The sequence below is a fragment of the Cygnus olor genome, chromosome 2, assembly GCF_009769625.2.
Source record: "Cygnus olor isolate bCygOlo1 chromosome 2, bCygOlo1.pri.v2, whole genome shotgun sequence".
NCBI classification, from domain to species: domain Eukaryota; kingdom Metazoa; phylum Chordata; class Aves; order Anseriformes; family Anatidae; genus Cygnus; species Cygnus olor.
Window position 1 is genome coordinate 67526272 of NC_049170.1, and position 271298 is coordinate 67797569.

At 40.1% G+C, this 271298-nt stretch overlaps 1 protein-coding gene across 17 annotated transcripts; it reads right to left on the reverse strand.

Moving 5' to 3' along the window:
- Window positions 1-58084: 58084 nt before the first annotated feature.
- On the reverse strand, window positions 58085-200272 carry ARPP21 (cAMP regulated phosphoprotein 21). 17 transcript variants are annotated; one of them, XM_040548321.1, is made up of 21 exons: window positions 199668-200272; window positions 164360-164528; window positions 162376-162544; window positions 161534-161566; window positions 160585-160674; window positions 156315-156459; window positions 154972-155050; window positions 153595-153654; window positions 152564-152704; window positions 134600-134708; window positions 132676-132777; window positions 126080-126117; window positions 124010-124069; window positions 121258-121490; window positions 113800-114030; window positions 109308-109477; window positions 107021-107125; window positions 104345-104605; window positions 96738-96864; window positions 59948-60099; window positions 58085-58751 (listed from the first exon to the last, which is right to left on the reverse strand). In XM_040548321.1, exons 3-21 carry the CDS (start codon window positions 162541-162543, stop codon window positions 58494-58496), a joined length of 2562 nt encoding a protein of 853 aa, XP_040404255.1. In that variant the 5' UTR covers window position 162544; window positions 164360-164528; window positions 199668-200272; the 3' UTR covers window positions 58085-58493. The 17 variants fall into 17 exon arrangements, with proteins under 17 accessions (XP_040404255.1, XP_040404258.1, XP_040404257.1 ...); XM_040548324.1 differs by having other exon boundaries at window positions 121261-121490; window positions 124010-124066; window positions 162376-162581; XM_040548323.1 differs by having other exon boundaries at window positions 124010-124066; window positions 162376-162581.
- Window positions 200273-271298: the final 71026 nt, after the last annotated feature.

The following is a 271298-nucleotide window of genomic DNA, read 5'->3' on the forward strand; positions in this document are numbered from 1 at the left end:
CTTGGGGAACCACAAGGAATAGAAGGCAGTAACACCTATGCTTAAGACAATTCTGAGAAATTAACATAGAAGTTATTTAAGTGAAATTTAACAGTGAATAAGTCACTGTTAAGACTCCTGGTGTAGTGGGATCCTTCGTGACTGTAACCAGATAGAACAGCTGCCTCACAGCACCAAAAATAACTCATCATATAAAAACACATCAGATATGAAAATGAGAAGAGGGCTGCCTCACAATGAATAACTTTGTATGAGAAACACAACTCTCCTGAGCCCTGCTCTCACCTTCTCAGTGGGCAGCGGGTTCCAAACAGAAGTCAGTCAGGTGAGAAAGGCACGAAGTAGGTGAGAAGATGGAGCTGCCAATCAACTTCCACCAACAGCTCCATGGAGCAAAAATGGTCCAGACCTGCTCCTATCAGTTACCTTCTCACTACAGTCATGAAGGGTGAAAGAAGGGACAGAAGTAAAAGAATAGAAATCAGCAGCAAGGTAAAAGGGGAGAGGACTAAGAAACAAAGATGAGAAGGTGAGACTATTCAAACTAGCAATTAACATTTCTAAATAGAACTCCCAATTGCTCTCTTCACCTTCTACAGAAATTGAGGCCATCTTGGCTTTTAAAGGCTCTCATCGGACCTGTATTATCTACATTCAAGGACAAAAGTAACATGTGACCCAGGCCATCTGATGCAAGAAGCCAGTAATCTAACACAGGTGAGGCATCAGTGCTCTCAAACACCTGAGGACCAAGGAAATAACCTTCCACTACCCAGGGGAGAGTCCCCTCTGCACAGAAAGCTGCTCTCAGGGAAACTGCCTCCTACTAAGGCCTTGATTTAACCCATCTCTACAGTGGATGCCTTTAGGTCACCTCCTCAGAGGGCAGGGCCAGTCTCCTCCCCAGAGCTCCTAACCGGGTTGGTGCTCTTAGCTACAGGAACTTCCTAGAAAATTCCATTGCCTTCTGTGATACTGGAAATCAGCTTTTCCTTAGATTAGTTCATTTCTGCAAGCTTATTCCCAAGAAAGGAGAAAAAAAATGAATTGCAATAGAGATGATTTTCTGATCACACTAATGTACATTAGTTTCTCTCATATTCACCATTTCTTGTATTGCTATCCCTCTGAGATCTTATCTTCTCTTCAGCTCTGTTTGTACTGTGTGGTCTTGAGTCTCTTCTGTTTGAAGATGTGTGGTAGTTTTACAGTGCCAGGCAGCTGAACTCCACCACAACTGCGCTCTACTCCCCCTCCTTAGAAGAGAAGGGGAAGAAGTAAAGGAAAGAACAACTCATGGGTTGAGATAAGGATAATTTAATTAAAGGGAAAGAAAAAAAATAATTATTAAGGAAATATTATTATTAATTAAACAATTTAATTAAAGGGAAAAAGGGAAAGGGGAAAAGGGAGGGGGAAAGGGAAAGAAAAAAAAAACACAAAACAAGTGAAGGCTTTGTGGAAGTACAGAGGAAAAAAATTACTCTCTACTTCCCATAAATGAGCGATGCTTGACCACGTCCTTGAAGCAGGGCCTCAACCCACGTAGCCATTGTTAGGGAGGACAGATGTTTTCACAACAAGAGCCCACCCCCCCAATCTTCTTCCTTTTTCCACCGTTTATTGATGAGTGTGACATCATATGGTATGGAATATCCCTTTGGTTGATTTAGGTCAGCTGCCCCAGTGATGTTCCTTTCTCACTTTTTGCCCACCCCCCCTAGGAGGGTTAGAGAGAGTCCTAATGCTGCGCCAGCACTGCTCAGCAGCAGACACAACACTGATGTGATACCACTGCTGTTCTAGCTACAAGTGCAGAGCACAGCACTGTATGGGCTGCTGCAGGGAAAGTTAACATCCCAGCCAGACCCAGCACAAGATGTGAAGTTTTGTGGGGAAAACAAACAACCAAGAAAAAATAAAAAACACACACAGAAGACTGCCTGTCGTCATGAATTCTTAGCAGCTCAACTCAAACTTTTCTGATGAGCTTCAGGTTGAAGGACACTAAGCACAAAAAAATGTCACTGGAAACTTGTTTTACTCAGTAATTCATTATTCAAAGAACAGAGGTTAGGTGCCAGTTTGGTCCCAGTGTTATCTTTGTATCAATGACACAAGTCAGGCATTTGAAACACTGAGAAACCTGGCATGCATTGGTTCCAACAACAGCTCAGAAAACAAATGGTCTCAGAGGGACCAAAGAGAAGTTTAGCTTGTAGCCTGCTGTTCTGTTTCCAGCCATGGCAAGTTAACAGAGGCTGGGAGAAAGGTTAGAAGACTGGCATGCTTCTTTGTCAAATCAGCTCTGTTTATGCATTCTGTGGTAGGATTTCTTGAGGCTATAAAGCTCAAAACGTGTGGAAGATTTAGTATGGAAAGCAAATTTAATTCAGATTTGAATCACTGTCATGGTTTTCTTTGTTTTGTTTGTTTGGTTGGTTTGGTTTTTGTTAATTGTCAATTTGTACTTTATAAAAACAGAAAATGAATGAAAGAGATTTTTCAAAATGTGGGTTTCATATATGTATGGAATCTTTGGCATCATGCACAAAATCATGCTGACTCAAAGCTAAAAGTGACTCAAACATCAGCTACTGCGCAGAAACTTTTCTTAAATGAACATCAGCACCCTTCTGCTTGACTAACCTGATCTCCTTCTGGGACAAAGTGATGCGCTTAGTGGATAAGGGAAAGGCTGTGGATGTGGTCTACCTTGCCTTCAGTAAGGCTTTTGACACCGTTTCCCACAGCATTCTCCTCAAGAAACCGGCTGCTCTTAGCTTGGACTGGCATACACTTCGTTGGGTTAAAAACTGGCTGGATAGCTGGGCCCAAAGAGTTGTGGTGAATGAAGTTAAACCCAGTTGGAGGCCAGACACTAGTGGAGTCCCCCAGGGCTCAGTACTAGGGCCAGTTCTCTTTAATATCTTTATCAATGATCTGGATGAGGGGATTGAGTGCACCCTCAATAAGTTTGCAGAGGACACCAAGTTAGGCGCGTGTGTTGATCTGCTCGAGGGAAGGAAGGCTCTGCAGGAGGATCTGGATAGGCTGGGCTATCCAGATACCTGGGCTGAGGCCAGCTGTATGAAGTTCAACAAGGCCAAGTGCCGGGTCCTGCATCTGGGGCGCAACAACCCCAAGCAGAGCTACAGGCTGGGAGATGAGTGGTTGGAAAGCTGCCTGGCTGAGAAGGACCTGGGAGTATTGGTTGATAGTTGGCTGCATATGAGCCAGCAGTGTGCTCAGGTGGCCAAGAAGGCCAACAGCATCCTGGCTTGTATAAGAAACAGTGTGGCCAGCAGGGCTAGGGAAGAGATTGTCCCCCTGTACTCGACTGTGGTGAGGCCGCACCTTGAGTACTGTGTTCAGTTTTGGGCCCCTCGCTACAAGGACATCGAGGTGCTCAAGCGAGTCCAGAGAGGGCAACGAAGCTGGTGAGGGGTCTGGAGAACAAGTCTTATGAGGAGCGGCTGGGGGAGCTGGGATTGTTCAGCCTGGAGAAGAGGAGGCTCAGGGGCGACCTTATCACACTCTACAGGTACCGTAAAGGAGGCTGTAGCGAGGTGGGGGTTGGTCTATTCTCCTATGTGCCTGGTGACAGGACAAGGGGGAATGGGCTAAAGTTATGCCAGGGGAGGTTTAGTTTGGATATTAGGAAGAACTTTACTGAAAGGGTTGTTAGGCATTGGAATAGGCTGCCCAGGGAAGTGGTTGAGTCACCATCCCTGGAGGTCTTTAAAAGACGTTTGGATGTAGAACTTAGTGATATGGTTTAGTGGAGGACTTGTTAGTGTTAGGTCAGAGGTTGGACTCGGTGATCTTGGAGGTCTCTTCCAACTTAGATGATTCTGTGATTCTGTGAAACCAGCTTATTGTCAGAGCACTCACAAAGAAAGCTGAAAACTCTAGTTTAAATCCATCCCCAGATTGCAGAGGATTGATAAAGTTAACATGTGCATCATGATTTTTTTCTCCAAAAACTTGGCCAATGCTGGTTGGGAAACCTATATTCTGTTTTCTTTTCTCACTGACTGGCCTCTCAACTCTTGAACCATTTCCTGCACCATGGCACAACTTCAGGAACTGGGTAAAGTGTGCTACCCACCACCAGCAACCTCTCAAAGGAGCACTGCAGTTATGGCATTGCCATAGGAAACAATGATCACACTGAATCTCAGTCCTGCACTTCCCTGGCAGATGCACAACCTAGTTGCACACGACACCAACACAAGCCTCCCTGTGATTAACACAGAACACAAAGCTAGGGACTTCCACCAAACACTCTTAGAGCTTTCACCAGTGACATCCTCGGGACACAGATACGGAGAAGACCACATGCTGTGGATGTTAGTCACACCAAGATATGGGCCAGGCACTCTCCTCCTGCCAAGAGTGAGGCAATTCTAGTCTGCAGTCCTGTGGGGAGCTCTGAAGCCCAGCAGGAAAATAATCTATAGCAGGCACTACACCAGCTAAAGGAGGGTGTTGTGTTGGTTTTTTTGTTTGCTTTTTTTTGTTGTTGTTGCTGTTTTTACTTGCTTTTTGGTTTTAATATGTGATTGCGGTTTCAGATTGAGCGATCTGAATTCTACATGCACCTCATATCAGACATTTTAGTAACTGGAGACTTCGTAAGCTGCATGATAAAGTCATTCCTTAACTTTCCTCCTGGATAACTTATATAGACCAATCAAGTTTAATCTGCTTTCCTGTGCTTCATTCTTGCAGCTGTCTGAAAATATTTAAATATACAGATTTATTTATTTTTGAAAACAGGCACTATGTGCCCTGTAAAATACATAGCAACAACATCCTTAGTGGACAGATCAGTGCCCTGCAACTTTTCTTTATATTGAGATACCATATATACATATTTTTTAATGATAGTTTTCAGAAGGCTGGAAGGGGAGATTTTATGCATTTTTGGCTGCTTTTTTCTTCCTTCATAGGTGCCTTTTTGTCATATACAAAGAAACTATGATGGAATAGACATCACTTCCTCTGAAAGTGTGTGAAAGGAAGAATCTGGTATTTCCCAGCTAAAAAACAAAGGGAAGTCCTTAAATAAATCTAGTGGTGAGATTCATTAAGTGCAGAAAGTCCTCTGAAGTATTCTAGCATTAACTTTGTGAAGCTTTGCTGCTTCTATCCTTCTTGTGGCATATGCAAATAAAATGTGATGATCCACAAGAGAAGTTGTGAGAAACTAAGTTGTGTAGAGAACTAATTTTCTGTATGCCAAGGTAGTTGTGTAGTTATAATAAGCAGAAATGCTATGTAGATAAGTGGACAGTAGAAGGCCTCACTGTTCCAAAATAAGGTGGAAGCTTGAGAAAAACAGGATGAGCAGTGTGGGAACAGTAAAACAAAGATCACAGGTTCTCAAAACATAAGAAAGGGAAAAAAAAAAAAAAGTAAAAGGAAAAGGGAGAAATTAAAGGGTTGAAAAAAAAGAAAAATTGTACATATACGGTATAGAGGAGCATCGAGTAGCTTGTGAACCCATAGTACTCAGCCAATGAGGAAACAGGGGAGGTGATCAGGTGTCGGGTAATAAGGAATAAAAGGTTATGATTTGTTTACTGTAATGCGCTCCTAACTGGCAGAACGCCCGCCATTGCAATCGCGAATAAAATAACTTCACAGAGGTCCTGTCTGAAGAAAATTATTTGAGATTCTTCTCACAATTTGGGGGCTCATCCAGGATCTTGTTGCCTACCGAAGAGTTCTTGCCACCACAGACAGGAAGGTGCACCCTGCTTTCAGCAGTCCCGTCAGGGGTGGTGGGTTTTCTCGGTACAGCCAGCAAAGGACTGAGACTGTTAATCTGAAGACAGGCTCTGCGAAGCTCTGGGGAGAAGGGAGGCCAGCACTGACACACCACAGACATAGCCCAGACACAGAGACACAGCCCAGACCGGGAACAGGCACAGGGATTACTGCTGATAAGCTGGACCGGGAAGCCGTGCACAGACCGAGGTAAGGGAAACTTTACTGTATACTGCCTTGGGTTGGATTCGGGTAGACTTTTGTATGGTGTGAATGAGACGCATTTTTAGTGTGAAGCGAGTGTGGAGTCCCAATCCGTGAGGTTCTGTAGTCCTGCGAGGGGACGAACGAAGTCCCCACAGCTGGAGAGGGCCAAAGTGAAAGTTAGATGAGTGAAAGAGAATCTCGGGGGTTTGGGCCCTTAGGTGTACAGTACCCCGAGCATGGTGAAGTGAGGTGCTCGGCAGTACACCCCACCTCTGTCCTAATCCTAGGTGAAGGTGTGTGGTACCCTGTGGGTGGTAAACTCCACAGCAGCACGTCAGGAAGAGATGGGGATTAAGGGTTCCACGAGTCAGCAGGGTGGGGGTGGAGACCCCGGGATGGTGCCTAAAGATAGTCCTTTGGAGAGAATGATAAGAATTTGGAAAAACAACCCAAAAACTAGGGAAAAAGATTTAAAAAATAAAATTTTAAATGGTTAGATATTGTGTAATTGTCTGGCCTGAAAAGCCAATAAAAGGAACTTCAGTACTTTGGCCAAAATACAGGTCTGATGAAAATTCAGGCTTTAAATTTATATTAAGAAATAAGACTCCTTTTTCAGAGGAGGAATCAAGTTATGCTCCCTATAATCCTAGTATTGCACCTAATGTTGAGGCAGCGGCAGCTGCTCCAGGAGGGGAGACAGGGACTGCAATTGATGCTGTCCCTGGAGAAGTCACACTGGGGAGCGTAGAGCGGTGGGAGCTGGCGGGGGGGGGAGGCCAGTGGAGCCTCAGGGTCGTGTGGGGGCACTGCAGACCAGTGCCACTCCCCCCCTTACCAGCAGAGAGGTTAGGAGTTTTAAGAAGGAAATGAAGTCTTTAATTGAGGGCCTAGCAGAACAGTCAAATCCGTTTCTAAGGCCTAATTTGTATTCTTGGGGGGGGGGAATGTCAATCTTGAGTATGTTGTTCACTGGAGAGGAATGTTTAGGGGGGGAATGATTCGGCAGGCAGCTATGCAAGAATGGGAAAGAACTAACACCCCCCCCCCAGACCAAGAGTAATTCCGATAGAGCAGAAATATCTGCTCATCTAACTGCAATAACAACTACCAACAACATAGAAATCATGAGAGACTCGGGGTCAGAATGAGAAAGTACTTGGGGATGAATCCTGAGGACCTGGTAGACCAAAGGCTCTTTAAAGTTCATATTGTAATTAAAGCCTGGCCAGATATGTAGATAAAGCTCCAGAAGATGGGAGGATGGAGTGAACAGTGTAGGTAGTATGAAGGTGTATGCCGGGAGGGGAGATGAGAAGGAAAAGCAGAGAGCGAAACTAATGGTATTCACAGAATACTGGGTAGTGAGGCAGAGGGTTAGAGATAAAGGGACTTTTGGGAGGAGTCAGGCCCAGGATGGAAAGGAGGGGAAGAGAGACGAAGGAATGGCAAGCAAGGAAAGCTACCTGTGTTGCAGCCTAAATCCTATCAGGGACAGGCTTTGAGAAGATGTTTTAAGTGTGGCCAGGCCGGCCACTTCAAATAGGAATATCTGGAGCAGAAGAAAGAGGAGAGATTGCTGTTACAAATTTAGAACAGGGGAGTTGGGGCTTCTCAGAAAGCCAGTTCCCTGATAAATGAAAAAGTGTACCTCAATGGAGATTACTCTACAATTATTGTTGTGGGCAAAACAGACTTAGCATAGGAAGATTAATAAAATTTATTACCTATTGCTGACAGGCTGGAGCAGTGAGAAACAGAGGAACAAGTAGGGAGCACCTTCCCCCATTCACTCTCTTCCACCTCTACTCTGCCCTGAGTGGCACGGGGGACTGGGAGTGGGGGCTACCATCAGTCCCTGGTGCTTCATTTCCCCCGCTCCTTCACAGTTGCTCTCCCCCCTGCTCTGGTGTTGGGTCCCTCTCGTGGGGTGCTGACCTTCCTGGGCTGGTCCTGTGGGGGTTTCTCCACCAGCAGTGAAAAACAGGTTCTTTGGTGCTCCAGGTGTGGGTCTGTGCTACGGGGTCTATTTGTCAGGAGCAGGTTGGTCTGGCTTTGGGACCCCCTGGGGTCCACCCCCCTACCACCTGCTCCTGAATGGGCTCCTCTCCACAGGCTGCAGCACAGAGATCTGCTCTGCTGTGGTACACCATGGGCTGTGGGAGTCTGCCTTCCCCACCTGTGGGAAAGGAATTTGCAGGTGGCTTTATGCTGTTTCACACGTCCCTGAATTAGAGATGATAAGGAAATAAGTGGTAGAAACAAAAACTTGAGCAAGGTCAAGATAAATTAACTTGGCTACAGTGTTAAAGATGAGTTTTGGGCAGTGGTGAATTGCTGGATGGCTCGAGGTGCATCTGAGGGTCTCTAACCAATTGTATGACCGATTTGGGCACGTGGACAGCGCATGGGGTTACGGGGAAAGTATATGTAGTGGAGAAAAATGGCAATAAAGGTCTCCTGTTCAAGAGCCATCAGGAGTCCGTGTCTTTCATCCCTTCACCCACCAGGGGCCTCGCTGTGGGCCGTAGAGGGGCTTCAGCTCTGGCACCTGGAGCACCTCTGCACTGCACTCCCCCTCCTTTGCACTGACCTTGGTGTCTGCAGGGAGATTTCTCACTCCTTGCTCTCCCAGCTACTGTTGTGCAGAAGTTTTCTTTTCCTTTTCTTGGATGTGCTCTCACAGAGGCACAAACTGCATTGCTCATGGCTTGGCTCTGGGCAGCAGTGGGCCCCTTTGGGGCCGGATGAAACTGGCTCTTAACTGCCATGGGGTAGCTGCTGGATTCTTCTCACAGGGGCTACCACTGCAGCCCCCCCCACTACCAGAAACTTGCCATGTGAACGCAATACGCTGGAGGCAGCTAGGTCATTACTGGCCTGTAAAGTATCAGGGCTTAAATTAACTAATGAAACCCTAAATGTGATGGGGGTAGAAGGGGCTGGGATAACAGTGCCACTTTTTGGGGACACCAAGCTGAGACTAGGGATAGAATGATCACTAGGCAATTATTGTATGTACCCGAGGCAGGGACTAACTTGTTGGGAAAGGATTTGATAATGAAATTAGGCATTCAAATAGTAAATTGTTAGGCTGGAATAACAGTGTTATTAATGGGATGCTCTCAAACCCTGGGAACAAAGATCAAGATTGCCTTTGAGTGGAAATACCCTGAAATGGAGCAGAAGCAGCAATACAGATGGACAGTTTTACCTCAGGGGTTCACAGAGCCACCGATTCATTCGGGCAAGTTCTAGAACAGAAATTTTGGATCAGTTCCAGCCTCCTGAGGAGGTGTTACTGTTACAATGTGTGAATGATCTTTTATTGTCAGGACAGGAGAAAACAGTTGTGAAAGAAGCCACTAACAAGCTATTCAACTTTCTGGGAAAACAGGGCTTGAAAGTATTGGAAAATAAAGTAAAATTCATAGAAAGAGAAGTTAAGTATTTAGGGCATCTAGTGTCTGAGGGGAAATGAAGCATAAATCCAGAGAGAATTCAGGGCTACCTGGGTTGAGCTACCCCTAACCAAAACTAAAAAGAAGTAAAAAGTTTTAATAGAAAGAGGTTTTTAAGGAATTATGAGTCACAAAGTCCAAAGGAAAATAGATACTCCCTGATGGGAGAGAAATGCTGAATAAAGCACCAATGAGGCAAATATTAACTGTTTTGTATCAAGAGGGTCATTGGGGAATTCAAGCAATGTGTGATGCTGTGCTATCGAAATATATATGTGAAGGAATATATATACTCTGGCTAAACAAGTATGCAGGAGCTGTGTAGTATGTCAAAAGGTAAATAGGAAAATTATCCACAGTCAGCCCAAAGGGGGGTGAGAACCAAGAATTCAACGCTTCCAAAATGTACAGGTAGATTTTATAGAGCTCCTTAGAGTAGGTAGATTTAAATACTTTTTAGTCTTCGTAGATCATGTGTCAGGGTGGGTGTAGGCTTTCCCTTCAGTATCTGCTACTGCGAACATAGTAACTAAAGTAATTCTAGAACAAATAACTCCCAGGTATGGAATTGTTGAAAATATTGACTCTGATCAAGGAAATAACTTTATGTCGGAAATATTGCAAGGACTAACGTGGACTCTACAAATCGAGTGGAAATTTCACACTCCTTGGCATCCTTCCTCTTCTGGAAGGGTGGAGCGGATCAGGCAGTAAAAGAAGCAATTGACTAAGTTCTGGAAACTCAGCTTCCCCAAATGAAGTGCTTACCTTTGGCACCTCTCCGAATTCAAACTGCACCAAGAAAAGATGCGGGAGTTTCACCATGTGAAATACTATTTGGATTGCTGTACGTGGACAAAGGGAATGAATTACCTCAATTTGAGAAAAAAAGATGTTTTTCTTAAGAACTATATACTCGGGCTGCCGTCCTCTTTGTCATCTCTCAGGACCTGTGGATCGTTAGCTCAAACCCCACCCTTGGAAGTTCTGATCCATCCATTCCAAGCAGGAGACTGTGTTTTGACGTGAACATGGAGAGAATTGAAATTGCAACATGAGTGGGACAGACTGTTCCAAGTACTCCTGACTACTGAGACGGCAGTAAGAAAGCTGAGAAAGGGTGGACTCATTATACCTGGGTAAAAGCATCAGTTAACCCTGATACATGAGAGACTGTTTTAACAAAGACTTTTAAGATCTAGACTGTGGGAAAAAAAAAAAAAAAAAAAAAACAGGAAAAAAAACCACTATTGTAAACCTTTAATTTCTCCTTAGAATTAATAGAATTAATAGGTGAAAGGTATTAGGTTACATAGAATTAAAAGTTGTCTAGGGAACATGAAAGAAAAAAAAGAAAATGGGGGGAGGTATTTTAATCCTCTTTAGAAACTTTAGTGTGTGATCTTTTATTATCTTTCTTAATTATTTTTCCTTTTAATAAGGACATATGTAGAAATGACATATTTTAAGTTTATTCTAGTAATACCTGTTCCTAATAGATTAGTGATAGGATGGGGGGCAAATCAACATTTTCAATTAATTCAGAATATCTCTCAAGTTCTCTATCGGAATAATTGTTGGATTTGCTCCCAAATGCCTAAAAACACTGAGAAGGCCTTGTCCCTAATTGCTATTCCATTACCAGCAACAACTGTATCTGGATTCTCCAGTTTTCCAAACACAGTGAATTATACTCAGTCCCGAGAAGGAATAGATTTTGAGGCTGAGCTCCCTACACATAGTCCTGGCTACAATATTATGTGTTAAAAACAATTATTACAATAATTACAATATTACGTGTTATCAAAGATGTTTCTTAGACAACATTGGTATAAACTCAGGGGGCAATAGTACTGACCCTGGATGCAGAGGTATTATCCACGAAGTAAGGAATTATCCATACTGTACTGAATATGGTAGCTACAGGAATGCGAACCTTTATAATGCACACCAGTTATATCGTGAGAATCCTGTAACTAGATGGCCAGCCCCGAATGGCAAGGGTTGGTACTGGCTATGTGGTAATAAAGCTAGGAAAGTGTTGCTCCTGGGATGGAAGGGAGCTTGCACCCTGGGGGCAATAATTCCAAATGTAACTATTGTTGAAGATCCATAGAGCCAAAGCCCTCCTGACATCCCACGCAAAGTTAAAAGAACTCCAGAAAATCCTCTAGTAAAAAGAAACAAGGGATTTCACCGTTTTGTGAGGTGGTTTCTACCATGGTTAGGGGTGAGTGAAATAGAAAAAGCTATTGTAAATATTTCAGCTATAATTGAAGAACTAGAAAACCACACTCTGGATGCTGTCCAAGCATTACAAGAAGAGATAACAAGCTTTTCAAAGGTAGTACTCCAAAATCGAATGGCATTAGATTTATTACCAACTTCACAAGGAGGAGTGTGCACCATAATTAATACTAGTTGCTGCATGTATGTAGACCAAAGGGGACGAATTGACTGATCTCAAAAATATTGGGAAAAAAACTAAAATCCTACATAAGATTTCTGAAGAAGACACTTCCTGGGGAGTTAAGAGACATTTGGGAGAAACTAACTTTGTGGTTACCTAACTGGAACTGGCTTAAGCAACTGCTTGTTGGTATAATAATAATAATAGTGGTATTGTGTGTTTTATTTTTTTTTGCTTATCCTTGTATTAATTCCTGCATAGCATCTTTTGCAAATTGGAGCTTTGAATGGAAACAATTATCCCCCAATGCATTTGAAGAGAAGTATTGCACCCTAGTGCTAAAGAGACTCAAAAGCTAAGAATATGAGGAAGTGCAAAAACAACAACAGAAGAAAAGAAGAGGGTGGAATTGTGAGAAACTAAGTTGTGTTTTTGCAGTAGAGAACTAATTTTCTGTATGCCAAGGTAGTTGTGTAGTCATAATAAGGAGAAATGCTAAGTAGATAAGTGGACAGTAGAAGGCCTCACTGTTCCAAAATAAGGTGGAAGCTTGAGAAAAACAGGATGAGCAGTGTGGGAACAGTAAAACAAAGATCACAGGTTCTCAAAACATAAGAAAGGGGAAAAAAAAGGGCAGAGGGAGAATTGGCTGTAGTACTCAGCCAGTGAAGGAAACAGGGGAGGTGATCAGGTGTCAGGTAATAGGGAATAAAAGGTTATGATTTGTTTACTATAATGTGCTCCTAATTGGCAAGATGCCTGCCATTGCAATCGTGAATAAAATAACCTCACAGAAGGTCCTGTCTGAAGAAAATTTAGATTTTTCTCACAAAGTCAAGCCTACTTTCTGCTAAGAAAATGAACTTAATGAATAATTAGTATAAGAGTATTAGTAACATTAATGCTTAATGAGTTGAATATTCTTTGCATGTCTTCTAGTTTCCACAGCTTGCTAAATAAAAGTTTATTTATTGTCTTAAATTAAAGGACGTTTCTGAAATGAGATATAATAAAATTGCAAAGAATGAAAAGCTAATCAAGATAATTAAAATGAAAAATTGTTAGAATAATTCACATTCACCTGCAGTTGCAATATAGTTGAACCAAGAATTTCTAATTAAACAAGAAAGTATGCGAAGTGCAGTTCAGCTGATGTGCATTTATGGAACTGGAAGAAAATATTACCTTATTAAAGTAAGTTTCAGAGGAAATGTCATAGCACAGACGTTGGCCTGACTTGACTTTCTAGTAGATTATGCAGTCATTTATAAATTTGACTGCTTCAGAGAGCCAGCTCCTCTGCAGCTCTAAATCAGCATGGTCTCACTAAAGTTAATGAAGCCACATAAATTTATACCAGGTAAGCATCTGCCTACTAACTATTTCAATGTATATATTGCTGCACAGAGCAAAATTCAATCACACCTGCCATTATGTACGCCTTAGAAAGATGCCTATGAAAGACAGCATAATGCTGCTGTGCCCAGATAATTTATCCCTATTCCACTGTCAGAACAAGAGCTGTAGTAGTGTCTGCCTCTGTTGATTTATTCCTGCAGCTATGTACAAGAAAGTGGCCTGGGTGATATTTGCCGGCCTTATTTTTGTGAAGTCCAGCATACAAATATCCCTGTTGTCAGCCCTGTACACAGTGCTTGTTAAAACTGCTACATTTACCCCAGTCCACAGAAGATCTGACTCTGAGTTGACCTTGTACATTCAGAGCTTGGAAAAGGAGAGGGCACTGCCTGGTGTGATACATAATCTCCCTTCTTGGTTGAGCCTTTTCTTTCTCACCTGCACTCCCATCAATGAGAGTAACACAATGTGGTTATAGTAAAAGCAGGCAAACCAAGCCCTCTGTCACTGATGGGAAACAGCCTATAACTGTATAAACACAGAGTAGCTGATGGCTGGTCCTGCACTATTCATTCTAGATACAATATAATTATGAGGGTATTCAAGGTACTTTATTCAGATTAATCTAAGATGATTCCTGAATCTTAAACTCCTGAGGCAGGAAGAAAAGGGTCTTCTGAGATGCAAACAATGTATTTCATCTCACAAATGTAGTAAAAGAGATCTTTAACTATGGGTATGTTCTGCAACATCACAATTATGTCTAGATTATACACTTGTAATATTTGGCATTGGCTGAATATTTACTGTTTCTTGAATAGAAAACTGGAATTCAGTCTACTGAAGAAGCAAGTGCTGTTACAGCTCTTTTATGCTTATATTTTGTGCAAAAGAAGTTATCCATTTCTACCATGTTCTTAAAGCCTTTTCTAGGCAAACCACGGAAGAATTCTGTGGTCAAGGACTCAGCTGACAAATCTGTGTTACATCAGAGATGAGGACCTGCTGGTGGACATAATAACACTGCAGCAGAAGAGAAGCTTCAGCAAGAGAAGGCTCATTTCCAGCACTGCTTCATTTATCCAAGCTACAGGCCTAAATTAACCTTGCAAAACCATCATGAAAACATATCAGGCCAAGCATAAAATTTACTCTACAACTCTCTACCATAACAGTGATGACAAAAAAAATTAATGACATTCAGTTCACCTGTCAAGTTGATTGCTCAGCCCAGATAAAGAGCAACAGTTTTGTGGAGTAGTTTCAGCTGACAAGCTCCAAATCACAGCCATATCATGGTACAATATCCAGGTGGTGCAGTCACACTAATTAGGGGCTGCTCAGCCTGCTCTTCTCAGCTGCCATGGGTAAGCAGATAGCTAAAAGGCCCAGATCGGCCTTTCTGTTAAATACAGATTGTGTCCTTAGGTCAAATAGCCTTTTGGCCCTGTTTCATTTAAAGTGCATTAGGCTGTTCTGTTTAATTTGTATTTTAAATCATTTCAGTTTAACATTAACTATGGAATTATATATGCATTCGAGAAACCCATTTTATAGTGATAAGGCAACTTAGTTTCTGAGCATGCAAGAGCCTATATTTATGTTGATTTTCTGTGCTACATACCAGAGGAATTATTCTAAATACTTTGGGCAACTTTTGTCAAGATTAAAAATATTCAACAGCAGCAAACGACTGAGTTGCAAGTAACCTATAGCCATTATCACAGCAATGATATATTAAAGAGAGGAAGGGAGGAAGGCCATGAAACTCTTGAGACAGGACAGAAAAAACAACCCCAAAAATATGAGTATGAGTCACATGTATGTCTTCTATCTGGCCAGCTATGTCATTATCATTTGACAGCACTGTCAGAGCATGAAGAAGAGAAAAGATGGACAAGCAAGGAGAAGTGAGGAAAGGGAAAAGAAGGCTTCGTAACTGGGCTGGGAACTCTTGTATAGCTTTTGACTTTTTTTCAGGCTCTCATGGCATTACACAGGTTGCAGCTGATGCAGGCCAGCACATCAGAACATGGAAATCATTACAGGATCAGTACAGGACAGTTGTTGAGTCTTTTTTGGTGTGATAATGCCCAGGTGCTGGCAGGGGGCTGCAGAGGAAACCTCTGTGAAATGAGACCAGGGTTGCCCCATGCCAGCCACTGCCTGTCCCCAGCCAGTTCCAATGGCCCCACCACAGGGCACAGCTGGGCCTAGTAGCTAAGATGAGGACACCTGAGGGAAACTTAGCTGAGAAAGGACAAAATGCTGTACGGTAGAGTGAGGAAAAGTGTGTGGGAAACATCCCTGTGAGCACCAGGGTCAGGAAGAGGAGGTGCTTCAGGCACCCCAGCAGAGAGTCCCCTGCAGCTTGTGGCCAGACCAGGCCATGGCAGGCCCCTGACAGGAACAGAGGCCCATGGAGGGCCCAGGGTGGAGCAGTTTTATCCTGAAGGACTGCAAGCCTGTGGAAAGGCCCATGCTGGGGCTGGGGAAAAGTGTGAGGAGGAAGGAATAGCAGAGACTAGCTGTTAGGGACTGTCCACAGCCCCACCCATTTAGCATGGGCCATATGAAAAAAAAAAAAAAAAAAAAGGCCCAAAACATCTACCAGAGCAGAAAGGAAGGAGTTGGGCTGTTCTTTGGTTTTCAAGTTTGTTTCATCTGACACTGGCTTGCTATGGTTCTCTAAAGAGCCTTCTGATGACTTGTCACCTATTACAGCCAATACAGGCTTGAACACACAGAAGTCACAACAAGAAGTCTCCAGGGGCTGCAATGTGTGCCTGAAGATAAAGGGCATGCAAAATACTTGTGGCCTAGTCCATGACAAAATTCTTAATCAAGCGTGCATAATCATCATCATTAATATTATTATTTTAAAAGTTCATCGATTTTCAGAGGTAGCCACTAATTTGTGGTGCTAAGTATTTGGACAGCATCTTTACATTCATCATCATTATCTACCAAAGTCAGATGGATTCATTGATATTGCCATCTCAAATAAATAAATAATATAGTAAATAAAAGGAAAATCAGCACACCCGAGGTACATGAACTTCTTGGTACTCTCAAAAAAATCAGATACTATCCCAAAATAAGAACCTTTGAAACCTAGAAAACTCACTAGAAGTTGCTATTACTATAAATTGGGATGTATACAGTGAAATAAAACCATAAGAACAAGAAGATACTGAAGAAGACGCCTGCAAGAAAAAGAGAGGGAAAATAAGGAAGTCTTATATACAGAAAAGCAGGTACAGCTTGAAAGAGGAAAGCTTCTAAAAAACAATGCATCATCCTTCTTCACTCTCAAATAAGATATAGGAAGGACCTTGAGGTCCTTTCTAGCATCATTCACTATGAAGCAAAGTATGATTCCATGAAAATCTACATTACTTGGTGGGATGCTTATTCAGGCTTTCTTATGTTGATTATGTGTGGCCTTGGGGAGCAGGAAGGCATACAGAGAAGTCAAGATTTCCTGATTCAGCCCATACCTTTTCATCACACAACCTTCCAGAGTTATCCTTTTTTTTTTTTTTTTTTGTAATTAGCACGCTGCAACAAGATTTTCAAGTTTGTCCTATGCATCTTTTATTTTTGAACAGAGGAGGAACCAGACATTACTTGATGTTTTGACACCTTTCTAGATCCTAGAATGTTCTGTAAGCCTGTAAACTCTGCAGCTTAAGGAAGCCTCCAGGATCTAACCCCTAAAGCATACAAGAGCCCCTAATGACAGCAGCAATGTTAGTGCTGAAGCCACAGCTGACACATTTATTACTTAAGTGATAAATTCATAGAACCTTTGCTTCAGTAACCTTTTATGTCTGGATGATGCACATACTTCCAATTTGAAGATATTAGTATTCAAGGTTATTTAATGAATTATGTGAGCATATTTCAGCCTGTTAGGTGTTTCTGCCACTGCATTTGCGATGAGATTTTAATTGCTGAAGAGGTCAAAATGTTGCATTGTACTGATTCAATTTCCTGATTAAAGCACTCAAGCCAACAGGGCCAGCATAATACTGCTGCTTCAATATCATGTCCCATTTGCCTAGACGGTTGTGATACTTTATCCACAGACATTACTGATGACAAAATTCACTATGGAGAAACAGAAATCAAATACATGAAGAGGAAAGTTATAGAGAGTACTTTTTCCACCAGTATATGATCACAGACAGACTTTTCAGAGTTTCCCAGAAGTGTTGATAGATTTGATATATAGGAAGAATAAAATTTTTAAAATAGCTGGAAATTAAAAGAAAAATTTAAAAATCACAAGTCTACACCAATTAAAATGTCAGATGAAGACGATTTTGACTTTTTCTACCTCTCTTGTTGCAATATTTTGCCCTGGCATCATGTCTGTATCACTGCTCTAAGAGCCGGACAACCAGAGTGTTGTGGAAAAGATGTAGATTTTCATTCTTCCTTCCCCGTTCCCCAGATAGTCCAGTTTTGTAGCTGTATTTACAATAAGACCCCAGTGCAGATGAGAGAGCAGAAAAGAGTCATGTAAGGGCTTAGATTTTGCAATAGCCCACATTATGCCACACCCTGAGTTTTGCAACACCTACCCCCACCCTCCCCCACCAAATCTTTCTGTCTGGCACCCTTATTCACATGGAATACACCTTACTGCAGGCTGTAATATTATTTTTAGTATAAACAGAGTACAAAACCTTTTAAATAAATGCTAGGAATGTGTAACCTATCTACCTCAATGTTCCAGACAGCCAGACCAATACAGCATTATCCCTGATAAGGAAATTACAAACACGTTATCAAGGTCAAGTTTTATCTAGACATTGTCATGATGTTTTTTAAACCACGTCTCTATTTTATAACCACATCTCTTTCTGACAGGAAGCTATTTCTAATGTACAGTCTGGAAGTTCTCTTAATAGCATTCCCCTGTGTTTGTAATTAATGCACATTACTTGCTTTCTCATTCCTTCGTAGATTTAAAATCACATCTGTTCTTTTCTTTTTTTCCTGCTGAAACTAAATGTGAGTAGCCAATGCACAAAAGAGCAGAGATACCACACTGTCAACAAAACTTGTCCCTAGCTGAAAGCTGCATGTAAGAGTAGAACCTCCAAAGGCATTATATTGAAACTTTAGATATTGAAAGAAGAGTAAGATATTTTTCCTATTTAAATTCAAATATTGCCTTCATTGCTATTGTGCTTAGAAGACAGGACAAAAAAAATCAAGGGGTGCATAATGCTGAACAACAAGACAGGACAAAAAAAATCAAGGGGTGCATAATGCTGAACAGCTAAAATGAGAATCTGATTCCTCTGGAAATGAAAGGAAATTCAGTGTACTCCATTCATATTTGTATACACTGCATGGAAAAAAAATAAAAAAAACAAAACAGAACGTGGTTAGGAGAACAACATAAGAAAACAGCCAAGTGCAGGTATTTAATCGCTGCAGTATTCTATTGATTTATGTAGTCCTGACACTAAGTAATTCACTGCAGATTGCCTTAAACTTGCATTTAGGATTAAACTATGTAATAACCATTTCCAACACAAAATTAGAAGTTAACTAAATCTGAAAAAGTAACTTACAGTTCTAGAATACAGCTCGCTTCATGCTTTAGGAGAATTAAAAAAAAACAAAAAAAACACAAAAATACCACGAGCTTCACAGCTGTAAATTCAGCCCCCATTTTACCATGATGGGCTTTCAGCAGAGTGATTAAGAGATTGCTATAATATGTTGCGATCATCATTTATTATAGAAGCACCCAAAAGGCCAAGGGGATATACGTTGATGTGCATACCTCGTCCCTCTTCCATCTCCTCCATTTCACAGCAGGCCACACAGAAGTGCAATATAGGTTTTAAAAGAGCCCTGCTGCTCTGTGAAGCCAGTGCAACTTCCTGGAAACCAGTAGAAGCACAGATAGATGAATAAGTAGATATGATCAAATGGTTGAAGCAGTACACCTTGTCAAGTGATGACAAACCTTTTAATCATTGCACTGTCCAGCTTTAACCATTGGAAGTCCAGCTTCAGTTTAAAGCACCAGGCTTCAAATAACTTCTTAAAACATTTTGTTTCACTTTGCACCTCCTTCAGGCTTTCAAGGGTCTTTGTCCTTGGAAAGGAGAGCAGTTCTCACTGAAGACTAGGTTAGGCATATCTAAGTGTTGGGGAGATGTATCACAATTGGAGTTACATGTTCAAGGACAAATAGCTATATGAGTTATTTTTCTCCCTGCGATGTGTATTCCAGCTGCATCAGCTCATTTCCTAAGCTCATAATCCTATTGAAAAATTTCACCAATTATTTAAAGCATGCAATCATTTAAAAGTGTATATTGTAACAACATATCCAGCAACAGACTGGCACAAAAGCAAGGAAATAAAGTTCTACTCCCAAGAGGAAGAGAAGAGGAAAGTCATCATAATCACTCTATGAAGTCAATACAACAATACTGCCACTGGATGAAAGTACAAGAACGCAGATAAATTAGCAAACAAAGAAAACGAAGTGAGTTGTCTTGGAAAAAAAAAAGTGTGGAACTCAGAAGGTTTCTGCTCTGATTAGCCAGGGGTGCTAGATATTCCCTTGTTTTTGGGTTGACTTCTGGGAAGTATCAGCCAGATGGCGGCTAAGAGTAGACTAGCTTAACAGGTTAATTATTTCTTCAGGATCCCAAGTGAAAAAATTAAGATGCTGGCAACACCAAGAGAAAATCTATTAGCTATTGTTATAGAATATTAAAAAAAATATATTAGTTCTTTCATAACTTGGTCACCAGCTCTGTACTCAGGAGTACATTAGCTTTAAAAAAAAAAAAAAGTACTGTTCTCAAGAACCACAGGAGTTTAGTTAAAACAGCCTGATACTTCTTCAGAGATAAGAAACCTGTAGAAACAATATGGAGGTACAATGCAAGTTAAAGGTGAGTTGGAAAAGGTCAGGAATTAAGACATATCTTGCTAAGCTGCAGATTTGTAGGGACGTTTTATGCTGCAAATACCAAGTTCTGAGGAAAAGTCCTTTGCAGACCCAAGCTGGGAGGGAGCAGGCAGCTTAGAGGCAGTTCATAACTACCCCAGTACCTAATGCTATCATATTGCTCTGGGTGTGGAAAGAAACCCACCAGTTCAAGTTATGCTGCAAACATTTAGAATAAAAGATCATCTGTCCTCAGACCAAACCTTATTACTCATATGATGTCTAAGATCACAGGTAGTGATGCATTATGGAGGCCTGACAGTAGAGCTAGTGATTCACCTTCTTAAATAAAAAGTTTGTCCAGTTGAACAAGATCATTTACATTCACCTAAGGGAACCGCTTCTATATTGGATTATACTCCATGTGACAGCAGATCTACCAGACAAATAATGTGAGCCCTACATGACCTCATAACCTAGTAAATTCCATTGACTTCATCTCCCTTGCCAAAATTACGTTACTGAAGTCTAATATCTATTGAGGTGGTATTATCAGCTGAAAGTGCAGGGAAACATAATTAGCCAGGCTTTTCATAGCAGTGTTTTATTGCCTTTAGAGATAATGTTTCATTTTAATTCTGACTACCAACACAACAAATCTTATGGGACAGGCCTGTTTTGGTTACTGTCTGAGCACATTGATTTCATACCACCAATATTGCTTAAATGTTATAGTTCTGAAGGACACTAAGCAACGACAAAACAAATCAAGACAGTTATTACAGTGGCAGTGGAATTTATTTATTTCCGCCTGCTCCAGTAAAGATAACAGATCCTTATTGTTTCAGACCAGTTTAACTGCAGATGTTAAGTCATTATATATGCACATGTATTAATTCCCTTTCTTCACACCAATGTAAATGCAGAATAAAGGCCTTTTGTTATAAACTCAGACTGCAAACAAAACGTGTTCACGGCGTAAGAAGGGTCATATGTGACAAGAAATGTTAGATAACTGATGTTTGACTTAAATTCCAGTTTTCTGAACAAGCAAAAAGCTGTTACCATACGCCATGATATGCAGCAAGCAAAAGTACAGGACAACTGAATAGAACAAGGGTCAATCTTGAGGAGAAAGAACTTGGTTAATTCTCAGGTTTTTAAATATCCAGATGGATCCTATAAAATCATCCTATTTAATAATTCAGTTGGCTTCAAGGTGCCTACAAGACATACATGTGCACACCAGCTCTAGTATACATCTCTAAATATATATATAGTAAATTACTCCAAAAAACATTTCTGGGAATGAGTGCATTTCTTCATCACTGGAGTTGATGAAAATACATTGGGGAAATCTGGACGGCCTCTTAAATGTTTCATAATCTGTAAATTTTCCAAATGAAAGTTCTTCACCAGTCTCTCAGGGATGTAGAAATGTACCTTCAGATGAACCATATAAATCAAGGAAAGTTTAAGGTCTAAATCCATGGAAATAAAATACAGTTGAAGTTGTAAGAAGTGGCAGGACATTTTTCAAATACCAATACATTGTGTCTCAATTGTACTGAAGAACGATAATAAATAATGGGGCAGAAGTGACATAATTCATTAGCACCAATGCACAGTAGTAGGTAATAAAATTATTCAGAACTGCAGAATCATTAAGCTATGCCAAGTGACACAAATGAAACGGAACGTCTGAAGACAATATTGCAGGAAAAAACTAAATGGAGAACACATCAAGGAATCTGAGCTGCTTGTGAAGAACATTGTTTGTCTCAAATAGGTAGCATCATGGTTTTAATCATGACATATTGTAGGTTTCTGGAGCCCATTTTAGCAAGTTAGGTGATTTCCCATTGTAGCTTCTTTCCACTTGAATTCCCTGCAAGGCCAGAAGGTACAACAATAGTCAGATGACTGGGGAAGAAAAGGCCACGTCTCTCAGATATACTGATGCAATATTTGAAGCTACAGTGGGTTGCGAGCAAAATGTACTGCTGGTGTCAGCTGGTGGCAAGCATTGAACAAGAGCTTAGAGGGGGGCAGGGTGGGAGAGCAGGGGTCTAGATTTTGCCATAGAAAAATAGGACCATATAGAAATTGGGCAGATGTAAGGAGACACCAAAACAAGCTGGAAACTGAGAGGAGGTAAGCTGAGGTGGATCCACAGCAATTTACCACAAGAAAAATATATCAGGGGACCAAAAGTGGCAGAAAAACAGCACTGAAAGCAAAAGACCCAGTAAGGTTCAGCTTAAGGTATCCACAGAGGGAAAAGAGCAAGCAGAACCTATAATCCAATTGTACAGTGTTGGGACCCGAAAGGGTGAACAAAACTTTTATTTCAACATATTGAAAAGTAATCTGCTGGTAGAAGGGATTAGCAGCACAATAGATAAACATTAGACTGTCATTAGACTTTTGGAATTCATTGCATACATTCAGGCTGTCATACTTCAGCATCCCATTAGAAATCACTGGTATTAAAGGCCATTTCAAAGTGGGACCTTCCTGAAAGTGTTTTAGAGCAGCACTGATCTTCCATGATGATGGGAAAAAAACTAAATTTGCTTATGAGACTGTTCCTGCTTCAGTTTCTAAATTAATCTGGGACCAAATGCCCAAAGACAGATACATGGTGCTAATGACAGAAGCCTCTTGCTTGTAAGAAACAGCATGTTTTTCTAATTAAAAAGAAACCCAGCACATGATATAAGCAAGTGGCTGATTACCTAAGAGAGTGGCTCAGTAGCTGGAGTTGTTTTTGTAGTAGCAGCCATGGGATTCCCAGAAGTGGTGCTGCAAAGAACACCAGTTCAGCATTGATTACTGTACAAGAAACGCTGTATTCCATCATCCCTCCCACAAATGGGTGCCTGATTTTATAGCCAAGGAGATCTCAGAACAATGATCAGCATTCCTATTTTTACTAAAAGGTGAGAAGCTGAATCCTGTCTTCAAAGAGAGGAGTTTGCTTTAATAGAAGAAAAAAGGATATTTAAAGACTTCTTCCATCTTGATTCAAAAATGATTGCCCAAAAACATGAACTCAGTGAAGGTACAAAACTTGCGTGTTTTAGGCTTTTCTTCAGTGTTTTAAATACAACAGTACAACGCTATTGCGCTGGAAGTTGGAAGACAGCTTTGCTTTGGCACAGAGTATGATCCAGTGGCTTGAGGAGTCCAAGTGCTTAGATCTTCTGGACCTGGCTGTCCAAAGCTCCTGCCCCCTAAGTGACAGTAGGTCAGTCTTTTGGTAGTTTATTCCATAGCAAACAAAGTGAGGTAGAGTAAAGGAGCCCTGAATTATGACAAATGTATCAACCTCAGTGCGATTCCACAGAGATACAGAAATCTGGCAAGCATGGAGCTTGCCATAAAGAACAAGATAAGAGTCCGTACTTGTGTCCGGACACATTAAAAGTGTTGTTTCTTTTACTGTGCTCCAAGTGGCAATATCCTTCAGATATCCTTTTAATTGCTCTGTGGTAATCCCAGTTTCACGTTCCTATAACTCTTTCCATTGTGAGGAGGGGGGGGGGGGGGGGGGCGGAAATCAGACATGGAGACAGAGAGACTCCTCAAAATGTTGATTCAGAGCTGGAGCCTAGTTTAGCTAAACTATGGTGCCTAATTTTGTTAGTTTTGTTGGATGGGATCCCATTAAACTTTATTTTATTTTCAAGAATGTTGTCATTGCTCACTCCCACATGCTTTATGTGCCTCCTTGGGCACTGCTATTGGTAGGAATTTCACACAGTTCATGAAACTCCAGCCTGTGTACAGAGCCAGAACCCAGCCTATGTGTGGCATGAGTTTTGCTTTATGGGCACAAGGAGACTTGCTTGCAGGAAGCCCTCTCTACCTCCCAAGTTGAATTGTTCTCTTCCTCGTCAGTAGCATGAAGCAGTTCCCATTTTTTCCACATTCACTTAAACCTTTAAGTCTATTCATTGAGGCAGTGGAGAAGTTGCTGTGAAAGCACACTGGCCTCAGTCCTACATGAAAGGCTTTATTCTCATATTTAACAACACAATCAGTCTTTTTAAATAAAAACTGACATATTAAATACTGTTTCTGCTGAAGTACACTAGGTTAGTTCTCCTGGTAATTATTTGATTGTAATGTCAATAAATAAGTCACCAGGTTAAAATAACAGTTAATATGCTCAAGTATAGGAATTCTGCAGTGGGGACAGAAGAAACACCATCAAAACACCTGTAAGTGTTGGGTCTTGTTTAGTAATGATTGAATTCTTACTCTTGCTTGCTGACCAGTCTCTCCCACTACCAATCAAGGTATAAACACATGGGAGCAAGGATTCCCTCCCTGGGAATAACTGCATGACAGAACACCAAAGAGTTTCAGCTGGTGTAAAATTGGAAGTGACATCTACCACTTTGCAGATAGTCATGGCCAAGAAAGAGACAGCCCTTCCCCCTCCCCCTCCCCCCCATGTCAGGAACTTGCTGACCTGCAGTTACTAACTTGATGTATCCTGGTGAAGACAGAGGAGATACAGCCTTTGAAAAGCAAACAATGTTTTAAGGATGTTACCCCTTTAAACAGGAAACAGTTAACCATCTTACATTTCACAGCAGAACAATGAACTAAGCAGAGTGAGTTACAAGATCTCATGCTCCAGTCAGTACTGAAAGAACTCAGCTATTCCAAGCTTGCAGCAGAACTCCTTTCTTTTTTTCCCTCCCACATCTGGAGTGCAGTAGGAAATCCTTACCTTGTAATTATAGTCAACACAAAACAAAAGTGCTGATAATGAGATAAAGATGACAGCTACCATCTTTCTAATAACGGGGAAAAAAAAGTAAACACGGACATGGGGTAATCTACCCTGTCCTTTTTTTTTTTTTGTAGCTACATCCGGTTTGAAGAAAACCTCAGAAAAAAACAATAAACAAACACCAACAAGGAGTGGAGGAAAGTCCCTTCACAGAATCCAAGTATCGTTCAGTTCATCTTCAAATGGAGACTTGTAGCTTTTCTTTTCAGAATTATTCACTATACTTTAAATAAGCTGCAAAGAAAGACTTTTCACACGTACCCACTTTTATAAAGTGAGCTAGTAGTTCATATTACGAGACTACAGTAGATGCCTCTACATACTGCAGTAGCATCCCTCTAGTCCCTTTCTGTGCAGAGCTACACGTACAGAGCTTCATTTGACATATGAATATCACACAGTGAAAGTTCTCCTGCCCAAAACTCCTTGTGGAGATAGGGTCTAAGAGCACCCATCCAACCCCACAAGCCTCTTCTTTTGCCTCAGAAAGTTTGTATAGTTATTTAACTACATCCATAAGTGTGTGCTTTTTACAGGTTCACTGATGTCAATCAGATACAAGATGCTCTAAGACCTATGAGGGGTACAGGACAATCTCAAGATTCATTTTCCATTCTGTGCGCTAAGAACTTCCTGGGTAATTCTTATGAAGAGAAAAAAAATCTGTTTCTTACTAGCAACTCTGAGGTTACCTTAACTCTATGAGCCTTGGAAATTGAACAGGCAAAGTGATACAACTCATCTATATACTTTTTTGTCTAGGAATTAGATTTTGTTGTAAACTACCTCTAATTTTATTTATGTAAGTGTGGAATAAGTGAGGATTTCTATCTTATGAACACTTAAGGTAAACATATATCAATTCATCATGTTGTAACATGTGTTCCATAAACTCCAGGAAATACCATCATCTTAAGTGCATGTTTCATTCAGGCTCCCTGTTCATTCCCAACATAACAAAAGAGATGAAATCATAAAAACTAATAATCAAAGATACTTTTATAAGTCCCAGTGCTCCAGACTCTCCAAGTTCTGTAACAACAAACGCACAGAGAATAATGATGTTCTTCATGTTTTTTTCGTGTTTCTGCCATTTACATAGTCCTAAGGGTGCTGTCTGGGAAAATAACAAGAGCTACTACAGAACAGCTTGTTGTCAGCAATGAACATCAGTGTAAGTGAAACAGATCAACATGAAGTACGCTTTACAAAGCCTATCTTCAGACCTCAGTTACATGCTTGATGGCATATCCAACTTCAGACAACTGGAGATACTGCCACCTTCCTGTTCCTGGGTGCTCATCCCAGCTCCCACACCACTCCTCTGCAAACTGGATTGAGGCAGCAACTATTTAAGCAGGTGCTGTTTCTGAGCAGTTAACACTTTCTCTACCTCTTCCTTTCTGCAATATTGAAGATCCAGAAGTATTTTTAGGGATACCAGGGCTAGAGGAACAAGTGGGTAGTGTGTCTTCTCTGCCAAAGTGCTTCCCAGGTGAATGGCAGATGATCATTATCTTTACACCAAATGAGTCAGACAACTTTAAGGTGCATGAAATATATACAACATAGAAAGAGTTATTTTGTTAGGTAAGTCATTAAATATCCACCATGTGGCACATGCCATTAGTGGCATGGCATGCTACACTTATTCAGGGGAACCATTCAAGTATCCGCAAGTAGTGGAATTGCACTACTGTAAAAAATGATACAGCTGAGAGGAGAAAGATTCATCGTAGGTTGCAGTGTTTGTTAACTACATGTAGTTGACAGTCACTATTTTACATGTGGTATGCTTTTCTCTTCCATGTCCACTGAATGATGTATTTCCTTGTAATGAGCATCACTCCTCAGGTTTCAGGTTTGCAGCTCTTTGAGAATAGGTGAGAGAAACTGCTTACTATCACCAGGGGTATACTGTGGTGCACAAGCTATTTTGGAATTCAGGAAGTGTTGGAAAAACAGAAGTCATTCCACTGAATCCCACCCCACAGCTGTCTCTGCACAGAGGCAGTAAGCTGATGCACATGCCATAGCCTCTCTGATATTGCCTTCCCTTTTTCATTGCTCTGACACTTCCAGAAACTCTACATTAACCTTCAGAGGTCAGTTCAATTAATTAATGATTTGGGTAAAACATTTCAGTTTGCTTCCAACTGATGAAATTACAAAAATAATCTCTTCATGAATTCATGAGTCCTTCTGTGCTCCTTGTGTGAAATAGGTCATTTATGCTGCACTTACAAGTTACAGACTTGTTTAGGTATCTGATTGCTAAAACCCTAAAATAAGCATGGAGGAATAGAGGTGAGTTTATGGACATGAAACAGCATTTTTCAGGTCTTTCACTGTCTGTTAAAATACAGCAGTAAGTCAGGAGCCAATATATTTTTTTTTCCATTTGCAGCTTCATACAGAAAAGCAATTAATCCAAGCAAGGTTATATATGCCAACAATTGGATACTAACTTCAAAGCTCTTCCATCTGAAGAGGAAATCATTTCTAGTCATCATTAGCTTCCAGGGTTCCCCCTACACCATACCCCTCATTGACATGCCTCCAGCAGTGGACTGGGCTGCCCTTTCTGCCTCTGCTCCATGAGGTGAACTCCTTCCCTGCATGGCTGTATATTAAATTCCCATGCAGCTGTCTTATACCACATAGCTTTTCTGGAGTTAGAATAAATGAAATTAAAACAAGAAGCCAGACCTGAATGGTCCAACAGGGTTTAAACAGCACATTTCTAGAGAATTGTCTTGTTAAAAGGGTCACAGTTGGACATCTGACTTTCAGACAGTGCATTTTCCACAAGATGGAATAAAAAGACATCCTCTCTGAAGGGCAAGACAGATAACTCCTACTGATTTGTCTCCAGGGGAACTGATACCTCTATTGACTGCAATATTTCCTTCTAAAATTGGTGATTTCACTTTTCATTATTCAAGTGTTAGTTGTTTCCTCAGAGCTGTAAACAATTTTTGTTTGCATCTCATCTCTTCAATTCTTTGTCTTTAACTGCTCTTTCTAGTTTAACAGCACATCACTGAAATGCTCTGCTTGTGCGCCAAGCATACCCACAGACTTCAGATCAGCTAAAACCCTAAACAGGTATATATCAGATGAACTTCTTCAGCATTTCTACTTGACCAGAACCAGTCAGCATTTTTTTTCCCCTCTGGCAATCAGTATTGTGTAAATTCAGATAAATCTATTTATATTTCCTCCAAGCCTGCTGTGCTTAACTATATCAGGTAGGCTGAAAAAATTGTAGCCAACTGCTCCCAGTACACATGGTTCATGATTTTGTCAGAAAGTTGGAATGAAAATGCATGTATAGAAATGCAACCCTGGATCTCGCTTAAGTTATATAAGAGGAGGATCTTAAGAAAAGATTAACGCTTAAAATGTATATATATATATACACACACACCAAACTGAACAGAATACAACCTCAGTAAACATTGGTTTAAAACTACTTGTTCTAACAGCCTATCAAGTATCTGAGACTCATGCAGCATGAAAATAAGTTTTTGCTAGTGCTGAGGTTGTTTTATAAAGCTCGGTATGATTTCCAGACAGATCTGCCTCCAATATGCCAGAACTCCTGCATGCCTAAATACCAGACCCCCATAAAGAATTCTGTTATGCAGAACCTGCTACCTCAAAGTTGTTGGACCACCATCATACCTACCTTCTATCAAGGGAGTAACAAGGAGCATGCCCTCCTCTCATTTTATCTGTACCATACATTCTGTTTACTGCCATGTTACTGCCCAGCCAGTCATAAGGCTGCATTAACAATCAGTAAAGAGGTTTTATTCATTTTTTGTTGCCTGACCAGAAGATGGCTCTATCCAGCCATGCCGGGAGGACATCAGCATTCTTCTTTTCCCAAAATTAAAAAGGGACAATAAGCATACCTGGGGACAAAGAGTGCAAGACAAAGCAAGTTCCCACACTTACCTTTCCCAGTGCTTTAATTAAATGCAGTCTTCATGAATTACTGACTCTGAAGGCCTCTCCAAGGAGAAGGCAGACACTTCTCCACAAACCTGGTTGATGAAAACATCTAAAACAATAATTGAAGTTTTACAAGAGGTATGTGTCTTTGCAGGAGACAAGTTTTTAGATGGGTGAAGCTAAAGATAACTTGAAGAATGTGTGGCTATAAAGCTTACTTTTGTCTCACTTTTTTTTTCCCCCTTGTAAACCCAGCAGTTTTGCTGATTTTGCCTTATAATAAATTAAATCTAGTCTTCATTAGAATCACAATCTATTAAGGTCTTTCAAATAGGCTGTACCAACCACAGGACCTAGACATCCCTGTTTTTAGGAAGGGCAGCCCATACAGAGACTGAAATCACCATTCTCATGTGGTAGAATCCCCAGAGAAATCCAGGGCACCCCATGACTCATTCACTGATCAGTTTCTGACCATGTAGCATATATCTGTGCACTAAGCTGTCTGGAAATTTATGTGGGAGAACGGTGTTAGCCACGTCACTGTTAGTAGCTGCAGGTTATGGCAAGAGTCCTTTAAGCAGCTACACTGAGTTCAGGACCCTTTGAAAATCTTGGCTTCAGACATCGGCTGTGCAGAGTCAGGAAGCTCTAAGGGGAGGCACACCTGCAATGTGATCTGGCTAGCACTATTAAGGGGAGGCACACCTGCAATGTGATCTGGCTAGCACTATTTTATTTCTTGAAAGTCTGTCAGTTACCATTATGTATACACAGTATTTGAGTGGAGCAAAGCTCAAATCTATGGCACAGGTGCTACACAACACCTAGACGGACTCATTCGCTCCAGCCCTGACACGGTTTCTTCCTTTGGGCTTTCTTATGCATCTGTGGCCCCAAATCAGAATCTCTTATCCCTCCCATTGGGATTTCAGGGTGATAATGTCATGCGTATGGCTTCATTTCTGAGATGCTTTCAAGGAGAAGTGAATGATGACAAGTATTGCACATTCATAGGTCTCAAATACAGCCCACATAACACACCCTTTGCTCTGTACAGGGTGAAATAAATAATTAGCCCATTCGTATTTTGGCAAAAGACAAAATAGGAAGGACATTGCTAGCAGTCTTTAGGATGAGTGTCTTTAGCATCCTTGCCCAAATTCCTCTATGGAACTCAGCAAGCACCAGAATGCCCTCAGCCAAAGCACACAGGCACATCTGAACCCTTAACCAATTCCCCTCAAAATTCTGAGTTGAAATTTTCTTGGCAGAAAGCTTGGAAGATTTTGGGAAAGATGAGTTTAAATGTGAGCTGAACCAAAAAATTGAATGGCAAGATCAGAAGTGTTGTTTTTTTAAAATATATATATATAATATTGTCCAATAATGCTGTATTCCCTTGTGTCAAACTAGCTTAACAGGATACTCACTAGCAGTTTCTGAAAAGAAGTTTATATTGAGTAACGTCATGCCTCTGCTTTTTATACATAAGAAGTAATACTGATGAAGCTACAGTTTCCAATGACTTCCTAATATTTAGATTTAGGAAATCTACAGAAACACATTGTCTAGAAGCATTCTGGTTCCAGTTTCCATCATTTTCCTATTCTTTACAAGTTGCTAAAAATTGTATTTTCCAAACTTTTAAAGGCAACATTGATTAAAACAACCAGAAATAGATACAAGGCAGGAATATTCACATATTCTTAAAAGACTGTAAAAAGGGGGGAATTAAAAAAAACAACCCTCCACCTACATTAAATATGCAGCATATAAAAATTACCAAAGTTGGAAGCGTCTGCCAATTACATGGCCAAATTAAATACACGGATAATTGGTACTAAGCTAAACTGCCAGCTAAAGAACTATGAAATTGCAGATGGCAAAAGTGAAATAAGGAGGAGGTGTAAAGTTAGCCCCGATTGTCTTGTTTGACTTGACCATTTAAACAGCTTATCCTTTTCTAACATAACTGTTTTCAGGGATCTCATTTTATATAAGGCTGAATCAGTTTTTGCCTAATGTTATACACAGGATGGTTTTGATCTGATCTCCAGCTTGCAGAGTGGCAGCAGGTTGTTTTACTCTTTGCTTCAGATTAATGAATCTTTAGTCACATTGAGGGGGAAGTTAATAGAAAAATTAATGAAAACACAACATCACTGGCTCTGATGAGTAATGAATAACAATAAGAACAACAGATGCAGTCTGTTTGATGGCCCAGTTTAAAATACTTCATGTCCAATTACAGGCACACTCATTTTCTATAAGGCAGACAGTTGGATAAGGAATAGATTATCATTTTCTGCTTTATGAGTATTGTAGAGAATACCTAAGGTCATAGTATGGAAGATTTAAAAATAGTTGTCATAGGACAAACATATGATGAGGAGCCTCATTTTTCACCTGGGAATACTGGTTTTGTAACCCTGTGTGCAAGTAGTCTTTCTTAGGAAAAACACCAAGGGTGAGTCTTGTTTTAAGAACTACCAAAGCCAGAAGAGTTTGTTCTTGAACTGCATCACCCAGATGCAGTTTTCCAGGCTATGAAGGGAGGTTGGGGTACAATCATGTCCTGCACAGCTACACATTGCCTCTTCTCCACTCTCTATTCCTTCCTGCTATGTCTGTCACTGCTTCACCTTCACTGCTTCTCTTGCACAAGGGAAGTGTCCCCTTAGAGATGGGCCAGGTGAAGGCCCACTGTCCTTCATTTTGGTGACATCCTCTTTTGTATGTTCTAGATGGCTATTCCTCTTTTAACAGGGCAGAAATATAACCCTACTTGACACAAGTTATCTCCAGGATCTCCATATTGCTTCTACTCCGCATATCTCCTCTGATTTAAATTATAAAAGAGAAAAAAGCCCAACATAAGGGGAAGAGGTGAACAGGAACAACACCCCTCCCTCATAAATGGTCCAGACCAAACTATGCCAAACTATTCAGTTTAAAATAACAAAGTATTTATTTGTGATTTTAACTTCCTCCACTATAACCCAGAATTTGAAAATCCTGGGATGAATATACCTGAAGACAAAATTCAAACTGAGTTCTTTACTCTCCTGTTTTCACAGGGTTCTGTTCAGGTTTTGGGAGCTTTTCAGAGTTTATTCACTTTTGGGTTTTGTTTTGGGATTTTTTAGTTTTGTTTCTTTTCAATCTAAAACTTTGTTCAAATTGAACTGACAAATTGATATTTTTAAATGAGAAAACAGTCTGTTGGGAAATCTCCAACTAGCTGTACTGCAGGCGCTCACATGGCAGAAGCTCAATATTACTTCAGATAACCTGACAAACACACTGAGAGCTTTAAAGTAAGTCTGCAAAATGACAAAGTTCCCACATATTAGTTTCATCCAGTACAAATTTGCGTAAAGGTAACTCCTCAGATTGCTACTGGTAACCATGAGAAAAAAGTCTTTGAACCCATTGTTAACTGCATCTGCCTGTTCTCTGCACAGGGGCAGAACACCTCAGAGAAACAATTGTTTGAATTATTAAACCCACCTGAATAACACTGAAGTGTAAGGTCACTGTTTTAACAGGATCTTGTTTAGACACTCTCCCTTTTATTGATTTGGTTAGAACACAAGGACTAGAAGTGAGGTAGGAAAAAAAGAAAAAGCAATATGATTTAAACTAAACTATTTTTGCTTGCTACCCAGGGCAAAAATACAATGAGGTCTGAAATAGGTCAAGTTCTGTTTTACCAGCTGTCACATTAATCAGTCTGGATGCATGAAGCTATTAACCATTCATATGGCTATTTCATCTAAACAAGATATTCTATAATACTGGGAGAATCTTTTTCAGTCATGAGCTCATAAATAATCATTTTTGAAAGTGCCTAGTCAGAAGTAGGGTTTCATATATTTATCACTACATGCCTTACACACAGAAGCAAACATGAATGAAGTCCTGAAATTATATATTAGCAAGAAGGGGTACACATCAAGATTCACATTGCATTATCTCACCTACAACAAAGACCTTACTGCCAGTGAAGCAACAATCTGTTACCTGCAGACACCTAATGAGAAAAAAAAGACTGCATTGAATCAGAGCAAAGTCAATCCAGCACCTAATTCTGTCTCTGACTGTGCCCAACAAGAAAAGCTTTAAGAAGAGTATAGGACTGGGAAAACATATCCTCTTCCTTCCCCAGGGTACTCTTCCAGCCCCTCAGCTAAGGCTCAGGGCACTTCTCACACCAGACACAATGTCTTTGTCTAAATATTCCTAAATGGATTTTTCTTCCAGAAGTTTGTTTATAAATTCTTGTCATTAACAGCAGCATGTGGAAAAGAATATTACAGTTCTGTTTCACTCTGTATGATTTTTAAAAGCTTTCTGAACCACAACAGGAATAAACGAAGAAGGAGCTTTCAAGAATTTTTCCAAGGCATACTATACACTATTAGCTTCTCCCTGGAGCTACAAAAGTTCCTGCTATATAAAGAAGTTATTAGCTGCAATATTAGAAAGAAAAGATAATACTAACTGAAACATTGCCAGAATACCTCCTGTATATGGTTCTTGATAGTTCAAGTTGCCTGCAAGATATAGCTTGGAGCATGCAGAACTTGCATGATCCATAAATGCATGGCAGCAGAATGGTACAGGCCCATGCCACAACAGTACGTGTGCAAGAAATAAGTGAATATAGATTTGCAGTCTCAACACTAATCATTTTTGCCATCCAACATACACTGGATAGCAACCAGTTGCCTCAAGCAACATTATTTCTACTGTTTCTGGATGAGTTGTCATCTCTGACATTAACTTTGCACAGCTGTAGTAAAGAGGATTTTACCTATTAGAAAAATCTGAAATTCTCCAACAAGCAAGGGCACATGAGCTAGCAGAGCTTAGGTGGCAGGATCATACTCAATACACCAAAGAGCACAATTCTTGCAGGGTACTTATCAGTGACAGAAGAAAATGGGACTGGTGACAGAGGTCCTACCTTCCAGTGAAAGGAAAGTGTTTGGTCGTAGGCAATTAAAAACTCAAGACCGAAGACAAACCAAAAGGATGAGACTAATTTGACCCTGATATACTTTCCAACATTCTCCTGTCAGACTTTCCATCACGCGTAGGTCAGACCACTCTGACAGAGCCACTGTGGCACCCATGAAGCACATTAAGCACAACACACATCCCATAATTATCACAACACTCTTCAAGGCAAACGTTCACCATTCTAGCAAGCCCAGTTGTGCATCTCTAGCAAAAGAGCAAAAGCCACACACAAAAAAGCACCACAGCAGCACTTTCCCACATTTGAATGCTTCATTCCCACACTGTTCTCAAGGGAAGCTATGCAACTTCTTAGAAGCCTCACATTCACCTTTTCATTTCTAAAAAACATGCAATCTACAATATTCCCACCATCGGCTCCAACACATCAATTAGCTCTAGTCATCCTGAACCATGGAACTTGTTCTTTTTTGATAGGATAGCTGGGATCCTACCAATACTCGTATGATATGGACATGGGATACTGCACCTTCTTCAATCTATGAAAGGAGCAAGTTCAGAAAATACCACCTTAATCTTAGAACCTGGAGGACAGTTCTGCTACTAGATAGCAGCACTTTTGAGCCTCTTTTCTTTTCAGTAGCATGACCCATCCTAATGGAGAACAAAAATCATGCAGCTTTAGCAAAGCATAGTCATATCTACTATTACTGGTTTAAAAAAGAAAAGCCAGATTTACAGTTATTTTTATGTCCTTTGCTTATCATCTCATCTCTGCTAGCAGCAAGTAAAAGTCACAGGAGGAGTCAAAGTTATATACACGTGAAAGTAAAAACTGTGCTTCTACTTTAGCCATTCCTTACAGTCAGTAGCTTAAGATACCCAGCATTCAGAAGGTTTACAAAATAATAATAATTAAAGTCTTCCATAGCTGTAATAAGAGGACTAAGGAACAAGGAGGCAAAGGCAGGGCATCTACAACTTTGCATAAATACAGGAAACAGCTCTGGGTTATACAAGAACTTTACTACTGCTTACAGTTTGATCTGTCCAGCATGCACATTACCCCCTTTCACAGAATTAACCACATCAATGCTGTACCCCTGTTTACTATGGTAGGAAAAGCCTAGCTCTGTCACACCAACACAGAAACTGGTCCAAAACAATCACAATTTCTCAGACACCAGATTTATAGAAGACAACAGCAACTAGAATTAGCACTCACCAGAAGGTGGCCCCAGCCCTCTGCTCTACTCTACTCCCCCTTTTTCTTCCTTCCTTAGAAAGGGCCCCAAGCCCTTAGGAAGATTAATTACACAACTGCCCCATCCCCACCACCTGTGGCTGTAATTCGTCCACAGCTGCTGCCAAACTGATGCGAGTTAACCCCAACTGACAGCTGAGCCCCACTGAGCCACTTGCTCACCCCTCCCCCACAGTGCAATGGGGGAGAATTTTGGAGAGGTTAAAGATCTTGGGTTGAGATAAAGGCAGTTTAATATGTATTGCAAAAGCTGCATGCACAAGCAAAGCAAAGAATCCATTCACTGCCTCCCATCAGTGGGCAGACTGTCAGCCATTTCCAGGAAAGCAGGGCTTCATCACATGTAACTGTTACTTCGGAAGACAAATGCCAGAACTCTGAACAACCTCCCCTTTTCTCTTTACCTTGGCTTTTATTGCTGAGCTTGACATTATATGGGATGGGATGTCCCTTTGGTCAGTTGGGGTCCTGTTGTGTCCCCTCACAGCTTCTCACTGGTGGGGCAATGTGAGAAATGGAAAAGGCCTTGGCACTGTGTTAGCACTGCTCAGCAACAACTAAAACATCAGTGAGTTACCAGCACTGCTTTGGTCACAGGCCAAAGCATTGCACCATACAGGCTGCTGTGAAGGAAATTAACTCCATCCCAGCCAAAACTAGTACAATAATGAAAGCAGAACTTAATCAGAGAGGATCAAGTCCAAGCCCCTTGAAATAATGGTAAAATTCTTCAGAATGTTGGTGGAGTAGAGACTTTCTGCCTAGAGTTCATTTAGGAGGTATGTCTGATCCAAGATTTAGTTCATGAGCAAAAGCATGACAGTAGAATAAGACATCTGCCAAGCTCTTTCTTGTTTTAGAGCATTCCTGTAAGACTGCAGCAGCAGTGCGTAGGGATACTGATACATTTGCTGCTAGTTGTTTGCCACTACATAAGTCTTTGTTCCCTTCCTCATCCCCTAGCAGAAACGCTTGTGGAGCAGGAAATGCTCAGGGAACAGCAGGGTGCTGCTCACAGATTGATCCTCAGCTTAGCAAAGTGGTTGTGGACAAACAAAAATCCATAGCATAAGCACAGACCCTTGGCTTAGCTTTTCTAGCCTGAAAATCCTCAGCTCTGTTACTTAAACAGTGTCCTGGAGATGTCTGAACATCAGCTATGAAACGCAGTCAGGAAAAGGGAGATTTGGATTAACCCCTGTTGCTGAAGAGGCCTCATCATCCATGTTTAATACCAGCTCAAATCTCTCTGTGCTACAGCAACTTCAGAAAGTCTTGCCAGATGGTTTGCTATCAGGAGGTCTCCAAGTACTGGATGGGCATGGCTCCAAACCATGCACACAGGGGCAGAGGGACAAAATGTCCATATAGTTTTATAGTCATCCATGGATAAGCACAGCAGGGTGACACAGTGCCTTGGATAGGTTTCAGTGACACAGAAGGTCTCTTTGAAGATGTTTCTCTATTCTCATGCTTAGGCTCATATTTGCATTAAAAACAATAACCTCCATGATGCTTTTGCTTCTGCTTAGCTCCTCCACGTGCTTAAAAGGTGCCCACAAAGGCATTGACTTTGGTCACAAGCCCCACAGCAACCCTTGATGTGCATGTCTATGTGAGATCATCCTGGAAAGGTGAGACGAATGAGCTATCAACGGGTGCCGTTAGCATACAGGAAATCCTGGTAAGGCCACGCTTACGCTGTTGAACTACAACAAACTGAGGACACAATTTTCAAATACAGCCTCCGCAGGAGACTTCATGTGCTTTATGTTCTTCAAACCTTGCTTCATCAGGGAAATTTAATTTCACAGTGGGCCTCCTGATACAGGGGTGGGGAGGGAACCTGATTTTCAGCCCTTCTTCAGGTGTGTACGTTCATATCACAGCTTTGTTGGCCCTTCCTTTCCAGAGGACATTCCAGCTGGGCTCACGACACAGAGCCTTATTTTGCTCTGTCTTGCAAGAACCAGTCCAGAAAATGCCCCATTTTATGGTATACTTATTACAATCTCAGATTATAGGATGGCATAGGTAAAGCAAAAATCCACAACTCAGTTTTCATCTTGTGACTGTCTGCTTTTTTGACACAACTCTAGGAAACCAGGCTGCTGGTGCTGAGATAAGCACTGGGGCACACAGTGAGAAGGTTATTGCGTGATGGCCTTAGTTCCACCAGCCTTTCTGCTCTCATTCCCCCGCAGCAATGCAAGGGGCATCCAGCCCAGCTTTGGAAATCCATCATCCGTCTGCCTTCTGTCCATGCTCACCCTTTTTATTTGCCAGGTGAAGGCTGGATCTGACCTTGCTTCCATCCCACATCTTGGCTTACTCTGCAAGGGAGGTTTTCTCAGAGCCTGAGCAAAGTTTAGCCTTTGAGTAGATAAGGCAGCTGCACTGGCTTGAAATGCAGCCACACATCCATCTAGGCAGGGTTTGCTCCTCTGCCAGCATCAGTATCTACTGCCTCATTGCCCAACATCTGCGGCGCTCTGGCCATACCTGGCCAAAACGCCCAGTCTTGCCACTCCAAAGAAGTTATCACCAACTGATTTGTAACATAGTTACATTTCCCTACAGGAGCATATCTTTCTCTGTCTCTCTTCTGTTTTATGCAAAGGGAGATGAAATGAGACCACAATATGTATCAGACAGCATTTAAGCAGAAGCACAAGTCCTCGGGAGGAGAGTCCCTTTCCAATTAAAGACATTTCTGTTCTGCTTCCTGCATTCTGTGTCTCAATTTACTTATTAAACCATATGCAACCCTAATGTATTTGGAATTAGGCATGATTTCATGGGAGTCAGGAGACCTGAAATCTCTACCAGCAAACTGTAGCCTTGGTTAAGTCACTTCCCTTCTTTCCTATAATCTTTTTTTTTTTTTTTTTTTTTTTAGATTAAAATCCTTTCAGGTTATATACACACCAACTCTGCTGCTGATTTTTTTTTTGTTTTGTTTTTTGTTTTGTTCAGGGTGGGGGGGAGGGCGTACTGTTTTAGGACTGCTAAAGGCTTGCATAGGCAAAAGCCTTTGGGAGGAAGGATTAGGGCAGGGGGCAAAGGCAAAAAGTTTGTCCTGCTCCTTGTCCAGCAGCAGCTTGTGAAACGACTGCTCTATCTCACAAGTGGTTTGCAGTGAGAAGCAACCTCCTTCTCCGAGCTACTCTCAAGATGGAGCACACTGCTAACATGCCTGAACTCTGCTGGGCTTTGAGTTTTCTGCTTTATGCTAACCCTCTGAGAATTAGTCAGAAATATGCCCAAACTGGACACTGTATTGCCTGAAAGAAAAAGCTAAAAATCTGGATATCCAGGAAGTAAGTGCTGTCATGGATGCCTCCATGTACTCTTGAAAGAATAAGAGCAAGGAGACTAAGCTGGGTTCAAAGAGCCATGTTTACTAGCACCCTGCAAACACACCTGGACCTGGTACTTTGGTGGTTTACAAAACACAGTCAGCACCTGGAGAAGGCCCACAAGCTGGTGAGGAGCATAACACCCACCCCACCCTCTCTGTTCACTAAAGCACTATTGAAGAGGGAAGAAAAGGAACAAGTAGAGGGGAAACATGCTTAAAATTGGACAAACCCAGGATGTACCTCAAAGGCTTCACAGTATTGCACTGTTCATATGTATTTAACATCACGTTAATACTCAGACTCACACCCTAATGAGAAGCAGTGTGACATTATTTATTCATTCTAAAATAATTTACTTCTGTGATGGTGAGACTGAATTACGGCTCCAGCAGAATCTTATTTTTCTCACCAGCTATAATGAAGTTGCTTTCACAGGAGCACTCTCCCAGTTGTAATGAGCTGCCTGCCTCCTGCCACTACAATCCAGTGAGAGAAATAAGACCAGCTGAGAAATACTTTATACTTTGATCTGTCTCAACAAATCAGTTCAAGAACTCTAAAATAGAAACCCCAGGGAGATGGAAGGGGAAGAGGAGAAGTTCAAGCAGGGAAGTTTTAAAGCTGTATTTGAGTATTTGATTTGTTTCACCAGAGCTGTAGTAGTTAAAATGTTTAAAAAAAAAAATGTCCATCTTTTTTTGAGCTTTATCAGCTCTCTTAGGCCCTACTGAACTCCAGACTTTGGACAACTTTATTTCAGTGACAACAAAAAGAACAAGTGTATATATATATATATATATATATATAAACCCATGATATCTTGAAAAGTCAGGTTCTATAAGCTGGCTGAGTTGGATTTCTTTTGTTGCCAATATATCAACAGCCCTTTTAACTACCTCTTAAGAAAAAGAAAACTGAATTGAACTAGAAAGTACAGTAAGGAAAGGCAGAGGTGGAACCACACAAATCTTGCTCCTTTCCTTTGAAGTTAAGCTGCTCTGAATAACAAGTCATGAATCCTACCTCTGGGATTCATCCTGCACTTTCCTTTGCAACATTGGGGATGCGGAATTCAGTACAGCCTTGAGCATTACCATGCTGATGTCTCCTGGTTTTAACATCAGCTACATGGAGAAACTTTGTATTTCTCTTTCCCTCCATCTTTTTGTTCTCTTTCTCTGTCTCTCTCCATTTTTTTTATTTTTATTTTTTATTTTATTTTATTTTATTTTTTTATTGGTTGGTTGGTTGATTTCTTTTTGCTGCCTACTAACTTGCTGCATGATCTTGGTCAAACTCTTTCATCCAAGTCATTCCATCTGCCATCCTAAAGGATGATGAAGCTGACCTCCTTACACAGGGAGTATACTATGAAATACCCGGGGAAAATTATTAGCAAGAATTCGATGCTGTTGAAGAGCATTTTCCTACATGATTTGCAGTTCCCCAGAAAGAAGGTAGAAATGTTAATACTCTCAGATGCAGAAAAGAGGAATTCACAGGAAAAAGATTTCAGTCACGAAACTCCACGTTATCAACTCCCTAAACTATCCTCATTTTCTTGTATTATCAATGACACTACTGCTATTTCTAGATACCAGCACACACTAGAAGCTTAATCTGTGCACGTAGAGGGCCACAGGTTTGCAAAGCATTGATACCTCATGTTCACAGCTCTAGTTCACTTGTATTACATTCCATGAAAAAAGGAATTGTGAATCTGATCCCCGAGATGGCAGCACTGCTGCTCACCCATGTTTTATAATGGACTGCTCTACTGCACACACTCAACCAGAACACTCTTTCAAAGGGACATGCCAATTAAAATCACATGTGGTATCTAGTGTATTCTAACCAAAAGAATATTAGCTAACCCAAGTGTCCAAAACATGTAAGATAACTTAAGAGGAAAATATATTTTCCAGTGTATTGGCTATTTTTATACTTTTAATACCACATTCCACTTCCAAGAACATTTTATAGCTGTGAAGATTGTTTTAAAGAACAACAACAACAACAAAGTTTAGGAAATTGTGAATTTAAAGTCTACAAAATTCAGGGGAAAATACAGAGATGGTGACAGTGCTTGAAGAACAACTCTTCCCCTTTCTCCTAATTTGAGTGGTGTTCCATGGGCATTTTAAGAAAAATGCACAGATGAGAAAGCATATCTGAGAAGAAAAAAATAAGTAAAAATGAATGAATAAATGAAAAGCATTCTCAAGCAAAACTCAGTTAGCTAATCATTTGCACTTGTCTCTATCTTACATGCATGGATAGCAGAGACATTAGAAAACTGGAACATAACATGATTTTAACTAGCTAGGTTTTCAGGACTTGATGTCAGTCTAATGCAACTTCCATATGTGACCTACCTATTTCTATAGCAGCATGATGGAAATGAAAAGTACGCTGCTACCCTATACAGCAGCATCCAATGCATGACACACGGGTATGACCCAAGGCTGCTCACCCCCCTAGCTTGCAATCTAACATTTCTGAGGAGAGTTAAAGTCAGTGCTGCAAGCAGGGGAGCAAGCTGATGTTTCACAGCAAGGCGAAGTGTGACTGGAACCCAGCATCGTGCCTGTGAGGAGCCTCTCAAGCTTTCCTGCCACCAACTGATCTGGACCCACTGGGACACAGCTCCAGTTGCCAGCAGAGCACACATCTTTGGGGAGAAGACATCTAGCCTGACAGAGACCGGAAAAATAACACTGGCAAAGTTGTTTTGGTCATTCCCTAGAGGGACCTGCTTGTCTACAAGCCAAGCATGTGCGATGCCTATAGGGGTCATGTCAGCTTACTTCTGCCCTGCACTGTGCCAAGCCGCTGTGGGCACAGGCTGGGAGGAGAGCTGCCGCCTGCGCAGCCCAGCTCCAATTCCAGCACTGCAGGCACAGGGCTCTCAATGCCCTGAAGGGCTGCTGCCAGTAAGCAAGGCACAAATGCAGGATTAAGTGTCACAGCAGATTGCAGCAGGACACCTGCTTTGTCAGTACCGGGATCTTCGCAGATGCCAGAATGGCTTGGTCTGCATGAGAGACCAGAAGGTCACATCGCTGTGTGTCCAGGGCCATCAGCATGAGGTGCTATGAAGCGTAGATGTGAACCAAAGCTGACTGACAGGAATGTGCATCTGTCGAGGCAGTTGGGCCTGCAGATGACATTCATGGCTAGCTGAAAGCCACTGACGATGTGGGGTCTGCTGTCAGGGTCTCAGCTCCTGCATAGGCTGGCATGGGACCCAGATTCTCTTGCAAGCTGCCAGCCACTGTTTCACTCAGAAACAGGCCTGCTGAGATGCCAGGCATGGACAAATGCCTGCTGAGGAGAAATACAGCAGGCTGCAAAGCAGAATGGGCCCAATCCTTGGTTTTCTGCTGTCCATAATAGGCACAGAGGACAGGCAGCTGGGCTATGACTCTGCCTGCAAGACACATTGCTCTCAGGTCCCTCACTGCACGTACATGCACAGGCTCCTAGCTTACCCAGTGGCTGCAGAGACTTTGCCACACTCTTCTCTGAGGGCTCAGCACACCCGCCATGACCACAGAGCAGCATGTTGCCTTCTCCAGACTGCCTCACGGGCTCCCAAAAAGCAGGCACCATCACATCCTTCTCGCTGAGTCTGCAAGCCATTCATTTTGTGTGCACAACCTCCCTGAGCCCTTTTAACTGCAGCTGCCAGGTTACTTTCATGGAACAAAGCTGGGCAACACAAAGAGGAAAGCAGGGAAATTTCTCTTTTAGCCACTCATACCTGTCTCACAGCATACAGACATCATCACAGCAGAGCTGAACTGAAAGACCTTGCCACTGCAGCTTGCTCTCAAATATTTCTACTACTTTTGAATGCTGAAGAAATTCTCAGTTTCTCACAAAAAGATGTATTCCTTTGCATATGGTTTAAAACAGCCACTGAAATATTCTTAGTTAAATCCCACCTGCTGGTTTTTTTTTTTTTTTTTTTTTTTTTTAAAAAAAAAACTCATGCTTTATTGATGACGAGGGTGGTCATAAATTACAGTTATACCAGAGGTGTCCTGTGCTGGGTGAATGGTTTGAAAAAAAAAGCAGCTTCCTTTTATGTACTTGTCCTTGGGCAGCGTTAGTTACTCTCAACAACACACATTTATTCTAAACAGATCTATTCAGAAAATTAGCTTTCCACTCCATAAATAAATAAATAAATAAATATTATAATTTGATCGAAAAACCAATTATTTCTTAAGCAAGGAGAGGCAATGCTTATCTGTAGCACAAAACATTTGCTGTAGCGCAAAGCAGCCTTCTAAAAAATACAGCCCCTGTCCAGAGAAGCACAGAAGCATATGAATAAATGATAGCACAACTCTTAGATCAAGATTTTTCCAGTGCTGTATGAATGCTTCATGTCCAGGGTTCATTCTACTGTTGTGTGATAGCTCTGATGTTTGCAACATCTTTATTTGCACATTGGCAGTAACTCCTTCCACCACATGCCAGCTACATATAATCTTCCAGTCCCGGCGGACTAGGGAGATAAAAATGTTTTCAAGAAATACTTAAAACTGACCATTTTTTTTCCCTTCTCCCCATCCCTAGACCCAGGAAGCCTCCGGATGTATCCAAATGTCCAGATATACCCCGGTGTCTTCCATATAATTTGGACCACTTCGTGGTTTCGGAAGCATGCACTGATAATTTCAGCCTAGCAGAAGAGGGCAGCAAGCCCTGCAGCATGTGGTTTTCCGATATCCATGCCAATAAAGGAGGCATCAAGCTGTGCATAGCCTGTTGCCACAGGGATGTGTTGCCCAACAGGCTTACGCGACTGGTAGGAAGAAGGACAGTGGACGCCTGAGGCAGTGCTGAGTTACAGCACACTGTGTGGCTCCAGTTTTCATCTGTGCAGATGAAACAAAATGAAAGAGTGACCATTAACATGCATAGGAGCTTTGTTCATGTGCCACATGTGAGCTTTGTGCGAACACATTCCTGCTTGCTCTGCAGAAGAGAAACCTCAGCTCGAGCCTAAGTGCAGGCAGGAGCTGAACCTGGATGGAGGTTTGGGGCAAGGAGGTACTGGACTCCAGATTTGGGGTGCTATCTGGGCTCCACTTTTTGTTACTGCAGTTAACTGAGCTGGTATGTGTGAATTGCTCTAAACTCTGTTATTTATAAGTTTACAGATATGCAGTACCTCGCTTTAAGGTCTGATCTCCTGGTCTTTGCAATGTGTGGCATAGTCTGCAGTGCTGAAATTTATTTTTGATTCCTATAGAAATCTTTACTAATGTATTTGAGAATTTTTTATCTCAGAAGCAGAATTTGTCAAAATTTACCAATTAAGATTTGATCTCAATGTCAATTTTTCCCCTCCCTGATTCTTATATGAGATAATTTGATGTCCAAGTAACTGCATGGAATTTTGCACATCACAAGGTTATACTGTGACCACAGATCTCCTGACACCATGTCCCATTACTAAATCATGCCCTCAGTGAATCAGCAATGTTGAGCTTAGACAACAGAAGCACAGTTCACAAGAGATTTTGTAAAAGCCTTGGCTTTTATTTGAAAGGTGTTAGGGAAAGAAAAAAAAATCCTTTTTCTCCTTAGTGAAAATTTTTACTCACAAACACACACACGGAAGCTCTTTTCTCCCACCAGCTTTGATCCCAGTGGGATCGAAATTAATGGGAGCGAAGTACAAAATTTCCAGTCTCCTCTACTATCAATACACTTGGTCTTGCTATCATACTGAGTGGCCCCGTGGCCACTACCTACAGGAAAACTGCCAACAATTTCACATCCATCTGTTTTCCATGCAGATAAAAGTAGATTTTCATGATGGTGGAGGTTATCTAGTGTAGATTTGCAAGCTAAACCTGGCTACTGAAAGTGCTTTGATTCATACCCATATGATTCACCCTTACAGTTCAAAAAAAACCACACCACTATATAGGCTTGGGAACTGTGAAGTCTGCTTTTTATCTCAAAATACACAGTGCTCTTTGAGGGCATTCTTTTAAAGCATTCCTCTAAAGATTTGTTTAGTAGAGTTCAATGGAGATAATTTCTCCACTGGGCAGCATTTATCTTTGCTATAGCATTGTCCTCCACTTACGTTTCCGTTTTATAACTCTCTTTTATAAAACTGCACCCATAACATGAAAGGCAAAGTTTTTTGACTTTCTTTCTTAAATCTGCAGTCCCCAAAACTATTCCTCAGAAACACAAGGATGAGCTGAGATGGAGTGCTTCATTAAACACAGGTAGGTTTGCACCTGTTCTCTTCCAATGAAAACCAGGTGTCCTGGTTTCAGTTAGGACAGAGTTAATTTTCCTCCTAGTAGCTGGTAGGGTGCTATGTTTTGGATTAGGATGAGAAGAGCACTGATAACATGCTGATGTTTTAATTGTTGCAGAGCAGTGCTTACACCAAGCCAAGGACTTTTCAGCTTCTCTCTCTGTCCTGCCAGCGAGCAGGCTAGGGGTGCAGCAGGAGCTGGGAGGGGACAGACCCAGGACAGCTGACCCAGAGTGGCCAAAGGTGTATTCCATACCATCTGACCTCATGCTAAACAATACATAGGGGTGGCTAGCTGGGGTGGGGGGGCTGGCTGCTCGGGAAAGGCTGGGCATCGGTCAGCGGGTGGTGAGCAATTGTACTGTGCAACACTTGTTTCATACACATTATTATTAGGAATACTATTATCATTATTATTATTATTATTGTTATTATTATTTTCCTGACTCAATAAACTTTCTTTATCTCAACACACAGGCTTCACTTTCCCGTTTCTCTCCCCCATCCCAGAGAGGGAGGAAGGAGGGTGAGCGAACGGCTGTGTGGTGTTTAGCTGCCAGCTGGGTTAAACCACAACAAGCTGAAATCGAAGAGAAAAATCTCATAGTGGACTCTGAGCGGGATAAAAGCTTACAATTGTAAACTAGCCTTTTATTTTCACAGGTAACTAATGAGTGTGACTTGTGATTGAGAGAAAGGACAGACCTATAGCGAATTGAAGTGCTCCCAAGGGGTTTTTGTTATAGTAGTAGCGTGCATCTTATTCTTTGTATTGATAATTATTTGGAAACCTAAGGTTTAAAAATAATGACAGGGAAAAATCAATTATTAATTTTGTTTTTAGTGATTGTAGGCCTCAGAGAAAGCCTTGGTCAATTGGCAACTTGGAAAAGGCATGACCAGATAATAGTAAGATGGGATACCCCGTCAAAATATGGGTGAATGTGACAGAGGGTTATGTACCACAATCTGTCATGTTTGATGCTTGTGAGGTGTTAGCTTGTGGAGATTTAAATGCCCAACGACAATTGAGCAGAGAGAACAAATAACTGGGAGAGACCCAACAGCCAGATTGAGAATAGCTGTATGGAAATGATCCTCTATTGCCATCAGAGAAAGGGAGAAACTCAAGGAGAAAACAGGAGAGAAAACAGGAGGCCCACTTTGAAATGCGGCAGTTCAAACATTTGAGATTGAAACAGGGTATGGGGATGTGAATGCCTGGATAGAATGGGTCAAATATACTGTCCAGAGTCTCAACCATAGCACTTGCTATGCTTGTGCCTCGGGATGACCGACTGCCCAGATAGTGCCCTTCCCATTGGGGTGGACCAAGGATTCCCAGGGGATGCGATGTATGATTGCATTGTACCAAGAAAAGACTGCCTGGGGAAATGAGGCCTGTAAGCCTCTCTCTTTGCTGTTCCCTTCCTTGCGTGATAACAATATCAGGGTTCCCCCTGCATTCTCTACAGCTATAGGTAACCATACAGCTTGCCTCTCACGGCAGGGTGTGAGTGCTACCCAGCATCTGGGAGAATTTGCCTTGTGCACGAGGACCTTGAATGCTACCAAGGACTTGATGGGAAACTACTCAAGACTTGAGATCCCCAGGGCAGATCTCTGGTGGTACTGTGGAGGGAAGACCTTACGGTCCACCCTACCATCTAGTTGGGGAGGCACTTGTGCACTTGTGCAATTAGCTATACCCTTCACCCTGGTATTTGAAAGAGAAACATCACAAATACCCAGAAGAAGTAAAAGAAGCTTAGGAGTATCATTTGATGATAGAGTGTACATAGATTCCATTGGGGTGCCTAGAGGAGTTCCCGATGAACACAAAGCCAGGAATCAAATTGCTGCAGGGTTTGAGTCACTGTTCTGGTGGATAACAATCAATAAGAATGTGAATTGGATTAATTATACTTATTATAATCAGCAGAGATTCATAAATTATACAAGGGATGCAATAAGAGGAATCGCTGAACAACTAGATGCCACCAGCAAAATGGCTTGGGAAAAGAGAATAGCATTAGATATGATGCTTGCGGAGAAAGGAGGTGTGTGTGTGTGATACTGAGCAACCATTGTTGCACTTTTATACCCAACAATACTGCTCCAGATGGCACAGTAACTAGAGCATTGCAAGGGTTTACCACCCTTGCCAGTGAATTGGCAGAAGAATTAGGCATATTTACATCCTTGATCGTAGTAGCAGGAGTTTTCACAGCCATTGGTTGTTGCATTATCCCCTATGTAAAAGGACAAGTACAGTGGTTAACTGAAACTGCACTATTGAAACAAATGACCACGAAGCCACCACCTTACTCAGATAAGGTGATGATATTAGAGGAGATGGAAAGCAAAGAAGATGAAGAAGAAGATATCTACCAAATTAAACCTTAGAGAAAAGTTTTGCAAAAATCAACAATTTATAAAAAAAGAAAGGGGGGAATTGTGGGAATAAAAATGTTTTTGCAGAGTTACATTGTTTAGAGGTAAGGAATGGGGTATTGAGATATGCTTGCAGCGATAAGAAAACTTAGCAGGCGACCTTGTAAAATGCAGACAACCAGACTCCTTAGAGCAATTAGGTGAAAATCACGGTGTCAAGTCAGATAAGTGAAGAAACATTACCACTTCAAACAGTAAAAAAAGTCAAAAGAAATTTGAAATTTAACAGGCCAGCAACTGAAGGCCATGCATTGTCTGTGAAGCATCAGATAGGTTGTGAACCTGGATTACCCACTCAGTGGGGAAACAGGGGAGGGTCCTGTCATCAAAAAGTATATAAACTGTGTTTTGGAACCAGTAGGTGCGCTCCTGCTTGTGGGACGCCTGCCATTGCAATCGCGAATAAATTACTACTTCACTGAGATCCTTGCCTCAGCCTAAGTTATTGGCTACGGAGTGTTTCTCACAAACCAACTCAGCAATTGGTCAAGTTGCATTCAGAGTCCAGCTCATAGCAGTGAAATGATTTATACAACATTCTCCTCTCCTGCAGGGTTGCTCTGCCACAGTGAGCTTGTTTTAATATTTTCTTCCCTTTGAATTCAGGGTCAGGCAGATCTCTGTGGCAGCCCTATTGTGGTGCTAAGAGCTGTTTGTTGCATTTTCCCCTTATTTGCTGCGTACTTGCTTTGGTAGCTGTGTTTTACTTTCTCCAACTTGTTTAGACTCTGGAGTTGATGGAAAGTTCTCCTAGGGCCCAGTACATATTTTATTTGCCATTTATTTATTTATTTGTCCCGAAAAACCAAAGGAGCATATTCTGAAATAAGCTGACTACATCAGAGGACACTGATCAGTCTTTTGGATGGGCCTAACCTATTTGGGCTGTAATTTGCTGAATCTGTACATCCTAACAGAAGCCAGATGCTATTTGCTATTATTTTGCCCTTTGTACTGCCCAACAATTTCCTTCTGAAACTGTATTCCCTTATGTTTCCTTTTAACTCCATTTGAGCAGCTTCTTGTACTGACAGCAGAGTGAATAAATTACCCTGGCAGCTAGGAATGGAAATGCACCCGGAGGCTGTGGTGTGCCAAGAGCATCTCGCTCTGCCCCATTAGCCGCTCTGTAGCGTGGCAACCCTACTTGAAAGCACTCTTCCACTGGTGTTCCTGTAAGCGATGCAAAATACTTGCTGATTGGTGTCATTTCAGCCCTCCTGTTCATGAGGCTGTTGAGCATTTGTTGCCCCCTGGGGCTAACCACAAGAAACCAGTATCCTCCCTTGATACTCACTGGAAAGCCGTTGGCGAAGGGTGATGTCCAGCCAGGGCTGGGAGCTTTCAGCTGCTGTCTACCAGGGCTCCCCTATGGGCTGGCAAGGAGGAGGGAGACTCATTTCCTCAGCCGTCAAGAGTACTCTGCTCATGCTTAGCTCAGAGACTACGCTTTATAAACACTCCCAGCTTCAATGCCTGTTTGGCTCATATCAAAACCCATGTCTCTGGTGTGGGCTGTCACCATGTAGTATCAGGCAGTGGCGAGCTCAGGGCAGAAGATCCCCATTTCTCATTGACTTTCTGCCCCTGGCTTGGCTGAAGAATTGACCGTCTTCCCTTCTGTTTCCTTTCATTCCTCTGAAAAGTGGATATAATGAGCTTTTGTAGCAGTGGACTGGTAGTTAAATAATTAATGCCACACAGAGTTCCCAAGGACAGTTAGCCCAGCATTCAGTAAGTGGTGTGAAGAACTGCAAAATTATATGTTTTGTAGAGGTAGGATTTCGATGGAATACTGCTAAAAATACTGCTTTCCAGCACATGGCAGTACAGGGAAATCAAACCCCAACTCTCTGGCTCTTTTTTCCACTGATTGTGGAAGGGGGTGACTCCTCATTACCTCTCCTGATAGAATGACAAGTGAACAAATAGAATGCTTATTAAAACAGCAATTTCCAAAACAAAAACAAACAAAAGCACTTTTTTTTTTCCCCTCCCTCATAGAGTATATAGACAACCTATGGCATTGCTGGCTGCAGGATGTTAGGTGTGTTTTCAAATGCAGGTGGACAAGGTCAGAGAAGAAAGCTGTACTGAAGGCTGCTAAATACAGAGAGCCAGTGTCCAGCTCACAGAGGCAGAGAACAGCCTAAAGAAATATTGACATATACGTGCCCTATTCTCAAACCCTTCTCCAGACACCATTAAAGATGACTGGCAATGAGCCTCTGGCCTAGATACAGCAGTTCTCTAAAGTGATATTCATCACTCAATGTTTAATAAACAAATTAAAGAACATTGGTATCCTCTGACAGACAGCATCCTGTAGCAAAACCTGTAAGAATCAGAAGGAGGAGGTGAGTCTAACCTCGGGTTAATTTTCTTCAGTGTGCTTAGTGTCAGATGCCCCTGACTGCATGAATAACTATTCCCAGCCTTACACAGCTGCTGGTTCTGTTGCTCAGAGACAGATGTAGTGCTATGCTGAGGATGTAATAAACCTTCATGTGGGAAGTGCCTCATGATAGCTTTTCATCATCTTTAACTTCTTCTTTGTAGCATATAATTGCTCATTAGCATTGTAAAGAGTAATTATGCTTGAGCAATGCCTTTGTGCTAAGAATTTTTAATTCTTCAGCTGATAATAATTGAAATACTTTTGAGTGGTGACTTTTTTGTATATGTAATCTGTTATTTTATGTCAAAAGTCTTGGCTTTTCTGAGCATCAGCTGTAGTTGCCATTAAGGGTGTGGATTTTTTACATTATTTTTTAATTGACTTAACAGAGCCTAATTGATGTAGGCATTACATGAATAAACGGCAAGGGAGCACCTGAGATTAGCTTTCAAGCTGAACAATAACAGGTGCTCTGGGTAAACTTATGGAGACTTGCTGAAAAGCAGTACTGAATTCTTCTTCCTTGGTGTTGTGGTTTAACCCGGCTGGCAGCTAAACACCACACAGCTGTTTGCTCACCCTCCCCCCTCCCTCTCTGGGATGGGGGAGAGAAACGGGAAAGTGAAGCCTGTGTGTTGAGATAAAGAAAGTTTATTGAGTCAGGAAAATAATAATAACAATAATAATAATAATAATGATAATAGTATTCCTAATAATAATGTGTATGAAACAAGTGTTGCACAATACAATTGCTCACCACCCGCTGACCGATGCCCAGCCTACCCCCGAGCAGCCGGCCCCCCCACCCCAGCTAGCCACCCCTATGTATTGTTTAGCATGAGGTCAGATGGTATGGAATACACCTTTGGCCACTCTGGGTCAGCTGTCCTGGGTCTGTCCCCTCCCAGCTCCTGCTGCACCCCTAGCCTGCTTGCTGGCAGGACAGAGAGAGAAGCTGAAAAGTCCTTGGCAACAATTAAAACATCAGCATGTTATCAGTGCTCTTCTCATCCTAATCCAACACATAGCACCCTACCAGCTACTAGGAGGAAAATTAACTCTGTCCTAACTGAAACCAGGACACAGCTTCTAACAAGTCTTCTGTAGGAACAGCTTCCCAGGTACTAGGGTCGATGGATGCCTTCACTCGAGTATAGTGAGACCAACCTTTTTCCGCAGTTCCTATGGCTGTTTCAGCGGTTAGTAGTACTTGGAAGTGTCCTTCCCATTCAGGCCAGAGTTGATTCTTTCCAAGTGTGAATCAGGACCCAATTTCCTGGGTGATGGTGGTGAATGGGGAATACCAAAGGTGGGGTTTGAGCCAACAACCCACGGGTCCTGAGAGATGACAAAGAAGAGGACACCCCAGAATACAGTTCTTAAGAAAACTCTCTTGTTTCGAATTGTGGTATCTCATCCGTTCTGCCCAGATAGGGTAATCCGAACAGCATCTCATATGGTGAAATTCCTATATCCTTTCTTGGTGCTCTTTGAACCTGTAGGAGTGCTAAAGGTAAGCATTTTACCCAAGGAAGTTGGGTTTCTAACACTAATTTAGTTAATGGCTTCTTTAATGTCTGGTTCATTCGCTCTACCTTCCCGGAAGAGGAGGGGTGCCAGGGGTGTGAAAATCCCACTCAGTCTCTAAGGCCTGCATTAACCCTTGCAGTACTTGTGAAGTGAAATGACTTCCTTGATCTGAATCAATGTTTTCAACTATCCCATATCTAGGGACTATTTGCTCCAGTGATACCTTAGCCACTGTGTTCGCAGTGGCAGATACGGAGGGGAAAGCTTACACCCATCCAGTCACGTGGTCAATTAGGACAAACACGTACTTAAGTCTCCCTGCTTTAGGTAACTCAGTAAAGTCTACCTGTATACTTCGGAAAGGTCGAATCCCTGGCTCCCGTCCCCCTCTAGGTGGGTTACGGATGACCTTTTTAATTTACCTTTTGACATATGGTACATCCTCTGCATATTTGCTTCAATAAAGTGTATATTCCTACACAGACATACTTTTTTAGCACAACATCACACGTTGCTTGCACCTCCCAATGACTCTCTTGATGTAAAACATCATATTTGCCTCATTGGTGCTCTCTTCAGCATTTCTCTCCCATCAGGGAGTATCCATTTTCCCTCTGACTTTGTGGTTCCTGATTCCTTAAAAAAATCTTTCTCTTAAAACTTTTTAGTTCTTTCTTAGTTTTCAACAATTCCCTGAATCCTCTCTGGATTTATTCTCCGTTTTCCCTCAGACATTAGATACCTTAAATACCTGACTTCTCTTCCTACATATTGTAATTTATTTTTCAATACTCCCAAGCCCTGCTTTCCCAGAAAGTTGAACAGCTTGTTAGTAGCTTTCTTCACAACTGTTTTCTCCTGTCCTGACAATAAACGATCATCCACATATTTGTAACAGTAATACCTCCTTGGGAGGTTGTAATTGCTCCAAAATCTGTTCCTGAACTTGCCCAAATAAATTGGTGGTCCTGTAAACCCCTGAGGTAAAACTGTCCATCTGTATTGTTGCTTCCGCCCCCATTTCAGGGTCTTCCCAGTCAGAGGTGAATATATCTTTGCTGTCAGGGCCTGAGAGCACTCCATTAATAACACTGTTATTCCAGTCTAACAATTTACTATTTGAATGCCCAATTTCATTATCAAATCCCTTCCCAACAAGTTAGTCCCTGCCTTGGGTACATACAATAATTGCCCAGTGATCATTTCATCCCCTAGTCTCAGCTTGGTACCCCCCAAAGGTGGCACTGTTATCCCAGCCCCTTCTACCCCCATCACTTTTTAGGGTTTCATTAGTTAATTTAATCCCTGATACTTTACAGGCCAGTAATGACCTAGCTGCCCCAGTGTATTGGGTTCGATGGCAAGGTTCAGGGGGGAGCTGCAGTGGGAGCCCCCGCGAGGAGAATCCAGAAGCCTCCCCGTGGCAGATAATGGACAATTTCATCCGGCCCCAAAGGGGCCCACCGCTGCCCAGAGCCAAGCCATGAGCAACACAGTCCATGCCTCTGTGAGAGCACATCCACGAAAACAAACAAACAAGCAAACAAAAACCTGCTGTTTAACAGCAGCTGGGAGAGCGAGGAGCGAGAAACCTCCCCGCAGACACCAAAGTCAGTGCAGAAGGATTGGGAGGAGGCGCTCCAGGCACCGGAGCCAAAGCCCCCTGCGGCCTGTGGAGAGGCCCCTGGTGGAGCAGGCTGCCCCCCCTATTGTCCCCCCCCCTCCCCTTCTCGATACTTGGGAAACTGACCAAACACCACAGCAAATATACCAAAACTTCTAGACTGTTACTTAGATTATGCCTACATCCTCTTTCCCTGCTCATTCAACTTTCCCAACTCATTCAAAAAAACAGCTGTCAAACATTACATACCACAACTTTAACACCTTCAATAACCCTTTTTAACACTTCTTTTTATCTTTCTCCAGCCTGTACTTTCCCATTTTCCTTCTCTCCTCCTGTTCCTATTTGAAGTGGCCAGCCTGGCCACACTTCAAAGCCTGTCCCTGAGCTTTCCTTGCCTGCCGTTCCTTCATCTCTCTTCCTCTCCTTTCCATCCTGGCCCTGACTCCTCCTGAAAAGTTTCTTCCTCTTTCCGCAACCCTCTGCCTCACTACCTGCTACACTGTCAATACCATTAGTTTCGCTCTCTGCTTTTCCTTCTCATCTCCCCTCCTGACATACACCTCCAGGGCCTCCTGCAGGAGGGTCCCCCACAGTGACTGTTCACTACATCCCCCCACCTTCTGGAGCTTTTTCTGTGTATCTTGCCAGGCTTTAATCACAAAATGAACTTTCAAGAGCCCCCGGGACACCGGGTCCCCGGGACTCACTGCCGACCACTCCCCCACCCCGACCCCAAGTCTCCCACATGACCCCTGTGCTGCGCACTATCACCACTCCAGCCAGGATCAGCAAGTGGGCACCCCTGCTCTGCCGGTATTACCCCCGGTCCCGGAGGATGAGCTCCTTCCCATTCTTGTGTAGCAGCTCTCCTCCTGATCATTCTCATTTCTTCCCCTGTAAACAACATCATTTCCCCCCAAGAGTATAAGTGAGGTCCTAGGAACTGGTCTAATTGTTCAGCTAGCCTGATGGGGTCCTCAATTAAAGACTTCATCTCCTCCTTAAAACCCCTAACACCCCTCTGCTGGTAAGGGGGCGGGGAGGAGTTCACCTAAGAGGATACCCAGTTAGTGTTAGTACTGTTAGTATCAGGGAAGGCAAAATTCTCAGTACCTCTTCTACCTTGTTCTAATTCTTGCCAGAGCCTAGAGTACGCTTTTCTCTAGGGACAGTGTTAATTGCAGTCCCTGTCTCCCTTCCTGGAGCGACTGCTGCTGCCACCGGTGCAATATTAGGATTATAGGGAGCATAACTTGACTCCTTCTCCGAGAAAGGAATCTTATTGTTTACATATAAATTTAAAGCCTGAATTTTCATCAGACCCATATTTTGGCCAAAATACTGTTGTTTCCTTAATTGGTCCTTTTGTCCAGACTGGTACACAATATTTAACCTTTTTTTTTTTTTTTTTTTTTTTTAATCATTTCCTCTAATTTTGAGATTATTTGTCCAATTTCTTATCCTTCTTCAGGAAGAACTTTCGGTAGGCACTCCCCCGGGGATATCTCCCTGTCCCCTGGAACTCATATTTCCCATTTTTCCTAGCCCATGTCAGTGTGCTGCTACAGAAATTTCCCTCCTGCAGGATACCACACACTAACGTTCCGATTCTGGAAAATTGGGGTGTACTGCCAAGCACTTCCCCATGCAAGGGGTACCACACAACTGTGAGTTTACCAGATTCCCTGGTGTACTGCCAAGCACTTCCCCGTGCAAGGGTTATCGTACACCAAATTTCCCTGGTGTACTGCCAAGCACTTCCCTGTGCAAGGGCTTACCATACACCAAATTTCCCGAGACTCTTCCTTTCTCTCCCTTATCTCACGCTTTGTCCGTCTCTGGCCGTGCCCCTCGCGGAGCTACGGAACCATGGATCAGGACTCCACACTCGCTTCGTACAAAAGTACGTCTCAATCACACGTCACACAGAGTCTCACCCGATCCCCAAGGCAATACTTAATATTTCTTACCTTGGTCTGTGCACAGAGTTACCGGATCAATTCTTAAACCCGGAGTGCCTACCTTCTTCCCTTCCCCACTACTTCATGGATCCTGCCTCTTTAATCAGTCTCGGGCCCTCTGTCAGCTCTCCGCAGAACCGCCACCGTGGATGCACAGGACTGCTGAAATCAGCGGGGCATGCCTTCCTGCTGCTGCGGCGGTGGGGGTCCCCAGTAGGTGACTGGATCCTGGACGAGCCCCCAAATTGTGAAAAACACTCCGTAGCCAATAACTTAGGCTGAGGCAAGGATCTCAGTGAAGTAGTAATTTATTCGCGATTGCAATGGCAGGCGTCCCACAAGCAGGAGCGCACCTACTGGTTCCAAAACACAGTTTATATACTTTTTGATGACAGGACCCTCCCCTGTTTCCCCACTGAGTGGGTAATCCAGGTTCACAATCTATCTGATGCTTCACAGAACAATGCATGGCCTTCAGTTGCCCTGAGAAATTTCAAATTTCTTTTGACTTTTTTTTACTGTTTGAAGTGGTAATGTTTCTTCACTTATCTGACTTGACTTAACACCGTGATTTTCACCTAATTGTTCTAAGGAGTCTGGTTGTCTGCATTTTACAAGGTCGCCTGCTAAGTTTTCTTATCACTGCAAGGGTGAGATACCCCATTCCTTACCTTTAAACAATGTAACTCTGCAAAAACAACATTTTTATTCCCACAGAGAGAAAGACTTAAAAAGGAATATTATGATGTAAAAATAGAGATTAAATTTTGTGGTTCAATTGATATGGAAACAGAATTACTTCATTGTCTTCAGACGTGAATTCTTTCCGAGTAGAGCAACTGTGTGCACCACCAGATGAGATGTCTCTCCCATGTATATGATACCTTCATAATTAGGGCATTCTTTATAGCTGAGGGAGATTATATTTGGTTTTCTTGTATGCCTAACTCTTTAGAATTTGTATTCAAACTCTTCAGAGAGTGAGACAATCAAAGGATGTAGGCCATGTTGGAGCAGGTGGCTGTGACCTCCTCCTGAAACTGCTCGATTTTTCATAGCCAGTTAAAGACTCATTTCAACAGAAACGTTCATAACCCTGCAAGTAGGTGCTCCTACCACAAGGCTGGGAGAATTCAAACAGTAGGATCCTTGCTGTCCACAGCTATTCACAGGTTTTATGTGAGCTGCTCATTGAACGATCAGAGACAGGTAAACAATGGGAATTCACAGCCACATTCAATCACGGGACATGCTGTTTGCCAAGGGGACAAGACCAACAGAGTGGCATAAGAGCATGAGGAAATTGTATTTTAAGGGGAGCAAGATTCACAGACTTTGCTTTTTGACTCCCTTGCCTATTGCTACTGAGAGCATCTACAACCCATTGATCTATGATGCTGACGGGGGGATTTTTTTATTTTTAACCAGGCAAGTCACCCACAGTTCTCTTGATGAGAATGAAGATCGATCAGGGAAGAGTAACGCTTCAGAGAAGAGAAGAAACAAGACTTAAATGCAGTGATTACTACAGGGTCTCTTTGCTCCAGACACCACATACACCTCAGTTTGCCCACCCTCCCTGCTACTTCAGTCTGTCCTGCCCAAAGTCACGAGTGGGTCCCTCTGCAGGACCCTGGAGCCCTGACTGGGAAGGACAGCCATTCATTCCAGGTCACTCACTCAGCAGCAGAAAATCCAATTAAGTATAACTATATTAATGCTAAGCGAGAACCCTCAGTAGTATATAAAACATTAAAAAGCAAGCATGCCATATGATGCAGGGTGTCTGAAATGAGAGCTCACGGTCACAGGCAAAATCCAAATATTGTATCTAGATTTAAAAAAGGAAAAAAAATAATCAGCATGTTCTCCCTAGGCATTTCACCTCTAATTGAAGAGTGAATTATGTTTACTTACCTGCTCATGTTCTTGACTCTCTCTCAGCAAATGAATTGTGATTACATTACATAAAATAATGTGTAATGTGTAAAGTGTTTGGCTTTCTTTCTATCTCATAGGTCTGGATTCAGTAGAAATTCCACACTTTAAGACACATGTAAAAACCATATTGAACATTGAAAAATATGTTTACTGTATAGAAAAGAAAAATATTTGTTTGAAATACAGATTGTAGCATGTGTGATTCCTGCTTCTGCAGCTGAGGCATGTAAAAGAAATACTACCCTTAAAGGGAAAACCAAAGCCATTCCACATGCAAACTAGCAACGGCCAAGGGCATTGTTGACTACTATCATCTCGAGTATACCTAAAACCATATTAAAACACACGCAGATTTCACACACAAAAGGATCTCAGGCTTTCTCATGATTCTGGGGTGCTCAGCGCCTATCTTAAAGGTATTCAAAACTGACCAAAAAGCAGTTTAAGTGAAAGAACAAATTTTTGTCCGGTAAACATATTTGCAACTCAAATGTTGTCAGCACTGAAGCAGAATGAGGAACTTCATACAGCATTTATAAATGAAGAATAATTTATCAAAACAAACTGGGAATTTGAGTGAACATGGATGTAATAATGAGAAACACCACAGGAAAAAAAGGGGTGGGTTCTAAAACTTATAGACAAACCACTGTTCTGCATGTTTTAAGAGCTAATAAACCCTAACATATCATTCATTCCCACTACTTGAACTTGCTGGACTGTCTCGGGCTGTCACCCTTTTGTTTCAAAATGTCTTTATAGCTGCAGTAGCAATAACCGGGGAGAGCATCTCTCTCCACAGAGCAAAAGAATTACTGGGCACTGTGGCTGCCGCACCAGAAGGAACTGAGCTTCCAGCCAACGGACAAGATTCCACCAGACATGAGGGGGTGTATGACCTCTGAACAAATATAAGTTAGTAGCTGTAGCAAATGATGTTTGTGACATTAGTGGACTTGGGGACTGGAAATGCACAAACTTAGTTTAAGATAATCTGGCACCTCATTCACTGAACTCTTTCTGGGTGTCTATGCTAATATTTCTAAATGGCCTTAGCTATTATGGTACTGTGTGTTAGACATCCAGCCTTTTCCCCAAACACCCACAAGCTCATTGAGCATCATCTCTCCCTTAGCTTCTTCTGAAACAAGACAAGAACCAAAGGGAAGTTCACTCAGAAACAGAGAGGAGGCCAAGCAGGTGGTAGAAACATGACCTTTCTCCATGAGGTCAAATAGCTTTATTGTGATTAAACACTACAATACTGTATATATCCATAAAAAACTCTATAGTGTATATAAATAATTCCTTCCATTCAGTATTTTTTTTTCCTTTTGTTTTCTTTTTTTTTTTTTCCATTTCCATTACAGCTTTGGTACAATGTGATTTTATTATATTTTTAAATACTTTTAGCTTCACAAACTCAACACAAAGTACAAAACTAATCCGAATCAAGGATATTACAATCTACACAGTGGTGTTCAGTGGTAGGAAAAAATCTTACCTCAATGAATTCATGTCACTAGCTAAGCTATAAAGGCATACCTAGCAGACATGACAAGAATATGCACCATTAACCAGCAAACATTTTTTTTTCAAAATTTATTTTATTTTTTACAGATTTTTTCCAGCAGCAAATCACTTGGGCATAGTCAGTACTTATGTCCTCAACTGATTATCCTGTTGTGTTCCTCTTCATTTGAAGGCCATGAGTTATTTGTCAAATAACGCACCACTATCCTTGTATATCCACTCTAAGCCAGTGTCAGTACTTTACCTGCCACCCTGCATTGTTAGTGCTCGCACAGTTTGTCCTGCAGCTGGCAGAAATAACTGGAACGTTATTGGAGGGGCAGTGTGGGGCAATCAACCGTAGATTGTTCTGTGGGGCAGGAGGTATGACATTACAGTAAACAGGCATTCCAGTGGCTGTAAGTGTTCCTTGACCTGATTGATTAGGTAGCATGACTGGTTGTTGATATGACTGTTGTGGCAATCCTTGAGAACCCTGGGTCATTGGCACCTAGACAGACATAGAGAAATATGTAGAAAAAATAATTAGTACATAAATTAAAATAAGTCCCGAGTATTCTTATTTTCCTTCTATCTGAATTCAGGTATATGACATGCTCAGAAAAAATTTGTTATTTTCTGCTGCTCAGAACTATTCTAATGGCTGAGGATCTTTTTTTGACTAGAGATGTGTTAAAAATAAGTCACTGTGCTCCAGGGACTAGTAAGTGGTTCTGTCATGATCTAGCTGAATGTGAATTTCTAAGATCATATTCTTACATTAATAATAATGCAAAACAAATATTCTTATTATACAGAAGACTCAACCCTGGTATATCTAAGGCCATCTAAAAGGTCTAGGCCTTTAACCTGATCGTTAACTTTAAAACACATTTTCCATATAGTAAATCTGAAGACATAAGGAGAAAATTATGGCCACAAGCAATTCCCCAATTTCCATCCGGGTTACTGTGGTGTTTTCAAAGAAGGTGATGAAAGGGAAGAATGGCTGCTCAATCAGTGTAATCTGTTGAAAGAAGTTAATATCACTGTTTCTTAACTTTCCAGAGGGACCACACCAGGAAACATAAGCACAGACCACCTCATAGGTGGCCTCAAGCTTTTGTCATATTTCACAGAATCCAGGTATCAAGTTGGGAAAATACAGACTTTTGGGTAATTTACAGATCTGGTAAAACACAAGCCACTTCCTTCCCTCTCCCCTAACTCCAGTAAAACAAGCATCCCTCTAGCTACAGTTTGTTTTAGGAGACATGGTGAGGTCCTCTCAGGGCACTGGCAAGAAACTTCATGCATGAGTAATTTTTAACTGGACCAGGCAAAGCCTTCAACTTAATTACAGAAAACAGTATCGAACTGGGAAAAAAAAAAAGTGTCGTTTTTTATTTCTTTAATTCATTTTCTTCACAAGAAGTATAATTCCTTCATGCTTTCTGAAGTTTCTCCTGTAATGTAGGCTGCAATAAGTAGTTCATTTAATGTATTCCCAATTCAGAATGAAAATCGGTAGTAAGAACACACAAACAGGAAGCAGAGAAACCAATTTGACTTAGAATGGTGTTTATCAGGAGGCCTCCCGTCACATGCTGCCCTAATGAAGTAATAAAGACCACTCTGTGATATGGAAACTTAATTCAATTAAGCACTCTCCGAAGAAGAAAAGCAGTCTTTACAGCTTCTAAGTACCTGATAAGATGACATGGCTGGATACTGCACCATCATGCCTTGCACCTGATTTCCCTGTTGATTATTCATCAGGCTCTGGCTTTGGGGAGGCTGCTGCATTCCCACGAGACCCTGGAATCCTTGCTGCTGGTTTGGCAGGACAGGCTGGTAACCTGCAAGAAGAAAGTCACCTTCAAGTATGCTGTCCCTTTTACAGCCAAAATTAAAACTGTTCTCACTAATGGCGAATGATCCCAGTGTTTCTCCCCACATAAGTCAAAAAGATGTTCTATTTCTATGGAAGCACTGATAGAAATAAAAATCTAAGGGGAACAACCGTGTTGTAGGTTGGCAGCCCTGGCAGGCTGATATGAGCAGGCAGCACACCTTCTTCATGTTCTTCAACCCTGCAGGAAATACCACCTTGAGGGACATTTGACTTCAGTCCATGATTTAAGGCCCTGAACAGACACAAAGGCTTCAAGGTATTTCCAGAGGCAAAACCCCCACCAACTTCAAGGACACCAGTATTTGGCCTTCACAATCTAACCCATCACTTTTCTTATCTTCAGAGTTGTGCCTAAAAAGCACCTCCCTCCCTCTTACCTTTCTTGCAACGTACCCCCCTAGCATGATGTAAACAAAGATGGCTTGATTTAATCAAGAACAGTATCTATATACACACTAGCTCCTCCTTGCCAGTTTTTATTTATATATGTATGATTAGAACATATTAAGGGTCACATTCTACCCTACTGTTTCACATTTGGCACAAGAGGAACTTGCAAGTGGCTGCACAAGGATGAAAAGCTGATGCTTTGGCTTCAACCTGTTGTTGGCTCTGTGTTCAAAGTCACCACAACATTGCTGGTTTTCTGGCTCCTCTAGGACTGAGAAACGGGCGAAGTCTGTATTATCTCGAGGGCTAAGCCACTAATGAAGCAGAAAAGTAGATGGGAAACAAAGTGCTGCTCAGCAGCAACGTGATCTGGCCTGAGAAACATCCTTACAAGATGGAAGTGGGCTGGCTGGGTGAAGCTAATATTTAGAGATGAAAGATTTTGCAGAAAAAAGTGGAAAAGAAAAGGAAGATGTAGAAAGATCCTGTCCTTGAAAAATGCAGCCAGCCACAGTCATTGCAAATACGTGAATAATTCCTCCTTAAGACATTCTCTGTCCTCTAGCACTCGTATATTTCATACGTAGTTATGCAGTGCACTATTAACTTTGTAGTGATGTTCTCAGAATAAGCATATTTCAGGCAAAGGAGAATTATCGGAAGCAACAATGCTGTGTTATTTTTATATGAAAAATGTATGTCACATTTGCTCAATTTATATTCATGAATACAGTACACGGTTCAATATACTTCACGAATTGGAAAACATCACCTGCGTATTTCTTCATTATATAAGAAAAAGTAACCAATGTCTCTGTTTCCGCCAGTCTATCCTGAACTGATAGCTCTCCTGCAAAATCTTTTCTGATGCTAGAGAATAGTTGGGTATATCTGAACACTTTTGACATTAAAGATGCCTTTTCCACAGATATGAGATTAATGTCTCTTGTCAACAGAGCAAAATAAAAAAAAAATCCATGAGTGATTAACTTGGCTGGGATACAGCAACAAACATTTCCCAAATGCACCAGATTATTATACATTCAAATTTGTTCTTTTCCTATGCACAAACACAGAGTCAGCGTATTTTTTAGTCACAAAAATTACCAACATCAGAAGTGCTGTAACTGAGTTTACAGAAGGCTTATACAGCAATAGTAAAATTGCAAGTTCTCTTCTGCTCCTGTATACCAATTATAGGGAGGGGGGGGAAGAAAGGAAGAAGTAAAGAAATGTAACACTACTATTCTGGTATTCACAAGACTGGAAATTTAAGCAGAAAAGAGTCAACTGACAGTGGAAGCTGCAGAAGATAATTCATTTCAAATCACTTATGTTTGTCAACTTAAGTCCAAATATAGCAATGAATGAGGGATTGATGGCGGACTGTGGGATCTTCAGTGATGTGAAGCTGGGGAATGCTACCAAATTTTGGATCTGTGCTCACTGTGCTAGATTGTGATGCACTGACACAGGGCAGCAACTGGTGCTATGCAGAAGCAGACAGTTGACACCATCAGGGTAAACAAGAGAGAAGCCCGGCTGTCATTGTTTAATGTAATTGCATTACCATTATTTTAATCAGGCTACTGCTGATACGCTGCTGTATGTTCAAACATACAGCTGTCTCTTCGCCTCAGCTTTGTGTTCCATATTCACCAATATGATACATTTATTGCTCAGGGCAGACATAACTATCAACAGAAAAGAGTTATGAAAATGACTGGGTGTCTACCCTTATGCTGAACATGTAGGCATCACCTCATGGGGGCATTACATTGACATGCACCTCTGCCCTGTCAAAACGTATGGGTGAAATCTTTCTCTGTATCAGCAGGCAAACACTGCTTAGCAGATAGTACAATCATACTGCATTTCAGGTGCAGGACAGCAAAAAGTGTTAAAAAGGTTTAACTGCTGAGGTTCACTAGGCTATGGATTATTATTTTAACAATCCCATTACTCTTCAAGGACTTTCTTCTGCCCATAAGGCATGTGCACCCCTCACCCCTGTCCTAACATGCAGAGTCCTGCTTACTCCCTGGGCAATCTGAAGACCTCTTTCCCACTCCCTTTGCAAGAACTTTGCAATGCTTTGATCACACAGTGGGACCTCAATACAAGCAGAGAAAGTGCTTCAGATGTATTCTAACACACTTCCAATATGATTAAATCGGAGCAGAGAGATACTAGTGTAAGAATCTGGCTGCATTGTCTCCTGACTCTTCTTTGCCTTTAGGGGAAGTCGTCACTTCTATGATTCAGAAGAAGCTACTGTAGTCTCTTGACCATTAGCTCCCTTGAACTGTGGGTGGAAACAGGTAAGTTTAAGGTTACTGCTCTCTTGCATCCTTGCAAAGATGGTGGCTGTCATCTGTCCCTCATTTAATACTCTCAGACATTTTTTACAATTAGTACCCTATTAGTACCCTAATACAAAGAATTTATGGATGTCAGACCATGCTGGAGAACCCCAGATGCAGTTGCTCAAAATCCACCTTCCCCTTCAAGGCTCTACAACTCAAATGAAGCCACTTCTCTGACAGCAAAGCCTGACCCTTTATGATGTTAAATATATGAAGAAAGATGCAAGTTCAGGTACTGACCATAGCCCAATAATGTACAAAGATACACTCCAATAGTGCAGAGTAGTACAGAATAAGAAAAGGTGAATGAATTCCTTTATCTGCAACAAGCTCTACAAGAAGCAAGAGGAAAATGCTGTAGAAAAAACAACAAAAAAAGTTGCCCAAGTCTTTTACGCTAGATGGCTTCTGTTTCAGCACAAAAGCAAGCAGCAAGAACTGGCGGTCTATGTGGCAATTCATTTGTACAAGAAGTTGTTAATATCAGAAACCATCTGCTTTGAATTTTCCACCTCCACAGCCAAAACTGTGCAACTTTGACTGCATGCCACATAACATTCGAAACAGATCCTTCAGTGTTTACTGTGTGTTGATGTCTTCATGTTTTTGCACACTGTCCAGGGAAAGAATGAAGATGGGCGAACTGAGACTGCTCATAACTGATAGCCTTGATATATCAAGCTTTCAGCAATGCTTATGAAACTGTATCATTCTAGCAATTTTTTTTTTTTTTTCCTCCAAGGGCACAGACTATCAGAGAGTGCTATTTTCCCAACACTATTTTGTACACACAGCAGTTTCAATCCTGAACTCAGCTCTGCCATGCTTTTGACATGCTATTTATTTTTCAATGAAATGAAAATAATAGTGTTCTCAAAAGGCTTGGGAATTGACTGCAGTGCATACAAAGTCATCCATCACTGGGCAGAGATGGATATTTTGGAGCTACACAGGTGTCAGGAAATAAGTGAAAACAGGAAGTGGCACCATTCTGCAGCAATAGTTTTCTTCATAGTTGCTCTTTGGTTATTAGCTTTCATACTACATAAAGTGTAATCCTTAAAAGTTTCTTTGTTGTCCCCTGAGAACATACATATTTTCTAATGGCAGTAACACATCAGATGAACCATCCTATTACTGCAAGCTCCAGGGCCTCTTTACTGCAATTATATCATCCTGCTCTATGTTATCTCTGCTACAAAGGAAGATTTTTTTTTAAATCAGGGCAAACATAAGAGACGTTGTTAAACAACCAGAGGAACAAATTGTGCACAGAATTTCAATGAATGCCTCAGAGGAAAAATGAGCCTTGGATCGCAATCTACATGGAAGAGGCTGTCATAACATCAAGGTAATTCTCTGAACCTTTATAACTTGCATCACCATGCTGACAGTCAGCTACCTTAAACATCCCAGAGAGAGAAACACTACAGGAAACACCCACAAATGTTTTAATTTCTTAATGAGGCTGTGGAGCTTAAAAGATAAAACACAGTGGTCTCGACATTACTGGGTCCAGTAACATCACTCAGAGCTGTAATTATGGCAGGCGCATTGATCTGCTGGCCTCAGCACATGCCCTTCATGAACAGCACATCCGTGCTTGCAGGGACTGTTCCATTGCTCATTTTAGATTTGAAGCATATATTAGCAAGATAGCTTTGTAGTAGGCTTTTTACCTGGAGTGCTGACACACAATCAGCACTTGGGATGATGAGAATTTGGTCTGGCACGACTTCCTGAACCACAAATATTACTCTGCCCTCACCACTTGCATCTAACAGGTTCTTTGCATCTAAGCTCATCCGATGCAATCACATAAATTTACAGAGGTTTTAATGTGAAGTGATTTGAAGGCTAATATTCTCCCTTTAGTGTAGTTCTATGAGAAGCCAAACTCTGGTCACCTGCAAACTTGGGACACAACCAAAATGCACATTTTCACAACACACTGCAGCAGCATGGCAACCTGAGACCAAAAGAAATTCAAAAGACAGACCTCAGCAGGGCTAACGGGGCTGGATGCAATGCTGCACAAATCTGGCCATGCTCCTGCCCGCTCCACAAGTACTGCAGTGCCTTTCTCAACCCAGCACCTCTGCCCTATGTCTCCTACTGTGGCACAGATCCTGCAGAAGGGCAACCCAGTCCCAAGCGCTGCACTTGCCACAGGTGCTCACATTCACACAAGACTCCCCAAAACTGGGAGAAGAGAGTGAGAAAACTGATCTGAGATCAGAAAGTGCACCTCTTCCTGTGAGACCTGAGGAATTCATTCCACTCCATTCATTCAAAAGATGAAAAGGTAGCTGCTGGTAGATGGTTCTTGAACAGAGTGAAGAAAAAGTTACATGGTTGGAAGATAAACTTAGAACCATCCAGATTAGAAATAAAGTGTAAAGTTTCACCAGAGCCTATAATTAGCAAGGGGGCATTCTACCTAGAGGTGAAGCACACTTGCTATCACCTGAAATCTCCAAAACGAGGTTAGACAGCTTGCTAGAAGATATTCATCGGCTTAATAAGAACTTCTGGGAATAAAGGTGTGATTAGAGCGTGCTCTGTGTCCAGTATTATTCAGAACAGTGAATTACATGATCCAGGCTTGAAATACTTATGAAAAATGTTAGACAGTTAGCTCTTAGTAATTTTCTAGTCTTCCACTGAAAAACACTAAGTATCCATGTGTGAGAGTGGTTCCTCTTCCCAGTCTCTCTTTCCTTTGATCACGTACTGGCATTGACACCAGGTTGACTCCACCTGCAGAGAACTCACCTGGTGGCTACCTAAGGGCTATTTCTGGGGTATTTTAGGCTGTTTCACCCCACTGGAGAAACAATCACTAAGTTTTGCAAGCTGCAGAATCTGATTGATATCAATTTCCACAATTTTGCCAGTCTGTTTTCCCTTACTTTTTAAAATAAGGTATGGGTGGGATGTAGTTTTTGACTTATAATCACAGAAACTTAGAATACCTGTGAGAAGTTACCTGTCAAAGAAAAATGTCTTCATAAAACTACAATTCCATCATGCACACATCAGTAAATTTGGTAAAGTTTTTGGCAACTCACTTATTTGCCAAAAGTTCTGAGTTGGTCCATCCCAAAGTACTTGCAAAGCTGAAAGGAAGAAAAAAAATGAAGCAAGCAGTTCGGCAAGATCAAACACTCTGTCTTGGCACAAAGAACCCTTTGATTCTCAAACAGTCCCTAAGAGTTAACTGTAAAATACGAAGGAAGAAGGTCAGGCTGGGGAAGCAGGCTCAGTTCTGCACAGACTTACATTCAGACCAGTTGGCCAAGCCGTGGGAGGTGGATGCTAAAATCCTTTCCCAGCACAAGTGAAAGCTGGAATTTGAGGCAAGGGATTTCTATCAGTCAGAACAAAGCCCCCTGTGCTATGGGGGGTCTGTCAGTACGTCCTGCTGACACTCTTTGCCTCACATCTGGATTGCAACCGGATGTTTCACCTCCCACACGAACATTGTAATGACCAGCTACAAAATCTCCCCATATGCCGCTGGCTCTAGAGAAGCATTGAGCTCAGGCTGGCTTCTCATGTCTGCACGTTATACACTAGATTTGGGTGGCTGCTGAGGAAGTCTTCCCCCCACGCCAAATTATGCAGTTTGTCATCAGTTGACCAGTTTCACACACACAGTAGACTGGAAGTCTCACCGAAAACACTGCTATAAAATTAAGCTGAATTTGTTTTCAGCCTCACCACCCCTAAGTGTCTACAGTTTGGAAGACTCCCACAGAAGACATGTTAATTAATTTCTCCCTGCTGGTGTGTTATTTTCTATACAAGTCTGAAGATTTAAACTGCTTCTTGTGCAGCTGGAATCCAAAACACTTTGTAAACAATTTTGTCGCTCAAGCTTGGATCTGAAACATGCTGTAAACCAAATCTGCTGCAGTTGATCAATCCACCCCTACTGTGTCTGCTTTCTCTCTGCACTACACATAAAAATGTCTTGACTTAGTAAGATATTTGGGCTTTGTGCTCCCCCCTGAAGACATCTCAGATAATTTATGGGCATAAACTGGATACCACATGAGCTGAAAGAACAAATACGTAGTAACTTAATGCTAAAAATCTGTCCTCTTCCCCTGAAAACTTAAGACCATACAATTATTTCATTTTCACACATGCACAAAGGAAAAACAAGAACACCTATGCCTGAAATAAAGGAGTCTTAAGCTAACTTGGAGGTGTAAGTTGGCTTAAAACACACAAAAAAGCACACGTGCCAATAACTACAGCAGCACATGCTCCTCTCCCCACACCACCCACTGCACTCTGTGGGCACAGAGCTTCTGCACCAGCAGAAGCCTTCTCAAGTGAGTGACTTACAGTTTTGGCTGCTCTTGTTTAAGGCAAAAGCACATCCCACTCCAGCAGCATAGCTTGCAGGGGAAAGCACATGGTATTATGCTAGTTTTGTTTTCAAAATTGAAAACTAATCACATTGATTCTTTCAAGTTGTGCAAGATCAAAACAATTTTTAGCTAATGGCACTCCAGTTACATTCATCGAAAACACAGCAGGATAAATATCCCTAATCTGATTAGAATGACAGTGACTTGTATAATTCTCTACAGAGCTAGGGTTATAAAACTGCAGGATTTTGAATTTACTTTCTTAGAACATAATTGCTGCCAGAATTGTAGCTCCCTTGTTCCTAAATTAGCCGTAGCTTTGCTAAGAGTACATTCATGCTTCCTGAAGCTGGTACCAGATTAACACCCACATTGTTGGCAGACCCACACAGAAAGGACAATATCTAGCTGTATTAGGGAGATTAGAAAGATAGAGATATAAGACAGCAAGACTTTATTATCACAAGAGAAGGAAGAAAAACAGTGGTGCTAAGACAGCTTGTTCCCCCTGCTCTTCCTCTCTCTGGCTTACAAAGTTCTCTGTTCTACAAAATCAACAGTGCAAAACATGATATTTAAACTGTTCCATCTTCAGAAAAAGAAATCAAATTTAGAAATTGGCTGCAATTTTGCATTATTTCAGAACAACCCATTTGTTGGACTTGGTTAAAACTGCAGATGAAAATACCCAGCCACAAAAGAAAATATTTTGTGTGTAATGGCTCTGAAAATCCCCCCTATGCCTAGTCACATGCCACTGCTAGAGCAGGGACTGCCTTATCTAGCTGAACTGTCCATCCTTGAAGAGGATACTCTTCATGTATTCTTCTTCAAAGTCTATTTGAAATCCTGGTTTTACTTGCTTTGGAACCTCAGAACCTGTAAGAAACCCAAAGCACAGAGCATCCAAAGCATGGTTTCATGTGCTACTCCGAACACCACAGCCAAACAGGGAACTTCCCAGCTGCTAACAAAACCCCAAAATCAGGGGAATAATGCATCCCATAGTTAAGCAAACACTCCCAGTTCAAGCGATTTGCAAGATCAGGGCCTCACAAGTTTATTTTTAACTCTGCTTGACCCATGTAAACTGGAATGTGGTACATTTATACCAAAACTAGGAGAGATTGCTTTGTGCACAGATTTTTCTTCAAGAATAGTAAGGGCATAAAATCAACAGGCCCATCTTAGTGGTAGAAAGCCTCCTGTTATTGCCGTCTGGGTTATATCAACGTGAGATGATGAAAGTTAGCACTGCATATCACATGATATTTAGAGCTTCTTATATGTCAGCACAAAAGAAACGTCCACAACATTTTCTTTTACCCTTTTTCTATGAAACCGAATTCTAACTGCTGGAGACAAGGGAAAGCATCAACTTTTAAAACCCATTTATATGCATGCTCACTGCCCCATGGAGGAAAAAGTGTTTTCACAAAGATCACTGAACTGTTATTTAGGCTCTTCTCCTCTCATCATCCAAGCAATTAACTTCAGGGCTAACATGCAAATCACGGATATAATGAAACGAGTTTTATGTATCACTTGGAGATACACAGTTGCCCATCAGTTACTTTTCCATGTCTAAAAAATTTAAAACCCCGTGACCTTGCTACCATGTCATAAAGCCCAGACAAATAAGAGAGAGGATTAAATACTGTCATTATATACCTAATGCAATCACAGACTGTAACATCTTCTGAGACTAAAATTTTAATTAAGGCAGGCTGGCATTTCCACACACCCCCACTCCCCAAATCAGTGTTCCAGGGGAACAGCAGGTAAGGTCAAACAAAAAGCTTATGTGATAAAATTGCTTGAGAGCACTCCTAGGAGACCTGGCATTATTAACAAGAACATCAAGAAGGGCACAGTTGAACAGTTCAAAGATAAATGGCTGTATTCAGTTTACTTTTCACGATCAACTGAAGAACCTGAGAGAGCTGTCTTTTGACTAGAAATATATATTAATAGGCATCAAAAGGAGCATGAATAGATACAAATATAGATTTAAGGTTGGGGAAACATGTTAGTTCTGTTTAAAATCTGGATCTATTCTTTTGCTTCTCTACACAAAGGATTTCTAAATTATAGATCTTTAAGCACAACATGCTACTGCTAAGTGGCTTGATGCGGAAAATAAACCTGTTCTTGCTGAGAACCTAACACCATGTTATTACATGACCCTTTAATCACTTATTTTATTCTCTTTTCAATGTACTTTTCTTTCATGTTTGAAACCCTTTAGCACTGTTCCTGTTTTTTTTTCAAAAATTATTACAAAAAATATTTTCTCTTCTCCTTGAAGATAAATGGATGTGCACCTCTATCAGACATGGTATGTAACTCAAAGCTTCTGTAAGACTCAGAAAATTCTATTTTTAAGACAAAATCCTTTTATCTCACTTCAGTAAAAATATAGAGGGAACAGCCAGCTGCAAGCCAAAATAATTGCAACACAATAATGCAGGGCTCCATTACAGCAGCATAATTCCGGTTAATCAGCTGATCCAGGATCCTGGCACTTACCCAGAGCCTGGAGCCTGACCTAAATGCATTAACCCAGACAAAGCATGTGCAGCTGTTTTGGTAATCTGAGGCTTCTGAATTTTATTGGAGACCAAAAAAAAAAAAAGTCACTTATCCAGCAAATGACACAGGTGATATATAGAGAGGAGGAAAACATTTTATGCTGTTTAACTAAGTTAATCCACTGAGTCGCATGAACAGACTCAACAGCCTTTGGGAGATGGGCTTTGGAAAGAGCTTTCCTTTGGCCAGCACAATGAGCAAGGGTTTACCCTGGAGCAGCGTAGATGCCCAAAGCCTGCAGGGAGGGAGGTTACTGCAGGACCAGGAAAACATCATTTTGAGAGGTGTGAAGCCAAGCCATTGAAGGAATGTGCTATGGGCTGCTACGCAGTGCTAGTGACATCAAGGAAGTCCTGGAGGGCCCTATGGAAAAGCCAGGTTCAATTCCTCTGCCCTCAGCCCCTGCCTGCCAATCCTGCTGACATTAACGAGAGCTAACAGGCTCACGGGAAGGCCAATACATCTTTGTAGAGACTTTCTGGGTTTCTCTTAAGAGCTTTGCTGCTTAAAAAACATGCAAGTTTAGTCACAGCCCTTACTGTGGCCATAAGTTGCTATACAGATGCAGTCTGTTGCACTTCCTCCTTACAGGATTTTTCAATAGCTAATTTACAACATAAGCGCAATTAAGAGCTAATATACAACTAACATCAATGTAAAAGCCCATTAACATTTAATAGCCACATTTCTTTAATATATGACATGCTGTAAGTCTTAACTCACACTAGAAAGTGTCACCTAGAGAGATGCCCTTGCCAGCAATGCATTACAGAGGGTCTTCATGTAAAATAACTACAGAACACTGTATTCAGGATTTTGCTGAATTCAGAGACACTGATTATAACATTATTAATATAAGTGTTCATATATTCTTGCAGAAAAGCTAAACTTACTTTGAAGCTAAGATTTAAAGTGAACTAGAAGGAAATTAAGTATATAATTAACTATTTTACCATTATTATTTTCTGAAAAAAAGAACCAGTACAATAGCTGTGACTGAAAACTGCAAGAAAAAAACTTATCTTTTCTCATCTCTCTACCCAGAAAACTGTATCCTGCAGACTTGCAAAATGTAACCTTTGTTATAATTTTTTCAATTACAATTTTCACATGTGGGTATTTTTCATGTGAAATGGTAACTTCCTTTAGTTCAGGGCAGGAATGTAAACACTGTATCTGGTACGACCTTACACTTGGCCCTTATAAAAACATTCAAGCCCTTAAAAAAACAAACAAACAAACAAACAAACAAACAAACAAACCACCACACTGGCACCAACTTAACTCTTGGTATATACATACACATATCTACATACACACATATATTTCCCTATTTCCAGCCAAAACCATCTACAGATGTGATTGACAGCGCTCAAGATATAGGAAGATAACAATAAATGTCCGAGTCACAAACCATCAGCTGGGTGAGGGGAATTGCTGCTCTCTGTGCTGTTGCAAAGCAAAGCAGGAGGTGTTTAAGCCTCTGCATATACAGCGGGGCTGCAGGCACTATATACAGTCAGTGTAGCTCATGAGATTAACAGTACCCTGTGTAACAAACCCTTTATATATGTGTCTGTCTTTGCCTTCTGGTATATAAAGCAGTTCCTGGCCATATTCTAACTACTATTTGCAAACGCCTACCCATTGCTTTTGTTAGTAAATCATTAAGAACTTTGTGCAATGGGACATCTAGCCACCCAAGCAATGTGAGGTGAGTTCCCAAATACAAAAGCAGCAGGATCAGATTTGAAAAAAGGTCTAATGCATCCATGCAATCTGTGAGCCCACAGATTCACTGAATTTCAGCAGGTTTATCCCTGCATTACATCAGTTTGATTTTCTGGACTGCCCCCAAATAAGTATCAGTTGGCCTAAGCAAACTGTTGATTTTCCATGATCTATAACTTAGCTCTCAGTATTGCTGGAATATCTACAAGTATAAGCCCAAGGTGAACCTCCACCATGCCAACCATTGTGCAAACTTCAAGGTATAGCTGTAGTCCCTGCACTGAAGATTGTGTGTTTCTGAATAGACAAGACAGTTGGAGACTGAAAAATGAATGCCCAGGAGAATAAACTTGCACGGAGAAAAACTGCAAGCCTCAGGCAGAACTGCATAAAGCTCTCCAGGAAAATGTGCAAAAATTAAAAATATCTGTGTGCACTGCATTAGAAAGCATAGGTGCTTAAAGCCGCATCCCAAGCCTGGGCAGGATGCCCCTCACCAGTGGTCATGGAGATGAATGTCCATGTCATCGTGTTGCTTCTGCCACTTTGCTTCCACACAGCTTCAGGTACAGACTCCTGCCTACAGCCTGTGTGCTGGAGAAAGTCTGCAGCATACTGGTGATGCACAGCTTACCATACTGTGCTGTGTTTTATTGAGGGCTGACCTGGATGAGGCACTGCTAACACCCTAAATGCTCCCTAAGAGTCTATGCTTTCACCCTCACAAGCTGGGCATTGCAGCTCAACTTCAAGGGAAGCTTTCATAAACCTTTCATATTAGGAGCACTCACCTGTAATATGGTGATTACACTGGCTCCTATACAGCAGAGCCCTTAAACATTTGCTTAACTTGTAAGCATGTGAACGGATTTCTTGATTTCAGAGCCATGATTCACAGGCTTAAGAACACTTCTGGACTGAGGCCAGGCAACTCAGCTCCTTGAAGGAGGAAACCTCCAATGAGAGAGATACCAAAATGTTTATTAACAGTGTATTAGTAGCATCTTTTAAAAGGCTGCTGAGAAACTTGACCAGGTGGGTAACAATCAAAGGAAAAAGAAGCCCCATTCCAAAAAAATCCAGTTCTACAAGATAAGAAATCAAGTAATTTCTCAACTCTCCTTTTGCACAGCCACTGCTTAATCCAGAAGCTGAAAGGCAGGGGAAGATGAGACTGAGCCTGTATCCATGTGGCCCTATGAACATATATGCACATATATGAAAGTGCCATTAGAATAAGCATTAGCTATGTACTAAGAGATATCGGCAAAAAATAAAATAAATTGCAGCTAGGGAGGAGTCTACCAGGCATATAGGAACATGCACAGTGATCCCAGTCATCCATACCTTGCAAGCAAACCCCTCTAGTTTACTAGTAGATCTAAGTCCATTTTTCCTGTTTTTCCTGCTTAATTCAGAAGAGCTCATAAGCAGATTGGATCAGGGATATTCTAATAAAGCAAGTGTTATCATTAAGACCCTCCATTTCCATTGTCCTCTTTACTTCTTGAAGTACAAGATAAAGTACATGTGCATGTCTTCTATCACTTCTCTCATCAAGTCCATTCTGTATCACTGTGTAAATGTAAACACCTATTCCAATTCTGCCATATGTACGAAAGCAATACATCGGACATCTGCACTAAAACCGGGCTGTATCTCCCAGATAAACCCTTGTCTTGGAAGGAAACGAACAGCAAAATCTACAGATGTAGTCACCCCAGTGCCTAGTTAGCTTCAGCCATGGCCATATTATTAATTTGATGAAGGAGGAGGGAGTAAGTGAATTAAAGTCAAACATGTCTGAAAAAGTAAAAACATTTCTTTTTGACATTCCTAATACAACACTAACAATTTCCAAGACTTCAAAAACTGAGTTTAAAAAAAAAAAAAAAAAAGGAAAAGAAATGAAACAGTTTAATTGTCCACAAGCAATTTAAAGCTGGCCAGGCAGCTAAATCTGCAAAGCATGCCTATCGCCATATCACGGGAAAACATATTGTCAATTTTTGTGTTGGGTGGTCAGAACAACATGAACAATGTTAATAGAAAAAAAGGAGAGAATGCATGGTGTATGTAGACTTTCACCTTTTTCTTCTCTAAAATGGGTTTAGTGGCACTTCTGAAAATGTAAGGATTAACACCTGAAGACAACTTCTCTGAATAACTAGGAAAAGAATAGATATGACCCTTGTCTCCACCTTTCACTGCAGAGCTCGTTAGTCAGTTGGATAACTCCTGCTATAGGTGGTCCAGCATTACCATTGCAAAAGAATATTTCGGTTAACCCAACAAATGCAACTGCTTGAGAAGGCCAATCTGCCGAGCAAAAATGTTGTGAAACCCACAGGATCAGCTCTGAGCCCCATATCTCCCCTCAAGATATCTCCAATTGTGCAATTCTAAAGTATGCAAAATTTACTTTCATTACCAAAAGAAAGCAAGCATAACAGAATTTAAATGTAGAAAAGTCTCTGGAATATTTCTCCTTTGTCTGCTGTAGACCTCTCTGGGGAGATGTCTGCTGTCAAAAATCACTGGGGCAGAGCTGCCATGGAGCATTGGTGAGTTATTTGCAAGGTCTGCAATTGTGATCAATGCTAGATGCTCAGAGCTATGGAAAAAGTGCAAAGACCATAAACATACAGAGCGTTCAGCTCAGCATAAATACTGAAGATAACCTAGCTGTGTGGTCAAGGTGGGCTTCTGAGGCAGTAACAGCACTTTTTCTTGCATATATCATAAATATTGATAGCTTTTTGCTTGTTTAGGATATAATACAACTGAGTGCGTTACTTCTTTCTGTGTATTATCTGTAGAATAAGGTTTTAAGGGAAGAATTCTTCATGAGACATTCTGAAGTCCAACAGTGCTGAAAAGTGCTATATACATATTAGATAAAGTCAGTAGAAAAATAACTGATCTCCGATATAACGTAATATTGAAAGACCTTTGGGTACTAAATTTGCTAGGAGTTGCATGCAGAACTTTGCAAAATTTTTAGTTGGCTGAAGAACCCTACTTTGGTCCAAAAAAGGTGTGTGTCCCCCAGGAGCACCTGCAAGGGCAGGGCTGAATTCCCAGAGCCCAAAGACTGCCAATACTGGCAAGAAGGCAAGGAAGAGTCTACAGTAAGATTCATCTGTCTGAGCACTAGTCTTAGAATAAAGGCCTCTGCAAAATGTTGGGGCCAGCAAACCGATACAAATGTGCATTTTGAAATTAACCTGGAAAGGTTTTTGCAAAGGCTTTCCAATGTTTGCCAAGAGGCAACTGCCAGCTTCTGAGATTTAGCTGACATGGGAGAGAGGTCTTCTATGGGAATAGCAGGTATATTAGTACTTTTTAAGCAGAATTATTGTTGTACTCCACCCTCAGCTGCCCTGATCCTATGAAATGATCTATAAATATGGGTAGAGATACATATGCGTTCCTGTACATGCAATGACTAAAGTTAATGCAGCACCATCATCGAAGGCTACTTTAGGCTAAAATATTTGTCTCCTGCTTATGTGATCTGAATGGCGTAACTGGTTTCATATACTTCTCACATGGCTGCTCAGTCAAACCACAAAGCAGCTGACAGAAATGTTTCTCCAGCTTAGATTTACAGTATGTATTTCTGAAGTGATAGTTGATGTGCCTAACCAATCTGCAGAAAATGTCTGTGTAGCAAAAATTTTTGAAAAGAGAAAATCACAGAATCTGTAAACACATGTGCAGAATGTTCTTAAGTAACTAGCTCTCATTCTGAGTGTAAACCTGGAGAATAAACACTAATGTCTGTAATTGGAAAAGGACAAATGTAAGTCATACTCAGACTACTCCTCATGAGGTATTCAATCTACAGCTACAAAGTTTCCTTACAGTAGCACCACTGTTCAATTTTAAACAATTAGCATAACTTCTTCACACTAAAAAGCAGATTAATATTCACATTTTCACTAATATATCTGCAGCCAATAAATAACTTTTTAAATTATAAACACTGACTACTTTATAGACCTTGTTTTCATATTCTGAAATGAGCTACCACATCAATTATGAGAAAGCAGAAAGCAACACCCCCCCACCTCCATAGGAGCCACCATGGCAAATTGTTTCATAAAGTTTCACTGGCATTTTAGGCATGTCCGTAAAAAGATGTTTGGTCCTGGAAACATGATACTTAATGCCAGAACATCCTGAGAAAAAAAGAGCTATGGAGATCTTCTTGCTGCAAGGAGCTTCTGAAGAGCAGCAAGGTCCTGCACCAGACACAGGTGACACTCATATCTACCACTTTGGCAGGAGAAGAAAATGCCAGATGAGCTTGTATCTGTCCAGAGCTTACACTGACGTTACCAGAACCTGTGTGGTAGGGAGGCCAAGCAGCTGGATCGGAGCATCCCATCTATCAGCCTGGGACTGGGAGAGCAGGCAGATGGCACAAACACACCTGGTCTTGCCCAGGAAAGCATGTCTGGATGCTGAGGCACAATGTTCCCTCTCTCCAGCCCGTGCTGAGCCAGGGCACCACATCGCAGCTCCAGCAATCCTTCTGCCGCTCACACTCCCTGATGCTTTCTGATTCAAAAAGATTCCCAGATGAAGGAATTAATGATGCTTTTGGCATAATTAACTACCTGCAACTTCCCCATTTCACTATTCTACAGGGCTCAGGTAGGAAAGCTTATCTGCAACCACTTTCTGGATTCGAGGAAGTTCTTTTTTTATTATTTTTAAATCCCAGACAATTGATTAGTATGGTGGGTATTCTGCACAGATAGCAAATAAGCTCCATGAAGCAGGAAGGTTCCTGCACTTCCCCACTGTTCTACTCACTGCAGAGACCACATCCCTGGATCTCTACGTGGATGTTCTTCCTGCTACATGGCCAAGTAGGAGGAGAAATGTACACAAGCCACAAAATAATGCTCTCCCTGCTGCACTGAACTGCATAAAAGAATGAAAATGAACTGAATTAAAAAGTCTACAAGTGTTCTTAAAGCTAATTAATAATAAAGAGATAATGATCGTAATTAAAAAACTTCCCATAAAAATGCTGTTTTCTTTATAAGACAATGCAAAGTTTCCATTAAAAAAAAAAAAGGAAAGAATTCAGGGCCACTCAAATTCATTTGATAAAATAAGTTATGATGCATTACAATTTACACAAATAAAGGTCCAGCATAGTATCAAGACTATGAAGTATGAAGATACCATATTGTGCTGGCAAGTGATAGAACTGCTCATAGTGACAGCTGTGATTTATTGAAACAATTCAAATACACTTTGAAAGTATATTAGCTTCATCTCTGCCCACAAAGGGTGCATTTTAGCAGGGTAGGCCACACCAGTGATAAATTACATACCAGCAAGAAGTGAAGGCAATTGGCAACATCAGATGCCCAAAGGCCCCTGAATTACTGCGATAATGTGGTTTTCATGATAATACCTCACATGCAATGGCATCTAAGCACCTAGAGAAACATATCAAAGCTGTATTTTTGTTGGCTTTTTGGAAGATAACATTACAACAGTGAGAAAGGCTAGGGCTTCCCAGCTAAAGTTAACATTTACAAATTGGCTCTGGAAAAACATTTGGCACAGTAAGTCACAGTTTAGATGCTACCTTTTACACAGAAGCTGGAAAATAATGTCTTTTGCTTCCAGGCTGTAGACACTGAAACAAGCCACCAGCTCCAGGCCCACGGGCTGCAGTCACCATACCTGCTGCAAGGCTTTAACCAGACTGGTAAAGTGTCCCAACTGCTGCCATTATTTAGTTGTGCTGATATCAAGAACAGAATGGGGAACATACAAGATTGTGGTCACCACATACACGCTGGCACCTGCATCACCATTTCTGTGAAGGAATAAAGTTACTGTGCATACATGTTCCCTGCTCACATAAATTCAAACCTGCAGCAAGAGCCAGGCTCTCCCCGTGGCTCAGAGTAGCACTGAAAAAGGAGCACGGAGACAGCACAATGCCAAAGTGTTCTCCCACAGCAAGGTCTTACTACTGTAAAAATGTCAAAAAATATTTTAGTGTGAGACATTCTGGGCTAAATTCTACTTTAGAATTCATGAGCATAGGCCAGACCAAGACTGACTTCACAGTCAACCTGGACTTCAGAAGTTATCCTTTCAAAAGTATTATGTCCCTAGATCATGCCATACATAGCCACCCGGCAGACTCTTCTTGTAATATCAGGAAAAGTTTAATTACTTATAGCTGCATCCAGTTGGTACAGTACCCCCATTTTGAAACACTAGGAAACAGACCTCTGTGTATTTACAGCTCCTAAATTAACAGCAACAAAAGAAAATAATGACTTTCTCAAAGTAGTTACATCTTGTTGTAGATCAAAAGAAGTTTATCAGCAATTATACAGTGTTGGCTTTTCTCCAAAAGATAAAGCCCATTTAACAAAATTAGTTTCTGCTGGAGGTTTTTTTTTTTTTTTTTTTTTTTTTTTTTTTTTTTTATCTATTCAATCTAAAACATTCCCTTGGTAAATGATAATCAATATTTATTTCTATAATACCCGTTACTGTATAACCTGAGGACCTCAGACATACTGCATATTTATAGAATCAGTTCATGTAACTTCTTAGAAAGTTGGTCATTTCTTGAATTTATACCAGTAAATGCTTGAGAAAATTGTGTTTCTGCACGTAGTCTCCATATGAAAAATGCTCCAGTGACCCTGTTACTGAAATGGTATTAAATGCCTATATACAGATTGATACTTTAAAAGTAAGCTGGGTAAACACTTTCGCTAAAGATGGAGAATGGAAGAAGATGCGAAAGTGACAGAACTTAGTAGTTATTTTCCTATTTTTCCTATATTATATGGGAAAGAAGATCTCAAAACCTTTTTGAACCTGTCCCCTTATCTATTTTTGTAGCTCTGATTTAATGATTAGAGGAAAGAACATTAACATTTTTTCCTTGAATTTAAATTCTTGGTAGTACAGAAATTACAGCACAGTACAGGCTATTGTTTCCATTTATTTATGGCTCTGAAGCACCATCATTCTTTAGAAACATTTGTAGGAATTGAATTGATTGTATGTTAAGTGTTATTCTTAATAGTTTTTCATTGCTAGCTAATAGAAATATGGATTCAACATTATTTTAAGGTCAACACGGTGTAAAAGAGTTTAGTACACTGTAATTATGATTTTTTTTACACCAGTTTATAGAAGTACAAGGCAGAAATAGAATTCTTCATGCAAGGGAAAAGAAGAGGAGCATTTCTGTTTCTTCAGTAACAGCAGTTTGAATATCAGAAGTTGTAACAAGTCCTTCCTCCTCTTTTTCTTTTCTAAAGACTACAGATATACATTTGCTAAATTAATAACGGAACCAGTTTGCAGCATCCCTTACCAACAGACCACAAATGTTGTGCCAAGTTTTTACCTCTCAGCAGTGGAAGGATTCTCCCCTCTGTACTGTAAATTGGGCAGGAAGAAGCAGTAACCACCACAGCCCTGACTTGGTTGTCAATTACAGAAGAATCAAGAATACACTTCCTTACCCCACAACTTACAGGTGCTTGCCATTCTGAAGCAATGAAACAACCCTCAAAGTACTGTAGTAATCTGGGTGGCAAAAGTGACCAGAAAATGTTTATTTTTATGCCTTCCACACCATCTAACAGAGATGGTTTCTGAGGCCTCCAAGACCTCATGGTTACAGAACAAAACCCACCACCTTCCAACACATAGAGCATGTTGGATTTATGATTTCATGACTCTTCGCAAAGAAAAGGCTAAACAGAGAGCATGATCTGCTCCTCACTCTCTCTTTATCTCTATTTTTTCTATACTGCTCAGAAACTTGTTAAAGCACAGATTCCTCCCCTCCTCCCCATTTTTTTTTTAAATGAATTCAGTTGTACCTAGCCGAAGCTTTATGTGGGGGCTTCATAAACTGCGACAATACAAGTTAACAAAAAAAACGGAAATTCTCCATATACATCAGGTTCCTTAGTTTTCCACAAGGAAAATCATAGCAGGATTCCCAGGCCTAGGACAGTACTTCTGGAAAGTTGCCATAAATGGTAAATAGAGTACCTTATAAAAGCCAAGAGTATTTTACCACCTGTTTTTACAGCCTCGTAACCGTAACTTGGCTTTTGGCTGTGTTGTCCTTCAAATGAAAGCAAAATTCCCCCCATATTACGTTCAATTTTTCAGTTTATGTCACGTCAATATAACAATCTTTTGCAACAAGAAGACAAAAGCTTTTCCATCTTTGTGCAATCAATGTTATTGCTCAAGCACGGATAACTGGTATCTCTTTGTCAAGACTCTGTTTTCATGTACTGCCAAAATACAAATATAATTCTAACTCAGCAGATAAAAATCTGCTTTTCAGACCAAAGGCTGAGGTTGCCTAGGTGAAAATACTAAAACCCTACATACCCTTGGACACACAACACTGTTCTTGCCCAAGCCCTGCACACAAATGAGAAGTCTGATGGGGCAGGATGGTCTCTGCAGATACACCTGTCCCAAATGTCAGCTCACGTCAGCAGAAATTTAAGGTCTGAAGTAAACAGAAATCCCATACCCCTCAGTCCTCCTTTTATGCTAGCCTCACTCTCCTACATTGTGATCACAGGACTTTCAATACCAGAGGACCTTCTATGCTTGCAGGGTAGTAGATGGAGTTGTTCCTAAAGGCAGAGACACCTAAATTGTAAGAAAAAGGTAAAGAAATATATCTGGAACAAACCACATACACATCTGTACAGAGAAGTGCAGGTCCCCAAATGAAACTCAAGCATTGAAAAGTGTGAAAAATGTGTCATTGCATAGCTATTGCTAGCTTCACTGTCTTAAAGGGTCGTACTTTCAGCTTTTTAAAACTGAGCACAGACTAATACATGCATGTCCATATGGCCTCAGAGAGCATCAGGGTGGCACAGTTCAATATGCAGAAATCAGAAATGGCAATGCAAAAGTAGCCCCTGCAATCTTAATTCCAGCGATTTAGGCATACATGAATTAGATGTAGTATTTAATTACATAATCACCGTATATACTGCAACAGAATTTGCCCTGCAAATTGCTGAAGTGCTCTCCAGCAGAATTTCTCATCTTCATATTTCCTACATTATGAAAAGCAGGAGGACTTCAAAATGAATTTGAGCATGACAGCTTACTTCACCTCAGCCCTTACATAATGCTAGACATTCACATGCACAGAGAAATCGGTATACATTGCTGGCAATTTTCTCCAGATAGATCCGTTGTGAGCTGGGGGGAAAATCCCATGAGAAGTACACTGAGTAGGCAAAGTGTGAATTTCAAAAGATTAAGACTCAATAAAATCTGCGTCTGCTTTTGCTGGAACACTCAAAACAGTAGTCTTCACTGAGAGCTATCTTCTTGTCAAACATTAGCCTACTTTGAGGAGTGCTGGAGCTTGAAGCTGCAAGTTTTCTTTCCTCCTTTTTTAATTATACAAGGAAGAACACAGCTGCCCACATGTTCTCATACTCAGAAGTATTTCTTTTGTGGGTCTTCTATTAATCTTATAAAGGATGCTCATCTTTAGAAAGAAATAGGTTGACACAAATCACACTGAAAAACAATTGAACAAAAAAGCTCCACACATATTTATCTGGTCATGGGGTCATCCCAAAGAAGAGACGTTGAAGATTTTAAGAAATTAGCCACTGATTAGTTGGGATCAGAATACATTCTGCTGTCTCTTATGAAGCAGCTGTTGCTCTTCTCTGTTCGTGCTCCTGCATCAGATAAAAAAAAAAAAAAAAAAAAAAAAAAAAACTTCTACAGGCAAGCATTTTTAAAAACACGTAAGCAAGTCCTACTGAGCAAGATGGGGCTAATATTCCTGAAATGATTACCTGAACAGGAATGGAGGAATGAATACGAGTATGCACTTCACTGCAGACGAAGAAGGGACAAGTCAATGGAGACAGCTGGCTTTCACGTGAAAGCAGCTGTACTAGGATTACTATTTCAACAAACCTTGCCTAGTTCACCTTTCTTTCTATTATACAGCAACTGTTTTAAACCTCACAAAGTTGTTTTCAGAAAAAAAAAATATCTGAAGAACTTTCGAGCTACTGGAAATTAGAAGTTCCCCACGTTCGTGCAACAAGGGGCAACTCTTGGGGCCAACAGGATTCTTCTCACAGATGGCAGCAGCCCATGGGCTGCATTTCTAGTATGACAGATACAGTGAGTTGTATAAGGAGCCAGTATTTAGCAGAAAAAAGGTTTTAAAAAGGACAGATTCAGTATCTTCTTTCTCATACCATTCTTCTTTAGACACTAGAAAGCAATAGATAATACTGGGACAGCCACCCATTGAGCAAAGGTAAAAATTCAGCTGACGTAAATTCCCCCCAAATGCTTTTGATATCTTCATTAGCAGGAAGACTAAGGCAGTTCCTTAAGGTGCACTCACACCTGATGAGTGAAACCTCACTCCTTAAGGCATCTCACAGGTGTACTTGACTTGTTTCTCTTTTCTTTCAGCATCCAGGAAATCCTACCCTCTCTAACCTGCAAGCTGTATGGACTTTGGACTAAACAATGGATAGCTGGGAGTCCTCCTTTAATTTCCATAAATAACTAAATAAAAATCCCAGATCCAAATTGCTGAACACAAAGATGAATGAGGTACTATTGAATTTACTGAAGTTGAGTCAGAAATTAACCGCTAGCATATCTTCCAGCATCCCCCCTGTTCCACCACCAGCATAGTGTGTACGGTGAAGTCCTACCTCTCAGTGCAAGTGGTCTGTCACCAACATAATACATATGAAAACCAGGCTAGATCACATTTCTAATGACAAAACCTTACTGAGATTTTCAAATTACTACAGTGTTATAAAAACCGGGTTATCACTTCTTTTACCTCCAGACTAAATATCTCCAGACCAAACATCTCCAGATCTAAAGATTTTGAAAACATTAACAAAAAAGTTAATGCTCCTGTAAAATGGATATCCAACATAAGGTTCTGACTTTCACTTTTGTGCTTCGTAAACTAACACCGCATCATTAGTGAAAGGAAGAAAAGAGAGAGAATATGCAAGGTCATTTAAAGTGCTATCAGAACTGTTTTGGTTTTCCAGTCCATTTTTTGTGCCATTTTTTATTCTTCCTTCATCTCAGCCTTCTTTTATGGCACTCAATAGCTACCACTGGTGTATCAAAACTTCAACAATCCTACAAAAAATATGAAATATGGGATTTGTTTTCAAAGCCCATGACACGCTCGCTCAGTAAAGCATCCCAATGGGATTGCTACACAGCAATATAACCACTTGCCCCACTGGAGGCTCAGACCTTTTCCCTCTCATTTTCTATTTGGTGGATGTACTGAGTCTGTTCATTTACAGGAGAAAACTCAGGAAAAGAGTTCTTGCTGATTAATTATGGCCTGCTCAGAAATGGCATTTTGCTAGTCAATTAGAAACAACCCTGTAAGGCAAATCATTTCCATGTGCCACACCTGTTTCTCCAATAAATCATATCACTCTATATTTACACAATAGGCCATATTATTGCACAAATGAGCTGTCTAATGCATTCCAAATGCCACTGCAAACTCATATAACATTAATCAGGACTGAGCAGAAGGAGCAGACAAATCATCACACTAATTGTGCCCTCTTCCAGGCTTCAAATTGGACAGAAAACTGATTTTGTTTTCAGGACTGAAAAGACTCAGCCCTACCACACATTGCTAACCTGACTACAACTCTTAATAGAAACGAATAGCTCTGTACTTCTATTTTCTCCCTTATAACATGGCAAGTAAATACTCCAAGAAGGGGGAAAAAAGGGGTGAGGGGGAAATACCATTTGTACAAGCTACAGTTTGTTTTATTAAGTTCTGTCAAATTGATGCATACTCTGTCAGCTTTTTTAGCAATTTGATTAGCCTCAAATTTGCAGAGAGGAAACAAGGAGTGTATGTGCAATTATGCATTACATTTATATTTCACATTTTATGAAACTAAAAAAATCTCCTCAGTTTAGTTTGTAATCGATCTATAGCTTGCTCTGAGCACCTGGACATAATGCATAAAAGCAGTTGAGCTTTTATCACTGCAAAGTTTCTACCATGGAAGTATAAATGATTTACTGCAGACACATGGTGTCTCCATGAAGTTAGTGAAACCAGTATGCAGACTCAACAGGAGTTTGGGCAATGCCCTACAAACCCACAGCTAGTTATGTTTCCCAGGAACATTTGTTGCTCTTTATATTGCAAGACCATATTTCTAGAGACAGAGAAGGGTGATTCAAAGAAAAGCAGAATATTTGTATTATTGCACTTAGGAATCTTTTCTTCCTTGCTGTAACCCTTACAGACTCAAAAAAAAAAAAAAAAAAAAAGCTGCAAAATTTCACTCTCAGGAAAAATTACTGGGTTATTTGTGGAGTCAGAGAGAAACACACGTATATGCATTTATAAACACAGTGTATTAAGACTGAAAATTTTTAACCTGACTGCTCTCCCAGAACTGTAAGCCAAGAGGTTTGGCTTTTGGTTTAGGCTCTAAGCCTAAAGATGTGAAGAATCCTATTGTGGTAGCACTTTTCTTTAAACAACGATAAGTATATATCCTGAGGCATCTCACATGGAGCCTTATCTGTGTGCTATGGAAACAAAAAGTATTGTTATTACCGCTGACTGAAGGTCAGTAAGATCATGGCAGGCACAAAAATAGCAACTACAGCATGAGGGTTCAGTTGTTCTTTTTCAACACAAGAATTAAGGGACTGCAAATGAAGTCTATCAGAGGGTAGCTCCAAGGAAAATAACCCTAAAGGATGGAATTCTTTAGACAGAATGCAGCTAAGCTATAAAATGTCTTCCCATGAAGTACTGTGGATACCAGAAAACGTACAAAGGCTCAAAAAAGCAACTGGGCAAATTCACAGGAAAATATCTACTGAGGTCTACTAAGTACGGAGACAAGAAGTACTTCAGCAGCAAACTGCTCATAACTGGGAAGGTTTCTAAAGAAATGTGACCATGTGCTTGATAGTTCTGCTATTCTGCAAAACTGCTGCTATTTCTGTCACTGTTGAAGAAAAAAGTATTAGGCCTTTTCCTCTCATCTGTTATGGCTGTTCTTATTTTTCATTCAACAACAGTTGTTTTTCTTTCCTTCATATTATTTAGGAAGTAGTCAAAGCAAGTCAAAAAACTACACCTGGCATCCACTAACAAGCTACACGAGGCACTGTGACGTGGACACACTTGGTATCTGCCAGCAGCAGAGCCTTCCCAATAGCATGCACAAGTGCTGCTCCACTTGGTATTGAGGTTATCCAGTTCCTGGCTTGGAACTCGTGGGCGTGAGTCAACAGACATGAGCATCTACTGAGGAGTGCAACGCTAAAGATGCTGAAGAGTGCAATGCTGGGATGTCTATCAATGCTACCTTAACATCAGTGAAAGACAGAAACGAACACTAAAGACTGCAATTTGGGGGCTTGGGGGTGGAGGATGCTTAGGGATTTTTCGTAAACAAAGCACTTTGCAGGGTTTTTTCTTGAGCAAGGACAACAGACAACCACTATTTTTGATAACGATCAAACAGAAACAGTACAGCCTGTGAAAGAAACTGTTAGGAAGTTTCTTGTGGCTTCACATTTTTATGGAGCTAACCAAGAGCTTGAACAGATCTTGTCTATTGCTCCAGTGTGCCAGTAAGTAGAAACATAGTTGGAGTAGAAAAGAGATCTTTTACTTCCTTTTCCATTTTTTTCCCCCCACATCCTTTGCCTCTACTTATCAAAGCACCCTTGACATAGCTCCATGACAAACTGGTGACCTATGGCATATATGCTTCATCGATACTTTTGTTGCCCAACTTTCATTGAGTTGGTAGAAAAGCCCCAAGGTGAAGCAAGATCAGCAGCGCTGCTTTGAGATGCATAAGGTATGCATGGGACCTGTAAGGAACAGCAGTGTGGTAACTGCATGGCCAGGAGAGAGGCTGCAAAGAAAAGGATCTCTGACTTGTAATGGCAAACCTTCAGTCTCCTTAGCAGCTCACCAGAACAGAGTAAAAACTTCATATAACATGGTATCACTGAAAATTTCATGGAATGCAACACAGATGATATGGGGCCCTGCGTCAAGAGCAGAAGATTATTTGAAAGGCGTTAGACATGCATACACCTTAGACATCACTTTCTCTCTCCATAACACAAACCCTATCATCACAGGCTCTACATGAGCTACAGTTGAGAGAGCACAATAGCATTTCCCTATGCCAGCACTGCAATACAAATAACATAGTTCATCATTTGGTGATAGGTTGGGTAGAGAAGGTGCTTTTAAAACCCAGTTCCACTCTTTTACACACAAATCAGAGACAAATTCACATTTTGTAGAACAAAGGACAGCAGGAAACCTAATTCAGATTTCTAATTCCTCTATTACATGATGTAATTCTATTTCACCAAATTACTTTTGCTTTGCAATGTAGCTGCTTTTATAATTATTTATTGCCCAGCTCAAGGTTAAGTGAAGGAACAGTCTCAACTGAGATCCTGTTTAAGCCCTTATTTTTCACAATGTGCTACAGAAGAGTAATTGCTTTGTATTTCTCCAATAAAGACAGAATTAAAATTGCCGTTTGATCCAAACTATTAACACAGCAGTCATTTTGAAGTAGCACATTGCTTTTTATAATTTAATATATTTCCCCTGTTTCATGTATTCTTTGTACTTGGCAACCTTAAAAATTGAATTTGGGGAGGTTCCTTTGTAGGATCTGTAAAAATCCAGTCTTTTGCATTTCTACAGACTCAGTACCTTATGAAAGGTAGCGCTCAACAATAAGCAAACTGGAAATTCAACAATGTTGTGCATATGTTCTTGAAGATGTTCTGCTTTTACCAGCAAGCCACTTGGAAGCCCCAAGGACAGTGCTGAAGCATATAAATTGTTTTGATAACACAGGCTGACAAAAAGAGCAAGGATACATAAATATAGCCTAAATATCTGCTTGCTCAGAAAAGGTTGCCTTTTTTTTTTTTTTTTTTGAAGTAATGCCACAGGACCAAGATCTTTCAGAGATGCTTTATGTTAACATATTTTGTGTTGTCTGAGTAATTTATAACTGGACAGGGCTGAAGATAAATATATATATAGCCTAAATAATTGCTTGCTCAGAAATGGCTGCATTTTTAAAGTAACTTCTTCAGGCTAAGATGTTTCAGTGAGGGACTTAATTTTAACATAATGTGTGTTGCCTAAGTCATGTAAAATTGGGTGGGACCAACAGTAAATAATATATTCTTGTGCTTTCTTTACTTAGATTTCTATCACGTTTGTGTTATCCAGACATATGGACCATTAAGACTCAGTCCTGCCACACTGATGTAAAAGCTCAGCCTTTTTTTTTTTTTCTTTTCACTAAATAGTCACAGCAAACTGATACAGAAATGACCAGCAACACACAGAAGACTGCTGTTATATGCAGGGCAAGTTCACTCACTTACTATGGTTGTGGGTTTCCTACATACATGGAAGGCCATGACTAAAGATGATGAAAAAAATTCAAAGACTTGAGAAAAAAAATCTCTTCACATTGATATACATGGTTCTGTGCACAAAAGGCTCTCAACACTAGCTGTAGCCTTGAATATGATAATTGTTATTGCACAGATTGGCCTCTTTTCCTTTCCTTAAGCACTAGTGTGATGATAGACAAAAGATTATATTTTATGGAGACAGTACGATCCTTGGCACTGCACTGAAAATAAAATTTAAATTAAACACAAAAATGGGGAAGGAGAACCAGGGATAAAATATTTATAATCTTAGCCCCTTCAGATAGACCAGGATAAAAGCTCATTTAACTTCTCATTATTCAGGTAAGGTTGGCTTAGAGATTCAAACTTCTACACTATAGAAATTTCTAGGTTAAAAAGAGCATTTTGTAAAAATGAATTTCATTTCAGCGTATTAAGTAATGTACTATTTGTCTCTCCATCCTGAAAATAACATTTCTGAAGAGGATATAGTCACGTCTCACTACCAGCACATAAGCAGAAACAGAGACAGAAGGTCTGAGCAGTATCAACCAACTTCTACTTCACAAAGGCTGTGTTAGTTCTGGAGTGAATTAATATAAAATGACTTGTATTCACAGCTAGGTCTCAAGACTGGCAGCAAAGGCTGAGTAAAGAATCACCACTTTCCTTTCTCAATCTACATCCTATTAGCCAAGAGGGAATCCTCAACAGTCTGCAGCAAGAAAATATGAGTTTATCCTTATCGTTCATAATGATAAATGCCAGAGATACCCACTGGAAGTGAAACCTCAGCAGGGACCATGTATCACTAGTAATAACAGAAATAATTAAGCTGTTGTTAGAACCAGACACTCAGACAGCAAATTCAATTTTTTTATTTTGTGTCCAATAACAATGACAGCTACCAGCCATCATGCATTACAATTAGCTCATGCTGCAAGAATGCTCTCTGCTCTGGTGTGTAATGAGCAGACTGCAAAGGAGAACAGGACCTGGGGAAGAGGTGAAGAACTGCTGGGAGAGGCAGCACATATCCTCGCCTGTTGCTAAGGAAACTGGCTCCAGTCTTTGGGAATACTCTGAAGGGCTGCCTCATTCACACAGCCACGGTATGAACTTTATTTCCCATCACTTACAATTACCACAATCATTTAACAATGCATGCAGTCTATGTATCTATTGGTGGCAAATCAAAATGAACAAGTCCTTACGATCGCAGAGGGCCAATGTTCTTGCAGCCAGCTTATGCAAAAAGTAACTGACTGTAACAAAGGTAGAACAAAATTCAGGTAAAGGCACTTTTTATATATCAAGGCTGGTCAGCAAAACACTGCTTCAGTTTCTGGGATATCATTCTTGAGTTCCTCTGGTCCATGACCTTTCTTCCAGGCAGCTCACACTCACACACATCTCCTTCCTCAGTTCTCCCATCTAAAAAAGTATCCTGTTCTGTCAAATTTTACAGCTATAAAATGTGTTTCAATTTTTTTACATCCTCAATCAATAGCAACCATAAGTCTCCCCTCTCCTCTGCAGTGCAGACCTCTGCTGTACACCTGGAGTACTCCTTCAGTCATTACCTTAGACCCCAAAGCCCTGCTACATTTCTCCATCCTGTTGCATGCTTTCTTCTGTGGGAAAGTTGCAGAAAATTTGAGCCCCACAGCCTAGAGACCTACCATGGGTAGCATGCCTGAAGCAGAGCTAGAGCTGTCCTCTGCTACCCCAGACAGCCCTTCTAGCATTTCTGTCAGTGGTGGGGCTCCACTTGTTCTAGCAATGACAAGAGGGTTTCAGAAAAGAAAAAAATATATGAAAAGATTAAATTTTCTTTGCACTACAGGGCTACAATATAAACCTCTCAATTACTTGCTGCTGGAAAATTCCATTGCAAGAAGTGGGAGCACTGCACACTGATCAAACACAGAATTAGAAATAGAGATTATACATGACTTTCCGGCAAAGGAAAGACAGAAATACAGATTCTTTGTACGCATTGTTGAATACCTCAGAGCATTCCCTACATCTTAACATGGCGTCTACAATTTTTACAAGGGATATTTCAATGTCCTATCCACTGCACAATGCTGCCAGAAATCTTTTCTCTCTGATTGCTCCTGTACATTAACAAGTATGACATTAATACATATTAACTCACTAAAAACTATGTATATCTTAGTCTGAAACCCTAGCAATGTTGTTAGAAATTACTTGGATTTTAATTAGAGCTAGAGAAGTTGAACAAAATTTGAGAAGCTTTGAAAGAAAACCCCCAAAATGCCTGTCTTAAGATTCTTATGGCTCAAGTCTAACAGAGTTCTCTTCCCTCAATATTTGCCCTCTTTTGGTGTGAATGCTGAATAAATGAGTCCTTTGAAAAGAAACAAAGCTTTTCAACAAAAATGATTCTGCCTTTTAATTTCAAAAATCTCATACACTAGAGGGAGTATAGGTAGTAGTATTAATTCTGCTACTAATTTCAATTACAGTTATTCTGCAAGGCTAAATGTTTCTTGATTATTGGACCAGCATTATTGCTTAATGTCAGAAGGGCAACATGACTGTGTTTCTAAGACTAGAAATTTAAAATTTTGTAAGCTTCAGTCCTGGTTAAGCCAGCCACCTTATGAAAAAAAAATGAAATATTTCTTCACAGTCTCCTTCACCTACCTAAAGAAAGTACTGTAAGAAAGACAGAGAATGCCCCTGAACAGCAGAGATCCTGGTGATAATTTCCCCATCAGTGAACAATGTGGGTTAAGACCCTCTTGGGCCAACCAAAGCATGTAGGTTTCTCCTGCCAAGGGAATGCCTAAATTTTAAGGTTTGGTTCCAGTTTAAGTTAAAGGAGGAGGTCTCCTTCTTCTCCAGATGTGATTTAAGTGCTCCCTTTCCCTCTTCCCCCTACCCCCCCCCAAAAAACAAACAAACAAACAAACAAAAACCCACAACAACAGCCAACAACAACAACAAAAACCATAACACAAGCCTGAGCCCCAAGGTTTGCTACAGACACTTTCCACAACACACCTGCCTGAAATAAGTCCTTGTGGCAGCTGGCAGGAGGAGTGCTTAGCTCTGCATCGCAGATGGTCATAGTCTGAGGTGCTCACTGGTGTCAACATGTCAACATGGAAGCACTTGTAGGTACAGGCAGAAAGGCAACTCTAACTTAACCATAAAATACTTAGACAAAAACTATCTGTATGGATCACTTCAAGATCACAAGCTTGAGCCTTGTCCTCCTAGAGCAATTGCTACAAACTCTTCCTTGATCTGGCCCTACCATTTAATAAAATGCTGTGCAATTTCAAAGCCTTACACTAATGTTACTGGCACAACACTTAAGTGTCTAAAACTGTAGGGCTACGTCCATCCTGTTCCTGTCATGACCCTTAATATGAGAGAGACAACTCCTGGAATGCTTTTCAGGACAAGCAGTATCTGCTGAAAAACAGAGCATTTGCATTTCTGGTTATTAAACACAGATGGACACCTTCAGTACAAATTTGTTTCAATAGTGCAATAAACAATTACTGTCGGAAAAACAATTTCTTTAGATAATTAGATACTTAAATTTGAAGTTGTTTATGTTTATATAAGCACAGAAATTATAGATGGAATTATGCAAACAAATCTATTGTGGACCATGAGCTCCTATCAGGCTGCTAATGAAGGTAGAAAGCTGCAATCCTTCTTTAAAAGGTTCTGTAATGACCATGATAACAAACCAATCTTTCTTTTAGTGCTGCATATTACCCTTCCCCATTTTTTTTTCCTTCTCATTATCGGTTTAGAGTGACATATGCTTTCAGAAGACAAAGAGGATGAAAGAGACTTGAAGATAACACTCTTCAATTACACTGACATGTAAATTATTAAATTAAGCAAAAATTCAGTATTTCGTTGTCAATTTGACTGTGATTTGTAGTTAAGCAAATTTATGCATTCTGTTAAGGTACATTTTGTCTTTGCTTAAAATTTGTTTTGGAGATGCATTAGAGAGACAATTACCTCTTTTTCCTTTCTGGAAGCTGTAAAAGCTAGTAATAGAGTCTTCCATCAGAAATATTACTTTTCCTCCATGACAAACATTTGCTGTTTACACAATATTCATGGCACTTACTAAGAAGGGACCCAGTATCTGGGCAGTATTCAGACACATACTTTCCTCACACAATATCTTCCTTTTGTCAAAGGTGAAATTGAATGAACACAATGAACTACTCTGCTTTTAGGAAAGAGCAGAGATTTCCTATGCAATCTGAACATGCCAGTGCTATTTGGACAATGAAACAAGTTATAATGTAAACATTCATTGATTATCAAACATATAAGATATCCTAAAACCACTATATTGATTGCAGGAATTATAGACTAGCCAATTATGGTGAAAACAAACTAATTTTCTCTGGATATATGAGTGTAAACTTTTGGCTGGACGATATTTCAACCAAATACTATAGATCTTAGCTTTAATTTCCTCAGAAGATGATCTTCACTACTCATGGAAAACACATGCCACACATTTTTACCTTACAACTATGCAATAAATCAAGGAAACTGCCTTTTAGAACTATAGTCCAAACAAGAATCTAAACATGATTTTTCCACAAAATTTCTATTGCACTCAGAAATTATCTGGAACGCATGAGACAGGCACACAATAATGAAGTAGAGTGGGAAAAAATCATGTAATTTGTTGCAGCTTGCTCATTTCTGAACAGCAATAACAGTTATATATCCCAAAGTAATACTCATGTACTTATCCAGCTCATCTTTATGAAGCACTTAAAAGATGAAAAATCCTGTAAGTGCAGAGCACTATAATGAAAGTAAATACAGATACACAGACATAAAATAGCCCATTACTGATTTCTTCTACCATAGTAAAATGCAAATCATTACTGTCTTATCAATATCTCTTAAAAAAAAAGAAAAAAAAAAAAACAGCCACAAAAACTAGGATTGAAAGCTTTCAAAACTACCAACATAGAAATAACTGCTGAAAATGGAAATACTTACTCATGATGTTAGAAGTGTGATTTATAGAGTACAGCGAGATGAGAATACAGAGATAGTATATAATTCTGAGCGGTTATAGTACTGTGCATTGCTCAGTATGTTAAGTATCACCTGTTATAACATGCAGAAATGAGTAACGGCAACATACCCAAATATTCTGAGAGAGGAGCACAATGCTTTTGAGAACAGTCATCTGAGAAAAGCCTAAGAATCCACCTAATGTGTCCTATGCATGCCACAGTGTGACAGATACTGACTAGAACCCAACCCCAGCTCAGTAACAACACCTGGAAAAACTGTGCAGTGCACAAGACTGGACACAAGAATGGTACAGAAGCAGCACAATGAAGAAGAGCTACGATGGTATGTCTCCAAGTGAAATAAAAGCATTTCTGTTTACAGGCTATGCTACCACATCAAACACCCCATTTTTGTCTGGGTCCTGAAAAGAAACAAATGTAATTCAAATGGAAAAGGTTTCTATAAAATCTTCATGGACAACAGATTTTGTTCCAAGCTTCTGCCAGAAATGTGTCAACTATGTTCTTATACAAACCCCTGCTTAAAAAAGAAAAAAAAAAAAAAAAAAAGTAAATACACAGAAAAGTTCTCATCCTTCTCTCCAAATGATTTATTGCTGTCAGAGCTCTAATCTAATTTTAGGTGAGCTCATCTTTTTTTCTGCCCTGGAGCCATTTTAACTTAATATTGCTCTCCTTCCAGAACCATGAGAGAATACAGACTCCCTTAGCCACTACAGATGCTGTACTGACATTTTACTTCATCTGCTTGCTGTAAAAGTCATCAATATCGCTCTGCTCCTGCAGAGACCTTTTCTAAGAAAAATGAAAACAAATTGCTTGGCATTAGATCAAACTTTGACCTCTGCAGCCCAAAGTGGGAAAACCAAAATCTGAACTCCTTGCTGATGCAAGGAGTTGAAAGCTTGCAAGAGCTCCTCTGAGCAGGCAAACTTTATTTTAATAAAATCATTGTCTAAGCTTTTCCAGGCTGATGCTGCCTCCCTGTTCACACCTCCATAGGAGCCGCTGGGCAGGTATGGGCAGGCAGCATGGGCTCCTGTGGGCTTGCCTGTGCTGCAGCTGTCTTCTCTCCACAGCAGCAGCGAGCAGCACCAGGTCTTCAGGGAAACCATTTCTGCACTCATCTTTTCCATCTGCCTCATTCCCAGCTGTTGCCCCTTTCCATCCTCAACATTTTTGACCTGCACTCTCTTTTACAGGCTCTATTCTCCTTAACGTCTCCATTCTCCTGCCCCTAGTTATCTCTGGCACAAGCACAGCCTGCTTTGTGCCATCCTGGAGCATGGTTGGGAAAAAACAGTCTCAAACACTCTGTGATTGCTGTTTTCCAGTCAAGTACAAGTTTCTAGGAAGGTTTAGAAGTGTTTCTCTTTACTTTTTTTTTTTTTTTTTCTGTCCTGGTTTCTGAAGGAAAAAAATGTTGTGTTTACCCTGCCAGACTTCCTTGAATAACCCTCATAGTAAATTTCTGAGCTCAAAGTTGGTAGCACAATGAAAATCTATACTGGTTCAGCTAAAATATTATTTATGCAGATACTCAATAACTCTATCAGGCTTAACAGAGAGATGGAAACTGCAAAGATATGGTGTTTCTGAAGCTTAATAAAAATCAGTGACTTGAAGGAGGAGAGGCATGTCCAAGCTCCTTTCCGCTACTGTCACAAGGCTGCAGCATGAGCTAGCAGTTATTGCTCTATGCAGGTGCCACCGCTCCCTCTGCTGCAGTGCCAAAACACCATCTCCTGCCCAGCAAGAAGTTAGTGGGTGTGAGTGGGAGCTGAGAGTGTGGCATCAAAGGGGTACTGAAAGAGATGAGGATTTTTGCAGGTTGGACTGAGGCCACAAGGCACATGGAGCAAAATGTGTGGGGAGGCTGACAGGATGTGTGATGGGAAGAAAAGTAGATTCTGTGACACTGGGCAGAAAACTACCTGAAATCATCACCAAATCACTCCTTTGGTGTCTCAGTGCTCACAGTGAACATCCTACAGCAAGTCTGTAGCATAAGTAATATGCTTTCATATAATTTCTTTTTTATTTTGATATAAGTTATACAATGCTTTGGAAAGCTAATTATTTTCCAAATGCCAAGGTATGTAGTGGTACATAAATTCAAAATGATCATTCCACATTCTTCCAAGTGACTGACTATGACCATGAACATAACAACCTAAACAGTCCACAGACTCAAGGTGCTCCTGACATTCTCCAATTCCTGTCCCAGGAACAGTTTTTGACATTGCAAAGTTGTATTGGTTCAGCTAAAACATTATTTATACTCAATAACTTCATTGACTCTGGTCAAAATTGCAAGTTAAGGGCTTGCAAACAGAAGGGGGGGGCAGGGGGAGAGGGAATGGGACTGAACAAAACACCAGAAATGAAGGATGAAATTCACTTTGCTGTAGAAGGTGTAGTTTCTCTTCTTGGAGGTATGGGGCTGTGTTGGGCCCCATCAGCAGCCACAACCTGATGGGACATGGAGAATAACATCTCCATTCTGGTACACCTACTACAAGGTGATCCAACTCAGGAGTCTATCCTCATGACTTCACCCTTGCACCATACCTCAAGAAAGACAACCTGCAGGAACCTCTGAACTGCTTCCTGGCATGCCTATCACATGTTCAGACAAGGGTTATTTGAAAGGATTTATCCGAGGCCAAAGGAATAAAGCAGCTTGAGGAATTTGTTCCCAGTCAAGTCTCAAGATCTGAGAATAGCTAAATGCTTACAATGGCCACAGCAGGGAGTCTAAATCATAGTCACAATGTTTTCATTTTGAAACTAGATAAGAATAATGTTTCCAACTGAGCAGGCAGCTGAAAGAACAAATTGCAGGAAAACACCGATGCTCTAGAGATTTTACAGTCTCCTTGACTAATATTTTCCAAACATATGTGGAAAACGATGCAGTAAACACAGAAACAAAATTAGTATTTGCATCTTTGCACTGTCTGCACTCAAACATAATGGCTACCGTGCTACTATGTATCTTTAAAATTATGACTTCCTCAAGATTAAATAGCTGAATTGTCTCCAGAACATCACTTAAGTATTTCAGACTTTTTTGCACTTCATTTACCCTAATCCCCACTATGCTATCGATGTAGCATTAAACTGATAAATATGCTTTTATAATAACACAGCAGAGCCAGATGTCTTATAAATTGATTTGCACTTAGGTTCAAAGATCCAGTATATTGAGGTAATAAATACGGTGCCAGACTGCAAGGCAGAAGAAGCTAGAAGAGACAGATGACCTTTGTGCAATATCTCACCTCCTTCTCTCTCAGGAATGTAGAAATACAAAGTTATGAAAGCAGACGCTGTTAGCCACCACTGACACTGACCAGACCAACACCAATTTTATTAAAGCATAGATCAGCATTTTTATTTTTTTAAAGTAATCAATTGCTTAGTTATAGCTGTTTGTTGTGTCTTTGCTTTCCCGCCCGCCTGAGAGAACATGAACAAAATTGCCAGCAGTTACATTACAAAGACAGGGTGACAGGCTGCATGACCCCATAAGTCTTGTTCCCTTCTTCTGTCTGGACTCTTGATTTGCATCTTAAAAGGTTTTCCTACCAATGCCTTTGCAGGGAACCTGCTTTGCCATTCAGAAGACTTTCTGTCAAACCCAGACAGAAAGATGAATGCTTTATCCTACCCAGCATGTCTGTAATTGCAAGCCCTGCTGGGAAACAACACCCCCTCCTTGGAGTTACTGTTTGAGACACCGTATGATGGAAGGTGTGCTCTAAAGGAATAGGCAACCGACGACTTAAACAAAACCCTCCAAAACCAAATGAGCTGTTTATTCACCAGAAATGCAAGGATCCTTTCACAAGCACAGCCCTTACCCTCCCCAACATGCAGCCGCCCAACTCTATGCCCCTCTTACTCTGGTGTCATCAGGAGTGGCATGCCACAGCAGGAAAAGAGACCGGTTCACTGTGAGACCTGCTACTCACTCTCTTACAGTGTAACGGCCCCCCTTCCAGCCGCACATCCCTGCGGGTACTGGTCCCTCCAGCTGCCAACCACATGGGCCACCGCACAGCTCCCCAGGCTCAGGTAAAGCAGAAGGTGGTGGAGCACAACGATGACAAAACACAGCACCAGCCCGGTCTGCAGTGCTGCAAACCTCTGGCACAGAGCTGAAACATGTCTTGTTTTACAAATGATTGGGGAGTTTGCATGATGAAGGACAAAACTGCATGTAGTTGGTTTGACTGCTCATGTTCTCTGTGTGCCTGTTATGTGGAGCACTGACACTGAGGACATGGCACTGCATGCAGGACAGCAGTGGTGGAGAATGCAATCTCCATTCTTCCACTGCTTGGTACCTCCAAGCAGCTTCCCAATCTTCAATTTTCACCGTATTTTCAAAGAAAACAATAACCAGCTTTCTCCTATATTGTTCAAATTCAAAATTAAAACACAACCAATAGGTTTCACCAGTAAAATGCACTGTGAGTAGCTGAAGAAATGAGTAGCAGATATAAATACCTGCTTGCTGTGCAGTCTGCGGGATTTGTTGACTCCGCTGTGCATTGTACTGAACTGAGGCAATGGGTCTGTACTGCTGAGTTGCTGAGGTAGGGTACTGACCAGATGGGTAATAATACACTGGCATCTGCAAAGAGAGAGAGAGAACAGCAGCTAACTACATACTCAAAAACTCGAAAACTTACAAAACCAAAATGGAAGAGGAGCAAGAGTTAAGGTAAAGCATATTGGTAAAAGTAATCAAGAGGAGAGACTTGCTTCATGTCTCTTCACGCACTGCTGCTTGTTTTCAGCTTTGCTAGGAAAAGGGTTGTTACCAAATTCACTCTCAGATGCTTTGAGAAACAGATAGAAAAACGTTTTAATTAGAAGAGAAACATACAGAATGCTTAAAAAAAACCTACACCTTTATACTAAAGAAATCATAGCAAAGTATCAAATGCTGCAGAAAAATGGATGCAAACAACACCTTCCATTATCAACATAATATGCATAGACAGCATACTGAACCACTAAGTGAACTCTGTAGGAAATGATTAGTATGAAGCAAAGAATGGCCTGGAGTAAAAAATATAGATAGGTGAGAGAGAGAGGGAAAGATAGAATCCATATGCCTGTAATACTTGTATGAAACTATTATTAAATTCCCACTTTTAATAGCTACATCCTTCCTTACGTGAACGTTTCCGCATAAAGCTCCTTCTGCATTTAGTGTGCAAAAACAATCATAGTTTTTTTTTTTCTTGCCGGCGCTAAAGGAAGGCATTGATTCAGCAAGTTCTGCAAGGTGGACTTCTTTTTTCTATTATTATTACTATAGAACAATGCATTCTACATCACCTTATCACGTAGCTGAACGTGAAGTTTGAGGGCAAATGAAGCTAAAGATTTTTTCTGTACGTGCTCTATCACCATTACTGAGAAATCTGTGCTAAACAGTTTTCAACTGACCCTTAGCAAGTTCAGAGCACTCAAAGTTTTTCATTTTCATCCGCAGTTGATTCTGCAGCTAATTTACAAAGTTCAGAAGCTTATGGTACCAACAAACTGCAGAGGAACGCAGGCTTGAATGATATTTCTCTCATGACTTCTGCCAAGTCTGTCAACATTTCTTTAAAAATCATTCAGTATCTTTCCTTGCACGTATCATTTATCCTACTCAGACACATCCATGAAGTTATACAAAATGCTTTTGTTTTTTTCTTACAAAACTTAGAACTATTTTTGCCACTTTTATTTATACATAGAGAATGCTCCTGGAAGAGTTCATTCATTCTGATTACCCATCAAGGAAAGAATTAATTGAATAAAGGTAACTGCATTATTTTGTATACAGAGAGAACATTGTAAAAGAGATCAGAAATTTTCCTAGAGACTTTGTCAGGTGAAAGAGAACAAGCACAGATTAAAAAAAATAGAGAAGAGGGTATGCATGGCCAACTGGGCAAGCAAATGACTAATGAATATGCTTGGTAGAAAAAGTATCAGAATAAACATAACTGGACTAGTTGATACTGGTGAAGAGAACACCCCCAAACAGGCTGACAATCAATATCACCTGTCAGTCAAGAGGTTGAATACCCATTCATTTTGCAAGGTTTATTAATTTTCTCTTGAATCAATGGAAATCACATAGCTCACGTAGCTCACCCCACCCCCACCCCCACCCGATAGTATCAGATAGGTTCAAACCAATATGAAAAAGACAAGAATGTTTCGATTGGAAAATGTTAGCTATCTTCCCTCATGAGGACACCAGGTGAGACCTAATGGCTGTAACCTGTCCTTGAGTCATTGCTTTTCTTAGAGACTAAAGTAAAATCAAAATGCCTTGTAAAATAGACAAAAACAAAACAAAACAAAACAAAACACAATGAATTTGTGTCTGTGCAGAGAAAAGCCAGGAAAGTAGACACAGACATTTAGGGTGCAAATCTACTCTTTAAACATCATAGCAGTGTAAATAATGGATCAGAACAGTTTAGTGCCATAAACTCATCATGTGGAAACCTGACTGCCCTCAGCAAGACTCTACAATAGCAGACTTGACGGAGGTGAGAGGACTCAAGCTAAGTCAAGTCAAGAAATATAGTTGATCCTGCCTTGGAGCAGAGGAACAGATTAGATATCATCTCTTTTATTATTATTATTATTATTGTTATTGTTATTATTATCTTAATCTCCCTTAAAGAATTTAAATTTATTTGATTTACCCTCCACTTCCTCATTTTCCTTGTGCAAACAAGACTCTAGATATTTGAAAACACACAAGTGTGTGTGAATTCTCTCTTGTGGGAGGAGTCTATAACTACAAACTTTAAAACATAGCCTAAAGAGCAGATTTTGAAGTAGAGTTTTGAGGTTTAGTAGTTGAACATGCTCAGCATCAAAACATGCACTTACACTGAAACATTACAGGTGTATTTGGATTTTACAATTTTTTTTATCACATATTAACTTTTCAGAATTAGTCAAAGTGTTTTCTCTCATCTTCTGAATTCGCTGTAATGTAATACATTTGTTATACACCCCATTTAGAAGCTTATCAGAGTGCAATCTATCACCCTGAAAAATGTTAGTAGTAGGAATATTGGGTAAAAAATCATTCAATTTTAAAAGATTAATGGATGAACTTGCTAGTAATCACACACACATCTTGCAAAGAAGAGATCAGACGTTAAAAGAATGGCTTGGTGTAAAATATAGACATGGATAAAATAGGTCTTTGGTGATTGGGGTCTGGAAGGATCCATTTTCATTTATCTTGAGTACATCTATATTTCAGTAGGCGAGACGTTATTTGTCCTTTTTGATATTACTTAGTGAACAGTGAAATTAGAGGGACTGCAAGTAACAAGTACTGCTCACATTGTCCCCTCTGACCCTCCTGAATTTTTCAGTTTCTCATTACATCAGCATTACTAATATCTTACTTATGTGCTCTCCAACAAAAAACACTATTTCCGTTGAAGCCTACAGAAATGCCAAATTACATTTGAATTGCTTTCCTATGTGAATGCACAGTCTAATCCTGGACCTTTAGATAGTATAACATTTACAGAACTGAGAAGTTTTCACTACACTAACAAGCATGCCAATACAACTATTTGATTATCCTAAAAAAACCTGCCCATCTGAGACCATAACCTAGATACCACCTTCTTTAGCCTAAAGACATTACTTTATGATTTTAATCACTGACATGATGAAAAATCCCCTCTCTGCACTAACTACCCTGAAAATATTTGACAGATGATCCTTTCTGTCTGGGATATTCTTATTTTGTAGGTGAATCTCCTCTTCGTTTGGAGGCTGACCATTCTAACGTATCTCTATTTTATCTTAAGTTAAACTGCAACAGGACTGGGTACATCACTTTCACTTCAAAGACACTCATTGCATGTACTGCCATTATTTTTTCCTCCTTTTACTGTGCTTTGTCTCTAAGTGATGGGCAAAGAGTCAACGTTGCACTGGCTTTCTACTTTTTTTCTGTCCACATACAGTGAAAATGTATCATCAGCCCAGGTGTCTCTCAGATGCTCTCTAACAGCTTTCATTAAGTTTACACTGTTTATTTCTTCATTGTAGGAATACAATTCCACACATCTTTCAGACTCATTTTTATTTTCCTAGCTTATCTCTCTACTGACTCACAGCTTGATTCTGTCATCACACAGGTATTCTACCTTCTCTTAATATTGCTGACATCTAGTCATGTTTGGATTAACACCTTCATCCAGATGATTAATGATTCTGACTCTATTGCTAATGGCAGCTACAGTTGCATAAAATGGGAGCAAAGACAACAGAAACCACAATAATGTACTGAAACGCGAAGGTACATTTCTTCCCAATATCATTACTGACTGTGCTGAGTCTTTCATCAAGGATTTATCTCTTCCCCTTATCCTCCATGACAATTATAATAGCAGTAACAAAACAACAACGACCTGTGTACAACACCTGCAGGCATATCCTCCAATACCATTGCATCAGATCATCAAGAAAAGACCACCCACATGCAGGACTTCTGCCTCCAAATTGACACCCCAACCTTTTTTCATGTTTTCTACAGGAGACATGCTATGAATAAGGATTTTGTCTTACGATACCTATGGATTCTCTAGGAGGGGAGTTCTGCAAAGAGCCATCTCAAAGTAATGACACATAGTTAATTCAGGTGAAAAATCCCTCAACATGTATTACTTCTCCCAGCCTCTCCAAGAATTCATGCCATCTCATTTCTGGACATCATTTTGCCCTTTCATAAACTTTCATAAAGAGTGAGTCAGAAGTGGAGATAAGTTTTAAATGAGTATATGCCGCCTCCTCATTGTCATAGTACTTGCCGTTTTCCCATTTCTTCATTTGCAGAGGCAGAAACTATAAGCACCAAATGCTGAGCAGTGACAAGCACCAATGAGAGAATGCTGTCAAAAACTGTTGTGGACCTTTACTGAAGTGCTTGAGCCCATAAGTGCTACTGAGGAAATATCAAAAAGAGAAGAAAACTGAGAAAGTTGTTCCCTATCTGCGATACAGAAAGCAAACAAGGGAATTTGCTGCTCAAAGTCCCTTTCAGAAAACCCAGGCAAAGGTGTTTTGTCCTTTTTTCTTCCCAATTAGCTGAACAAATACAGAACACTATTTTCAGGTTATTAAATCATGACTGTTGTTAAGCTGTGGAACAGCTAAAGTGGCAAAAGAAGCGTAAGAGGTCCTCTCACCACTTCTTAGGCATGCCCTTCCAAACTCAGTCTGTTGCTACTTTGATACATCAACTTGGAGAGCAGCTGTAGAGACATATTTAATTGAATTTTAATACAAAAGCTAATAATTTAACGTAGTACCTTTGGGTTTGAAGGCTTGGAGAGCTTTTCTTACTCCATTTTTCAGCTCCCAAAGGAAAAGTTCATACTGTGTACAGGACTTCTACACAAATTTTCATTGCTCTCCTATCTTCCAACAGCATAGATGGCCCCACAGCCAATCTACTAGAACCTTATCAGCAATGCATTTATGGGAACTAATTAGCCATTAGAGTCTAGCCTCTCTTTCACTGGTATAAATTCAATAGGAACATTTAAGATATAGAAGTTCTTTTACATTGATTACTTTGCATTTATTAATGCATCACAGTGTTTTGCGGGCATTGCTATCTTTATTGCTTTTCTGGTTTTAAGCCTTCCTCAGACTACCTGCTTTGGCATCTGAAACCAGCCTAGTATCGCATCTAAATCCAGAAGAGTAACAGGGGATTCAGATTGGCAGTAACCAGTACCACAGAGAAGTTTTGCCATGGGCAGGGGAGGGCATTATGGTCTAGCTGCCTTGCCCAGTAAGTTGAACTGGTAAAGCTGGTACAGGCAGTCAGAACAGAGGAACTACTATTTCCCAAGTCTTCAGTTAGCTTCCTGTAAGAGAGATCCCCAATTTGTGCTATGAGTAGCACTGAAACCACCATCCCATATTCTAGATCATAATCTTCCATCTGTGTATGCTGATGCCAAAAAGCTGCTGCCCCATTTCCCTCTCCAGCAGACCAAGGCCACCGTACTTTCACAGTATGTGAACATGGCCAGCGGGGACTGACCCCCCCACACCCTCTTCCACAGACATATTTGAACAAGACAAGGACAAGATGGGATTTTTGGGACAGTGACAACTTGGAAATGAAAGGTGTGCACATGCAACAAATGCCGAGGAAGCTGACAGCTCTGAATTTTGCACCTTTCTACCCCACCCCGAAGAAAAACTGTTCCCTGAGGAAGTAACTAAAGTTGCTGCAAACCCAGAAGATTCTTTTTTTCCACCCCTCAGTAACTCTCCAGTTTATTATGATGTAAGAGGAAAGCCCCTGTATGTAGCACATAAGTGATATGGACAGAGACACAGCAGCAATTAAGACATACTGGTAGTATACTACTGGTCCTACAGCAACCTATATATGAGAAGTCACCTCCTCTTCACTTGTCCTCTGAAGAAGTTTCTCTGTCTCACCAGGAACAACAGAACAAGTTTAATAACAGAAAACAGCTTCACAAAGTGACGCTAAGCTAGTCGGAGTAAAAACCCTGCTCCGAGCTACAGATCACAAAGGGGAAGCCACACCACTCAACCCCCAGATGACCACTGCACAGCCAGCAACTCTGTGACGTAAGCTCAGAAAAGCACCGAAGTCAACTGAAGGGGGTCTAGGTAGACACCCCAGAGTGTCCTACATTTTTGGTCTCCCCTGAGATGGGAGAGGTGGAGGCATGCAGCCCCATAGCAGGGTCCTCAACACACCAGGCAGTGTGACGGTTGCCATCCCCTCAGCTCCTACAGCAAAGCCCCCAGCTTGCAGGGCTGTGAAACGTACCGCTTTGCCCCTGTTGCAGTGGCAGCTTGTAAAATGGAGGTGCTCGCATTGATCTGGTTCACTAGAAGTGTTGTGAGGCTTGCTTAAATGATGCTTGAAAACACTGAGGGCAGCAGGGGTTAGATGTGGGGAGAGAATGCTGGACAGCAACTACTCAGTCACTTAGAAAACAATCTGAACAGGGAGAGGGATGCATCATGGGATTCTGCTCTTCAAGTCATTTTTTCCTCCCAAAATTAAAACAAACAAACAGAAAACCCCTACATTTGGTCAACGCTGAAACCTTTTATTAGCATTATTTTCCATTTAAAAAATCATAACATTATTTTGAATTTCAGCTCCTTAATATTATTTTTCCATAATCCTTCTCTCAGAAAAAGGGGTGTATAATTTCTAACTTCAGAAACAATGGATGCCACAGTCCTCTAACGGATGCGAGCATCCAGTATTCCTCTGATTTCTTCTATTGTTAATTAGCAAGGTGCTAGATCTCCAGCCCACTTAAAGCATTATAACAGCATGAATTCTTCATTACTTTGACATTAAAAGAAATGTTGAGCTTTTATACTTTATTTTTAAAATACCTTCTTCAAAGGGATAAAATGAAAATAGGATACATAGTATTAGTAGCATTTTAAAGTAAAGTTTACATGAAGTTATCCATAATTGGATAAGAAATTTAGCTTTTTAAAGTGTATGCCCTGAAAAATGGGCCAGAAATTCATCTGTGCATTTTACTTCTCGACAGCAATCACTTTCAATATTCTGTAAAGGTACCCAGGAGACAAGTAGAGATGTTTGGTAGTGAACAGTAAAACATAATCAGTCTTCAGGAAGACAGTAAAAATTATTGATCTGTGACATCTCACATGTTCAAGTCAATTAAATATGATTAACGACTACCTGGGCTGATGTGTATGTTGCTCTTTTGGTACATATACAGGGAAAAGGGACTACAGATATTTACTCACTCTCTTCCTCCATATTCATGTGCAGATGTGTCCTGGAGTATAAACGTATGTTCAGAAACTTGTTTGGGGATAGGGAATGAATTGCTGAAACCCAGGAAATGATAGAAGCTTTGCAAGTTTCCTGTTGCCTAAAAATCTGCTAAACTTTTACCAAGAAAAATAAAATTAAAAAAAAATCAAGAACTTGGAGAATATATTTTATATTCTTTTTCTGATGTTACAAAGAGCATCATGCCAAACTGGCAATAGAGGGACGCAAAGGTTTTGCCTACCTGAGCAGGTGGTGGTGGCTGTTGCACAAAGCCTTGGGGCGGCGGTGGTGGCTGCAGCACTTGCTGAGACACTGGTGGACCTGAACCTGTAAAGCCTCCTGGGGGAAGTTGAGTTGGGGAAGCCATAATGTAACCCGTCTGCTGGGCAGGCTGCTGTAAGATAGGTGACGGGTAGACAGGGCCAGAAGGTGATTCAGGGTTGTCTCCTGATGATTGACGACTTAAGCTCATCTGGTTAAACTGTGTTGTCATGTCATCTCGCTGCAGGGCAAAAGCCAGTAGAAAATGGTGTAGACATGATATCTGTGGTAGACACTTATGCAAATTAGCAAAACAAAATAGATTCAAACAGAGCATGAAGGGAAAACGAATTGCTCAGCTCAAGTAAGTGCCAAACTTTGCATGAACAAAAAATGAAGGCAATTAAAATGAAAATGACTATAAATGCTTTGACAAAGACTTCTGGGCTGCAAGGTGATTAGCACAAAAGCCAATTATTTTGGCTTTTACCCTTCCCGCTCCCTTTTTTTCCCCCTAAATGACAGTGAACTTTACAGCATTCAGAAGACGACATTTTCTGTATAAAGGGCACAAGAATAACTTTATGATGAATACCTCCTCCACACAGAATTCCTCAGCCAAAGACATGCTGGTAATTTCACCTGTGTTTCAAAATGATCCCAAGAGGAATTCAGTAGGATTCAGGTGCAGAACTTTTCCTTTTTGGACTGTTTTGAAAAAATCCAAGGTTGCAAACACAGAGAAGGTAAAAAAAAGCTAAGCCTTCAGTTACTATTTCAAGACTTTTTATTCAGCGTTGAAAAGAAACAAGTATTTTATTTGACTAGAGAGGGGGAAAAATCTATGGTAGGATGAACATACCAAATTAAGTCAATGGACCTAAGTCTCATTACATGCTGGTAATGACACAAGGATTCTAGACAGTATCTGTTCAGTCTTGCAAAAATATCCATACAAAATCAACTCTCAAGTTTATTTTATGAAGGTCAAAGACTTACAAATGTGGCTCTATGCATCTTCATTTGTGCCCATACTACAAGACTTAAATATCCAACATTAAAATGTATTCTATATAGTAATAAATCCATCATAAAACTACAGTGTGTGCTAATATGCAGACTACGGTCCCTTCTTTATTTCCTCCTCAGGAACAGGGAATAAGCAATACAAAAATTATTTTTACTTAAAACACCCAATCTATTTTTAAATGGAGCCTCTTTGATTGTGTTGACATCCCTATGGTGTTTCGCTCTCCAAAACCATTCCACACAATATACTTATGACGGGAAACTTCAAAATAGAAAAAAGGGTCTCTGCGGAGAGCACTGCAACAAGCACTTGCTACACAGAGACTCACCCTTCCAGTCTGCAAGCAGATAACATGTGCAAACATTTTAAACACTCTTAGCCAGAACTTCAGGTGACAAAAGAAACGATCGCTATTAAATTTAGCGTCACCTTACATTCATATTCAGGCACATAAGTCGTCTATTTGAAGTTGTTTCTTTAAAAACTTAGTACATTGACTGCCTGGATGGCAAATGATTGCAAACAAATTCAATGAGAAACTTTACTGAACCTGGAATGCCTCTGGATTTGCACAATAGAGACCAAGAGCTTCAAAACTCTACAATTTAACACACTGTATGTACAATGTAATGGATATTAAGGACACTAATTCAGCATTTATGAAAACAATTTCAGAAAGAAGGTGAAGTTTCACTATTAAGTTAGCTGCTAAAACTATCGGCCGAGGTATTACTACCACTTAGAACAACCTGAGATGCCTGCAGGATACTTTTCACGGGAACTAGCACTGAGATATCCAACTTCCATTCAGCAGTGGTCTTTTTTTTCTTGTCTTTTACTGTTCATCTACCAGGAATTAATAATACTATTCCAGCTGCAGGGATCTGTTCGGCTTTGTTTCCATCCTATATTATAACTAGGTGACAACTCTACCTTGGAAAAAATCAGCCTTAAACAATATTACCAGCATGAAAGAGAATAACAGAAAAGAAAAACAAAAAAATTTGTAGCACCTCTTAAAATATCAGCTTCATTTTACAACCATGTAAACTTAGTCTTATAAGCACCAAGCCAGATTCAGACTCCAAAAGTGTACTCTATTTATTTTTATTATATATGAGCCATTAGTGCTTTGTCATGATACATGATAGTATCACACCTTTTGCAGCTGGCTCACCAATATCCTATTTTCCAAGTGCTCTGGTATGATCAGGGAATAAATCCAGGCAGCAGTTTTAGTATACTGATGTCCTAGAGGTCTCGTCTCCTGTCTTTGTGGACATAAAATATCCAAATCTCAAATACTCAAGCTAGCAATTTAAGCTCCCTTGACAAAGTGGGGAAAGACAGGCTCCTAACACAGGCACAACAGAATATTTTCTGGAGGTTCCACTAACCAGGTAGAGAACCCTCTCCTAACTTCATTGTCCAGGCTGGATAACTAGAATCAGTGGGTACACTCTTACAAAATGCTTGTCAGTATCAAAAGTGTTAAGGCTAAAAGGGATTGAGATGGGGGTCTCATTTTGGGAAGCCCCTTGCAGTATCAAGCCCTTGAGGCTCTCAAGCACACTCATGCACACACACACAACTTCAAGTAAAGGAAAATACAAAAGTCTTTAGTACCACGGAAAACTGCTGCGTTGGAGAGATTGGCAGGAGATGCTGGGGAGGATAAGAAACTGCTGGATATTGCACTGACTGAGAAGATGGCTGCATTGCCTGAACAGGCTGCAAAATAAACACAGCAAAAGACAATAAATACAACCCACTTAGAGAACGGCAACAACAAACTCTGTTACTGATTACAAAGGTCTTTCTCAAACACAGCTCTGAAAATGCAGGTGACTAATCACCAGTACAGTACAAGAGGTCAGGTACTGGGATTTTAGTCCTCGATTTGGCTTTTCACAAAAAATTCTTTATTACAAATTTCTGCTTATTTTCTTATATTTGATGGCTGTTAGAGTAAATAAAGCCACAGCTACACTCTCTTATTACTGATGTGAAGCAAAGCCAAAATTACGATTCTACATTTAATTTACTGAGATAAAATAGAAGAGCAACACAGTGTAAGTATACACGTGGATTTTGCCGATAATGACTGATTTAACTCTGAGTGTGCTATAGGCAAAGTAATACTGATCAGAAAGCTGCTTTGGCAGAACACAGTAGCTAGAAAGAGAAAAACAAGTTGTGAATTAACAAGAGAGAGGTCTGTCAGCTCAAATCACATTTTATCTAAGCAAAAGAACAATTTTCTACAGCATTATTGCCTTGGAATAGCTTTACTATTCCTTTTATTTTAATCTATCGTTTAACTTGAATCTTACACAGGTTTGCTACCACCTCCTTCTTCTAAAACCGCTGAGACCAAATCAAGACAAAAACCACAAGCATTAGTCCAAACCCAGTAAAATCGGAGCACTTCACTGAATTTAAACATTGTCTCACAGGATAAGCTGGGATGAAACTGTGCCAAATTATAACACAAAAAGCCCTGTAGATTTTGGTTGCTCTGGGAGCAAGTAGAATATAGGATTCTTGCTGGAATAGTTCCCTCTGCTTGCTTTGCAGTTCATGTTTGTTCATGCTAGTTCATGCTAGGCACACAATCCACAAAATTAAGTTTGAATCAGACTGAAAGGCAGCTGCCCATGCTTGGCTATGGCTGGCCATGTGCCACAGCCATCCAGGGGCCAAGGAGTTGAAGCACCATGGCACTGTGCCTAAACTATGCTGCTGTTCCCCACTACTGCTGTAGCTCCAGAGTTCCAGGTAGGAGTGGGGTTGTAGCCAGAGAATGGTGCACAGACAGAAGATCGTGGGTCTTTCTGTTGGGGCAGGGGTGCTTGGAAAGAAGGCTACCTACAGCCCAGCCCTGATATAACTTGAAAAGGAAGAGTTTTCAGGGCCCCAAGTTGTCCCTGAATTTTTAACTCAACCCCACTGCTGCTGAAAGGGAGAGGAAAAAGTTCGTGGCAGTTCACATCACATCAGGAGAAATCTGTAGAAGTGTGAATGGCCAGAGCCGCCAAGCGTGCACAGAGCTCTCAAGGATCCTTAAAGATCCACAAAGTGGTAAACTTTGAAAAGTTGCTGTTCAAATTCTCCTCCTTCCCCTCTCACGCTATCACTAATGGATTCTAGTTCTGCCCTCAGCTTGACAGACATTGCTGCTAAGAAACAGTGGTCAATACCCTACCTCAGGCATGGTGGTAATGAAAATCTCCATGCCTGTTTGGTCTGTGTAAATATTCTTGTAACCTCTACCTACGTTGCATGCCACAACTCTCTTATCGAGAGAGCAGAAATGAATAATGAGAATAGTACTGTAAAATTTTACGCAGTACTGCTAATGGTCTACTAGCATTAGGGAGCAAATTTACCCAAGAGTTTTACTATTAATATAGTATAAACCTACACACCAGTAAAAATAGAGAAAATGGGGAGAGTAATTAAACATTACAAAGGAGAAACCATTAATACACACTTTTATTTTCCAAGCCATGGAAAGTTGTCCGGCAAAGAGTCAATATAGATCTGAGCTCCCATAACTTCACTCAACTTCACAATTTGTACAGAACTACAGATTGAACTAGTCTGAAATTGAATGCTTCAACTTTCACGTACATGGCAATTTTTCCAAAATAAATTTAAAGACTATGTAGACATATTCCAACCAGCTTAATGGTCCTTTTCAAAATGAAACCATCCTTTAGACGGAATTTTTAAAGGAATTCTCCTACTCCAGCTGTTTCATCCATGTCGAATACATATATCACGGGCCCCATTTATCTCAAAAGAAAAGAAGATATTTTTTCTAGCTGCATCCTTCCCTACCCTAATCCTTCTGTCATTCTTCATATCCTTTGGGAGCTTCACTTCTTTTTCCAATGGCCTCCACACCTACCTGTGTGACAAGGTGACTTGCCATTTGCTGCTGTGGCTGTTGAACCTGCTGAGGCTGCTGGGATGAAGGCTGCTGCTGAGACTGTCCCACCATCTGGCTCCTCATTGTCTGCTGGCTGCTGGGAGGATTGTATATTGCAGGCGTCCCATCAGGATTTACAAATGGTTGACCTGAAACAAAACAACACCAAAAAGTGCTGAACACTTTTTAAAATGCTCCATTTTCTGTGTGAAAGTCCAGAAGCTTGTGTAAGTGATTACTAACTGACCTACTACAACAGTAAAGTTCTAGTTACTCTCAATGCCTCATTACAGTATTGGCCATCTTTTTGTTTTTATTTTTTTTCAGGCAAGGATAACAGATAACAGATTTTTGTTCAGATAACAGATTTTTGTTTTGGCAGTACTAATTTCCAAAAAGTGAGTAAAAGGTTGCCATGACAATAAGATGATTCAGGTGCTATGATTACTTGAAGTCATTCAATGATGAATCAGTTAATATTAAAACTGAACTCTGGAACAAACACTGGAGCCAGAGGATTTTCACGTACATTTTATTGCTGCACAACAGTAGCTAAATGTATACAGCTACTCTTGACACACTGTACTTCATATACATAGAAGTAAAAAAAAGACCTTGTTACTAATTTATTTACACACTGTTATAGTACTGACAACACTGTAACAGTGCTATTCTCTTGAGACTTGTATCCTAAGTAATTACAGGAGACAGCCCTGGAAGTTATCAGGGAAGAAATACTTAAGATGTCTGTGAAAATCTTTTTACATACATTTCCACTAAGGGCAGAAGTTGGTACATACATAACATATAAGTTGCTGAACTCTGCTTCAGATATTTTAGCTGGGGAAAGAGCAGTCCTGCAAAATTAACATCTATTAAAAAAAAACATTTATCAAAGTCATTGCCTTACAGAGGAAAAACATTTCTTTTTGGTTTTCCTCTGTAGGCAACATGTATTTGTGACCTTAGTTTGTCTTCACTTTATAGAAGTGAAGACAAATATATAACTTATAAATTCATAAATCAAAGGAATTATATGTTTACATTAGAAATGATGAATTTAAACCACAAAGCGATAACAATGTACCTACCTGAAGTAGGAATATTTCAGACAAAATGGGAGGTCTGGAGGAATCTGGTGACTCAGTAATAGTGAAATGACAAACTTCTGGTTTTTATATCACCTCTGGTAGAATTAGTGCCTCTGCCTATTCCGTCTATTCATCAGCCCCTGTCTTTTGGTTCCTTCCTCTTATTGTGGTCAGAACCATATGAGAAGAACCAGCTAAAGAAACCTTGCCTTCTCTCTCCACATTTGCTGGATTAAGTCACGCTCACAGTGAGAAAGGTAACGATCAAAGCAAGTAGAAGGTAAGCAGAGGTCAGTTTTGTGCATTAGATGGTTTCTTGCTTGTTGCTATGAAGACCCTGGGTGAAAATAGCATGGAGAGAAACGTCCTGTCCTGTTTTCCTCTCTCTCAGCTTGGAAGTCTCAGGTGGCAGAAGTACTTTAGGAGACTGGGGAAGGCTGCAACGATACTTACGAATAGCATAGATACCTGAAAGGAGGCTGTAGCGAGGTGGAGGTTGGTCTATTCTCCCACGTGCCTGGTGACAGGATGAGGGGGAATGGGCTAAAGTTATGCCAGGGGAGGTTTAGTTTGGATATTAGGAAGAACTTCTTTACTGAAAGGGCTGTTAGGCATTGGAATGGGCTGCCCAGGGAAGTGGTTGAGTCACCATCCCTGGAGGTCTTTAAAAGACATTTACATGTAGAGTTTAGTGGTATGGCTTAGTGGAGGACTTGTTAGTGTTAGGTCAGAGGTTGGATTAGATGATCTTGGAGGTCTCTTCCAACCTAGATGATTCTGTGATTCTGTAACAACACATATTTACTTCCAATTGGTGTCTTCTCATGGGTTTGGGATATTCAAGTCCCACAAAACAAGATAGTGGAAGTTTAGTTAAAGGTTATCTTCTCCTTAAGAATCAGCTGTGACCCTGCTCGTCACATGGTGCAAAGCTGCAAAGAATAAATACCTGTAACCAAAATGCCACAGACTGCTGTCTAAAGGGAAAAACACTGTGGCAGAGGCTCATGGAGAAAATGAGTCCAAAAAGCACTAAGTGGCCTGCTGGAAGCCAGACTAGGTGAGCAGGGTAACAGGCTCCTGAAGCCTGTGCCAGATGCTGAAGGGAAACCATAAAGAACGTTTCACGTGGGATCAGCAAATGATGACAGGACTGAAAGAGAAAAAGTCCAGCAATGCTTTTACAGATGAGAAAAAGACCTTTTAAAAAGAATTTTTGTAATAGGAAATGAAAAGGAGAGATCAGATGGTAACAGGGAAGACAGATTTAAGTTATGAACTGTAGCCCTAATAGGACAAAGACTGTGATGTCAATTTGAAGAAGTAAGAATGAAACATAAATGCTCTTAGACTGTCAAAGAGGTCAAGTCAGAGAACATGTCAAGGGGAATCCTTTAAAGAGTAAAACAGACTGGTGAAGCAGGTGAAATGCAAAGTAAAAGAACATAGCTGCATTAATGGTCTCTTTCCAAAGCAAGCCAGAACCTTCTCTATCTTGGGAAGAAGAGGGCTAAACTCAAGGAGAGGAGTCGAAGGAAACTGGATATGGAAAAGAAAGCATGGTTGCTAACACCTGACAAGGAGCTGAGCAGTATAATGAGAGAAGGGAGTCTGACAGCATTTCTGGGTGCCATTAGGGGCTTGCACAGTCGGTGTCTATGTAGTGTGAAAGGAAGCAAAGATCTTTAAAGGACACAATGTTAGGATCAAAAGAGAAGATAGGAAGTAACCACTCTCCAAGAGGAGAATAAAGAACTAAAGAATAATATTACATAAAGAAAGAAAATCTATTCATTACAGGAAACAAAGCTCTTTTTTTTCCCTTTTCTTTAAACTGTCTTCTCTTCATCTATGTTTCTGACAGCATCCATCACTTTGATAGTCGAGCACAGCATCCAGCAATCTCTATGTCTCCTCCCTACAGAGCTTCTTTTGTAATGTTACTGTAATAAGATGCAAAGATTTTGAGCCCAAGGAGTGGCAAATTTGCAGCATGTATTTTGCTGCATTTTAAAAACACAGTAGACACTACATTATAGACTGACTTCCAGCACATGTAACAGCATGAAAGCTATACATTGAAGTTGAGAATTTCAGTCCTTAGATGGATTTGTTCCCTCCATTTTCTTCAGTATGCATATATTTACAAATTAACTACAGAAACAAAAGTTACGGTTTGGAAAAAAAAACACAAAACACAACAACACACGTGCACAAAACCCACTTCCTCTCTGAATATTAAACGTACAACACACATGGAGCTCTTGGTTATGCTTCTGCAGACAATGAGGCAAACTAAGAGGAAAGACCGGGTACTCTGGTCTAGTGACAGTACTGATGGGTATTATGCAACACCAGATGCTTCTATCTGTATATGCCTAAGGAAAGCTTGGTTTAACAGTTTTTTGAGAGCATGTTTTTCTTAAATACTGCAACTTTCAGTTTTTCTTGACTCCACTCTAACTAAAAGAATATTTTTAGTAGTGGACTCACAGATCAGCTTTACACATTTGCATTAAGATCTCATAACAGAGAGGTGTAATATATATAAAATACTGGTTTTAAGTAATAATCCTCAAATAAAAAGCTCTTGAATGCTCTATTAAAGACTTTGAAAAAAAATATTTTGGAGTTGAACTCTCAATTCCCAGCATAATGGAAAATTCAGTGCACTGTATGCTTTGTTATTTTAAACCCAGCATAACTCAGCTAAGGATGACAGCACAGCTAGTCATGGTCACTGAAATAGTGCAAAAACACCGAAGAAGCATCACAGTCTCAACCTCTGTGAACCTTTTTAAGGTTCATCTGCACCAAGGAGGTAACAAATTGCCTTAAACTTTCAACAAGCACTCAGGTTCAAGCTGAGTGGTTTCTAAAGTGCTTAGATGACAGTGAGCATCTTGCTTATGCACTGCAGTTCTGCTAACTACCAGACCAATGCAGAACTGAGGAGAATACAACTTTCTCTTATCACAAAACTTCCAGTTTAAATACAATTGCTAATCACATAGCTTATATAAGAAAATCAACTCTGAAGTGTTAATTCAAAAGCAGCATCTAAGCCTTTTGAAATTCTTCTACTGCTAAGCGCAATTTCTAAAACTTTGAGCATCAGACTTCATTCAGTTGCACCATATCTCAGCATGTTCGATACGGAAGAGCATCAACCTCTACTAAAGTTAATGGGATCTCAGAGAATTCAGAGCCAAGGAGCACCAGGACTTTACAAGATGAAAATCCTGCCTGGGTCTGCATGAGTATTATGTTTCTATCACTTCCCACCAGAAAATCTCTCTAGAAACACGGAATTTGCTGAGTCCCTAGATGCCATCAGAACCACTGAAGGGCAGTACAAGGCAGGAGAGCATCGGACTGACCTGTGTGTGGGTTGAGCAGGATACTGCCAGGCGGTATCCCTGCAGCTTCAAGTGGAAGAATGATATAGCTGGTGTTGTTGGGTGCCACCTGGCCACTCATCCCATTCTCAGTGTAGGACATGGTGCCTGAAGAGCTGGCCGTCACCCCGGGGACAAGAGGTGCACTTTGGAGAGGCTGATGTATTCGTGACAGGGATCCTGAGGAGCCAGCGCTGCTGGAAGACTCTGAGCCTAACAGAGAGACACAACCACAGTTATGAGATACCCAAGTCTCCATCAGACACATCGCATACACAGGGGTAAGGCTTCACATATTGCAAAGGCAAGCACTAGTCTATGCCCAGCTGGTAGAAGTGGAGTTTTCCCTTGCCACTGAGCTCAGTATTCAGATGAACTTAAACAATTCAAAAGATCCCTTTTTCCTCCAGCAAAGCCTGTTCCTCCGCATCTAGTAAACAATTTTATCAAGCAGAACACAGACTGCTCAGTATGTATTTAGAATGCAAAGGCACTGGTTCATAAAGTATAAAAGCTAAACACAGGGATAGAAACTAAAAATGTTTTCTGCAAGGAAAAAAACAGCAACTGCTTTCTCAGTCAGATAACATGGTAGCTGTGCTACATGTGGCATTAACTCACAGCTACCTAACATTTCTGCAACTTTGATTTTTCAGCACCTAGATTATTTAAGCTGATCGATGAAGCTAAATCAAATGTGCTAAAATATATTTGTGCCTGGGAGGATAGGGAGCTGCGTTCTTTTAAAACTTAATGTAATTTCCAAATTTCAGAGATTTTACTTGATCAGATTGCAATTTCTGTCCTGTAAAAATGATAAGAATCTCTGAGAACATAAGGCTCAGATGAATGGCTCCTTAATAGCAGGATGTTAAGGCAAATACATAGGAGGTGTGAAAGTAAATGTCTTATACAGATGTTTCTTTCCAGATGGAAAAAAAATGCAACTTTTTTGTATTTTACTTCTGTGCAACTTAAATTTTTTATAACCTTCTTAGGGTCTTCCTGCAGGTATAAACTAAAAGGAAAGGCAGAATTCAGACTTCAGTTTCATCAAACTTCTTACTTCGAGGCCAAAATACAGCATTCATAATGGGGATGCTACAGAAGGACCCAGCAGTCAACTACTTGGATTCAATTCTCAATCAAATCCATATTGGAATTCATTTTTTTCCACATAATTAGAGCAAAACAGGTTTCCTCTGAAGAAATCACACCGGCATCCCGTTATCTAAAACATACAGTGTCTTTCCACAGATCATTATTGATTGTTGTTTAAAAGCTAATGTACATTTCAAACTTCATCTCTGTATTGCAGCTATGACAGAGATAATCCTCTTTATGAGCTGTGCACTACTTGCCATTGGTAGGACACTAAATCTAATGTCTAATATCCAATATCTAATCAAGAAAGTCATAGTGATTTCAGATATATATATTTTTTATTTCTACAAATACAATTTTTTCAAAAACATCTTTACAAAAGAAGTTGGTTTAATGTTTTAGTTAATTTTTGCTCTCTGTGTAGACTGAGGCTGGAAATGGAGAGATTATTCCTCCAGGGACAGTCCTATTTATTGGATGATTAAAGATTTCAGCATTTGTACTAATTGCAGAGATACTTTTGGAGGTCATTCCCTCAGCAAGCTACAAGTGATATTTGGCATCTTTCTCCCAGATGTAAATGCAGTTGCTGGAATTTTATTTTCCTCCTATGGCAGTTACCAGGTCCTTTCCTGGACCCCTGTAGCAATTCTGCATGCATTTCACGTTGCTGGAGTTTTTGCTTTACTTTCTCCTTTTCTCTGTCATCTATTGAATTCTATGGGCTACAAAGCCACCTGGAAATTCAGGATGAGATTCCATAGCCCCCATCACTACCACATCCCTGTTATTATTTCTACACCTATAAGTAGTATCAAACCTAAGTTGAGACTCTTCTCCCCCCATTTTGTGCTATTTGAAGAAATGCTGTTAGGTTAAAAAAAAAAAAAAAAAAAAAAGAAGCTCTGACATTCAATTTTTTCCCTTCCTTTCAGCTGGTTTTATGGCAGAATCACAAATTGATCTTTACCAGCTTCTGAATGTTAAAAGCCAAAGGACTGTAATGAATTCAGATGTACTCATCAAATGGCAGCCAGGAACAGTAGAACAATCTCTGGAGCTATCACCACATGTTGCCTAAGATGATAGCTTTGAAATGTCTGCCTTAAAATATCAGAAATCTGCTCTATCCTGTATCAGTAGATCAAGTTGGCAATTTTGAAAGAATGAAAACAAGGCACAAAACTATTTTAGCAATTAACTCAATATTTTTAAAAAATCCCAGATCTTATTACTTCATCACTCTTGCCACCATTTATCCAGTATTATTACAATTTATGTTAAATTTTCCCAACACTACAACTTACTTCTTATCATTTTAAGTCTAGACATATTAAGCCAAATAAATTCCAACATTAATGTTTGGAAACTACCACCAATTAGTCTTGTCTTTGTAGCTCTGATTAGCTGTTTTCACAGTTTCTAAATTTGGATAAGAAATCACCACTTAATGCATTCAGTACTGTAGCAAATGAAAGAATCAACTATCTAACCTTATTCAGATTCACATTACGAAAGGTCTTACTAAATACTTCTGCAAGAAGTTTCGAGTAATTGAGATTTTTGCCCCCGTTACACAACCCAACCTCTTTTTCCAGTATGCAATGATGGCTACTTCTATTTCTTACTGCTGCACAGCTGACAATCACCTTCATATTCTCATCATTTCCAATTAATATAAATATATTTAAGTGTTCTGACAGATATAGCAGTTCAAAGAGCAGTGAAAGAGAATGAGATAGAAAAATCACCACAAAGTCTTACAAGCTTAATTTTAGGGGGAAAGAAGGAAGGTTCCATTCATTTTCCAGTATTCAAGCTCTAGTGAGCAATGTGACATGGCTTGCTCTATTTTCTTTTGGTTAGTATTCAGTATCTGATGAATTTCAGCCTCTTTGCTCAGCCCATCTTGTGAGTCCATGATAAGTTTTTCCTTTCTTATCAACTGGACACAAGTTCTACCCAATATTTGCTCCAGTTGGTCAATTTTTCAGGAGCAGTACAGTGCTGTTTAGAAATATTTGTTTGCTACTTTCATAAGTTACTTGCATTTCTGTATATTACAATATATTTGGGGGGTTTCCTTTTTTTTTTTTTTAAATGATAATCGCATGTGCTCACGTGAACACAATTTTCTGCAAGCTGTGCTTCTAAAATTAAGATTGATGTTTTAGCACAGTCAGTTGGTGGGAAGTGTATGACTGAAACAGTTGGTTCAAGATTTATTGCCCACACAGCAGCACTCCTGCAACTTCTCTCGGAGTTACGAGATCTATCAGATTAATACCTGATTAAAGGAAATCATAAAGAAGCAGAAATACAGTTCCTCAAAACCCATATACAAAGTTATAATTTATAGGATATCTCATTAAAAAAAAAAAGTTAATGTAATGAAACGCCTGCAGTATAATCGCCTTCACCTGACAGGAGTAGCAACGAACACCTAACAGGAGAGATTAGACTGGGGCTCCAATTACTTGGAGTCACTCCAAGGAAGTTAATGATTCCTACAGATATCTATCAACACAGCTGATATCTGAAGACATCCAGCTTTTCATAAAGGGGGGGTAAAGAAATATACTCCAACAGATGTGCATTCTACTTAATGGAAAATAATGCATTAAGAGAAGCTAAATAATGCAGTATTGAAAGTAAAGATTGCAGTATGTCTTCCAATAATTAAGTAGATATAAAGATGCACACGTTTCTTTTGAACACATCTTGTCTTCCCTCCTAATAATGTGCATTAAAAGCTATTGTAATGTGCCAGAAAATAGCATGGTGGTTTATGAGCTATATTTTCCCTTCATGGGTGTGGTTAGAGGCTGCAGAGATATATCTTTGTTAGCCATAGGGACATCTATTTCACTTGCACCTACACACATTTAGTCAACCCTGGGAAGTCCACTACTCCTACGGGAAATCTAAACTAACCAAGGTTTTGTAGGATGTCCCTACATTGTAGGAACACAATCCAGTAGTGATTTGTTAAGTTATTAAGTCCCCATTTCAGCACTGAATTGTGACTTAAATAAAACATCTATGTATCTACTAAGCTGCAAAATAATGAAGTAGAAAACTTTATTTCAAATATAAGAACTGTGCTTTTAAGTGGAACAGTGCCTTCTAAACAATCAACAGGTGCATGAAAATAGTACTCAGAACCAGTATAATAGCCACACAATGGATTTCAAAGAGACCCTTTTGTGAAGTCTGCAAGAATGAAGTAGCATAATTCCTTTGTTAAACACTTTTATTACCATACAGCTGAACGCAATTAAGACTAATAGACGCTGCTACACTCTACTGTGGAGAACAGCATGTTCTCTGATCTGTCTTTGCCTAAGAGGAGGCAAACATCCTTCTGTGCTCAGTTTCTCTATTTCTGCTATGTAAAATCATTTACTGATTTATCAAAGTTAAGGTTAAGGGCAGAACATTTAATTCTGGTGACAATATTAGAAATGATCTGGAAAGACTACACTGCTAATATTGCATCGCAATATATATTCTCAAAGGCTGCTGTTAGCCATCAATGAAAATCCCTTAAAGTCCATGCTCGAGAAACATAATTGACAATGTTTCTGGATGACTGTCATTGATGTAGAATAACTTTCACATTCAAAATTGTCATTTTCCATTATTTGGCCAATGAAGAACATTCTGAGCCACTGCAGACTTCAGACAGATTTCATATGTATTATGCTTAAGACAGAAAAGCTTTAATTCCATTACTATGAATCATAAAGCACTTCAAAGAATATACCAGTACTTTCTGTAGATGAAAACTAGGACAGAATTAGCATCTATTTGGCTCTGCCTTACCACAGCAGCGTGCCTTGTGTTTGTAATGATACCTGGGAAATTCCATTTCAATCACTATTGTAAATAAACAAAACCCCCAAACCATGATAAAGCTTTAACTGTGTAATTGTGGACCACTGTTGCCTATCACTGTTGCATATGTCCACTGTTGCCTATGACTGGATTACAGAGTAATGAAGATCTAATACAGAAACATGTAAAATGAAATGTTGCTTAGTACCTCAAGTACCTCTTGGAAAACATACGCAAATAGCACATGGAGGCTCTGACAGCTGTATGAATGCACTCAGCATCTTTTTTTTCTTTTTAAGTGAAGAGAGAACACTAACAAGACATATTTCCATTATTTTTTGAAAAGTCATTTGCTTCTGTTTTAATGTCATTTAAAAACATTTCAGAGAGAAGGATAGAAATAGCAGTTCAGATATTATTTCCTCTGACTTTCCACGGGCTGACTGACAGTTTCACTTTGTGTCCTGGCTTCGAAGATGTGTCTTTGTTTTGACATCCAGCCTTGCTCTCCCCCAGGCCCTTTTATTTAATTTCTTTTTTACTCTTTCTATGCCTCATCTAGCTTTCACACTGATCTTTGCTTTAAAAAAGTCAAACCACTTACAATATGTAATTTCTCTGCAAAGAACATGGAATTTTAATATCATTTATGTTTTAAAAATTTAATGTAAGAGCTTTCATTTGAAAGCAATTTTGGGTCTGGTGCCTATAGAGTGCAGATGCATTTACAATTATTGGAATGTTTCAGAGATGTCTCCTTTAATATATCTTCCTAAGTGCACCCTTTAATATGTTTGTTTTTAACACTAAAATGGTTATTTAGAAGTATTAGTCTTTTGCAACTAGATGTCTCAACAATTCAAACTGGATTTCCCTGACACTGTGGTAAATGCTCTGCACTTCTGCAATACAATGCTTCAGAGAAGTACTTTTAACTGCTCTCTGCTGAAGGTGAACTACATGAAAAAGCATACTAGCAACCTCTGCCTCCTCCCTAATTCATGCATAACTAATTAAATTCTGATGCAACGAAAGTTTCATGGGAGACAAAGAAACCTGGAAGTATAAACATGGTCTACTGCATACTTCAGACTACACTGTGTAGCCTATTCATCCTTTATATGACTAAAAACAAAAACAGGGGAGCACATTTTCAAAGCTACATACACAGTGGTTGTGCTATGTTACATATGCTTATGCTCAGAAACAATCTAGAGGTGTAAAAAAAAAACCAAAACTATACTGTATCATATTCAAAGACAAATTCATGTCTTAATTCCACAGAATTACACATATACAGAAGTGGAGTAAAACTGAAGGAGAATTTTAAGATTTAAAAAAAAAAAAAAAAAAAAAAAAAAAAAACCATTGTCTAAGGTCTCAAAAAGAAAGGTAAAATAAAAGCATTAAGAAACAAGCAGGCTATTCTGAAAGCTCCCAGCATCTTTATGAGCAGCAGGTTTTGAAAGAGAAGGTTCCTGACTAGTTGGTGACTTTCCATCTGTGAAATGCACCAAAGTCCATGACTACGTTTGAGATCTTGAGATCAGAATGTAGTTACCAAGTCAAAGGTTTGCTCGATTTATTCTGAAAACACCATTCCTGGGCATCCTGAAGCAGAGAAAAGGTATCATACCATTTGGAGAACAGGAGTGAAATCTGACTAATCTAGGTTTGATAAACTGGGTTTAAATTAAGTACTATCCATAAAACACTCTCAAGCTGAAAAAGCACTAAGTGCTAAGTATTGATTACCACTTTCCCTGTACAATATTTATCAAGTGAACCAAATTGATGGAATTATCTGATGGACTCATTATTTATTATGCACTTTTACACTAAAATAAAATAAAATAAATAAAAATAAAATAAATAAATAAAAATAAAATAAAATAAAGTGGCTTAATGGCATGGCTTAAAATTACTTAGATCCAGACCCTGTGACTCACTCATATGTTAATGCACCCATGAAGCTAATGCAAATAAATGCAGAATTCCCTCCAGGTTCATAGTCCCCTTAAATACGGCTTTCATTTAATTGGAAACAAATGAGAAAATGGAGAGGCTGCAGGACCTCTATGAATCAAGAGCTTCCACCACAGCACATTGGCTCATCGGCCAACAGATCGGGAGAGGCTGTACTCCGGGGTACAGATGGTCTGCATTTTAGCACTGACAACAAAATTTTCTTGGATTTCTCATCAGATATACAACATTCTTCCCTATTCACAAAGAGTAAGATTAATAAAAAAGTAAAATATGTGCTGTTAATTTGTTCTGTTCAAAAGGACTACTACCTTTTGAGGCTACAACAATAGCAGATAGTGTTTGAATAGGTTGTGCAAATGCTCTAATCCAGGAAAAGCCTACTTCACCTAGGGTTTGTAGACCTACTATTGCTACTAGAATATATATAGATAGACACACATATCTGGTATCCTCAGTACAGTCACTTATCACCCATGACAAAGTGTATTGTGAACCCAATACAGTACTAGCTACCTGTTTTAGACAGTTTGCCGGTACTTTTGTTACTTGATGAGCTATCTCCTCTTGTCAGGATGGTTATGCCACCAAAACTTGCTGTCTTTGTTATGGCTGGCTTCAAATTTCGATTTGAGCTGTCTGAGTCTGTGCTGCTCCATGGCCTCTGGTGGTCTGTCCACTTCAATTCATTCTCCATACTGCTCTGCCGACTGCCAGATGCCTTCCCCGAGTTATCTCTGTTACCCCTGTGGACATCAAAAAAAGATTTATGCACAAAAAAAAAAAAAAGACAACAGGGCAGAGCCTATCTCTGGGTACTCTGCAGTGAGCCTACTGAAGAAAAATAAATACTCTGTATTTACAGAAGCATGCCTAGAAGGAGGAATTTGACCCCAATACTCATCCACCTTCAGCAAATTAACACTGTTGTAGTTCTTGTTGTAGTAGTGTAAGCAGCACTTACTGCTGCTTCCCTTTTGCACATATCCCAAGAGCATTTCACTAGACAGGACTGATGAAGCAATATTACATAGGATTGACATAGCACTTCTATTGCCTGTTGATCATCTCCTCCTGCAGAAAATCCCTCACTCCTTCTCTCTTTGCTGTCCATCAACTGTACAGTTTTCCTCAATAAATTCACCTGCCCTCTGGCCTTGTCTTCACATCCACCCTCTTCAATTTTATTGCAGCTTGTTGCCACTCATCTGCCTCTTCATCTGCTCTGCAAAGTGATCCAATCCCTTTCCCTAAATGTGTCCTTCTAGCTCCTAGCATGACCCCAAACTCTTCAATGCTAATGCTCCATTTAGAGATCCCACCAGTTTTGGCACCACATTCCTCCTCTGTGTCCCAACTTTAAATTGCAAAAAGCTCTAGGTAGGGACTACCTGTACTTGAACAGCTGTAACGCAGCCAGTGCACCGTGCATGGCAACGCAGCAAAGGGAGCAGAGAGCAGAAACCAGAGGAGAATTTGACTTACTTATGATGAATAGCTTACATTGTGCTGCTAAAATGACAAAACCAGCATGCCTACTACAGCTTAGAGCACCACAGCCATTATCCCAAGTGAGGCTAATAACACTGACTTTTGGAAAGCTTTTAGAAGACATTTCCCAACCCTCTGTCTTATTTCACACACTAATACCTTGCAGGCTCAAGGCACTTTCTACAAATCAAAAGGATGAGACTGCATCTATTCTCCGCCTCCCCAGTCCCCTTCTCCTTGCAAACGTGGCTCTTGCTCTCTACTTGGAGAACCTGCCAAGCTGTGCCCTTGAGGACGTGAAGGAGCAGGGTGTCAAAGACCAGATCAGGTTGACGCGTTCCTTGCCTGTGACCAGAGCCTCACACCAATGTGACTGGCAGTATTTACCTTTGCTATACCCGGACAATGGGAAAGCACAAAGAGAAACAGCACAGAAGCAACAACATTAAAAAAAATAAAACATAAAAAAGGAAAAAGGAAAAAGATTTTTAAAAGAAACTATCCTGCAGATTTAATTGGAAATAAAAAGATTTATATTATTTACAAATTCTTTGGCATTCTTGTGCTTAAAACTTAGTACAAAAAAAAATATATTTATATTCTAGTGAAAAAACAGGGAGAGAAAATGAATGCTTCTATATCCCAGTTCTCTATTTCCTATTTGCTCCCCAAACCTGAATACATATTAGTTATTAAAAGCCTCTGCGTGGATATTTTCGATGCCTCCTTACTCCTGCATGCCCAGTCCAAGACCCTCAGATCATCAAGGCTAGCCTAAAGCATGGAGAAGTTTTTCTGCCTGTGGCCATGGGACGCAGCTCCAGCTCTTTTCCTCCTTCAGTGGTCTTCTCATCTCTGCGGCTGCTGTGCAGACATGCACAGTTGGCAAACACAAGTACACATCAAATAATCCTGCATCCTTGCACCTCATAGTGAAAAATTATGTGATACAAATGATTCAGACTTAAAGTGACAGACTACCACTGCTACATATGCAAACAACAATGTGTAGATGAGCATAGTGATCACTCAACTCCTACCTAGCTATCCCCATGTTTGGTGAAGGACATGCTTCTGAAAGCATTTGTTACTTCTGCCTGCTCTGATTAAGATTTGTCATGGTTTATTGGTTGATTGTGGTGAACCCTGGTTGATTTAAAACTGTGGGTGCTCCTGGTGTGGGAAGAGAGTCTGCCTAAGCCCCTCAGAGGTACTCAGGTTGGGTCTTCCACTACTCCAGCATTCTCCATGAAAATTTGGACTGATTCCTTGGGTCATGGGATGTCGTTTGGGTTATGGGATACATCTGACTGTTCTCTAGGCAGAGGGAACAAGGGTTTGGATGGGAAAGGACACAAAACTTTTCAAAACACTTCTGCTCTAAATTAAAAACTTCAACGAGTTTTACGTCAGTATATTTTTATTTGAGCTTTTAATAAAACAATGAAAAGAAAAAAAAGTCAGGCTGGGCACTAGTCTGTGAAACATGCCTGAACCAAAGCAGAATGAACTTCCACCAGTCACAGTCACCACCAAATTGTGTCAGTCCAAGCAGCTGACTGAGCTGATGATCAGTAAAGCCAAAGGAAGTTTTGTTGTGACCTCCCCACTCAGAGAGCACAGGATTGGCAGAGTAACAACTTTGATCTCTGTGCTCCCTTCCAGACAGAAAAATGACATACCCAGACCCGTCAAGGTATCCCTTGGTGAGGACACAGGTAGAATCAGAAGTGAGAGTTACTGGGAAACATTAAATATAGTAAGCCATACAAACCTAAACAGCTGTCTTTTCTTATGGGTATCATTGCATATACTACTGTCTTCCAAGAGCCTACTGAAAAATGAAAAGAAAGATTATGGTAGCACATACAGCAATACAAATTTCTCTTATCTGTAAAATTACATTTAGTTTCGAGCATCTTCCCATTTGCCAGATTAAAAGTTAAAGAACCAAGGTTAAAGTTACCCCCCCTACCCCACCCGCACACAGTCATCAGAACATAAGAAATGTCAACCAGGGAGGCTGAAGGCCATTTATTTCCCATTACCAAGCAAGGTAATTCTCAGAAGCCAAGGAACTATATTTCTACCTCCAAAAGAAAATTAATAAAAATATCACCTAATAAGATAAAAATGCAAGCCAGCAAAATACCACATATAATTTTATGTACTTGCTAAGTCCCTTGGAATTCTCTGCAGCTCAGATAAAAGCTCAAGTTCTCTGATGAAAAGAGGCAAAGCACTTAAACCTATACGTACTTTCAACGCAGCAAATCAATAAGATTGCTCATATGCAGAGAGCTAAGTATGAGTTTAAGTGTTTCACCTAGCCAAAGGCTGTAAGGCATGCAGCAAGAAAAAGCAGTGTTCTGATGGATGCAGCAGAGGTCTCTCTCCAGATAATAGTGCTGATGGTAACACAAGTCCAAATTTCACCCTGGCCTTTTACTGATCTCCATCCAAGTGTGTATCCTCACACCAGGAAAGCTGGTAATCCAGCTCACAGGTTCAAACGAAGTGAACAACATGCAGACATCAGAACTGGCCATGTTCACCTGCACACAAGTGTGTGACTTGATGCACAACCAAATGGAGGCCTGGCTATGAAGTTCGTCATTTATTCCTCAGAGGTTTCCATCTTACACTTAGCAGCACAGTAGCTGAGCTTACTGACTTGGGAACATCTTCTTTTGGCTTTTCAGGGTTCCTTTGTTACAATTTAGATTTATTTTAACAAAACATTATCTCCACAGTCATGATAAAGAAGCAGCAGCTGAGGTAATATACTTGGCTCTCAGAACACAAAGTGGTTAGGTGGCTGTGGCCATTCTTTAAGGGACATCCCTCCTTCCACTTTAAGGACTATTCCATCAGAAAGGCTGGTTTCTACTGTTACTGTGGAGTCATTTACCATGGGAACAGCCTTACCCACAAATGACAAAAATAAGGATGGACAAAGATAGAAATATTGTAAAAGATGATCTTCCCTTCCTCAAGCCAGTGATGATCAGTTTTAACACCCGCACAGGACAGAGTTGGGCTAGCACTGCTCCAGCACTTGCCAGTGAAATCCCAGCATTTTGACTGAAAGCCTTATTTGCCTTAAAGGCACACAGTTTCTACAATCTTCAACACAGTTATGCTTATTTATGGCTGCTACAAAGCTAACACTTAGTATTCTGTACATCTTCATAATTAACACATAGTTTCTTCTTCCCTTTGCTTTAAGTGGATTTATTATAATGAACATCCATAAGAACCATCACACAGTAATGGCAACGTAACATTTGGCTCAGATACTATCATTTCATTATTACGCTGCAGGAGTAAAGCAGGTGGAATCTGGGGGACTCCTCAGCCATCACAAGCAACAAGTGAAGTCAATGCTGCCACTCGGCCCCACAGGAAAGCAGGTTGAACACCAGAAACAGAAATGTGGTGCATAAATACAGTCATCCAGCTGCTGCTAGAGTGGTGTTTAAAGATAAATTAAATTCTGAAGGCATTCCAGAGAGAGATTAGTCACCTGAAATAAAACATTAGAGGGGCTTTTTCCTATACCACCACCGCAACTACTTTTTAAACTGAAAGGCAAAGTGTTGGAAAAGCAGCACTAATACCTTACTTATCTGCTTAAATACAGTTTTGAAAGGCAAACTCTTCCTTACCCATACCCCCGTGCCCCACACCCCTCTTAAAGCAGAAAAACACTTCAGATAATATGGGTTATGAATCTGCTCAATGCTCTTTGCATTAAGATAAGCAGCTATGGATACACAAAATAAGAGAGAGCAACAGCTAAGCATTATTCTGTTTTTTAAAAAGCAAGCTATTTTTTTTTTACCTGTTTTCCACAAAAAGGTTTTCCTGGGAGCAAACTGACTGAAAAATAAAAAAGGCATTGTATCAGACGTTCTAGATATGCTCTGCTGTTCCAATTCCTTCCTTGATTTTAGAATTTTCTCCCCTGTTCAGGCGTAAGGGGATTTCAATTCATGCACCATTTGCATTTGCAGAAGACAAGAGGGGAAAAAAGGTCAAGAATAAGGTCAGACCAGTAAAATAAATTTCATGCATTACAACACATTGCCAATAAGGGGTCTCAGTTTGGAAACAAACTGAAACTTCTCAGTCCTGGGATCAGAAGAAGGCAGTATGTGCAAAATACTGGCGATTCAAAGGGAAAACACATTTTTCCTACATAATATAAGGTTCCACTAGTCTGCCCTACCACCTAGACATAAGGCTACAGAATAGCACAGAGCTGCAGGTAGGGAGGACAAACAGGAGGAGAGCATGCAAAGTCGACAAAGTTCTTCAAAGAGAGAGAATATGCTGTAGTACCTAGAAATACTAAGTGATTTCACTTGGAGAGGAAACAGCCATATCCACATTGAGATATAAAATGATGATAATAATATTCACAATAATATTAACATCAATAACAAAATCTATTGTAAAAAGGTTCTCTGATGGAGGACTTAGATCCCAAGAAAGGTGAAGGGCTCAGAAGAAATAAATGCTATTGGCAAGTGTGTAATTCTTTTGGTGCTACTTATTTTTTTTCTGCAGAGAAATGAAGCTGTGCTCAATTTCCCATGAATAATTCTCCCTCTTTGATTTTTTCGTTTCCCCCCCTATTTCATGTTCTCTACATAAGTGCCTCATAGCTGTCACATGGATTATATCTCCATGAGGTACAGAAGAAAGGACAGTCAGTACCTGCACAGAATTTAAACAAATGGAAAGCAAAGGGTGGAGGGCACCAGAGATTATGCCCATCCCTTCCACAACAGTGGGACTCAGCTCAAAGAATAATGGAATGGCATCATTAGACGTCTCAAATTTTAATTCTATAGGAAACTCATGGATTTGGGACGTTCCTGTTTTGAGACTGGTCAGCTAATTACCTACTCAAAGAGCCCTGGCTAACGCAAGAACCAACACCATACTTGCTCCCAAGGCCTCAGCAAATAGATGGGCAAAGTTTTCCCTTATTATAAACCAGCACCACAGCCAGTGCCATTGCATCAATACACCCAAGGAAAGAATTCAGCCCTAAGAAAGCAGCACAGTTTCTTGTTAGCACTGTAATTTGTCCACCCATCACCTGTGTGGGGGATGCTATCTGCAGCAGACAGCTCTGTGGTATAGGCTTCCCAGGTAAGCTCCTACCACTCGCTCCAGCTGAAGGTGAGGAATTCCAGAGGAAACATCAACACACAGGGCTCTAGGCTACATTGGTGGCAAATGCATCTCTCATTAGCACAAAACCTCATCACACCAGGGTCAGTCTCCATTGCCAGGGACCAATTTCCAACTGCCTACAGCAGACCTAGGGTTTCACCCCAAGCTGAGAGGAGACACAAACTGTTCCACCTGGTATCTTTTTGCACAACTATAACACAGCATCTTCTCCCATTTTGTGTACCTTACTCACAAGGTTTCATCAACAATGCGACTATGCAGGCTTCTGCACAAACTACATACGAGCCTACTGAAATTACCCTATGGGCTTGTACAACCTCAGCTGTGGGACTATCTTCTCTTTGAGGTTCATGATGGGCATTTGTGCAGTAACTTCAGTGCAGTCACACATCCAAAGCAGCCTTACAGCTGCTCTTCCAGATCGAGTGAGTAAAAACCTCAGCTTCAACCAGAGTACTGGTCAGCATCCCCACTAAGTTACAGAAGCAAAGGGGCATGTACCTGCCTGCAAAAGTGCTTATGAGTATTTTTTTTATTATTATTATTATCATTTTATCTTTTAGGTTTTTTATTACATGGGCATAAAGCAGAATTCATGTGAGATTTTTACACTTTATCAAGCAAGCGGAGAGGTTTGCTCCCTTTACAGTGTCTTGATGGGAACCACTACAAATTGCATTATAGACCTAAGGACAGATCCTGTAATTATTTCATTTGTCTTCCTGGCTGAAGATGCTGGCACAGGGCCACCGATCCTTGGAAACTATTTTTCAGTACGGGCATGAGGCTAAGAAGACAGGCTTCTTTTTTTTGTTTGTTTGCTTGTTTTTTTTTATTATTATTATGTTATTCTTAGTGTTAAAAAATCACATGGTTAAGCTGCTCTTGATAGCAATTTAGCTACTGCAAGGTCAGGACTGGCTTTCCTGATATACAGCATCAATAAGCCTTCCTAGTGCTTTAAACTGAACATTAAGTACACAGCACAGCTGTTGTCAAAAACATTTTTAACACTTGGTTCTCATACACTGATCAAAGATACTGACAACAAATCTACAAAAGGAAAAAAAAGATATGCAAGATTATCTACAAATTCACCTCCTTGGGAACCTCTACATGCCAGATTTCCATTGGGGTTCTTATTACAACTAATTGTCATTTATGAAACTAGTGTTTTACTCTTCAATTTCCCAGAACCTTTTCAAGTCTCAACGTGCATCAGCCTTGCCAGTGCACTAGGTATACTGGGGGTTGCTGTTCTTGTTTTTAATTCCATTAGCCAACAAAGATAACTATTAACATGCAGCAATATCCTGCAGTGGATACCATCAGATAATCATCTGCATGTCAGTTAACAAGATGTGATAGATCTCAGGCTTCCAACTAATGCTTATTGCCTGATCTGCAACAACAAAGGCAGTCTCTGTACAGCAGTCTTAATACCTATTGGGTTATGGTAGCCAACACAAGGCATGTCTTTGTTTTGGCTTTATTTTAAAAGCTCTTCTTCCTATTAGAAGGATAGGACAGGGTGTAGCCAGCTTTTCATACTTTATTCTGTGACTCTTGAATCAGAGAGCAAAAATATCCTCAATGTTTTCTTAAGCAAAGGAATCATGACTTAATTTATCTAAAGGATCTGGCTCTTCATAATACACTGCTTAGTCAAAAATAGCCATTACAACTAACAAAAATAAAAAGTGTGATGTATTTCCTTTAATAAGTTCCATGTGTACCATGGGCAATTCTAGCATTTGTGTAATTAATAAAGCATCTACGTTTTTCAGTGAATAAACAATAATTACTAGAGAATGCATTTATGAACAATGGATGGCCCTTATATGATTCTGGCTCATGAGGTTATACATTGCATTAACCTCAAAGAATGAAATTTCTTCTAAGTAATTTGATTGCTAGTCTTTAGAATCAATTTTCTGCAAGCTTAAAAGCCAAATGTACTATACCATTTACACACACATTTAAGAGTCTCAGTTAAATCTACAATTTGGATTGATGCATACAGAAAGAACAACATATACTTTTTTTATTCTTTTAGATTGTTCGGGGGCGGGGGAGACAATTAGCTTTCCAATGTACTAAAAACAACTGAGGCAGTTCAGATGAGAAACTTCTTTTCAAGACCCAGATGCTCCAGGTTCTCTGTTCCAGTGTACTTTGTTGTAAAATTCACAAGGTGTTGTAAAGCTAGGTTTCCAATACAGTAAGTTTTACAAAAGGATGGTTGTAGGCTTTACAATAGAATGACAGAGCTCACACAGTGCTGCTTTATTGTTAGCAGCCTGAAAAGTTTAGAACTGCATGTTTTACAGTTCTTATTTCAGTGAGCTTAAGTGATCAAATGCATTAAATATTTCTTCATCGACCCTTACATTTTGATCTTCATTAATCCTTTATTTACCAATCCTTTCATTAAAATTCTTCATTAACATGCTTCTCTCTCAGTCCCTGCCACCTGCTATGACTCTACATGACAGGAGTCATTAAAACCTCCAGCTCTCCTTATCAAAATTTATGATAGCCAACACAGCAGATGGAAAACTTGACAGAGAGTATAATTTAAACTGGCTAATATCAGACTAATCATCATAAGGGCTATCTATCATAATGATGGCATTATTCATGAACATATTTATTTTGTTAAAACTTCCACTTGGAGATGAAGATATCTGGTGCACTAGAGTGCTGCAAAAATAAAATAATCAAAAGAAGGGCAAGCAAGCTTTCTGTTAACCAACATGTGAGGGCCAGGTTAAAACATTTTTCACAGCACTAGAAACATGCACAGATTTTTTTTCCCCTGTAACTGGGCTGCCTTTTCCTCCTAAATTTTGTTCTAAATTCTGATTCTTGGGCTGATACGTTGCCCACAGAGTTTGGGACACTTGAGGCATGTTTAGAGTAATGCTAGGTGCAAGAAGTTATGGCAGTATTCTTGACCTTCATTGCTGCCCTTTGGAGACTTCTCATGCAAACCTTCTTCATGCATACTCTAATTAGAAGTGAAATATCTGTAATCCATTTCCTGAGGTTCATAAGCAAGGCACTGATAAAGGCTTGACTATAGGAGTGTAAACAGCACACAGATAATAAAAATACTGTACGATTAATCCTTCCCTGTCTCTCTTTCTGTGTCTGTAATTTGCAAGATGACAAGACTTATGTGCTTAGGTACCTACCTCAGAGAAACGTGGGGAAATAACAAATGATCACAAAATGCTTTAAAACTATGAAGTCCTACATGCAGCAAGTGGCTACCTACAATATGAAGCCCCTCTTAAAATTGACCAAAAAATGATATTGTTCCCTACTACAACACTTTGCCATCATCCTAGAAACACCTCATCTGTGAGGAGTGCTCCACACACAAAAAAAGTTCAGCTAAGAAACAAATTCCTGTTCATATTATTAGTACAACTTGCTGAAATTCACTGCAACATGGCTCATTCCTCATTCCTGGCTCACTAGCACCTGCAACAGCAGAGAGAGAGAGAGCAAATGAATGGATATGAGAGAGAGAGGGAGAGATATCTACATTGCTGATCTTTAAAAAAGCTCACTCCCAATCCATTTAAGATGCCTACCACAAACCACACTGTCACTTGCTACTTGGAGATACTAACCCAAAAGATCACACCAACCTCTAGCTGTGGACAACTACAAGCTCACCACTTGCCTGCCCTCAAAGTTCACAAGTCTAAAGATAAAAACAGCAGCACATTGGGGAATGAGTTTCAGCACACTTCTCCAGCCACTTCAGTTTCCCAGCCTGGCATTTCTAGCTGCTGTTCATGATATAAATGACATTTTTTTGGCCACAACTTTCCATGTGGTATTTTTCATGATGTTTTGCCTCATTTGCAGTCTGCTTCAACACCCCCCCCCCCCTTTTTTTTTTTAATTTATTTTTGGTTTTGCCCAAGCTCCTTTGTTATAAGCCATAAACAGGAACTTTCATACAGGAGACAGGTTGCAAAAAGAGGATCTTGAACGACTCAGCAACTCTACTGTATATATTGTGACAATATTTACATCAGACCCACATGCTGAAAGCATAATGTGAACTGAAGGACTTCTGCTTTTACTGGGACTTTCACAGTTAAGAAGGAAAAAGCCAGCCTAAAAGCATTCAGCAAACTACTTATAAACAAGCAAAATTACTTATCACAAATGAGACAACACACCTTAAAACTATAGAATGTATTCTGCTACAGCAAAAATAATTTGGATGTATGAAACTCCAAAACCAGAGCAATATAAAAGGATACCTTAAAGAACAGTATTAGTCCTGCAACATATGAACAGTTTTAATTTAAAAGGACACTGCCAAATATGATTCAGTAAGGTTTAATTGGTTTTGTTCCCACCTTCCTCTAACTGAAAGAGCTTCCACTGAGATGAGATAAAACAATAAAATGTTAACTTCCCCCACTTCTTTCTTCTCTCCCCTTTTAGGATCCTTTCATTACTGTAGTACAGCAAATTATGTTTTTCTTTTTTCAGAAACATGAGGTAGAGCTCACAGATGTTTCTAATTTAAATGTTTTTGTGTAGCTTTGTTGTGGAAGTTCTCATTTTTTGGTAAGGCAGGAATTACAATGCCATGTCCTTTTTATTTCTTTCACAGTAAAATCATCAACAACATGACTCTTTCCGGTGGCAGAAATAATTGGTCATTAACAAAAAAAAAGTGCAACTTCACGTTTAACCTCTGTTTTTGCTTTGTTCTTAATGTCCTCAGTCCTACAGCAGTGGTCTAAAGCACATAACCATCAGGAGGCTCTGCAGAATGCTGCTTGAAAAAAAATGATCTAGCTTGAGGCATATGTGATCCTACTACTTGAAATCATTGAGAGTGTCCATTTAAATCACTGCTCTTTGGTTGGCAAAAGAGAAGGAAAAAGAAAACCTTGACCACACAAACACAAACATTCAAGGAAACAGGATAAGCACGCCTCGGACAACATGCTGGGCCTCATCTCTTTTCTATCCATCTCTCAGCAACTCTCATCATCATCATCTCCTCCTCCTCCTCAGAAAGCAAGCTCAGCACTTCTCAAGCTCCTCTAAGAGCCTCTTCTCCAGGTGCCTTTCCCTGTCATCTCCAGCTCCACAGTGCAAATCCAGCTGCAGCATTCACATCGGAGGGGGAGAATACTGTCTGACTACCAGGAAAGGTATGGCACTAAAGGGGCAATGAAAACAACTACTCACATCTTGTGCAAATATTCTCTCCCTCACTCTCTGATACTCCTCTTCTCTCTCTTCAATTGATTTACTTCGTCTGTCATCTCTAAATGGAAGAATTCTGTTTTGCTGAGCAGAAAAAAACCAGGAGGGTTATATAAGTTGAGCTGTTAAAAACTGCCATTAAGAAACTGTCAGCTGAGAATAATCAATGTTCACTCAAACAAATGAAGCATGAAAACGATAGCTTTCATTCCTACAGTGGTGCACAAAGCACTGTGTGTTGGGCTGGGCACCCAAAGCTTTCCAGGTAGATGCTGCCCGCAGAGTCAAGGGGCTGAAAGGAGGCTTTCTGCCCGACACCTGTGAACCTGCAGTCCTAAATTCGGATGTTCTCACCCCAAGCCTAAGTGCCATTGCTTTTGACTGCTACCATTTCTCAGCTCTTCTAGTGGCATGAGGAGCAGGGGGGCAGGCAGCGCTGTGCTACCTATGAAATCAAGGAAGAAAAGGCAGAAACCGGGCAATAAGATCTAAGCTACGAGCCCTAAAAGAAACCCACCAAGAGCTGTCTTGACAAGGAGAAGTCCCAAATGTTTGGCATAAGACTTTTAACCATTTCCACACCATAAGGAACATTTAACTTCAGTTTCACTGGGAAAATTGTGGCCCTTTTAGCCCCTAAATAAACCACAGTGCAGGAAATGGCTGTGTCCTGAGGGAGGGAGGGAACAGAGGAGGACCCCCAGCAAGAAAGGCTTTGTTTGCAATTAGGTTTCAAGCATTGCTCTTTCTCCACCCACCCAGCACCTTGTGAGATTGGTCATGCTGCTTTCCTTAGGCTGATCCCCACGTTCACCACACCATGAAAATGTCTGGGTTTTGTTTTTGAAGCCAACTGATACGCAGCATAACTGGCAAAGCTGCTATATACAATGTAAAGACAAGGGAAAAAAAAAAAAGAAAGGAAAATCGGTCGTTTACTGAAAACATGAAGGAGAGTGGCAATGAGAGACTCATTGGCAGGTACCTCCAACAAATACAACCTAAGCAAAGAAAACACACACAGTCTACTTACCTGTGAGAATTTTCTCAGAACAGCAATTCACATCAAAACCCATTTTGATTTTTTTTTTCTGTTTTGTTAATATATTCCACATACACAGCTTGCATGAGATCAAAACAGCACAACACTCACTTGTGAAGGCAGCACAAATGCACGCGCATCCCTGGCACTCCCCTAGGCACCTGACTCACCTACGGCAATGTAGTGTTATGGGACAAGCAACACAGGGGGACACTTCTGCCATGGTACATGCACAACAAGCAAGTCACACAGACAAGTAAAACATGGTGAGGGCAAAGGAGAAGGGAGGGAACTAAAAGATGAAACTGACTCATTTTTGGTCAAAACTTATTTTAGGATGGTTTAAAAAGCAACCTGGCCTCACCATCACATGTTTGTTTGGGGCTTTTTTTTTCTCCTTTTTGGGCTACAGTTTATCATCGGTCCATACTGAAATCCAACTCTGAATGGGTACAACTGAAGGAGAAAGCTGTAGGGAGTGGAACAACTGCCATAGTTACACAAGACATTTAGAAATACAACTGACACAGCCTTTCCACACAGCCCGGAGGCTCGGCATTCCCCCCCTGTGGGCATGCAGCAAGTCCTGCGCCAAGCAAACCACCCATGCAGACCCACACACTGCCACGGCTGAAGCGGCCACGCCAGGGCTCGATGATACCCACAGTATGTACACCAGAGGAGGCTGGGGGGGACGGGATGGGAGGCCAAAAGGAGGAGGAGGAGGAGGAGGAGGAGGAGGAGGAGGAAGAGAGCAACAACAAAAGAACAACAATAACATCAGTCAGCCCACCTTAAAAAAAAAAAGAAAAACAAAAACAAAAACAGAACAAAATTTCAGCAACTCTCGAACCGAGAACCAACCTGATTGTCTTCTTTATCAATACTAGAGTTATCTCGCTTCAAGATAAATCGCTTCTGGGATTCTTCACCTTTTTCATCTTTTAAATGTTCAGAAAACCTTTGCTCTGGTCTGCCAGCAAAGTAAAACATAGCAATAAAAAATCTTTCTTTTGGTTTTGGTTTGATCTTTATTTTCTCAGTGCTCTTTGTTTTCACAGATGCATTCAGTGCAAAACCAGTTAACATTCGTGCTCATGGTGAGATGCTGCCTATAAGCTGTCTGGGGCTGTTGCCTCGCTGTTTAGTGTTATTGCTATGAATAGCTTTTGTTGTTGTTGTTACTTAGCAAGGAGCAGGAATTTCAAAGTCTCAGTCGCTGAAATATTTAGACTCCCCTCTCTGTGACTGAAGGACGGGAAAACAAATTAGCATACTGCATGTTAATTTGCTCCTTCAGTAGCTAGGATCTCTGGCAATGCTGCAGCTTCATGAAGACTGCCCACCTTTACAAGTAAGGAAAAACTGATGGAAATCTTAAGAGTAAAGCCTGGTTTCTCACTCCTAGCAAACAAAAACGTTAACTGGAGGGACTGATGGTATTTTGCTTAAAGAAGTAATTATCTCATCACTGTTAAGTGGGGAAAATTCTCCAGAAGAGTCAGGGAGTATCAATTAGTTCACTGATTGAAACCCACCCAGACATCTATTTTTTAAGAGCCGCCAAACGATACATGTTTAAAGCTTTGAGTTTTCAGGCTCAAAAGCCAGGAGGAGCTGTTTCACATTCTCCCATGTTCACACCTTACATAAAAAGCAAATATTAAGAAGCATCAAATGTCACCGAGCTGGTCACTGCAACCCATTGTAGCTGCTAACAGTGCTCAAGGCTGTGCCATTCCCGGACCCAAACCCTTGACCTGTCAAGTCCGACTGATTTCAATAGGGCAACCAACAGCCTCAAGAAATGAAGAGCTGGAATTCATACACTATCACCCACAGATAAATCACAAACTGGTTTTAAAAAGCAGCAGTACAGTGTGTTGTGTCAGAAGGTTTCTATCAGGGAACACAAACCTTGCACTCTGCTGAAGGAGCACTTCTGCTTCTAGCAGCAGCACTCAAAGGAGAGAGAGTACCTGAGAGACCTCCATAAAGCAGACAAAACTGTTACTGACATTAACAAGCCTGAAGAAATCAAATGTAAAATTTACAGAATTCAGTGACTTCATAAATAACTTCTAAAACTCCTCTACAAACTTTAAAATAAAAATCTCAGCTTTGTTTTATTCCAGAATGAAAAAATAAATCTGATGCCTAAGTCAGCCATCATTTTGTTGTTCTATCACTCAGATTTGCACTTAACTAATTAGCAATGTATTTCAAATAAAAAACCAGCATGTATTCATGCCATAATTACAGTCCATTACAATTCATTCTCAGATGCACAGGAAGCATTTGTAATGTACTGTTAAAAATTTAGTATTAAGAGACAGCAGCTCTCCTGCCTTGTTTCCTGTACAAATTTGAAGGACTCCCACATCTTTTCACAATTAGCATTTTGGTGACAAAGTGACAAAACATAGTGGCCTCATTTCCACATATTTTGAGAATTCAACAACCCTTCATCCATCAGCTGGAGGTGTTAGCACTTTAAGATATCAGCCCAAGCGTGAAAGTTAGCAGGCTCTCTGAATGCCCTACTGGCCTTAGAATCACAGAACCATCTAGGTTGGAAAGGACCTTCAAGATCACCAGGTCCAACCATCAACCTGACCTACTGAGTCCCTTTTTTGGCAAACCCAGAGAGGCTTGGCACTCTGCACAGTCATTATGTCATTAAAGGCAGTGGTGATTGCTCATACCAGAAATACTACAAATCCCAATTAATGGACTGCTTGGTAGCTTTTCTGCCTTTGTTCCCATGAATAAGCACTGTACCTGTACAGAAAAGATGTGTTACCTCAGATATTCTGCTTTGAGATCACCAGCAGAAGACTGCTATTTTTCTGGCTTTGTGGCTTAGAACACATACAAAAATTCTGCAACTGTACTATCAGTGTAAAACTTATAGTCGCAAACTATCTGCTAGGCATCTAACCAATTATAAATCAAGCATAATAAATACTTGGGGTTTTAAAATGCAAAAAAGTTTCAAACTTATCAAAAATTAGAAAAAAGCATGAGAAAACAAATTGAGTGTCTCCTCTAGCATCTAAATAACAAGTTTTCATATCTCATATATTACTTTCATGTTTTAATCCAATTTTCATTTCATTAACTGTTTATGTTTCCACCTGTCAGAAGATGATTAGAAGCATGAGATCAAGCCGTGAGTCTAATCTAATGATCTGGTCATGTTCCTGTTAGTAAAATTGATCTATGAGCTCAGTATGTGATTGATCCCCAGTTGTGAAAAGACATTTGTCTGGGCAGAGAGAGCCTGTATATGTGCAGAGCATTATGGAACACAGCAGGGCTACACGAGGCCCATAAGATGACCCACCCCTCTCAGTCATCACTGCAAGTCTGGGTCATGGTTACCAATTAGGCTGCAAACAGCATAACTAGCTCGATGAATAAGGATGCAAAAGCTGAGGGAAGACTGTCAAGTGAGAACTAGGACACCACAGCAACAAGCATCTTAGGGCAAACCAACCTTCAGGTCTCCCCACATAAGTGCCCAATTTCAGAAAAGGACAATCAGTTGAGACAAGCATAAACTAAGGACTATTTCAAATATATCACAGCCCAGCGATATTTGCATATAGTTTCTTTGGTCAATACTGTTTACTGCATTTTTTTTAAACATCTATTGCAAAATTATAAAACCAGCAGGATATAGACAGCAAAGTTTAAAAACAGTAAGTGGAACCAAATTCTCTCATCACTTGGGCACAGAAGAGGCTGACTTTGCAAAGACGGGGATCTGGTCGTCTGATGGAAGTTAATGCAAGTGCCACATTCAAAGCTTTTAAAATCCCATATAATCATATTATTCATTTGCTAAAAGGAAATAGAGTTGTTGTATTTTATTTGGAGAAATCTATTGCATTAGTTTATGAACTTGCAGGTGAATCAACTGTTGGAAGAAAAAGAATACTTAATTTTGCATAAGGTGCAGCATACTGTCAATATACTAATATAATAAATACAGTATACAGTTACAGTAATACAGCAGATACAGTGAACTCGTCTCATACAAGTCCTAACTGATAAAAAATCACATCTACTTTTCTTCTAAGCTTTTTTAGCCCTGACGGTGTCATTAGTAGAGTCTGTACAATACACTAGATTGTGCTCATGCAGGGAAGGGAATGAATTTTTGGGAGTGAAGGGAGTACAGGTCTAAATTAAGATCTTACTCAAGCCAAAGCATGGCTTACACTCATAATCAAAAAAATCACGTAGAATCAGGAGTTTGTTCACTATTACTACCATAGCAGTTGCCTTCAAATCCTAACCACACTTCAATTTAAGTGGTAAAAATGGGATTTGCATAGCCTTTTCGAGCAGACATTGAATTATCAGTAACTTGAATACTTTAGCTTCCTAGGCATCTTCCACAAACAAACAAACAAATAAACACACACCACCAACCTATATTATCTATCCCATTTTGAGGAGTTGACCCCAGGCAAACCCATATACTCATTTATTTACGTGCTAATGAAAGTGTGCAAGAAAACAGACTTGCAAATATATGCTTGCAAAGACTGCTGCCCACATGCATGACATTCAGTGTTTCATTTAGTCCCTATACCTGGGATCAGTGGATCACTTGAAAACTTCAAATTCCAGTGCTCCAAAAAAGCCTAAGGAGATACCAATTCCCTTAATATCAATGGGATTTTTGTGACATGGAAGTGTACTGAGAAAATCTGAATGTATGACCAATTATACCTTACAGGCTCAGAAACCAACACACAGGGGAGGAAAAAAATGAACAGGGAATGAAGTTTTTCTTTGATACAACCTTTTGATCACCCAAATTTATTATTGCTTGACATTATTGGTGGAATAAACTATCTGTGCCCTAAAGCACAACTTCACAAAAACATAAATCACGTTAAGAATTCATTTAGCATTTCCTAGAAGTTGTCAGCTAACCCTCAGTATCAGTTAGATACTTGTTTTCCTGGCAACAAGTTTCAGAGCAGAACACTGTGTATTTCTTCCTTCCCAGTAAAGTTTTCACTCAGATAAATTGGTTCTCAGAGGAAATCACTGCTCTTTGTCTTGCATCCTCAGACAGATGCAGAACTCCTTTATCACCCCCCTCAGATCTTTAAAAAAAAAAAAAAAAAAAAAAAAAAAAAAGGTAGGTCTTTTCAGTAGGCAAGACCACCTCTCTTCTCTATCCTGCCTAGCAAATTATTCAGGTCGGTATCAGCAGGATACCTACAAGAGACAACTTCGGTAGGTTCTGCAGCACCCAAACCTTTTGCCATGCTAAGATTCCCTAAATTCCCCAAGCGTCTGCAGACCTCTGCAAAGTCTCCTCATGTTGCTCAAAATCTCAGGAAACCTTTTATATTCCATTTCCTTTCACAATGAAGAAAGAATTGACTACAAAATAACTTTTTGGTGAGTGATCAGCTTACCCAATTCCCAGACACAGTATGGAAAAGGTCTTGCTACACCTTGGATCAAGTACATTTTTTCCCTGGTTCAGAAGCACTTCTATATATTTTACTGAACTGTCAGGTTCAGGCTTGGGGAAAACCTTCAGGTAAAATCTCAGAGCAATATCGCTCCCCATTTCTAGTGGCTGTGCTCCTTTTCTCATGCAGTCATTTCAACTCTTTCAGGCTCATTTTTGTGTTGGGAGAACATTACAATGGTCATTTCAAGGTATGGGTCAAGTTTCATATTTTTGTGCCCATAATAATTTCACTGTAGGGATGACCAAGCACTGGCATAGTTTACCCAGAGAGGTTGTGGAGCCTCCCACCGTGAAGATCTTAAAAAGCCATCTGGATAAACAACCAGCTCCAGTCAACCCTGCTTGAGCAGGGGAGTTGCACCAAATGACCTCCAGAGATCCCTTCCAACCTCAGCCACGCTGTGAAACACAAGTCTGATATACAGTAACAAATCCTTAGCAGAAACTACCTCCATCACTACCTTTTGTTTGCTTTTTGTCTTGCAAGTTTGCTATTAAAATTTTCTATTGGCATTTTATAGTTACTTAAAACACATCTGCAGTCCCTACTTAAACAAGGTCCCAACAATTTTTCTGGATTCATTCCTTACAATGAAGCCTGTACTTTGGAAAGGTTAGAGCTGGAATAAGTAACTAAACATTTCTGTGTATCAAATTAAAAAAAAAAAAAAAAAAAAAAGTTAAGGTTTGATAGCAACATCCATTATATAACTTTTCTACTATCATCATGGTGATTTTAATGTGACGTAGCCTCATTCTTCCATTCACTTCAGAGTTCCTCTCAATTTATGTCAGTATGACAGAAGAGAGTTCTTGGGCATACTTTTTAATGGAATATTTAAGGAGAATTCCCCATTACATACTCATTTAATGCTTTTCATTCCAAGTCAACCATTGTAAGAAGTAACGTTTAAAAAAAAAAGGGCAAAAAATACACACAAACAAAACCCTACTACCTAAGTGTCTTAACCAGGTATTCAGTATTTAATCAAACAACACATTCTAAAAACATTTTGCCAAGTGGTAACAGACATCAAGATACACACACTAAGTAAGTCATGGGGCATTTTCTTGCATGCATTATGTTTAGAAACATCCTAATTAACTTTCATAAACGTTTATATGGAAGATAATGTGATACATGGAGTAATAATTCGTGTCAAGAAGATGGTTGATGTTAATAAAGAAGGGGGAGATGTGGGAGTGTGGCCATGGGGGTTGACAAGCCCCATGGTTGGTGATAACATCAGACTCTTAACGATGAGGCCAGTAGGAATGTAAAGAGTTTAGAGGGAACAAAGAAGGGTGATTAAGGAGACGCCTTGCCGTCTCGGGTTGCTTGTTCTCCCGCCGTTAAGGCATGGAAGTTGCTGGGGGTTTGCTGGTTGAAACTGTTAAAATTTGTTGTTTAATGTTATATGATAATCATATAATTAGTGTGGTTTCAAGGGCTAACGAAACGCGGGAAAAAACGGCCTTGCACGGGTTGGTGTCGATCACGTTTTGTTGCTTTCGGGAAACTTGTGGAGGGCAGAGCATGCGCAGAATAAGAGGGAGCCGGTCGAAGCCGCCCCTGCGGTCTGGACGAGATCCAGGTACGCACAGGGTCTGTGCAGGAACAAAAGGTTGCTAGCGGTGATGGGGTGGAACTGTGAGCCTTCATCCCCACGACCCCCAACGACCACCACCAAGAGACACTGCGCAGGCGCCAAAAGGAGGAGTTTGTGAAAATATTAATTATAATACGAAGCGGGGATAGGTCATACATATGTATAGCTGTACTCGGGTTTCTTATGAATATGTAAAAGCAATGTTCTATATATTTAGAAAGTTCGACGGTTGTGTGTGGATGTTGGTAGAGTGCAGACTCCCTGCTGCACCCAGCGCTGTTTACTTGCCTTTTATAAATATTACTAAATTCAGACTGAGTTGTATCTCCATTTATAACAATTAGAAATGGAACTGGAAAAAAAAATCTGCACTCGTTTAAAATAAGTTAATTAGTTCTGAAATAACTGGCTAGGAAACAGGAAACACAGATACCACACCAAAAGGACAAATGAAAAAAGAAAAGCACAAGCTTTGAATGCTATGCCTCTCAAGACTTAGTCACTGTATTAGCAGAGCACACAAGCAGTCTGGGATTGTCAGGGCTGACTTACACAGTGCATCAATCTTTATTATGTGGCATATGTTTCTGACAGCACCACAGTGCACAGGCTGTTGCAAGATGTCTTTCAAAAGAAGCAACAACCTCACCACGTGTGGAAAAGACAGTTTACCAGTACAGCGCCTGACAAAGTTTAAAATCTAGCAAGTGCTGTAGCGCTTATCATCTGCAAAAACCTCACAGGTAATAGTGAGGCAGCTGTCTGAAGGAATGCAATATTGGAAAGCAAGTTCAAAAGTGAAGATCGCTGTGGTATACACAAGTCTTAAAAAAAAAAAAAGGTGCAGCTTTGCATTTGAATGCAATGCTCATTTAATGCACTTAACGGGGGACAGGATGCTAATAATTCTCTCCTGAATAAGTGGCAACAGAGGGACAGACAGGTAGGGTAATGGGGCTAGGAACGGGCAAAACAGCACCCCTGGGTACCTGCAGGATCATCATCTGGCAAACAAAATGAATAACTGACTCTGTGTTCTTCCATAAGCAGACCATCACGAGAGTAATGGGACGGCAAGAGCAAGCAAGAAGTGCATCTGATGACAGGATGTGGAGAAGTTGTGAAGATTTAGGGCACTGTTATGCAGGTGTTCTGATGGTTTAACCGTGTTCTCTTGTTATTTGCACTTGCCTTTAACTAAACCGACTGCTCAGACACCACATTAGCCTCTATTTTGCAGGCATGCTGTGACGCGGTATGGTGTCCTTTCTTGCTTTGCTAGTTTGTGAATAGCTGTGCTTTTTTTTTTGTTTTGTTTTGTTTTATGCTGGAGGCTCTCCTAGGGCTCTACATTACAGCCACAATAAAACTACATAAGCATTACTGTTTCTTTGCTTTACCTTTTGGACCAAAAAGGTCTATTATCTGCAGTAAAATTGACTGCTTTGATCTTGAAGGCATGTGGATTTGTAAATTCTTGAACTTGCAGAACAGAAGTTGGAAGCAAATACCATCATTGTCAAAAGGCACCAACTAAATGATGTAAGGCAGAATTACAGCCCTAGTGCTTAAATTATTTGATTAAATTCTCTCAGAACAATAGTTTCAAGAACGAGGACCCTGTATTCAGGGGCTGATGGATGCTCAAACACTTTCTAAAAGTCAGAGTGGGAATTTAAATATAGATAATTGTTAAAGTATAGTGCAGTTATATTATCACAACTTAGTACTTAAAACCACTCAAGATGGCATTTCAAGCATTTGAAGGTAAATGCCTCATTAACAGATTGCTGCTTTTATAGTATGAGTCACTAAGAACTTCTGTTATGATGATAAAAGCACACTGAAAGCCATCAAAAAAAATCTATCCTGTACAAAATGCTGCCTTCTCTGTAGCACACGAAAAAAAAAAAGCTACATTTTTCCTGGTTAAAGACTGTACATTCTAACATTTTTCAGAACAGCATCTGCACGCTAAACATGTTCTGTATTTATTACTAAACAACAAGGATATTAAAGTCACAAAAAATTCTGATAGGCATTCTCCTTCTCTATTAGAAATGATCAGAGTTCAGATAAATCTTACAGGATTGAAAAGAACAGAGCTTGTAACACTACATAGAAGCTAAGACTTTGTTTTTTTCTTGCTGTTTTTCAGAGGTGTGTGACATAAGGACCACACAGACACCAGGGTTCTTTTAGGATCAGTGACTGCTACTTCTTTATTGATGACATAACTTCAACTCTTACTTCAACTCCTTTACTGAGGACAGGCTCCCTTCTTATACCATTCGCTCTACAGCAGTACTTTTCCATTAACTATTCATTGGTCAAACAACTTTGCCCGTCAACAGCAAACACCCAGCAACTTCCATGTCTTAACGGCCAGAGAACAAGCAGTCCCAGACAGCAAGGTGTCTCCTGAATCACCCTTCTTTGTTCCTTCTAAACGCTTCACATTCCTTCTGGCCTCATCGTTAAGAGTCCGATGTTACCACCAACCATGGGGCTTGTCGACCCCTATGGCCACACGCCCACAGAGGTGAGGTCTGTTTTGTCACCTTCTCCCATTCCTTAGAGCAGGCAGGTAGATTGCCATGTATTAAAAAACAAAAACCCTCACCACTTCAAAATTTTCTGTCCTAGTACCCTAGCAGCATGATTTCTGTGGGGCTGTGTCCTGGTTTCAGTTAGGACAGAGTTAATTTTCCTCCTAGTAGCTGGCAGGGTGCTATGTTTTGGATTAGAATGAGAAGAGCGCTGATAACATGCTGATGTTTTAATTGTTGTAGAGCAGTGCTTACACCAAGCCAAGGACTTTTCAGCCTCTCTCTGTCCTGCTAGCGAGCAGGCTAGGGGTGCAGCAGGAGCTGGGAGGGGACAGACCCAGGACAGCTGACCCAAACTGGCCAAAGGGGTATTCCATACCATCTGACGTCATGATGAACAATATATAGGGGTGGCTAGCCGGGGTGGAGGGGGGGCCGGCTGCTCGGGGATAGGCTGGGCATCGGTCAACGGGTGGTGAGCAATTGCATTGTGCATCACTTATTTCGTACACATTATTACTATTAATACTATTATTATTATTATTATTGTTGTTATTCTTTTCCCTGTCTTAATAAACTGTCTTTATCTCAACTCACAGGCTTCACTTTCCCGTTTCTCTCCCCCATCCCGGAGAGGGAGGGGGGAGGGTGAGCGAACGGCTGTGTGGTGTTTGACTGCCAGCCGGGCTAAACCACAACAGGCTGTCACTGGTAGCATTTCTCATTATGAAGATAGTGGTGAAACTGAAAGCTGCAGGAGAGATAATGTACACTGAATCTCCTCTATGCCAAGTTATTCTGCATGAGGACCAAGCAGAGGGCCAGATACTGGAGTCTTTCAGACTATACAGTATTTAAAGAATTTGATCCAATTTATCATAACAGCTCATGACCCTCACAAATCTTCCCAACACTTAATTCCACACTTAATTTCTGTTTTAACCTACAGATGGAAAAACACAGTACATCTTGACTCCCTGAGTACTGAGTTCACCTGAGTAGACTTCGATATTCTGCCCAGTATTTTGTGTCCAGAATACGGAAACCTGCTCCGGAAGAACCCAGCAGGCCAAGGGTACACTGAAATACCAGCTCTTCTGCTGCACAGGGCTGAAATGCAAAGCCTTCTCTCAGCCAGGGACTGAGCTTCAAAATACTCTCTTGTCCTCCTGTGCTCAAACTAGGATTATTTCTGTACCTCAGGAACCTGCTTCTCCTGCTCCCAATCCCCTGGATTGGATTTAGTTCTTGATATTCAAGATTTCTAGCTAGACTGAACATTTTTCAGAGTGTCAATTTATTTCCCGCTAGTAGAGACTCTGGAGTGGTAGCATAGAATATTGTGGAATTAATTAATGTTTAATTTTAAGGATGTGGCGTACTCTCCAAGTAGCTGAAAACTAGTGTTGCATAACTGCAGAGATCTATTTCAAATTACATTTTCACACCTCAGAAGTTCAAAAATTAACAAGGAAGAGATAAACAAAAGAAAAGGGAGTCAAAGATTTGAAGACTTCCAGTGAAGGCAAGGTGGTTCCCCAAAAGCTGACAAGCTAATGAAGAAACTGCTAGTCCTCTTCAAATACACCATGTATACGAGTAATGCTCTGCTACATCATAAACTCTTCTGCTTACTTCCACTTCAAGCTATAGGCATTTTCTCCTTCTTGAGCAGGAAGACTCATGAATCAGAAGTCATCCCGTGAATGATCACTGGCCTGAAGAAAAGCATGTTTTTAATAACATGTCAGAGACAGCCTAACAAGTCTATCTTTGGAGAGCAGAAGCAACTGACTTTGCTTGTAAAGACACAAAAATTCTCAAAAAGCATGATATTTTTTCATTTCTACTGATCATGTCATGCTTCCTACATTAAACAGGAGGCATGCAACAGAATTGTAAAAGGCAATTACAAAGAACAATTTTGACCACATAAAAAAATAATCACTTGCACATCAGCAGCTCATTTCTGAAAACTACAGCCCAGATTTGAAAACATTATTTCCACTACTTATGGAGTTAACTCTGAGTAAATCACAGATGCCATTTCAGATTTCCAGACCTACCTCCAGTAATTTGAAAGTATAAAAACTGGACAAAAGCAGCTTGATTAACAGGCACTTCTTTGCTACAGTTTGGATGGGCACATAAAGACACTGGTTAATAGTGATAAAATATGCATGGAAGAGCTCTCAATTGAATTACCTCATTGCTGTTCCATAGCACTCTTTTTCTAGGTAAACTCCTCTTTCCCCAATGCAGTCCAGGTGACCATATCCTTCTGCATTTACGAAAACTTAAAACTGCAATCTTGTAGTTGCAAGAATTAAAAAACAAGAAAATACCACAGATGTCCTCCAATTAATGCCTAACTAATATTTCATTACGCTATACAACAGCTGTAAAGTACATGTCCACCTTAATTATAAACAATTTAGTTTTGATAAATTACATTAGATGAAAAATTAATATTGGAGCTATTAGAACTGGCTCATTTACCCTAACATCTCATTTACGGAGCAAGTCATTTGCATGGGGTCCGGTATACATCTTGCAAAGATGGACATATAAATGAAGACAATATTTAAGAGTCAAATTCAGCTCAACCTCAAGTATACCAACTTCTTTTTTCTTACATGTAAGACAGGCATGTGACTAAAAGGAGAGATTGCCTGTTGAGCAAAAAAAGGCTATCTAAATTCAAGTATTGTTAAGCTAAAGAAAACAAACAAATTTCAAAAAGAAATAAGAGATATTAAAAAAGCTCACTTTCTTCCAGATGAGCATCAAGTACTGACATGATGAAAGCACAATCTCAGATAAAGCATTCAGAGAAACACTGCAACTTTATGCCTGAAACAAATGCCTGTAGCATAATATTAATATATTGCTAAACCCCTGACACTTAGTAACGTACATAGGTAGTTCAGGCCACTGCTGGAGGTGGACATATCCTAAATCTCAATATGAAATGTGTAAACCCCCTTAATGTTCTTCTGAATTCTTTCTCAGGAAGTTCCCCACTCGTTTTGGGATGTGAAAGCTTTCCCCTGCTTGGTGTGCAGAGATACACTGCCCAGCTCCAGGCTGCAGTGTGAAAGGCCAGCAATAAGCTAAAGACTAAAACCTAAACATCACAGCAATGACTGATGGGAAACAGAGCTCTTGCATCCTAAACACAATTACCATTGCATTGATTTTTTTTTTTTAATCCCTAATACATTCTTAATCTGATCCCAGTTAAAAAAACATTGTATGAAAAGTTGTCCAAGAAATAAAATCTGTGAAAACCAACAATTTGTTACTTCAAACCTGCACGTGTTACTATGTAGCTACAGAATCTTCATAGTTACTAATGTGTGTTTTAATTGTTTTTAAATTTGTACTAAATTCTTGGTTGCTTAATGTTCGTCTTAAACTGGAACAAAATGTCGGCCAATTAAAGTGTTGTTTCTCATTTGTATAGCTTTTCCATATAAGTTGCATGCATCTCCTACACATCCTTACATTCCTCTGTACATTCATAAAACACAACACTGGTATACTGATTAGGCAACACCAATTATAAGCCAGAGAGAAAGTGCAGCTACCCCCAATTCTCGCTTATTTCTTAGTAGTCAAGGAAGACCTATGCTGTAGTGAGCATGTGAAAGAGGTAACTACAATAGGAAACTAAGTAATAGAGCTGGATTAATACTCCCCTGAAAAAAAGGTAACCTCAACGGAAAAAAAATAATAAATATAATGGTGTTGACATGCTTTTCTATATCATGTGGCTCATTAAAGTGATTCTGTTCTCGTAAGACAATTACCCTGTGCGCATATACGATAATCAAGGGCACCATAAGGCACTTTAGTGGAGGTGCAACACCATACAGCAAGCCATTTGCCAGAGAACTACTCTGTATTATCCGAGTGTGTGTGGGGAGACAAAACTAAAAAACACTAGAAAACAAAACTGTCTCAAACTCTGGCAAATATTGATTGCTTTGACTGAGACTTAACAATAGATATATGCGTTCAGATACACAGCTGTAACTACTGTCATATACCTGACTAAAAACAAACTGTTACCAAATGCGTGTAGAAAATGTTCTACATTTCCCATCAGCAAACAACTATTTAAACGAATTAGTCATTTACACTGAGAAACCATGAATACTTTATTCACTCAAGGGGAAAGGCATACTTCCTTGCATGCTCTGCAGGCTGTTACATTTGGCATCTCAAGGAAGTGATCTTGTAACATCAGCCTAGGGGAAAAAAATCTAGAAACTAGTCCTCATTGAAATTGTCAATATTCAGCAAATGCCATTTTACTGACATGTCTGCAGGATCCTGTACCAAAGTCCAGATTCTTATCGTAAAATGGTGAAATTAGCACAGTGCATCTCTACTAGCACAGATGTTATCGACAAAAAGATCACTGTGTATATACAAAAGAAAGCTAATGAGAACTTTTCTTCTGCACTGGTGATTCAAATCACCCTTACACAGAGAAGACAGAATAGTGCAGTCTGAATAATGTGCAAGACTTCTGTAGTTCTGACATACAAAGTACATATTGTATGTGTGTCTCCTGCTTATACAGTTCAGCTCTGAACTATAAGGAACTGCTTAAAACATCTTAGTACTGCCCAGAACTTTTAGATGCATCTATAAGGCAGAAAAAACCTTCTGACTGGGCTAGTGTTGTATAAACATTTACATACTAAGAGCAAGACAGAAAAGAACCAGATATTACAAGGATTATAACTCATGATGATCTCGGAAAAAAAATTAGTCATAACCGAAGATGTGAGTACTGATATAAAGTTTATAATAGGTGTGTTCACCTCAGAATGCATGGAAGTGTCTAAATACAACTATTATATATCATAAGCACTCCATCTTCTGAATTCTAATTAACCTTGCCACCCACGCATATATAAAAATGTACATGAACGCGTGGGGGCTGTAGTACAGACATACTTGTCAGATGTGTGATGATCTCAGCCAAATGAAAAGCCTTTCCCTTTACCAAGCACGTGAAACGTACTTCCCCTATGTTTCTCCACCTATCACAGATAACGTAATGAATGAATTTGGTTGCACTGATACATATTATAATATGAACAATTTCTGTAAAATGCTCTGAGGTACTTCCAGTTGTCTGATAGGAATTACGAGGAATACACAGAAGGTGACACACATTTTTTGTCTCCAATTTGGGATGCCCTAACATATTGCCTCTATTCCAAACCTCTGTTTAGATCATATTTCACTGCCTTAAGTTCCCTATACATTTTAGTATATCTTTAGATAGGTGACAGGCAGACACAGAAGACAGACAAATATACATTACAATGGTCACACAAGAGCAATTTCATATTGAATAAAGTAGACATCCCATTTTAAGTAGTACTTGGAGCTCTCTGGGTCTAAAAACAATACTAAAAGTCCTCTATTTTCTGTGCAATTTTTAGCATGTATATGGCTGAGAATGAAATTTTTATTTATTTATTATTAAGGTTGACAGCTTTGTTTAGGCAGAACTTTGTAAGATGTTACACCAGGAAAAAAAGATATTTCTTTTTTTGAAGTTGTCCTAATTTCAAAAGACATGCTGAAATATAATTTGTTTTTAAGACCCACTATTCCATAATGAGCTGGAGTACAGGTTTATCTTTTGCAGGTTAACAAGCATTTGGCTAGTTGAGGTCACCTCTGTGCTTTAGAGTTTAATTTCATATAAAAAAAAAAAAATCAAACAATATGACTTGTTCACATTTCAATAAAAAATAAAAAAACCACCTTAGACTAAACCCCTCATTATAAGTAGTCCTCAGACTGCAAAAGTGGTCATTAGGGTCTGACTGCATTCTTTAGAGGTTCCATTGAGAGGTGACTAAAGCTCCAAGATTGCAATCCTGGAGAGAATCAAATCATAATGCATTTTTACCACCAATTTCCCCTCTCTATAAAACAGCCTGGTTGATCAGCCAAAGTTACAGCCCTCCTTCCAGCCACAGCCTCCTCAATAAGCACATTCTCCAATTCCAACCCCCCTAAAAGGAGGTACTTTTAAATTGGCACAGGTACCCAAAAGCGGACATATGTTGCTCTATCAGATTGCCAACTGAAGAAAGAAATGAAATGCCCTCATCCACTCTATTCATATCCTCCATCTGACAGATCCTACTCTATACTGTGGTGCCTCTAATATAGCCCCGTCCACCCAGTCTTCCCAACCAGCCCATTCATCTCAAAGCCATTAACTCTTCTGACACTTGTGCTTCCAGGAACCTGTGGGCAGTGAGAACAGGAAGTCTCTGCTGAGCAAAGTGAATCCACCTCTTTTCCTGGAGCGAGGAAACAACTCATCACATGCAAGTGGGAGCCAAAATGTGACACGAGCCCTCGCCCAACCACAGAAATAAACCACATGGTGCTTATTCAAGCCCACGCAGTGACTCAGCAGTCATACGCTCTTCTCCAACAGGTGCGCACTCACAGAAGTAATAGGCAGCGCAGAATTTCTAAATTGAAGAACTCAAGCCTCATCAGAGCATGCAGCTTAAGTATTTTGGAAACTATATGGCATAAGGAAATAATTTATTGACAGAACACAAATCTTCAAAATATCTATGGAGCCCCTTGGTAAAGTTGCATTAAACAATCAAGACTCAGGCTTACAGCACAGCATAACCACACTGAACTGCCTTTTGATTGCTCTCCAGATACTCCAGTATGCTGGATATTTTCCAAGTAGTAATTAATAGAGTCAACACATTCCCAGTATTTGGTGCTGACTCTGAACTACATAAAATTGTTTCTCCTGAGAATACTGAAATGAAGCACACATGAAATCACACTGGACACTTTCAGATGTGGAAATTGTAGACTATTTGCTATAGATAATAGAATCTCATCAACCCTTATTCATACTGGATAACAACATCTATTTTCTGTCAGAGCCAGGAACATTTAAAAAGCATGCCGTCTCCTCCAATTATGAAAAAAGAAAGGACCTTTACAAAGCTTTACATTAGAGCAGTACCAAAGTATTGTAGATAACACACTGGAAGCACCATGATGCAATATGAGCTCTATATGATTCAGTTATCTACCCTCAAACACTACAGAAGGAGTAAAAACCTGCAGTTTATATGGTGCTTACAGAATAGTTGTACTCACAGTAAAAATGAGGGCCAAACCCTGTGTTTATTTCTGGAAGATCTGCACATGAATGGTGTCAGAACCAATTTGTCTGGCTGCATGACTTGCCTCCAGCTTGCGTCACCACCTCCAAAGCTGAAAGGGTCATCGGAGCCAGCACGCTCCTGCAGCATCCTGCCCTCAGAACTTGCCCACAGAGATATCAGTTAATGCCTGGTAACCAGACTTGCTTTCTAATTCCCACCACGCAAGAAGCCACAGCTTCAGCAGAGTACTCAGTTTCAGCTGTTGAAGAGGTCTAGGACTTTGGTGTCCTCTCCAGAAGCACTGTGCAAGCATTTCCATCAGCACTTTCAATGCCATCAATATGAGATGCGCAGCCACACAGCCATGCAAGGCGTTACCAGATATTAATGTGATATCACATTACCAAGTCAGCCAGGAGAAGGCAATGCTGCAAGGGAAGGCCTGTAGCAGTTGTTGCACTACAGAGGTGACAAACACAAATGGAAAAGGGACAACTGTAAAGAGAGGAATGCCTAAAAAGCTTTCAAATATGATTGTGTTTTGTTTAAGAGAAAATTAAGCTGTTTTTTCCTCATTTACAGCTTAGAAATGAACAGTAGTTTGCTGCATACACAGCTTTTTCTTATTCATACCAAACATAGCTCTTGCACATGGGCAGGTATTATCAGATCCTAAGTGTTAGCAGTTTGAGTGTCACATTTATCGAGTTATTGTAATTCTCTCAGCTTTCAAAATCAGACCTCTGGAGCACAATTTATTTAAAACTTTAAAAACATTGATGTCTAAGTGTTATTTTTCAGGTGCCTGAGTATCTCAGGGATAGCCCATGAAAAGAATCTACAAGAAATTTTCCATGATCTTAAATTTACTTCACACATATGGAAGGTTTTTAGAGTTCAGAGAAATAATACCATTGTGCTAGGCTAGAGGGACTACCTGCTTCTGCAAGATCAAAATCTGAGCCTTCTACAATAGAAGACAATAGCATTAAAAAATATACATACATACACACATCCTCAGCAGTATGAGTCAAAGTAAATCATCTAGCTACTGGATATGTAAAAGAAATAAAGGTTTTTATTTCTCCTACTAATTGAATACAGGAAGTACACAATTTTCAAATGGGGCTTTCCTGTTTCAATACCAGATATCAAAACATTATGCAGTTGTAGTTATTTCCTCTTCATGATGTAGTTTATAGGTAAAGAGGGAGAGTAAGACCATTTTTTCCATGATGGTTAAAGAATAAGGATATTCAGCAGAAGAAGTGATGCTGGTAGGCACAGACGTGACTGCATCTTTGTTGAATTAGCCAGAAAACTTTGTATTGAGCTTTTGCTAGCTTTATACAAGTTCACAGAGGAAAGCATAAAGTATGCCAGCACACATTTAACCTGCCAGAAATTTGAACCAGAATGCATTTGAACCATCAGATGGAGTTTATAACCCATAAGGACTCTGTGGTCTCTATGAGATCTGAAAATGAAATAACTAGAAACAGGAGGAGAAGAAGGGAATGAACAGTGGCAGGTGGTGGAGGGGAACCAAATGCTAAATAATCAGGTTGGGCAGACAATTAATCTTGAAGCAAGGAGAGCCAGAACAAGGGAAGAGGCAACCTTCCAAGTAAATTTAGATTATTTAGGAGTATACATGTAAAGTAATAAACTCATTTCTGCAGTAATTGGTGGCACTAAGGTGTCTGGGAACATAACATTCCAAGGTACTGGACAAAATCTTGCAAAGAACAGATTGGGTTGATTTCTCCGTAACTACCTTTAAATCCTTAAACAAGCTGACAATGTTAGCTGTGGAGACATCCCTGTCCTCCTCTCCCACCCTAGAAAGTGATAAACAGTATTCATTCAATACAAAATGTATATTTATTACATATATAAACTGAAAAAATTACATGTAGTCATGGTACCAACCAGGTCTTGTGAAAGGGAACGAGGAAAACACAACAGACGCGACTTACATTCTGGTATTGCTGGTCTTGTTGATGATTACAGATTTTCCAGTTTGATCCACATTGTGATCCATTCCAAAGTAAGCTGCCACTCTGTGTACTAGCATCCTCTGATATGACGACATCTGAGGGAACTTTTTATAGTGATTACTGGTAAAAAGAAAGCAAATTGCATTGATGATTACATCTCCCTCTGAGCTATAATTAAATGACAATAGCAACATATTTCATAATTCAGTGGACAATAATCTGACTGAAAATTTCTCCTTTGTGTGTTCGCACATAGATGTTTGCTACAAGAAGGCAGACAAGAGAAAGCAATTGCATTTACAGTTTCTAACAAGCACATTTCCACACGCTACAAAGCTCATACATTATGCTATTGACTGGACATGTTGTACATGGGGAAGAACTCGCTCCCCACATACACACACACCCTGCACAAACAATCCCTCAACAGATTTCTGCCCTTGTCCCAAAGATCAGGCACAGAGCAATGCTGGAGGGCACATACTCATTTTTACTCTCTTTCTGTCAAAACATTTATTTCCTAAGAGTGTAATTTCTTCCTCTTCTTCTATTCTGACTCTCTACTTTTTAAAGCTGCACAAACAGTTTATTAAAAAGAGCAGATGGTAGTAACCCTCCCTCCCTCCCCAAAGTTTAGTTCTGTTTTCCAACATGCTAGAATAACATAGCACACACGGAAACCTGCATGATAGCATATTCGATTGAATATGTCTACTTAGAAATACCTGAGTGGTATCCTCTGCACTCAGAGCTTGACTAGTATTTTTGGACCCAGAAGAGTGGAGTGCCAGTAGAAGCCACTGAAAAATTATGACACGAGGAAAAGCAAAAGGTTCTCATTTACATCCACCGTATTTTAAGCAGACCAAATGTGTCAGGAAATAAAAGCCTGATCTTGCAACGTAACAGGGCTCAAGAGTGCTGGGGTCTATATGAGCATATTACTCACTCAGCTTGCACTTCTACACACACACACGTGACTTCGTAACCGAGCGTGGAGCTCTACTTACTTGTTGTCACTAATAAAGTCAATAATTTCCTGTTCCATTTTCAAGAGTATCATTCTGTCCCTGTCAAAAATAAATGCAAGGAACTGTAGCATCAATTACCAATAGCCATTTTAGATGAAAAAATGAGTATATCAATATTTGTAAGCCAATTCTACGAGCGTGGTCAGCCACCCTGATTAAAAATGAAATGTGCTTTGCCTTGGCACATCTGGAGAAGATTCCAGTCTGCATTGCTGCAACTTCCCTGACACGAGCAACAGATTTAGCCCTTCCTTGCTCTTAGCATGGTCTGAGAGTGCTTCTAGCCACACAGGGCTGTGATCAGTAGGTTGCAGTCCCCGCAAAGAATAACCCTGACTGCTATGGATAGCTCTGGTGCTTTATCACCATTTTTGATGGAAAATTAGATTTTCGACTAACCTAGTTCTTGCAAGAACAGAGATGCCATCCACAGAAATTTTCAGCATTTTGTCAGATACACATCTTTCCCTAGGCATTGACCATTAAGTGAGAAGAGTGGGCAAGCTAATCTAGTTAGAGGACACAATGGAGAACAATGCCTTTGAACTATGACTCCCAGGAGGCAATGTTGCTCTCACTCCAAATACTGTTTTCAACTGGAAGTTCTCAGACGTTCCTTCTTTTCCTCCTTCTCCTGAAGAAAACATGCAAAATTTTCCCTGCGTAGTCCCACGCATACAATTAAGCTTGACAGAGTCCAACACTCCTTAGCGCTTTTGAAGTTTTTAATGTTGTGCAGATAAAACAATTCAAGGACTTTGTTATCTATACAAAAGGTTACACAACCTATTAGGTAACTAATTATTCATAGTTTTCCTTAATTGCAGTATTATATGGTATCTACTTAACAGATTCAATTGAATTAAACATTTAAAGCACAAAGTATAAAAATGTAACAGATTCTTCCTTAGACATTTAGAGGTAAATTTAATTTTGATATGAACTAACTGCTCCAAATAAAAATTGGAAATACCAAAAGCAGAATTCAGCACTATGTGCACAATATTAATTGTGTACAGCATTGCCAGAAGAAAGCTACTTTATACTCACATACAAGTCTCCAATTGTAATCACTACACTACTGCTAAAATCATGTAGAGGCTTTATGCAAGAAGCTAAGGATAAATACCAGATGTCAAAAAGTGAAATTAGAAGTGAACTAGAAGGGGAGTAAGAATCAGTGACTTCTTACAGCTTTTTGCTCAGCTGAAAACCTGCCTCCTTTACATTTTCCCTCATAACCATCTCCAGAACTAATAAAACATGGTGTACAGTTTATGGGATTCAGTTTATGGGATTTCTGAGAATGCCAGCTACAATTTCAAGAGTACCAGCTCTAACGTAGAAAATACCTACCTGGGGTTATTCTTTAATGTATTAATGAGAAACTCATGCAAATCTATGCCTGTTGAGTCTGTATATTCTTGACTGCAATCTGAAAAATAAAAACAAACACCCCACATTCATTTATTTTATTTCAACAGTTATGATTAAGCTATACTGTAAACCAAATTTCATTTTCCAGAGACAATCTGTGAGCATATGTTCTGAAATAATATATTCATTTGGAGTTCAGGTGAAAAAAAACTCTACTCTTGGAAGCATAGGGTGGATGTGCATGATTCCTCTATAGTGTTTCACAGAGAATGCAGAACCAAAGCTAGACACTGAAGGAAAGCGTTGGTTATTTGAAAATCATGAGGTATCTTCAATGCCAATCAAGACCCTTCTGTGCTCTTCCTTTAAACTACAAAGTATAAAAATAGTTTTATCCATTGATACGTGTTTGCATCGCTTAATATACACTATACACACAGAAAATGAAGCATCGTGCCAGTGGGAATTTTATTAGCATTAACAGACTGAAAACCCAGTGATGCCTAAGAGTGGGCAGGTAACGGTGATGCGTGACAGCAGTTAGAATTAATTTTTCAGTACCGTCGTACGGCCTGACTCAAAGGCGTGTGCAGATCTTCAAGCTGGTGTGAACTGTGAGCGCTCCATTGAAGCCAACTGACAATTCACACCAGCTGCAGATCTGCACCCAGGTAGGCAACGATTCTTTTTAAGAGATCACATTAAGAGATTACATTGCAACTCGGTACCACTGACGAATAAAAATATATATTTTTAACACTATATTTAGATACAAAAACCAAACAAGTCATAGAAGGTGGTAATAGATGACAGATAACTAATAGTAGATGGTAATACAGGTTAAAGGTCACGGGTGGATTTCCTTACGCTATTTAAGAGAAATTCTCCAAGATAGAGGAGCAATACTGAAGAGGATTACTCTGCTGCCTATATTGCACAAATGACTTGTCAGTGTATTATCATCAACAGGTAAAAGAAAAGTATTAGTCTTACACTTATATAATCACACCTTTACATATATATGTTCACGCTACCATGATTACGTGTTCAGAAGAACTATTTTTACACACACACACAAAATTTTATATATATATATATATATATATATATAAAAAACATCAAAATTATATATAACATCAAAACAGTTTGGAAGGTTTCTCACTTTCAAAGCCCAGCATTTGTATGAAAAACACTCATGCATACACATTTCATGTTCTGAATTTTCTCAATGCATGAGAATACATTAATATTGTGTATTCATGCACATAAAGAAATGCATGCTTGTTAAAGTAATTATAACAATTTAAATATTTCAAGTTCACCTTTTGATAACATTCTGGTCTTGTTTTTTTCACTGTTTTTATCTTTATTTTTATCCTTTTCTTTTTCTTTCTCGGTGTCATCTTTACTAGTTTTGTCTTCTTCTTGCAAACTAGGAAAACTTGAAAGTTGTAGTTGTATTGATTCCTGTTGGAAGGAAGAAAAAAAAAAGAAATTCAGGGCCAGATTCAGTACAGTTCCCATGACTTTTAACCTGTGTAGATATGCATTACACTGTGCATGGCTAGAAAAGCTAAAGCCAGATACATTTCTTTCCTTTTTTTTTTTTTTTCCTCTCTCCAGGAGAATAATGACATCTTAGAGGCCAAATTCTTATACTAGGTGAATTTCTTTCCTATTGTTTGCAATCTATAAGCTTTTATTCTACGTATGTTAAAGGTACGTTATTCTACACTTTAATAACTCTCCTCCAAGAATTGCTAGAACAGTGAAATGCATTTCATATGAGCTTTAAGTAATTCTAAAATTTAACCTATATTAAATATGTGACATAATGATTTATGGATAGACGCAACTCCCCCCCCCCCCCCCCCCAAAAAAAAAGAACGTTGCAAGTTCACGTGAACTGCTTTGTACAAGAAAATGTAGCATCAGCCAGCCTGAGCTTTTCGGCTCTGACAGAAGAAGCATGCCAGCAAGTGGTGAAATCAGTTGTATTCAAGAGGGCTTACTAAGTTATTGGGTACTTTATATTTAAAGACATATGCAAACAGGCCTTTAGCTTAAGGGGTGAATTGTGCACCACCATTTTCTAACAAGTTGTGGTAAGTGAAATTTTCCAAGGCATCACAAATTTTATCCTCAAACTTCAGTATTTCAGAGTCTGAATCCTTTTGAAAGCATGCCTCAACTTTAAAAATTAATTAAAACCAAGAATTCAAGCTGTTTCACCTTTTCTGATTTGCTTTAAGAAACTTGATATTTCCCACTTAACAACATTACTTTATATTGGTTTTGTTTGGACAAAACACAAATTGATACATCTTGAAAAATATAAATAATGCCATGATAAACTCCAAAGAAAACAAGCTGATTGTACAAAACTTAAGGGAGCATACTTCTGTGTTCACATTTTTTGAAGAAAAAAATGGCCAACTATGTGCTTTGGTGTAAAAACGCACACTTGCATTAAGCTGTGACAAAACTCCCCGATAATGCAGTATTTAATACATGAGAATCCTGCATGCCCAATAAATTTCTGGTATCACATTAATGAAATCCAAATTTACCCTTAATAGAGAAAATCTGAAATTGTTGAATGCTAGTAAACTCCCTTATGTCACAATTTTTCAAAGAATACCAGCATTCCAAAAATATCAATATGAAACTTTAAAGTAAGGGCTTTTTTTTGGGTGGTTTTTATTTTTATTTATTTATTTCTAAAGTAACCAGGTCATTATGAATCCAAGTGATATTTTCAATATATTTTTTAAAAATAAACCTTAGGTTTCTGGATGTGGTTGTTTGGGATTATTTTTTGTCTTTTGTGTGTGTGTTTTGTTTGTTTTTAAATAAGAACTACAAATCAGTCACCACAACACATGTAAGACAAAATCCTTACAGAACAAGATATCAGCATAAACATGCCACGGTAAGACAGGAATTGGATAGTTTCTCAGCTTAATCAAATGTGGCACGGAAGACTCAAGATGTAAGGTACCGTAAAAGAGAAACAAAGCCCTAGAGCCCAAATTTAACCTGAAATACCATCTTTAATCCCTGCTTCTGTTAGTTCTGGATGACAACATTAGCCAAAATCTGAGTGTACAAAGGGAACAAGGGGGAACTCCTGGCCTTTTGAGATAAGGATAGATAGAAAAATGTTTGCTAACCTGCTCAGTTGCTCTCAGGGGGCTAATGTTATGCCTGCTTTCTTTCACTTCAAATGGCAGTTCAATTTCTCGTTCAAATCACATGTTTGGATCAACCACTGCCAAAAGACCCTGAAGGACAGCTCTGATTCCCTGCACTGCCTAGAGCAGAGTGAGTGTGCCATTAGCTTTTCCAAACAGAGGAGAAAAAGGTAACTGGTTGTGCCATTCTCAGGACATTAATCTTAAGCTTCACAGTGGCTGTTAAAATGCACTTATTTCATTGGAAAGAAAAAGGACAGACTTTACACATAAGCACACATATGAACATACAATAAATACTGTCTTACATGTAACATAATACTTACATATTTGATTGCATTAGAAGAAATACACAAAAGGGCTGTAGAGTCGTGAAAGCAAACTACTGTATATTTTGTTATATTTTTATTGATTTTTTTAATAATAAAATACAATATTAATAAGTACATAGATACAAGGTAAGTATAGTGAACAACAAAATAAATGTTCAAATTGCAATAATACACTTACTGGTCAATAGTATAACATTAAAGGCAACATTCCTTGTAAGTAAGGACATAGTGAACCATCAGGTAAGCGTTCAAGATCAAGTAATACAGGTAAACAAGTTTTTTTCCCTACACGGGAATAAAGGCAAGTATTCAAATATAAATACAAACATCAAGTCTGCAGTATAATCCATACTCTGTAGTTCTGGCAATGTACCATACATTCTCTGGTAATTAATTTCCTGTGCTTTGTAAACCATTAAGATAAAATAATTAAAAAAATAAATAAATCCAAACTGAAAATAAGCTTTTCCTCCTCTAAAGTGAAAGCAAAGCAATTAGGTTGGCACAAAACTTTCTGTACCCTTCAGCCAGTCCAAGGAGGAGACTGTAGGTCTAGCTTTCCATGGCAAAGCTGAGCTACTTTCATTAGCAAGAGGTCAGCAAGAGCAAAAATGCAATTCCTCCCTCATTAATTACACCCAGCCAACTGCATCTTTACAAAACGTATGCTGGGGTCCTGGGAGTCGCTTTATCTTCTGTTATTGTGTCAATATAGTCCAGGAAATCCTTGCCATACCTGGTCAGATCAGGTAAGACCAGAGGCTGTGTGGCAGGAACCCCTCCTCTGCCTGGTGTTGGGGCACGACCTGTACAGGAGTTTTACCTCAACGCCTGCCAGTCTCTTGGAGGTGTGGTACAGGACCTGTGCAGTACATTATCAGCTACGGTGCCATGCTTAGTACAACTTCTTTATATTTATATTACTCTCCTTTTCATTCTCCGTTAAACAACAGAAAATACATATGAAAGAACAAAAGCCACGCATCTTGAGCAACACATGTTAAGCTAGAAGCATATACCTACAACAGAACAACTAATAAAATAACCTATCAACTGCATAAACGTCATTGTAGAGCAGTAGAACATGTAGAAGTCCCCCTGCTAAACAACCTGGTTTTTGGTCTTTCAAGGAAAAAAAAAAAACACAAAACCTCTCCATACTTATGAGCTAAGAGGAGAGCTGAATTTGTTTTATTTCAAGTCAACAGAAGAAACTGTGATAAAGTACACTTAAATGTGATTTTTGTTTTTGTGCTAAGCTCACAAGAAGTTATTTCCTCAAACTCTCTCTATAGCTGATCTCATTTGCACATACAAATTATATGCAGTGCTTGTGATTTTATTTTTTTTTTCCTTCTCAAGTCTTATTCTTAACAAGCAAACAAATATTTGATTTTTTTTTTTTTTACTTTTGCTTTTGGGGGTGGAGGGGGGTGGTTTGAAGTGAGTCTACAAAGACTGCCACCAGCATTAGACTCCAAGGTGAAGGGACAGAACTCTATCAGCCACTGGGAATACAACACTACCAGTACAGATAAACTCAAATACAAGCTTTTTGATACTGGAAACTCTACACCAAGAGTTTAGTAAGCAAATGCCACTCAGTAGGAGGCACCTTTGACTCTATCAGAGTATTTCAGAGAGTGAAGGACCTGTAAATTTGATGTGACTGATATGAACTGGGGTCTCAGAGGAACCAAAAACCAGAGCATAATCATAATTGTAACTGGTGCAGCCTTGAAGGAGATAGCCTTAGAGAAAAGAACATTAATATTATTTGATTGTTACTATTTTTTTAAATCTAAATTCTTTTGAATTCTTTTCCATTTGCTGAAATTTTCAGGGGGTCTGGAAAAAAAAGCAAACAACACCCTGTGACATAATGTAAAACTAGTATTTCAAAATAAAGTTCACGCTAAACCAGATAACTTCATAAAAATGTGTTTGTTGTTGGATGTAATCTTTCCCCCAAGAAAGACATTGGTAAATGCCCAATTAAGTAACATAACCATGCAACAGCACATGGAGTTTAACCATGCAGCTAACAGCAATGACGGTAAATGTACCTGATTATCATGAAGACTTTCTGCTCCTGGGCGAGGGGACGTCTCTTCGCACACAGCAAGACTCCGGACAAGTTTTCCTTTAGCTCCTGACTGAATAAAAGAGAAAGAACACAAGACAGAGAAAACTCCTGCTGACCTCAAGTCACATAAGCTGCACACATCAGCTATCCCTAAACATCCCAAATAACTGGTACATATCCACCCAGAAAAACCTTATCTGCCTTAGATGTGACAGATTGTAAGCAATGAGACACTTGCCACATATGGAAGGTGGTAGTTTTCTTTTTGCTTTTAATAATTTCCGCTGCAGTTCACTTACTTCATCCAAGTCCACTAAAAAATTGGAATAGTTATTCCAATCCAAAGCTAATTCAACATAAAGTATAACTCAAAGGTTCTCTGTTTTTTTTCCTTCCAGTAACATTATACCAAAGGAATACAAACAATAAAACCTGTAAGTTTCACAGACTCGGCACTTGAAAAATTGAAAGAAGCTTCCCTCCCACACTCCAAGAAGATTCTTTCCCCATCCCACATCTCCCCAAAGAGCTAGTCAGTCTCTGCTCCTTTACAACGAGATTACACCATTAAAATCAAATTCAAACAAAAACGTTAACTTCTAAAGCAAAATCAATGATTTTTTTTCCTTCTCCACTGGTGCACTCAAACACACATGCTGCCTAACACAAGCATACATAAGCTCAGCAGCACGAAAGTGTGATGGATAAATAAAGGGGAACCTGACATAGCTTAATCTAGAGGAACTCCTCTGCCTTTGTGCAGCAAGATTATGGGGTAAAAGGAAAGACAAAATGAAAAAAGCAAGGAAAAAAAAATACAACCAATTGATGAAAGGCCAACATTTCAACTACAGACAGACATTTGATTGAAATTCTTTATCCTATCACGACACCTCATCATGCAATTCCAAACAGAGACGGACCATTACCTTGGATCTCTTTTTCTGGTTTGCACCTCGTTTCTGGTTATAGAAAAAAAAAAGTGCAGTAGTTATTTCAGGGGAAAATGTGCATGACAAGAGCATTACCAATAAATAAAGAGATCAAACCACTCCTAGAATTCTATTTTAATGAGGTGCTGATTGCAAAAACAACTTCCCCAAACCCAGTCTGGAAAACAGGGAGAACAGAGAATCATCTCTGCTCACTTTATTCATTTAAAAACATGTACAAATAGAACAAATGTTGCACAGTGATTTGCAATTTTTGCATATAATAAAAGTACAAGAAAAGGCATACTTAAGTAAATGCTCTCCCTCTCCAAATTCCTCTTAAATCATAGTCTCCCCCTTTATTCTATATTCCATTGAGCAAAAAGGATTTAGACCCCCTCATCCCATAGTCTCCTTATTAAATTACCTTCTTAGGCTTTGCATAACAACTTTTTGTTGGCAGTAACACCTACAAACCAAACCATACATTAAGTAATTATTTATTAGTATTACCTGTAAATTCATGAGATCAAGGTAGTTTTCTAAATCCCCAAAGAGGGAAAACAGTCAAATATTTCACCAAGCTTTAACACAGATGTGTAGAAATTAACTTCTCAGAAAAATTAGTAACATGGACAGCAGCCTAAAGAGCTTGAAAGGTATAACAAAAATATTTATTTTATAGGGAGATAAAAGGACCAAAATTAAAAATAAAAAAGAGACAGTCTAAAATTATGAGAGAAAAAATAGAAGCGTAGGCAATGGAAGAGATCATAGAAATGGAAAGGCAAGCATAACACATTAATACTTAACACACACATTCACTTTTTATGTCTTACCTGCAGCTCTGTCTTGGCATCGCTCAGCTTTTCCTCCTTTTCCTCTACTTCTGAGCTTTCAGATTTATTAAAGATACAGTTGTCTGGGGTCGCTTCGGAGAAGGCAGACTCCTGCTCTTTCACAGCTTCCTCTGCTGTCTCCTGGTTCAATTTACCTTGTTCAGACATTCTTCCAGACAGAAATTAAAATAACAAGATTTGGTGACCTGAAAGGTCAAGATACCACAACACAAAAACACAAAACAAAACACCAGGAATTAATTTTTATTTTACTTTTTTTTTTTTTTTTCCTCTTCCCAAGCAAGTCATTTTATTCCCCTCAATACACAAGCCAAACCAAGCAGCTTGGGATCTGAAAGCTACATGTGCCCCAGGTGAAGCGATGTAGTGAATCAGCAATATTGGGGGTAACAGCAGAATTGAGTTAGGATAAACAAGCAGAGCTCCAACCTAAACAGTCTTGGTGGAAAACAGATTTAAGGTATGTCACTGGGACTCCCTGCCCAGCCCCCGGCTGCAGAGGTGCAGGCAGGGATGGCAAAGGACCCTCTGCAATGGAGTTCAGTGACACCAGGCAGGGAAGGACCCATTCTGCCTTCCAGGTCACTAGCATGCTAGTGCTCCCCTCCTCTAGACCGTTCTTTCTTTTAAGAAAAAGAGAACAGTCAAAAATAAAACAAAAAGCAAGCACCAACGATACCGCGGCTTTTCAACATTCAACCATGGCTTTTGCATATGGCAGAAGCCTGTAACACTCACTATTCGTTAAAAAAAAAAAAAGAAAAAAAAGTCAGTTGGAGAGGTAATAACTCAACATAAATATGAAATCTAAATTTGACAATAAAGCTCTCATGGTCAGCATTTTCAGGCATCAAACTGACAGCTCCATTATTAAAAGTCATAAGCCTCTTCTCAAACCCCATGTCACTCTCGGGCACTGTGAAAATCCTACAGGAAGCCATTGGCAGGTTATTTCTAATGAAGATATCTCAACTGAACTGCATTTACTCTCAGCTCACAATAGGTTGTTGTACAGAAGCTTTAAAGGCTTTTTAAAGTTAAAGCCCGTTATTATTCTCTCTCTCTCTCTTTTTCTCTCTAGCTCCCTCTCCAAACCTCCCCCGCTTATCAACTGTCAAATGAGACTCATGAATATTTTAATCCCCCTCCCAATCCATGTGGCTTAAGATGCATTTTAAGAAAAAAACAAAAACAAAAACAAAAAAAAAAACAAAAACAAAAAAAACCAACTACAGTAGAGAAGAAGAGTTATATCAGAAAGTCTTCTGCAATATCTTGCCACTTCACAACAACGATACAGTGGCAATTAAGCAAAACCACACTTTGCCAAGTTTCTTTTTATGGCTTGTAATCAACACTCAACAGATCCATCATCACTTACCTCCAATTTTTTAGGCTTCTTTAAAGTGAAAAAAATCAAACATACTAGTGTTTTAAAACCTTACTGGTTCAAGTTTTTGCTCATTTTTGACATGGTAAGCAAATAAAATCCTTCCTACATGATACATTAAAACACTATTTTCTTTTGAGAAGAAATACGGATTTTGCAAGATAGGAAACTACTGGTTCATAAACAAGGCAACTGGAATATTAAGCTTATAAATTAGATCACAGTAAGTCAATTCAAGCCTTGAGTTGGTCTCATTCTCCCCACCCTCCTACCCAGGAAGTATAATGGCGTTGGCTATTCTGCTGCTACAGCTGAAACCTGAAAAACTTTGCTAACATTTCAAACCATGATGAACTGCGAGACCAGGAATTGGTCTGTTAAAAGATCTTTGGTTTGTTAAGGATTTACAGTCAAGAAATGCGTACAAACGAGTTCTTCATGGGCACATTATCCTGGTAGCTCATCTGCATACTTACACAACATTCAAAAAAAACAAAACAAAAAAACACAACAGCAACAACAAAAAAACAAGTACAGTCATAGTTTATCAGCCACACCAAAGAAACCAGTTACCTGAAAAACTGCTATAATTCCCACCGTCTTGCTAGCGTCTTCTGTTGCTCTTTGCTAGTTAAGTCCACACAAATGATCAATGACAACTTGAGTCCCATGTCCCCATTAACAGTTCAGCATGCCAACCTCCATGCTGGTTCTTCAGAGAGTTTGACGGATCATCGTCAACCTGGAAAAGACGAAAATTAAAAAGTAATAACGGTAATGATCACTGAATGGTTAAGGATGCAATAGATAGGACCAGTTTTCAAACACTAATGACCGGCTTAAAGCAAATCACTTTCACAGCTTGATCCAGCTCCACCTGTCTCAAAACTGCCTGCTTCTTCTCTAACGAAGGCTAGAGCCGGCTGTTCAAGTCATAACAGCTCCTACGCAAAGAGCTAAAATTAACAATTGCATTATGCACTGAAGATTACTCACTTCAATTTTAACCTTTTTTAGTGAATTCCAGCACTTTTCATTATAAAAAGCATATATACATATTTATATATAAGCTCATCTGTTTGCTTCAACAGAAATCAATGAGGGAATGAGCAAGAAAGACTCGACTGTTTTTAACTACAGCTTGTGCTACAATTAAAATCTCAATATTCAAACAGAATTGAAAAAGCAGCTAGATGCTTTTAAAAAGTGACTCCCTCTGCCAGGGTGGTAAATTGAGGTGCTTGATTAATACGCTGAATAAAAGTTGAAATGGTCAAGAATAGGAGGAGGAAGAGAAGAGAAACCCTATCCCTCCAAACACTGCCGAAAATAACTTCCTTTTCAGGCTACGTGTAGGGTACATAGGAGATCTCCAGGTTATCATCGGGGAAATAAACCTGAAGAAAGAGTTGCCTCAGCAATGTAATATATGCTGCGCATCAGGCCCGTGTTGGCCAGCTGAAGAACTGGTCTGACAGAAAAGGAGCATTTTGGGACAAATCTGATTTACAAGCCATGGCTGCATGCACAAAAACTACAGATAGGAAGAAACCCACAGCACTCTGCTTGGGAAGAAGAAAAAAAACCTGAAGACTGTTTCAAGTCTAATATTAGACGCCTTGTTTCTGAGACACTTGAAATTGCACCTTGTTGCAATTTCCTTGCAGTATGTTACCGTGCACAGGGGCTCACAACATTAAGGTAGCTGAATTTCATGAGACAGAAACAGAATTTAGCACTTCACAAAAATCAAGTCCTGCTGCCTCCAGAATCTCAGGTGCACCCAGCTCTGTACACTTCTATAATCCTACAAACTAACATATACAAAAGTATTTCCGTTCTTCAACATGCTTAATTTGTGCAGAATAATACAGAGTATGTCTTCCCACTTACTTTCTAGTATTTCCAACAGGGTATTTTCAGTAAATTTATCTTACTGAGAAATATACTTTAAGGATCACTATGAGAGTGCCAAAGTAACAATATAGAAAATCATGCCTAAGCAATCAAGCACATGTAAAAACAGACTTCATGGAGCCAATATCCCCCCAAATCAAAACATACACACAAACAAACAAGAACAGGGGAAAAAAAAAAAAAAAAAAAAAACACAAAGAAACCCAAGGAAATACAGTGCATTACAGTTTCACCTGTAAAACAGCCAACCAGAGGAGATAACATGCAATCAAAAGCTTTCAAAACTAACCCTAGAAATAGGTAATCTGTACCAAAATCAGAAAACAAAAGATTATTTCAGGATCCTTCAGCGTTACAAATTAACTGTTCATAAAGCAAACAAACAGAGCAAAACAAAAACAGGCTACAAACCGAGCAAACAAAGGGTATCAGATCCAGCAAGTGATCTGCCAAGACTTCAATAAATGGCATTTCTGGTCCTGTGCTACAGATGCTCAACATAATCTTATCATGCTTTACCAAAGACATATTTCTTCATAAACTGAATTCCCCATACTGTTACACTTAAGATCTCTGATGCCAACATAATTTTTCATTGTCAATCTATGAGAAAACCACAGAATCTTAAGTTAAAACAACAACAACAAAAAATCCCATATATTTTCCCAAGAAAAAGTGGGAAAAAAAGCTTACAGCATGCAGCTACCATTTTTCAAACCTGCAATGCCCATGTTTGTTCAGATGATTTTAAAAATTCCTTCAGAATTATCTTCTGAGGGGGGAAAAAAAAAGGCAGGAAGAATTGAGACATATACCAGTCAGAGTCAAGCCTTTGCCTTCCCTTAATATAAATTTCCTCCTCCTTCATTAGACAACTTACAAGTGATGACTAACCCTTTACATACTACAATACGTAAAATACATTTCTGGTTGTTTGGGTGGGTTTCCAAAGAGACTCAGATTTCTACAAAATGCTTCAGGGAGTATATAAACAGCAAAAAGGCATCAGTCAGGAAATAGCCATTAAGAGGGAGAGGTTTTGATGGAAAATACGTTTCCATTTTTCGCACGTTTCCAGGATATCTAGTTATTCAGCGATGAATGCACTTTTTGCTGTTGTCAGTCCTGCAGTGACAGCACTGCCATGGAGAAACATACTGGATTATTCTCTTTCCTGCACATCAACAGAAATGTCAGTGCTGATTTGACTGTCAAACCTTCAGCACCGAAGTGACGCAAGAGGCTGAGCACATGCACTTGGGGTTTTGATCCTCAGGTAGAAACAGCAAAGCTTGTTGCTAGGCAAAAAGCACCTTCCTCATTTGCAAGTGAGCCAAATGTTATAGGGGTCTTGGGATCTTTGAAGTAGTCTACAGGAGATTGCGACAAAATCTGAGCCTCTAATTCCTTAAAGCAATCTGAGCACTACACGCAGCACTGAAACAGAAAACGCAGGTGCACACCAAGCTTTTTTGTAGACCCTCTTGAACACAAATGATATGATCAGTTAGCAAAGAATTTATGAACGCCAGCTGACCAGAATATGCTGCAGGATGAAAATGCTGTTTCTTCTCAAATGGTTTTCTTTATCAATAGGATTTTCACTTCAGAAGCTGAGGACACTACCAAGCTGGAGCAGATACTGCCAAGGCTCAAAGACAAAAGGACAGAAGAAGAAGCATACAGCCACATACATTTGTGCAACACATGCCACGCAGATTCAAAAAAAAAAAAAAAAGTCCGTAGGAAGAAATACACTTAATTTCATGCAGGAGTTTAGAAACTATACCCAGAAGATGAGCTGTCATAAAAAGCACAGAATAAAACAATGAGCAAAAACATTAGAAAGCCCTTCTCAATGAGCATCTGATAGCTGATCATCAACTGAAATTAAACAGAGGCTTCTAACAAAACCCTAAAAGCCCACCATAGGAGAGTAAGCCATTCCTGTATTAAGTACCAGGAAATATTTTCATGGTCTCAAAGGTATTGCATGCTTCAGTTACCAAAAGAGGAATTTTGAGATCCTTATGCTCCGAATAAGTATTGTCATGTCCTAGTTCAGAAGAGGAGATGAGCAGGTTTTAAGCCCAAAGAATTTACCTAGGAGCAGGCAACAGCTGCACACTGCCTGAGTGACAGCCAAGTTTCTTCTCCAAATAAAGCTGCTGAGCAGAGTGGTGAAGTCCTTTTCAGCTCCTGCAGCTGAGGTAGGCAGTACCTACATGTCAGGATCCTCCTCATCTCATGGTGGTTCTCCATTCACATGGATGGCTTAGAGGTACAAGCCCATACACTGAAATTATTAGGATGGGAGGATTCAGAGTGCACTTCTGAGCTCTGAATCTACACAGAGAATACTCTCTGCCACTGGAGACAGATGTCAGATGATTTCCACTACACAACACAGTGACTACAAACTGACTACAGCATTACCTTAAAATCATCTGTACACACAGCCCTCGATGTTGCCAAACTTTGGTGGTTTAAAGCATAAACTTGCTGCTATTTGACCTTTACTTAAAAGTTTCAGTTTCCAGCATCAAGCAATTCTAAGGCACTCTCAGGTTTAAAACTGAAAACAAAAGCTTCAAGTCTTTGTGGTAGCTTCAAAGAAAAGCTTTAGAAAATAAACCCTATTAAAAAAAAAAAAGCAAATAAAACAAATCCTATAGTTTTTAATTTTGTACACACTACTACTCAGTTATCAGTCCTAGTCCTCTGAATCTATATCATTAGACCTGCAGTACAGAGTGCTCCTTCCTGTTTTCTCACATGTATGGATTTGTAAGCTGTCTGTTTAACCTTAAAAAAAACAAGGACAAAGAGTATTTATAGTGGAAATGCTTGAAGCCTGATTTCCCACCTCCTCGTTTTCACTTTGTCCCCTCTCCGTCATCACCACAAAAACTGATGTAGTGATTGCCTACATTTTCTGTTCCCACATGCTACAGACCTTTGTGGATAATAGGTTATTTAGACTTATTTATTGTTGGCATTTTAACACAAACTGTCAGATAGTACAGGCCTTTTTTTTTTTTTTTTTTTTCCAGGACTGGCAGAAACACGAGCATCTCTGTAACAGTGCTGAGGCCACTGACCCACACTAGCCCTCAGTGGCAACAATGGTCAAACTTAACGTAAATGGGACGAACTGAGCTATTTTGGATCAGACTTCAGATCCTGAGACACCCAATTCTCTTTTAGAAAGAAAACAGGAGAAGAGCAGATATGAGGAACAGCATCCCAGCTGAAGCCTCTGTCTTCGGATGCATAAAGACTAGCATTAACCTTCCTCCCAACCTGCACAAGAAATCCAGTATTTACAAGTTACAGCAGGATGAGAACAGTCTAATAATCAAAAAAAGAAAGTGATTTTTTTGTGATTTCTACCTGATTCTGTATTTCAAAGAGATCCTCTTGCTCCTAATGGATTGTCACCAATATTTTCCACTTTAATCTCCTGTCAGAAGACCTCATGTCAATCTCACCATCTTCAGCCAAGTAATAATGACCATATTCCCCCTAGCTTGTTATATTTCTACAAAGCTAGAAGGTCTGACCAGGAAAATAAATATGGATGGCCTACAAGGAAAACCTGCTTTCATCCATAATAAAAGGCTTCAAAAAAGAAAAAAAAATACCCACACTCTTTTTTCTGTCATGATGACCATTTGAAGTTTTCCAGGATCAGCAAGAAAAGATGCTTTGATTGAACTGGCTCATAAATGTCAATCACATAAGTTTGTCAGAAGCTGAGTAACACAAACTTTTAACAAGATAATCAAATGTACCAATCAGAACCCTTGGAATGAGTTGTATGCTTTAGTCCAGCATTCAACAGAGTCACACATGTCAAACACATGCCAATTTGTATCTCATTCCCAGACATAATCCTGACAAATTTCCCTAAAACCAAAATCATTCAACTAACTGGTCAGGCTCTCAGTTGGCAGAAAGCAGCACAGCTCTTGTGACTCCAAACACAGACAACATGGTTCCCACCTAAGTCACCTGTCAGTGCACAAAAGCCCTCTTTCTCAAATTCTATGAGTCCAATAAACCATATAGATAAATACACAATTCAAATGGAAAAGGGGACCAAAACTCCACAATTATCAGGTCTATTTCTTGCCTATCAAAGGCAATCATAACACAAAAGTCCTCTTTATAGACTGATGAGCTTTATTTCAAGGTTAAGAGGGGGACTACAGAGGACACTATAGTAATCCGTCAGGATGTTCAAGAACCTCGCTGCCTTAGCAGGACACCCCTCTCCACTACCCAGCTGTATACAAATCTTTTGTATGTTTTTCTTCTTGCGCCAATACAGGTTCTTCATTTTAAATTGCTTTTCTGATTTCTTGATATTTTTCTTGTGCTGTGGGAAATAACTGTACATCACCTCATTCACTGCTGTTAGGCTTAAAAAAGCCAACTCCTTTTAATTGACATATAAACAGGTATACACCATTTCCATTATTACCTACACCTAGTGTGACTTCTATCAACTGACAGTCTGCTTCAGCCATTCCTTACGCCTCTCTCCTACTCTTCCTCCACCAGGACTGCATTCTGCTTTGTGCAGGCAGAACTCCTTCACGCCCTGCAGCATAGCACTGAACGCACTAGAGGAGCTCCTTTTCCACAAACACTAAAAACAGTTTCAGACAGCGATTATCATAAGCAATTGCAGACACGGAATGAATACTTATGGTTTCAATATGCAATGCTGATCAACAGCACAGCAGAAGTTATTGACTTCAGTCAGAGCTACTGCAGAGTCCGTGAGCTGTAATAGAGAGACTACAGGTATTCAACATGTTCTAGGGGAGAAAATTCAAGCTGTTTGTGGTAAACTAGGATTGCTGTTATAATAGAATCTGAAGGAATATATAGCTTAGTTTTATTTATTTTTTAAATATATACATTTTAATTTAATGCAGAAGTTCTTAAAACCTGTTTTGGTTCTGCAAGTCAAGCTGTGCTTCTCATACCTTCAATACTTTCTCTATTTTTTTAATCCACGCATTAAATCCATTTTGCCTTACACACAGTAACTAAAAGCTCAGCTTTACTTATTCCTTTATTCAATTCTTCCTAAAGCCTAAAGCCAAATGCCTCATTAAGCAAGCTCATTTTGTTAGACACCACTATCCTATCCAAAATCTTGCAAGAGGCATATATTTTAGCAATGTTCAATCCAATCTGGAGCTGCACTTCGTTTAGAGCTTTGAATCTCCCAATAATTATTGCTTTTCCTTGTCAGATCTGCTCCCCCAAGTTTTCTCATTGTTTGAGGTGCTTCTGAAGAAAAAGGAAATTAAGGCAAAACCAACATTAGTTAGCTTACTGTTCCAATAGTACAGGGAAATTATAAACATTTATAATTATATAAAAATACGTGTACATTTTACATAGTTAAATTTTATGTTTTAGTATATGGATATTTATGCTTTATACAACTATATTAATCCCACTTTGTTAGTCCCATTTTGGATGGTCTTTGGCAATGCAGTCAAGTAAGAAACACCACACATTACAAAAAGAATGCTAAAACATGCCACAGTTTGAATTCAATGCAAACTATACTACCATCATTTGGGGAAAAAAAAAAAAAGGAAAACACCAATTAATACTACAACTTAGAATTTAAACTGGCTAATGATACAATGCATGTTATAAAAGCCAATGGAATAATTGCATTTTCTTCAGCTTATGCTCACTTGTTGAAATAACAAAGATACCAGCATTCAGATCTTCTGTTAATTCCACTATCTCTGAAACAAATGTTCTCTGAGATCCCCAATCTATGTTAGCACACATCTTAAGACAGGTACTGATATACATCACATTTTGTTATTAGCAACACCAGTACAATTAAAAAAATTCAACCAAAGCTACAAAAATGAAGCAGAGACAGGTTCAGGTATGCTCTACTGGCACAGTAAGGGTTAGCAAGAGGAAGAAATCCTCTCCAAAAGCAATTATTACAATTGTAACAAGAGAAAAGGCAAAAGCCCTGGTTTACAAAAGCAACAGTGCCAGTTCCTAGAGTGGATTTGTAGCTTTGGCTGCTGAAAACATCTCGCCAGAAATCCTGTGGTTTCTGCATTATGTTTGACTTTTCCAGTGGGTAATTCCAAACTCCATGTGATACTGTGAACAAAAGAAGAGCCAGAAAAAGCATTTGGATGTCTATTTGTGTTTTTTCTGGGAAGAAATTATGACATATGTATGAGAAAGAGAGCTAATTAGTTTTGTTGAAAATGTATCTGGCCACCCCAAATATACCCAGCCAGAAAGCTTCATGACACGTAAACTAATAAAAGAGCAATGAATACACAACAGAAATCAAACTTTCAAGCCAATGTCTCCAAGGAATATGTCCTATTAAAATATATACTTTTCTACTTGAAATTTATCAAAAAGTACATTCAAAACAAAAATCAGAAAGTGAGACTTTTTGAGTACTTTAAATCTTGTTATACAGATTGAAGTCTCCACAAGTCTGAATACAATAATAAAAAAACCTCTATAATATCCAAAATTGTGTTTACCTGCTGTGAGACAATCTGTCTTACTTGGCACTAGAAACCACTAACTACATCAATAATCTAAAAATACTGAGATTTAAATTACAGAATAGAAGTACAGGACAGAAATTCTACAGTCCATAATATATTCTATTTCCATGGCAGAACGGCTGCATCGTCTCTCTACACCCCCCACGCCCCCCCCAGCCCATTGCTGTGCTAGATATCAGAGAGGAACAGCAATCTGATTATAAAGCAGAACACTGAAATGGTAGAGTGGAATATATATTAGTAAAGGTTGAGGAACAAGAACAGAGGTACTGGCTCTGCAACTGATATCTTTCAAAGATAGCTCTGTGCTAGAGGTTCCTTAAGGTTTTATTTCCAGGTTTGGGTCTCAGCTAAATGGAACCTTCACTTATATGTCTTTGGAAAAACAAAAGACCTTAATAAAAGTTAAAGCAGGTACCCATAAGATTTCTGAATTTAATGAGTACTCTGTAGCTTCACATGTCCTTAATTCTTTACTTAAAATCTCAAACTGGCCAGTTATGAACATTTTAGTGTGTAAATTGCTTTTCGGAAGCATCTTACAGTCTTCTATTGGTTAAGCCAAAGGATTTTTGTGACATTTAGGCAAGCTAAGCATGATCTTAAGTGCGTCTGATGCAGACCACTATCATTGGTACAGTTCTGCTGCCCGTTTAATTCAAGGACATATTTCATTCTGAGAGTCTCGAGGTACACATTTTATTCTCTATTTGCAAACAATCCTTTTAATGGACAAAATATGGTTCTTCAAATACCAAGTCGTGCAAGTACTTGGAAGATATGAGACAGAGCAGCTAAAAACTTGGCCCTGGAATTCTCGTAAGGAAGGGAAAAATATTGATTCACAGTCTTCTAAACGAGGCAAGCTTGAGATCCTTTCTCTCACTGAAATTTTGAAACTGCTCATAAAATTAGTTAATTTCAATATATAACAATCAGGTGATGCTTTATAAATTTAATTAGTACAGCACCCAATGCCAGATAGAAATCAAAATGTATTACATGCATCCTTCATATACCAATGCAATTAGTATTTGTGTTTTCTTTTTCAAAGAAGAAAATGCCAAAGAGAATGTTCCACAAACTAAGTCAATTTGCTGTATGGGAGATGGATTAAAAATTTGCTGAAGCACTCAACCACGTAATCCAGTGATTTTTTTTCTCCTCTCAACATTAAAAAAAAAAAAAACCCACAACTGTGAATGGAATACTGTTTGCCAATTTAATTGTATTTTGAGTCTAGCCTGACCCTCCCCCTTGCAAGAACTGAAGCCAGAAGACAAGAACTTTTGCAGAAGACAAAATCTGTTTGGCCAATATTTCTTAATATATTACGCTATTCTTTTGAGCCTCAGGATTTATTCTGATATCTTCAAGATATCCAAAGACTGATGAAACATGACAACTATGAGAAAGGGCAAGTCAGTAACCACTCTGCTGCTGTAAGCCTGGTTCTGAGGAACTGTGATCCTTCTTGCAAACCAGCCTCCTTAATGAAAACGGCCTTACCCTAAGCATGTTTTATCGTAACTCATCTAAGTGCAATGGCCAGAATTTATGCCCTTGTCTTTTCTTCTGGCATTAAAAATTATCTGCCTGAGAACTTTCTGCAAAAGACAACAAAAGAAGTAAAACTATCATCCTACATGTTTGGCTTTATTTATGACATAGTTTGTAGCAAAACCAATCTTCTGATCGAATATTACTTTAAAACATGTATCTACTGTACTAGTTCAAACTGTGAAGAGGGAAAGAGGGAAAGAGGGAAAAATCGCAGTTTCTTACAACAGAATAAAACAAGCAACTATTTCAAATACAGTGTTGTAAGTGCCACAGTATCTCCAAATTCACAAAATATTCTTGAAATTTGGTTTATAATTATTAAACAAAAACAAACAAATAAAATAGTAAATAGGTTCCATTCCAGTATGTGGTTAAAACACCCAGGGAATTGTTAAAGATAGGTGCTGACTATAAGCATGCTTACAGATATTCCACTTTAAGCATATATCTACAGGAGCAAGTGTAAATAATCACAAAGAAGCAACTGTTCTGAAGATTCACTGGACTTACAATAATGCATGACTTTCAGATAAATCTGTATGATTGAACGAAACCTTTCACCCTATTATCGAAATGAAAAAATTGCAGTATAAAATACCAAGCATTTTCTTACTGCAAGAAATATGTCAATAAAATGAGCAACTACCCAACAGTATGAAAATTATGGTAATATCTGAAAAGAAACCTAAGGGAGGACTTGAAAAAATAATTTAACAAATACATTTGAAATTAGCTTCAGCTTCCTCTAAAACTTACTTATTTTCCAAAACATTTCCAATAGAAAGAGGTTTAATTATTGAGCAACGTTCTCTAAATTCTCCTTAAAATAGGAAAAAAAAAAAATCAAGCTGACATTTCAAGAATTCTTTTTTGCTGAAAAGGAATGGCAGAGCTGCAATTTTTTTTCCTTTTGCTATCGCCTAATTTTCTATGTTGTGTACCTGATCAGTCACAGGCTTTACAAACCAGCATTGACTTTTAAACACATGCGCAATATATACAGAACAACCAGACAAGTGTCTTATTCTTCCCTTAAAGTGCAACAGAAAAAAGAAAAAAAGTTACTTAATAAAACCATTGAATAGCTCAAAAAAAAAAAAAAGGAATATAGCAGCAAGCTCAGTGCTTTAATTTACTTTCAAGTAGGACCATAGCTGCCACGAGTCAGAACACCTGAAGGCACAGTCTAGGATGCCTTCTAAAATAGTTAAGTGACTTATATTTAGGAAATGTCCATGATTGAAGAAGGACCAAGAACAAGCCCACCAGCAACTCATGTAACTTGCACCACATAGGCCAACGTACCACAGGCTCAAACAAATACCACAAGCGAAATTTATTTCAAGTTGAGAATCATGCCAGAAAAGCCCTGATCCTCAGAAAGTCGTCCATGAATGGACGATCTGAAGCCACCTCACACCTATGATCTCGGCAAGTGTTATGCCTAAGGGATATTTTTGTTGTTTTTGTTCGTTTGTTTTTTACATCAGTGGACAACTAAAGAGACAACACACCAAGGACCAGCCATCTCTCTTCTTTCTACCCACCTTTTGAATTTTGGTTCTCATGAAGAGAGCTGTTGAATTGCACAACCAGCTCATAGAAAATAAGCATGCAACCTGAGATCTTCCTGCAAGTATATGACCATAAAAACATTTGCTTTTATTGACGACTTTACCTTGGACTATAAGCAAGGAGTCCTGAAGTTGTGACTGTCATAGCTACTATATCATGATACATTCTTCCAACACCAATTCAAGATTATCAGCAGTTGCAAATACAGCACCTCTAAAACGAAAGGCTGCAGCTGCTTTTCAAGTATTCCAGGCATGATCTTGAAGTCTAATTTGTGATTTTAACATTACAAAATTAAATGGATTGCATCCTTTTTGATGAGGGGAATATTTTTAATCCATGTTTACCCACCATATTCCATAGCAAATTTTGAAAGTAGCTGCTTAGAGCTACCATAATACAGTTAACACATCCATCAGCCAGTATGAGACAATAATGCAATACCTATGTTTAGGGACAAAACCAAATCTCTTAAAACAGTAACAGTTATATCAACATCCTGTTATCAATGTTAAACATGCATTTCTCAAAATGTAGGATAACAAAGACTCTTAAGCATTCATTAGCGTCCAAGAAAATTTGGACACCTAAGTACCTTAGACCCTTATGAAAATCCCAGCTTCTAGTCAAAGATACAGCAAAACAAAATTTCCGCACCTCAATTTCAATTACGGCAAATAGAACAAAATCATTTCAAATAGAATACCCTGCTGATGATTACAAATTGCCATGCTGCTCCATGCAAATTTCTCCCAATTTCAACAGGAGTCCTAGAAAGAGGATGACAGAAGAAAGCATGATGAACAAAGTAGCACTGACTGTGTAGCTATCTTCTTCAACTGAACAGAAATAATCAGACCCTCACATGCCCAGCTTCAGGTCAATCTTCCAGTGTGTGTAAGTTACTTCATATGGCTAACTAAAACACTCAAACATCGGAGAGCCAAACTGAACAGGATAAAGGAAAGATGAGAGTGGAAGCAGGCTAAAAGCTGACAGCCTAGGAATTCCACCACTGGATTAGAGGGACCAAGGCTCACTATGCTGCCAGGGCAACTTGGTGATGTTAGCTTCAGCAGACACTGCGGGTTTACTTCCTCACTGTTCTAAGTTTTAATAATCTCCTGACATCTACATGGTGAAATCTTGACACAGGAACTGTTAACTGTACTGCAGGACAAGGACCAAAGGTTGGCTAGATTGCAAAATGGTCCCATACCTTCTGGTCAACAAAATAAAAATATTATTTAAGTATTCCTTTGCTTATATCCGTAATCCAAGTAAGCAGTATTTCAATCTGGTTTTCCAAAAGAAAAAAAAATATCAGAGATCATTTGGAACTTACTGAGACATAACAGGGTCATAATGGGAGCTTAGAGTTTTAATCTCATTGTATGCATAAATAACTATTTCTTCTTGTATCAGTTTCTATTGCAAAAACTGTAAATGAAGGAGAAGAACTGGTTGCTATGCGGAGTTCACAGGGATACTAAGATGGCATTCATGACCTGATTTTTATCACCATCAGGCACAAATAAATTTATATGCAAAAGAAAAAAATACAATAATGTTAGATTTCAAGAGAGATTTTAAGCACACAGAAGTCAAGATTTTCAAAGTGATGATTCCCACAGCATGCACAATGTGTTATAAGAAATATTATGCATTGGTATATTCTATGTTTTGTGTCTTAATACATATGTGCAATTTAACTTAGTTATGATTGTTGGAGGAACCATAAGCAGCCATCCCAACAATTTCATTCTCAACTAGTACTAATGGAGTTTTGGTACATAATCTTCTTGTCTGTTTCGAAACTACGGGAAGAGAAGAAAGGAAAACTTACAATAGGGCAAGAAAAGGAAGGAAGAATGTTATCACTTCCATGTGTTCTAATTATCTAGGTATACAGTACACTTGATATTTAAAAAAAAAAGCTAAAAGCACCGAGTATTAGGAATGCCAGTACTTACACTAATACACTTTTGAAATACCTTGCAGGTAAATCTACTATCCCTTTTATACACTACTTTGCTACTGCAAGTTTAATGTGCTACACCTACACAGTTGTATCCCCTTTGTGTTCTCAGTATGGATGCAGCCAGCCAAGAACAGACCTTGGAATTTAAGTCAACTGAAAGGCCTTCCATTTTCCACTAACAGGTCATAATAAGATCTTCTGTGGCAGAAGAGAAACTTTTCAGTGTGCAATAATATGATACCAGAAATAACACTAAGGGCCAATGAGTTTTGAAGATGGACAAATTCCAGCTAAAGAGAAAAAACATTCCCTCTTTCCTTATCCCCAGGAGACAGACATGAGGTCTATATCCTAACCCATTCTCACAAACCATATGAAAAGGCATTATTATACAAGTCTTACAGCATTTGCTGCTATATGTTGTTTATTCAGTGTGCATGTTTATTACTTTCCCAGCTCCTTTTCATCTTCTCAATATAGACAAAGCCTGTGAGAATGCACAATCAGTTAAATCAGTGGGACCTGACCAACCCTTTAAGTACCATGACAAATGTGAATAGGAATTATTATGATTTCCAGCTTTGGAGATTATTCTGTGGGTTGGGGAGAGAAGGAGAGATGAGGGAGGAATGAAAAACCATCTCTCACTCAAAGAGCTTGGCCTTCATATTTACATTTTGCAGATTTTTCCCCCCTCGTTTCTAACACATTTTCACATATAGAAATTGTGAAAGAGGAAAATTCTAGCCTTCCTTTGACTGTTTTCTCCTCAAAAAAAAAATAAAATATCCAGACACACTATTGCTTTCTGAATCTTCACATCTCAAAACCTCAAACAGCTAGGAAACACCTGATTATCGCCAAGAAGTGTCTTTGAAGAACAAAGGATAGATAAGCAGTTCACTGCACTTTTTCATGTCTTTTCTTCATCTGACTTTTCCTAATCCTTATCCACATTATTCCCATCTTAAATCCAGACAAGTTTTATGATACCTCTAGTCTAATAGAAGATTTAAAAGTAAAGGGTCTGAGACTCATTACATTTGTATATGACTGTGCCCAATGACAGGTGCAAAGGCTGGCAAACAACCACTGGAATGTTCAATTATGCCTAATGTTACATTTTTTGTTACTCAGTCAAAGGTTGGAATTTGAAAGGCTAATAGCCTCCTAAAAGGTATCGTCTGATAGAACTGTCAAGTTCAACAATGGGTCTTTGAACTGTCTTGTAAACCTTCACTCTGGGAAACATTTACAGACCTCACAAAATCAAAATATCAAGACACTGACAGAGTAGAAAAAAGCTAATCAGCTAACTAACCAGCAAACTAACCAGCCTCCAGCATCCATACTAGTGGCTTGACATCTCAGAATAAAACGAGGCTGGACATGGGAGTGCCAACTGAATGAAACCTCTTCTCACCACAATAGTATACTAAAACCAGCATCTCTCTCAAATATACTTGCTTTGACCAATAAAACTTCTATTTTCAAAAAAACCAATATAAACCCAGAATGTTTACCTACCTATTCACAAACATTTACAGAATCAAGTTTCTTTCACTGAAAAGAGCATGTCACCAATTTAAAGAAAAACAAACAAACAAACAAACCAACAGAGAAATGATAACCATGGCAGAAGCTGGGCACCTGCTTCCTTCCAATGGTGCTTTTAGAAGCAACAGTGAAGGAAAGCCCAGCACTTGCAAGCATGCTGTCTACCGCACATGATCCCAGTCCATGCAGTTTGAAGCTGGTGAGACCAGGGTGCCACAATGAAAAGATTTCAAGCTTATCAGGAGGAGAAAACCTGAAGATTACCTGTCTACACAACAATCCTGATTCAGTCCATATTACACCTATAATTCATATCACCAACTACTGCCTGGTTCTCGACTATTTCGTCTTCTACCAAAATATTGCATGTCTCATGTATTGGTTATGATCAGAGCATGACACAAACATAATTATTCTGGAGGCTCTGCTAATTTTTCATACTTGGCACATCCTAAACAATGAAGCATATAGCATTTCAGTACATTACACATGCTTAAATAGGACACGTTTGTTTACGGCTTAAACAGCTGTATAAATATTATCGTGTTCTAGGATAGATAGAGCTAAGATTATCAGCAATATTGGGCAGCAAGTATACTACGCAAAACTTAAATAATTATTTCAGACTGATTACACTACAAGCTGTAATTTTTTTCATATTATCCTTTGCTTCAGAGAGGAAAAAGTACTAAAGGAAAGAAAAAGTAAAATCATTTTCAAAAGGTGTCCTTATTCCTGTAACTTTCCCCAAATCACTAGCTACTTTAGGTTCAACACTATTGTAATAAAGGCATCAATTTGAAGACATGCAGTCGGTCAGAAATGCTTTCCTGCTCACTGTTCAGAAGAATGTGACTTACCTTAATAAAAATAAAATGCTACAAATGCATCTGCCTCCCATGCTGTTTGGCTGCATGAATGTGAATTTCTGCTGCTCTTTCTTCATCTGCCTCCCACCTATGTTTGTTCAATGCAATGGACCCTTTTTTCCCAGTGTATGGGACTGAAAAAGGAAGAGTTTAATAAATCTTTGATCTTGGCTGCAAAGTCTAGGCACAACTGTAAAATACAACTCTTTCACACAGTCAATTAGAGAGGCTAGAATCAGTCTTCTAAAACAATTTAAGGCTTTCCCGCTCCTCAAAGGACTTGGCTACAAAAACTACTGAAGGATAAAGCCTCAGACTGAACAGACATAATGAAAGCAGGCAGTTTTCATATTTTTGGTGGAAACCACTACTGGCAATATAACAACTAACAGGCTACTGGAGAAGGACAAAACACTTGGCCATCTAAGCATCACTCATGCAGCATTGTGAGGTGGGTTGCAAACCACTGGCGATGCATGTACCACTGCTCTAAAAGACCTCCTCTAGAGGCTATCCCTTCCTTTCCTCTCATCATCAGATGCCTTATTGTTATCCTCTGTGCTGTACGAAAGGTCTCTCAAGCCTTTAACTTCTGGATTGTCATTTTCTTTGGATTGCCAGAGGTTCAAATGCAATAGGATTGGAGCAAACTTTTTCAATTTCAGTGGAAGTAATTTTCTCAGTATGTGAACATTTAATATCTTGTAACAATTGATTCAGATATCAGACTGCACTGACTCCTTGCCACAGCAGAATTAGCAGTATTGCAACTAAACTGAAGTTGGGATTGGCAATGCTACTGCTCCAACCTTCCACACCATAATCACATGTGGCTTCTAGCTATAATTCCATCCAAGTACTATACTCCCTATTAGGGGCCTCTAGATCAGCTTACCTTCTTCTATACTGAAAATACTCTTTCTTCTACAGAACTCAGAACTCTTCTCATTTATGTCCAAAGATTAAGCAGTCTGTGCAAGCAACCTGACAAAACTGTGGATATAACCTAACTAAAAACATGGCAAAGCATTTAAATGACTTTTTCAAATTTTCCAGAAGTAAAAACATTCACATAATTTTCTTTTAAAATCACTTCTTCACTTTTTATAATCTCTTATGAAAAAGGTTTCTTGACATAATTTGTTAAATATTTGTATTAATCCAGGTATGTGAACCGGCATCATACAAGAAAGAACTTTGCATACCTAGCTGGAGTCTCTGGCAACTCAGACAAGGGTGGTGGGAGAACAAAGAAAAAAGAAAAGAATTACATTCTAATATAGAGCCTGAGGTCTGAAGGGATAATTTAAGTACATTAAATTTATTTCTGTTTCAAGAGACACAACATAAAACTTATTTCAATGGTCTTTAGTTTCTCTGCCAAACACTTCTTTGAGAATGGTCCAAACTCAAAATTACCTCCCAGGAGAATACCTCAGGTTGGAGCTTTTTTGCATTGATTCTGGGCTTGCTCCTATACTATAGATTATTGGTTCCAGATGTGAACCAGAGATGGTAAAAAGCTTTACAACTACTACATTTTTGTTTTCTTGGTACCTTCAGTTCCTATAGAATCCCCTGGAGGAATCAGCTGTCTTTTCATCTGTGGACTGTCTCTTGGTAAACATGTTTTTGAAAAAGTCTGATCCCAAGGATGTACCATAAGACTTGCTCTTTTAAGAGCAGTAAGACCCTCCCCTGAAATGCTTTCTTGAAAGATTTCATTCACTTCTTAGTGTCTGTGCTTGGTTAAATCACTGAATATTTGTGTGATATTTCAGAGCCTTTGACTGGCCATCTTTAAAAAACAAAGAAAATAACCCAAACGTGTTTTTTTTTTTTTTTTTTTTTTTTTTTTTAAGAATAGAGATATTAGAGTAACGAAACATTTTTCCCCCATCACCACATTATACATATATGTGATTGGTTGATGCATGTGATTTTAAGAACCAAAGAGGCCATTAGTTTACTTGCTTAAATTTAGCCTAATCGTTTTTATGCCTTCCCTCTACCTTAGCTCTATTTTACGGCTCACAGCCACAATGAATGCAAAAATTTAGTTGCAGCCTATGATGTATGTTTATATGAAAATAAAACCTGGGCATGAGTAAAACAAGGTGTCACCAAACAATGACTGCAGAGATATCTGCAATTAAAGGGTTCTGGGGAAGCCACAGTCAGCTGAGTGTCAACCTACTGGGGACAAATGAGTAGTGACACCCTGTAACCATTGACACACTCCCGTAAGTAACACTATAAGATTCACAGCTGCTTTAGCAGACCATAGGTAAGTTTTCTGCAACATTAAGTCCTAACAAAACATACATGCAGACTAAATAGTGACATACATGAAAGACAATTTAGGCTTCTGCCTCACTCTACATACAAAGTTACTGAATGCAAGTGTCCTACTTGTTCATACAGCGGATATACATTCTCATCAGACACTCAAAAACACCAGGCAACAGTCCGTAACTCAATCCATGCCTCACCACAGTAGGGAAACACTGTCTTTTGGCTCTACTGGCTGATATAAAAGGTTTCCATCTGACCTTTCAAAAAGCTAGTTAATCCTAAATACATTAATGTTTTACTGCTACCCCAGGCTTATTTTATTACTAAATCTGGACTTCATGTCACTAGCCATCTGTTTCGTGCAACATTTAAAATACATTACACATTTTCAGCCATATAAGAAACCATTACAAAACCAAACCAAGGACTCTGCACCAGGGAAGCCACTCTTGTGTGTGGAGGGAAGACAACAGGCATTGGGGTGCTGCTGCCTGATTCACAGCTGTGCGGCACATGGGTAATGCCAGGTATCAAAAATATTATCAAATTCAAAGGAATTCAGAGAAACAGGATGTTACTAAAAAAAAAAAAAAGAGAGAGAAGACTGGCTGGAGCTAGCTGCAGCAAGTGGGAAACTAAAATTTCCAATCATAAGAGAAAACTTGGAGACCAGGAAAGGCACCAGAGCAGCTGGGAAAAAGATAACTCCTGTTTCAAATTAAACTCTGCTTTTATGTGAAGAACAAGATGGGAAAAGCAATTAGAACACTTCTCCCACATCCATGGCTGGTACCGCCTTGCATAAACAAGAAAACAGAGAAGGTGCAAACAGACACGATGGAGGGTACCTGTTGCCACACAGCAGTCAGAACAACTACCCAAGATGAATTTACAGCAGTAATTAAAGATTTTTTTTTTCTTAAAAAAAGCCTGTACCATGCTTAAAATTAGAATCATAGAATCATAAAATATCCCAAGTTGGAAGGGACCCATAAGAATCATCAAGTCCAACTCCTGACACCGCACAGGTCTACCCAAAATTTTAGACCATGTGAGTAAGTGCACAGTCCAATCGCTTCTTAAATTCAGACAGGCTTGGTGCAGTGACTACTTCATTGGGGAGCCTGTTCCAGTGTGCGACCACCCTCTCGGTGAAGAACCTCTTCCTGATGTCCAGCCTGAACTTCCCCTGCCTCAGCTTAACACCGTTCCCGTGGGTCCTATCACTGGTGATTACGGAGAATAGGTCACCTGCCTCTCCACTCCCCCTCGCGAGGAAGTTGTAGACTGTGATGAGGTCCCCCCTCAGCCTCCTCTTCTCCAGGCTGAACAGGCCCAGTGACCTCAGCCGCTCCTCATATGTCTTCCCCTCTAGGCCCTTCACCACCTTCGTCGCCCTCCTCTGGACACTCTCCAACAGTTTAATGTCCTTTTTGTACTGTGGTGCCCAGAGCTGCACACAGTACTCGAGGTGAGGCCGCACCAGCGCAGAGTAAAGCGGGACAATCACTTCCCTCGACCGACTAGCGATGCCGTGCTTGATGCATCCCAGGATACGGTTGGCCCTCCTGGCTGCCAGGGCACACTGCTGGCTCATATTCAACTTGCTGTCAACCACAACCCCCAGATCACTCTCTGCGGGGCTGCTCTCCAACGTCTCGTCGCCTAGTCTGTACGTACAGCCAGGGTTGCCCCATCCCAGGTACAGGACCCGGCACTTGCTTTGTTAAACTTTATGTGGTTGGTGATCGCCCAGCTCTCCAATCTGTCCAGATCTCTCTGCAAGGCCTTTCCACCCTCAACAGAGTCCACAACTCCTCCAAGTTTAGTGTCGTCAGCAAATTTGCTCAAAACACCTTCTAGTCCTACATCCAAATCATTTATAAAAACATTGAAGAAGACTGGTCCTAAAATGGAGCCTTGAGGGACCCCACTAGTGACCATCCGCTAGCCAGATGTGGCCCCATTTACCACCACCCTTTGAGCCCTGCCCGTCAGCCAATTATTCACCCATCGTATGATGTTTTTGTTTAGTTGTATGGTAGACATCTTGTCCAGTAGGATCCTATGGGAAACCGTGTCAAAAGCTTTACTGAAGTCCAAAAAGATCACATCAGCTGGTTTCCCTTGATCGACTAGATGGGTGATCTTATCGTAAAAGGAAATCAAATTTGTTAGGCAGGACCTACCCCTTGTGAACCCATGTTGGCTGGGACCAATGACTGCATTGTCCCGCAGATGCACTTCAATAACTTCAAGGATCATCTTCTCCATAATTTTACCAGTCACTGACATGAGACTGACAGGCCTGTAATTGTTAGGGTCTTCTTTCTTACCCTTCTTGAAAATTGGCACAACATTTGCCAGCTTCCAGTCTACTGGCATAGAACGGTAATACAAAAATTACTAAAAACTTTAATTAGGACAAAGCAGAAATACATTTTTATCCAGAACCACTGAAAGCTATTTCAGAAGCTGCTGAAATCAGCAGCAAGTCACTAACACAGCAAAGCACTTAAGGAAGCTTAAGGAAGCACTTAGGGAAGCTGCAGCAAGTTCCAGGCCACGTCCGAGGACGAAACCGTGATGCCACAAAAGTTGGTGGAAGCTTTAAAGGCAAAAGCCAGAACTTCACGCATATACCGAGCCCAGGAAACCATACAATGTTAAAATGTTTTAAGTTGCCTCTATTTGTCAACCACTGAGAAAACTCCATTGAATTAGAACTTCGTTTCTCACTCAAAATAAGAGACTTGATATAGAAATTACAAACCCAAGCAGAGATGTAAGAGGCAACTGAGTTCTTATGTATATCTGCACAATCACTGCAATATCATACATTTTCATGATACAGATTGAAAAGCTGTTTGGTAAAATATTTACACTCTAATAATTAAAAGGATACATAAAGGAGACATTTTAAATAACAATTATTTTAGAATCACAGCTTTGTAAGGAAAATTAGTATTTTTGAGACACTGAATGGAAACTAGCACAGGGAATTAAAAACAATTATTTTTGTTGTTCTTTTAAATTAAAGGGGGAATGACCTTGCATAAACTCTCTATACAAACTGAAGATTAAAGGCATGTAAGAGGGGAACTGATACCTATAATAAAACCGGAGATATCTACTTTGCAACCTTATCAAAAGCTTCCCCCTCAAACCATTTTGTCCATTAAATGCTGTCCTGCAAAACAAAAATCTACCTACTTCAGTGAAAGCTGTGCAACACTTAAAATTGGCATTTGTGAATGCGTTCTATTTGCACGAATCATCAGATTAAAACATATTGTTTAAAAAACTATCTACTATCCTGACCAGGTCTAACCCTGAACTCCTGTTATACATAACCATGTATTTCTAGATATAAAGTATAAAATAAACCAGTTGAAAGAAACCTATCATTTTTAAGCTTTGCTTCAGGTGCTAGAATTCTTAAGTTTTAACATGGCTATGACTGTATTTTTTAAACATATGTAAACTTTGCTTTTCAAATTCTGTACATCTTGCTCAAGTTCTCTAACATTATCCTCCTCTAAAACTACCAGAAACACGTTATAGCTTGCACTGTGGGGAAAAAAAAAAGTGACTAAATAAAGGCAATAATACCTGACACTGACAGCAAAGATAACAGCAGCAACTACTTAGCGAACATCTTCACATTTGATTGAAGGACTACACACAAATAGCAACTGTGACCAAGCTAACTTGTGAAAGATACCATTAACTTGATTGTACCTAATATTAACACAAGAGTGGTCACGCTTTTATTCCCGTAGTGCCTCTTTATTATAAAACACTCAAAAATGCCATAGTCTCTGATTAAGAGGGGAAAATACATTCAGGGAACGAGTACCAAAAACGGGCATTTCCTTCAGGATGAGGACGCTGAAGAATACAGAGGTTAAATGAGCAGTGAAGTTGGTCAAAACAAGAACTGAAAGGTTAGCAAAATCCCCTTCCCCAGGTACACAGCCTTAATTCTCCAGTAATTTCCATTCTCCAGTGCCCACTTTACACACAGAAATGTTGGTGGAAGAACATGAACATGTGCATAAAGTTGAAAAGCAGCCACTGACAAAGCTAAGTAAACTTAGAAATATTTTTATGACTATTCATCAGGAGACAAGGCATATACGAAACCTAAAAGTTCAGCAGTTTTAACAATAGCGATAAGAATCAGAAAACAAATTTACATGCTTCTTTTGTATGACCCTCTGAAGCACACCGCAATTAACTGTAACCTCTGTATCAAACCATTTTAGAAACAACTAGTACAAGATCATAGGTAAAAAAGTGAAAGACCAATAAAGACATTTATTCATGTAAAATTCTGTCTACAAGATCTGTTTCATTATAAATGTAATTAGACTGAAAGAACATTTACAAGCAATTTACAGTAACGGCTCAGATTTATTTCCTGAAAAAGAGAAATGAACTGAGAAAAAGGCATCATGCAAGACTGCACTATAGTACTGACAATAAATACAGGGAAAAACAAGTAGTCACATCAGCATCTAAATCGTGCTGTGATGGTATTTTAGTTATTTACAACAAATGCAGGATTGAAAGCAGAATGCTACTCTTCATATTTCTACTCCCCTGATTAGCAACACCTACACTTCTGAAAGCAGCCTCTCATCTTTCAGTTTCACAGTAGGACTGCTTCTCTGGGGTATCCTGAAGAGGCATGGGCACAGCAGCTGAACGCTTTATTAAAGGATGCTGTAGAGCACCAGTGCAAACCAAACAAGGCAATCAATCAGTAAGGATGATCAGTTCAATTTCAGTCTATGACTGCTTTCATTACTTGAGTTAGAATTCACTCCCAGCATGTTCCAAAGTCTGAGAATATTCATTTGTACCATAGGTATAAATACCATAGGTTTTATCCTCACTGCCTACCACATAGTACAAACACCTACGTAACATACGGACATATCTATGGCATACTTTTCATTGTGGAGCGCAAATGATGGTGGAAGTGCATTTTTGTTTGAAAACAATTCCTTTTTTTCCTTCCTTCCTCTCCTCACTCCCCAATTTAATTCTTGTTTGAAAAATTCCAGTGATCAAAGGTGGTTGGTTGCCTATCTTCCTTCCATGAAGGCACCACGCTTCTTGAAGCTGAGTGTGAGGAAGGGAAATTCTGCGCAGGAGAATGTTAAGAAGAAAAATATAAAATAAAAATCGATTAGGGATTTCTATTGCTAGGGTATCTTTCTCCAAGTTACTGTCTCATGGTAGACCCATTCCCCTCTTGAAACTGTTTCATGTTGCTCACTCACAACACACCCAAGAAACATACTCTGCTTTTTGGAAAAATGCTTTTTCTGGAAAAGCTGTTTTTTTGTGTATGTGACAATATTGATATGGTATACCTACAGGTCTCCAACTGGCACTATTCGTAGCTATCCCCACCCTTCGCCGAGCCCCTTGTTAAGACATAAGTATTTAAAAAGCTTCCACAGGAGAAGAATAACCCTACACGATCCAAATAGCAACGTCAGACAGGCATTTGGAAGCACTGAAGATCTGTCCCTTTCCAAGATAAAAATGTTATGGTGCATCATTGTCTGTACCATAGGATACTCTTTAAAAGGCAGCAGCCCTCTTTTACTGCTATGGACTCAGGGAACATACACTCTCAGTGGAATAGGTAGCCAATTTTAAAAAGGGTCTCCTTTTGTTTCTTGAAGCAAACATGCATTTTATGACTGTAGCTCATGCAGGGCAAAGAAGAACAGGCCTCCGATAACCCATTACCACTGGCAGCCTTCCCCCTGCACTTTACAGCCAGGCATCATTGGAAGCAGCTCTCCTAGAGAGCTACATACTTATTCACAGTATCGGTATTAGCCCAGCATGATCCTCCTCATGTTAAGTTGCTTTGCATCTTGTCAGCCATCTTCTCAACAATTTTCATTCAGGGAACACGAATGAGCAAGAGAATGGGGATCATGAAGACTACATTTTGCATCTGCAGTCATCCTGGTGGGCTGCAATAAACAAAGCAATCTTATTTTCATAGCAGCTTCCCTTATCACAAGACAGGGGCTCACCTATTCCATTTTCCAAATTTTCCACAAAGCTGAAAAAAAGTGTTTCACCTGTCTCTTTCCAGATGTAGCCTAGTTGTTCTATGTAATAACACACTCCAATACACTGGCTTGGAAAGGCAATTTAGCAGCAGACTGGTAATCCAGTCATTTGGGAAACATCCCTACTTTAGTTTTACTCAGAAATACAAGTGTTGCATTTTTAACTTAAGAGACCACAAAATACATGGATGCACGCTTTGGAAGGATCTTATAGCCATACCTGCTCCCTCCTGCAGAAATACATTTAAGTTGCATATTTCTCTGAGTTGTAGCAACAGGGTTACATGGACTAGCCTTTGCACACCTTCATTTGCAAGGATTAAAGCTAGAGAATTACGTCAGCAAAAGTGAGAGGTTTTCTTCAGCCAACTTAATTGTAGGCTATGTTAAAAAAAATCTGTGTTTCATGCGTTCTGTGCAACAATAGACGTTTACACACGTGCTTTAAAAAAATCACAAATTATCTCCTCAGGAAACAGCTAAAGTCAATAGTTCAGTTATCATTCAGTACTTTGGCACCATTACCTATGGAATAAACAATTTGTTAATATGACACCCCACTAAAACACAGAGTGACTCCACGGCACAGAATTTCAGGTTTAACTGGTGAGAAAATTCTTCAATTCAATGGTACTGGAAAGATGACTGAACCGACTGGCCCCCAGTCTGAAGATTAACCCATAAAAGAAAATCAGTTCATAACTACTATACATCATCTTTGCATATCACTTGATTACATTTTGGAATACTCCAATTGTTGCTTTCATAATAAACTCACAGAGTACAGCGGGCACTTAGTGAACTAGATACTAATGTCAGTTATTGGGAAAAAAAAAACAAATCAGTAATTAGCAACTGAATGCAGGCATTTCTCCTGATATATCTCACCAACAACATAGAGAGATTAAAATGAGAAACAAAATGTATAAAAAAAGACTGTTTCCAGGAAAAATAATCCTCAACATTCAGATAACAGTAGCAAGTTATATCATTTTTATTTCCCTGTCTTTACAAGGAAAGTCTATAAATGCATTAGGTATTTAGCACAGGTCCTCAAATGCAGATAGTTAGATGTCTTACTCTATAACTATCTTTATAGTCAGTCTCCTCTACTTTAAACGTGATACATGGCTACACAATTATAATTAAAATTACAAGAATATAGAGCCTTCAGGCTTCAGTGCAGTTTCCAAGCTTATTCAACAAGTGTACAGATTACATACAAATAAATCTACATCCATTTTTCTCTTTTCATTGCATAATACACTAATACAGTAAACTGCATCCAATGCAACACACGAGGTGCTGTGCTACGTGTGGGGTCTTCTGCCCACACCCCAGACAGCAGTCCATCTGAAAGGTCAGAGAGCCAACACATAAGAAGTCTTTGACAATAAACACAGTCAGAAGCATTTAATTCTGTGGCTTTTCCATTACATTTTATTTTCTGAGCAACTGAAAAACCATGATATTTATTGCAATATTATTAATACAAAAATGATCTCTACATAAATAGATGGCGAGCTCAGGACACAACATTTTCCAGCAGCAAACACACGATCCTACAGAGCTACGGAATTTGAACACAGACCCAAAGGGCCCTAGATACACTGATATGAGCTAATACATGAAGAGTTTCAAAAGCATAAAGTCTTCTAGAACCCACCATAAAACATTGTTTTACAGATGCAGTCAGGACTGTTTTGGTTCTCTTTCCTTAGGAGATACCAGAACAAAGTCCATGAGATCTGGGAACCAACCATAGCTTGAATAACGATAACATACTTTAAAGAACAGGTTTCAGTATAAACTGTCCAAATTCCTACAGAATCATTTTAAAAAGCGCACAAATATGCTGAAAAAAAATTCAAAGTTTTCAGTCATTTCAAATACAGGCATGCAACTGATGTGGACAGATACAAGAAACAAAAGCTAAGACACGTAAGCAAACATGGCAAACCAAGGAAAGTCCGGGCAGTTTAACAATGGAAAGCACACACAGGGCACTTACAAAAGTGAATACCCAGTAGGAAGAATGGTCAGACGATATAAGGAACAGAACAATTGTTTCACACATGAAAGGGACCAGGAAAAAGGCAGAGACATAAATGCTAGTGGCGGCTTGAAATAGGAATGTAAAGAAAAAGAAGTTTATATTAGGATAGCAGTGACTTCCTCTAACATTTAACTTCCCTTTCAGTAATTTTTAAGTCAGGGCTGCAGGCTGGTTTTAACGAAGATCCCATGTCTACGTGTTATACCTAAGGATGCAGTAAGTCATAACTTCAGCGTGCTTCATTTCCCGCTCTGCTGTTGCTAGAGGAATATAACATTGGATGCTCTCTGTATTTTTTTCCTCCTCCACTTGGGTTGTAAGGCTACTTGAAATTATCTCAATTTTACAACATTTAACTATAGTACCTTAAATTACTGGCCCAGAAATAAACCAGCAGAGGTCAAAAACAGAACACTGGAATTCCTTTTATTGAAATCACCTGTCCATCAGATGTCTGCACGTGAGGACCTGTGCTAATTCCTTTTATTGAAATCACCTGTCTGGACAGACATTGAAACCACTTGCATAACACAGCTGATATTCTGAAGAGCACTTGTGTGTTAGGCCACCACATGCCACCCTCATTCCAACTACTGTATGTAGATAGCAAAGGCTACATTGCAAGGGAACACTTAACTGCACATCAGAAGTACCTGGGTTAGTTGTGCTCTTCCTTTGTTTTGATCTTCAGCCAATGTGAATCTAAAAAACATACTCCCATGCCACAAAATCTGTTCTTAGTACACCATGCAATTTGAATTGTGTAGTCTGTTGTGATTTTACATGCAAGTCAAACAATCGGGTGTTACTGTAATTTCTCTCAAAGGACTGAAGTAACTGGCATTGATTTCATTTTCCATAGTTTGAAATTGTGCTATTTAATCAGTAAAATATTTTATTAAGGTACCACTGATATTTTCCCCATTTTGTTTTGTGAAACTCTTATATTGAAGCAGTTTTATTATACAAGGATTTAAAATACTTAACAACATTAATAAAAGACATGACAGAGGTATATGTTATTAAACAAACTGAAAGAGATGCCAAAGAAGTTTACATTTTGACTTTCATGATCTGGACATGACTGCAATATTACTGCAATAAAGGAACGAATTAGCAGCAATTCTTTGAACATAGAGCTCTCTAAGAAATCATCTGTAGAGGAAAAATCATAATTAGCCTTAGTGAGTACAAATTATGTTCTCTGTTCTCCTTCATGGAAAAAAAAAAAACCCTCAGGAGTAACAAAAACATCAAAGAAACGCATAGGCTTTGAAAGAGGTAGGTGCTTGCCGCATCTTCCTCCGCACTGCAGAAATGATCACAACAAACGAATGAGTGGACAAGGTGTCTGCAGAAACTGCAGCCCAGTGATTACGGCTGTACAGTTACTTGTAGCAAAACCACGTACAGCCAAAATGCTGCACCACCATCTGCATCTCACAATCCACTCTTTGCTACCAGTCCTGCTGCCATGAACATAAAAGCCCTTTGCAAAAAAAAAAAAAAAAAGCAAGCATGAATTTATGTAGTCACAGGGCCTTTATGCTATTTCAGTAAATACTAATTTATGAGGCTACTGGCATGTGGGGGCAAGCACTATTAAGGATATACACCAATTTGTTTTCACAGGCTGCTTGGCTACATGTCAGAGAACCCACCTCCCCGGCACTGCCAGGACTTGCCCACCAGCTGCGTGCACTGACATTAAGCCAGGCCAAGAAGCATTGTCCTAGCACACGTTGTTGTGTAGCTGCCCTGCCTCCTCCTTGGTAACAATTCAGTGATCTTCCTTTCTCTTCTGCCAGGTGGCAGAGAGGAGCAATTCAGCAGCAACAAAATACAGAAGAGAGAGCATTTACAGTTCTGCAATCTCAGATTTGAATAGATAAAATGGGATTGCAGTGGAGTACCCACTGTGTCCTGACACCCCACGCAAAGACAAGGCGCGCACATCACATGCATAAGGAGATAGATTTATCTTTTATGTACATACACACCCAAAAATCAAGAAAAAAGTCATACTGAAAAGAGGCTACAGCTGTATGTATTTTTCCTCTCCAAATTTCCAGGTACTTAATCTTCAGGGAATACCTCCTGAAAATTCTCCTGCCCTTTGCTGTCCTTCTATTTCTGATGCCCCAATACTCGCTTTCACATTTCAAACAGTACTGTTGCTGCTAATCCTCTGTTAGGTCTCTTACCCCACCACACCCTTATCTCAGCCTTCAGTTCTGAGGTAGTTACTTCAAGAAGCAGGTCATTCAAGGACTTCTTTCCGGTGCTGTTATTTTCATCAGTGCACAGGTTAAATAAATAAAAACTACATTATCCATCAGTAATAATTCATTGTCTTTTCAGTATCTAACAGGATTCTTGTGCTGCTTGCTACAGTTCTTGTCACTAGAGACTGCTCCATTTTGCTGCTTACATGCAGAACAGATCGCTGTATTGTAGTAGAAAAGCACATTCAGATACATAAAGCTGGTAGATATAGAGCACTTTCCAATTTAGTTAAACTTGTCTTGTATGAATTAAAGCTTCCCTATAATCATACCTGAATCAGAAATGGTTATCACTTTCCTTGTGTTAGTGTGTTATGAAATAAGGCACTTAAAGACCCCCTAAGTCACTCGTTATGCTTTTATTTCAGATCTGTGCTCACAATTTCCTTTTTCATTAGTAGGGGAAAGCTCTGAATTTTCCTTAACAGAACAAAACCCAAAAGCACAGAAGTCAGACCTCCTCAATTCCAATTTCATGGCTTATAAAGTACACAAATTATGGAGCTATCAGACATTTCCTTGGCTTACATTAGAATCTGCAGTGAGCCTCTAGAGTGGACCAATTTATTTGATGCCTTTCTCCTAAAGATTTTATGACATCATAAACATTTCTGACTCCATGACAAATACTTTATAATACATTAAATAAGCTCGTTCAAATGATTCTAAATGTTATACCTATGGCAATGTACTTAACTCACTACCTTTAATCTTAGAATCACAGAATGTCTTGGGCTGGAAAGGACCTTAAAGATCATCTAATTCCACTCCCCTGCTGCCATGGGCAGGGACAGTCTTATTGATAAAATCAGATTCCTGTAACAGTATCATGGTAACGCCGAGAGAGAATTAGAAATGGAACACTTGCTTGCACACAGAGAAACCTTAAAGTTTAGCTTTGACCACCACAATTTATGTTTGTGCAACTGAAGACAAATGCCTTCAGATCACATTCAATAGCACAAAAGCCCAAAAAGCACAGAGCAGGCATATTCTCCAGAAGTGCATCGTGCTTTACCTCGCACATCACAGCATCAACACTGAAGGCTGCTCCCCAGTAAAACTTCCCACTGAATTCAGTCTTAATTAGCATGGAACATTAAACTATATAACAATTTAATTGTATTTATAATATGCTTCTAATCAGTTCAGTTGAATTAAGCTAATATAAACAAACTGCAAAGCCTTGCCATCCCACCCCTCTTTGCTCAGGAAGACTGTGATAACTTTATTCAGAGTCAATAAAGCGCTATATCCAAAGACGCGCTGCAGGCACTGCAAGTCACCAAAACTGAGGTGCTTGTACTTTCTGCAAAGAAAAGCACCACAATCTGATTCTCTCATTCAAGAGCATAAAGAAAATTTACAAAATGCTTTCTGGACTGGAGGCACAGGGAGACTTCCAGTCACAAGGCAATAAAAATACTGCAACGTTATTAATTAATGACAAAATTATTAGCTGTTCAGGAATGCTTTTGATAACTAAATTCAACCCCTAGAATATAAAACTGGCTCAGATGATTTTATGAACCCTGTAAAAATCACTGCTGTGCAGCCATCAAAATTGGGATGATACAGAAGCCTGAAAGCATCTGATCAGTATATATTCATGTTTTACTGTAGACTGCAAACAGAATACAGACCGAAAAATAAAACCTGTATTTAGCAGTGGGGGAATAGGTTTTGTGTTTTTATTGCAAATTATTCTTGAACTTTTTTCTGCTGACCATTTAAGCCAACTTTTGACTCAAAAGCTTTAAGGTATCTATTTAGGAACAGACAGCTTGCTCAATTGGAAGATGTTCCTAAGCTTCTATAATTTTAACACAGGTGCTGTGTAAACAGCTCATAAATAAATCATAGTATTGCCTAAGAGTAAATGGGAAATACACTAGAAAGCATTAAAATACAAGAATACTTTTCATATGACTTTTCTTATGGTACCCTTCTTGTTAACTAAGGCTCCTGGCCTGAAAAGATCAAAAGCAGACATCAGATTTGGAGAAAAATAGCAGAAAAGCATCCCAATTTCTCTGTGGATAACATTTTCTTTCAGTTATAGAAATGCACTTCTTACCTTACATACTTCAACAAATGCTATGTGAACAAGCTGGCTGCCTCCACATAATACCAGTGACCAGAAGATACTCTACACCCCCTGCTTCAGAAAGTCATTGGATATCCAAATCATAAATTTCAAATTCCCAGCTGTCACTGCCTAGCTGAAATCCAGAATGCATAGTTATGTCATACTGTATGACATTATCACTCTCTTGCACTTCGTAGCTTCTTCAGCATTAACAGAAAAACCCACAGCTACTGGATTGTCTAGAATTTTTCACCTTTACCACAACCGCAATTAAATCTAAATAACCCTTATGAACTCACTTCTGTAAAACAGGTTATTTTGTTTATTCCTGGTTTCTCCGTATTTCTCTCCATATTTAGTATGTTTCCTCCCCTCAGTAAAATGGAATTTAGGAGTAAGGGGGGAAAAATATCATTCGATGTTTGCATATACTAGCTTTTTACTTAGCAATCCAGAATGGTCTAATGTAGTTTAGAAGTTTTACCACAACTGAATAAGTTATGTATTTTAATGCAAGGACACTTACTCAGCAAGTCCTTTACCCAAGGAACCTTAAAAAAAAAAAAAGTGCAACTATAATGAATTACCTGAAACCTAGTTTACCTATTGTATAACCACCATATGTGATAACGTAGAGTCTTAAACTGAAGTTACTTCAGAAATGCAAGAAAACGATGAGCAGTATAGCTCTGAAGTCCTGTAACCAAGTGGTTTGGGACTTCATTGACGAATGAGAACTTACTTGGCATGAACCCACCACAGATATTATGATTTGTTTCTCGATGAATAACAAGTTTTGTAGTTTTATAATGCTCTTTATTTTTTCCTAATGAATTGTGTGTATACACACTGGCATACTCACACAAGCTACAGTGGCTATTATTATGGTGGAGTCTAAGTCTCCTTAAATAAGAACCCCACAAAAAATGTATCTGGTCCATTAACAGTATGCCCACCTGAATTTATAGGCATGCTCAGTAATTCAAAAAGAAACCACAACCAAGCATGAGACAGTCCTTTCACTTGTCCTAAAGGTATTTCCTTGCTAAAAGGGCTTATCACTGAATTATGTAAAAATGTAGTACTTGTATTAAACATAAGCATTTAAATTTATTTACATCTACATGTTTCCTGAAAGTCACCATTTCATGTACGAGATCCAAAAATTCCCAAGTAAACCCATCAATTAAACAGGAAGTCTTATCCACCAGAGATAAGACTGGCATAAGACTAGGGACTGGAAAGGGTCTCATTTACAGGCACTGTAAAAAACTAGATGTGTGACCTCACATGGTCTGCATAATCTCTCTGCAATTCCATTTACCCAGCCTTAAAATGGGGAAAAGTCTACTTACCTGGATTGCAGTTTGTCATCAAAACAGAACGTGCCCTAAAAACACGTTTCCATAAATATACAAAGACATACACAGCACTTTTAAGTCTTCAGAATCAAATCTTTTCCATTGGAACGTACACAGTCTTTGCCATGTACTCCTTAACTACTCACTTGATGAAGGTTTCAATCTTCTAGAAGAAAAAGTGACCCATTTGCGTGACTTACTACCTGCTGAGAACATTAATACAGAACTTCAAATCTTATAAATGAATGAGCAGGGGACAAATGGATTTTGTAAGTTTATTGCGCTATAGTTACATTACTTCTCAACTGACCAATCTTTAATGATGTTTTTGAAAAAGAGATTACTTAACACAAATAGCATTCCCTTTAAATAATCGTGTAGGTTACCAATCCTCTTTATAACTGAGCAAATAAATTGAGCTGGAAGCACTCACTGGATCAAGACATTCATTTGTGAGTAGTCCCTGTAAACAAGGATTCGCCAGTCTGCCAAAATCATTTTCCTACTCTCAAATTAACGCCATCAAAATTGATGATACTACTCAATGCCTGTTATGGATCCTGTATGTTATAAGCAGAAAGACACATCATCAGCTGGTGTAAATCTATACTGTTCTTAAATCCAATGGAACTACATCAATTTACAGCTGCTGAAGATTTGTCCCTAGGTCTTTCTTTAGCACTGATAAAAACCATTGAACCAAACTCTGGACACACTTCCAAATATAAAGCTCCCACCAACTATAGCGAGAGTGATGCCTAAAGGAGGAAGGAAAGACTGTAAGCAAGCCACCCTAGAAATAGCATACTTCCCACCCCATGTTTATTCTAAGTTTAAGGTTAGTTGTTAAAATCATAACCTGTGAGGAAGTCAAGGGCACAGTGGATTTTAAGATTTCTTTGATTTCCTTTACCTACTCCCGGAAATTCTACTTGGTAACAGTGATCTATTAGGCCAAGCCCAGTTCACTGTAATCATGGAAAAAACTCCAATAAAGCACACAGGAAATGCAACACCATCAGGAAAACATTATTTGGCCCACAGTGTTACCCCAGCTGGATAAAGTTTCAAAGTAGCTGTCCTTACATCTCTCCATGAGCTATCATTACACCTACGTTAAAATTCTCACTGTTTCTTGTATCCCTCTCATGCAATTTTTCCTCCAAGGATATGATGTAGTGAACACTCATTTGAGCAACCTTCACTTGCACACTTAGCCCCAAGACAGTCAGAAGGGCTAGCAAACAGTAAGAAGAAATGATTGCCTGAAGAAGGATTTTGCAGGAGGCATAGACCACCATCTTGCAAAACCATTGACAGTAGAGAGAAAATACTGTTCTTTTGTAGACAGTATCTTTAATCAAGGCAAGTTTCTGTATATGATTTCGCAGGCAAGGATTATTGCTAACAGCCAGTAAACATATTTCTGACTACAGATTTGTGAAACTAAACCAGGCAGTTTTTGAGAGCTATCTAAACACATCTTGTGTAATGGCATACACTGTAGTTATCTAGAGGTATTTGCTTTTACACATCTATCACAAGTGGTTTACAGCTGCTTACATTCTGTGAGCATTACATGCAACAATGAAAACTCTGAACACCTGCTTCAGGAAGCTACCAATAAGAACATACATAGTAACCATTAAAACGGGTTAGCACTGTAATCTCAAGAAACAGAAAAAAAAAATATTTGAAAATGTTCCTTAATGCTACTCTATTGTAAGACATTTCAACATCAAAAAGGAAGTTAAACAGAATTCAACTTATATATACCCCAATACAATCAGATTTATCAACAGCACAAAACAGCAGTCATTTTCTACCTACAATTTGTTCCATACAGCTTCTTAAAGAAATTAAGATCATTTTAGGCACCACAAAACAGTTTGACTTAAGAAGAGCTAACCGCTTAGCTTTCCACACAACAACATTTTCTTTCATTAAATTTCCATTTTTACCTTCGCATTTTTCCTTTTCCAGTATCCATAACCAATCATTGCTCTGTCCTTCCATTATGCTTGGCATATTGCAGAGTGAGAAGCATCTTCATTAAATAGTATTAAGAATAGAACACACCCGATCTCCCTGCCATAGCATGCTCCAACAGTGCTGATACCTCAGCTCTCAATGTAACCATGCCCAGCTGTGAACTGAGAGGCAAAGCCCATGTGAGATTAGCAATTTGCAAGCCTAATTGTGCACACAAACTTGCCTCAATCCATGAGGAAGACTGTTAAAACAAAAAGTCAGCATGCAGTTAAGATTATGTGACTGAAAAGTTACAGGTCACTTTACAGGAATTTTCCCCTCCCTGTAACTCTCAGTTTCAATGCTCTGTACTTGCCTAGAACTTACATATGCCATTTTGGAGAACGTTAGGAAGGAAACACACCAGACATACATACATCTAGCTAATTGCTGTGATAGAGAAGTCAAACAGGTGAGCCATGAACACCTGTGCTGCTCGCTAATTCCTTTGTTTCATTTCTCAGCACATTTACCTGAATGTCACACAACAGCAGTGGGATGAACTGAAACAAAACTGCACACACCTGGAAGCACAAAGACGGGAGGGTAAGCAGTGGTGCAAAGACACACCTAGCACACAAAAATGATCCCCGAATCTGAGTATGTTCCCCCCACTGGCTGAGGTGGTAAATGAATGCAGGAAAATAACAATAATTAAACAAGACTGCACAATGGCTGTGCTGGATGAGCATGTCTTTAGCTCCACAAGCGATACTGCTGAAATGCACATACGAAGATGTAAAATCACACTAGGCAGAGTAGCGTTATATTTAATGAATACAGACCACTAGGCTGTCTAACAACACGACTGTACCTCTCCTTCACTGCATGCAAGAACAAAAAGATAGATGCCACCGAAGCACCAGGTAAACCCCTTACCCTCAAATCACCACCCGCACGAACAATGCAAGTTGCTAGTCTCCCTCCTTCCTTCTCGCAAAGGTCTCGGAGCCGATTCCTCAACATCGTTCGCAAACCGGCGAGGGAAAGTTTGCCTTTTGTTGCCTTCCCTTTGACGCTTGGACTCGCTTCGACCAAAATACCCCTCTGGAGGCCGGCGATCCCCCTCCTGCGGCCGTGTCCCCCCCTTTCACCACCACCCGTCTCCAGCCGGAGGGCGACGACACCGGCCGAGCCCTGGGTGCCCAAAGCCCGGGGGCAACGGGGGGTCTCCCCGCCTCCCCTTGACCCCCCTTAGCCCCCCGGGCACCCGCACCACCTACCCCGGCTGAGAAATCCGGCTCCAGATTCGGCCCCGAGCTCATCTTCCCCCCGCTATATCACTGAGATGCAGGGTTTATTTTTTTAATTAGCGGGGTTTTTCCCCTCCTTCCTCCTCCAGACGCCGCAGCTCGGAGCTGGGATGCTGCCCCGCATACACGGCCCCCCCCCCCCCCAAACTTCCCTGACCTCCACAATTAAAAAAGAGCCGGGGGGGGGGGGGAACGACTACGACGACACGAACGACGAAATGACACAAAACACATGCTACAAGGAAAAATAATAATAAAAATGTAATATAAAATCGCAACGACAAAGAACAGCACGCCACACAAATGTCTACAGATTGCTTTGTTTTTTTCTTTCCTTTTTTTTTTTTCCTTTTGTTACCTTGCCTGAAAACGGACTGTGACCCCAGCGTCTTGGCGGCTCGGGTTATTTGTTTGTTTGTTTGGTATATGGGGCAGCTGCTGGCCGGTTTGTTTATGTGGCGGCGGGCACGCTGCTGCTACAGCACAGCGCCTGTCTTCCTGCAAGACATGGTCTCTGCCTCCGCCTCCGCCGCGGGAGGAGATCCGCCGCGATGCTCCCGCTGGTACTACTGCTGCTGCTGTCCGAGCCAGGCCGACCCGTGCCGGGCTGGCTTGCCTTGCCCTGCCCTGCCTATCCCTGTCCCCGTCCCGGCTCCCTCCGTGCCTGACTAGAGTCCCTACCACTCGCCCGCTGCTTTGCCTGTCCCCCGTCCTTTATGCGCCGCGCTGCCCCGCCGTACTGCCTGCCTGCGAGTCTCTCCCTCTCCCTTTCTCTCTTTCTCTCTCTCTCTTTTCTCTCTCCCCGCCCACGCAGCGTGGTGCACCCCGGCCCGCAGACGGCGGCGCCTCTCGCGTCGCTCCCCGCCGGCTCCTCTCAGCGCTACCACCGCCGCTCCGGCTCGCCCTGGTTCGGCCGCGCCAACGGCCACCCCGGAGCGACCCCGCGCACCACCGCCATTGCGCCCGCCCGACCTGCCTCGTCCCCTCCCCTCCCTTCCCGCCCCTCTCCTCAGAGGCACCGCGGCCGTCTGTCTGTCCCTGTCTGTTGGGCTGTGCGGCATCCGGCTCCTCCATCGCACCGCCGCCTCTACCCACCCCCCGTCCCCAGCCGGGAGCAGAGAGACAAAGCAGCCGGCCGGCGCTAATGAGGAGGAGGCTCGTTCATATCTTCCGACTCCTCGTTACATGCTCCCCATCTCCCCCCAACCCAAAAACACGGGGGAAAAAAGGGGTCCCCGATCCCCCGAGAACAGCTTTGGTGAAGGTGTTGGGAGGGTGTTTTTAATTACTATTTTTGCTGGTGAAAGCTGACAGCGTCCGCACTGCTGAGCCGAGCTGCTGAAAGGAGGCGGCGGCGGCGGCGGCGGCGGGGGGGGGGTGGGGCGGGGGGGAGGGGGTGAAGACTGCAGCAGATTTTGGGTGGGAGCAGATGAGCCACTTAAAATGGGGCACATGATCCCCCTCTTCCTCCCTTCCCAGCGTGTCTCCATCTAGGACCTGACTTGCTATTTCTCCAAGAGCCTCGCTGCACACCATCGAGGCAGAGGGAAACAGACATTTCACCAGCACACGCATTTCCAACACACAAAACCTCTGCTATCCGTTGGGGGGAAAAAAAAAAAAAGCCTTGTTTTACTCAATTGAATACATCCAGGCATTCATCCTGCTCCCAGCCGAGAAAAGGGCATTTACCTTTTTGCTAGGTGGCTATTAATACGCAGTAAAATTATAGCTGTACAACACCAAATGTAATTGCCATAGATCATTTAGAGCAGATCCAGCAATTCAGCTGCTGGAAACGCATGCTCTGTGAATAGCCGTGCATCTGGTACAATGCCCTCTACTACAATAACCTGAAAGGAGACAAGCGTCTGGTACTAGCTGCAATTAGTAATCCTATACATGAAAAATAAACAGTCAATAAATATAAAGCAGCAAGGTACTACGAAACATAGTGATTGTTTCTGTCTACAGTGATACAAATAGCCCAACTCCCACAGACAGACAATTCTTATTTAAAATATACAGTGAAAAATGCACTCTTTTCATTATGTACTTTCAAAAAGTCCTTGTTTCAAAATAGTTTTCCGCAATTAGCGACTGTAGAAGAACTCATGTACCAGTCAAATGCAGACATATATACAGAGGGTGGAGGGGGGAAAATGTTTGCTTTAGTAGGCATTATCCCGGCACCGCTGGAATCCCTCTTTCCCCTTAGCAGCAAACACCTGCTTTTACTGGGGACCGCTGAATGGAGTCAGACTGGAAGAATACAGCAAGCAATGAACCACACCAGGGTGAGCATTAGCAGAGTCCTGGTGCATGCCTCAAGTGATCAGAGGCATTCAGCCACGCACACCAAAACCTGTGCTGCTAATGCACCTCCTGATGTGGCTTCCTCCTATGATGGTTGCGTGTGGTTCCATCTACTTTTGATTTCGTTATTTAACATATCCCCATGGTATCCACTACAAGTTGCTCCTGAAAGCAAGAAGAGTGGCAGAAAGGCTATATATGGCACTGCACTGAAGTGTGCAAGAGCTGGTGACTGGGGTAGGGTCCATTCTTTGCTTTTGAAGTGGGTTGTGTTTTTTTTTTTTTTTTCCTGTTTTTGTTTTCCAGCCATCTCCACTTCAGACCAAAGTTTATGGATATCAAAACTGCTTTGAGCATGCATTGAAATGCAGAAGACTTTGCCTGGCTACTGCACATCATCCCTTACCTCCTAAGCAGGCTACCCAGCTAAGGGGAGGGAGGGACCTCAGGCTGCATCAAGACGGGAAAGGGGTACCCACTCAGTGACTTCACTAGATGGCTCACAACTCACCTGCCTGTAAAGTAGGTGAGTAGGTGTGAGGGGGCTGCTTCAAAACCTTGCCCCAGTCACTAGATACAATGAACATGTAAAACAGCCATGTGTCGACAGCTTCTCTCTCACAGTTTGGATACTGGGGTGTCCTCAGAGTGGGAAGCACTGAAGCTGTACATCAGATCTGGAAGTAGATAAAAATGCATCCAAGCTGCAGTCCTCACAGTTCACTCCACTCTCTCCTGTGTGGCAGGATGTGTTTCGGGCAAGTTACCAAATGCTAAAAGTTGCCAGCTACAGCAACAACAAAGGAAATACGCAAAATAAATAAAAATCCTCATCCTAGCTACTTTTTCAGCTCAGAATGGTGAACAGCATCAAACACAGCATGTGCAAGGAGGTGACATTACCTCCTTTTGTGTAGAAGTCATGTCAGACCATCCAAGAGTTAGATATGAATCTAATGCAGTATGCACCTTGCTTTTTCTGGACTTTTCTTTGCAGAAAAAATAAACACAAAATCACAATCACTGCACAGTCACAATCACAGTATCTGAGAGGTGGGAAACCATGGCAATGGTTTGCTGCTGTCTGTACTGATCTGTAGGCATGCACAGGGATAGTTGTCCATTTAAGCCTCGTGGAAGTCAGCAGGAGCTGTGTGTTTAAGCAGAGGCAGAATTTGATAAACTCTTAAGATCCCTGATTACTTACTTCTCTTGTCTGTTACGTAGCCAGACTTGAGGGATAATTGGAAGGAGAAAAAAAAAAAAAAAAAAGAGACACGAGACCTGCTTCTCCAAGTACTTTTTGGAATAAAGCAGACAGTTAACCTGCAGCACATGCTTTCAAGAACTCTGGTCTTGCCAAATGCCTTTGTGCAACAGGACCCCCATATGACAGTGAGGCATACACACACCATACACGCACAAAATTCCAACAGGCAGCATCAACTTGAGATGTTTTTGAAGCATGGCGACAGATTGTATTACTTTTTCACTGTGGGCACGCTTTGCAACTATGCTCACTCAATTTCACTAAGAAATCAAGAAAACATTAGTGGGCTTATGAAAACAGAATCAGATTGGAAGTATATGATGTTGGACAAATATACAGAGATTTGTGCAGTTCTACAACCACAGGAGACTCCTGTAATAGAAGGCATGCAGTGTTTCTTAATAAAAGCTTGCATGACTGGTTGCACATTTCTTCCGCCTCTAGTCATTTTTCAGTGAAACAAAGCTGGTATATAGTCTCTTCAGGAGTTATGGAATGATTCAGATTAAGGCATTGCAGTATAATAACCTAACTGTTGATGTATTTTATCATTATCCTCTGCAAAAGAGATCAGTATTAGTAGTTTATATAAAAGTTTTTTTTTTTTCCTGTTTTTGTACTACGTGTTACAAACAAATTAATCATGCATAATTTGAAGATGGACTTAAAAATACTGCACTTACATTTAAAATGGCTCTTTACAATATGTAAATATAGCTAAACTGCTCTAGTCTCAGACACTTTTCAGGAAGAGCTGAAATATTTATTTCAGCTACAACATCACAAGTAAAGGAAAATTAACCACGTGATTTGTGTACAGCTTGTATAGTAGTTCAGACTGAAGAAGAAGGAGGGAGAAAGCGAAAGGGAGAAAAAGCAGCTTTATGCTCACTGAAGTCAGTGAGAATTTTGCAATGGACTTCATTAGGATTAAGATCAAGTACCTAAATCTAAGACTCTCTCTTTGGAGGAAGATCAATGAACAACCCTTTAAAAATATAATCTGTTGCTACAGGGACTGAGGAAGATATTTTTTCCCCCACTAGAAGGAACACACCATTTCTTTGTGTTTGACATTTCAAATCCTCTCTTAGTTTCTTTTAGAAATTGCAAAGTGTTTGATGTACCGTATCTATATATCTTGAAAATGATATTCCAATGTGGAGTTCCTCACCCCACCAAATAAATAAATAAACAAACAAATGCTGGTCTTCTGATCCCTCCTAAGACCAGAAACTGCAGTCCCTGTTCAGCTGTGACTCGCAAAAGAAAATGAGCAGGAATTTGAACTCTAGCCTTGAGAGCTAGCATTGGTGCAAATGGTCTCTCCTGTATAAGCTTCTTGCTTAATTTATGCTTATAGGCAGAAGGACTGAGGACTTTCAGGTCACAGTGTTGGAGGGACAGTGGATTAAATGGATTTTATGGATTAAAGGGGGGCTGGCATCTTGCAAAGGATATTCAACAGTAATTCAAAGGCCACACTTTAAGTCAAAGGGCTCAGCCTGGTATCCTTCATACATTCAAAGAGCTTTGACAGGTTAAACAATTCAGGCGGTGGGTAGTTCTCAGTTGCTCTGGGCATAAGCCCATCTCTGATGACTTAGCATCACAGTATTTGTGTTTTTTTTTATTATTATATGTACGTGTGACATGCATGTTAGAGCGAAGAGATGAGATGTGCAGTGGTGAGTGAGCAAAAGCAGTAAGAGGAGAGAGTCAGCCAATGAACACTTTGGTGTTAGGATGGGCCAGAGAGAAAATGTTGAGAAAAAGAAGAGGAGGAGGAGAGACCCAGGCAGGGAATGCAGTGAGTTGGTTATCTTGCGATCTGTGACTCACTGCAGGGAATGTGCACTACCCACGTACATTAGAGTATTGTAGGGTAGAAATCAAGCTGAGGAAATTCCTAAGTCTTTCAATACAATTTATGAGCTTTAATAATCCAATGACTCAGGGTCACCTAAGAGCCCAGGAACAGTTTGGATCACAAATATGAGTGGATCAAAGGAGACATGACAAACACAGCATCTCCAGGGGAGTACTTACAGTCCTCAGCATAAGAGCCATAAGTATCGCAACTTCTCTAGCACAAAGCAGTTTCCCTTCAAGATTTCACTAAGAAAAGTTGTTATTGCAGCCCTTTGTCTAAAGCTAAGTATAAAAGGAAAGCTTTCCTTCCAGCACACCTAGAAAGCAGACAAGCTTTTTTTTTTTTTGTAACAATTTTCAGCTACTATAACAACACATGGACAATACAAACTTTCAAAAGTACATGGTCTATCTACATGGTCTATCTCTCTCTCTGCTGAACCATCATTAAACCTACATCATCTGTCCTTAAACTATCCTGGCAGAAGCCAAGGGACTAGGGGACTTCCTGGGTGGATACAGAAACAATGAAGAGGGGGAAAAAAAAAGCAATTTCGAAAAGAATAGCCATTTACCCTCTAGAAATCCTGCCACGGTAATATTAAGTATAGCAGTAAAACATGGTCATGGGATTGTAGGTCTGGTTTAACACTCAAAAGCAACACCAGTATGTTTTAGAGATAAACTTAACAGCCCTAAGTAGACAAAGAACAATCATACAGACTGTGAGGTATTTCTGTTCAGCTATTTATTTCATGTTGTGAGGAGTATGGGTTTTGGTAACATTTACCAGTTCTCTGTTCTGTGTTTTGGTCATGGCACACAGATGCAACCCAATGTGCTGTCTGTTAAATAAGCAGTAGTAGATAGTGTAGATCAGATACAACAGGAAAACTTGGAGACTGAAGCTAGCAAATTATCTGGAGGTGAAGAAAAGATGAATTGCTGTGCTGATGGCCCCTGGAGCCCAGAGTACTCACCAACTACCAATTTCTCAATTTGAAATCCCCCTGAACATGTTGTCCTCTTAACTTCTGCTTCTAGAAACATCTAGTCTTCTCTGAAATGCAACAACTTAAGAAAAGGCTCCCACTGACACTAGGCCCAGGCCTATCTTGCAGAGATTTTCACACATGATTTAATACTAAACTGGCACATTGATATTCTTCAACTAGATACCATTTTGGGGATTTCCTTTACAATGTTTTATTCTAAGAATAATGTTTTACTTCTCCCATCAGAAACTCTAGAAAGGATCCCATCCCATCTTTGTAAGCTGGATGTGTGTTTTCCTGCAGCCCACTGTACCTCACTGCTGTATTCTCTGAGGCACACACTGGCCAGAAAGCCACATCACATGCCTCCAATGAGCAGAATATGTATGTATAGTAATCCTGGGACTTCAGGTTTTCCTGCTGACCACAATGCCTAAATGTTGATTTGTATTTGAACTATTATATAGAGCAAGTCAACTGGGAGAGTGCCAGTGGTTTTGACTATCATGCACCTGCTCCCACCTCAGACCTCCTTTGGCTGCAGCTGCAAGGTTGGGTTGCTGACTCAAGACCATAAATATGAAATGAAGGAGTCCAGTACTCTTTAAAGAGATGAAAATTGTTGCTCTTATAGGATCCCCAGTTTGAAGTCTACTTGTGGAAGAAGGTTCAGCTTTATCTTTGCTGAGGTAACTTCAATTCAAGTTAGTAAAGATATTATTTGAAAAAAAAAAAAAAAAGCATAATGACTTCAAGATGCGGCCACTGGTATTGTGGGTAGTCACATTTTAAACATTATTGTACCAGTAATAATTAAAAGAGAAGTCTACAAGCAATACATCTTACCTAAACAGGGATGAATCTGCTAGATCACAAACTAATTCTCAGAATCTGTACACAAATTAATATAAAGGTTGGAATTGCACATAACATAAGGGGAAAAAGGGCTAGTTCTGCAAAATTTAACTGTCTGCACTTACCCCTCCCTCTCACAGCTTTATTAACCTGATCAGTTAGAGAAGCAGCAAACAACAGGCAAGGGAGTTCAAATTTTGGTCATGAACTCTGCACAAGAGGAGATGGAGACCCTCCACAACAGAGGGAGTTAAGAGTGTGTGCCAAACAACAGAAACGACCTGACATTTAGAAAACAACAAGCAAACAAGTAAAAAGCCCACTCTGTTCTAAATCATGCTTTCCAAAATTAGCACTTCACAAAATATTGGAAACAATGTAAGACAGCTTATTTTTTTTTATACCTTATGTACCGCCATGTTAGTTTTGTTTATGCTTGATAAAAATGACCAAGAAAGGCTCAGATGAAACTATAATGTTCATAGTCAGCAATGACTCTACTTTGGATTGTCATATCCAAAATCTCCAACAGAAGCAGAAGCCCTACAGTAAACAGAAGAATTCCCGCTATGTGTCATTTTAACACCCTCTCGAGTTCTGTCAGTGGTGATAAAACCAGCAAAAATGGGGCCTTTGTCACGCAACTGGGGACTCTCAGAGGCTTTTCAAGGAGCTCTGGTTTAAAACTGTACTGAGGATTTTTTGAATCCGTTTGGTAAGGTATGGGAATTGCTACATTGCACTTGCCCAGTGGGCTCTTTATTCCTCGGGCTGACTGCCGTTGCAGCCTTAGCATGAGTCCTGTCCCTGGGAGCAGAGCATATTTCTTTCCAGCACACCCTCACCTCTCTCTCCAGCTTTGCTCATCTGGGACCACTGCTCATTTCCAAAGAATCTTATAGAATGAGTTTGATTATCATCAATTTAGCAATTTGCAGTGTTTCTCTTGAACACTTTGGAATCAACTTTTACGTCAGAAAGTCTGCTGCAGAAAAGAGACGGTAAGGAATGGATGGCTGCTGATGAAAAATTTAGGTCCATTCATTACAAAGCGAGCAGGGGCATTATGAAACCCCATCATGATGCACGTCACAGATTGAATGCTAAGACAGACACTTAAGCTTCCACTACTTTGAGGTCTTGGACTGGAGTCTTAAGCATAGTTATTTCTCAGTCATTGCCCTTAAATTAATACAGTTCCCCCAGATTTTCTCCAGCTGCCTTCTCTTTGTTTCGCCTTGCCTTATCCACTAGACATATTTAAATTTTCCATTGTTTGGAACCTACATTTTTTTATACCCTGAAATTATAGCCTTTGCAATGTGCAATACTGTAGAAAGTCCCTTCATTGAAAGAGCAGAACATGGTAAAATTTTAGCATCATATAATTTCCCTCGTAATTGTTAAATCATTTTCTTTCTTTCTTTTCTCTCTCCCCCTCTCTTCTTCTTCCTTTTTTTTTTTTTCTTAACCAAAAGGAAAGAAAGATTCAAAGTGCACATCCAGAGGGAGATGGACAGAAAACTTAACAGCATTGTAATACCACGCTACATTGCGCCTTACATTTATTGCAACAACAATCTTGCATCAATGACAGAACTCCCTGTCTATTGCTTCAGTCACTCAGCATTGGGCTCTGTACTCTGCAAGGCACTATTGGTTCACAAACACAAACCTCCTCATGTGTTTGTGACATTGTATTCCCAAATATCACATCATAAAAAAATATTAAAATAAAGCTGTTCATAACATTTTCCTGTGCACCATCTGGGCCTTGCAAGAAAGCTGACATTATCTGTCAAACTAAAGATAACCACATTTTCTCTCTTTTGTATCGTTAATGTTTGTCATCACAAATTTCACTTTAATGCTCCAATTACATTATGACATTCTTACAAACTGAATGGCACTAATGACTTTCATTATTATTTACACACTTCCTTAATTATAAGGCTCTCCCTCTCATTCACAACATGTTCTCCCTTATAACACTCACTCTGATATAAAGCTAATGAATTTTAAACTTTCTATTACATAAAAGCTCATGATTAATTACCCATCTTCCCAATCTTTTTATGATGCACAATACAGGCCTCTCCTGCAGTGATGTAGTAAAGTGGGAGAAGTATGGAACTTTTATTCTCTCCTCAGTGAAAGAAAAGAGAGAGATAAATAGAGTTGCTTTCTCTTTAAAGTAGCATATGCAAATTTAATTGAAGACAAATATACATCAAACCATTCCTCAGGAGAAATCTAAATCTCTCTATATTAGCGGCATGTAGTAAACAGGATAATAATGCCTATTATTATCATCTTTAATTTTTCATGAAAACAGTTTTTTAATCTACTTCAAGCAAATGAGACGGTAGAAGTAAAAACGTATGGCTTTTATATAAGACATCTCAGTGTTATATGCTGTATCACCCAGATCAACTATTTATGTGTTTTTAATTATTCAAAATACCAGACTCCTTCACTGATAAAAAAGCCAAAAAAAAGGAAAAAAAAGGTTGCTCCACACCAGATGAAGGGCAGTTGTGACGAATATAAATTACTGCACTTCAGACCGACAAAAAAAATACAATAAGCCAGAGCCTACAGAAGACACTGTGTGGGCACTGAGTAGGCTAGCAATGAAATTCAGAACTCAGTATTTAGACTGAAGCCTGTACCAGAGGCTGCAGAAGCTGTACATGTCTCAGTGCCTACGCTGCCAACAGCAATTGGATTCTTGCAGCCAAATTTAAATTTATTGACAACCATGGGGGAAAGAATGGGTTAAGTAAAGTGTGGCTTCTCTTACTCTATTTGCTAGCTAGTAACCTTGATGTTAAGATTATGGGGAACCACATAAAAAAGTTATTTCTTGCCAACCCAAGGGGAGTTGCCTTTTATGCCTCTCCCTGTTAGTAAAGCAGGAAGCCAATATCTATGCAAATATACACATAATCCAAATAGGGGTATTGTCCCAAAAAGGACTGAAGCACATACGGTCACAACTGAATCTGTCTAGCCAGGTATGAGTGGCATATCATTGAAACCATGCGTGGAAACACCTAGAAACAAGAAGATCAATTTGCCAGAGCCACTTATGCATTACCTTTATATTAACTTCTACTGCTGATGTAACAGATAAGAAAGCTGCCTTTTTTTTTTTTTTTTTTTTTTTTTTGAGAAAAGCCAGTTCTCTTTCAGATTCACTTCATTTTCTTTTTAATATTATATGCTTAAATTTTCTAATCACTTTCCAGTGTCATGAAAAAGCCTGGAAGCATTTTAAATAATTCCCTGAAAGTTCAGTATAACATAATGAGATAGCATAGCTCTGGCCTTGTAAAGATCCTAACAGATGATACCCTACTTTGGTCTGCTTTTGAACATCCCTTGATGCATATGGCAACTATGTTGGTCCTACAGAGCAAACAACTTAAAAAGAAAATTTCTCAGGGCCTGATCCAAGACCCACAGAGTAAACTGTATGATCATCCTACTGTCTTGAGTTAAGATCTCATTCAAAGGCTGCTACTCATCAACGTTTCAGTTATGTGAATTATGAAACTCCCTAGCATCAGGGAATGCCCTACAGTTTAAAAAACACATAAATAAAAAATTAAAAGAATCAAAGATCCATCCTTCCATTTTCTTTAATGTTGTCTTTCATGCTGTTTATTTTACCAAAAGCTATTATGAGTACATTATGAAGTAAAAAGTACAAAATACTTGCATTCTTTTTCTAAATCTGTCTACAAGGCAAGCTTTAGAGGGCAGGCAGGCTCTTGGCAGAAATTTAACAAATAGCAGAGATGGCAGAAAGAGAGGCAGATGCAGGAAGAGAGTAGTTCTCAGAATAACATTAGTTTCCTGAGTCTAATAAAGTTCCTTTGCTCAGCACTCAAAAAAACTGGCAACTTCTGTGCTATTCCAACTTCAGTCAACAGGGGGGAATCTCCATTTGCCCTTAGATATTGTATAACTGCTCTGTGCACACAGAGAGCTCCCCAAATCTGTTTTTCCTCAAGATTCACCTGCTTTCTGTGGTTAGTGCAATTGTTCAACACTGGACTAAGGTATTTAAAAGACACGTCTGTTTGCATTTAAACACTCGCAACATTTTGGGCAGGGCCTGTCTGTCTTTCATAAGGGGCCAGATTATAATCTGCAGTCACATTTCTGTGCCCATCAAGAAATTTCATATCAATCATGTTTAGAGTCAATTGAATGCACATACACAAAAAACTCATTTGAACAGGGTAAGAGAAGTCCTACATACTCTTGAAAGGTTGGACCACCCTTAATTCTGTTTTATATGTTGATAGTTTATGTGACAGATGATCTTAATTGAAATACAGTTGGATAATGAACCACAATTGCCTTTAATCTTGATTGTCTTCATGTAAAATCATTTTTATGCTTAGACACATTAATCTGGAAAGCCTATGCATTTTCCGATATTATCTAGGAATAATTGTAATCTAAAGAAAACTATGGAGTCCTTGGACTTCTTCATGTACTTGACTATTAGTAACAGCACTTACACAGAAGAAATGAGACATCATAGAGCAAGATACAAATGTACTAAAACAGTTGAGCTGATCTTTATACAAAGATATCAAAACGACTAGAGAAGGCCGATAATAATGTCAGAATAGGGAAAATTAGTCACAGATTAGCAAGTAGTACAAGGGTTTGAGGTTACAATTCTATGGCTTATTCCTAATTCAGAGAAAACTTGTGAAATGTCCATATAAAATGACAACCAAAAAAAATGAATCTTACATGGCATTATCCTAATGCTATGTAGCTTTCAACAATAATTTTGTTTATTGTAATATTTGTGATTGAAAATTCTAGTTGTTTAAGATAATTAAATGTGTTTATATCACAACGTTCTCCTGAAAATAAACTCAGCGCAGGTCCTCTGAGATTCCTTGTGAAGAAGAAGAAATTTATTAAGCTATTTGAAAGTAAGATAGGTATGGTGAACAGCAGCCTTGTTTCATATCTGTGACTGTATTACAGGGCCACAAGGATAGGGCAGAGAGAAAGGTGAGATGCCATTACGCAAGCAATTAGTGGCGGTGGGGAGTAATCTGCTGAAGCTTGCTCTTACAATTGATTTTGGTATTACATGCTACAAGATCTCCACGGCCCAAGAAAGATGAGCTATGCATCACCTGAGAAAGCTGCATGTGAAGCAATATCATTAAGCAGGAGTCAGGTCTTGACTTCAAGCATCAAGGCTCTGATCCTGTTTCTACTTTTTATTTAATGGCTAATTTTGAGCTATTCAGTCCACCACCTGATGCCACTGTTTATCTTTCACACCTGTTTCTTCTGATCTTTCCTATGGCTATTGTAATTCCAGGTAAAGGACTATCCATCAATGTGAGTTTACATAATGGCAGTCTGCAAAAATGTGACATCCTACATCCTACTCTGAAAACAGTCTCATTGAATATGATGAGATTTTTACATTGATCTCCACAGCAATCTTGTTTGCCAATAATATCATCTGTATGTATTCTTCTGAAATGTTGGTATTGATTAACACAGTTTTTAAAAGCACAAACAATAAATTATTCATTTTGATTTATAAAGTAGTTATAGTGTTTATCACAGGTGGAGCACTTCTACACAAATCAGAATACTTCAGAAAATAAGCCAAAATAAACCAGATCAGATTTTCCCTGCATTATAACTGTAATCGCTTTCCTACACACACAAACCAAACTGGGAATCTCTTTCCTGAAATGCCTAAGAAAAGAGATGAGCCTTGCAGACTAAGAAAGCCAGTGAATCCCATTAAAGAAAGTACCTTCAAGGAAAGCATCTTACTAATAGCTTCCTTGCAATAAAGGCAGTAGTGCCCCTGACTGTTTCTAATACAAGTACATTGGACAAGTGGTACTAAATCCGCAGGAGTAAAATTACAAAGCTCACCAATTTTTGACAGAACTGCGCATCACTTGAGGACCTAGCTGAATTTGATTCAGGACAAATCAAGATAGACACAGATACTTGGAAATACTGCAAATAAGGTGTTTAAGCCACTATACCGTGCTATAGAGAAAAGTGCGCATTAAAGAGACGAATTCTGAAAAAAAAAAAAAAAAAGATGCTGCACTAAAATCTTAGCTGTACAAGTAATTTCTTCTCGTGTGTACCATTCTTACTACTAGTACAATACTTATATTTTCCATATCCTGCCTTTCTCCTACCAGGAACTGGCAGCTTTTAAGATTGACTGCAGGGATGGGGCAGGCACGCAGCCTTGCATACCTGAGCATAACAGCCAAAATCAGTGTGCTCATTTCCAAAACAGCAGCAGGGGAGTCATAACATGCCCACCAGTAAAAGCACCACAAACCCCTAAATAGCTGACCTCTTTCCTTTTAACTGCTGTGCCCAGCAATATTTTTCAAAGGTGAGCATTTCTCCGGTGTCCCCTGTAGGCTTTCTGTGCCCTCCCAGTCATTTTGGTGATGCTCCTCTGCAAACATGATGATAGCTGTTAAAGCCATAGATATCCACATAGCCATTTGAGAAAATGAGCAAAATTAAACAATGTTTCAATGCAGGTCTTTTCTGTGACTTTTATATAACACCTGTAAGGAAGCCAACAGCTGCCATGTGTCCATGTCTCTAGAAGATGACCTGCTTAAAACGCAAGAAAAGTTAGATTTTCCAGTGATGTTGCACTCATGATGGATGAGGGCAGCATACATTGTAGGTCCTCAAGATTCATGTTTTATACTGTCTGCTTCTTCTCCATCATCACCCCCATTACACTTTACATCTCACAAAAAAAAAAAAAAAGGGGGAAAGAAGGAAAGAAATTTTTAAAAGCAGCTCTTTCAGATTTTGTTTACCCTTCTGTTCCTCCATGTTCCTGTCCTACGTCCCATGCACTCTTTCCTCTTTTCCTTCATTTCTCCATATTCATGGCGGAGGATATATCATGATGAAGTTCTCTAATCAATTGCCTGACTCATTGCCTTATGGCAGAATATTGCCATGGCTAATGACTAATATGACTGCAGGATTTCCAAATGTCATCTTATCAGATCTTACAGATTGCCAATTAACTATTTTTCAGTCTTACCAGGATTAGCAGGGTAGCAAAATAAAACAGTTTAGTTTAGCACAATAAACTCATTTCAGGCAGCTGATTTCTATTTATAGGTATAGGCTAAATAACACGATATAGGCCATCTTATTTCCAAACTGAAAAATGCTCCATTTGTGAGCAGCTTTTCCTTATGATACTCAAAATGTTCATCTGCACAATGAATAACAAACAAACAAACAAAAAAAACAAGTGGATGAACCTTCCTAATTCTTGAGAGATGGCAATTGATATTTACATTCATACTATGATTCATTATAAAGAAATGTGTGAAACTGCCAAGACAAACAAATACTGTTAGATACATTTTGTTTGTTGATTTTTGTTTATGCATGCCAAACATTTTTTTCTTCCACATTACGATTTTTTGTTGACAAAAGGAGTAATACGGCATATTTCCTCTGCAAATCCTCTGTCCCTGTAACTGAAGCTAATATCTGTCCTTTTGGTTAAATGCAGTTATTTTACGATAACAACCTAGTTTTCTCTTAGGTTGACCTGAAAATGACATACAGATTTTGAATGCTAAGATTTTTTTTGACACTGATAAGGAATTATTACAAAAAGTACTACCAGTAATCGCAAAGACACCTGTAGATGATTTTAGAATCTGACAGTGTACAGACAATGCTTTCCTGTAATCCTAATGATGTCTAAATATGGCCAGCATTATTGACAGACAGATACATGAGTTCTGTTACGGTTTTCTTGCCACACTGTGGTGGTTTTACTCGGGTGGACAGCTGAGTTCCACCACGGCTGCTCTCTCACTCCCCCTCCTCCAAGGGAAAGGGGGAGAAAATACCTTGAAAAGGGCTCAAGGGCTGAGATAAGGACAGGGAGATCATTCAACAATTATCGTGACGGGCAAAACAGACTCAGAGTAGGGAGACAGTATGATTTATTGCCTATTACTAACAAGCTAGAGAAGTGAGGAACAAAGGAAAGAAACCAAAAACGCCTTCCCCCCTCCTGCCCTCTTCCACCTCCTCCTCCTGGGTGGCACAGGCGAACAGAGGTTGTCGTCAGTCTACAGCGCTTCGTCTCTGCTGCTCCTTCTCAGTCACTCTCTTCCCCTGTGCCATGGGGTCCATCCCACAGGACACAGTCCTTCCCAAACTGATCCTGCTTGGGCTTCCCATAAGCAGCAGCTCTTCAAGAACTGCTACAAATATGGGTCCGTACCACGGGGTCCATCCTTCAGGAGTAAACTGCTCCAGCACGGGTCCCACACGGGCAGCAGCACCTGCCAGGTCACCTGCTCCTGCATGGGCTCCTCTCCAAGGGCTACATGTCCAGCCCGGAATCTGCTCCAGCAGGGGTCTTCCAGAGGCCGCAGTCTCCATCGGTGCCGGTCCACCTGCTCCACAGTGGTCTCCTCCACAGGCTGCAGCGTGGAACCCTGCTCCACCATGGTACTCCATGGGCTGCAGGGGGACAACCTGCTTCACCATGGTCCTCACCACAGGCTGCAGGGGACTTGTGCTCCGGCGCCTGGAGCACCTCTCCCCCTCCTTCTTCACTGACCTTGGTGCCTGCAAGGCTGATTCTCAATCCTCTCACTCTCCCAGCTGCTGTATGGCAGCATTTTTTTTTCCCCCTTTCTTAAATATGCTCTCACAGTGGTGCAAACAACATTGCTTATTGGCTCAGCTCTGGTCAGCAGCAGGGCCCTTATCTAATATGGGGCAGCTTCTAGATTCTTCTTGCAGAAGCCACCCCTATGGCCCCCTGCTACCAAAACTTTGCCACGTAAACCTACCACACACACTCATTTGTATTGTGTGGAACTGTAGACATTCTGACTCTTGCCTTTTTCCAATTCCTGCACTGTCATGAACAAAGAACTTGCTAATCACAGAATGCTGATACTTCCTCTGGTAATCAACTGTTACATTCCTGCACTTCGACCATTCCTGAAAATGCAATTATATTCTACCAGTTCTCTTGCTCAAAACTAATTCCTGCATTGACAAATTTCCCAGATATCTATTTATAACTACTTACTGATGCCCTCTTGATCAACTCATCCCCCTGCCACTAAAGACAAAATGACATCAACGTGAAACAAACATCCTCAGAGCTGTTGTGAGAGGGATGAAGTGCTAGGGAGCGTCAGGTTTTTTTACTGCTGAGTGTCAATGAATTGACGAGCAGCATTATCTTGTGTATAAAAGGACAGAGCTTATAGCTAGAGAAGGAGGTATAACATCAAATTGGGAAGTGTACTGTAAAGATTAGTGTGTTAGAAAACTAACGAATAATGTCACAAGACCTTCAACTTGTTAATCTTATTGAGACAGCTTGTTAGATCATCAGATTGCCCAGCTGAGAAATCTGCTTCCATTACTGCTGTGCTTGTGGTGTCAAACCCAATTAGTATTTCTCCAGATTTGTTTTCATTCACTGGAGTTGGAAATGCAACTAGCAAAAAAAAAAAAAAATGCACTGAAACTGGATTTGTTTCCCTTTGACTAGCAGAGTTTTCTCTGTATTTGGGTATCACAAATAGATGGAACACATACCAAGACTAGTGCTAGTAACTGCCACAGCTCTGCTCCTTCCCCACAGCCCTGCAGGGTTTAGATTCTCTAGTACCTAGCCCCCAGCACAGGAGCAGTAAGGAGCTCCACCATATTAAACTGAAAAATCCAACACAGCAGGAAAATTTCCACCTGTCTGCTGAACCAGTGAGAATTTGCTGTCAGCCCTTATCTCAGCCACAATAGGGTATTGCCTCCTTCCATCTGCCAGTTTTTCTAGTTCATTCTGTATTTTTTTTTTTCCCCAAAGCTGGGTACGCAAAGGTTACCATCCTGACTCCATCCTGTTGTTCCATCCTAGCATGTTCTCATCAACTTGCCTTACCTTACAATAAAGTAGAAATCACTTCATCACCAGTATTTGCTCCAAAGCCAGCAACTTGTAGAAGGTAGCAGAATTTTAGCAGCTGGGGGTGAAATCAGAGCACTGGTGAATTCATGCCACTGATTTCAGCTGAGCCTTAATTTTTACTGGCCATCTTTACAAGGGTGTTATACAACAATGGTTAAGGTTTAAAAATTGCTCATTTCATGGTATGTAATGAAAAACCTCTGTCTTAGCCTCATGCAGTGCACCTGTGCTGTAGGAAACTGCTGAAATATTAAGGTTATTAAGTTGTCTCCATTTTTAAGAGTAAACACTATAGTCATTTTATATTATTTTTTCCTTAACTCAAATGCAAAACTTTCCAGGTGTTGAGTTTGTAGTGAAATTTCCAATATTCCCAAAACATTATGAGAAGAACCTGCGAATTTTAAGTAGCAGCAATCAATAAGGGTTGAGAAATATTATATTAAAACATAAATCTCAAGCCCATGATCCTGACAGAGCTGACACTTAGCACGTACTCAGACATCATCTTATTTATCATTTTTCCTACTATGAAAGCACAACTCATCTTGGTTTGACTGTGGACTATCCAAGCATATTATTAAACTCCTCAATAAGATAAGCAGTTTCTAATAGGATTTAGAACTCTAGGTGCAATGCAGTCAACATCAAACACTGGCATAAATCTCTCGCAGTAAAATTCCTGTCTGCCATCAGAAGGGGGGAAACGGTTGTTTGTTTGTCTTTAAAGCATCCATAGCTCATGATAGCAAAGGTTCTACATTCAGGAACATGCTGTAAATTAACTTGGGATGCTGTTAAAGAAGCTTACTCCCTCCAGCTGAACTGAAATTCGGTTGATTTCTTCCAGGTTTTTAGCAGCCAGATAATCTGAACGTTCAGTTTCACATCTGTTATACAATCGCTTCTTTATTCTGAGTCATTTGGTAACCTCTAAAAATAGTTCACTCATCTTGAATTAGAAGCACAGTGTTATAGATCATGTAGACAGAAAAGCCTATCTCCTTCCTACTGCATAGCCAATGTGCTACAGGGCTCCAGCATGAGAAAAGTCATTGCAGTGTATCGTAACTTTAACAGATGTTACTGCTGGCCTCTTTGAGAGCTGGAAGGAAAAATAAAAGAAAGAAAGCAATGGATTACAGGCTAAAACAATTGCTCGATTCCAACAGTAAAGCACTGTGTGTATGAAGGTGGGCTATGAGGTAAAAACTATGTTTATAGCAGCACACTGCTGGGGCGCAATAACCATTTTTTCAGTTCAGTACTCAGCTGCTTTTATTGCAGCTGGAACAGAAGGTGATGTTGTTTTGAGCAATGGAGGAACTATATGTTTCCAAAAAAATAAAAAATAAATAAAAAACAAACCAAACAGTTACTGATGGAATCAAAAACTGCAGTTTCCAGATCTCCCAGTGATGTCCAGCAGATTGAAGTCCCAAGACTGAAGGAATACACTCATTTGTTGTTCTGGAGTACTACTAAACTATTATTTGATACTCAGCAGTAGGTGTTTTTCTAGGATTATTCCCTCAGGTAAATTAGCTTCTCTTTTGTTTTGCTTTTTTAGTTATGTGATATGTCTCAAGAGAATTATTTTCCAGTAAAATCATTTGAAATCAGCTCAGCAAGCTGGTGAAATGAGAAACAGCAGCTGGAAAAATTACAAAAGTCCAAGTGAAAGTATGTTTTAAAACATAATTTAATCAAAGGCAGACAAGATCAGTCATAATGTTAGAAAGGACTTTCAGATGAATGACAAGTCACTGTTAACTAGCCAAGGTTTGCTGAGAAAACAAACCAATTTATCTGATAACAAAGAAGAACAACAACATACTGGAATGTCATGCATACAGTATAAATGCAATCACTGCAATTAATACACCAAAGAAGAAAACAAATTGATATTTTTTCTTTTGTTGCAGTTTGTGGGAAATTCTAGGGTTTTCTGTGTAATTCCTTATAAAAAGAAACATTGAGCTACTCTTGTCCCAGGTCTTCCCTTCTCTTATTCTAAGAGGGTCATAATATTCATGAGATGTAATACAGACTGTAACTTATCAGTGAGAAGGCAAATGGGTTTATTTTCCTCATCCATCTCATGCCTTTCTGTAAGTGTTTGTTGCTATTATTTGATAATCTGTTGCCATAGAAAAGTTCCCTGACCTTTCATATGCTCATTTTGCAAACTGTCTGCTATGAACTTTCATCTCTTTTTTTTTTTTTTTTTTTTTCTTTCTTCCTGTCAAAAGGGACTTCAATGGAAGGAAACATACTCCATTTCTACCAGTAAACTAGGAGAGCCTTCTCTGCTGGGCTGGAAGAAAGGATGACTTTATCCAGACATTCCTTGAGAATGATAAAAAATGGTCAAACCTCTCCTGGCCATTCTGGAATGAGAGAAGCAAAAGCAAGCCTTGCCTGGCTGAAGCAATTCTGGAATAAGTTGCCTTTTCCTACAGGCTGAACAGCAGCAGAGAAGGAGAAAGAGTTGCCCAGACTGAAGCATTGTAAGTCATTACTCACCTTGTAATGACAGCTCAGTATGTGAAGCTAAGTCCATTTTTTTACCTATGACTCTATCACACGAGCCAAGCCACAGGGACAGAATTAACACATTATCGGAGGGAAGGCTCACTATCCATTTGCTGCAACCACTGCACTTTCCATAATTTTCCTGACCCTGTTTTCAGAGTAAGTGCACCTGGTGTTTGCTGTTGGCTTTGACAGGACCCATGTCTGAGCTTATGCCTGCTCCACAGTGCATGAACCCATAGTGCACTGAATCTGGGTGGTGAAAGGCTCCACAACTATCTCAGCAGTTCTTGTGCTCTAGACTCCTTGTGCCATCATGCCACATGCCAGGGCTCACTTCACATACACAGAATCAAGCCATAAAATCATCTCTCTGGTTAGTTGTAATTTAGCCAAATCATTATTTTAGGTATTTGATGTGATCCCTTCTACCTAAAATAAAATAAAATAAAATAAAATAAAATAAAATAAAATAAAATAAAAAAGTAGTACATTCTGCTACAGAGGTGCCATAGAAAGTCTGTAAGGATTTGGACCAAGTTCTGGGTTATGTAGATGCCATCAGTTACGCTCACAAGGTCTACCAGCTCAAGAAGATTAAAGGACTGCATAAGTGGAAGAAGTTATACTGGTCTTCTTGTTCAGCCTCTTCTATGGCCAGCAAATAACTTCAGTTCCTACAGCATGACTAACTATCTCCTAGTTCCTATAGCATAGCCTAACTACCTCCTAGTTTCATGAAAAATTCCAACTGAGAAATTTCTTCTACCTTTAGGTAAAATCTTACAAATATTAAAGTGTCTCCTGGGGCGTACTGTGCCAGGGTTAGGGATTTTCCTTTCTTGTTTTACTGCAGTTATATTTACTGTAAAAGAAGGGACATTTGTGAGATGCGCACACATACACAGGTGTAGAAATCACCATAGTGGATCTGATCCTACCAGAATCTTACCTCTGATCTTGATGTGAACTAAAGTAAATACTCAAATAACTCTTCCCAAGCTCTTTTCTAGCACTAACTTACAATATTTTTCCTTATCCATATGAATGAAAAAGATCCATGTGCATGAATTTTGCTAATAGTCCATAGCATTTCTTTTCTAATTCTAAGCACCCTCAATTATATATTCCACCAGCGCTGCTATACAGAAATTCCTCTACTGTTTGCAACTTTTCATTGCTTTATATACTTCTATATCTCCTCTGAGCCTTATTATTTCTAAGGTAAAGAAGTTTTTCACTTCCTACTAGAGCTTTCCTATGCCTTTATTCACTGTTGTCATTCCTTCCCAAAACATCCGCTAATCCCACAGAATCCTCTCTAAAACAGTGACCTGTTCTATACAGGTTATTCCAGGTGAAAGTGTATTTCTGAGCCTATAATGTCATGTCAACATTTACCTTTACTGTTCTCAGTCACACTCCTAATGAACCCTAATTCATCACTTTCCTAATTGATAACCACAAATGCACATTGCCAATATGCCTGCATTTAGATGTCCGTTTTCCCATCTTAATACTGGTAATAAAAAAATCCTGTAAGGGCTGCCTATTAAACAAAATACCTTTTTTAAAAGATTGCCAAGATTTCAACAATCCACTTCAAAACAAGGCTCTGAAATATTTCAGGAAGAACTATGAGAGAAAGGGTGCATAAGCCACACACAAACAAAAGCTTGAATGCTCTCTCTACACTCTTCCCAGTCTCCCAGTGACTGTGAAGCCACCAGCAGCTCAGATGTAGATCACAGCCTGAATGAAGGCAAGCCATCATACTTCCTTCTCTCTCTTCTGTGATAAAGACTAATAGATAGTTGAGATGCAATTTTCTTTTCTCAAGAACAGTTTTAAGACCCTCAGACTTTCTACTACTTCATTATGTGGCTTATATTATAATTTCAGCCCAAATATTTGGAGCCAATGCTTTATTTGTCCATATATCCATATATATGTGTTAATACTGAACACAGGGAAGTTGATAATGCAGTAGGATTTGAATTTAACCTCCATACAAAACAGTTTTAAGAGAAACATTCAAAATGGCCTTTTGTTGAGACAGTCTATTTTGGGCAATTAGAAATCAGTGAAATTCTTAACATAAAGCCAATATCCTTTCATATAATCTGATTGTATGCTGTGTTCTTCGCTTTGTTACTTTTTCACATTACAGTTTTCTATATTTTTCAATTTTTTTGTTTCATTCTGTGAGACAAAAGATGAAAGGAAAATGAACTCACAGTAAAGACTGAGCTCTAGTGAAGCAGTTGATTGGCTCCTGAGAGAGTTATTGAGAAAACTCTGCTAGCTTTCAATTGTTTCATGAAAACTAATTATTGCTAAATGATATTTTAAAATCTTGTGTGTATAATCATGGTACATGTATTATGCAACCTTCATTTAAGGTGGGAGGACCATGTGAAACAGCTTAGGAAAAAAAAATGACATGAATCTACACTCATTTATTTTATACTTTTTATGATTTACTAAAACATTTTCTTCACCAAAGGCAGTTAGTAATAATAGTAGCAACTCAGTGGAATGCTTATGGATATATATGAAGGTTGCAGTTCCCCCTAAAGAGATGTGCAGAGAGTATTTCAAACAACCTCATGATGTTTTAGATAAAGAAGGCATCTTGTTTACTTTGGGATTGTCAAACCTTTTGGCACAGGGGAGCATTTAAAGGCTTGTGTATACATTCGCATGTGAATATATATACACAAACATATGCAAGCTAGAAATGCCCCCCCCACACACACACACTTTTCTCACTTAATCATATCATTCCAGGCCTCATGAAATTGTTTGGCATTGTGGCACCGCTGCCTCACTACGTTATCTTTTCCACCCAGAAAGAAGCCCCGGTTCTGTGGGTCCCCAAGCACAGGGAGCGCAGAACGGGGATTACCGTTCATGCCCAGTGCTTCTCGCACATGGCTGTGCAATGTGGTCTCAAAGACAAGAAACGCACCGTGCCTAGTGGGGCTAGCGGGCCGGCAGCAGTCCTCCTAAACTCTTGGTAAATTTTTGTTAATGCTATCAGCTGGAGGTCTCACCATACACATCGCAGAAGTCTGCTCTCCCGGCTCCTGCTGTAAAATTCTTATTTCCTCTTTCAACAGAAAGAAAGCTACAGGCTTAGGCAAGGGAGCAAATGTTGATGTATCAGGCACAAGAAAGAGCATTAGGAGCATGAGTCACTGTTGCGATGCATGCCTCAACCTGATTTTAAATAGCCACCTCTTTTATTATTATTATCTTTCAAAGAAAAAATTTGCCATTTGTCAAAGCTTTACAAGAGCTTTAGCTCTCATCAGTCTTAAGAACTTCAACACATCAGAAATTTTAAAGATAATTATAACAAAATTTCACAGCTTTTACTGTTTTGTCTTTAAACAACCCTTGCTGAAATACATTTCTTGTACTTTCAGAAATAAAACGTGCTCAGGTATCTGAATTCAAAACATGCAATCTGACTTGAAACTTCTGTTTTTCGTGTAATCTGAGATGCATAATAGATAGCTGTATGCTGAGATGCATAATAGATAGCTGTATGCATACGTTTTCCATTAAATTAAAAGTATATTTTTCTTCTTTATCAAAATTGCGAGAAGCTGTAAAATTCACTTTCTACCTAAATCTGCCACAAACAATGGTAGAGCTAAGCATGTGAGTTGATGAGATTTTCTCTGATGAGACTTTCTAACACACTTCACTGGGATATTTCCTGAAAAATGCAGAGAAGCTGGAAGTGTGCATCTCAGCTGGGTCTTCTGCCTTCCATTTTGCTTCATGAGAGCAAAACAATATAAAGAAGCTATATTCAAGTAGGCTGCTGAGTTGTTGAATTGTCGGTTAACTTCTATAACACACAACCTTAGAAAATAAATCATATCAATGATTCGGCCTGCAGTAGTCAGAATGTAAAGCCAAAGTACATCCAGCATCGTACCATAATGACTGATTGATGATTTCTTTAACAACAGAACTGTAGACATCAATACACAGCTAGCCACAGAGATTCACGAAGGATAGACTTTACAAAAACCTGCTGCTGTGTTCTTCAGTTTTGGTATTGACTGGTTTTAAAATGATATCAGATAACGGCTTAATTATAAATATATAATCGGACATCTGCCCTAATCATCCTCGTTATCTTATAAATGACATCTTAGAATGTGTAATTGCTGCTGATATCAAGATTTCTCTTAAGGCATTTTATTTAGTGTTGATTCTGTCCACTGTTTAGTTCTACTATTTACCTAAGTCCCCTTGAAAAGTTAGCTTTTTTTTCTTTTTCCAGCAAGGAAGATTTCTTTCCTGGTGTTTACAATCAACTGCTTTCAGCTGCTCTTTGTTACTATGTATTCTTAGTCACAGAATACATTTTTTTCAATTAACTCCAAATCCCTTTTATATGTCTAAGCGGGATCATTACAACGGTCAGATGCTAAAATATCAACACCCTCCATTGTGAACTCCTACAAAAAATATACAGTTTTTGTAAATTGCTATACTGGCATAGTGAAACACAGGTTCAGGGCCCAAAAGTGCACACACACACAAAGATACACACAAACATGAGCAGCAAGACAGTAACTGTACACGAGACAGTAGTCAAGTATTTTGAAGATTTCATGGTATTTTTCAATCACTGATATGCACATTCATCTACCTGCCACCTTTCTAGAAAAAAAAGTTGTTGCATCTAGAAGAGACTATGAAGCAAGATACCAGGAAGAGGTAGGAGCAGAGAGGGGAGCAGTCCCATGAACCCTGCTTTTTGGTAGGTGCTATGTGACGGGGGAGACACTGGAAAGACGATGCTCAGCAGTAAGGGGCTGAGGTTGGCATCCTAGGCCATGCAGATGGGATGGGAGGGGGCAATGCATGAAGAACGGGGTGAAATGCTGTGAACGGGGCAATAAAGATCTGCATGGTCAGGAAGGCTTCCGGGCATATCCTAAAGTTGCTGTACCAAAAGAGGAACCCCTCTGTAGGCTTCAGTGTTTGTACCTGTGGAGTGAGGAGGAAAGGACCGGGCCACTTTTCTTGGTGTCTTCATTACATGTGAAATGGAGGAGGGACAGCTTGGTTGCCAGAGACAAGGACAGGCGATTAATAGCAGAAACAGGGAGTGACGTGCATGTACACCTCAAGTTCTTCCTCGAACTATTTTACTGACTCACTTTCCTAATGCCATTTGCCAAAATACCCAAACTCTTCATCTGGTAGTAAAAACATGCTTTTCACCTTTTTGTTGTACCATGAGTAAAACCTGACTTTTCAGAAAATGATCGCTTTTTATTTATTTATGCTGTGAAATGACACCTCCCACGCACACAGACACACACAAAACACAGTCTCTTGCTATTTAGATATAGCATGCCCTAAAATGTTAATTAATAATGTAAAACTGTTTTACCTCCCTGAACAACTGAAAAGCATCTTAAGCTGTGCTCCATTTTTTCCTTTTTCGTTTTTACTTTTGAGCATGTGTCTCTACATTTGTGGTTAACTTAAGCCTGCTGCTCTATTACACGATCCTTCCAATTCCAATTAAACTCCTAACTGATGGAGGTGGACCTCAATGCATGGCATGCAGGATAAATAAAGTAGCGAGAATACTGTGAACAGCAGTAGTAGTATACAACTGCAGCATTTCACTTCCAGCTTACCTTCTGAGAATATCCAAATATCTTGATTTCCCACCATTATCTCTTCACTTCCTTTTATTATTACTATTTTTTTTTTTAATTTACTGATTACTACTATACACCATACTGTAGTACAATGACAACAGGAAATTCCACCTGCTACATGAATTATGTATGCTGTTTGCAAAACCCCAGAGAAAAAGACAGGAACAGCAAATGATGTGCCTTGAATGGTGATCTGAAGGTTACTTGATGTGGCTCATGATTCTTGCCAACAGAAGTAAGCTCCAAGGGAAAGGAGCATTGATACCTGATGACAGGAAGCCCTAGTGATGCTCTCTGACAGAAGAGCCTCCTTGAATGCTGTTCCAGAAGAAAAGAAGAGGAAAAAAAGGTCCACTATACATGAATTTCATTGCCAAATGTCAGAGGGTGCCCAAGATATTTACAGATTACCTAAAATGTGACAAAATAAAGGATGAGAGGTGATTTTGCATACATTCTGGATCTAAAATGGCCCCATGCATTGTGGACCACCACTGACTGCCTAAATAAAATCTGGAACTTCCAAGGAAGCCATACAGAAACTCAATAACATGTATCACAGTATTTCTTGTAAACTGGTCACTTCTACTTTTCTCTATTCATTCTTCTTCGGTCTCAAGGTAATTGTATAGTACAGTGAATTCCTAAAACAAAATTAAATGCAACCATATTAATGAACAATTGTATGGTGGAAAATACTAGACCTTAAGAGAGCACATCAGATAATAAATGACCTTTCATCAGGTCTCATGCAAGATAATAGTTTGACGGAATAGGTACTAATGGAATATAAACCAACTTTTTTCAGAAAAATAAAGGTACTTTTTGTTTTACATTCCATGTCAGACCTTTTTTTTCCTCCTAGATGTTTCTGTTTGTCACCAAATTTCATTGTAAAACCCCAGCTCCTCATTTCTTCAACTTTGCTTCTCAAACATTCTTCACAGGACCAAAGATGACTTTCTGCATCACCACAAAGACAGTTATTAGGGGAAAATAAACAAACATCTAGAGGAAACTTTGGTGTAGCAATGATACCCATATACTGGCTGCTCTTTCTTGTTGCTTAATTTATTTCTCCCTGTCATCATGAGACCCAGTGGAAGAAAATACCCGGGTGATTCTGACTGGGCATTAACACCAATGCGTATCTCACTTACAGTATTACTCAAGGCTAATTATTTTGACTAAAAGGCATATACCATTATTATTCCTGACATATCAACTGCTTTGCTCGTTTCCCTAAATCACAGATACCACTGTGGTGCTCTTAGCCTTTTTATTAAATTATCACACAAGCTCACAAAATAAATCAGAGCTGTGTTAAAGAAAGTGAAGGTTCAGAAGCTATGAAAAATGCTGAATATTTCTGTTTGCTGTTTTATATTGTATTTGAATAATTGTCTCCTTGAAAACCAAAAGCTTTAGATTACTTAGTAAATTGAGTAATCTTGACATGTGGTTATAAGGACCCAACATTCTGAGTACCACTATGTTTTCTGTTGCTTAATAGAAGTAGAAGGTTCTTCATAGTTCAAAGGAGCTAAACAAGTTTTGAACTTAGATTGGGAAGCAAGCTTAAGCACTTCATAAATTTATTAATCTTTTCTGCTGTGTTCCAACCAGTAACAAACCGTTCAAGACCTTCTCCTTAACTCTGACTTGACACAGGAGGTAAGGGAGAACATCCACATTTGCACTTCTGCTCCTTTTTATACTTTTACTTGATGTCATGAGATTTTCTTTCCCCTAGGGTAACTCAGATTTCTTTTTGTTACCACACAAACTGAACTCCAAAATCACATGAGCAAACCTGGACAAAACACTTAACTATTTCTAATGATTAGTGCCAGCTGCTCAGCACATCTAAATGACTAAATGTAAGTATATGATGTTTGCCAAAAGTGTGATTCAGGGAATGAAAAAGTCAGGGAAACAAAAAGATAGGGGTATCAATTGAAGCTTGCAATGCAGCATAAGTATGAAATTGTCTCCTGGCCAGCACTACTTGTAATTAAAAACAGTTTATTACAAAGAAGCCTATGGCAGAGATGGAGCAGGTCCTTAGAATAAAGGGTAAATTTGGACTACTATTGAAGAAAAAACAAAAACAAACAAACAAACAAAAAAACAACAGTGAATTTCATTTAGAAAAAAATATTTTGAGTGATGTTGAGAGGAGGCATGTATTAGAAGCTTTTCATAGAGTTGCAATTAGCAACAAACAATAAATGACAGCTCATGGCCATTCTTAGAAAGAAACTTGATCTTACAGAAAAGTTTTCTACAATTACACACAAGTCTGCATGTGCAATGATGACAATCACGTGATAAACTGCAGAGAATTATTATTAATAGCATACTCACCTGCACCTTACTGATGTTGTCACTCTCAAGACTCCTCCTAACCTCCTGTTTTCTTAAGCAGCTTCAAAAACCTGTGTAACTCCCTTTGTGAGAATGCACTGGAGTTGTAATCATATGGCCACATACTACTGTTCTGCAGATTCCTTGCACCAAACAACACACTGGATGGATGGTACTTGCGTGAACTTATTCAATATTTTGTTTCTCATCAATGAGTGTTAATGGTTTGGCTTCATACTTTAACTCCTTGCTCTGAATAAAATGATTTTCTTACAAACTTTTCTTTGGCATATACTGCTATAGCATTCAAGCAATTTTGGAAATACTTATTTTTCTTTTCAAACTCTGTGGGATTAGAAGGTGCTTCTAACAATTTTAAATAATGGGAATTGAGCCTCAGAAGCTCAACTTTTTTGTTTTGTTATTTAAAAGAAAAAGATGCTAAAGAGGCATTCAACTCTCTTAGAGAGTTGATGTGTACTTAGTATTCAATGGTATCTTTTATATCCAAAGCACATCTCCCACTGATTTCATTTGATGCTGTGAGTCCTCAAATGCTCATAGAGATGAGCCCCTCGTGTTTCTGTAAAAATGAAGACATTTCATTGCTAACTGATAGGTTTCAGTGAAGTGCTGTTGCTGTTGAATTTGAAAGTCTTTCTGATGTGCCTCTCAACTCCCAGTTACAGCAGTTTACTTGGAAGTTACTATGGGTTCATCTGAGAAAGAGTGGGTGGCTACAGGGGTACTGTGGCTTCTATTCAGTGTCATGTAAAAAAGACTCACTGGATCCATTTACCAACCAGTGAATCAATAGCACAACTTTCACATGGTCAGTGACTGAATCTCAGTTAAGGGGACATTTTCTGTTCAAAGTGGAACTACTAGAATGGGACTTGTAAAAGCTTCTTTGCCTTTGTCTTATTTTAATTAATATTGCATCAGAAAGCAGAAGCAGCAAGAAAAAAAAAGAAAGAAAGAAAGAAAGAAAGAAAGCCTTCAGGAAAGCCTTCAGGAAAGCGTTTCACTATGATAATTTTCTTTCTCCATTTTCACTATACAATCCCTAATTTCTGCAACAGATGGAACAGGAGCTCTTTAGATAAAGAGCACCCTTTGCTGCACAGTTTGTATTTGTTGCTGTATCAGATCTGTTATTTGAAATGAATGAGGCATGAGTCCAGAGGGAAAAATTGATCAAGCAGTTAAAATCTATTTTGCACAGAGTAAATTATTTATGTGCAGTGCAGGGAGGGGCTAATTAAAGTGACACAGGAAAAGCTAATTCTGTAATTTCCTAGTGGAGGTCTAGTAGGTTAGTGTTATTCAGGTGTAACAACACTAAAAAGTAGCACATGCTTTGCCAGGGAATGGGCTTCACAGAAATTTCTACAAGCAAAGCTTCTCTTCAAGGTCCTTGAAGAACCACTTCAGGTTCTAGAAATAGTGCATCTGTATGGATTCTAGTGTGATGCTTTGTTCAAAACCCCTGATTGTGACCTTGACTTGCTTCTCCTCCAGCTTGACTCCTTGTCCCACAATCATTCTCCCTCCATAGCAATCACAGCCTCTAAACCTAAGACTTTTAGCACAGATCCATTCCTCTTCCCTAACAACTTACTCTTCATCAATACCAAATGTAGGGAGTTTATCCTGAAACTCCTTATAGTACACAGACCAGTGTTATTTGTATAGTTATTCCTAGTCTTTTCTGTTTCTCTCCAGATTTCATTTCAGCTTTTCCTGCAGCCTGCTTTCTAGCACCCAGACTCTACCCCGTTGACTCCCCTTCTTTCACTGCTGGCAATCCAGCAAGTCCCATCAGCTCCCCTAACACCCTTTTCAGTGGGATGGGGACTGAGCTCCACCTTCCTCATCATCTGAAAAATGCATGCAGGGCAGAGCTCTAGTTAGGACACAGGCTTGTATACACCAAACTCAGTTTTTCTGAGCCAAAAAGATAATCAAAATGGCTTTTTCTTTGTTAGAGGGATCAAAACAAATCGGTCAAAGTACCAACAGAAGTAAACACAGCTGTTCAGTTGTCAGTGCCTTGACTGATCAACCATTTCAAGTAACTGAAGACCAACAGAAAATTTGTGCACCTAATTAAACATGTTATAGGCAGCAACACATGCTATAGAGCTGATAAAACACACATATCATACTTTCTTGAGAAAGCCAGAAGTTGTGAAAGACCTTTATGAGAAATGTGGCATATCTGATATGTGCATGTCAGACAGTTTCAAATATTAACCATGTCAGCCAAAACCTCTGTGCAGTGTAATATGACCCAAAGACTGAAAGGGGCAGAAAATCAATAGTCCACTGTTATTTCTTTAACAGATCCCCAGCAGTGCCAAGACTGGCTGCTTAAACTCACTCTATAGCTGCAGCCTTGGACAGTTAAATTATTTAGAAAATTTAGCTTATAAAATGTTGCAGAAGCATGAGGAAAATTAGCTACTAGGGTTTTTTTGTTTTTGTTTTTGTTTGTTTGTTTTTAAATCTCTACTGCACATGTCTGAGCACTAGTTATAAGAGTTGTAATTTTAGTGGATGCTCATGGGAAGAGCAAAAATGCACATCTCCAAAACAACTGCTCTTTTCAAAGATCTGATTCGGGTCTTTTGGGAAATAGGGCTTTTCAGGAAAGTTTTTCAGAGTGGTTCTTCCATTTGCTTGGTTTTAGTAATGGAAAAACATCCAGCTTTTTGCATAACTTTGCTCTCAGAAGTAGCTAGATGGCAATGCATGAAATTACAATGAAATTTAGCACAAAGCATATACTTTGGAAAGTACCTATCCAGAGAGTGGAATTAGACATAACTACTGATAAACAAAGAGAAGGTTTTGTTTGTTTGTTCTTAAAAATGGAAGTGACTGGCTGTGCTACCTGCTCCACCAACAGCAGTACCTGAGTGGATATGGCAGTGGGTTTCTCATCAGCTTTCAGGATTGTCTTCCTCCTGGTACAAGAAATACAGTTTCTGAAGAAATGCTGTGACTGTTTTAGGCGAGTTTTGAGAGTTGTACTAGAGAAAGTGTTGCAGATGTCACAAGTTTGCTCTCTGCTTTCTTTGCCTGATAGCCAACAGAGAAAGCTGATGGAGATACATGGACATGCGTCCTTCCTATTCCATGAATACATGCGTAGACAATCTAGTGTTGGGGCCCAGGGGTACAAACCTTGTTTCCACCCTGCTGTATTCATGACCTGCATCTATATACAGATCCATATCAACCACTGTCTACAGATAGATTTGTCACAAGAAGTCAGTTAGGTCCGAAGCCTCATATCTCTGCAAACTTCCTGAATTTGCTGAATTAGGAAGTAATTGATCCTTAATACTATATTTAATACCTAATAATCTAGTCTTGCTCTTCAACCTTGAAGGCGTAAGCAGGTGCTTTTAATTTCAGCAGAATGAAGGAATAGCAGCAACCTCCACTACCATTCATTTCCCCTGCCTCCTCAGGCTTGGTGGCTTCTGCGTCAGTGGTCACTGCACCAGGGCAGGATGCTGGCTCCAGTCAAACTAGGTTCCTCCCCAAAATAATCACTGGAGCTAGATATTCTCCTGCAGCTTTGCTAACTGAAATGCAGAACTGGGTACTGGTTCATTTGAGAACTTAGCCCGAATGTCACCTTTTGAAAATTTGGCTCACAATGAATTAGCTCTATAATATGTCAGAACTGGATAATTATGGCGCTCTTAAATCCCTTATTTTTGGTCTTGCTTGGAGAAACGATAGTAAAGCATACAAGATCTGACCATTACATATTAATGAATAAGAACTGCAAAATAACTGCTAAGACCTATCAGGAGCTCCATTTCACTTAAGAAGCTGTAACAATGCTGGGTTAACACTTTAGGATGAATGGTGCAGTGATGGCATAAAATCTCCCCAACCAGTTATCTAGGGTCAGCCTTAATGGTACCATAAAATCGCTATATGATTTCTTCAACATGAGGCAATTTTTGCTTCCTGAGAGCTATGCAGGTTTTCTGTAAGTGCATTTCTACATTAGAGTATCTAATAGTAATAAATTAGCAAGAAGTACATATTTGCCCAAATATAATACAAAGTCTTAAATTACTTTCTAGGCTGATAAAACCCTCTTATTTCAAAGAAACATTTTTGAATTGAGGAATGACTACAAATACAGCACCAGAATACCCATTTGTATATATTCTTCAAATATATACATATATACATCTCCCCTTGAGAAGTTTGAAGTAGCTTTTGCATTTCAATCTGGATTTAACTACATTGCCATGTAGGAAGAACACTGCTCAGGCTCCTAATATTGATGCACTTACAGTTTCAGAACATAATCAATATTTCCATGTGTTTACAAGCAAATTGCTTAATCAGTTTTTAAATTAAGATATAATTTAAAATGGACCCTTCAGTAAATTTAGCATGTCACAATAGCCTGCTGCCTCATCCCAAGTGATTTTGATAACATAACAATGAATTGACTTCATATTTCCTATATAATTAATATTCAGATGCCTTCTGCTATGTCTACCTGGCTAGGATGAAATGATCATTTTCTTTCAAGTACTCTTCATTTCTGGAGGTTTATTTTTCAGTATGAGACTACTAAACACCAGACTAACAGTAATTTCACTCTCTCTACATTGACACAAAAAGCAGGTCATTTTACAATGGGTGTCTTAAGTGAGGATAATGACTGCATGTTCACAGATGCCAGTCTGAATAAAAACAGTGGAAGACACATGCTGTTATGAGAACATCAGCTTCTCTAAAGCTTCCAGAGGGGGAAAAAAAAAAAAAATTAGCCTCTGTGGGAAGATAGATATTCAACCATATACTCAAACGGTTATTATATATTTTGCAGTTAATTCTTAATATTTGTTCTAAAAATAAAACTTATTTACAACAAGATTTTGTGTAGAATTTAGTTACAAAGCCATTAGAGCACTGCACAGCAGTTTAGTGTCCATGAATTAGGACACTAATAGGAGACTTGAATTTCTTACCTATCTCCCTTTTAGCATATCCTTAAATGAACGTCTTTTACCATATGCACAGATGGTGTAACAAGGGCATGACTAGAGTTCTGCTTTGATACAATTGCTTACAGTCATGATTAAAAAAGTAATTGATGTATCAAGTGATCATAAAATCTGTAAAAGCTTTTTTTTTTTCTCTCTCTCTCTCTAGGGGTTGCAACAAGAAAAGATCTCAGGAGGAAGAATGGTAGGATTTCACTTCTGAAAACTGTACTGGGTCTGAAACATACACTGAAAACCAGATTAAATGATTACAGCCAACTCTGTAAACAACTGGGTATTAAGACGTTAATTAACCCTTAATGGCTGAACACTGAAGAGATGAGAATGGTGTATGCTGTAAAAGGCAAGAGGCACCTTCCCAACACCAGGATGCTTTTATTTGTCACCAAGATGGAGGTATTTCAGCCACCCTATGTCTTATTGAAGATATTTTCTCACATTCCTACGAAGCTGGGATGTAGCAAAAGCAGGAATTACTGGTATCAGTTTAGGAATCTGTGGTGGAAGGAGACTTTGTATTTACACAGAGAACACTGGAGATGCTAACAAGGTCACACCTGAAGGATTTTCCAGATTTTTGACTATTAGCTCAGTTTCTTTCTTTCTAAAAAAAAAAAAAAAAAAAAAAAAAAAAAAAAAAAAAGTTAGGTTCCTCCTTTTCTCCCTCCACTGAAAAAAAAATTAATAAATTAAATGCCAATTCCCATCACTCATAATTCAATCACTCATAATTCAGAAAAGGAAGGTTGAGATGAACAGAAGTAGAGTTACAAGCTTACATGAGCAGTTTGGATTTGTGGGCTTTCCAGCTGACATGTAATCCACCTAAATGCCCCAAATACTAAATAGATCTGTTCAGGCTTTGAAGGAGTCAGGCTTGAGCTGAGAGCTCACAACATTTAAACCACAAAGCTGTCTCTGAGACCACAGGTACGCTGACTCTCCAGCATGCCATAAATTCCATCAAATGAAGTTTCCAACTAGAATTTCTAAGGTTGGATTCTAATAATTCAGAGAGGCCAAGTTCGCCATTCTGGGGATGCTCTTTGTAGCCCTAATCCCTCCAAACCAATCTGAGCTCATTTTCAATTTCATGGGTCCAATTGGCTCATGCAGCTGAGCTTTAGGAAAGCCTGTGAAGTTGAAAATTGCCATTCTGCTGAATGCCTGTAAGTATAATGATATATGTATATTTCTATCTTTCTATCTTTCTGCAGAGAGATGTTATTCACAAATATTCTTTGCATATCAGCCAACCTGTAAACCATAAACAATGAATTTTTTGTGCCAAGGAATTCACACTACTGTTTGGTTTTTGTTTTTTTTTTAATACATATTTTATATTGAAATATAACTCCAGCACTTAGGCACAACAATAAATAGAAGCCAATATTCAGTAAGCATAAAATCAAATATGATGCTGAAAACAATACAATTAATTTTTTTATTGCCTATTCATACACCTCTAGCCCTCAGTTACTACATCTAATAACTTTTCCTTATCAGCTGAATAAAAGTGAAACATATTTTTATTCATATAAAAGCCCACTGTCTAGCAGTGATATTTCCTTCTGCTTAACATTTAGAGAGTGCTATAAATAGTCTGCTGTATATGACATTAACAAGTTCTAAAAGTTTTTCTTATAAAACTGAAGGCCAAGTTTTCTTTCAGTGTACTTTTGAGACCAAATTGATCATGTGATCGCATTGCCTGCATGCTGCTTCATGTCATTGCCTTTCCTCCCTCAGTTCCCCATGGAAATGATAAATTCCTCCTAGCCAGTGGGACAAAGCTCCCCAACCCTGAGGATCCCGTAAGTTTCAGAGAGAATGGCAGGTAGGTAGAGCTCAAGCCACTGTTCCCATTGATGACAACACAGGTAAAATTCAACTGTTACCTGCTTTTTTGGGTAGTGGCCAAGCAGCTGCACCATGCATGAAGTGCCCCAGACTAGCACCAGACATGTCTCTTCCTCAGCTGGTGGGAAGACCAGAAAAAACAGGGAGGGCAAAGTGAGGATGAGGTAAGTGGACAGAGGATAAAAGAAGAAATACAGAGCAAAGCTGTTCAGCTCTTCGGGGCCTAATAAATTTACTCTAATACCAAAGACTTTAGGCTCAAACTTCCTATTTCTGAGGAAGCACAGGTGCTGTTGGAAAGCATAGAGTACTTTTAAATTAAAAAAAAAAAAATATATATATATATATATATCAGAAATGACTCCATATTTTGCTAGAGCAGGACGTGGTATAGTCTAATCCCAACCTCTTTCTGGTATGGAGATCAGACTGCAGGCCCCATGCACTTCTACCTTTCCCCAATGCCATACCACCATGTCTGCACAGTCAGTGACCATGGGTCTCGGCTCAGAGCCTAGGCCTCTGCGATATGTGTTGTGCACAGCCCACACCCTTCATGCCCTTTCTCTTTGTGGATTTTCTATACTGCAACAGACACATCTTTGATGCTTTCTGCACTTGGTGTTGTTAACATCCTGTCTCCAGAAGCCACCAAACTGCAGGAATTAGGGTTTCTCAATCTAATCCGCCCATGATGACATGTCAGAAAAGTATGGTTGTCAGGCTTAGCAGAGAGTCTCTTGGCTACATCTCGGTCTTAAAGCAACCTCAAAGATTCCTGAAAAATAAGCAACCTGCCTTAAAGTATGCATTGGTCTCACCTCAGCAGCTCCTACTGCTTTGTGATAGCCCAGGCAAACCTATAGGAGTTGTATCAAGATCACATTTCTAGCCCAGTCTCAAAAATACCAGTTCTTGAGACAACCCCTGACATAAGCCTGCTAGGATTGCTTTATTATTTATGAATGTGGCAGTCTTATTTTAATTTTCAAACTAGTTCACCTGCAGACAGGCAGTAGACACTTCAGAGCTAACAATTTGGATGCTATCTCCATGTTTACTGAGGAACTACTTATCCTGAGACATATTCTACCGTACATTTTGTTTTGCTTGACAGTTCCAAAATTAAACTAAATATTCTGGGAACCGGGTCAACATACAATTCATGAGCTAGGATACAACAACTCCAAATTGGTTGAAAAAAATGGGAGCTTAAAATTTAGTTGCTATGGCAATATCTGTAAAAATTAGTCTGAGTAGATGCAAGGCAAAAACAGTGCCCACCATTAAAAAAACAAATGAACAAACAAACAAACAAAAAAACTTTTCTTTACAGTTTTTTTTTTAATTCCAACCAACTAAGACAAAACATAGAAGTGAATTCATTTTAATATTCTTCTTAAATTTCAAAGAAGGGACTCCCTTCCAAATTAGGTCAGAACAGAAGAGAAGGCTGATGCTATATAAATATATTTCCAGTACTTTTTGTGGACCTTTGTGACCTAGGCTAATATAATTGTTTTTCAAAAAAAAGCCTTTTCACCTGACAGTCAAGTTGTTGAAGTCTGAAGGGAAGCCATACGCTTCCCAGGCTCTGACATCAGCTTCTTATCGTAGGAATATTTCTCATATCACAATGTCAATATTATTATTTTATACAAACTGTCACACAATTGGAAGGAAAAGGTGTTATAAGAGAAGAATCTGAGTTTAAATACTGACGAATAAACTCTAGTAATAGTAAAAAGTTTGAATAAAGGAATGCTGAAGCAGATCTTGAGTATGCTGGCTGCAAGATCAAACTTTCTGATAGACAAGTACAGCTTCTTTATGGTCATCACCTAGAAAGGTCCTACTCTGAAAAGCCAGTGGATTGTTGCATTTTTTCAAGCTTACACCCAGTTTTCAGACATCCCAAGAAGACACCTCAACACCTGGATTCTTTTACTGATAAGAAATACTCTCTCTCTTTGCTTAAGAGAGTTTTATGTTAAAAGAAAATTCTAGGGAATAGGAGCTCAATGATTTTCTTTTTTGAAATTCTGATTTTTTTTACAAGATCCCATGGTTTTGTTCGGAGATGAATTCTAATTATTACTGTGCTGTAATATTACATTATGAGACGATAACAGAAAACTTCAATGTTTATATTTTTAAAGCCCACCACTACTTAGTGCTAATCATAATACTTTATACTCCTTTTCTGTTTCAAAGTATTTTCTGACTGTATAGTAATGAAGCATATTAACATAAGACAAGGCAACCAATTTGGAACTGCAAAGCAAATTGCTTAAAAATCTTAAAGTGGATTTAATTACGCCACCAGGCTTGGGCATATCAGTAATAAAAATATTATCATAAAATAATGAAAAAAATATCAAATTATGTTTGAAATAACAGTATTATATGGTAGTAGCACTAAGATGCAAAAATATCAACAGTTGCTAACCTTTTCAAATGCTGCTAAGTGGTTGGCTGGATAAAATTCACTAAAAATCAAAACAGGGTATAATAATCTATAAATTACCACTGTAGCTGTTGTCCTGCATTTGCTGTTAGACATTGATCCATTTATTCTGGATTTACTGCCCAAACCTCAGACACTTCCCTGTGACAGCCCCAGGTTTGCTGCTCATAAGGAGACGCTAAGGTCAAGACATTGCAATCAATATGGGCAAGCTGAATTTTGCTTGTCCCAGCTGCACAATACAGTCGGTAGGAGCTCCATGTTGGACTGCACTGACTTTATTGTACAGTCAGGCAATAGCCAAACACAGCTAACACCTAAAGTACAACTGGAGTTTCATGGATCTCACTAGATTTTGTGCTCATTTCAGCGTGGTTTGACAAATGTTTTTCTCGGTGGCAATACTCTCACTGCAATGTAGAGCCAGGCTGCTGTCTCCCAATTCACTGCTGATGGTGGGAAGTCAAGGTACCACCATCATAAAACACCTAGTAACAGTAACTTGTTAACAGCTGGCCAGATCTCCTCTTCCTGTGCTCCACCTCTAAAACATAAACTCTCTTGATGGATTTTATTACATGCTGTAAACTTGCCCAATTTTCATTTTTCCCGTGTTCAGGGTTCTGCAGCATTTCACCTTTCCAGGCGAGGGAGGAAAAGGCAACACAGTATAATGTAGCTTGATTTAAATTATTACCCTGGCGCACTGTTTCTTTGAGATGCTATTTTCCCTGCCTTTTCTAACTGCTGAGCACAATCTCTACAATTCAATTATTAAAGAGATTCTAAAAATAGGGCCGTGCAAAGCTGTCTACAAAGAAAAATCGTTTGAACGCTGCAAGAGACGTAGCCTGGGCAGTGAACTTTCTCTGTTATTAGCTTCTTAATTCTTAATTCTTTTTTTTTTTTCTTCCTATCTTTTGCTCTCTTCTTTCTGCCTTTCCATTCTTCCCTTCAGCAACAATAAGTGAGAGGGACCTCCAGGACTTTCCCTCCCATACCTTAGAAATCTGTATTACCTTATAAACACATTGAAGCAATAATTATTTCCTGCTTGGTAAACACTAACGTTCACTAACCTCATTTTGAGAGAATGACAAACCTGCAGGCACAGGAGGATCGCCAAAATAAAATAAATAAATAAATACATAAAGGCAAGAACTAGTATTTCTAGCTGTGAATCTTGCCATGCACTCTTCAGTAAAGCTCTAAACAAGGGCATGGTTAACCATCTGGAAGTCCCAGAACCCATGTTTCCCTGCCAGGGATTTTCGCAAAGCTGTGATTCACTTGATGGTTCCTATTTGTAAAAGCATTTAAGGCTATCATTAAATCTCTAATTAAGCACAGGTAAGCACTCCTCTCAAGGAAGCCTCTCTTTTTTTTGAATCACTGGGTAGGAGGGGAGGTAGGAGGGAAGGTGATGAGGACATCTGAGAAGGTTTTGCCTATAGTCCGAGGGGTGCATCCTAAAACTTGGCTACTCTTTTAAGTGGTATCTTTACAGATAAATGGAGAAATTGAGAGTGATACGAGTGATATGTTAACCTCTTTATTGCTTTATTGTTTCCCAAATGACTTCAAAATAAACAATAGTAGTTACATCCAGATGTAGGTTTATAGGTGGGAGGTAAGGAAGTAGAAGAGGGAGAGGCAGGAGAAAAAGGCTAAAGGCTTTCTGGCCCCCGCAGCAAAGCCTGGCTGGATACACAGCATGCACACATGTGCCCCTTGGTCCAAGACAGAGGCCACATCACTGTTTCTACCAGCCCCAGCAGAAGTCTTTCAACAAGTAGAAGACTGGTGGGCTCATGCCAATTTCACCAGCTAGAGGCATCTCTGGTTGGAAAGAAAAATCTCCTCCCCCTTCCCATCTATACCAATTCCACGTCCCATTAACATTCAGACGAACTCTGCAGCTACAGCCTCTCCATCAGGCTATGCTTTGCAGGAACAGTTCTACCAGCGACGTGAGGGCACTGAAAGCATCAAGGGACTTTGCCTGAAAATTAAAATCTGGGTGCCAACAGCTAAGAGTTTGCAGAGTATGTGCAGGACATAACAGCAAGGAACAAATATAATTCTTGTAGTACTGACAGCTCTGTACTATTTTCCTCTGCTTTTTGCAGTGAGCTTAGGTGGCCATGCGCCTTTTTTGCATGCGCTGTCACATACAAGAAGGGTGTTAACTGCTAACGCCAACAGTGCGAAGCTGTTCAGGATTTTTTCTGCCAGCTTTTGCAGCAATGCAACCTATTTAAGGAGGATATGATCCTCAAGATGGCTCTTGCTGTCTTTAAAAGTATACAGAAACAGATGAATGGTCATTCACAACTTGTAGGAAATTAATGTCCATGGCCATCTTCAGCTAGATTCTTGCAAACATACATCTCTACAGGACAATACAGAAAAATATAGGCTCTTTGAAAATTGCCCTGCTGTCATCACTGGTCCTTACTAGGTTTTAATACCAATTTCAGCTATCCAGCCTAACAAAAACCATGTGAAGAAAAACCACTTGCTAAAATAAAATATGCCTCACATTCAAACTGGGATATATCATTGTCTTTGCAAAAAGTGTCTTAGTTCATCAGGTTTACAAAATTAAGTTTTAGGTGAAACTTTTTTTCTCAGAAATGAAATAAAAAGAACAACTAAAAAAGGTTTTGTTCAGTAATCAATTGCATGCAAGCTATTTTGATCAGATTATCGCATGACAGTGTCTAAACAGCCAGCTAATAGAAACAGCCACCTATTAGAGGAGAAGTGGATTTAAGCTAAGTTTCTATATAGCTTATATGCTTAACATTCAGCAGGTGACTTACACCACAGAAGAAGCAAAGCATTCAACAAACAAAGCCCAACAACTGAAATTTACTTTCTCTCAGGAGCATTCAAAGTAACTTGACAGGCCCCTGTATGCCTAGACGTGCATCTCCTCACGCGCCCTTGGGCTCTGTAGAGCTGACCAGTCTGGTGTCTTATCCTGCCAGGTCTCTTATGAGCTTGATCCTGACGATATGCTTGGAGGATTCCCTGTTTAAGTCCCCACGTAACATGCAGGGAAGACGTTATATGTATCAGCTGTTTATCTCTATTTCCTGTGAGATCACCACTTGCCTGGGACCCTACTTGGAGGATATGTGCAGGGTAGGACTTATGAGTGGTTGGAGAAGAGGTGCCCAAGTCAAGAAGAGAGCAGAATTTCGGTTATGTTGCACCCAAGCTTTACCTAAATGGTAAATGCACATGGGTAGAGCTAAGTGCTTACTCCAGAGATCAAATGATGTTTCATTTCTCCTGGATTCACGCAATTATTGCAGAGAGATCTGGACAGATTGGAGAGCTGGGCGATCACCAACCACATGAAGTTTAACAAAAGCAAGTGCCGGGTCCTGCACCTGGGACGGGGCAACCCTGGCTGTACGTACAGACTAGGTGACGAGACGCTGGAGAGGAGCCCTGCAGAGAGTGATCTGGGGGTTGTGGTTGACAGCAAGTTGAATATGAGCCAGCAGTGTGCCCTGGCAGCCAGGAGGGCCAACCGTATCCTGGGATGCATCAAGCACGGCATCGCTAGTCGGTCGAGGGAAGTGATTGTCCCGCTTTACTCTGCGCTGGTGCGGCCTCACCTCGAGTACTGTGTGCAGCTCTGGGCACCACAGTACAAAAAGGATGTTAAACTGTTGGAGAGTGTCCAGAGGAGGGCGACGAAGGTGGTGAAGGGCCTAGAGGGGAAGACATATGAGGAGCGGCTGAGGTCACTGGGCCTGTTCAGCCTGGAGAAGAGGAGGCTGAGGGGGGACCTCATCGCAGTCTACAACTTCCTCGCGAGGGGGAGTGGAGAGGCAGGTGACCTATTCTCCGTAATCACCAGTGATAGGACCCACGGGAACGGTGTTAAGCTGAGGCAGGGGAAGTTCAGGCTGGACATCAGGAAGAGGTTCTTCACTGAGAGGGTGGTCGCACACTGGAACAGGCTCCCCAATGAAGTAGTCACTGCACCAAGCCTGTCTGAATTTAAGAAGCGATTGGACTGTGCACTTAGTCACATGGTCTAAAATTTTGGGTAGACCTGTGCGGTGCCAGGAATTGGACTAGATGATCCTTATGGGTCCCTTCCAACTCGGGATATTCTATGATATTCTATGATTCTATGATTCTATGATTCTAACTTGTACAACACTGCTACAAGCACTGACATTAACAGAGCCTCCCCATAAGGTTGACAATGTCTTAAGATACAGCAAAAATATTTCACCCAATTACTCCACCTTGAAGTGGAAAAATATGCAAAAGAGCACTATGAGTAATTGAAAATTTAACATCTGTCAGGTACCGCTGATTAACAAAAATAATAAAAATCACATATAAAATACAGGATCCCTTTGTTAATTACAGATTGCTCTCTTTAATTAAAACACCATAACAAGTTATGGGCACTTCCTTCAAGAACACAGAGTTTGCCAGGGGCAGTATAAATACTAATAATTTCCTCCACAAACACCAATAATTCATTGCTATTGAGGTTTTCATCCATGAAATCCAACCACAAAGGAAAGTGAGCATTGGGACCTCCCCTTGGTACGTGCTGACAGCAGGCAGGGGGAGATGACTTTACCACGGCTGCAAAGAGAGATGGTGGCAGATCTGGCAGGGAACACAGGCAGGAATGGACAGCTGGGTGGCTGCTAGTCAGCTGCTAATGCCGAGAGTGACAAGACATTTATACTGGTTGGCACACTGATACACAAAGAGCAAAACACATTTTCAGCCTGAATGGCTTCAATGAGATCAGGGACATGAAAAATACTCAACATGTCTCCACAAAGAGGGCACAATGTGCCACAGCCGCAGCCAGTCTGCTCCAGCACTGGCTGCCAATCTCCTTGGAGACGCAGCAAAGCCCCCTTACATCTCAAAGGTGCAGGGCATGCAGCAGAAGAATGGGGTTCGTGACACCTCCCCTGTATTTACATAGCTAATACAAGGCTGAATACTACCAGCTTCCCTCTTCTTGCCTGCCACTCACGGAAGCGCAGAATGAACTAAGAGTAGCTAATCTGCAATACTTTTCACATGCCATAATTTAGTATGATTTGTTGAAAGTGGCCTTTTTTGACAGCCTCATTTACTGGGGAGATGTAATGCCTTTCAAATGTTTATTGTGAGCGATGTATCCACGCAGTAACATTGGCCTTTGCTGATTTTATTATTGTGCTGCCAGAGGAAAAGAGATGCATCCTTCAGGTTTTATGAAACTCCCAACATCCTTGTCAATTTAAGGATGAAAGACCTAAAGCAGCGACACTCCACCTGGGTATTTTATACGTGATCTGTTCTTATTTCTCGTACTTCCTTTGGAGACCAAGTCAGAAAATTAGAAAACAGCCAGGAATCACTCTCATGGGGAAAAGCTGTCCTATCACCTCTATGCACGTGACATGCAGCCTGATACTCTGTTCTTCTCCCTGCCCTCAGCCATGCCAAACTCCACGTCAAATTCCCAGGGGTGGTCAGATTTTATTTTGGCATTTTGGCTTTTTTACAACTGCCATTAATTCTAAGAGAAAATGAGCTACGGAAAATGGACAGCTTTTTCTTTTTTTTTTTTTTTAATGTTGTTATTTTTTGGCGGTGTTGTCACAGCTGCGGCAGGCTGCTTTTGGGAACGTGGAACTTTAGGAGCCAAGTGCAGAGCTCGATGTCTGCACCTGGAAACAGTTTTGCCAAAAAGAAATGGATTCTTGTTCTTCAAGAGAGATCTCAAGCAAGGCACACCTGCGTGGGACCCTGATGGTGGGACGGATAAACTGTTCCAGCAAGAAACTTCAGGCTGCTGGGAGACACGCTTCTCCTGCCAGATATTCAGGAGATTTGTGCCTGCTCTCCAGGCAGCTAGAGGGTGGGAGCATCAGCCTCCAATCCTGCCTCTACTTCGGCTTCACTGCGGTTCTTCTTCATTTGCAGGCTGCTTTGCATACAGGTTGAGTGACACTGCAACATTCCTTCACTAAGCCATAGAGAGAATGATTTCTGGTTTTGTCGCTCAGCTTCCTATTGCAGAGCAATACCCCATTCTCACAGCATGCTTAGCAGAGGAATATCATGGTGCGGGATCACAGACAAAGGAAGTTCAAAAAAAATTATATATTATATATATGTATTTATATCTGAAAACATATCACCATTAGCTAATTGCAATGATATTATAGACTGAATGAACCACATTGACTGCTCATGCATACAATACCATAGAAAATACTTCACAACAATGAGGTCACTGAGGACATTTTAGGCAAAAAGGAAACACAGCCTATGATGCCTGGCAGTACAATACAACCTGTCTTTTTGCCGGCCTTTGTCAGACCAGGGAATTAAAGGAGTTTGTATAGATCTTGGAATAAATACATCCCGACTGCAACATCGGGGATGAATTACACCTGGATTTTGCACATATTTAGTAAATTGGTGCTTCAAAGTCTCTACTTCTATATAGTATAATGTGGATGTTTTCAATTTCCCAGGCTCTTGATTTTAAAAGGAAAAATAAAATTTTAAAAGCATTCAGGCACCTTGCTGTGTGAATTTGCTGTGCTTTTCCCATTTTCTTTTTTAGTAGATAACATCTATTTAAAAATAGTCAGGCCAGAACTATGATCAGCAAATACAATTAAACATTGACTCAGACTGAGGCTCGTGCCAAATGGCAAATTGCCCCATATAAAGGTACTTTTAGTCTCTTTCTATTTCTCTTTCTCTGCTGCAAAGTCTTCGATATTAAAGAGCAATGAGACTTTGGGACAGATGGGTAGCATGCTGGGAAAAAGGAGCAAAAGGTCTGTTGTATTTTCTTAGCACATCCTAGCTACCAACAGGTTTCCTAAAACAGAAGAACAAATGAGCAACTTCAGAAGAAAATGGACAGCTAAAGTCTTGTGTAAGGGACTATTTATGTCGGAAAAAAAATCAAACTGATGTAAAAACAGCATCTGAAATAAAAAAAAAAAAAAGTGAGGGAAATTTAAGACAGAAAATGATTTCCCAATGTTAATACTTATCATGTCAGTCAGAGCAAGTCACTTTTTGGTGGTATTTTACTGCAATATTCCAAGCTATGGAAAAACTGAAGTTTCATTACAATGATTGCCAATTCTTTTCTTTATTACACTACACCTGCCAACCGAGTGCTGGGTAAGCTCAGGTGAGGGCTCTGTGCTTATGAAACAAAATGAGCTTTTTACCAAGAAAACTTTTTCCATGAGGTAGTAACTGCCTTATACCTGCTGACCATGGGCACGCAGGCTGTCCTCCTCTCCTATCCCACCACACACATCCTTTCCTCCAAGTTCCAGGGACTACCTCGTTCTGCAGGGGTGGGTGCTTGGTCTCACATGAAGGCATTGGCTGACCTGTAGAGGTTTCCAGAAAGTTACATGTCTTAGGAAAGTAGTTTTTATCACTGTCAGGTCATTTGATGCCTCCTTTTTACTGTGGCCTGCAGGCCTTCACATGGGTTTCGCATCTCCTCCATCCTGCAGGTCATCATCAGCTGGACTCCCATGTTGCTTGTGCACCTGCCCTCCTGAGTCAGGTCAACTGATGGAGACTGCTGTAAATCTGCTAAAAGCAGAGCTTTTGGTACCATATCCTTTGCTGTCCCTGAAACCAGGGCGTTTGCAAACAACCAGTATTGCACTGCAACTGCAGCTCTTGCATCTTACCGCCAAGCTTCAGCAGATGTGGTGACAGCTCACAACCGCAACACTGCCTCCCGCAGGGCTCTAAATGCCACGTTCGTTACAGTCTCATAAACCACATACGGCTCTTTTTTCTAACCATATTTTCAACAGTGCACAGAAACACCCCTGTGTTCTGTTATGCTGAGAAGGATCCCAACTATTCGTCTCTTTCCTCCCCTGTCAGAGAGATTTTGGGTTTTATGCTGTGTTTATTCCCATTGCTATCCAGCAGTGAACACTACTCTTGCCTTTCAGCTGTGATAATCTCCAAATAATCCAAACTATCCTGCAGTTTTATCATCCATCTGCACATGCATGCTAACCCCAGAACGATTCCTTTGCCCATTACAAGATTCTTGTAGCCCAAGCTCTTCCACATTACCTAGTGCTGTTCCAGGCAGCATCTTGTGTGCCTGTCATTCTCACTCCCCTTTCGTCCTTGGGGTCTCACCTGCCAGCCCGCAATACTCACATACCCCATGATGGATCCCAACATGACTGGACTCAGCATCTCTACTACTTAAAGGAGAAAATGCTTTCTAAGGCTTCTAAACCACAGGTTGCACTTCATCCAGATGGTTTCCTAGGGCCTCCTTCAGACTCTTGAGATCCTTTTACCAAGATCTGCACATGCTGTCCTCACCTCCCCAGCTGTAAATGTGTCTTTGGGGAACCTGTCAAGCTCTTAACACTTTGCCAGTCTCCAGGCTGGTAGATGCTGATGCTCCCAGCTTAGCAGAAAAAGAGCAGAAACCTGGAGGCTGGAAGGTAATCCTCAGTTTTCATTCTGACATGCAGTCCCTCTAATTGGGGAGATACTGCACCAGGATATTGAGCAAATGTATTCTTCCTTGCATAGCATGTGCTACCTAAATAAAACAAATAGATAACAACCACTGTATTGCACACCAGCGACGTGGTATAGGATGGTGACTCAGGGAGCCAAATGTTTAGAGTAAATATGCCAGTAAACGAGAATATCAATCTGAGCTGAAGGGAAGCTGCTGGCTGCATGATAAAAACAGGCACAGCCCGCTTCTTCAGACTCAGCCTAGTCCTTGAATGTTGTGGTGAACTCTCGCCTTCACATAATCAAATCCTAAGCCTGGGTCAGCAAAAAGGGGGCAAGGAGCTGCTGAGGCCTGGGAGGGAGAGAGAGGAAGTGCAGTGCCTTTGAGTACTGCTGGAGTATAAAGACATTCAAGGACCATCAGCAGCTCACCAGCAGAACCCTGCATTTATTACAGCATAGCAAATTTCCAGAGATGAGCTCCTTTCATTTAGGTCTGCAGCTGCTTCTGACACCTCCCAGCTGAAAAGGGCTGAGCATTCTTGCAATATTAAATACTCAGCTTCTTTTCCTCTTGAAACTGCAGAGAAAGGAAGAGCAATAAAAGAGTGAAATAAAATAAACAGTCTGCTGTGTCCTACATGTTTACTCTCAGGCCTAGGAGGACTGTATGAAATCTAACACAGTAAAAAAAAATGGAGTCAAAAGATTTGTTTCTAGAATTTGTGCTCTCACCCAGTGTATGTAAGCCTTGTAACACTGAATGTTTGACTCTGATCTTTATGGCAATGCTGTGAGTCATCCACTAATGGTCAGTCTCCCCCAGCTGGAACTCATTATGTGGCGAGACTCGTTATAAATAAATCCTTTTATCAGAAGAATTTATATTCCCACTGCTTGTTCCAGGTGCCTAAACAGCCAGGGTCTAATTAAGTAATGATGCTGGACAAACTGCAAGAACAATTTGTTTATCAGTTGATGATATCATACATATATGTGACATCCTCTGGCTGCAAGCTGGGCAATATAGATAAAAGATCACGGCTTTAAAAGCTCATTTTCCATAGGCACAGGTCAGAAATGACACAGGCACTACATTTGTCATATAGCCATCTAGTAAATGAGACTGCACTTTAGAGCAACCTATACGTACACACAAAGCATTATTAATGGATCAAGAGATGACTCCTGTTTCTACATCAGGCCACTCTGTTTTCACTGATGTGGGTTTGCTGCTTGGCTCTGCAAGCGCCTCGTTCATCAACACTTGTTGCATTCACAATCTCAGTGCCACAGAAAGATGAAACTGAAGAAAACAACATCACTTTATCACATACAAACATTAATATCTCTCGACTGGAAACAAATTGCCCAAGGCGTCTGCCTAATGCCTCCAAGCAGAGGAATGCTTTAAATGAAACTACGCAAGGCATATGTCTAAAGAAATGTTTGATGCTGGACTATATGGTCTAACAGAATAATGCCGCGCAAATTGAAATAGAGGCCCTACTTCATTTTTTTTCATACATCCAAATGAATGGTACCTAAATAGACACCTATAGAAAAGATTAAGCTAAGTAGAAAACACTTTCGGCTATAATGTAAAAAAGAAACTCTGTGATCTACAAGCAATGTTAAAATGTGCTAGTCGACACCAAGTAACAGCTGCTCTCAAGGTTTAAAAAAAGAATTTATTAAAATAAGTATTTCAGCTATTGCAAAAAAAAAAAAAAAAAAGACCAAAACTAGTACTGTGTGTTATTGACATACCAGAGAAGAATACAGAAAATAAATTCAGAACTGAAAAGCCAGTAAAATAGGATACTAAGTGAATTTTTAGAATTCTGTGCCTTGAGAAAGTCAAGAGCATTTTTGTTCCCAATTCAGAATGAAAACAGCACTTCAGCTTCTTTTCTCTGAAATAAATGCGGAGCTTTTTTCCCCTCAAATTTGATATCTGTGTTAACAAAGGCAAGAAAAACAGAAAGGACCTGCAGAACCAAAGCACTATCTCTCTTCTCTCCCACAGCCAGTGGAGGCAGAGTGGGGAAACCTGAAACATTGAGGTCCGTGATTCATCTGAGCTGTGTCTGGTCCATCTGAGCTGTCCAGACTGGTACCATATCCCCAGTCCTGTCAGTTCCCAGAGGTGGGAAAGGGAAGAAGCTCCGCTGGTGCTTGGCTGCTCCCCACGCTGTCTGCGCTTCTTCCCACCACCCCGCTGGCACATGCTGGTCCTAAACTCGTCTCTTGCCTCAGCTAGGTGGCATTTGCAGACAGTTTAGTTAGCTCAAGAGCTGCCCACGCTTTCTGTGAAAGCGGCGTTCGGCTACAGTGAAATGGAAGGAGACACTTCTGGTGCTGTTCCCCATGAGCTGCTGTCAGACAGAGCTCGATTCAAGCTTGAGAAATGAGCCTCCTGCAAAGCATGCCCTGAACCAGCGGGCCGGGCACACAAGTGCTGCGCTCCCGTTTCCCTGAGGATGAGCAACTGGTTATGGAAACCACTGCAGCTGCATGCCCTTTCACAATCCTATTTTCATCTGCTCCAGCCATATACTCATTGTAAGGAGTTCTGCAGATGAAGAGAAAGAGCATCTCAGTCTTTGATGTTGCCCTCTCCTTCAGAGTGAAACCCGCTTGGTGTGGAGGTACAAGGGAGGGCAGATGGGCATCCTAAAGGCTGCCTGCCTTCTAGAGGTCAATTCAAAATGTGTTTTATATATACGGATGAAGTGGTTGGGAGGGACATACGGCAAGCAGTAAAACATGCCATAATCTTCCTTGCCCAGCTCCCACCAAAAGGAGACTCCTGATTCACAGAGGCGGACGTACAGACCGATCTCTCTAGTGCTACACTGCAGATACACATTTTTGTTGCAATGAAGCAACAGAAGGCTTGGTTATTTTTGGCCACCTTCATATACTGCTGTTGAGGAGTAGTTTACATTTTTTTGAAGAAATGAAAGAGCTTTTTAATTTCTTTTTTTAATGAAACTGTCAAACTTTGCAATGGCAGCTTTTCCCTCTCCTCCTTCTCTTAGTTGATTAAAGGGAAAATCAGGAAGAAAATCCAAAACTGTTCTCCAGAAAAAAAAGGAAAAAAAAAAAAACAAAAAAAAACGCATGTTTTTGTAAAAACATATACCAACAAGAACTTGGTATGGAGCTTTTTTCTTTGAATAAAGTTGGGGAAAAGACATTTCATTCCAGGTAGAACCTACAGTGCTTGCTTTTGATTTATTTTATTTTATTCTCAGAAAAGAAAACCTAAATTCACCCATCTTTACTGGCATATTATTCAATGTCTAAAATGTTAAAAACAAAAACAAACAAACAAAAAACAGAACAAAACGTAATTTCTCTTGTTAAAAACAATGACTATAAGAATTCTTACTGCCAAAGGCTTTGGAAACTTAGTATACTCACAGCTGCCATTTTCACTCTCCTACCACATAGTAATTTTCAGTATCATTTATCATGTCAAACAACTATCCTTAATATTTATGAATTATCTGAATGAAACGACAGTTTTTCATGATATGCACTTTGTGTTTTAAGGGCAGAACTCCTACTACTGTAGATAATGTCTATGCAGTGAGAAGAGCTGGCTGAAAGCACTCAATGAAGCATTTCTTGAGAGGATTTGGCATTGGTTTTAGGTCATTTTCAGTGAACAGCCCACATCATTTAAAATGTCTTACAGAAATTCTCTTTTAATTACACAGGTTCATTTTTCAAATCAAAATGGTTTTCATTTCAAAATGGATGCTAGGGGACAGCAAAAAGGCACTTTCCTAGAGTAAAATGAAAAGAAAAAGAATTCCTGACTTGACCTCATGCCTTCCCTCCCCTCTCCCCCCCCCCCCCCCCCCCCCCCCCCCCGCCCCGCCAGCTTTTCTAGATTTTACACCCACAAGAACATTCTAGTTGCTCAATCTCAGTAACAAAGTGGAAACATTTTAATTATAAATATCCATACTGCTTGAATTAATTCACAATTCTTGCAAGCATGGAAACCGTTCCCCTCCCTACTCCACAGACCAGCACTGCCGCCCTCTCCCTGTCAGAAGAGGGTGTGCTTGGACATTTGGAAATGTCTTGCTTGTTTGTACCACCCAAGAGCATCTAAGCCCCAGCACTCCTACTTCTGTTTTCGTTTCGGAGACAGATCAGAAACATTCAGTTTTCCCAAACAGATGGCTTAGTTTTAAATTGTGTCCATGTTGTCCACATGTGTCCCATACAGCATACGGATTATTCCATACAAGTGCTTGCTGGCAGTGAGCAGCACGTTGTGCCTTTGTTCTGTTCCTTGGCGCTGTCATAAACATCTCCCTTTTGGAGGAGCATGGGTTTTCTGTTGCATCTATGTCCCTGACATGTGTGAAGCCCTGCCATATTTTAAATGATATAAATATTAAGAAAAGGTAAAGAAAATAGAATAATAAATAAGGACATGCTCTCCCCCTGGTTGCTGCTGTTAAGATACTATTTACTTGAAAGTAGGAGCTAGAAAGGGGATCTAAGGGACATAGGTTATAAAATCCTGTTTGGTTTTTGTTTGTTTGTTTGTTTTTTAAGTTTCGCTCAGAACTGGCATCTGTTCTGCCAGGTTTGCCAAGCAGATGCGCCTGCACCATGGGACCCCTGCCCAGCCCCTGGGATATCCAGCTGGATTTCCCATCAAGATGCCACCACGAACCAGGTTCTCCACAGTGTCTGAATGGGCACAGCCTTGAGTAGATAAACTGAATGCTTTGTCCAAAGTAATGCTCTTGGTGAGTTATTTTTTGAACTCTAAACTTGATTTGGGCTAATTGCAAATAGCAGTTCTGGTTCAACTGCAATCTGTTTTCTATTTATCCTTCTGCAGACACTCATGCAATTTAAGCATATTCTGGGGACTCTGTCCAACAAAGGTACTCACCTGCAGGCAGGAATTTGTCCTACGTCTTGAGGAATGTTCCTGCTTGTAGGGTTACAGTCACCAGTTAGGCAACAAAGACAACATCACATCTTAAGTAGACAAGTTTACCTACCTATCTGATAACCCACTGGCAAGAAATTAAGAATGAGCACATTACAAATCAAAAATTTTTGAGGTGATTATTTTGCAAGAGGAAAACACAAAGCAGGAATTGTGAGATAAATTGAGTAGTTCAGCCAGCTCCTTTCCCTGGCTCCATAATTATCTTTGGATGAAAATGCTAAGAGTAAGCTATTGAGTGCAGATTGCCACCAATGTGTCTCAGCCATTCGACCGTGTCCAAATCATATGATCATCCACACAGTACTAAAGCAACTCGGTGCACCAAAATCAGTGAAGGTAGGCTGTTTTACACCAGAGAGAAGTCTTCCTATGCACGGACCAATAATAACTGCTTAAAAACCTTAAGTGGGTTTACTCAGGGGCGAGGGGATGGGGGTGGAAACACTTTCTCAGTAAATCCAAAATCCTGGCCAAGGATCCAGAGGGGGATTACTTACAGTAACCTTCTTACTAGCTGTGCTGAGCTTGTTAGAAAGGTGTTAAACTTTCCACAGCCAAGAGCACTTTGCAATAATCAGTTTATGAAAAATTCAATTTGGCAGCAAGTTCTTGGCAGTCTCAAATCAACTGTACCTATTACACCCCAGTCATAAAGAGGATGGGCAAAGGTGGCTCAGCACATCAGTCTATCCTCCCCCTCTTCCATGGCCTTGAAATTTGTTCAGCAGTGCTGGAGGAGGGAGAAAACAGTGTTGTGTAACTAGTCTCCAAAACCCAGACAGCCATTTAGGACAAGGAGGAGGAAATAAAGAAAAAACAGAAGTCAGACAGCTGCAAAGCTTCTGGCAGGAGCTTTCAGGTACAGACTATGTTTGTATGGGCTTCCCAGGGCAAAAGAAACAGCCTGCGCCCTGTCACGACAAAATATTCACCCCGACTGGGAAAAATGTAAATGATGCTGAAGTGATAATGAGCACTCAAGTGGATTTCTTCCTGAAATGAGTCACAGCTGCTGTCAAAGCTCCATCAGTTTGATTGCTATAGCAGGGTGAGGGGAAAGCTCAGGAATGCCACATGAAAGCCTTTGCTGTGGCAGAGGTGTCCCACCGAGCCCAGGCAGAAGCCCAGCACTGCAGTGGGAGCATCCTCCCCATCCAGCTGGGACCAGGAATTCCACCTGCCTCCTCGAGGGAGGAGAAGCAAAGCAGACCCTCGGAACACACACAGGCCGTTACATTAGGGTGCATTGCTCTTGGCTATGTTTGTGTCTTCATGACTAACTTAACTGTTTTTCCACTAGAAGGCATTACAGGGACCAGGGCGAGTAGGCTGGAGAGGAGACAGATGGTATTTTCTCTCTAATTTTGGTGTTTGAGAAACAGAATTTGCACAGTTTGTTCCTCAGTCAACCCTTACTTTCAGGATAAAAACTGTTACCTGCCAGAACATGAATGGTTCTGAAACATGCAAAAAAAAAAAAAAAAAAAGGAGGGTGGGGGTGGGGAGGGGAGCTTTCATCTTAAAGAGCTACCAAATTTGCATTCCTGAGGTCTGATGCTATGGTTATTAATCAAATGTTTTGGAGATATTAAAGGCTCTCTCTCTCACTAATACTGAATGCAATCATCCTTTTTTTTTCCTGAAGATTTCCCAACAGATCTTTAAAGTCTTGGAGCTCCTTTCATTCTTAATATGCACCTTGATTATCTTGTATCTGCAGAGTTCTTTATACCTAGACTTTAATATCTTCCTCTTTCCAGCAGATCTCTTCTTCCTTCAGCTGGGGCTCCCTTTCAGGTAAATGTCATTACCTAATTTGCCCCTTTATATTAATACTTGCCCTCAGAAGATCAGTTATGTTCTCTACTGGCCTGGGGAAGGCCAGGAATTTCAAAAGCCAGCCTGACATCTGCTTTGCCCATGCTCTGATAACTTACAGAGTGTTACCCTGCCATGGGAACCTGCAGTGTAAGTAAAAGCCCGAGCTGCAATTAAATGAAATCTCCTGCTCTAATCAGTGTGACCAAATGACTTTATGTTGCACATTCCCATCTTCCTGCCTGTACTGAGAGATGAAGAAGGAGCATGTGAGAGTCATGAGGTGTGTGGGCAACTCATGTGCAGGATGAGACTTTTGAGTTCCTTCCTGGACAGAACAAGCTAATTTCTACATTAGGAACATTTTTAGGGATGAATGCTGCAGGGCAAACATGAAGTAGTACACTGTGTTAAAGTGACAGAAGGATGAATTCCTATAAGACCTGAGAAAGTCACCAAAAAACCTTTGGAAATGGTGGACGAGAAGATAAATGTTACTTTACAAATGCAGAACACAGGCTCCTGGCAAATGATTTTTGCTCAAGGAGTGCCTGAAGCTGCAGCTGAATGGAGACAGGAACCCATGGCTTGCTCGGACCATTTTCCTCTTGCTGTCCCTCATGAGCACACATGCACATACATTGTCTTAATTAAACATCTCCAAAATCCAAATTCAAAGCGTTCTTTTCTTTCCCACCCTGCTTCCAGCAACTGCCACTCACTCCGCTTAAGGTGTAAATAGGTCAGGTGTTTCCATGGCCACAGTGAACCAAATAAGCAGTTGGGGTTCAGCAAGCGACATGGATTTTTTAATTGTTCCAGTGCCAGGTAGCACAAAGTGAGCGGCACCACGCTGACAGTGCCTAACTATCTTCTCTTGCTGCAGTGCTGCTCATCAGCAACTTGATAGCTGGCACTGCCCCTTCCCCCTCAAAACTGTTATCTTCTACAAGCTTCAACAGGCAGCTCCCCTCATGGGGTAGCACTGATGAAAAGTACTTTTCACACGGAAAATGTCTCTTCGCACTGCCACTGCAAGTACTAATTGCTGGTTCCAGTGAGGCATTGAACCTATTCACACAAGGTGTAATTAAATTGTGACTCACTGCCACAGGGTGTTGTAGAGGCCAAAAGTGTAAAATAAACCTAAAAGCATAGGCAAATTCAAGAGGGGCACGTCTAACAAACATGATGGTTGGGATGCCACACCTCTCAGGAAGCTCCTAAAGCCCTCAATGCCCAAAGGTGAGGAGCTGTAGCATGGAGAGGACTTTTTTGTACATGCCCCATCCCTTTCCCTGAGTCCCTACTGTTTGTCAAGAACCTAAGCTAGATGAACCTCCTCACTCTGCAATAAAAAAAGCGAAAATTTGGGATGAACAGTGGAGCTGATGGCTCTGAATCTGAACTGTGCAGAGATTTTTCTGACCTCAGTTGATGACCTGGAGCAAAACAGGCAGGACCTGTGCTGCGTTTGACCAGTTGTCACAAGGCATTTTCTGATTTCTGTTTTTTTGCCACTTGGTGAAGCACCTGGTTACTACGGCACCGATCAGTTTTGACTCAGTGAAAAGCACCAGATCTTTCACACATCACAGACTGAGTTATCTATCAATAAAATTGGTTATTTAAGACTGATTTTTCTTCCTTTCCAGGGGCCAGATGTGAGGATGTTTACTCTGGCTAGTGTTGCTCATTGAAAGCTCTGGCTGGAAAATTTTGTCTCATAACTTGCCACCAAAACCATCCCTGTCTCTGCTGTGACATTCTGTGAAGCCTCCTTGTAATGCAGAAGATTTTATGAGGAGACAGGGCAAGTCAGAGAGGGAGGGCCCATGTCGAGAGCTCCTCTCTCCTGTAACCAAACACAGCTAGGGAACCAGCCCAAACCCCCACAGAGTAAGCCCAAGCTTTCCTGACAGACTTCTGCTATAATCTTCTTCAGATACAAACTCTAAACAAATCACCTTCACTACAATTCCCCGCTTTTGGCAGTCAGGCTCACTGAAGACCATCAGGACACTGATTGTACCACTCGAGCTGTGCTGAAGCCAACAAAACTCTTCATATCTGCTCATTTGCCTTACCAAGCTGGGGCCCGAAACTCTTGGTGCTGTGTGCTGCTGACGCCACCATCACAAACAACTGGTGCTAGCCAAAGCAACCGCTCTTGCCCCTACTCACGTCTTCTTCTCCTCACACAGCCAATGGGGCCTTAAATTCAGGGTGTTGGTGAGGGCCTGACACACCACTGGGAGAGTAATAACCAGCTCTGCCCAACCCCAACTTTCCCCAACTAATTGGCTTGACACTGTTCTTATATCTCTGGTGCCTAGAAGTGTGAAAATGGAAAAAAGCTTTTAATTTCATGGCAAAATTATTCAAGCTGAATCGTTACATGAGGCTTTGTATTTAGCCAATCTCTCTCAGAAATCTGATAAATATACATTCCCAGTTTGAAAATATTGATTTTTTTCCCTCCTTTATAATTTTTTCTTGAGTGAAATTAGAATTGGGAGAGATTTTCTTATTTAACAGCATCAGACCTGGTATATATACAAGTATATGAATAACATACAAGTATACCATGTCACAACAAGTAAGCTTTACTTATTCACTGGCCTTAGCAATGTCTACGCAGCTCTGGGAATAGTGTGTTGTTTCAGCTCATTACTGCGCTGTCAGCAAAAGCAGAGCAGTAGGATTGAAATTCTACGCCAGATATGTGTGTGCTGTTTGGAGCCTGCAGTGGGGAGCAATATTTTCCTAGTCCCTCCATAATGACCTCCCTTTCGCAGTCACTGATGGGTGGCTGTAAACACAGTTCTTCGAAAAGTCAGAGGACGCAGTGTGAGTGACAGCATATCTGATGCTCCCCTCTAAGTTTTTCTCTATCTCCAACAAAATGCTTCACTGAGGATTACTCATCTGTAAGGTAGGGATAACCATATTCACAACCACTTTGTAAAGCATGTAAAATCTACAAATAAAAAGAACAATAGCAGAACAGATCAAACTACTGCTATTAGTTAGCTGTCTTCTAGGGAAAGTTTCTTTACCTCTTAACAGATTCTCAAATTAAGATAAACATGATGTTGGAACTGACATATTACATATGTAATTATCTACTTCCCCAACATACATTTCTTCCAGCCCCTTTTATTCTCCTAAGTAAAAGTTGGTAGCCTTGCTTACCAACCAGACTTAACCCTATTAGAGTTATCTGTAACAAAGCAGTTAACTGATCATTAAAAATATGGGGCTTAGGGGCCAACAGATTAATGAAGAAGGAACATAATGCAATAGTATGGAAACTACATTGCAGGATTTAACATCATATATGCCAGTAGTTGGAAAATCCTGTATTTTCCAAAATAGGGCTTCCAAAAGCCCTCGCTTTCTAAATGCTGGAACTCAGTAGGTCTGTATAGCAACTGCTGGGCCTTTGCCTAATATCATAAATCAAATCATAGGTCACTACATGCCTATTCCAAAATAATCCTCTGTGCCTGCCAAGTCCCAGAAACCCTTATCATGGCTAAGAAAATAGGATAAATGAAATCAGGAGCACAAGAAAGCAGTGAAATTACAAAGTTTCTAAAATCACAGCTTCTAAAACTCTGATACAAATGTATGATAGCACATGAACTATGTCATTTAACTTCAGTGGTGATTTTATAAATGCTAACTCTCTCAGACAGTCCTATTAGTCCCTTTGCAGACACTAGCACCCCATCTGGGAGCGGACATGAAATACTCCTCTGGCCCCTCCTTTATGAATTAATACTGGATAGCTGTCATTTCATGGAGTGAGTTAAAAATCCTGCAGAAAATATTTTAAAACACATTGTACTTAAACATTCAAGCTATGCAGATAATTTTAGCAATCTCATTTCCTGACTGCTCACTAACCCTCAGATGTATTTTTTTTAATCACTATGAAATTTCTTATGCATTGCTTAGGTGTTTATAATGAAAACACAAAGTGGATATTTTTTTCACTTATTTCAGGGGGTCTGTTGGTAAGACTTAGCTTCTTTGAAGCTACCTCAAAATGTTAGAAATATAGCCAGTGTATTCTCCCCACTCCTTTTTTTTTTCTTTTTAAACCAAGAGTTGCTAATTTATTTCTTGAGAAATCTCTTTTAAATTACCAAATCAATTAACAGATTTCTTAATCAAAGTCTTTATTAATTTTGTAATGATGCATCCAGATAATATTTATTTATCTACCAAAAACTAATTTGGAAAGCCTACCCAACTAGCCATTACAGCAGTAGCAATAGAGGTCTGTTTACTTGTATTCAGATAAAAATGAGCAGATGAGAAAAAATCATACAAAAATGAAAAAAATATATGGAAAATGATAGACAGGAACACTTGGAAACTTAAGGGCAAAAGTCGAGTCTGTGGCCCTCGATTTATTACCATGTATCACATATAATGAGCCTATGCCTGGGGCAAACTGTCTGATTGTCCCCATCTTCCTGGCAGCTCTGATAGTAAGTGCAAGAAAAGAAGGTGTTATAACCACAAATACAACAGAGGGGCCTCAGCCCTAGACGGTGACATTAGAAAAGCCGCAAGGGAAGTTGTTTTGTAACCTTAGCTACGACAACTGAGTACGTACAGCTGAAGGAATACTTGACTTGGGTCTGGATCAGCCTTAGATTACACCAACTGCATGCAGCAAACAGTTTTATTCATGCCTGGTTATTACGAGCCTTGGCCTCCCTACCTTTTTTCTCTCAGAGAAAGAAAATCAGAAAGCATTTTTGCTGCAGCACTGCCTGGAGAATCTGTAGCAACATGGGCTTATTTATTACCCATCACTTCTAACCTAACATTTTCTACTGTGTCAGACCAACCATTTATTATATCATTTCTCTGTGAGGTCTCAACTTCATCCATCACTGGTAGTCACCTACCCTGCTTCTGCTCTAGGCTTTTGTACTGTACGGCGATCTGCAAGCGCGGATGCCAGGGGCCTGCTGCTGTTTTCCATCTCGTCACTCTGCTGTCACCACTTGGCCTGCCTGGAGGTGCATGAGTGTGGTTAAAAGGTTCAAAGGGGCACCTTCCTTATGAGCCTTGCCACCAACATCCCTTTAAGGTAGGAAGCATGAACCTACCTGTTTTGTAAACAAATCACTTTCTCCTTCCTTTAAGAAGAAACGTATGTAACAGATGGATTTTCCTTCTCTGGTAAGAGCCATGCTACCTTCACGACCTCCCCTCCACACATACCTACTAACACCTTTGGCCTGAGGGGTGGGTTGCATAGATTTTTATCTAACCTTTCTTAACTGCTGTGGGGAAGAGTTGGGAGTGTAAGAAAAGGTGCAGTTGCTACTGTAGCAGCAAGGGAGAGATGTCTGGATTTGCTAGGAAAATAACAAGGAAAGTCCAGCATTAGGTAGATCTGATTGTATTCAAGACAAGCTATTTAAAGGGAATCAGTCATAGTGAGAGCACGCAATCATTGTCCTAGTTTGCTAGTGAAGGTTGCTGATAACAAGTGAGACAAGAACAGGAGGCACCTAGACAGCAACAGATTCACCTCCAGGTGGGCTCATCCCCCTCAAACCTCCCCAAAGGATGAATCATGTAATCTACTTGAGTGCCTCTACAGCTTCCATTAAGATTGTTCATGCATTCTTATTCCTATGTTTCCAGTAATTTCCCCTCCCTCTTCTGTTTTTTAGGAGGTGTGAGTTTGTAAACAAAACACAACTGTAGCTGCAAATAAACTTGTCTGAAAATTGCCTTCACTCTGGGGAACACCTGGTGGAAAATTTGTCCCAGTCTTCTCTTCCCAGTCTCTCTGCCAAACAACCTTTTGCTTTTTATCTCTAGACCCTGGTGAGGAGCAGACATCATCAGATTTTCTGTGACAGAAAGGGAAAGAAGTGCTCCTTTACAAATCCACAGAAGCGCAGAACTGTCAACATATGACCAAGGGATACCTTGCTTGCATGCTTGGCTATCATCAGCCTCATCAGCAGTGGTGTTGATCCTCATCAGGATCCTAAGAAGGTTGAAGTTAAGAGTAGCCAGCCCATGCTTTTGTATGTTATGCAAGTCACACTCTTAAATGCACACATGTACATATTCCTATGCCCTAGAATATGTATAGGAGATGTTTCTAACAGTTGATGAAGCAAAAGGGATCATCTTCCTCAGTACCTCAATGTGTATATTATTATAGTATATTCTTCTATTTCCTTATCACCGAGTTAAAATAATTTGACCAGGTGATGTGTTTACAGTACCAGAGGGGATTCCTATGCTGCTTAGAGAAGTAATTGGATTTTCTCATAATGTTGCGGTGATATTACAAGCTAAATACCCAAGAAATTACTAGATTATGATGGCAGGGTAAATTATGAGTGTAATGTACTACATAATGTAATACAGGAGCCCATAAACCCATAATGTCAGTTTCCTATGAAACTGATACATAATTTTAATAAAATAATAAAAAAAAAATTGTGCAGATACAGCAATGACTGCATGACCTGCTTGGTTATGAAAGGTTAATTGTAAAACTTATTTGGATATGCCCTCTAACTTCTATCCAAGATCAGCAATGTTTGTGCAAAACAGGAGAAGCATTTTACTCCTCTCAAACTTCTGCAATTCTGATCATTTTTGTTGTTGTTTTGTTTTGTTTTTAATCATTATGGGAAAAACATAAACAATTAAATGTGCTGCCCTATATCCTGGATTTTCTGATCTACTGTGACCCCAGCACCACTGGAGATTCACATTACTTACTTGTTCTTTCCTAGCTGGATGCAAGATACTTTGTAAGGCAATAGAGCTGGCTCTCCAGGGACCTAGACTGCTACTATCTTGCAGAAGTTTACTGGCAGTGAAATACACTTGCATCTAAAAAATGGCATCAAATTTGCAAATCGCCTGTCTTTGAGCTGCTTGGAAAGATGCTTTCAAAGTTGCAAATAAATGACTTTCAAAGGGAGATGGCCATGTATTCTCTCTGTGCCCTTGACAAGCCTCCCATCAGCAATACGCCAGCACTCAGCACTGGCCCAATCCTGCCTAGCAGCTCCTGCATTTCTGAAGCACTTGTTTGGGGTGCAGCAAATTCTTCTTCGCATATTAAAATATGGGCAACAGAAACCAGGGTGGGTGGGCAGTGGGAAGCAGAGAGGGAGCTGGCGAAAGGCTTGGCTGGAAGCATGAGCCAAGGCATAAGAGATGTATGGGGTTACCATAGTTTACATAGTGTCCTCATTGCCAAACCACCACGTCAAGTCCCCAGCACAGTGCTGGCTGTGGAGAGGTCACGAGCAGCAGGACAGTAATATTATTACAGTAGCACAGTGTCCTCAGTCAGTGGTCCTGGCCCAGGAAGGATCCCACAGACCCCCAAGAAGTCCCTGTGGTTCCTGCAGCAGAGAGCCTCTGGCGGGCTTTCAGACATGACCCACCACACAATTGTCACAAGCAGCACTGAGGAAAGGCAGTTTCTTTTTGTCTGGTCAAGACAATGCTAAAATTTTAACAACCTCAGCCAGAAACCTGTCCTGGAAATAAATTTCCTAGACTGTGCCTAGAGGCACCTGCCACATGTGGAGTTAGTATCTTCCTCATCAGTTCCACACTGTTTCTTTGGCCCAGATAGCACTTATTTAGTTTTCCACAACTTCCCAGCAAATTGTTTCACCACTACCCATGTATGGAACTGGTGAGGAGAACACTGAACCAGAGCCTTCCAAGTCAAGGGAGAAATTGCCACTGTTTTCAGTGTGTCTTGCATCAATCTAGCTCTCTAGGAACACCACTGGAGCTGACCTTCTGCTGTTGGCCATGCACCTATTCAGAGCAGAACTCACTGGTTTTCAGAGGTGACTTTTTTAACGCTTTTTGCTTTAATTTAGCAGAAGCAGCAGTATCTGACTTCCAGCATGCAGCAGGCTATCACACTGCACACAGAGCCTGCTCAACTCCACAAGCAAATCTGCATCATGCCACACACGAGCATGCATTTAGGTGCCATGCAAGTGCATGCACATGTGCAGGCTCACTGGGGAGAGCCACGCAGCGGCACATTGATCTCTTCTGGTCTGCCTGCTGGCCCTGCTTCGCATCGCGCAGTCAAGAGGAGAGGGTCACATAGCGGCAACAGGTACCAGAAATGGTCCTGTGAAGCACTACAAGCCTTTTGGCTCCCCCCTCTTCTCTAAGTAAATGCCACCTTGACATTGTGCTGTTTTTACCACAAGAAGCTAATGTTACTCTTTCAAAAAGAAAAGAAAACACCAGGAGACAGTAGACTTGAGACCCTATCCCTGAGCAGGCAGATCCGATACTTTCAGAGCAGAGCAGCAGCGCTTCTCCCCTCCCCGCAAGTGCAGTCAGCACATTTGATTTCTTTTTCTATATCTCTCCCATGTTTATTTTTAAAACACGTCACTGCTATCTAATCGCCATTGGAATTGAAAGTAATTTTGCACAGGAGCATTCTAAACTTAGAGAACACCGATTAAAATTAATGCAAAAACACACAAAGTGCTCATGTTTTGCTGTGTTGGAAAGAAACCAGGGCCAACACATGAGCAAACTCAGCCCATATCTGCTCATCAGCGCTGCTGATAGTTGACTTTTTTTTTTTTTTTTTCCTGTCTCCCTCCTCTGAGAGCAATTGGAGCTGTGCTAAGGCCTTCTCCTTACCCTGTCCACTGAGCAGCAGCGGTTGCATCCAGACTCTCTGGGCTTTCCCCACCGCAAGGCTGATGGCTCTGCTGCTTCCAGGGTGCCTGCCGCCCCGCTCTATGTCCTGCGGACAGCTGAGGCAGCCAGGGTGGCCGTGGCATGGTGGTAAGGGGACGCGGCTCTTCCTGATATAATGGGAAGGCCAGTGCCAGCATTGGCACTGGACTGGGCTGGATTCCAGCGCCGCGGCCCTCCTGCACCTGTTGCGGGGCTCGAATCATGACAATCAGCTGTGCGGCTAATATTAGCCGGGGCGGGAGCGTGATCCAACCACAAAGCAGCTCGTGGGGAAATAACTGTCCCTCTCTGCCTTTAATTAAAGGGAAAACACAAACAAGTGAAGTGTGGGCAGTGCCACCAGCCGGGGAATCTGGGTGGAAGCCCAAGAACTCTGAGCGGTCCTTTCCAGTTCATCACCTCAGCTGAATTTTCCCTCCAGCAGTGGTTTTGGCCCTTCCAAAATTGCCAGCCACAGATAGATTTGGGAGCATTTGCATTTGCTGCCTCTCCTGCCTCAGCACTGAGATCTCTGGTCCTCAGGACCTGCGGGCAAACCTGGGCCCCACACCATCTCGCTACCTGATGGCAGGCTCTCACAGGGAAAGCACAGGGATGCACAGTGCTGTTGCATGCAGTGAGAAGGTACAATAAGCCAGTGCTCTAAGTGGCGCATAAAAGCCAAAATCAAGAAAACTTTCTCACCCCGCATAACCTGCAGTGTTAACATAGCCTGTTAATGTCCTACCTAAAATAAAACACCCACAGTATTGGGCCACTTCTCTTTTTTAAAGGAATTTTTGCAGCACTCGATTTCCTCTGCTCCCCAGGCACCACAGGGGGCTCCGAGCACTGGGGGCAGCAATAACTGCATGTACTGCTGCATCGGTAAGCGCCAGAGGGCAGCTTAAATACGAACATGAGCTCCAGCTCCAAATTCTCTGACTGAGCAGTTCACAGCAGATCTTCCACAGTCTTTGCTGTGAGCTTTTCTTGATGCATCCATTTTGCTTGCCTACAATGACTCCGTTCAGGATGAAATACCCCTCTTTCTGCAAGACCTGCAAGACCCCTCTTTCTGCAAGACCTATCAGAAGGGATGAGATCCAATGGTGGCAGCATTTGTGGAGAAATATAGGTGGGGAAACTATCATACTAGTTTGGGAAAGGCCTTGCTGTGGGGTTCGTGTTGGTTGGATTGTTATTTTAAACCATGTCAGGAAACAGATGGTGCCTCTTCGAAAAATGTGATTGCAAGCTAAAATTAAAAAATATACCAGAAGCACTTGTGAAACTGTAGAAGAATTAAAGGAACGAATACCAAAAGTAAACACTGAGAAACTTCGTCTTCTTCAGAAGAACGCTGCCACAGTCTGAGAAAGACGAAATTAAACTGGATGTTTCTACTTCTGTAAAATGTGGGAGGCTCCCTAGACAGCTAAATTAGAAAATGTGACACAGCTGAATCCCTACGTTCCCCTTGCATCCTCTGAGTAACCCCTTTGACCCCTGGGGAAAAAAGAACTCGATTAATTTTCACAGCCAAATCTCTTTTGATAGCAGTATAGAGATTGGGCCAAGATTTGGGCAGGTTCTCTTTTTCCCTTAGAGCTCTGTTGTTTGTTTACCCAACTGAGTCAAGATGGTCTCACAAGACTGCAATAGCCAAATATTCTCTACCCTGACTAACCATTCAAATCGTTCCATTAAAAAAAAAAAAATAATCATTTTGCCAGAACATCTATCTTTAGACTAAAGACTAAATTGTCACAACATATTTAGCATTTAAAGCTTTCAAATAGCATTAGGTAAGTTTGGACAATTCTCTTTGCATTTTACAGCCTTTCAGAGAAAAGATGTCAAGTGACGAGAGCTACATAACCCAACTTTCTAGAGAACGAGCATTTCTCTTAAGGAATGTGGATTCAAATCGACTTCTTGCAACCCTTATAGTACATACCAAACTGGAACATGGGAAGCCTGGTTTGTCCTGATGTGACAGAAGCTGTTAAATAACCACAGGCAGCCACCTATATAAGCAATTATCTTTGATTTTTCTTTGTTTTGTTCAGTTTCTTTCAAAGGCATTAAGCTGACTGAGGAAGAAAGTTATAGCTTTCCTTAAAAGGAGAAAGCATCAGACATCAATTTAATGAAGGATATTTGTTGCTGAGGCACGGGTAGCGTATCCATTTCAGGAAATACTTTAGCATGTCCTTAGCTAGGCTTCCCATTGCAAACAGCTTAAGACCAAGTGAAGACAGAAGCTAGTCGCAAAGCTTGAGTGATGGTAAGACACTATCTCACCTCTGGGTGCACTGGGATTTAGCTGTCTGCTTTGGGCTTGTACTGTATATGGGGCAATATGCCAATGCATGTCATAAGAAGGTAAACATGTCAGAACAAAAAAATTGACATGCAAAACCATATTCTCCAAGAGAGGTCTAATAAATAATAGATTCAAGAAACTACTTCTTCCTGTTTCATCTCTGTTTCCAGCCCTCAGCTCTTGGGTCTAGCAGCAAGCCAAACATTCCTGCAGGCACAGTCTGTCCCCTTACAGCCACCATCTCACTGCAATTTGAGAACATGAGCACAGCTGGTATTATCACTCAATAATGTGCAAGCACTGTGAAACAAGCTACTTGGGCTCTGGCATCAGGCTAAAGTTGGACCTGCTCCTGTAGATGTACCTGCATGTAAATCTCCCAAGAGATTTTACCCTATCTTTGAGTTTTCTCACATATATTTTGATTTTTTAAAAATTATTATTATTTTTAATGGTATCAAAACTTCTCTAGGGAATGTATGGTCTCCTGTGATGTTGTCAGCCCGGCTTGCTATGCACTATCACTGGAAACAATATTACAATAGTAAGAGGAAAAGCATTTTTCAGTACAGCCTCTCCAATTCCTGTACTGTTCCACTTTGAAACCTATGCCCAAGGATATGAGACAATAAAAATAGATCGGGTCAGATCCACAAGAGTTAGACACTCATAAGCCACACTTGGCTTCTGTCTCATTGTGGAGGTACCCCAGGTTTTTGCTACAAGTGTCCAAATACCTGTAGTTTGGTATACTCAGTTGCACTTTATCCTAGTAGCACTAAACAGGTAGGTAAGTAATTTATATTGAAGATGAGGCCAATCTACACTACATCTTATGTAGTTATCTCTCTTCTTTCTTTTGCCAAACCACCTGGTGGTTAGTATACAGGGGGGGGAGTGGGGGGAGTGGGGGGAGTGGGGGGGGGTGGGGGGGTGGGAAAAGTTAATTTCCCTTCCCTGTCTGAAGGGAATTGAACCCAACAAAAAGCCCTGCACACCACACTACAGCAACAGCACACTCTGAGGTAGATGTTTGCAAACTGTTGCTATTTTAGTAGAATAGATAAAATAAATTCTTATGAACAAGACAAAATCAATACTCAAGTTTCCAGCTTGTCTGTACTACAATGGAATATTCACATATTTTGGCAATTGGACTTTATCTTGGCAGAATGCCTTAATTGTGAGGCATTTCCTAAGCAGTTACTACCTCAGAATCACAATTAATACAACTGCTGATAAGTGAATGCAGGGAGATGAAGATACACAGGCAAAGAACAGATATCAAAACTGACGTAAAATCTGGGGCCCACTAGATGAGAAAGAGGGTGGGTGTTGAGGAGGTAACACCAGACTGCAACCCTGTTTGTGAATTGTGATGCAGCATGGGGGAAGAAATGATCCTACGGCCTCGCATCTTTGCTTTTCCAGACCGATTCAGCTTCGCCAATTGCATCTCAGCCACCAGGGACTTGTGCAACTTCTGCTGTTTGACAAGAACCTAGCTGTGCCAATGAGCTGACAAACCCAAAATGCCTCCCGCCCCCAGCCCCTGCTGTGTGCCAAATTGCTATGTGTGCACTTGTGCACCACTTAGGATCCATCTTCAGTAGCTGCCAAGTCTCCCCGTCTCTCCAGCAGAAAGAAGCAAGTGGAGAGAGGGAAGGGAGAGGGAGGGCAGAGAAGCAGAGGGAGAGGGAGCATGTGTGCACTTTGAAAGCCAACTTTTATTTTTAGAGACATGAAGTAATGCTTGAGCACAGCTTGTTTTCACCCCAAACAGAAGAGACTGCTCCCCAAAAGAAAAAAAAAAATATATATATACTAAGTTTTTAAAACCATCAGATGGCAGATCTGCTTGAGACAGGTGCTTTAAAATGCCCTTGAATGATGTAAGAGCCTAAGAGAAGCAAGACAGAGAATTAAGAAGTCCTAATGAGCAGAGATGGGGGTGTTAAATTTTGCCAGCTGAGAGAACATATAGCAGAGATGAGCAGAGGGAGCATGGAAGCAGAAGGGTGGTACAAGCTGCATCGACTTGACATGGGGTTGGCCATTGGCCTCAACACGTGACTGATACAAACTGCCAGTAAAGCCAAAGGGCCAAAGGAAGAGAAAAGGCAGAAAAGGTATCAGCCATCCACAGACCCTTTCCCCAGGGCTAATGGGATGTCACCTGGTCCTGTAGACAACTCATGCGGTGATGGAGTTGGCATTTGGAGGGAAGTGGTGACTCCATGGGAGGCTGCACTTCCTCAGAAGTCTCTCGTGTCTAGCTTGGACTTGGCTCCATGTGTAATGATTGGAGATTAAACATAAAATGTACATCTGAAATGCACCTAACAGGAAACAGGATTGTATTGCTGTTATACGAATACATTTATCTAGGTTCTGGTTGCTTTTACATATACATTGCTGTGCCTCATGCAAGGGAACATATTAAAAAAGAAGTTATTCTGAATGACTACGAACAAGTTAGTATTTACTGACATGAAGTATTTATTTCACGTCAAACATAGTTCAATCCTAGTTAATTCTCAGTCTCAGAAAAACACGTTTGAATGATTTCAAGGATGATTTGGGGGAACGTCAAGACTTTTCTGACTCTTCTTAAAAGAATGTGGATTTGAAAACAACACATATATGGAATACATCTCTCTGCAGTTGCTCTTCAAGCATTCATGTACTGCAATAATCTCTGTCTTTGTTCCTCTTTTGGTAACACAGAATGAGTTTCCCTAAGTCACAAGTGGAGAGCTGGTGCCCAGGACTAGAAGGGTAGCACAAATTTGGTTCTGCTGTGGAGACAGGCCCTGTGCAGCTCTACAGCCTGGCAGAGCATGCAGGTGAAATGCAAGTTTTTACGGACCCAGCTTTGAAGGGCAACTTTCATCTCCCATGTTTGTGCTGGGCTGCCATCTGGCACAAATGGAGCAGAGCATCAGGAGCTTATTAAAGATGCTTGACTGGATGAATCATTATGGCTAGTGCTGCGATTCCTCTATTTATAAGCAAGATGTAGTCTCCTGAAATATAACCACTTCCAATATTTGTTATTATTTTGCTCACTACTAACCAGGAGAACAGAAAGATCTGCATGGAAATGAACAAGTCCATCTTTAGACGGCAACCTGGGCTAGACCTCCCCAATGTCAGGAACCCTAAAAACACTCAGGGTACATATTCAGAGGAATCTTTTCACATTTTCAACCTCTCATTTGTGAAATGATATTATGCACAAATTTATCACTGTTAGAAGCTATTACCAAGTACAAATATCTTCCAGATGAAGAGCCTTCACATTTTCTCTCTAAAAATGCCAGTGGTTTTATATTCTTAGTGTTCACATTCATGTGTTGGTTAGCAACAGCATTTCTAGCTGCACTGAAACTGTCTTCACAATACAGGAAGGAGAACAACTTCAAGGCAGCATTACCAGCCAGGCAAGCCATAATTATATTTCACTTACAGCTCCCTTCCACCCCCAAATTATGTATGAGGCTCATCCCATGATGCTGCCAGATCTACCCTTAACATCCCTTACCAGGGCCAACTCACATTTTATCACTGAGTTCTCCTATGAAAAAGCTTCCTACCTGCAAGCAAGAAGCAGAGCAAAAAAGATTATTACTGATTTTGATTCCTGTTTCTGATCCCTTACAATCATCTCACACTCTTTAGCTTGAGTGCCTCCGGTTTTGGGTGGAATAAAACATCCTCATCTCTCTAAAAATAATAATAAAAAAACAGTTTCCCCAATTTATGGTGCTAATTCTGTAGCATGTTTATTTATAGACTGATTTGTTATAGCAGATAACAAATCCTCCCTCTGCCCCCATCTGTATCTCTCACTAGACAGCTTAACTAACAAGACTAACATGGAACTGGACAAACACACATTCATCTCCTGATTAGTCTCCATCCTGGAATACATCATTGCTGTCATTCTGGTATTCACATCCCAGGGTCAGTGATTCCTTACATGGAGTCAGAGCATCTATTTAAATAGTTCTTTATTCTCCTGGAAGTTGGCAGCACAAATATAATAAAGTTTATCGTCTTCCTCCTGCTAAAGCTGATTTTATTAGTGCCTGCTTCTGTAAAAGTCACTTCTGAAGGCTGTGACTTAACCACTGAAATCAGAAGAAAAAAGGAGGAAGCAAGAAGAGGATCATGCTGTCCAACTGATCATGCTGCGTCTCAGATGTTATTAGTTTGCAGAGCAGAAGCACTGTATTGCAGTTTCTTTCTCAACAGCTCTGTATAATTTTTTGAGATTGGCCCTGCACAAAAAGCATGGCATGAAAGATATCCTGAAAGCTTGGCTCAAGTATGTAGAAACGGATTTTTTTTTTTTTTTTCGAATTCTCAAGTTAGCTTTTGTGCATATTTATGCACAAATTTTCACTGTCAAAAACAGTTCTAAAGACTTTTTGAAGAGTGATAAGGGGAAGCAATTTGACCAATGTCAGGCTACTTTCAGTGATACCACTTATGGTTTCCATCCCTGGAGCTGCAAAAATCAGACACAACAAGTGTTGCATTGTCTGCTCCCAACAGTAGAAACCCATCTGGCAAATCAGCCTGGTTTGTTAAGATCATGGACCATATTGTGTCATCACTTTTATGCAAACCACCTCTCTCCATCTGAATTTCAATGGCAATTGGAGGGGTGTGTGGCTCTAAAACTGTTAGCAGGATGCAGTCTGTGGGGTTTTGTGTAATGCCTGAAGGTTATCCAAAATGGGAAACAGTTCTACTAGGAAATGGGCAGCATGGTTAAGACGTTTCTGTTGCCTTGTGCATGACTATGCATTTTAGAACCTCCTAGTCATTAAAAGAAAAACAAAAAATCCACCTACCTGCCAGCACCCACTTCAGTTCCCTTCACCTACAAGCTGGCTTACCCATGCATTTGGCATACCAGGGAATGTGACTGTTTAGGCCAAACCTGTTTTTGTCTTCTTATACTTACTGAGACTTAAAGATGCCAGTCATATTCTGGACAATGAAAGCGTGGAAAGTTTTCAGTCAGGGTAGATGTTGTTCTGTCTCTTTCTTCCAAGAAGGCTGTGAGTTGTTCGCAGAACTCATCATTTTGTACATGTTAGGCACAGGTAGGAAGCAGACAAAGTATGCCTTGGCCTTGGGATTTGCACATTTTCAGTGAGTGCAATCATTTAGGTAACTACACTGTGTATGCTGTTCTGTCATTTCGCTCCTTGGGCAAAAATAATAATGTTGAAAAAAAATATCACTATGAAACAGCAAGGGAGACTGAAAAGACACATTGCAAACAATATGAGAAGAGACATAAGAATTAAACAATGTTCTCCCTCATGTAAACTAAACATGTTTTTTTTTCGTATGTTCAGCATTATACAGCTGACAAACACAGGTCCATATTCCAGGCTGGAACTGACGTGCAACTTCGCATTTTATAATAAAGGAAGATGAAACTTTGGGTTGATGAGCAATTGGGATTGTCCTTTTTACATGCATACAGCAGCCTGGAACAGCATGGGGAGCAGTCCCCCAGGAAGTTACACTCACCTTCCAGCCCTGATGTAGGGAATGAGCTGTAGGTACTAGTGTGAGCTCGTTTATGCAACTCAAACCTAATCCATGTACATTACATGATAGCAAAGCCATGCTTAAGAAAGTATCTGCAATTTGAAACAGGTTACAGTTCTTACAGCGTCTCTGGAAATACAGCAAAAAACCTCACAAGGGGGAATGGAACAGACTAAGGTGGCCTGAAAGGCCATGATAAGAAGTGGAGAGTGAGTACAAGACCAAGACCAAGACAAGGCTAGCCAAGGATGGAGCCCCCACCAGACACCCCAGCAGCCTGGCAGTTGCTGTGCCATGCCTTTCTAGCTGAGTACTTTGGAAAAAAAGAGGTCCATATCTCATTGCAATTCCTGCCTGCAACCGGGTAGTAGAACCACCCTGAAGACATAGAACAGATGATATACTGACATTTGAGAAGTAAATAGTGAGCTCTTTATTAGAAGAACACCTACTGTATAAGGGAAATGGAGGGCTAATAGATCATGGGCCACTACAGCAAATGAAACCAGCACTCATCTTTTTAAATGAGACACTATGAATGATAATCGCTCTTCCACATATTGTACTTCACTCCTCTTGGTCTTTAAATGACAGTAACAAAGCACTACTATCCCGTTAGTATGAGGTTTTTTGAGTTGCTGAGCATTATCAATATATTGGCATATATCTGTATTCTTTAATACTTTTTAAATACTACAATACCAATTTATTCGGCATACCCTTACGGCACAGCCACAAATGGATGAACTTCTAGTTTAAAATGGATGAAAATGGGGAAGGAGAACAGAATGCAGAACATGAGGCAATTGTGTAGCCTGACAATTTATAACACTACCTGCCTTCTGCTGCCTGGTTATTTATGGCTGGGTGGGGAGATAACGGAAAGAAGGACAGTTGCAGCGAGGACAGCTTAATTTAAAACATTGTCACCTGCTCCCACTAAAGTCAGGAGTCAGTTTCTCAATATATGCAACAGGTGCACTGCCTCTGAGCAGACCCACTAATAACAAAATCAATTTAAAATAAATTACTCCTAAAAGAAAGGTGAATGAAGAGGGAACAAAAATCAGAATGCTTTTTAGGTGTGGACAGTGACACTTCAGCTTAGTGCTGCTGGCTTCCAAGACAGAAATTAAAAGTGCCCCCAGTTTCTAGTTCCATGGCAGAGCAGGGTTATGTATCTGGGCTCTCACAAGTGTCCTCTCACAGTAAACATGCCTTCCAACTTCCCATGTTAGAAGTCCTTGCCCACCATTATAGGTTTGTATTTCACAGAGCCACGGAATCATTTAGGTTGACGTAAAAGCAACTCTTAAATACCTCCAGGGATGGAGACCCCATCACTGCCCCTGGTAACCCCTTCCAAGGCCTAGCCGCCCTCTCTGTGAGGAAATCCTTCCTGACGCCCAGCCCAAACCCCCCTGGTGCAGCTTGGGGCTGCGTCCTGTCACTTGTCACCTGAGCAAGGAGAGCGAGACATGCTGCTCCTGAGTGTGGCCTCCTGTCAGGCAGCTGTGGAGAGCGGGGAACTCTGCCCTCAGGCTCCTGCTGAGCAGCCCCAGGGCCCCTCCTCACACCTATTGTTTTCCAGTCTCTTCACGAGCTGCATTGCTCTTCTCTGAATGTTCCAGCAACTCAGATCGTTTGTGCAGTGACGGGCCCAAAACTGAACACAGCACTCGAGGTGCGGCCTCACCAGCACTAAGTACAGGGGGACAATCAATTCCCTGGTTCTGCTGGCCACGATATTCCTGATGCAGGCCAGGATGCTGTTGGTCTTCTCAGCCACCTGGGCTCACCACTGGCTCGTGTTCAGCCGGCTGTCAACCAGCACCCCCAGGTCCTTTTCTGCTGGGCATCTTTCCAGCCACTCTTCCCCAAGCCTGCATGGGCTTGTTATGACCCAAGTGCAGCACCCAGCACTTAGCCTCGTTGAATTCCATACAACTGAACGCAGCCCATTGATCAAACCTGTCCAGATTCCTCTGCAAAGCCTTTCTACCCTCAAGAGGATCAGCATTCCTCGACTCAGACCCGGGCTTCAGTCTGCTGGGTCTGCCTCAAAAGCAAGCAGGGATGGCTGGAGGCAGCAGGGTGCTTCTAGGATCAGCCAGCAACCTGGCACCATGTCCAGAGATAGAGCCCACCTCTGCATCAACATAGCAGGCCAAAATGTCTCCAGTGACAGAAAGCAAATACATCGTAAACCTGGGAGTTAGTGAGAATAAGGATGTATTATTGTATGGATCCAATTATGTGAAATACAGGTTGCCCAGGTTTGCTTTTTTAAATTTTATTTTTAAATAATTTTCTGTCCTTTTCCATCTGCACACCCACTCACCAATTTTTATGCTATCTTGGTAGGTGTACCTAATGCCCTCAGCTACAGTAGTTTACAAAATGTTTTAATGCTTTAAGTATGAATGTTTAAGTAGTGGCCACCCCCAAATGCACACCAACAGATCAAAACTGACATTCATTACGAATCTAGCATGGGTGAATATCACCACTTCTTTGTGTAGAAAAAAACCCTGCAGCATCCTCCCTGGCTATGTGCCTTCTTTTTGGACAGTAAGAATTTATAAATTCTACTTCAATTAACATGAGGGGAAAAAAAAAAAAGAGGACATAATAGAAATCAGTAAAATATCCACTGCATGCAGCAGATTTTGCTCATTTGTCACTGACATTAAGTATCA

Excerpts from the sequence above, each read along its gene's own strand:
- ARPP21 (XM_040548321.1), bottom strand. The coding sequence starts at position 162,543 with ATGTCTGAACAAGGTAAATTGAACCAGGAGACAGCAGAGGAAGCTGTG. Across the intron at positions 121,491-124,009 it reads AAGAAAAGACAGCTGTTTAG|GGGTAACAGAGATAACTCGG; the intron begins GTTTGTATGGCT and ends TGATGTCCACAG. Across the intron at positions 58,752-59,947 it reads CAGCCATGTCATCTTATCAG|GTGCCAATGACCCAGGGTTC; the intron begins GTACTTAGAAGC and ends ATGTCTGTCTAG.